The sequence below is a fragment of the Oncorhynchus mykiss genome, chromosome 1 (assembly GCF_013265735.2).
Source record: "Oncorhynchus mykiss isolate Arlee chromosome 1, USDA_OmykA_1.1, whole genome shotgun sequence".
Lineage (NCBI taxonomy): Eukaryota > Metazoa > Chordata > Actinopteri > Salmoniformes > Salmonidae > Oncorhynchus > Oncorhynchus mykiss.
This window is the reverse complement of record NC_048565.1, coordinates 22,005,211-22,274,505: the sequence shown is the minus strand read 5'-3', so window position 1 is coordinate 22,274,505 and position 269,295 is coordinate 22,005,211. Positions and strand designations below refer to the sequence as shown.

Here is a 269,295-nt window from a genome sequence, read left to right as displayed (position 1 = left end):
TTTTTTTAAGTGGAACTCTCCAAACCAATGGCAACATGCTACATGTGAGAGGATGTTCTGAACAACATGTACAGGTATTCTCCTGTCCTCTCTCCACTCCGCTGTCTTTTCTAAATATATATATGAGCACAACATGGCTATAAGGCGTTTGACCTGGAAAGAAAAGTTCCATTAATCTTGTTCTCTCTAAATTTGCCTTTTTACAAACCCCTGTCTCCAGGCTTTGATTTCTCCACCGATCCCCTCTCGGGGCAAAGCCCTACTTAGCTGTTTTCCATAGGCAACCTCCACCACCGCTGTATACATTTGACTATGCTAATGGGGGACCAAGGGGCAAGATGGGTGAGGGAGCACTGGTAATGGGAACGTTCCGGTTGTAGATGGATACATTAATGAAAGGATCACGTGTGATATATTACATAGTTACACTGATTAGCCCACTGCTGATCACGATAGGTTGAGGTGGAGGAAAAAATGGACCACACAGCACATTCAAACCCCTTCAAATTATATCATATTTAATTTAAATGAGTTACGAACAATTAATGAAAGTCCTCCTTTAACAGAAATGGTATGGCATTGGTGTAAAGTTTGAGGTGTGAATATAAACCTTATGCAACTCCAGCATAAGACCCAAAACAGGAACCATTGCTGCCTGGGTATATTAGGCCCAGACTTGTCTCTACACCCAAAGTGATGCCTGCTATATGATCCATGTGAATGTCTCGGAGTTATCAGGTTTCATTGAGAAACATATTCCCTGCAACAGCTGTCCGATTTACTGGCAATCATGTTTCTATTTCCCATTCATGGCAGTGAGGCACAGGCCCCTAAACAGTCGCATGAGGAACGGACACCGGCATGCCAGTGTACTCTTGCCCTCCACTCACAACACATACTTGCCAAGAGAAGTTTGTCTGACCTAAATAAACAATTATTGGAAGGGTGTCGGACACGTAATTTGACATCAGTGTGAGTTCTTTGATATTGTATATCTAGCCATCATTAAATGCATATAGTATGCATTACCTACAAACATTAAAACTCCTTCCTTTTAGATCAAAGTACGACAAAATATAAAACGCTGAGGGACACATTTGGAGAGCTTTGCATTTTCTAGTGTCACGCAGAGCACTAATCCGCTGGTGATAAGTGCCATGGTCCATGCCAGAGACAGGTGCCCAGTGTTTGGATTATTAACAGCTATGAACTTTTAGCTGCACTGACTCATGAGATTTGATGACAGTCCAATAGGGGTCCTCCATTTTCTTCCGCCTGTTTTTAGCACACAATATCCTGAAAACGGTCCATTGAAGATGACCTCATGGGTAAAGACAGCCCTGAATTCGGTCCTGTTTCTCAGTTCTCTCTGTGAGGTAGTATAGCAGGATATTATGAATATGCTTTAATGGTCCTACATCTAGTGATGGGTTTAGGTATTAGAACCAGGTCCAGTAGTGGTCATGTTTCTTCTCTACCACATCAAAATGTCTCACTTTCTGTCTCACTTCCTCTCCCTCTTTTTTTGCCCCCCCCCCCCCCCCTCCCTCTTACTTTCGTCTGTCAATGTCTCTTTCTCCCATTTCTCATGTCTCTACTTCCACTCCCTCCCCCCGTCTCTCTCAGTAGGTCAGGATCAACAGGAGACGTTTAGATATCCCAGAGAGCAAAGCTCAGGGAAATGAGCTTGCTGTGTGTACTTCCGACTGCCCGTGACCTGGTGCTTACAGACAACGTTCACCTCTCTCACACACATATCCTTTAATCTCCTCTTCTCTCTTCTCCTGCCCTATTAGATACCCCATCTCCATGAGTACAAGGGTCACTTCTGATGCCCACATAGACAAAGATAAGAGCAGGACCAAGGTTAACTTTGGGAAATGTAAAGACTATCACAGTATGTTGAAATAAGTATATTATTGGCATACACCCATTTGAAAACTAAATGAAACCTCATCTCAGAAAGACCCCATTGCATGGATATGGATAGAGGTGGGAAAGCAGAGGAATGTCTGTTAAGCCCTGATGCCCACCAGCGAGACAACTGCAGCACTATTTGCGAACTGGAAACCAAAATAACAGGGGAGCATATTGGGTGGGAATGGATTTGAGTATCCAGGGAGAGTTTGAGTTCGGGTCCCCAGCAGTCCATTAAGGGGCACTATGGAATGCCAGTTTAGACTGGGTGATTGAATGAATGACCTCTGGGCAAGGTTATTATAGTTTTGTGAATTAATATTAGTTTTATTTATATTAGTTTTCGGTTTTTATTTTGAATTTAGTATAGTTTCAGTTAGTCAGACTGAATTTGCTTGTTTTTATTAAGTTATAGTTGTACACAAATATTTATATTTCATTTTTATATGATTTAGTTTCAGTATAAGTTTAAGTGTTAGGGACAGAAAGCATATGTGGCTAGGAGCCATTTGGGGGACAGTAATACATAAGGTGATTGGTCAGGTCATAGATTAGGTTAGCTCCAATACTACAGTGGGGAGAACAAGTATTTTTTGATACACTGCCGATTTTGCAGGTTTTCCTACTTACAAGCATGTAGAGGAATGTAATTTTTATCATAGGTACACTTCATCTGTGAGAGATGGAATCTAAAACAAAAATTAAGAAAATCACATTGTATGATTTTTAAGTAATTAACTAGCATTTTATTGCTTGACATAAGTATTTGATCACCTACCAACCAGTAAGAATTCCGGCTTTCACAGACCTGTTAGTTTCTCTTTAAGAAGCCCTCCTGTTCTCCACTCATTACCTGTATTAACCGCACCTGTTTGAACTTGTTACCTGTATAAAAGACACCTGTCCACCCACTCAATCAAACAGACTCCAACCTCTCCACAATGGCCAATACCAGGGAGCTGTGTAAGGACATCAGGGATACAATTTGGGCTACAGGACAATAGGCAAGCAGCTTGGTGAGAAGGCAACAACTGTTGGCGCAATTATTAGAAAACGGAAGAAGTTCAAGATGACGGTCAATCACCCTCGGTCTGGGGCTCCATGCAAGATCTCACCTCGTGGGGCATCAATGATCATGAGAAAGGTGAGGGATCAGGCCAAAACTACACGGCAAGGCCTTGTCAATGAGCTGAAGAGAGCTGGTTCCACAGTTTCAAAGAAAACCATTAGTAACACATTACGCCGTCATGGATTAAAATCCTGCAGCACAGGTCCCCCTGCTTAAGCCAGCGCATGTCCAGGTCCGTCTGAAGTTTGCCAATGACCATCTGGATGATCCAGAGGAGGGATGGGAGAAGGTCATGTGGTCTGATGAGACAAAAATAGAGCTTTATGGTCTAAACTCCACTTGCCGTGTTTGGAGGAAGAAGAAGGATTAGTACAACCCCAAGAACACCATCCCAACCGTGAAGCATGGAGGTGGAAACATCATTCTTTGGGGATGCTTTTCTGCAAAGGGGACAGGACGACTGCACTGTATTGAGGGGAGCATGGATGGGGCCATGTATTGCGAGATCTTGGCCAACAACCTCCTTCCCTCAGTAAGAGCATTGAAGATGGGTCGTGACTGGGTCTTCCAGCATGACAATGACCCGAAACACACAGCCAGGGCAACTAAGGAGTGGCTCCGTAAGAAGCATCTCAAGGTCCTGGAGTGGCCTAGCCAGTTTCCAGACCTGAACTCAATAGAAAATCTTTGGAGGGAGCTGAAAGTCCGTATTGCCCAGCGACAGCCCCGAAACCTGAAGGATCTGGAGAAGGTCTGTATGGAGGAGTGGGCCAAAATCCCTGCTGCAGTGTGTGCAAACCTGGTCAAGAACTACAGGAAACATATGATCTCTGTAATTGCAAACAAAGGTTTCTGTACCAAATATTAAGTTCTGCTTTTCTGATGTATCAAATACTGATGTCATGCAATAAAATGCAAATGCATTACTTAAAAATCATACAATGTGATTTTCTGGATTTTTGTTTTAGATTCTGTCTCTCACATTTGAAGAGTACCTATGATAAAAAATTACAGACCTCTGCATGCTTTGTAAGTAGGAAAACCTGCAAAATCGGCAGTGTATCAAATACTTTTTCTCCCCACTGTACATTGGAGTCATTCCACATCCCTTTTGATTAGTTGTGGGGATTTGGTCATGAAACACTCCATCTAGAAACAATTGATGCTTGATTGCACTCAACTTAATTATTATCAAAAAATAACTTTACAAATACAAAAGATACACTTACTGTTTTACCGAAGATTTGCGTAACACAGCTTTGCACTGACAGGTTTTTTTTGTTCCCTCCATTAGCTCAGGGAGTGCAACACAAAACACCTCAGTGGGAATCTGTGTTATAAAGACTCATAGTAAGTGTATCTTTTGTATTTGTAAAATCATTTTGGGGTGATATGAATGTAGAATTTCAGAGATTTCCAAAACCGTATTGCATGCAATAATTCTTAACGTGTAGACAGAGCGTCCGTACAGTTGCACACATCGACCCCGCTGTGATTAAGAGGAGGCAATCAAATAACGATGGAGTTCAGGTGGGTTCAATGAGGTGCAGGTGCACGTAACGAATGGGACAGGTGTGCGTAATGATAGGCAGACTGGCGCCCTCGAGCGCAGTAGAGGGAAAGCGGGAGCAGGCGTGACATTAGCTAATGATAGCCATAGTGATAGGGGATGCACAAGCTACTGTAGGCCTTTTTGAAAAATCCCCTGGCCATATTTACTCACCAGATTCAGTAGCTTGAAAACACTCAAAAAGGTTGAAAACCCCATTAGTTTTTTTTTACATAATTCATTATGTTTTTTTATTTTAGTTTTGGAGTCAAAGATAATAGTTTCAGTATAGTTTTAGTTTTTCAAACGGATTTGTTAATTTTATTTCAGTTTACGAAATAGTTTAGTTTTCATTTTAGTTTCAGTTTTGGTTTACTGTAATAACCTTGCCCCTGGGAACAGTGTCTGAAAGAATATAGAGATCGTACTGCTATTACCCAAATTGGGGAGAGGCTTGCTGGCTCAGAGACTCTCATCCTCTCATAGCAGTCATAGACAGAAACATGGTGGCAAGTGCACTATGCCTCCAGACCGGTGTAGGTGGTCCAAGTTGCTGTGTTTTTCGTAAACATTCTGCAAGGATAATTTCACTGAACATAACATGAAAATGTCACACAGGTATCGTTATGTCCACGTTTACATTGTTTACAAATACTTTGGTTGAATTATTTTAACGTCTGATATCGAAAACAATGCAATGGAACAGATGAGAATGCAAGACAGTCCTGTAACCTCTCAAAACAAAACACACTGACACTTTAGATTAGAACTGACATGAAACAAACAGGTAATTGACAAAATAATTATGCAGACAAATAATGTAAAATATTGTGATTAGTATATCTGCATAATCACATATTGTTGCCCTATTATGTGATCTGAATATACTTAAAAGTGGATATTTATTCAGTAAAAATAGAAACAGGAAGTCCTGCAGCTTGCACAGTCAGCGTATTACAGCTGTGAGTGAGTGTGTTGAAGTATTTTGGAACGCTAATGTGGAGTGTAAATCAAAATGGTAATGCTTTCAATGAAGATAGTTACTACTTGATAGAGTCCTTGCTTTGTTATCCAACGGATCTTGTGTGCTTTCTGTCATCCTTTGAACCCCATTGCAGCTATATTTGTCATTTGAGTTTTGAAAATAACAATCTAAATGTCTGTCAATCTTTGCATGCACACAGTGCCTTGCGAAAGTATTCGGCCCCCTTGAACTTTGCGACCTTTTGCCACATTTCAGGCTTCAAACATAAAGATATAAAACTGTATTTTTTTTTGTGAAGAATCAACAACAAGTGGGACACAATCATGAAGTGGAACAACATTTATTGGATATTTCAAACTTTTTTAACAAATCAAAAACTGAAAAATTGGGCGTGCAAAATTATTCAGCCCCTTTACTTTCAGTGTAGCAAACTCTCTCCAGAAGTTCAGTGAGGATCTCTGAATGATCCAATGTTGACCTAAATGACTAATGATGATAAATACAATCCACCTGTGTGTAATCAAGTCTCTGTATAAATGCACCTGCACTGTGATAGTCTCAGAGGTCCGTTAAAAGCGCAGAGAGCATCATGAAGAACAAGGAACACACCAGGCAGGTCCGAGATACTGTTGTGAAGAAGTTTAAAGCCGGATTTGGATACAAAAAGATTTCCCAAGCTTTAAACATCCCAAGGAGCACTGTGCAAGCGATAATATTGAAATGGAAGGAGTATCAGACCACTGCAAATCTACCAAGACCTGGCCGTCCCTCTAAACTTTCAGCTCATACAAGGAGAAGACTGATCAGAGATGCAGCCAAGAGGCCCATGATCACTCTGGATGAACTGCAGAGATCTACAGCTGAGGTGGGAGACTCTTTCCATAGGACAACAATCAGTTGTATATTGCACAAATCTGGCCTTTATGGAAGAGTGGCAAGAAGAAAGACATTTCTTAAAGATATCCATAAAAAGTGTTGTTTAAAGTTTGCCACAAGCCACGTGGGAGACACACCAAACATGTGGAAGAAGGTGCTCTGGTCAGATGAAACCAAAATTGAACTTTTTGGCAACAATGCAAAACGGTATGTTTGGCGTAAAAGCAACACAGCTGAACACACCATCCCCACTGTCAAACATGGTGGTGGCAGCATCATGGTTTGGGCCTGCTTTTCTTCAGCAGGGACAGGGAAGATGGTTAAAATTGATGGGAAGATGGATGGAGCCAAATACAGGACCATTCTGGAAGAAAACCTGATGGAGTCTGCAAAAGACCTGAGACTGGGATGGAGATTTGTCTTCCAACAAGACAATGATCCAAAACATAAAGCAAAATCTACAATGGAATGGTTCAAAAATAAACATATCCAGGTGTTAGAATGGCCAAGTCAAAGTCCAGACCTGAATCCAATCGAGAATCTGTGGAAAGAACTGAAAACTGCTGTTCACAAATGCTCTCCATCCAACCTCACTGAGCTCGAGCTGTTTTGCAAGGAGGAATGGGAAAAAAATTCAGTCTCTCGATGTGCAAAACTGATAGAGACATACCCCAAGCAACTTACAGCTGTAATCGCAGCAAAAGGTGGCGCTACAAAGTATTAACTCAAGGGGGCTGAATAATTTTGCACGCCCAATTTTTCAGTTTTTGATTTGTTAAAAAAGTTTGAAATATCCAATAAATGTCATTCCACTTCATGATTGTGTCCCACTTGTTGTTGATTCTTCACAAAAAAATACAGTTTTATATCTTTATGTTTGAAGCCTGAAATGTGGCAAAAGGTCGCAAAGTTCAAGGGGGCCGAATACTTTCGCAAGGCACTGTAGCTCTGTCTATGAATTTCACAGTGGAAAATCATAGACAGTGAATTCGAATTCACTGTCTATGAATTTCAAAAGTCCTAAAACTTCTAGGTGGCTAGTATTACAGAGAAACAACAACATGTTTTGTTTGATTTATTAATCAAAAACGAATCAAGAAGATACATAGTTTGATAAAAATCATTTACAAAAATACAGTACCTCCCTGCGCATCAGCTAAAATAAAGTCAAACGCTGTGTGTGTCACTCAATACTCTCTCTCTCCTCCACTGACAATATGGTCAGCACTAACTAGAGTGCCTAGCCATCTCATTGCTCAGTGCACCTTGGAAGGAACCACTTACTAGCGACCACTCCGCAAAATACCGCTGACAGATATTTTTATAAATAATGAGGATAAAACGTGGGGTTCAAAATTAAGTTTAGTAACTAATTTAGTAGCCGTGGGGAAAGATAGAAACCAACAGCTTTTTACAGGGTGGACTAATTAGAAAAAGTAAAACGAACTGATGTGTGTGGGCACAAACTCAGCAAAAAAAGAAACGTCCCTTTTTCAGGACCCTGTCTTTCAAAGATAATTCGTAAAAATCCAAATAACTTCACAGATCTTCATTGTAAAGGGTTTAAACACTGTTTCCCATGCTTGTTCAATGAACCATAAACAATTAATGAACATGCACCTGTGGAATGGTCATTAAGACACTAACAGCTTACAGACGGTAGGCAATTAAGGTCACAGTTAGGAAAAAACTTAGGACACGAAAGAGGCCTTTTTACTGACTCTGAAAAACACCAAAAGAAAGATGCCCAGGGTCTCTGCTCATCTGTGTGAACGTGCCTTAGGCATGCTGCAAGGAGGCATGAGGACTGCAGATGTGGCCAGGGCAATAAATTGCAATGTCCGTACTGTGAGACGCCTAAGACAGTGCTACAGGGAGACAGGACGGACAGCTGATCATCCTTGCAGTGGCAGACCACGTGTAACAACACCTGCACAGGAACGGTACATCCGAACATCAAACCTGCGGGACAGGTACAGTATGGCAACAACAACTGAGTTACACCAGGAACACACAATCCCTCCATAAGTGTTCAGACTGTCCGCAATAGGCTGAGAGAGGCTGGACTCAGGGCTTGTAGGCCTGTTGTAAGGCAGGTCCACACCAGACATCATTGGCAACAATGTCGTCAATGGGCACAAGCCCACCGTCGCTGGACCAGACAGGACTGGCAAAACGTGCTCTTCATTGACGAGTTTCAGTTTGGTCTCACCAGGAGTGATTGTCGGATTCATGTTTATCGTCGAACGAATGAGCGATACACCGGTGCCTGTACTCTGGAGCGGGATCAATTTGGAGGTGGAGGGTCCATCATGGTCTGGGGCGGTGTGTCACAGCATCATCGGACTGAGCTTGCTGTCATTGGACTGAGCTTGTTGTCACTCAATGCTGTGCTTTACAGGAAAGACATACTTCTCCCTCATGTGGTACCCTTCCTGCAGGCTCATCCTGACATGACCCTCCAGCATGACAATGCCACCAGCCATACTGCTCCTTCTGTGCGTGATTTCCTGCAAGACAGGAATGTCAGTGGTCAGTGTTCTGCATGGCCAGCGAAGAGCATGAATCTCAATCCCATTGAGCACGTCTGGGACCTGTTGGATTGGGGGGTGAGGGCTTGAGCCATTCACACAGATACTGACTGTTACTTTTGATTTGGACCCCCCCTTTGTTCAGGGACACATTATTCCATTTCTGTTAGTCACATCATGTCTGTAGAACTTGTTTAGTTTATGTCTCAGTTGTTGAATCTTGTTATGTTCAAACAAATATTTACACATGTCAAGTTTGCTGAAAATAAACGCAGTTGACAGTGAGAGGACGTTTCTTTTTTTGCTGAGTTAAGTTAGTCTGATAATGCATTTTTTAATGAGAAAATGAAAAGTCATTGAATCATATCAAGGTCCTAAGACAAAATAAAGTGATGATGAATCAGACTGCTCTGAATTGAGAACAAATCTCAATACATAATATGTCATAAGTATAATATAATAATATATAATATGTTATGGCCATTTTGTCCACTTCTCTTGATGAATCACTAGTAGCTGCATGTCTCAGTGGATGTTGCAGTTCTCAGAACCTCCAGAAGGATAACTCCCTGCTCCCAACTCCACAGATACTATAGTGCTAAAATTAAGAAGATACAGCTGTTGGAGATTTCACACTCTATTATGGTAGTCACTTTGTTCAATCCCCCAGACCCAGTGTGATATCTCTTTCCTGGATGGCATTTTGAGAGATTATATACTACATACAGTTGAAGTCGGAAGTTTACATACACCTTAGCCAAATACATTTAAACTCAGTTTGTCACAATTCCTGACATTTAATCCAAGTAAAAATTCCCTGTCTTAGGTCATTTAGGAAGACCACTTTATTTTGAGAATGTGAAATATCAGAATAATAGTAGAAAGAATGATTTAGAGAGATTTTATTTCTTTCATCACATTCCCAGTGGGTCCGACGTTTACATACATTCAATTAGTATTTGGTAGCATTGCCTTTAAATTATATGACTTGTGTCAAACGTTTCGGGTAGCCTTCCACAAGCTTCCCGCAATAAGTTGGGTAATTTTGGCCCATTCCTCCTGACAGAGCTGGTGTAACTGAGTCAGGTTTGTAGGCCTCCTTGCTCGCACACGCTTTTTCAGTTCTGCCCACAAAATGTCTATAGGATTGAGGTCAGGGCTTTGTAATGTCCACTCCAATACCTTGACTTTGTTGTCCTTAAGCCATTTTGCCACAACTTTGGAAGTAAGATTGGGGTCATTGTTCATTTGGAAGACCCATTTGCGATCAAGCTTTAACTGATGTCTTGAGATGTTGCTTCAATATATCCACATAATTTTCCTCTCTCATGATGCCATCTATTTTGTGAAGTGCACCAGTCCCTCCTGCAGCAAACCACCCCCACAACATGATGCTGCCACCCTGTGCTTCACGGTTGGGATGGTGTTCTTCAGCTTGCAAGCCTCCCCCTTTTTCCTCAAAACATAACGATGGTCATTATGGCCAAACAGTTCTATTTTTGTTTCATCAGACCAGAGGAAATTTTTCCAAAAAAGTACAATCTTTGTCCCCATGTGCAGTTGCAAACCGTAGTCTGGCTTTTTTATGGCGGTTTTGGAGCAGTGGCTTCTTCCTTGCTGAGCAGCCTTTCAGGTTATGTCAATATAGGACCTGTTGTTGTTATTCTGGGATTGATTTGCACTTTTCGCACCAAAGTACGTTCATCTCTAGGAGACAGAACGCGTCTCCTTCCTGAGCAGTATGACGGCTGCATGGTCCCATGGTGTTTATACTTGCGTATTATTATTTGTACTGATGAACGTGGTACCTTCAGGCGTTTGGAATTTTTTTTCCTGAGGTCTTGGCTGATTTCTTTTGACTTTTTCACAATGTCAAGCAAAGAGGCACTTGAAGTACATCCACAGGTACACCCCCAATTGACTCAAATTATGTAAATTAGCCTATCAGAAGCTTCTAAAGCCATCACATCATTTTCTGGAATTTTCCAAGCTGTTTAAAGGCACAGTCAACTTAGTGTATGTAAACTTCTGACCCACTGGAATTGTGACACATTGAATTTAAAGTGAAATAATCTGTCTGTAAACAATTGTTGGAAAAATGACTTGTGTCATGCACAAATCAGATGTCCTAATCGACTTGCCAAAACTATAGTTTGTTAACAAGAAATTTGTGGAGTGGTTGAAAAACAAGTTTTATTGACTCCAACCTAAGTGTATGTAAACTTCCGACTTCAACTGTATATAAAAGTATATGGACACCCTTTCAAATTAGTGGTTCGGCTATTTCAGCCACACCCGTTGCTGACAGGTATATAAAATTCAGTACACAGCCATGCAATCTCCTTAGACAAACATTGGCAGTAGAATGGCCTATGCTCAGTGACTTTCGACGTGGCACCATCATAGAATGCCACTTTTCCAACAAGTCAGTTCGTCAAATTTCTGCCCTGCCAGAGCTGTCCCGGTCAACTGTTACGGCTCAGCCGCAAAGTGGTAGGCCACACAAGCTCACAGTGCTAAAGCGTGTACCGTGTAAAAACCATCTGTCCTCGGTTGCAACACTCACTACAGAGTTCCAAACTGCCTCTAGAAGCAACGTCGGCACAAGAACTGTTCATCTGGAGCTTCATGAAATGGGTTTCAATGGCTTAGCAGCTGCACACAAGTACATGATCACCATGTGCAATGCCAAGCGTCGCCTGGAGTGATGTAAAGCTCACCGCCATTGGCCTCTGGAGAAGTGGAAACACGTTCTCTGGAGTGATGAATCACGCTTCACCATCTGGCAGTCCGATGGACAAATCTGGGTTTGGCGAATGCCAGGGGAATGTTACCTGCCCGAATGTATAGTGCCAACTGTAATGTTTGGTGGAGGAGGAATAAAGGTCTGGGGCTGTTTTCATGGTCCGGGCTAGGTCCAGCATACAGCATACAATTACATTCTAGACCATTCTGTGCTTCCAACTTTGTGGCAACAGTTTGGGGAAGTCCATTTTCTGTTTCAGCATGACAACGCTCCCAGGCACAAAGTGAAGTCCACTCAGATATTGTTTCTCAAGATTGGTGTGGAAGAACTTGACTGGCCTGCACAGAGCCCTGACCTCAACCCCATCCAACACCTTTGGGATGAATTGGAATGCCGATTGTGAGCCAGGCCTAATCACCCAACATCAGTGCCCAACTTAACTAATGCTTTTGTGGCTGAATGGAAGCAAGTCCCCGCAGCAATGTTCCAACATCTAGTGGAAGCCCTTCCCAGAAGACTGGATGCTGTTATAGCAGCAAAGGGGGGACCACCTCCATATTAATGCCCATGATTTTGGAATGAGATGTTCGACGAGCAGGTGTCCACATACTTTTGATCATATAGTGTATTACCTGTGTTACATTATTGAACAACATCCAGGCTTTTCATTCTACAGTACCAGAACCACAGCAAAACGGATCGATACACTGTACTCTTTGAATCAAGATCATTTGCAGGACTTTGGGGCTTTTTTTCCCGGTACCTGCGGCCATAGAATATTGGTGCCACACCTGTTAATGTTAATATGCTGCCCAGTTTTATCATATCTACACACATGGGTGGACAACCAGTCTCCGTGGACTATTTGATCACATTATCTTGCTCTGTCCGTGTGTGTCTGTGTGTGTATGTATGTGTGTGTATGTGTGTTTATGTGTGTGTGTGTGTGTGTCTGTGTGTGCGTGTGTATGTGTGTGTGTGTGTGTGTGTGTGTGTGTGTGTGTGTGTGTGTGTCACAGATGTTTGTCATTTAAGTTTGGCGTAACAAAGTAAAACAGATATTATTATTATTATCATCAAGCCACTTCTACTGCTCAAAAAAGATATCAGCAAATCTGATCTGCATGAATTGCCGTCTATTGCCATAATGCGTCATATTCTCATGATCTTTGGATAACTATTGGCACAAGCATTCGAAACAGCTGACTTGTAGATGGAACATGGCGCAAATTTTAGAGAAGAAACAAAAATGTTATAATGTGTGGGGCCAGGAGCTTTTCCTGACCACTTGACTTTCCCAGGGAAAACTCCTAGCCATAATAATGAGCACCTATTCCCACATGCAGGGTCTTAATCCACATACAATATGTTAAAATGTTCATATACAGTATGTTCAAATTCAAAGCTACCCCCCTACCAACATGTACTGAACATCAAAACCAGTTAGAGAGTATTGATAGTAACCCTGCCTACAATATATTGATTAATACATCAGCCAGTATATCCTCCTTAGGAGCTCATGGGCTCAACTGACTGTATACATGAACTATGGCGTAACCCAGGTCCATGACATCAGAGCCTGTGCGCGGAGCGCCTCTTTCCCTTTTCTGCACTTCTACCATTCCAGTGTTTAATTGCTATATTTTAATTACTTCGCCACCATGGCCTATTTATTTGCACACACTGTATATAGACTTGTTCTACTGTATTATTGACTGTATGTTTGTTTATTCCATGTGTAACTCTGTGTTGTTGTATGTGTCACACTGCTTTGCTTTATCTTGGCCAGGTCGCAGTTGTAAATGAGAACTTGTTCTCAACTAGCCTAGCTGGTTAAATAAAGGTGAAATTAAAATAAAAGAAAAAATAAAACCATTCCTAGGACTTTCAAATCCCAAACTGTGTAAATCCAATGAGTCCATGGGGCGTCTTAGGGTATGGTGTCGAGGGGATTAGCTCCGGTCCAGGTGGTCTTCATTTAGACACCCCCTTCCTCCCTCCCCATCTGGAGGAAGGGTGCATGGCTGCATGCTGCAGCATCACAGATCCCCCCTGCCTGCACTGCCCCTGTCCTGTACTCAGTGCAGTACACCCAGTACAACCTTGGCTTTATTGCCCTATTCACCACAGCGTTCTCCACCAGAGCACTGAGACTCATAAAAACGTGTTGAATCTCCATTACGTTTGATAAGGCCTGTGATGGATTACTCCTCCTTTTCAGCGTATAGTCTCTGTCCTGAGATCTCAGTTGCACTATCGCCGGACTACAGGCTAAAACAGCTAAGTCAGCGTGGAGAATGACAAACAGGCAATACCCTGGAGAGTGTGGAGTACAGTGTGCCATCTGTGAATTGATGCCCGACTGTACAGTATAGCATCTTCTAATCATTAGCCTATTTCAGGGACTGATACTGACATGCATATGATGCTGATGATGAAGATGATTTTAAACTTGAAATGCCTTTAGGGTCTTAGCATCTTTAAATTCACTGCAAATAAAATGAACTTTACCACATGCAATCCATCTTTTCCCTCTTCCTTTTCACACCCTTTTTAGTTGGGGGAATCTATGTATTGACATCCTACTTGTGAAGAGTGCAGTTGTGTAAACACCTCTAAATGGCAGAGGAGCTGAAGAAGATCTGAGGCCGAGGGTGATCAAAGCCTACAGCCGGTGTCAGGGTCTTTGTAGGTGTGTGTGTGCGTGCGTGTGTGTGTGTGTGTGTTCTGCAGTGGGATGATGACAGACATGGATCTCTGCTGTTTTGCACCTTCCAGGGGCCCGCTGCATCCCCACCCCCAGCGTTTCCACAACATAAACCCAGGGAGCAGGCAGGGAGACAGGTCCCACCTGGAAGACCAGCCTGCATGGTGGGGATCTCCGTCAGAGTCAGGAGACCAGACCACCATGACGGAGGTCATGATAGAGTCAGAGAAGCTAATCATTATTTTTGTTTTACCACTATACTATTTATTACTATTATACATCAATAACCGTTTTTCTTGACAGATCTGAACAAACATAAAGAGACTCACTAGGATAACTGTTCTGCTCAGAGAGAGAGAGATAGGAGTGACTTTGAAAATTGGACAACAAAGAGCAAAAACAAAGTAAAAGGTTTTTCAGGAAATCTAGAACTAATCTGAACTTTCAACAGATTATTGTCTTTGGTGACATTGCATGAGCAAGAGAGAGTTCCTATGGATGTGCCACTGAAATGCAGCAGTCCATTCCTAACATCCAGAGACCACCCAATAGTCCTTTCTGATATAATGCCTATTCAGGCTTCATGCCTATTCACAGACCTGTCTGTCTCTCAGCTCTGCTCTGTTCTGGGCGGTAGGGTGGAGGGCCTTGTGTTGTGCTGAGGGGATCTTGGCTGGGGAAAGAGGAGAGCTGGACTGGCTATCCGCTGCGGGCTGCCTCAGCAGGCTTGAGTCAGGGCAGGGGGGGGGGTGACTGTGGGTTGAGTGAGTACAGATAGTTTACTGAGTAACTGTTGGGTTTAACTGTGTGAAGACAATGGGACAAATGCATTTCTAAAAATGTTTCAGAGTGTGGGTGAACACATGATAGGGGTGAGTGAGTTTATTTTTGACTATTAATTTAGTGCATTCATATTTACGACATTACAGCCGGTGTCATTGAGGCCCTAGCAGATGGGAGCAGGGGCCACCTGAGTAGAGCTTCACATTTCTGCTCCCAATGGCTGGCATTAGGGGCATTAGGGGAACCCATGCAGCAGCTAGATCGGAAATTGATTCAGATGGTGTGCATCGAGAACGATGACCTAATTACCTTCCAATGCATCTGTGAAATCATTCTCCACCAACCCCCTAACCCCACCCCAATGTCCCATCAAAACATTTGAATTTCCTCCCTCAGATTTCCTTCCTGCAGTACCTGACATCAAGCCACGGAGTTACAGAATCCTGTATGGTGGGTTCATGTTTCAGTGCAACTTCAACTCAAGGTGAAGCAGAACAGACCAGCAGTCAATCATAGAAGCCACAGTAACTCTAATGATCAATATTCCTCCAGAAACAGACCTTGTGTAAATGAAGTGATCATGGAGTTAACTGTCAGTTTAAGAGGACATGGCATTAGTAGAGGAGGGATAAAGATTGATTCCAGATGCAACAATGGTAGCTCTGTTCAGGATGGAAGAGGAAACTTGGAAACTGTCAGTATGAGTAGCTTGGAACCACTTCAACATAGCCTGTAATTTAGTCTTACAGATAGATTTTACTGGCTGTTCTTAATCGCTCTCCACTCCATTGCATGCATCCATACCAGAGAGACAGTGAAACATCTTGAACTACCTGTATGGACTGGAGAATGCAGTATACAAGTGCATGTTCACTGAGTAGTTATTGTTTTGTAGCTTGTTATGTTGATCATTTTCAATGTAGTGATGGATATACTGTATGCTGTATCATTGTTCTGTGTGGAAGACTGAATTAAGAAAGGGCTCGCCTTTCCTTCCGTGTGGACCGACCAAGGGTGAAGTGGGTGACCAAGATCTTATCTGGAATAACCGGAAGGCGGAACGAACAAAGCCTTGCCTATAGTTTTCACATTTAGCATCAGCTTAAATACACACACAGACACAAACGTAGCCACACACCTAGACACACACCTAGCAACACACCTAGCCACACACCTAGACATACACTTAGCCACACACCTAGCCACATACCTAGATACACACAAGCAGGCAGGAAAGGACGCATGCACACAAGCACACACACAGACGCACACATAGATTGCATACTGATTAGTGCTCTGTCTGGTGGGAAAGCTGATGTCTACAAATATTTTATGTTGAAGCAGTACTGCAACAGCTAGTTTATTGTGAAGAGATATCAGGGCTTCATTCAGTGTGGGGTTCAGTGAGTGCATGTGCATTTGGTCCTGTGTGGCATCTCCAAGCCATGCAACGTCACCCAAGAAATACATTCTTTAAAAAGGCCCATCTCTCAGTCCCACCCCAGGAGAGAGACCCCCCCCCCAACACAGCCAGCAGCCCTCTCCTTGAGTAACTAGCCCCAGAATGCTGATCAGTTCACCATTCAACCCCAGTTGGTTCATATTTATGTGGAGGGTCCATTGACTCTCCTTTTCAGGCTAACTTTAATCCTTGCGTCTGTGTCCGTGGTGGTTCTCCACAGAAGGCCTATTATTCCGGGCCTTATTACTGCGCCCCTCACGGCTTATCTCCTTCCTAGTGACAGTCTTTTCAAGCCCTTTCCCTAATGACCAGGGGAAGCTCACATGCTCAACTTCCCAGGGATGCGGGGGCCCCGGTGATGTCAGAGGGGGCGGCCCATGTGCAGGGGCTCCTGGGGGAAGAAAGGAGAGAGGCACGGAGGAGTCCCGCAGCCTCACAGTCACACATTCCACCTCTCTCTCTCTCTCTCTCTCTCTCTCTCTCTCTCTCTCTCTCTCTCTCTCTCTCTCTCTCTCTCTCTCTCTCTCTCTCTCTCTCTCTCTCTCTCTCTCTCTCTCTCTCTCTCTCTCTCTCTCTCTCTCTCTCTCTCTCTCTCTCTCTCTCTCTCTCTCTCTCTCTCTCTCTCTCTCTCTCTCTCTCTCTCTCTCTCTCTCTCTCTCTCTCTCTCTCTCTCTCTCTCTCTCTCTCTCTCTCTCTCTCTCTCTCTCTCTCTCTCTCTACACAGGCAGGCAGAGGGAGCGGTGCTGCCGAGACGAGGAACGAACAGGAGGCCGGGAGGACTCCTCGACCAAGGCTCAGGGAAACAGGTCACATTATGAGATGTACAGTATTACCATGGTTTGGAGTCCAGTATAGTAATTAGCCATTAATTAGTTAGTTACCACTAGTAACTTTTGACTGTTATTCAACATTTCTCATATTGTCCTTGTTTGTCCCTGCTTTATATTGAAATTCAGGAGCAGTCCAAGTTCTGTGATGCACATAGTAACTTTATGTCTTGATCATGTCTCAGTCAAGGGATCTGTCTTAGTCAAGGGAAAAAAAAGATTTAATTACATCTGTATGAGTGAATGCTATTCATTCTGCTTACATGGAATTCTGTGTTCCAGTAAATGAAAGGAACAGATCCTCCCCAGCAAGACCTCCTCTACTATTCATTCTACAGAAAAGTAGATTACTCCCTCGAATAACTTAGTATTACTAATATCCTCTACTTAAAATCGTTCGAAATTACTAGCACAGTTCCAACTGTCTTTATCCATGTGAGCTCATCAGTGAACAGGAATAAAGGGGATTCAATGGTGATTGTGAGTTAACAGGAGTTCCAACTGGTGCTTGCTGTGCACTTACTCATTATCATCACCATCTCCCAGTCAGCTACCCCACTGCCAGGGGCTAGATAGGGTTTGGGTTGAGCAGAGCTCCTCTATTATCCACTCATTCTATATGAGCTGGGCCCCTGGAGGGCATACTGACAGATTGGACCTGTGTTAAGACTGTCCTTATCACGACTCAGGATATGACCCAGATGCAGACACAGCAGGCGGATAGTTCGATACTCAGAATATTTATTATACAAAGGGGCAGGCAAAGGGCAAGAGGGGTGGCCCTGGAAACAGGAGACAAAGGGCTGTGAGACAGATGTTTAATCCTAGACACATGGAAAGTGGGATGTATACGGAGGGTGTGGGGCAACAGAAGATGAACAGCAGTGGGGCTAAGGACTTTAGAGATGGGGAAAGGGCCGATAAAGCGGGGGGGAAGTTTACGGGACTCCAGCCGGAGGGGCAGATCCCGAGTGGAGAGCCATACCCTCTGCCCAAGACGATAGTAGGGAACTGGGGTTCTGGCTCTCTTCCAGGTACACCGACAGCGACGGACGAACATCTGAGCCAAGGGTATGTTGACCTCTTCCACTTGCTCAGTGAAGAGTGGGGGCTAATAACCCACAGAGCACTCGAAGGGCGAGAGACCAGTGGCCGAGCAGGGAAGGGTGTTCTGGGCATACCCCACCCACATGAGTTGCTGGCTCCAGGTGGTGGAGTTGGCAGAGACGAGGCACCGAAGAGTCGTCTCCAGGTCCTGATTGACAGGCTCCAACTGGTCGATAGATTGAGGATGGAACCCGGAGGATAGGCTGGCCGACGACCCAATGAGGGTGCAGAACGCCTTCCAGAATCGGGATGAGAACTGAGGACCAAGTACGGAGACTATGTTGACCGGAAGTCCATGGATTTGGAAGACATGTTGTACCATGAGTTGGGACATCTCCTTGGCTGAGGGTAACTTGGGAAGGGGGATGATATGGGTGGCTTTGGAAAACCGATCCACCACCGTAAGGATGGTGTTGCCATCATACGGAGGGATACCAGTGACAAAGTCCAGGGATATATGGGACCAGGGGCGATGAGGAACAAGGGGTGGTTGAAGGAGGCCGGCTGGAGCTTGCTGCGGAGTCTAATTCTGAGCACACACCATGCATGCGGCGGCGAATGCGGAGAAGTCAGAAACCATAGTGGGCCACCAAAAATGTTGTCGGAGGAACGCCAGGATGGTAGGTTGGATTGGAGGAATGAGCCCATTCCAGGACCAGGGACTGGGCAGAATCCGTGACAAACAACAGCTGCGCCTGGCTGGAGCAGGCCCTCGATACCCCAGATGAGTGTCGCTGCTAGACAGGAGGTAGGGAGGATGGTCTCTGGGTCAGACAGAGTAGCAGCGGAGCTTTACAAGTGAGAGAGGGCGTCAGAATTCACATTTGTGTACCCAGGGCGGTAGGAGATGGTGAAATTGAAAAGAGTGAACTTCAGAGTCCAAAGAGCCTGCCTTGAGTTGAGACGCTTGGCAGTGTGGAGATATTCCAGATTTTTATGGTCGGTCCACAATAGGAATGGAAGTTCCGCCCCTTCTAGCCAGTGTCTCCATTCCTCCAGTGCTATCTTGACCGCAAGAAGTTCCCAGTTACCAACATCATAGTTCCCCTCCGCAGGATTAAGACGATGGAAAAGGAAAGCACAGGGATGCAGCTTTTGGTCCTGGGCAGAACGCTGGGCAGAACGCTGGGCAGAATGCTGGGCAGAACACTGGGTAGAATGCTGGGCCCCCACTCCAACATCTGAGGCGGCGTCCTCCACCACGAACTGGTGGGACAGGTCCGGATAGATTAAGATGGGGGCTGTAGTGAACCGATGCTTGAGATCCGAAAATGCCCGGTCAGCAGCTGGGGACCACGTGAGCGGAACCTTGGGTGAGGTGAGTGCTGAGAGGGTGGACGCCAGGGTGCTGTAGCCCCGAATGAAGCGGCGGTAGAAATGAGCAAATCTCAGGAAACATTGCAGCTGCACTCTGGATGTGGGTTGGAACCAATCCACCACCACTCTCACCTTGTCAGGATCCATCTGAATGTTCCCTGCAGCAATGACATATCCCAGAAAGGTGATAGTGGAACGATGGAACTCACATTTCTTTGCTTTAACAAACAGCTGGTTCTCCAGGAGGTGCTGGAGGACTTGTCATACGTGGAGAACATGCTACTGAACCGAATAGGAAAATACAAGGATGCCATCAAGGTATACAAACACGAACCGGTTCAACATGTCACAGAGCACATCATTGACCAGAGCCTGGAACACTGCGGGAGCGTTGGTCAGTCCAAATGGCATAACCAGATACTTAGTAGTGCCCGCTAGCTGTGTTAAAGGCTGTCTTCCATTCGTCTCCTTCCATTTGTCTCCTTCCATTCGTCTCCTTCCATTCGTCTCCTTCCCGTATCCGAACCAGATGGTAGGCATTCCGAAACTTCGAGAATATGGTCTTGGTCTCCGGACCAGACAGGGAATAAAGCTGCCCACGAGGCAGTGTAGTGCCAGAGAGGAGGTCAATGGCATAGTTATAGGGTCGATGCGGAGGAAGAAATATGGTGCGGGCCTTGTTGAAAACCTCTCAGAGGTCCTGATACTCCGCTCTGGGGCTCTACCCAATCCCGCAGGAAGACATCCAGGGGCGGGCTGCATTTCCTTAAGGCAATGCGCATTGCAGAACAGGCTCCAACCCAGGATAGAACCCATAGCCCCGTCGATCAGGGGGTTGTGCCTCTGGAGCCACGGCAATTCCAAAACCACGGGTGAATTAAGAAATTCAATGAGCAGCAACCACATGGACTCACTGTGATTCCCTGACACTCGCAGGTTAATTGGAATCGTACTGTGAGTGACCCTGCCAATAGAGTGTCCGTCCCATGCTCTGGCGTCCATGGGAATGGAGAGGAGTTGTGTGGAGATACCCAGCTCTGACACCAGGGTAGTGTCCATAAAGCTCTCGTCGGCCCAAGAGTCCACAAGCACCCAGAGAGATTTCGACCGGTCGCCACACAACACGGGCTCCACTCTAGTTTCATGGGCTCCACTCTAGTTCCCTGCAGCTAACCTGGGCATATGGTCACAAGATATGGCTTGAGCTGAAAAATGAGTTGAAGACTGCATTGCATAGACAAGAATGTGTTTTACTAGAGATGGCTTAGGAGTAGAACAATCCCTCATTGTCTCAAAATCATCCTTGCATCTGGGAAACTACGCCAGGGTGGGGTTAAGACAACAACCCACGTGCAGATAACAGGATGAACCCAGAGTGGCTTATGATGCTCCTTGTTCTGCATGAGGGGGGTTGAACTAACCATGACTGAGCATTGTTAGTGTCAGCTATATGGAGTACTCTGCCTTTGTGTAAAGGTTAGGTTACTCGGTCCAACACTCAAGGGTGAGAGGACGACCAGCCTCAATATTGCAATAATTAATCAATATTAAATAAAGATGATTGTTTGAAGAAATGACCAAGTCTCTCTCAGTACTGAATTTCCGCGACACAAGACTGGCAACAAACAAACAGAAAACGCAGGTATAAATACACAGAGGATAATGGGGAAAAATAGGAGACAGCTGGTGGGGGGTGTGGAGACAAGCACAAGACAAGTGAAACAGGTCAGGGTGTGACAGTCCTGGGCCTGGCCACCGCTAGCTGCTCCTCCACAGGAACCATGGGGAATATGGCACAGGAACTCCATTGTTCCTCTCTCTCTCCCTTTCTCTTTCTCTCTATCGCAGATGTCACACAGGCCCTGTGCTGCGTGATTGTTTCTTTAAAATGTAAACTACTTAAGATCTTGTGAAAACATGCTGAATTGGTCCAGCAAGTAATGACTTTAGTGAAGCTATTTACAGCATAGAGTGAGAGAGACATAATATAACACTGTACAGCCATAATATACCATTTGAAATGTCTCTATCCTTTTGAAACTTTTGTGAGTGTAATGTTTATTGTTAATTTCTGATTGTTTATTTCAATTTTGTTTATTATCTATTTCACTTGCTTTGGCAATGTAAACATATGTTTCCCATGCCAATAAACCCTTTACATTGAATTGAGAGGGGGCAGGAAACATTCAAGGCAAGTCCTGGAGGAAGACTGGGCATCACGACAGCTCTGCCAGCCTACTCTCTCTCCATCTGGTTAGTCTTTAGAGCTGTGAGACACACTGTATGTACCGTAGAGTTACTCTACTGTACTGTAAAAACTCACAGGGGGTGTATACAGGACGATAGCAAATATTTATTTATCAAAATCTTAGCTGACAAAAGCGAAGGATATTTAATTTAGTTACATTTGAAAGGAAGTTTTTGTTAAATAGCTTTTCCATAGCTAGGGGACAGACAGTAAGGAGTGGTTTAGGAAGTGATGACATTGCTGGAGGATACCAAGACATGAGCCTGTAAGTAGATATGTGCAGCTTTATTCATTATTTTTCAAGTTCCGTCCAGGTGCGATCTTCATTCAAAAAGGTGGTGGTCATTGTTTTGAGGTTCTGTCATAAACACAAAGCAACAACCACCATCATCGTCTCCCACCCTTACAACTATCATATCACACGCTACATTGCCTTCCATCTGCAGAAAATCTCTCAGTGTTGGAATCAGCAAAGCCTCTTGGAGCGGACCCATCAATGACCTTTAAGCTTTAACTCTGAGTTGGTGCTTTTATCCCAACCTAAACCCACTTGACCTCTACATCAGCAAGCGTGCCGGAAGTACAAAAGAATGCACCGCCGCAAGTGAGGAAGTGAGGTGAGTGAGGAAACGAGATAATGTTACAGGCAAGATGTGATGGTGAATAGAACTAGCCCGTAATTTCACACCCAATCAATGGTTGCTCAAACCACAAACCCAAGACCTTAACAATACACCTCAACATTTGTGAAAGGAGAAGGATTATGCTTAAAAAGCACTAACAGGTTATTTTAATTGTGACACTCCATTACTGGTGGGAATCACTGGGACCTTGTACAATCTAAGTAGCTTCTCTTAGAATTGGTAAGTGCCACATGAATAAGTGCTATTAGTTATGTGCATCACTAGCTGCATTTACAAGAGACACAAGACAGTTAAAGTCTTAAATGTTTAATTAGCTCTCTGAAAACTGAAGGGATTTTCCACAATTTAGAGTGATAGTTACATAAATAAAGACTAAACATTGCATCCTATTTACTATAAGAAACAATGTTCTCATTACATAAATACAACATAACTCCTCATAAATGACGGCATAGGGCCAGATGTACTTTTTGTTTGTTTGTTTTTCGTATCACAGACTCTGCATTGTATTTTTAAGAACCTCGAGAGCACAATCGCTCTACATACCAGTCAGTAATTCACAACTCATTTCTTGGCACATTTAACCAACATGGAAAATAAAAACAAACAACATCTCTGAAACACTTAATTATGCATTAAACCTTAAAATATTCAGTTACAGGAATATTGCCAAGTAAGCAATCTATCCTGAGATCAGAGGCATATCCCTTGGGATGGACGTAACGGCTGTGGTTATGAATCTTGACAAGTGAGCTGAGCTAACAAAGGCCTTGGGAGTGTGTTCCTGCACTGGAGTAAACGGCATCAAAGAAAGGGGTGTGACAATAATGGAAATTGTTTTGACATCCAGGATTAAGTAATTATTGGATTTAAATAAGAGGGGAATCCCATCCGATGTAAGGTAAAACAAATAAAACCGGGGAATGCATTTTATTCCACAGGCAGAAGTCCCCCCCCCCTCTAGCCTCTAGCCAGGGATGTTAAATGTTACGATTACATCGTGTACAGTATGCCATCAAATGACAAACGATGGAAACTTGCATTTACATCCTTTTAGTCTATCTGAAAGGTCAGCAATGGGAGACAAGACAAGCTCTCAGATATGTCCTACATGAGTGAAAAATACATTTCTAATAGGAAATGGTAACTTTACAACAGCAGGTCTAGTTTGGACCAGCAGCTATGAGAAGTTTGTGTGTAAACAAGACACTGTATTTCTTTGGACCACCTGTGGCACCATTCCGTTCCCTGCAGTACGGTATTTTTGAAATGCAACCAACTCTGACTAATCTTTTTCCATATTCTCTACGATGTGTTCTTTAATTAAGAATCTTAGATCTAAAATGTAAAACAGCAACGAGTAATCATCGACCTGTGAACCATTTGTCTATTTTTCCATAACTTTCACAAGCAGGTGGAGACAAATATAAAAGAAACTCTGACTACACACACACACATACAAACATACAAACACACACACACACCGAACTACAGAGCCTTGCTTGCCATTGAAATACACCTAATCTAAATCAGAGCCATACATTTATCTACAGTGCATTCGGGAAGAATTCAGACCCTTCTACTTTTTCCACATTTTGTTAGGTTACAGCATAATTCTAAAATGGATTAAATTAATATTTTTCCTCCTCAATCTACACACAATAGCCCATAATGACAAAGTGAAAACAGATGTTTTGAATTTTTTGCTAATTTATTAAGGTATAAAACAGAAATAACTTATTTACATAATTATTCAGACCCTTTGCTATGAGACTTGAAATTGAGCTCATGTACATCCTGTTTCCATTGATCATAGTTGACATGTTTCTACAACTTGATTAGAGTCCACCTGTGGTAGATTCAATTGATTAAACATGATTTGGAAAGGCACACACCTGTCTATATAAGGTCCCCGAGACCCCGAGGATTGTGTCGACGCACAGATCTGGGGAAGGACATCAAAACAATTCTGCAGCATTGAAGGTCCCCAAGAACACAGTGGCCTTCATCATTCTTAAATGGAATAAGTTTGGAACCGCCAAGACTCTTCCTAGAGCTGGCCGCTCGGCCAAACTGAGCCATCGGGGGAGAAGGGCCTTGGTCAGGGAGGTGACCAAGAACCTGATTGTCTCCAGACGGAAGCCACTCCTCAGTAAAAGGCACATGACAGCCCGCTTGGAGTTTGCCAAAATGCACGTAAGGACTCGCAGACCATGAGAAACAAGATTCTCTGGTCTGATGAAACCAATATTGAACTCTTTGGCCTGAATGCCAAGCGTCACATCTGGAGGAAATCTGGAACCATCCCTAAGGTGAAGCATGGTGGTGGCAGCATCTTGCTGTGGGGATGTTTTTCAGCGGCAGGGGCTGGGAGACTAGTCAGGATCAAGGGAAAGATGAACGGAGCAAAGTAAAGAGAGATCCTTGATAAAAACTTGCTCCAAAGCGCACAGGACCACAGACTGGGGCAAGGGTTCACCTTCCAGCAGGACAACGACCCTAAGCACACAGCCAAGACAATGCAGGAGTGGCTTCAGGACAAGTCTCTGAATGTCCTTAAGTGGCCCAGCCAGAGCCCGGACTTGAACTCGATCGAACATCTCTGGAGAGACCTGAAAATAGCTGTGCAGCAACGCTCCCCATCCAACCTGACAGAGCTTGAGAGGATATGCAGAGAAGAATGGGAGAAACTCCCTAAATCCAAGTGTACCAAGCTTGTAGCGTCATACCCAAGAAGACTCGAGGCTGTAATCGCTGCCAAAGGTGCTTCAACAAAGTACTGAGTAAAGGGGCTGAATACTTATGGACGTGATATTTCAGCTCTTTATTTTTATTAACTTTTCAAAAATTTCTAAAAACCTGTTTTTGCTTTGTCATTATGGGGTATTGTGTGTAGATTGATGAGGGGAAAACATCATTTAATCCATTATAGAATAAGGGTGTAACATAACGTTTTTGGGAAAAAGTCAAGAGGTCTGAATACTTATGACACCGATCTAGCCCATGTATAAAAAACAAACAAAATTATGATAGTCATAATTAATCCTGTAAAAAATGTGTTCTTGTAATCTTGACACCAGACATTAACATCAGATGTTGCTGTTTGTTTCTTCTCAGAGTTCACTGCGGTCTAAACGATGTAAATAAGGTTATAAGGAACAAGCAACTTCAAACAACAAGAATAACCAAAGTGTCAGGAAACTTCAAAGTCATATGATAGTCATAATCAGTCATGTAAAGGATTTTGATGTCTTGTAGAAATATACTTAAGCTATCTAACCTGGCCTGTTTGTTTTTTCTCCGAGTTCACGGAGGTCTGCATTGATTCAGTTCCAGTTTTGGAACACATCCTCAAACAGAAAGGGCATATGTGACCCGGTGCTTTGGCAGAGAGGTCAGGGTGACCCAAACAAAGATATGAGCAAGCTAGTAAACAAACCCATGCAGGAAGCAGACTGCAACAGTCCCACATTTATTTGCTTTGTTGCTGAAACACATCCATGATAAAAGTTACTGGCCTGTAAATTTAGATAAAGCCCAAATGTCTTGAACAAACGGCCAACGACAGAACTGTTAGTCCTCAAGAATAAGTGGAATGTAATCACTGAGAGGTCTGGGTTTCGATGTTCTCTGCTCTCTCTCTTTCCGATATCATGTGTGCTGTCATCCTCAGTACTGTCATAAAAAATATTTTGGACAATTTGAATGGAAATCTATTACATTAAGGTACTTCATTGTTACCCAGAAATTGTTTCATTTTGATATAAAAATGGCTGCATTGGGCCTTTAAAGCACAGCTGATACAGCTGATATGACTAGTCTGACCGGAGGAAGAAATACGTTTAGGCTACAGTTGTCGTGAGAGACGTTGAACATCTGAGGATGAGGATGACACATCCTTGCAGTCCAAGCTCTTCTCTGTCCTGGCACCTCATGAAGTTAGGACAGCAGAGTCCCTACCCATCTTCCAAAAGCACCTGAAACACCTCTTCAAAGAGTATCTTAAATAGTCACCTTCCTCACCTCAACAACCCCCCCCCCAAAAAAAAAAATATTTCCTGAACCAGCACTTGCACTTGACCCCCCCCCCCCCCCCCCCCCCTTCTAGCTTAAACTTTGCTGATAGCTACTGTGTTGAGGAAAGGTGTAGTTACTATGCCTGTGATATGGAATGGTCCCACCTAGCTATCTTAAGATGGATGCACTAACCATAAGCCGCTCTGGATAAGAGCGTCCGCTAAACGCCAAAAATGTAAATCTAAAAATGGTTGAAGGTTCACTGGTTCGAATCCCTGAGCCAACTAGGGGAATCATTGGTTGATGTGCCCTTAAGCAAAGCACCTAAACATAATTGCCCCTGTAAGTGGCTCTGGATAACAGCATCTGTTAATTTACTAATATGTACAAAACATTAGGAACACCTGCTCTTTACATGACATAGACTATCCAGATAAAGCTATGATCCCTTATTGATGTCACCTGCTAAATCCACTTTAATCCGTGTAGATAAAGGGGAGGAGACAGGTTAAAGAAGGATTTTTAAGCCTTGAGACAATTGAGACATGGATTGTGTATGTGTACAATTCAGAGAGAGGGTGAATGGGTAAGTCAAAAGATTTAAGTGCCTTTGAACTGGATATGGTAGTAGGTGCCAGGCGCACTGGTTTGAGTGTGTCAAGATCTGCAATGCTGCTGGGTTTTTCACGCTCAAAGGTTTCTCATGTGTATCAAGAATGGTCCACCACCCAAAGAACATCCAGCATTGGTGTCAAAATGGGCCAGCATCCCTGTGGAACGCTTTCGACACTTTGTAGAGTCCATGCCTCGACAAATTGAGGCTGTTCTGAGGGCAAAAGGTGGTGGAACTCAATATTAGGAAGGTGTTCCTAATGTACATTTCTGCTCGTGGTCCAGAGTCCTGGTTATAGCGTTTTAACATTCTCTGTTATCTTGGGGCTCAGATCTGGAGCCCTCCCCTGTCTCTAACAACCAGGAAATGAGAGGCGTCCAGTGCAATTAGGAGCAGCTAATAAATAAACCCCTGTCCTGTCCAGCAGCGTGGCTAAAAGACATTCCTGATACTGATAGGATCTGTACAGTGCTGGCTATAGCCTTTTGCAGCCAAACCTCAACAGCACGTGCCACCAGGCAAGATCTACCTGTATGCTTGATTGAAACAAAATACAAGAAAGGTTAATAGTTTGTTAACACCATCTGCACTAATTCGCTCATTCGTCATTCAGGAAGATCTAAATGCAAATTCCAATAAAATTGATTGAGATCAAATTATTGGCATGCAGATGCCATTTGGACAGGGAAGCAGGGGTGTGTAATGATGGTGGCAGGAGTGCGTAGTGCTGGGCAACCAGGCACCCTCAAGCGACAGGGAGGGAGAGCAGGAGCAGGCGTGACAAACTTGGCACTTGACGGTATGAACATAACATGTTCTTGAGACAATATGTGTGGGCGTTTCAATTGGAGGATGCATTTTATGCATACTTAATAATTATATTCAATAGGCTACATCTGTCAGTACAAACTTTGATTGATGATGACATTGTAAAACATTTTGGGGAGCTACCGTTCCTAAAAAAAATAGCACTATACCACTCCTCAGGGGCAAAACATTTTAGTGGCCCCCAATTGACAGCAGAGAGAAACATTTACGTTTTAAAGTACATTTCCTGCAGTTCTACAAATTTTGCCATGGGGCGTAGAGAAAATCTTGCAATTTTATAACACATTTCATGCAATTCTACACATTTTGCCATGCGGTGTAGAGAACGTTTTTCAGTTTTAGAGCTAATTCACTGCAACTGTCCGCCTGGAGGTCAGGGCCCCTGGACATGTGCCCTGCGTGCCCGGTCGGTAATCGGCTATGATTATTACAAGGTTAGTTGGCTAGACTAATTTACCAATCTAAAAATTGTTAGCTGACATGGATAATTGAGTGACTGTAAGTGACTGACATAAGAGAAAATGCATGATGCACTACCAAACTTGCACCTTGTGTATTCTACTATTCTAACTCTCAACAATAAGTTTCTAAAAAACATATATATTTGTTTTGGGGGGGATCTGGGGCCTAAAGCGACAGCGTTTATGCCCAGAGCTAGCTATGGATCTGCACACTCTCACAGCCAGGAGCAATGACAGACAGGGTGTGTCCACTGCCTCAGACAGAGCAGAAGAGCTAAGGGGCTGAAAGACTGACTGGAGGGCCTAGAGCAGGACAGGCCATTCAATGCGATTCATCTCCAGTCTACTCTCTGAGGAAATTGGCCCACCGACCATAACTTACACTAACCCACACTTTGAAGTGGTTGTGAATGGCACCATTTACATTCTTGTGACCACGTGTGTAACAACCTCTCAACTTCTGGGAAATGGTAAAACACAGACCATGGTAGTTATGTTGTCTAAACATCACATGATGAGCATAAAAGATAATGGAGGTGAATCTCCGGTTGACAGCTTCTTTACGGGAATGACAGGAACTGAGACACACAGACCTAGCACAGATTAACTCTAATGAATAGGATTTTTTGAAGACATTCTGACTCACCTATGACAACTTTAACCTATCTTTAGTCCTCCCAGAGGTTTCTCATAACACATCTACAGATTGGCCAGGTTAGAGGAGGATTTGCACCTCATTCAGCTACAGTAATGATATTCTAAGGCCGATTATCTCCTGAACACAGGCATGTTCCCAGCAGTCCTACAGAGCTGTCTGTCTCTATACTGGCCTGGCTGACACTTCTGGTACCACTGCTGGCTGTGCTTTTGATCTACTCGTCAATTACAGCACTTCCATGACAAATATGTTTATTGAAGTTACAGTGCCTTGCGAAAGTATTCGGCCCCCTTGAACTTTGCGACCTTTTGCCACATTTCAGGCTTCAAACATAAAGATATAAAACTGTATTTTTTTGTGAAGAATCAACAACAAGTGGGACACAATCATGAAGTGGAACGACATTTATTGGATATTTCAAACTTTTTTAACAAATCAAAAACTGAAAAATTGGGCGTGCAAAATTATTCAGCCCCTTTACTTTCAGTGCAGCAAACTCTCTCCAGAAGTTCAGTGAGGATCTCTGAATGATCCAATGTTGACCTAAATGACTAATGATGATAAATACAATCCACCTGTGTGTAATCAAGTCTCCGTATAAATGCACCTGCACTGTGATAGTCTCAGAGGTCCGTTAAAAGCGCAGAGAGCATCATGAAGAACAAGGAACACACCAGGCAGGTCTGAGATACTGTTGTGAAGAAGTTTAAAGCCGGATTTGGATACAAAAATATTTCCCAAGCTTTAAACATCCCAAGGAGCACTGTGCAAGCGATAATATTGAAATGGAAGGAGTATCAGACCACTGAAAATCTACCAAGACCTGGCCGTCCCTCTAAACTTTCAGCTCATACAAGGAGAAGACTGATCAGAGATGCAGCCAAGAGGCCCATGATCACTCTGGATGAACTGCAGAGATCTACAGCTGAGGTGGGAGACTCTGTCCATAGGACAACAATCAGTTGTATATTGCACAAATCTGGCCTTTATGGAAGAGTGGCAAGAAGAAAGCCATTTCTTAAAGATATCCATAAAAAGTGTCGTTTAAAGTTTGCCACAAGCCACCTGGGAGACACACCAAACATGTGGAAGAAGGTGCTCTGGTCAGATGAAACCAAAATTGAACTTTTTGGCAACAATGCAAAACGTTATGTTTGGCGTAAAAGCAACACAGCTCATCGCCCTGAACACATCATCCCCACTGTCAAACATGGTGGTGGCAGCATCATGGTTTGGGATTGCTTTTCTTCAGCAGGGACAGGGAAGATGGTTAAAATTGATGGGAAGATGGATGGAGCCAAATACAGGACCATTCTGGAAGAAAACCTGATGGAGTCTGCAAAAGACCTGAGACTGGGACGGAGATTTGTCTTCCAACAAGACAATGATCCAAAACATAAAGCAAAATCTACAATGGAATGGTTCAAAAATAAACATATCCAGGTGTTAGAATGGCCAAGTCAAAGTCCAGACCTGAATCCAATCGAGAATCTGTGGAAAGAACTGAAAACTGCTGTTCACAAATGCTCTCCATCCAACCTCACTGAGCTCGAGCTGTTTTGCAAGGAGGAATGGGAAAAAAATTTCAGTCTCTCGATGTGCAAAACTGATAGAGACATACCCCAAGCGACTTACAGCTGTAATCGCAGCAAAAGGTGGCGCTACAAAGTATTAACTTAAGGGGGCTGAATAATTTTGCACGCCCAATTTTTCAGTTTTTGATTTGTTAAAAAAGTTTGAAATATCCAATAAATGTCGTTCCTCTTCATGATTGTGTCCCACTTGTTGTTGATTCTTCACAAAAAAATACAGTTTTATATCTTTATGTTTGAAGCCTGAAATGTGGCAAAAGGTCGCAAAGTTCAAGGGGGCCGATTACTTTCGCAAGGCACTGTAAAAGCATCCACACTGATAATTTAGCAGCATGCTCTGGGTATTTTAAACATCCTGCTTGCAAAGTATTGGGTTTCGGTTCATTTCTCTACTATAAGAGGAATTATACAACAACTTTACAGAATGGATAAATGGGCAGAAGAACAGTTCAAAGCAGCACCACAGCAGTCAAAAACACCTTGCTCCAAAACACCTCTGGCTTTGAGACGACAGCCAGGCTGTGGAAAATGGGTCCCTTGGTTTGCTCAACTACAAGCCTTTCTTTATGTGCTATGTTTTCCAAAGATGCAAATGTGAACATCTGATTGACTGTTGGCCTATTGAAAGACATTACCCTTTCTCTGGATACAGCATGGGGTTCAGGTACAGGAAAGCATGGCTGGATTAGAAATCTAAACGTTTTTGAAGATTGTGCAAGGGTGATTTTACATATCAAACTGTGAAGAATCCCCCCATGTCAGACAACAAAAGTCTCCTCCTGTGAACAAATTGGGGGTGAAGAAGCACATAAGGGCCTCGTTTTCCAGGACCCTGATTAAGCCTATAGGGTTAGGGTTATGCTCAATGGAGAATCCCCGTTGGACATGAATAGGATTCATCTGGGTCCAGGAAACCCGAAACCCAACAAGATTAATGTGCATACTGTACTGTACTACCACATGGACCATAACCATGCTGGCCACCATTGTTGTGTGGATTAATCCATAGACGTAGAGGTGTGTTAAATCCTCCATATCATCAGAAGACCACCATTATATTCCAGTCTATACTGATTTCCCCTCCACCACAAATGTGCCCACTAAGAGAGTGTTTTGTATGGAGAAGGATCAGTGTTGGGTGGGATTAGGTTGACTCAGCAACGGGGTGCTGACGAGACTTGGGCGGCCGGCGTTAACGATAAGCGTTAACGATACGCAAGAGAAGGCTTTGGTGTTTGGAATCAGCTAGGATGTAAACACTTGGACACGGCTGGCAACCTCCTAGCGTCATAATCTCTTCCGTGGTACATAGAAACTCAAGAGCCATGCCCCATGGTGTGGTCGAGTTTCAGGCTCACGTCACTTCTCTACATCTGTGTCAAGTATCTTTTAAACCTGAATAATACACAAGACAAGGCCATTTGACTGAGAAATTATACAGTATGTGTGCTGTATGGTGATTATACTGTATGTGTGCAGTATGTGTGCTGTATAGTAAGGTACAGTAAACAGATGTGTTCCTAAATCCTTTCCCTCCTACCTACATTAGTGCACTAGATGGACACAACACAACTCTATGACGAACTCTATGAACTCAATGATGTTTCAACACAATATTTTATGTTGGTTCAGAAAACTCAGTTATGGATGATTGGAATCATTTTTTTGAAAAATACAAAGCATATCCATGGGAAAAACCATGGGATATTGTTCAACCAATTCATTCTACCTTCATTGTCAAGGTGTGGAAAGAGACCATTAGCTAAACTAAATCCATTTACAGGTTCTGACAGGTTTCCAAGGGAAAGTGAGGAAGAACCAATAATACGGTACATTGTTTTATTGTTTGAAGAATAAACCACCTGTGTCTCTCTTTTGTAATATGTGAGCCCATCATGTTCCTAAGACTGAGGGGCTTGAACCTGCAGCTTTGAAGTCTCAGTCAGAGCCCTATAAGCTAATGGAGGGTAACCAGTCCAATTCTCCCTGGGATATTTACTCAAGGAAAGATAAGTAACCATCTCCTTTCAAAATGCTACAATTGAGATGACAATGAAAAGAACAAAAACCGCAGGAAAAATAGCTGAAAGGGTAATGCCAACAAAAGAGTAAGATAAAAAATTATGGAGAGCAATTTAGCTAGACGTTTAGAATGCAAGAAAACAAGTTATTGTAAGGGAGGGAGGTTGACTTTTGAGATGGGAAGGTAGGTTTCCAAGCCCACCTGGAAAAGAAAGCATCTACAGTGCCTTGCGAAAGTATTCGGCCCCCTTGAACTTTGCGACCTTTTGCCACATTTCAGGCTTCAAACATAAAGATATAAAACTGTATTTTTTTGTGAAGAATCAACAACAAGTGGGTCACAATCATGAAGTGGAACGACATTTATTGGATATTTCAAACTTTTTTAACAAATCAAAAACTGAAAAAGTGGGCGTGCAAAATTATTCAGCCCCTTTACTTTCAGTGCAGCAAACTCTCTCCAGAAGTTCAGTGAGGATCTCTGAATGATCCAATGTTGACCTAAATGACTAATGATGATAAATACAATCCACCTGTGTGTAATCAAGTCTCCATATAAATGCACCTGCACTGTGATAGTCTCAGAGGTCCGTTAAAAGCGCAGAGAGCATCATGAAGAACAAGGAACACACCAGGCAGGTCCGAGATACTGTTGTGAAGAAGTTTAAAGCCGGATTTGGATACAAAAATATTTCCCAAGCTTTAAACATCCCAAGGAGCACTGTGCAAGCGATAATATTGAAATGGAAGGAGTATCAGACCACTGAAAATCTACCAAGACCTGGCCGTCCCTCTAAACTTTCAGCTCATACAAGGAGAAGACTGATCAGAGATGCAGCCAAGTGGCCCATGATCACTCTGGATGAACTGCAGAGATCTACAGCTGAGGTGGGAGACTCTGTCCATAGGACAACAATCAGTCGTATATTGCACAAATCTGGCCTTTATGGAAGAGTGGCAAGAAGAAAGCCATTTCTTAAACATATCCATAAAAAGTGTCGTTTAAAGTTTGCCACAAGCCACCTGGGAGACACACCAAACATGTGGAAGAAGGTGCTCTGGTCAGATGAAACCAAAATGTAACTTTTTGGCAACAATGCAAAACGTTATGTTTGGCGTAAAAGCAACACAGCTCATCACCCTGAACACGCCATCCCCACTGTCAAACATGGTGGTGGCAGCATCATGGTTTGGGCCTGCTTTTCTTCAGCAGGGACAGGGAAGATGGTTAAAATTCATGGGAAGATGGATGGAGCCAAATACAGGACCATTCTGGAAGAAAACATGATGGAGTCTGCAAAAGACCTGAGACTGGGACGGAGATTTGTCTTCCAACAAGATAATGATCCAAAACATAAAGCAAAATCTACAACAGAATGGTTCAAAAATAAACATATCCAGGTGTTAGAATGGCCAAGTCAAAGTCCAGACCTGAATCCAATCGAGAATCTGTGGAAAGAACTGAAAACTGCTGTTCACAAATGCTCTCCATCCAACCTCACTGAGCTCGAGCTGTTTTGCAAGGAGGAATGGGAAAAAACGTCAGTCTCTCGATGTGCAAAACTGATAGAGACATACCCCAAGCGACTTACAGCTGTAATCGCAGCAAAAGGTGGCGCTACAAAGTATTAACTTAAGGGGGCTGAATAATTTTGCACGCCCAATTTTTCAGTTTTTGATTTGTTAAAAAAGTTTGAAATATCCAATAAATGTCGTTCCACTTCATGATTGTGTCCCACTTGTTGTTGATTCTTCACAAAAAAATACAGTTTTATATCTTTATGTTTGAAGCCTAAAATGTGGCAAAAGGTCGCAAAGTTCAAGGGGGCCGAATACTTTCGCAAGGCACTGTACATAACCTGAGTCAAACATGACCTCACTAAATACTCTCTTAAAACTATTGCTTATTCTATTTCTATTCAAGACTGCTAGAGAAACAGTGAACAACCGAACAACATTAAGTCCTAAATCTGAAGTGTATTTCTCTTCCCCTCAAAAAAACTACAATTGAAAGAGGCACCCGGACACTTTGTCTAGGCTTGGGCCAAAACTACAGCACATTATATCTTGAGCTTCATTTCAACTCTCATGGCTCATTGTGCAACAGGGAGATGGAGAAACCAACTCAGATGTTACCGACTGGACCCTTGACCTCTAACAGGGCTTGGGCACCCAACCAGAGCGGGTTTAGTTTTCGTGAATTAGAAAAACAAATATCTCTGTATCTTTTCTCTGCTTAACCAAACAGTCAGCAACTTAACAATTGGGTTTTGGAGTGTCCCCATTGTGAGAGTGTGTGTGTTTGTGTGTGTGTGTGTTTGTGTGTGTGTGCATGCGTGTGTTTGTGACTATGTGTGTGTGGTGGGGGATATTTGCGTGTGGGTGTGCGTGCATTCATTTTTGTTTACTCTCTTGCTAACTCATCATCTCTATGGTGGGGGAATGTTGTGTAGGGTAAATGTGTCCCGGGTCTTTGTAACTGGGGAGACCAGGATTAGTATTGACGAGCCCCTGGATTACATGGTCCCTGCTGGGATGTCAAAGAGCCACGCAGGCTCCTTTCACCTCCCCCTCTGAGGAGAAAAGCACCACTGCCAGGGGGTCACGCACCATCAAGGACTTGCCTAAGAAAATCAGAAGAGCCTTTGAATGATCTGGGTCACTGTTGACCTGCCACCCCTAGATTCCCATAGATTACCCTGGCCGAGTCTATATCCTGTCAGGTCCTCCTAATCACTAACTACGAGCCCCACAAAAGGACCCCAAACAAATCTGTCCCTCACAATGGGGGTTATAAATTCAAGCTCCACGAACTACAAAGCACTTTTCTGGAGTTGACCCTCAGGAAGTGGAGCATTGTGGTGGAACAAAGGGATCTGGCAACTGTCATTAAAAAATATTTGTAGGACAAGCTATTGTTGTATCACTTCTTGTCTGTAGTTGTTAATATCGTCTCTCTAGACCCTTTTTTACGTGGTTGACATGATATACTAAAAGGCCTTGTGTGTGTATGACCTTCAAGATGTTTTAACCAATTTGCCCGGCCTTCTCTATGGCTAACGTGTGCCCTCAGAGTAGTGAGGGTGGCAGCCAGGGAGGGAGGGTGACTCGCTTCAATGGACAGATCATTTGGGATCTGAGCCAGAGGTTTAGTGGGAAATATGAGAGGCCAACCTCCTGCAATCATGCAGTGTCGGTGACTACTGGACTGCGACGCACCAGAGAGCTGCCTCTCAATCCGCGGCAACTGTGTCAGAAAGCTTTGGCTGCTTTCTCTGTATTTATCTTTGGTGATTATGAGTTGTAGATGATCTAAATGCTTTGTACTTTTTGGTCAGTCAGTGTTACAATACAGGTAGAATGTATGCAGGCCACTACTGCCCTCTATGTCTACCCTTGACAACTACAATAAGTCATATAAAGCTCTGCTAACAAGAACAAGGCGTGTGTTACTAAAGGGTCTGTACAGTGTGACAACAATAAACATTTGATAGCACACTAATAAAACACATTTTAAAACAAAAACATATAAAATACATCAGTACCTAAAATAATGCAATGTAAAGTTTTCCTAACAGACTTCTAAGTGCCTTTGCATTAAGGTACTGCTTGTACAGTATGTAGCATGACAGCGTAGTAAAGCCATTATCAAAACAAGACAACAGAATGGTTTTCAGATTATTATGATAAATAAGAGAGAGAGAGAGAGAGAGAGAGAGAGAGAGAGAGAGAGAGAGAGAGAGAGCGAGAGAGAGAGAGAGAGAAAGAGAAAAAGAGAGAAAGAGAGAGAGAGAGAGAGAGAGAGAGAGAGAGAGAGAGAGAGAGAGAGAGAGAGAGAGAGAGAGAGAGACCAGGAAACATAGTTGAGGACCTTAAATGTCTGTCAGTGGTATTTTGCCAAGCCCTTCATATAGCCAGACAGTCTTCATACAGACTCCTCTATGGTTCTGACATGGTGTCCTATCCCCTGTTGCTCACTCTCTGTACAAATTAGTCTTTCCATTCAGTTGGCTCATTTACATTCTCAGATAAAGGAATTCTGATCCAGCCTATTGACCTGTTACATCGCCTGACATGACTTGATTTCCCTAGATACATAGCCAACGTATACAGTATGTTAAAGCTGTTAGATGTCTGGTAAATGTATCTTTAAATCACATGTGCTTGAAAGCAACACAAGTGTGCGTACAACACCTGATTTCATACCCTAACAAACCAGCATGGTCATAGAGCAAGGTAAGGTCAAAGAGTCAAATTCTGTATCTCTATACATGAGAGTAGAGTATCATGGTCCTTCATTATCTTGCTCTATGTACTCTGCATGCTCTGTTCAAATGGAGTGAGAGGTGCCAGAAAATGACTGATATCACAAGGGCCGTGTACGAATACCCATACTTGCGTACTACATACTTAAACTGCACACCATTTACTCATTGTTGCATTCTATTTAGCAAGTACTGCATAGTAAAAATAATGCAGTACTCCAAGGCCGCAACACAAGTATAAACACCATGGGACCAAGCAGCCGTCATATCGCTCAGGAAGGAGACGGGTTCTGTCTCCTAGAGATTAATGTACTTTGGTGCGAAAAGTGCAAATCAATCCCAGAACAACAGCAAAGGACCTTGTGAAGATGCTGGAGGAAACAGGTACAAAAGTATCTATATCCACAGTAAAACGAGTCCTATATCGACATAACCTGAAAGGCCGCTCAGCAAGGAAGAAGTCACTGCTCAAAAACCACCATAAAAAAAGCCAGACTATGGTTTGCAACTGCACATGGGGACAAAGATTGTACTTTTTGGAGAAATGTCCTCTGGTCTGATGAAACAAAAATAGAACTGTTTGGCCATAATGACCATCGTTATGTTTGGAGGAAAGCGGGGGAGGCTTCCAAGCCGAAGAACACCATCCCAACTGTGAAGCACGGGGGTGGCAGCATCATGTTGTGGGGGTGCTTTGCTGCGGGGAGGGACTGGTGCATTTCACAAAAAAGGTGGCATCATGAGGATGGAAAATTATGTGGATATATTGAAGCAATATCTCAAGACATCAGTCAGGAAGTTAAAAGCTTGGATGCAAATGGGTCTTTCAAATGGACAGTTACACCAGCTCTGTCAGGAGGAAAGGGACAAAATTCACCTTCCAGCTTGTGGAAGGCTACCCGAAACTTTTGACCCAAGTTAAACAATTTGAAGGCAATGCTACCAAATACTAATTGAGTGTATGTAAACTTCTGACCAAATGGGAATGTGATGAAAGATAAAAAAGCTGAAATAAATAATTCTCTCTACTATTATTCTGACATTTCACATAAAGTGGTGATCCTATTGGTTAGAGCCTTTCATTGTAAGCCTTTCATTGTAACCTGTTGTATTCAGCGCACGTGACAAGTAAACTTTATTTGATAACTGACCTAAAACAGGGGATATTTACTAGGATTAAATGTCAGGAATTGTGAAAAACTAAGTTTAAATGTATTTGGCTAAGGTGTATGTAATCATCCGACTTCAAAGACCCCAGCCACCCCCAGTCATAGACTGTTCTCTCTACTACCGCATGGCAAGCGGTACCGGAGTGCCAAGTCTAGGACAAAAAGGCTTCTTAACAGTTTTTTCCCCCAAGCCATAAGACTCCTGAACAAGTAACCAAATGGCTGCCTGGACTATTTACATTGTGTGCCCCCCCCTGTGTTCCCGCACATATGCTAACCGGGCTATCTGCATTGTGTCCCACCACCCACCACCCGCCAACCCCTCTTCTATGCTACTGCTACTCTCTGTTCATCATATATGTATAGTCACTTTAACCATATCTACATGTACTTAGTACCTCAATCAGCCTGACTAACCTTTGTCTGTATGTAGCCTCACAACTTTTATAGCCTCTCTACTGTATATAGCCTGTCTTTTTACTGTTGTTTTATTCCTTTACTTACCTATTGTTCTCCTAACACCTTTTTTACACTATTGGTTAGAGCCTGTAAGTAAACAATTCACTGTAAGATCTACACCTGTTGTATTCGGCGCACGTGACAAATAAACTTTGATTTGATTTGAACTCTAAGTTAAATAATTATATACGTAGCCTAGCATACAAAACTAAAACAATCCATATGTTCCAGAGTCCCAGGCGCCGACAGATTCAGAAATCAAAAGATAGTTTATTATTTAGTTTAAAAGCTCTGACGAAGGCCAAGAGAACAGGAAACACTTTTCAGTGAGAAAACAGAAATCCACTTTGGATAAAAATAAATAAAAAATACTTATGTTTTCAAAGATGTAGCCTATGATGCAATACTTGTGATCATTCTAAGGAGAACAAAATATACTTAGCCTACATTAAAACACCACCGTGCAAGCTTCGGGCATATTTAAGCAATAAGATATACCACTGGCTGTTTTTGCACGACACAACGCAGAATGCCTGGATGCAGCCCTTAGTCATGGTATATTGGCCATAAAACACAAACCCGCGAGGTGCCTTATTGCTATTATAAACTGGTTACCAATGTAATTACCAGTAAAAAATGTTTTTTTCATACCCATGGTATACAGTCTGATATACCATGGCTTTCTGCCAATCAGCTTTCAGGGCTCAAACCACCCATTTTATAATTAAGAAATAAGACCCGAGGGTTGTGTGGTATATGGTCAATATACTGTACCAGGGCTAAGGCCCGTTCTTAGGCACGACACAATTTGGAGAGCCTGGATACAGCGCTTAGCAATGGTATATTAGCCATGTACCACAAACCCTGAGGTGCCTTATAGCTATTATAAACTGGTTACCAACATAATTAGAACAGTAAAAATAAATGTTTTTTCACACCTGTGGTATACAGTCATAAATACCACAGCTTTTAGCCAATTAGCATTCAGGGCTCGAACCACCCAGTTTATAATCCCAATTAAGAAGCCTAGTTTTGGCGTTGGCTACTTGAAGAGAACTAGGGCCTATCACTCGCAGCCCACCTTTTCCAATGCATTGTGGAAAAAAAGAGCCAAAATTAGCATTACATCCTGGCATTTAAATCATACTTGATTTTAGAAATGTCACACAATATTAGACATTATATTTTTGCATACTGAGAATGTGTCATGCATGATTTCATTGTTTCCTGCTGTTCATTGATTTCGGTAGCACATCCCCATATCTAATTGATCAGCTGTTGTCAAAGCCGAAATTAGTTTGACATCTGGGAATTTAAAGTATACTAGATTTTTGAAATGCCGCACACTATTAAACGTAATTTATTCCATACTCAAACGCCTACTATTTAGGACACAAGTATGGGTATTCGGACACAACCAAGGTCTGGGTATGTGACAAACCGTAACCTAGCAACCCTTCACTGCCCCAGCACCGCCACAACACACCTTTTTTTCACTCACGGAGGTCCTTCCATCACATGACTTAGTATGACCACATCGTACTATAATATATCCTGCGTTGGCACTTCTCTCTTCTGCCCTTGTTCCTAATCAGTAGGGGGTTCCCCTTGTCTCCCTTCAGTTCAATTCGAAGGGGCTTTATTGGTATGGGAAACGTGTTTACATTGCTAAAGCAAGTGAGATAAACAATAAACAAAAGTGAGAAGACACAAAACAACATCAACAAAAATGAGAAAGAGATAGACATTTCAAGTGTTATGTTATCAGCTATGTACAGCGTTTTATCAATGTGCAAATAGTTGTAGTATGAGTAATAGGGGAAGATAAATAAACAGATAAATATTGGTGGTATTTACAATGTTGTTTGTGCTGCACTTGTTGCCCTTTTCTTATGGCAACGGGCCCCAAATCTTGCTGTTATGATTGCACAGCTGCAATATTTCACCTTACAGAATTGGAAGTTTATCAATGTTTGATTTGTTTTCAAATTCTTTGTTGGTCTGTGTGATCTGTGGGAAATACAGTATGTATCTCTAATGTGGTCATACATTTGGCAGAGGGTCAGGCTTTTGGTCACTGTGAATTAGAACCCTGCTCTAGACCCAGATTGAGTCCCACTACTCACTCACTCACTCTCTCTCTCTCTCTCTCTCTCTCTCTCTCTCTCTTTCTCTCTCTCTCTCTCTCTCTCTCTCTCTCTCTCTCTCTCTCTCTCTCTCTCTGTTGTTTTTCTCTTCCTCTCTTCCTCTTTCCCCATTTCTCCCTCTTCCTTTGTCTCTCTCTCTCTCCCTGTTTCCCTCTCTCACTCTGCTCCAAGAATTAACACAAAGAAGAAACCAGAGCTGGCCTTACTCCCTGCATCTGGGACTTTGCGTGTGAACGGTAGTGAGATCCTTGGGGAAAAACACAGGAGACAGTTAGGGACTTCAAAGGGGTCCTGTGTGCAGGTGTGAGGGCCGTCTGACACAGAGCTCTACTCTGAGGGCCCTGTGTGCAGGTGTGAGGGCCGTCTAACTCAGAGCACTAATCTGAGGGCTGCTTGTCAGTTGCACACCCCTGTCAAACATGGAACTCCTTTGAAGGTCTCTCAGGCATATTGCAATATCTTTACATTCCAAACAACACACCTAGTTGGTTGCACCCTCCAGCTTGTACACACACGCACGCACACATGCACGCACACACACACACACACACACTCACACACACACACACACACACACACACATGCACACATACACACGCACACACACACGCACAGCAAACACACACACGCTCTTGAATATATAGTACACAGCAAACAAACCCAGAACAATGAACTCATAAACATGTTGTATTTTGTCAAGGAAGGCCTCTATGAGAGACCCACATTTTCGGCCTCCGCCATTCTGTTAATGGTTTAAATGATGTTGTTTCATAGAAAATAAAAATAAATAAAAAAAATTTTACACCTGGATGGTTTGCATTGTTAATTCAGTCCTCATATGAGTTATTGTTGGTAGATGTAGTCAGTAGTAGTCTCTCTGAGGTGTCGTAGAAATAATTATGGCCCCTGTGGGAACAGATACAAATACAGTGTTGACAACGGAGAGTGTCACTTGGTCCCTTATGCAGGCTTAGTAAATAGAGTAGAGCATGTCAGTACTTCTCTGTCCTATCAGTATGGATAAAGTACATACATCTGTATTTATAGGTGGCCATGGGTGGCCCTGTGGCCTCAGGGTCACAGTCAAGTTATGATTGTACTTCCACATATCAAATCAACCACAAGGTTCATAACCAGACACTGAGGCTATGAGTCACATGCACAGCACAACATCTCATCTATTCCATCTACAGAGTGGACCCTGGGCCTCTCCTTCACTCTCAACCACCCAGTCAGCCATACAACCTACCAGCCAGACCTACCCATCCACAACTCCAGTCATCCATCAAGCCAGCCAGCCACCCTGCCAGGCTACCAGAACCCAGCATCAGCATGTGTAACTGATCATAAATCCTCAACCAACACACTCAGAGCAAAAAGCAACTAGCAGGCCATAAACAGATCAGGTACTGCTTATAAAGAGAGAGATAATTAGTCTCACTAACTTCCAATTAACAATCAAAGAGCAAACATGCACAGCATTCTGTCATGGTTATTTCATCATAATTGTTGATGTGTAAGTATGCTTGACTTGCATGCTTCCAACATTAATATCAGATACAGGAATGGAAAGTCTGTCTTCTATACTATACTGGTGGAGAATAGTGGAACTTTAAAATCCCTGCAGATATTGCAAGATTGCCCACAAGAGGGCACTGATGTTAACCTACATGCTACAGTAATGACGAATGTGAAACCATGTCACATGGTGAGCCTATAATGTTACACTTTAGGGATATTGCTATTTTTTTAAAGAGTACCTCAATGAACAAGGAAATAAATTATTTTGATTTCTACTCCATGAGTTTGCAAAATTGTAACATGACATTGTAACGCTTGCCTTTGAAGTGAACCTTCTCATGTAAAAAGGAACTGTCCAACCAACATGTGTGATCATTATTTTCCAGGATGAAGAATACAACAAAGTCAGCTACATTTATTCCGAACCTCCACTATGGGGTTCAACGAAAATTCTCCGACTTCTTGGACCCTCAAGAGAGCTGGAAAGACGTTCTTGTTTCTATACACAAACCCACAGGGCAGCCGAAGTACTCTCAGGTACTCGCATTTAAGGTCATGTGCTGGTCATCTACTGTACTTCACTGATAGGAGTGACACGAAAGTTGTCATCTTTCATGACAAAATTGTTACCTTCTGTCAAAGCTGGCCGTTACATTGCAACATTAGCACTGTAATCATCAGATGCTGGTTTTTGGTTGTTCCGGTCATGGTCTACTCTATTCTTGAACCTACCTTCAAATGACAGGAGATTTGAAGCTGGTGGACATCTAACAGCACTGTGGGAGAGGTGGCATCTTGATGAGCCACAGGTTAATGGCTGCAGCCAGTATTCTGCTACAGGGTATGCTACGGTCAACGTGTGTGTTTCATCACAGAGCTTGTATTGACTGTCTATTCCACTCGCTGGTTTTGATCGTCTTGTATAGATTTCTTATCTATGATTTCACCCAAACATAAAAAACCTCCGCTCAACCATCCCCCAGCCACATCCCAGCCACCTGTGTCTCCAGGGGGAAAAGAGACAGTAAACAACACTGAAACCAGAACCTTGGGAAGGACAGAGGAACAGCCACTTCCAGACAGCACCTCAGAGCAGCAGAAGGTCGAGGAACCCAATGACACTTCAGGTTTGGACTAATGTTGTATGACTTGCATATGCATGTGTTATAACCACTTGAGGTGTTATGAGCGCCCAAAACATAGTGATACATGGGGTTATATAGATTATAGGTTATTTTACTGGTGGTTTAATTACATAGATGTGGTGACAAGAAGCTATTATAGATTGTGTTGAGTGAAATTTGACTGATCGTTTGATCCTGTTCAGAAATGTGTCGCAATGCACACAATATCCAGTAGATGGCAGCATTTGTGCAGTGCTCAAAAAACGATGGTAGAATACCAAGACTGTCCCTTATGAACAGGTTAATAATCCATTGATTCTCAGGTTTTCTAAGGCTTTCTTTCCACTCACTGGCCTTGGTGAGGGCAGCTTTGGAACGGTCTACAAAGGCCTCATCAATGGTAAACCTGTGGCAGTGCAGAAACTACTCTCAGTAGGTGCCAATATTATCTGTGGCAATAACGCTATTCATATTGTACACAGAGTGTACAAAACATTAAGAACACCTGCTCTTTCCGTGACATAGACTGACCAGGTGAATCCAGGTGAAAGCTATGATCCCTTATTGATGTCACTTGTTACATCCACTTCAATCAGTGTAGATGAAGGGGAGGAGACAAGTTAAAGAAGGATTTTTAAGCCTTGAGACAATTGAGACATGGATTGTGTATGCATGCCATTCAGAGGTTGAATGGGCAAGACAAAATATTTAAGTGCCTTTGATAAAGGTGTTCTTAATGTTAGGGTTAATGTTTGGTGTATTCAGTGTGTGTATGAGTTCTCCACATTTAATTAAAAAGCACATTCTAAAAGGTTACTAAAACTTCAGTTTCTTACTCTTTTAGATGGAAGACATCTCACTAGAGGAGCTGCAAAAATCTCTGAAGCTGGAGACTCATATCTCCCTCACTAGCTTTAAGCACCAGCTGTCAGAGCAGCTCACAGATCACTGCACCTGTACATAGCCCATCTGTAAACAGCCCATCTATTTACCTACCTCATCCCCATACAGTATTTATTTATTTATCTTGCTCCTTTGCACCCCAGTATCTCTACTTGCACATTCATCGTCTGCACATCTACCATGCCAGTGTTTAAATTGCTATATTGTAATTACTTCTCCACCATGGCCAATTTATTGCCTTAACTCCCTTATCTTACCTCATTTGCACTCACTGTACATAGACTTTTGTTTTCTTTTGTTCTACTGTATTTTTGACTATGTTTTGTTTATTCCATGTGTAACTCTGTGTTGTTGTATGTGTAGAATTTCTATGCTTTATCTTGGCCAGGTCGCAGTTGCAAATGAGAACTTGTTCTCAACTAGCCTATCTGGTTAAATAAAGGTGAAAAATATATATATATATATTTTTTAATTCAGTTCATTCAAGAGGTCCAAATTCTTATGGCATAAGTGTCTATTTTCTGCTCTTCTATTGTCCTATTGTAGGGAGTCCTTATAAACTAGCTGACCTACTGTGTGACCACTTCATAACCATTGCAGCTCTATTTCTTTAACAGAAGCAATAGCTAGTGTGTGGTCAATATCTCAATAATGCAACTTAATGGCTCTCTACTGTAATAAAATCAACAGAGAAATGTCCTGCGAGAATGGCTTTTACTTAGGAGCTGTCCAGATATCGGTTTTTACATTGAATGGATATTACTAGATCTGATTTAGCTTGAATTGTCTTTATGGTTTGAAGAAAAGACTACTGTTTATTTGATGATAGGCTTCTTGTTCCACAGGTTGAAACATGAAAACCTGGTAGACATAATCACCCTTGTTTTGTGTATGCTTACATGTCTAATGGGTCGTTGCCAGACCGGCTGGCTTGCTTGGTAAGCATACACACTGTACAATATCGACATATATTTTTAATTGTAGCTACCTTCATTTGTACATAATCAATTAAATACAATTGATTTTGGAAGAGAGATGTTTTACAGGTGCTTTCTCTTTAGGATGAATATGTTTGTGTGGTTGTAGGACAGTAGTCCTCCTATGTTCTGGTACAGGAGATGTCTGACCGCCTTGGGAACAGCCAGAGGCTTGGATTATCTGCACAGCAGCAACCATGTCCACGAAGATGACAAGAGGTAACTGGATGTTTTTAATAAATGCCTTTCTTATGCCACTTGATCAAATATTTGACATTTTAATCATAGTCAGACATGAAAATGAGTCTCCGCACACTCAGGATCAATGCACAATTTTCAATTTATTTAGGCTGAGTTTTCGGTCATCAGACCTTCATCAAAATACATTTTAAATTGTGTATTAATCCTGAGTGTGCGGAGACCTTTTTATTTCAGCATTACTCTTTATCCCCTGCACCTCAGCTACGGTCGGATGTGCGACAGATCCTCTCAAAAACCATAGACAGACAACCTTGTCATATCAGTCTCAATAGTAGTTATTCATGAGTTCTAAACATAAGTGTCTGGCTGCAGAAATATTTTTCTGAATAAAGCACTTGTGCCGAAAATCTCTGACTTTGGGCTGACACGGGCCTCGGCCATGCGGTCGTCTTCGACAGTGATGACCGAAAAAAATCTAATCAAACAGTTTTTGGGTGGTACGTTGTACTTTACACCAACACACATCTATGGAACTAAGACAATATGAAGACATTATACAATGTTGTGTGAAAATCCACACCAGCACTGATTTGAATATCACCTGAGTGACACTACATGACTGTCACGCCCTGACCTTAGTTATCTTTGTTTTCTTTATTATTTTGGTTAGGTCAGGGTGTGACGAGGGTGGTTTGTTTAGTTTTGTATTGTCTAGGGGGTTTTGTATGTCTATGGTTGCCTAGATTGGTTCTCAATCAGAGGCAGCTGTTTATCGTTGTCTGATTGGGGACCATATTTAGGTATCCATATTCCTTGGGTAGTTTGTGGGTTCTTATTCTATGTTTAGTTGCCTGTCTGTACTAGCCATATTAGCGTCACGGTTCATTTTGTATAGTTTGTTCATTCTTTCATTAAAGAAGTATGTACGCTTACCACGCTGCGCCTTGGTCTCCTCCATATGACGACAATGACAAGCAATTGAGACAGCACCTCATGTGGCTACACCCCTAAACATTATGCTAAACAGGTCAAGCCTTTCACACTATCACTTTAAATACCTAAATATAACCCAGAAGATACAGTGACAACAATATTGAATTGATGATGAAACTGCAACGTAAGTCAAACTCATGAAACTGAATTGCCAGTTCAGCGGTTTACCTCAGTGCCAGACTCCAAAACCTACTGACACACAATTGTTGGACCCTTAAGTGAGAATTGTTTTATTTTTTATTTAACTATCCAAGTCAGTTAAGAACTACCCCGGCCAAACCCTCCCCTAACCCGTATGACGCTGGGCCAATTGTGCGCCGCCCTATGGGACTCCCGATCACGTCCAGTTGTGACACGCCTCTAGCACTGCAATAGTGCCTTAGACCACTGTGTCAATCGGGAGAACTGCACTGAAACATGCACCTGTGCCCGTCTACCAGCCAATTAATTTCAAATGAAATACCAACAAATGAGGTTACTGCCCCTCAATGATAAATAAATAAAACATGTTGGTAAATGTTGATGGAGGCTTATAATGGAAAGTGTGGGAACAGTACTGTATGACATAAATGATGTACTCTACTGTCAGCAGTCCAATATGAGGTCAGGTCTGCTGTGTGTTGAACTGATTGAACCTCATCATAAACCAACAGCTACTGTCAGTGTTCAGCCTGAACCCTGGGAACAGTAGTGTACAGTATCTTAGACATAGCCTGCTATATTATTAATGAAGAGTAATAGAGGGCTGTTGTTGGCTAGAGCCAGAGCCAGCCAGGTGGTTAATCTAAGGTCTCTGTCATCCACAGGTGTTGCTAGAAATATTGTCTGGAGTCCTGCCAGTTGATGAAAATTGTGATCCTATGTTCCTGGTGAGCAAGCAGAACAATGGAAGCTTTCTCTTTAGTACTCGTCTGTCTTCATCATACAGTGGGATGAATGCATATGATCTGAAGAAAGAAATATTTCACTTTTTGTATTTACTATGCAGTGTCAATCTAAACGCTAATTACGCAGCATTACTTAGTTTCTACTCTTCGCTCCCTGTTGAGCATAAGGCCACATTTGTACAGTATACAGTAGATGGCAGACAGAGTTGTATATCTCATGTCAGTGTAGTTACCACAATAAGCAGTAGCTGAAGGATGTGTTGCTGCTGTTGATTGGTATTATTTGTTATGACTGACACAGATGAACATGAAGGATGACATAGATGAGGAAGAAATGGCCCTGGAGGACAAGAGGATGCTGTCTTAATGACAGAAAGAACAAACAGCCACTGACGAAAGAGGTGTGTGATGCCAGTACAGTTGCTAGCACTTTAGTTGACAGTACTGTCTCCACTGGTATATCAATGGGTACTTTGTGCTTCTTAGTTATAGTTGGGAGCCAACGCTTACTACTATGTGCTTAATTGTCTTTATCGCATTGAAATAATGTAAATATCTTAATAGGTCCTGACGGAGCTTGAAGATGTTGTCAAAAGCATTTCACTAGAACAGCTGGGGCCTGAGAGGGAAGCAGACAACATGGGAGACGACCCCTTACCTCACACTTTTTCCTTAAACAAGGTTACTTTGCTCTAGAGCAGTGACAAACATTTTTACAAAGTCTTCTGTATTTTTTTTTTGCTTTAGGAATAAACAGCATTTATTTTATATATATATGGAAAAATAGAGCATACTGTATGTTTGATGTAAATATTTTTATTTTCCTTTTTAAAAAGCAGCTGTTTTAAGAAAAATAAACAACTTAAGACCAAACAAGACAGTTCTCATGAGAGTGTATTCCCTTGTCCGAAGATGAGGTGTTAAACTAGTGATTTGCCATACAATAAATCAGTAGACAATTGACTGTGGCAGAAAGAAATTCCATTTGGAATCACTGTCTCTGGGACTCCCACCTTGCATTCACACCATAGGAGCTGGCACAGTAGCATACTTAGCTTCCTCGAATCTAATCAGAGCTATGAAATAGTGGAAGCCCCTGTTCTCTCCGTTACGTGACCCTCATTGACACTATAGATAGACAGATCAGTACAGACAATACCTTTTCATCACAGACAGAGCAGAACACCTACAACATGTACAGCACTTGCATAGAAAAATACGTTTCTCAGCAGATGTGTTTTATGTAAACCACAGTTATCAAAAAAGAAATGTTCCAATATTTTTTAAAAAATAAGAAAAATGACAGGAGCAAATATTACATCTTTAAGTGGGGTTTGGACCTCTTCATAGCTGTGCCCACATATTGATGGAGACATTTTATCAACTTTAGGTACAGGAAACACATAACAAATTGGCATTGATCTAAGAGGAATGCAAGGAATGATTGCAAGCATGTGAACTCAACTCATGGAGGATTCGTCACATTGGCACAATTCACATTAGTCACACTAACATATTTTTTTTATTCTCGGCAACAGTGTAAAAACCTTTCTTACTTAACTTGTTCTAACCTCTGAATAGCTCTGTAAAATACTTTGAATGAATCGCAGGCTACAAATGGACATTCTCAAGTGTGTTTCAGCTCAGTTGTCCATTGGCGTGCATAGTTCAGTCTCTGGGTGAGCTTCGAGGGTTTAGAAGTTTTTCTATTTTATTTTATTTTTATTTAATTAATTTTTTACAAGAGGTTGTTTCAAATAATCTTTCCCTCCATCTCTTGGAATGTTCCATTATGGAGCGTGTGGGTGTGTGTGTGTGTGTGGGGGGGGGGGGGGGTTCTGTTTAGTCATCCTCTTCTCCATCTCCGGGCGGTCTGGTGATGCGGCGTCCTCCCTTCTTCCCAGCGGGGCCCTTGGGCTTGGCAAAGGCCTGCTTGTGTGCGTGCTGCTTGGGATGAACTTCCTCATACAGGAAGTCACCAGTCAGCTCTTCCCCACTTTCAATCTCGAGCTATGAACAGTCACACACACAAATAGTGAGGCGTTGGACTGTTAACCAAACCAGGGTTGGAGTCAATTCCATATAAATTCAGTAAATTTAGGAAGTAAACGCATTGAGAAAAAAATGTAATAATAGTGTCAGTTTACATCCTGAATTGAAACTAAATTAACCTGAACCAAACCTACTGACTTTTTTTATGAACCTTAAGACACATGGAACACTTGTATTGGTGTTAACACCAATTGTTTGATCTTTCGGTCCTTACCTTCTTCAAAATGTCAATTTGCATGTTGTTCTCCACCATGTCCACCAGGGGATTTTTGCAACTGGAATAGAGCATCCTCTCTTTGATGCTGCACTTGTACCCCGGCATGGAATAAATGAACACTGCAAAAGGCAAAATAACAATGGAGGATGTCTCATCACAATCACAGATATACAATGCAGTAAATAGGAAAGATGTATTTTGTATATAGGTATGATGACAGCTGTGCTTGGTGTCTTCAGTTGGTTCTCTTCTATTGTTCTTTGTGAAAACAGTGAATGTAAATATATTCACCTGTGGACTCCAGGTAGTCTCCCTCGTGGGAATGATTGTAGCGGAAGAAGTGATAGCGAGCAGATTCTGTGGGGATCCTCTTGGGCAGGTCTTTCACCTCGGTTGGTTCAGTGTTAGACAACCTAATGAGTTCTTTGGCAAAGTCTATTTCCTATCGAGAGTAGATATGAAACCGTACTATGAATTAACCAGATATGACAGTTGGACAATTACGCTCTAATAAAATGTCATTTCATCTTTGTGTGATTTATTGAATAGCTCTTTTGATAACATGCCCATTATGAGAAAAAGGCAGAGCCGGTTCGACGTGTCACAATTATGCCTTTGTCCCCAAATGTGATCTTGTGACACAAGCCCTTGAATTTCAATGAGAACTGACACAATGACACTTTGGTAAACAAAGAAGAACCACATCGTACTGTTCTAAATAGAACTCCTGACTCCAAAATTCCTTTGACAGTCTACAGAGAAGCCTGAGGATAAAAGAGGAACAGAACTTGTTCTCAACTGACTCACCTGGAAAAGCGACAGAGGAAGAGAAGTACTTACAAGTTGTACGTAGTTGACTTGCTTGTCTCTGAATCGTTTGAGCGCCTCGAACGCGTCTCCATGCATGGGGAACGCCACCCCCTGCAGTGTCTGCTGCTTGGTGTCTACACTGATGTCAGTCTGCACCTGAACACAACACAGACAAAACAACGTAAGACAACTTAACCTTTACCATAGTCAGCACACAGCTCTCTAGTGGTAGTGCTAGTGATTCCATCAATATTTGATTTAACCAGGAAGTCCCTTTGAGGAGAACTGGCCACCTTAAATTAATATGAAGTAGATATGAGGCAAACAAATCCAGAACATGTACTTCCTTACTTCCTCCTGTTCAGATTCTCCACATTGGGGATAATGACTGATGTGGCTGATGTTTCTATTTCTGGACAGGAGAGACAGGAGTGATGATAAAATCACCTTAAAGACTGGAAATAGAAGGGGATGATACTGATGGATTGCACCTATTTTTAGAGCCCTGCTGGTTCCCTCGGAATTAGAGGCTCTGTCGTGTACACTTGATTGAGCAGCAGTGCACCCACCTCATGGACCAGAAGGATTGTGGGGTTTATCCATCAATTTAGTCAAGGCAGTCTCTCTCTCTCTCCAGGAAAATAAATGATAAATACAGTTGAAGTCGGAAGTTTACATACACCTTAGCCAAATACATTTAAAAACTCAGTTGTTCACAATTCCTGACATTTAATCAGAGTAAAAAATCCCTGTTTTAGGTCAGTTAGGATCACCACTTTATTTTAAGAATGTGAAATGTCAGAATAATAGTAGAGAGAATTATTTATTTCAGCTTGTATATTTCTTTCATCACATTCCCAGTGGGTCAGAAGTTTACATAGCCTGAATTAGTATTTGGTAGCATTGCCTTTAAATTGTTTAACTTGGGTCAAACGTTTTGGGTAGCCTTCCACAAGCTTCCTACAATAAGTTGGGTGAATTTTGGCCCATTCCTCCTGACAGAGCTGGTGTAACGGAGTCAGGTTTGTAGACCTCCTTGCTCTCACACGCTTTTTCAGTTCTGCCAGGTTTGTAGGCCTCGGTGCTCTCACACGCTTTTTCAGTTCTGCCCACAAATTTTCTATAGGATTGAGGTCAGGGCTTTGTGATGGCCACTCCAATACCTTGACTTTGTTGTCCTTAAGACATTTTGCCACAACTTTGGAAGTATGCTTGGGGTCATTGTCCATTTGAAAGACCCATTTGCGACCAAGCTTTAATTTCCTGACTGATGTCTTGAGATGTTGCTTCAATATATCCACATAATTTTCCAACCGCATGATCTATTTTGTGAAACGCACCAGTCCCTCCCGCAGTAAAGCACCCCCACAACATGATGCTGCCAACCCCGTGCTTCACAGTTGGGATGGTGTTCTTCGGCTTGCAAGCCTCCCCCTTTCTCCTCCAAACATAACGATGGTCATTATGGCCAAACAGTTCTATTTTTGTTTCATCAGACCAGAGGACATTTCTCCAAATAGTACAATCTTTGTCCCCATGTGCAGTTGCAAACCATAGTCTGGTTTTTTTATGGCGGTTTTGGAGCAGTGGCTTCTTCCTTGCTGAGCAGCCTTTCAGGATATGTCAATATAAGACTCGTTTTACTGTGGATATAAATACTTTGTACCCGTTTCCTCCAGCATCTTCACAAGGTCCTTTGCTGTTGTTCTGGGATTGATTTGCACTTTTTGCACCAAAGTACGTTCATCTCTAGGAGACAGAACGCGTCTCCTTCCTGAACGGTATGACGGCTGCGTGGTCCCATGGTGTTTATACTTGCGTACTATTGTTTGTATAGATGAACGTGGTACCTTCAGGTGTTTGGAAATTGCTCCCAAGGATGAACCAGACTTGTGGAGGTCTACAATTTCTTTTCCTGAGGTCTTGGCTGATTTCTTTTGATTTTCCCATGATGTCAAGCAAAGAGGCACTGAGTTTGAAGGTAGGCCTTGAAATACATCCACAGGTACACCTCCAATTGACTCAAATTATGTCAATTAGCCTATCAGAAGCTTCTAAAGCCATAAAACCATTTTCTGGAATTTTCCAAGCTATTTAAAGGCACAGTCAACCTAGTGTATGTAAACTTCTGACCCACTATAATTGTGATACAGTGAATTATAAGTGAAATAATCTGTCTGTAAACAATTGTTGGAAAAATTACTTGTGTCATGCACAAAGTAGATGCCCTAATCGACTTGCCAAAACTATAATTTGTTAAGAAATTTATGGGAGAAATGCTAGCCTGTTTTCGCCTGTCTAGCTTTTTATAGGTTGTATTTAGGAGTGTGACTGAATGCTTCTCAGACCACTTCCTTATACAGAGTTGGAGACATTGTTCATGTCAGACAGTCACAGCAACTAGGTTGTTTCCTCTTTAAGAAGGCTGACTTTGGTTTGGTTGGAATCATGAGCCACTGTGTGTTACTTTCTCTTTGGTTTAATCACATCTCACAACTACCAAGAGAAAAGCAAACTTGACAAGCTTCATTGTTAGTAGCAAGTCAAGCACTGGCTATCACATAACAGTTTACCCTGATCTTATCAGTGGAGCCAAGCCCAGGCAGTGGTGTGACCTTGTCCAAGTGCTTTCCTGGACAGAATTATTGCAAAGTATCAATGCAAATGAATGATCATTCATCAACTTTCAAAGGTGGCCCCTCGTGTAGGCTGACTATACAGAACATTTTAGTTCAAGACCAGTGTATTTAGTGGGAGATCTCAACAACAACATCCTATTGCTTACATTGCATTGTGACTTATTTTTTTTTTACACACGAAAAACACCTATTTATATAGCTATGAGTCTCGACCCATACAGGGGAAATAGAGAAAGGGGATACCTAGTCAGTTGTACAACTGAATGCATTCAACTAAAATGTGTCTACCGCATTTAAACCAACCCCTCTGAATCAAAGAGGTGCGGGGGCTGCCTTAATCGATGTCTGCGTCATCGGAGCCCAGGGAATCGTTTCGGTTGGAGGTTAACTGCCTTGCTCGAGGGCAGACGGGCATTCGAACCAGCAACCTTTCGGTTAATGGCCTAACACTCTTAACCCCTAGGCTACGTGCTGCGGTTAGTTGTCCATCTGCCAACTTCCTGTAGTTCTAATGAATCACAGCACCTATCCAGTGACTCTTAGTGCCAGTTCGGCATTTTGCACAGCTGTATTGCTGACCTTGTGGTCTTATGGGGGTTAGGTATCACCAGCCGTCATTAATATTCAAGACTGTCTTTTGGATTGAACACAATTCAAAGCATATGCTATGAGTTCACCGTACATGTTGCTATGAGTTTACCGTACATGTTGCTATGAGTTTACCGTACATGTTGCTATGAGTTTACCGTACATGTTGCTATGAGTTTACCGTACATGTTGCTATGAGTTTACCGTACATGTTGCTATGAGTTGCTCAGAATCACTCCCACTATTAAGATAAATTTGTCTAGATGTATTGGTTTCAAAGCTTAAAGGTTTGAATCGACACCCATTTAACAATGACACTTTCAACCAACAGAATTACTTTTGCACAGAATCACTTTTAAACATCACAGGAAGTGTGAATACTGTTCTCTCTCTGTGTGTGTGTACCTCACTGAGTTTGATCTGTCTCAGTTCCTCCTCAGCAGCAGTGAGTGGTAGTGGTGCCGCCTTGGTCACCAGGTACTTCTTGTAGCCACTCAGAGACACATCCTCCTGGGGGAGTGGGGATAATCAGGAGGGGAGAGAGGATCACTAACCAGTTAGCCTTTTATAAACACTATTATAAACGGGGTGGTTCGAGTCCTGAATGCTTATTGGCCGACAGCCATGGTATATCAGACCGTATACCATGGGTATGACAAAACGTTTAGTTTTACTGCCCTAATTACATTAGTAACCAGTTTATAACAGCAATAAGGCACCTCAGGGGTTTGTGATCTAAAATTATTTCCATATTTCCATTACAACAACCTGAATGACAAAACAGACAGAAAATCTGATCTTCAAAGTTCATTTCAGAAAGGCATAAGAGGATTTCACAACACAATCTAGGCTAATACAGATAATCTAACCAACCTTTGTAGTGCCAAAGAGCTCATCTTTGATAAGCCCCCCACCAAATTCCTTCTTTAGTGTGGCCCTGGTAGCAGCGTATAACATCTTATGTCGCACCTGTTTGAAATAGAATGTATTAGTGAATACACAAAGGGTACTGGAAAAGCAGTCTGTTTACATTTAACTATACCATCCACTTTCTATAACTCAATGACATTCAGTGATTTTATTAATGTTTTTTATTGATTTCTGATTCTTATCTTGCTGCCGCAACATAAGTCCCCATTCTTTTTCCCCATAGGAGAGTAAACTGTGCCTGGATAAACACTAAATAAATGCATCCCATTTGGATGTTTCAGTGAGTACTTTTACATGCACACTAATCATTTCTATATTAAACTGATTATGGCAGTAGGCAGATTATGCAATAGTAATGTAAACCGTATCTCAAATTGGAGTAAGGTCAAAATCGAAGTAAGCATACGCCGATTAAAATACCTGGTGTTCTGTGAAACCTTTTGAATTATTAGGACATGTGAACACCTTAATTCACATTCCAGCGATGTATTTGATCTGCGCATGTGTGAGCAACAGCCGAGCGAGCCTCCCTCTTTAGCGCGAGTGCAGTGAGTTCGGAACAACTGAACGTATGCATCTTAGAAGTAGTTCACACAAACGTTATATGTCCGAACTCAGAATAAAATTTGCTTCACAAAAATAGTATGGTCGCTGTGTTATAACGTTTATTTTGATTGCCAATTTTCTGCATCAAGTGGCCTGATTTCAGATGTGTCCGTGTAAACAGGACTATTAGGGAAATCATTATTCTTGAAAAGCATGTAAACGTTTTAATGAAAGTATTATATTAATCTGACTATCCACAATAAATCGGGAGTATTGTTTCCGTTATGAAAAGGTGGCACCAGACAATTGAGAAATTTCCCAGACCCATATGCATTGGGTGTATACCCTGATTAGGGTGTCCACCCACGGTGTTCAGAATGACAGAAATCACCTTTACATTATGGTAATTATTTGTAACACAACATGCAAATCGAGGATGCAATGACGTGTCCTTACCGCCCACTTTGAAGATGTTAGAATAACTGTCCACATTCACTTTTCCTCAGCCAACAAGATGAGTAGCGGAGAGTAAAATCACTAGCCTATGCATAGGCGGCGGGTGAGTTTCTAGTTTGAGGAAGCAAATTTGCAGATCCTCTCAAGCTCTGTCAGGTTGGATGGGGATCGTTGCTGCACAGCTATTTTTAGGTCTCTCCAGAGATTTTAGATCGGGTTCAAGTACGGGCTCTGGCTGGGCCACTCAAGGACATTCAGAGACTTGTCCCAAAGCCACTCCGGCGTTGTCTTGGCTGTGTGCTTAGGGCCGTTGTCCTGTTGGAAGGTGGACATTCACCCCAGTCTGATGTCCTGAGAGCTCTGGAGAAGGTTTTAATCAAGGATCTCTCTGTATTTAGCTCTGTTCATCTTTCCCTCGATCCTGACTAGTCTCCCAGTCCCTGCCGCAGAAAAACATCCCCACAGCATGCTGCTGCCACCACCATGCTTCACCGTAGGGGTGGTGCCAGATGTGACGCTTGGCATTCAGGCCAAATAGTTCAATCTTGGTTTCATCAGACCAGAGAATCTTGTTTCTCATGGTCAAAGTCCTATAGGTGATTTTTGGCAAACTCCAAGCGTGCAGTCATGTGCCTTTAACTGAGGAGTGGCTTCCGTGTGGCCACTCTACCATAAAGGCCTGATTGGTGGAGTGCTACAGAGATGGTTGTTCTTCTAGAATGTTTTCCCATCTCCACAGAGGAACTCTGGAGCTCTGTCAGAGTTACCATCGGGTTCTTGGTCACCTTCCTGACCAAGGCCCTTCTCCCCCAATTGATCAGTTTGGCCGGGCGGCCAGCTCTAGGTAGTTCCAAACTTTTTCCATTTAAGAATTATGGAGGCCACTGTGTTCTTGCGGACCTTCAATGCTGCAGACATTTTTTGGTACCTTTCCCCATATCTGTGCCTCGACACAATCCTGTCTCAGAGCTCTACAGACAATTCCTTCGACCTCATAGCTTGGGTTTTGCTCTGACATGCACTGTAAACTGTGGGAACTTATATAGACAGGCGTGTATCTTTCCAAATCATGTCCAATTGAATTTACCACAGGTGGACTCCCATCAAGTTGTAGAAACATCTCAATGGATGTTCAATGGAAACAGGATGCACCTGAGCTCATTTTTGAGTCGCATAGCAAAGGGTCTGAATACCTATGTAAATAAGGTATTTCTGTTTTTGTTTTTTTCACGAATTTGCACACTTTTAATTTGAATCGCTTTGTCATTATGGGGTATTGTGTGTAGTTTGGATTAAATAGAAGTTTCCTCATCATTTCAGAATAAGGCTGTAACATAACAACATGTGGAAAAAGTCAATGGGTCTGAATACCTTCCGAATGCACTGTAAATATAACTAATTCACTGTTTGCAAAAAAGACAGTTTTTTGCATGGCTGAGCACTTATAGCGTAGAAGCCTGGGCTATAGGCTATATCAGATACATTTCTTATTTCTTTGCATGGGAATTACACATTTCATGCAATGCTACTACACTTTATATGAACGGAGACATTAGCAGAATCTTAATTTCTTAAAACAACAAATTATAGGGTAGCCTACTCTGCTGACACTGACAAACAGACCAATAAAAACGCTGTTGTCCATATAATAGGCCTACGAAAAGGGGAGACACGAATAGAATATGACGTCCATCTAAACTGGAGGAATTTTTTGTCCAAAAACAGACTTTTAAGTGCCACTGACTCAACGATAAAGAGTGAATATGTGAACTGCGTACTCACCGGAGGTATGGCCGATGCTCTCCGCTGGTGCCAATAAGATAGGCTATAGGCCTACTGTTGTTCGCTCAATTAAGTTACAATTGTGATAACTAAAAGACAGATTATAGTATTTTCATTGTCTTCTCTTTAAAGCAATAACTATTTGCTTTCCAAACAATGTTTTCCCGCGATTTAATTTAGAAATATTGGGATACCTGGTTGGGTCTCTACTTTTCACTGACAGTCGCAACTCAGCAATCATCTATTTGGTATTTACCGCACACGCTGCCCAAATTGAGCATGCTACCTTTCCTTCCGACTTTAGGCAATGCGATTTAAAACAACTTATTAATGTTTTAAGGCTAGGGGAAGGTAATGATCCACTGTATCCTAATCATGTTTCAGTAGTATGGTTTGAATTATTTTATTTAGCTCTGTATAGACATGAGTAGGCTAATTAGGCTATATAATTTTGGCAATTTAATTCAATTTACTTAGGGAAAGCTCAGTTTCCCCTAGCCTTATGGACATGCTATACGTTTCCAAAGTGGTGTGTGACGCGATGATGAAGCCTGCCTTCCGTTGCTTATGCATTTGAAAAGGCAAGTAAATGGGAAGCATGCTTCAATTATCAGTTGGGAAATAAAAATAGTAGCTATTTTTAATCTTTGCCCAAAAACTATTTTTAACACAGGATTGCATTTAGAATTGTTGCACAATGATTGGGCTTATAAAAGCGCTGACTGACAGATTTTCTGCTCAAAGGCTTTGATTCTGTATGCTGTGCATGTGTGATGAGATATTTACATTTATATATATTTTTATTTAACCTTTATTTAACTAGGCAAGTCAGTAACCAAGATATAATGAATATACACGCACCAATTCAATTCCACTAAATTATGCAAATTAACCCACAGACCGGAATGCATGACCAGTCAAATGTTTTTACATAAACTGCTATTTCCATCAATGAATAGACTAAAGAGTATTATTATTTCGCAATGGGACTTTATTTCTTCTCCCAGACAATTGGCCAGTGCCAATATTATTTATCAGCTTTTCAAAAAAATAAAAATGATTCCAAAAGCCAGCTATTGGAAACTCTGGTGTATATGTAACTGTACTCAGTCTTAGAACATGTGCAAGTGATTTGAAACCTCTGCAGCTTTCCAGACAAGCCTGGACCTGTGGCACTCAGCCTACAGATAGTGGGTAGGAATGTCGAGCCCTGTCTGCTAGAGTAGGATGCAGTCAGTACTCCCTCGGTCTCTAGTCTCTGCCCCATGTTATTCAGCCTGGTACAGCCAGTGTAGGCCAGGGCACATTTCTCTCCTTTTCTGTGCATCATTCATTTATCTGTCTTAATTGTGCCAACTCATTCAATCTGGTAATGCTAAATTCCTTTCAGTCTCTGCCATTACATCAATTTGCAACAGTTGTGATGTTATCTGTATCAGAGGTGGTCAAAAGCTAAATGTCACATTTGCACTTTACAAACTACATATAACCAACAACAATCAGTAATAAACACAAAACATGTTTGCTAAGGGTCTGTTGTGAGTCGTGAGCATGAAGAGACTTGTCATTGACATGAACGTGCAACATAATTAGCAAACGGAAGATGACATCTGTGTGTGAGAGGAGTTGCTTACAGGAGAGTGGTCAGGTGACCAGGCCATGAAGATCCACTCATAGCCCTGGTTGTTGGAGGAGTCCAGTCGGTACAGGATATAAGATGGCAGGTCGTCCTGTAGTAGAGGCAGGACTAACGAGTCATACTCTTGGTCCCATGTCTTTGATGCTTGCCTGGTCTCGCCCAAAGCTAGCTGCTCTGTAACACAAATATTATCAGAATTTAGTGGCTGAAGATTCAAAGTGAAAACATAATTTTGGTGAATAGAATCTCTCTGTGCTTTCCAACATTTCAGAAACTGTTTTAATTCTAAAAAAAGATCTGTAATATATCCTTGAGAGACAGCCTTGGTGACAAACATTAGATATGTTTATGGTCAGATCAGTAAAACAAACACTTCTTACCATCCTCAATCACAATCTTTAAGAGTCGATATTGGTCTCCACACCTCGCACTGGCAAAGATGTCCTTCACGTCGTTACCAGCTAGAAAAACAGTGGGGGAGTGAGTTTGGTATCGGCACAAACATGCAATGTGTTCTAATATGGATGTTTCATATTAGAAGCCTCATCACTGAAATTGGGCTTAAAGACATTTTTCAAGCTGTTAAACCCATGTTAAAACCTTCCAAAGAACAAACCATGTAATTATCTTCAGCCTTATCTATTTAAAACAATCTTTGCCACAGAAGTTTGGTCAACATATACAGTTGAAGTCTGAGGTTTACATACACCTTCGCCAAATATATTTAAACTCGGTTTTTCACAATTCCTGACATTTAATCCTGTCTTTGGTCAGTTAGGATCACCACTTTATTTTAAGAATGTGAAATGCCAGAATAATAGTAGAGAGAATGATTTATTTCAGCTTTTATATTTCTTTCATCACATTCCCAGTGGGTCAGAAGTTTAAATACACTCAATTAATATTTGGTAGCATTGCCTTTAAATGATTTAACTTGGGTCAAACATTTTGGGTAGCTTTCCACAAGCTCCCCACAATAAGTTAGGTGCATTTTGGCCCATTCCTCCTGACAGAGCTGGTGTAACTGAGTCAGCTTTGTAGGCCTCCTTGCTCGCACACACTTTTTCAGTTCTGCCCACAAATGTTCTATAGGATTGAGGCCAGGGCTTTGTGATGGCCACTCCAATACCTTGACTTTGTTGTCTGTATGCCATTTGTTGTCTAAATTGCAACTTTGGAAGTTTTGGAAGACCCATTTGCGACCAAGCTTTAACTTCCTAACTGATGTCTTGAAATGTTGCTTCAATATATCCACATAATTTTCCACCCTCATGATGCCATCTATTTTGTGAAGTCCACCAGTCCCTACTGCAGCAAAGCACCCGATATAGGACTCGTTTTACTGTGGATATAGATACTCAGTGATCTGAGTAGAGATTTCCTCCAGCATCTCCACAAGGTCCTTTGCTGTTGTTCTGGGATTGATTTGCACTTTTCGCACCAAAGTACGTTAATCTCTAGGAGACAGAACGTGTCTCCTTCATGAGCGGAATGACGGCTGTGTGGTCCCATGGTGTTTATACTTGCGTACTATTGTTTGTACAGATGAACGTGGTACCTTCAGGCGTTTGGAAATTGCTCATAAGGGGCCACAGTGGCTCGTGGGTCTGTGTACCAACATCCATACCCCCCTTCCCCTCGTGATACATACATTTAGTTTTAACGTTAATTTCCTGCAATTTTATAACTAATTTAATGCAATTCTACTAATGTTGCCATGGGGTGGAAAGAAATGTGCATTTTCACAGCTAATTTCCTGCAATGCTATACATTTTTGCCATAGGGTGGAAGCAAATGTTTGCAGTTTTTAATATACCAATTGATGGTCAATGGGCTACTCCCTGGTTGGTAATTAGACCATGCTTATTACAAGTTCAGATAGCTGGCCGTTAGACTAATTTACCAATCTAAAAATATTTTGCTAACATGGGCTAATTGAGTGACTGCTGATGGACAATCACATTTCTAAATTGCAGCTTGTATATTCTATTATTTTAACTCTCAACAGTATATCACAACCCCGACTGAGTTGCCCATCCCTGGCCTATGCCTATCCCTCACATAAGTCCATACTGAGCAAATAGTAGGATGAACGCATGCGACCCACAGCAATCTCCTTCCCACTCATAGATTTGAACAATGTGGCACACCACTATTTTACATGCATGTCCATCAAGTTCACCATATGAACCTTTTAACCCAAGTCGTGTGCGTGTTGCTTGGTGAGTAGGATCCTCACTCATCCATGTTGTCAAACCCCCCCACACCCACACCCACACCCACACACACACACACACACACACACACACACACACACTTCAGTATCACTTGCATAAATATTTCAATAATTGTGCAAATGAAAAATACAATATTGGTATCTGTCATTGGGTTGAAAGCAGATACTTTGGTTTAGGCTATTTGTCAGCTCATTTTTTTCATGTAAATGTCTGTTACATTTGAGTGCCAGATGTTTCAATGAAGGCGTTGCCCAAGCCAAAATGTTGTTTTTGTACTCGAGTAGAAGCAGAGACAAACACACACGGTTATTTTAGGACACCTAGCTACATAACTACCGTTGCTACTTCTTAGCAGAGCATCAAATCAATTATGACAGATAGTTGCTAGCTAGCTACCGTCGCTAGCTAGTACTTAACGTTACTGTACTACAGTACATAAATAGTAAAACATTGCACATCGATTAAAAACAGATTTTTCAATTAAGATGTATACAGTTCAATCATGCTAAGATAGCGACAATATAACTTAAATGAAATAGCTACCTTGTATGCCCGTTTGGTGGGACATTTTGTATTTTTATCGCAAGAAAGGTTGATGAAGCAGAGAACCAAGCCAGGATAAGGAAGTAGGAAGCGGACTAGGCTAAATTCATGTGTCGTCATCATCATCATCATCATCATCAGCAAGGTCACGTGGTTCAACGGTGCAGGGGTGACGACGAGGAATACAACAAATCGTATTATTAAATTCCTGCGTTAATTAAATGGTAAACAACAAATGCGCTTTGACCTCGGGAAGTCTATTGACATTCTACACATACACGCTGGACTGGAGGAGCTAGCTATTTTATAGGCTACAACCAATGACTGTATATTCTGTATACTTCCGGCCCTTCTTTGGACACTGTGTTAACAACCCTCCAGGCAAGCTTCAATGCCATACAACTCTCCTTCCGTGGCCTCCAACTGCTCTTAAATACAAGTAAAACTAAATGCATGCTCTTCAACCGATCACTACCTGCACCTACCCGCCTGTCCAACATCACTACTCTGGACGGCTCTGACTTAGAATACGTGGACAACTACAAATACTTAGGTGTCTGGTTAGACTGTAAACTCTCCTTCCAGACCCATATCAAACATCTCCAATCCAAAGTTAAATCTAGAATTGGCTTCCTATTTCGCAACAAAGCATCCTTCACTCATGCTGCCAAACATACCCTTGTAAAACTGACCATCCTACCAATCCTCGACTTTGGCGATGTAATTTACAAAATAGCCTCCAATACCCTACTCAACAAACTGGATGCAGTCTATCACAGTGCAATCCGTTTTGTCACCAAAGCCCCATACACTACCCACCATTGCGACCTGTACGCTCTCGTTGGCTGGCCCTCGCTTCATACTCGTCGCCAAACCCACTGGCTCCATGTCATCTACAAGACCCTGCTAGGTAAAGTCCCCCCTTATCTCAGCTCGCTGGTCACCATAGCATCTCCCACCTGTAGCACACGCTCCAGCAGGTATATCTCTCTAGTCACCCCCAAAACCAATTCTTTCTTTGGCCGCCTCTCTTTCCAGTTCTCTGCTGCCAATGATTGGAACGAACTACAAAAATCTCTGAAACTGGAAACACTTATCTCCCTCACTAGCTTTAAGCACCAACTGTCAGAGCAGCTCACAGATTACTGCACCTGTACATAGCCCACATATAATTTAGCCCTATCAACTACCTCTTTCCCAACTGTATTTAATTTATTTATTTATTTTGCTCCTTTGCACCCCATTATTTTTATTTCTACTTTGCACATTCTTCCATTGCAAAACTACCATTCCAGTGTTTTACTTGCTATATTGTATTTACCTTGCCACCAAGGCCTTTTTTTTGCCTTTACCTCCCTTCTCACCTCATTTGCTCACATTGTATATAGACTTGTTTATACTTTATTATTGACTGTATGTTTGTTTTACTCCATGTGTAACTCTGTGTTGTTGTATCTGTCGAACTGCTTTGCTTTATCTTGGCCAGGTCGCAATTGTAAATGAGAACTTGTTCTCAACTTGCCTACCTGGTTAAATAAAGGTAAAATAAAATAAAATAAAATATATGAAGTCTAACGTTACTACTCTGTCTAGCATGAGGGGATGCCACATTTGTTCCATTGTTTCCACTCCAGTCTAGACTGAAATGCAATGTTACATTTACAATGTTACATTTGTAACTTTTGTAATGTAGCCTATTCTTTGTGATGCAATGCTACCAGGGGCAGACTGGGACAAAAATTCAGCCCAGGCATTTCAGCCACAACAGCCCACATCACACTTCTACATTAATGTGGATGCTAACATGATTATGGATAATCCTGAATGAATTGTGAATAATGAATTACAGACATACAAATTATATATGATATTTATGCCTCTATAACTTTCTCAATCATCAATATTTATGATTTTTTCAGAATTATACATAATCAGGGTAGCATCCACATTAATGCATAAGTGTTTAGAAACATATTATATTCTTATTTACGATAAAAGTGACACATGACACAATAGATTATTTACCATTCATTTCTATTGGGCACAAAATTATTTGAAACAACCAAAACAAACAGCAAATGCATCCAACAAATTTGTAGTCACAAGCTTCATGTAATTATTGTGTGCTTGGAATATGGGACCAAACACAAAACTTTTGACTACTTTACAACACAAATAAGTGATTTTTTCCCAATACTTTTGGTTCCCTAAACTGGGAGGACTTAGTAGTAACCTCATAGTAACCTCATTGTATCATTTCAAATCCAAAGTGCTGGAGTACGGGGCCAAAACAACAACAAAATATGTCACTGCAAAAAAATGTGGCAAAGAAATTTACTTTTTGTCCTGAATACAAAGCGTTATCTTTGGAGCAAATCCGACACCACACATCACCGAGTACCACTCTTCATATTTTCAAACATGGTGGTGGCTGCATCATGTTATGCATATGCTTGACATCGCAAGGACTATGGAGTTTTTTGGGATAAAAAGAAAAGGAACACAGCAGGGAAAATCCAATAGGAAAACCTTGTTCAGTGTGCTTTCCAACAGACAGAGGGAGACAAATTCACGTTTCAGCAATAACAGGACAATAACCTAAATCACAAGAGTTGCTAACCAAGATAACATTGAATGTTCCCGAGTGGCCTAATTACAGTTTTGACTTAAATTGGCTTGAAAATCTATGGCAAGACTTGAAAATGGCTGTCTAGCAATGATAAATTAAATCAAATTGTATTTTTCACATGCGTCAAATACAACCGTACAGTGAAATGCTTACTTACAACCCTTTAACCAATGATGTAGTCTTAAGAAACTACCTAAACAAATTAAAATTAAGAAAAAGTTAAGAAATAAGAAAAACAAATCATTAAAGAGCAGCAGTGAATAACAATAGCGGGGCTATATACATGGGGAATTTGTACAGAATCAGTGTGTCAATGTTCGGGGGCACAGGTGTCGAGGTAATTGAGATAATTCTGTACATGCAGGTAGGGTTGTTAAAGTGGCTATGCATAGATAATAACATAGAGTAGCAGCAGCATGGGGGGTGGGGTAGCAAATAGTCTGGGTAGCCATTTGATTAGCTGTTCAGTAGTCTTATGGCTTGGGGGTAGAAGCTGTTTAGAAGCCTCTTGGACTAATACTTGGCGCTCCGGTACCTCTTGCCGTATGGTAGCAAAGAGAACAGTCCATGACTAGGGTGGCTGGAGTCTTTGACGATTTTTAGGTCCTTCCTCCGACACCGCCTGGTATAGAGGTCCTGGATGGCAGGAAGCTTGGCCCCAGTGATGTACTGGGCCGTTCACACTACCCTCTGTTGTGCCTTGCAGTCGGAAGCCGAGCAGTTGCCATACCAGGCAGTGATGCAACCCGTCAGGATGCTCTTGATGGTGCAGCTGTAGAACCTTTTGAGGATCTGAGGACCCATGCCAAATCTTTTCAGTCTCCTGAGGGGGAATAGGTTTTGTCGTGCCCTCTTCATGACTGTCTTGGTGTGCTTGGACCATGTTAGTCTGTCGTTGATGTGTACGCCAAGGAACTTGCAGCTCTCAACCTGCTCCACTACAGCCACGTCGATGAGAATGGGGGCGTGCTCGGTCCTCTTTTTCCTGTAGTCCACAATCATCTCCTTTGTCTTGATCACGTTGAGGGAGAGGTTGTTGTCCTTGCACCACATGGTCAGGTCTCTGACCTCCTCCCTATAGGCTGTCTCATTGTTGTCAGTGATCGGGCCTACCACTGTTGTGTCATCATTGTTGTGGTCTCATTGTCCTGAGACCACATTTTTTTCAGTTGATACTGGCAAATTGGGACACCTTGGTTGGCAAAGAGGTACACTTAATTCTTTATTGTAAAGAAGGATAATTCAGAGAGTATATTAGTCATTTTAATATTTTAATGATAAACTTGAATTATAAATACAAATTAAATGTATTAAAACATTCTTTAAATCAAATCAAATCAAATGTTGTTGGTCACGTACACGTGAATAGCAGATGTTAGTGCGGGTGTAGCGAAATGCTTGTGTTTCTAGAGCCAACAGTGCAGTAATATCGAACAAGTGGTATCTAACAATTTCACAACATTACAAACAATACACACAAACCTAAAGTAAAGGAATGGAATTAAGAATATATAAATATTTGGACGAGTAATGTCAGAGCGGCATAGACTAAGATACAGTAGAATATAATATAAAACAGTATACATATGAGATGAGTAATGCAAAATATGTAAACACTATTAAAGTGACTAGTATTCCGTTATTAAAGTGGCCAGTGATTTCAAGTCTATGTATATATGGCAGCAACCTCTTAGGTGCTACTTGTGGCTATTTAACAGTCTGATGGCCTTGATATAGAAGCTGTTTTTCAGTCTCAGTCCCAGCTTTGATGCACCTGTACTGACCTCGCCTTCCCCCTTCTAACGGGGTGAACAGGCAGTGGCTCAGGTGGTTGTTGTCCTTACTGATATTTTTGGCATTCCTGTGACATTGGGTGCTGTAGGTGTCCAGGAGGGCAGGTGGTTTTCCCCCGGTGATGCGTTGGGCAGACCGCACCACCCTCTGGTGAGCCCTGCGGTTGCGGGCAGTGGAGTTTCCGTACCAGGCGGTCAGCCCAACAGGATGCTCTCAATTGTGTATCTGTAAAAGTTTGTAAGGGTTTTAGGTGCCAAGCCAAATTTCTTCAGCCTCCTGAGGTTGAAGATGTTCTGTTGCACCTTCTTCACCACACTGTCTGTGTGGGTTGACCATTTCAGTTTGTCAGTGATGTGTACGCCGAGGAACTTGAAACTTTCCACCTTCTCCACTGCAGTCCCATCAAAGTGGATAGGGGGGTGCTCCCTCTGCTGTTTCCTGAAGTCCACGATCAGCTCCTTTGTTTTGGTGACATTGAGTGAGAGGTTATTTTCCTGGCACCACACTCCCAGGGCCCTCACCTCCTCCCTGTAGGCTGTCTCATCATTGTTGGTAATCAGGCCTACTACTGTTGTGTCATCTGCAAACTTGATGATTGAGTTGAAGGTGTGCGTGGCCACGCAGTCATGGGTGAACAGAGAGTACAGGAGGGGGCTGAGAACGCACCCTTGTGGGGTCCTAATGTTGATGATCAGCGAAGTGGAGGTGTGGTTTCCTACCTTCACCACCTGGGGGTGGCCCATCAGGATGTCCAGGACCCAGTTGCACAGGGCGGGGTTCAGACCCAGGGCCACGAGCTTAATGATGAGCTTGGAGTGTACTATGGTGTTGAATGCTGAGCTAGTGTCAATGAACAGCATTCTTACAGTACATAGGCATTCCTCTTGTCCAGATGGGATAGGGTAGTGTGCAGAGCGATGGCAATGGCGATTGTATCGTCTGTGGATCTATTGGGGCAGTAAGCAAATTGAAGTGGGTCTAGGGTGTCAAGGTAAGGTAGAGGTGATATAACCTTCACTAGTCCCTCAAAGCACTTCATAATGACATAAGCGAGTGTTACGGGGCGATAGTCATTTAGTTCAGTTTCTTTTGGTTTTTGGGGTATTGAAACAATAGTGGACATCTTGAAGCATGTGGAGACAGCAGACTGGGATAGGGAGAGATTGAATATGTCCGTAAACACTCCAGCCAGCTGTTCTGTGCATGCTCTGAGAATGCGGCTAGGGATACCGTCTGGGCCGGCAGCCTTGCGAGAGTTAACACACTTAAATGTCTTACTTACGTCAGACACGGAGAGGAGAGCCCACAGTCCTTGGTAGCAGGCCATGTCGAAATACGGACTCCACTTTGTCTCTATACTGACGTTTTGTCTATTTGATTGCCTCACGGAAGGAATAACTGCACTATTCGTATTCGGCATATTCCCAGTCACCTTAAATGCAGTGGTTTGCACGTTCAGTTTTGCGCAAATGCTGCCATCTATCCACAGTTTTAGTTAGGGTAGGTTTTAATAGTCACTGTGGGTACGTTTGGTGACTATACACTTCCTGATAAACTTGGTCACCGTATCAGTGTATTCATTAATGTTATTTATAGCTTCCCTGAACATATCCCAGTCCGCATGATCAAACAATATTGAAGCGTGGATTCCGATTGGTCAGACCAGCGTTGAATAGTCCTTAGCGCTGGTACTTCCTGTTTGAGTTTCTGCCTATACAAAGGGAGGAGGAAAGTGTAGTCGTGACCAGATTTGCCGAAGGGAGGGCAGGGGAGGGCCTGTTCGGTATCCCAGAAGTTGGAGTAGCAGTGGTCAAGTGTTTTAGCAGCGCGAGTACTACAGTCAATGTGTTGATAGAACTTCGGTAGCATTTTTCTCAAATTTGCTTTGTTAAAATCCCCAGCTACAATAAATGTGGTTTCCAGTTTGCATAATGTCCAGTGAAGTTCTTTGAAGTCTGTCGTGGTATGTGAGGGTGAATATGTGACTATAACCGAAGAGAATTCTCTTGGGAGTTAATACGGTCGGAATTTGATTGTGAGGTATTCTAGGTCGGGTAAACAAGGACTTGAGTTCCTGTATGTTATCACAATCACACCCTAAGTAGTTAATCATGAAACATACACCCCCGCCCTTCTTCCCGGAGAGATATCTATTCCTGTCTGCGCGATGAACTGAGAACCCAACTGGCTGTACGGACTCAGACAGTATATCCCGAGAGAACCATGTTTCCGGGTAACAAAGTATGTTACAATCCTTGATGTCTCTCTGGAAGGAAATCATCGGCTTGAGCTCGTCAACTTTATTATCCAGAGACTGAACATTAGCGAGTAATATACTCGGAAGCGGAGGGTGGTGTGCACGCCTTCTGAGTCGGACTACAAGTCCACTCTGAATACTTATTTTCCAGCTGTGTTTTAGATCAGCTTCTGGAATCAGTTAAATTGCCCTCAGGGTTACGAACAAAGGATCCGATTCAGGAAAGTCGTATTCCTGGTTGTAATGCTGGTAAGTTACCGTCGCTCTGATATCCAAAAGTTCTTCCCGGCTGTATGTAATAACAACAAAAATTCTGGGCTAATAATGTAAGAAATAATACATTAAAAAAACGAAATACTCCAAAGTTGCTAGAAGCACTAGAAGCACGGCTGCCCTATCTGCCTGTGGCATTTTTTTGTGTAAATTGTTTGTGGAACATTACAAATTATAATGTACTATTATTATTATCATTGTTATTATTAGTATTATACTTGATTATAATTATGATGTAGCCTATATGTAATTATATATCCTATAAATAAAACAAAATGGGCTTCATCTAGGCCTATCAGCTCAACATTCTCAGCACTACACTGTAGAGGACATTTTTTGTTGTTGAATGAAACCAGAAAGACCTCATCCCTCAAAAATGACAATTCATATTTTCAAGACGGTCAAATTCAGCAAAATAAACTTTTTTAGTCATCATATACCTGTATGGTTATGAATATTGTCAGCTAGGATTTTTATTGTTAGTGAGGTAATATCTTTCTAAGTAAAATGCAGCTATGCTACTGTAGATTTTGCTAGCAAGCTAGCTGATAGCAGATTAGAGGAAAATGACATTTAGCATTTGATCCTTTTTAGAAAATGTATTTCATAATCCCCCTAAATATTTTTTCTGCATTAAAATGGCCTAGAGTAGTGTCCCAGTTTGACAGTAATAGGTTGTCCCAGTTTGACAGTAGTACTGGGACACTGTCAAAATGTCAATATTCTAAAAAGGTGAGAGTAGTAAGAAAACCATTTACAGTCATTTTGATTTACAATTACATCCCATTACAAAATACCCTATATATACAAAAGTATGTGGACAAATGAGTGGATTTGGCTATAAAATCCATGCAATCTCCATAGACAAACATTGGCAGTAGAATGGCCTTACTGAAGAGCTCAGTGACTTTCAACATGGCACCATCATAGGGTGCCACCTTTCCAACAAGTCAGTTCATCAAATTTCTGCCCCTGCTAGAGCTGCCCCAGTCAACTGTAAGTGCTGTTTTTGTGAAGTGGAAACATATAGGAGCAACAATGGCTCAGCCGTGAAGTGGTAGGCCACACAAGCTCACAGAAAGGCACCCCCAAGTGCTGAAGCGCGTATCTCGTAAAATCGTCTGTTTTCGGTTGTGACACTCACTACCGAGTTCCAAATTGCCTCTAGATGCAATGTCAGCACAAAGCTGTTTGTTGCGAGCTTCATGAAATGGAGCAGCTCGCTGCCATTGGACTCTGGAACAGTGGAAACGTGTTCTCTGGAGTGATGAATCATGCTTCACCATCTGGCAGTCTAACAGACAAATATGGGTTTGGCAGATGCCAGGAGAACGCTACCTGCCGGAATGCATAGTGCCAACTTTATAGTTTGGTGGACCAGGAATAATAGTCTGTGGCTGTTTTTCATGGTCCAGGCCGCTTAGTTCCAGAGATGGGAAATCTTAACGATACAGAATACAATGACATTCTAGACGATTCTGTGCTTCCAACTTTGTTGCAACATTTTGGGGAAGGCCCTCATACCCAACACCTTTGGGAAGAATTGGAACAATGACTGCAAGCCAGCCCTAATCGCCCAACATTAGTGCCAGACCTCACTAATGTGGCTGAATGGAAGTAAGTCCCCGCAGCACTGTGGAGGCTGTTATAGTAGCAAAGGGGGACCAACTCCATATTAATGCCCATGATTTTGGAATATGAGATGTTTGAGGACCAGGTGTCCATATTTTGGTAATGTAGTGTATGTTTTAATGGGACGAGGAATAAAATTCATTCGTTTTTTATAACCAGAACATTATTTAACTCAGAACCCTATTTTAGCATGTAAATCACCCTAAATTTGCTGGCGTTCTATAAGAACTCCTCCGTGTTCTGCCACCAGCGTGCTTCCTTCGCCCTCGTGCGACAATGTTTGCAAACACAGAAAGGGGTATACGCATTCCCCTCTGTATATAAAAATAAATATTTGTATGCTCTATGAACATCACCCTGCCATCAGTGGGAAACTCGATGTGTTTGTTATATTGCAGTTACATTGCAATGCACTGATGGTATGCGCCAGTCGTGGGGATAGAAGCATCCAGCCATCGCGCGACTCTCCATCATCATCACACATAGAAAACTGCGAGCCGCTCCGGCGGTGCAAAGCAGCGCCTCGCTGCCCTGCCACGCCGCTGCATGGACAGCCAACACAATGGCAGAGGATTTGGGGGTGCATCTGTTTTTAGCAACAACAGATAGCATGGATAATCCCGCCTCAACCGATTCAGCTCTCGTCGTTACGATGATTAGAGCGCCGCTGTCGGCTCGCCGGGCATGATAGGCAGGAGAGAGAGCCGTGCGGGAGCGGGGCTTCTCGTTTTGACAGTACTTTTTGAGAGGGAAACGCAAAGAAGCGTGGAACAAGTAAGTGCGTGTCTGTGTATGTGTGTGTCTGTGTATGTAGGCCTATCCATATCAAGGGGATGCTTTCTTATTAAATCAATATGTAGATGCCGTGCACACACCATTGTGCACTGAGGTAGGTTTCAATTTTGTAATCAGATAATTCCATTCGAGATTGGTAAAGCATATGGATAGAGTATTATATGTATATATATATATAATGCTATGCTAACTTAATTATGCTAATTAAGTTTCCGCGTGGGCGCAGACATCGACTCTATTAATTTGATGAACTGGATACACAGATGCATCTCCCCATCCGCACAACAGCGGTGCTGTGTCCAATGACAGGGCCCATTTAGCCCATCTCAGATAATACTCAATCCCTACTGATTGGAGTGGATTTAACAAGTGACATCAATAAGGGATCATAGCTTTCACCTGGTCAATGCAATCTACCTATATCATGGAAAGAGCCGGTGTTCTTAATGTTTTGTATGCTCAGTGTATATGGAAGTAGTTTTGTGCCAAAAAGGGGTTAAATACGGATAAAAAATATATAATACTTTCCTGATCTTTATTATATCGCTCAGATATACACTACATGACCAAAAGTATGTTTTTCTGCTCTTTTGCACACCAGTATTTCTATTTGCACATCCTCATCTGCACATATCACTCCAGTGTAAATTGCTAAATTGTAATTACTTCTCCACTATTGGCATATTTATTACCTTACCTCCTTACTTCATTTGTACACACTGTATACAGATTTATCTATTGTACGCTTGTTTATCCCATGTGTAACTGTGTTGTTTATGTTGCACTGCTTTGCTTTATCTTGGCCAGGTTGCAGTTGAAAATGAGAACTTGTTCTCAACTAGCCTACCTGGTTAAATAAAGGTGAAAAAAATATATAAATGTGGACAAATGCTTGTCAAACATCTCATTCCAATATCATGTGCATTAATATGGAGTTGTCCCCCCTTTGCCGCTATAATAGCCTCCACTCTTCTGGGAAGGCATTCCACTAGCTGTTGGAACATTGCTGTGAGGACTTACTTCCATTCAGCCACAAGAGCATTAGTGAGTTCGGGCACTGATGTTGGGTGATTAGGCCTGGCTCACAGTCGGCGTTTCAATTCAACCCAAAGGTGTTCTAGAATGTCATTGTATGCTGTAGTGTTAAGATTTCTCTTCACTGGAACAAAGGGGCCTAACCCGAACCATGAAAAACAGCCCCAGACCATTATTCCTCCTCCACCAAACTTTACAGTTAACACTATGCATTCAGACAGGTTGGGTTCTCCTGGCATCCTCCAAACTCAGATTTGTCAGTTGGACCGCCAGATGGTGAAGCATGATTCATCACTCCAGAGAACGTGTTTCCACTGCTCCAGTCCAATGGCAGCGAGCTTTACACCACTCCAGCCGATGCTTGGCATTGCACATTGTGATCTTAGGCTTGTGTGCAGCTGCTCGGCCATAGAAACTCATTTAATGAAGCTCCCGACGAACAGTTCTTGTGCTGACGGTGCTTCCAGAGGCTACAGTATTTGGAACTCGGTAGTGAGTGTTGCAACTGAGGACAGACGATTTTTATGCACTACGTGTATCAGCACTCGGCAGTCCCATTCTTTGAGCTTGTGTGGCTTACCACTTTGCGGCTGAGCCGTTGTTGCTCCAGACATTTTACAAACTGACTTGTTGGAAAGGTGGCATCCTATGACGGTGCCACGTTAAAAGTCACTGAGCTCTTCAGTACGGCCATTCTACTTCCATTGTTTGTCTATGGACATTGCATGGCTGCATGCTCGATTTTATACACCTGTCAGCAACGGGTGTGGCTGAAATAGCAAAATCCACTCATTTGAATGGGTGTCCACCTACTTTTGGCCATGTAGTGTAGAACAGACACTTTAAAACAAACTTCCTTTTGATAATTTTTTTTACTATCTGTTTTTCCATGTCTGAATGTGTTATTCAATGGGCCATGGGCTGATAGCAGTAAGGCCAAATTCAATGTTTCATCATAAAATGTTTTTATATATATTTTATAACTAAAGGGGTCCTAAAATTCTAAATCAAGTAGCTAAAACTGCCTTGGTATGACCATCTTAACAAAATCCATATGTTAACTTATTTGTCATAAACCTCCCCTGAGTCATAACATCAACAACACCTATGGTGGCACATTATACCAAGACAAACATGATGCTGGTGAAATGTAATATCCACATAGCCCAATTTGACACTGCTCTATATCTGGGGCTTTACATCATCATACAAATTCCCAGTATGGATATTTTAGGAAACAGGGTCGGAGGAGACCGGAGGGAAAATATTTGAGACCGCCAAGAATGTGCACGGCAGTGAGTGAGTGACGAGGTGGAGTCCTGGAGCAAATAATTGTCCACAGATTTGAAAATACAGTGGGCTCACTGTCCTGTTGAGAACCGACCCAAGCACTGCCTGGCAGTGGAACCAAAATATCAGCATGATGGTGATAAATCTGAGGGTGGGAACCAGACAAACAGCTAGGCAGTGAATGTGAGGCAGCTCCAAGAGACTGCCTTGTGTGACAGTGTATCTTTAGATAATTTTATTGATTGAGTGAATGGTCTCTGGAAAACCTCTGACGTCAAAGGTCATCCCTGGCGAAATACTAGATTTAAAGGAAGAGAAATGTAAAATAAATACAAATCTGACACCATTTGAGGAGTAGATGACCATAATGATGCTCTGAAACTACACTGTTGACCTGACTGATAGACGTTTTTCAGATAATCTCAGTCTGGATGATAGACCACTTGTCTGTCCTGCTGCTCTTAGCGTGGTGATCACGCTACAGAATAATCTGAGTCGTCTGAATTTAGAATAATCTCAGTCTGGACGGACGTCTCTAGTTTTTCCTCTGTAATCTCATGAACTCTGTAATATTTCCACTGTAATCTGTTGCAGATTTCACTCAGGCAACAATATTCTCTCCCTCTTCAGGTGGACTGTGGCTTGGGGTCCTTCAAAATGGATATAGATCCCTGTTTGCGGTACTATTTCCAGCACCCCTGGTCTCGTCTGTTTGTGGCCTACCTCGTCACTTTCTGCAACTTCCTTATCTTTGCTGAGGACCCTGTCTCCCACAGCCAGACAGAGGCTCACATGATCGTGGTGGGAAACTGCTTCTCCTTCATAGTGAACAAGTACCCTGGTGGAGGATGGAGCGTCCTCAAAGTCATCTCGTGGCTGATGGCCATTGTCACCGGAATGTTTGCCGGGAAGTTCATATTCCACCGCAGGCTCTTTGGTAAGTCAGTCAATTTAATGTATTTATAAAACCCTTTTTACATCGGCAGATGTCACAAAGTGCTTATACAGAACCCAGAGAGCAAGCAATGCAGATGTAGAGCCACGATGGCTAGGAAAATCTCCCATGAAAGCCAGGAACCTAGGAAGAAACCTAGAGAGGAACCATGCTCTGAAGGGTGGCCAGTCCCCTTCTGGCGAGCCTTAAGGAGGAATACAGCCCTACAAAGACAACTGAAAAGTATTTTGTCATGTTAGGGTAATGGTTAGAGTGGCATAGAAAACCACGTGATATGCTAAACACTGACACACACACACACACACACACACACACAGAGCATAAACAGGATATGAAGGGATCATGACTCTATTCCATGTGCTGCTCTCTATAAATATTGAATGTTGCAGTCTTCACTTAGGCCAGGAAAGAGAACATGTCTTGAGTGCTATTATGTTTCCTCTATGCGGAAGAATAGGTATCTGATAATGTACCTACTCTGTCCTTGCACATCTTTCAAGCCTTAATCTATTGAATTACCCTATGAATTACCTGGAGGATTCCACCATTTACTTTTAGACTAAAACTAAATGTCAGAGTTTGAAGCCACTTAGCCGTTTCCCTCCTACACAAAAGCAAGCATCTTAAATGCATTTACAGCACTATAGTTGCGTTGATCTTTCATAATTGCTAGAATTCAATTCAATTCTTCAATCGGCACTCAGCTTGTCTTTCCTTTGAAAGTCATGTCAAGCCTAGCTGCTTGTCTGGTTCCCACCCTCAGATTCAGCACCATTATGGCTCAGCAGTCTAAGTCACTGCATCTCATTGCAAGAGGCATCACTACAGTCCCTGGTCAAATCCAGGCTGTTTCACATCCGGTTGTGATTGGGAGTCCCATAGAGCAGCGCACAATTGTCTCAGTGTCGTCTGGGTTTGGCCAGGGTAGGCTTTCATTGTAAATAAGAATTTGTTGTTAACTCACTTGCCTAGTTAAATAAAGGTAAAAAAAAAAAAAAATGAGGGCAGTCTGTTCAGATCAGAGTTTTACACTTAAAGCCCAGAGCTTCAGGGCACATAGCGGGAAAAGAGAGCAGAGTAGACCTCCCATCTCTCTCTCTCTCTGGAGCTGGAGCCAGGTAGGGCCAATGCACTTCACAGGCCGCAGGGCACAGAGTGCAGGAGGAACAGATGGTGTGTGCGTGTGCATCTGTGTGTGTGTGTGGGCTTGAGTGATTGAGTGAGTGTGAGATGGGGAGAAGTGGGGTGAGATGGTGAGCGATAGACAACATTTTTGCAATGGCATTATGTAATACCCAAAATGAATATAGAGCACTCTATAGAGTACTCTGCAGCTCCTCTTCTCTCCTTTACTACCTACACTACAACATGGTAGGCATGCGCACTTAGTTAATTACAAGTACAGTAATGTCTCATTTATGAAGAATTATTATGAGAAATTCACAGTGTATTTATAATTGTAATGAGAGTCATTTGTCCAATAAATGCCAATCCTTTTATCTGGTCACTGATATTTCAACTTATTCTTTGTTTATTTGTTTTATTTTTCCAAATGAAAGCACTTGTCTTTCCTGCGTAATAGATTAAGTTATTCATGCTGCTATTTCCATTTGTGTTCAACTATGTATCAATTTGTAACTAATGGAAACCAGACAATGTGTTGCTTGCTGACGCATTCCGCTGCATCATTTATCATGGCCTAGAAAAAAAATCTGAATATCACAACCACTAATTTTACGTTGAATTACACCAACTCATCCCACTGGCGATGTTGCTTTTTCACAGAGAACTATACGCAATACACAATTTACCGTGTTTTTGTTAGCAATAACGTTGGCTGCTACCTAGTGGAATGAGTGGGGGTGGATGGAGATCACAGTGGGTTTGTTTTTTATTCTCCGGTAGCACAGCTAGCCACTTATCAGTTTCTCTCAAAGGTGATGGATGGTTCATGACAGACTATGTGGGTTAAGACTACCCAGCCACTAAAGGCTATATGCTCTCCCATTGAGTGGCATGTCTTCTGGTCATTCAGTGAGAGCCTGTCTGTCTCTGTGCCTTTGTTATTACAACAAGGACATGGGGAATTTGATTTGTATGCCCATGTGAGGTTGTATTGTATTCCATTTTGTATACTGCGTTTTCTGTGTTGTAAACCAGTAGGCATACAGTACATACAGCATACCTTTTTCCTTTCCTCCCTGATCCAGCACAGCACTCAGTATTTCATGCTTACAGCCTTCATTGTAAAGCAAAACGCCTTTTCATCAAGGTAATGCAATGGCATCTGCTTCTCATTCCATGTTGTGCTGCACCAGTTTCAGATTAACATAATGTATGCACCTTTGTTTCCTGTGCATTTTCCAAGACTTGTATTCTCAGTGAATGTTTAGCTTCCTAACAGGAGTAGGTATCACATTGACCATCTTTGATTCAGTACTATGAACACAGGGCTTCTTTGCTTTGAGTCATCACGGTGGATTTTCCAGCTCACACAGCCGCTCAGAATAGTATAAACCCGTTTGAGAAAAGACTGAAATGGGAGACCCAGTTTTTTTTGGGAGACTTTGATGGTTAAAGACATTTTGAAGTTAACATCAATGCCCTGCTGTGAATGTGTGACTATTGCCTATGGTTGTTCCATTGTTAAAGCGCTCTCCAATTATGAATGCTCCTCCTGCCTGATCCTGATCCTTGACTGTAGCTGTATCCTCAGAGATACCATCTGGACTCTGTCACATGTTGTTACAGTAGTGCATTATGGGTACGATGGCCCTGTGCTGTGGTGGCCAAAGGTCAGAGTTTGCTTGAGCGTGTGGGTTTAAGTGTGTGTGTGTGTGTGTGTTTAATTTGCATACGTGTGTGTGTGTGTGCGTGCCTGTGTGTGTGTGTACATCTGGAACCTCCGTGTTGTTTCTTCTGTTTAATACACAGCAACAATTCAGTTTAGACCTCCCTTTGTTAGTTGTCACTCGGAGGCTGGCCTTTCACAGTAAATAATATATTGTATTGTTGTCACGCCCTGACCTTAGAGAGCCGTTTTATTTCTCTATTTGGTTAGGTCAGGGTGTGATTTGGGGTGGGCATTCTATGTTGTCTATTTCTTTGTTTTTGGCCGAGTATGGTTCCCAATCAGAGGCAGCTGTCTATCGTTTTCTCTGATTGGGGATCATACTTAGGCAGCCCTTTTTCCCACTTTCTGTGGTGGGATCTTGTTTTTGTTAGTTGCTGGTTTAGCGCTCCATTACTTTATGTGTCGTTTATATTTCTTGTTTTTTTAGTTTGTTCATTTAATAAATTCAAAATGTACGCCTACCACGCTGCGCCTTGGTCTCATTCCGACGACAGCCGTAACAATTGTACTAGTGCCAGGATTCAAATATATAAGACATGGACCAGCAGGCCGTCTGCTGTGTTGAGACGGATGGGTTGTAATGTAATATTGATGTTTGTAGCAGAGATTTGAGCAGAGGGGAATCGGCCACTATCTTAGACAGTTGCTCTTTCTTACATTGGCATGTTGTTGTTTTAGAGTGAATGGGTTTTTTATGTTTTGCTGTTTGATGCATTTTCCATCAAACAGCATTAAATATGCTATAATAAATATGCATTAAATACGCACTAAATACGCTATATTTAGCAGAATCTTAAATGTGTTCATGATCTATTGTGTCCAGGATCAATTGTAAACAGTGAAGTTGTTTATCCACAAGACTGGTTTACACTCAAAACATTAATACAGTAAGTAACCTCCTTTCTTGTCTTGTATTCAGACAATGAAAGGTGTTTTATTATTTTTTATTCATGAAGTAAACTAACTCTAAACATCTTTCTGCTTTGAATGAAAGATAACGGTCCAGGTGTTTGCAAAATCCAGGGAGAGAGAGAGATTGAGTGTGAGAGAGGAGGCAAACAATAAATTGGGCAAAGGAAATTGCTTGTTTACTTAAGATTAACGAAGTCTTTGGTACATACTGTAGCTCTTACGACTGGGGAAATTATTTAGCAAACCTCTCTGACAGTAATCCGATGTGACTGTTGAAACAGCCCCAGCTAGACACTGGAACAGCTGCTTTCCATCTCCCATTGGAGGGAGGGAGGCAAGGAGGGAGGGAGGGATTCTCACTCTTACAAGTACGTCTGCCTTTCTGTTTTATTGGGGAGACTTGTAGTTACCATGGGTGCAACTCTGGGGACCCCGGCAATGTTGTCAGGGTAATTCCAATGTTGAGTGTGACGCCTTGGCCACGGTAACACAGCTGGCGATATAATGACATGGAGCAGGGCTCTTTCCTCTCCTATCCAGCCCATCTAGGTTTGTCAGAGGGCAGCAAGTCGTCTGTTCTAGGGTCCCTAAGGAGGGCAGGAACTGTTGTTCAAATCATCAAATCAAATTTATTTATATAGCCCTTCTTACATCAGCTGATATCTCAAAGTGCTGTACGGAAACCCAGCCGAAAAACCCCAAACAGCAAGCAATGCAGGTGTAGAAGCACTCCCTAGAAAGGCCAAAACCTAGGAAGAAACCTAGAGAGGAACCAGGCTATGAGGGGTGGCCAGTCCTCTTCTGTGCCGGGTGGAGATTATAACAGAACATGGCCAAGATGTTCAAATGTTCATAAATGACCAACATGGTCAAATAATAATAATCACAGTAGTTGTCGAGGGTGCAGCTAGTCAGCACCTCAGGAGTAAATGTCAGTTGGCTTTTCATAGCCGATCATTAAGAGTATCTCTACCGCTCCTGCTGTCTCTAGAGAGTTGAAAGCAGCAGGTCTGGGACAGGTAGCACGTCCAGTGAACAGGTCAGGGTTCCATAGCCGCAGACAGAACAGTTGAAACTGAAGCAGCAGCACGTCCAGGTGGACTGGGGAGAATTAGAGAGAGCATACTTAAATTCACACAGGACACCGGATAAGACCGGAGAAGTACTCCAGATATAACAAACTGACCCTAGCCCCCCGACACATAAACTACTGCAGCACAAATACTGGAGGCTGAGACAGGAGGGGTAGGAGACACTGTGGCCCCATCCGATGATACCCCCGGACAGGCCAAACAGGAATGATATAACCCCACCCACTTTGTCAAAGCACAGCCCCCACACCACTAGAGGGATATTTTCAACCACCAACTTACCATCCTGAGACAAGGCCAAGTATAGCCCACAAAGATCTCCGCCACAGGGGGGGCGCCAACCCAGACAGGAAGATCACGTCAGTGACTCAACCCACTCAAGTGACGCACCCCTCCTAGGGACGGCATGAAAGAGCACCAGTAAGCCAGTGACTCAGCCCCTGTAATAGGGTTAGTGGCAGAGAATCCCAGTGGAGAGAGGGGAACCGGCCAGGCAGAGGCAGCAAGGGCGGTTCGTTGCTCCAGAGCCTTTCCGTTCACCTTCACACTCCTGGGCCAGACCTAACTCAATCATATGACCCACGGAAGAGAGGAGTCTTCAGTAAAGACTTAAAGGTTGAGACCGAGTCTGCGTCTCTCACATGGGTAGGCAGACCATTCCATAAAAATGGAGCTCTATAGGAGAAAGCCCTGCCTCCAGCTGTTTGCTTAGAAATTCTAGGGACAATTAGGAGGCCTGCGTCTTGTGACCGTAGCGTACGTGTAGGTATGTACGGCAGGACCAAATCAGAAAGATAGGTAGGAGCAAGCCCATGTAATGCTTTGTGGGTTAGCTGTAAAACCTTGAAATCAGCCCTTGCCTTAACAGGAAGCCAGTGTAGGGAGGCTAGCACTGGAGTAATATGATCAAATTATTTGGTTCTAGTCAGGATTCTAGCAGCCGTATTTAGCACTAACTGAAGTTTATTTAGTGCTTTAGCCAGAAAGTAAAGCATTGCAGTAGTCTAACCTAGAAGTAACAAAAGCATGGATTCATTTTTCTGCATCATTTTTGGACAAAGTTTCTGATTTCTGCAATGTTACGTAGATGGAAAAAAGCTGTCCTTGAAACAGTCTTGATATGTTCTTCAAAAGAGAGATTAGGGTCCAGAGTAACGCCGAGGTCCTTCACAGTTTTTTTTGAGACGACTGTACAACCATCAAGATTAATTGTCAGTTTCAACAGAAGATCTCTTTGTTTCTTGGGACCTAAAACAAGCATCTATGTTTTGTCCGAGTTTAAAAGTAGAACATTTGCAGCCATCCACTTCCTTATGTCTGAAACGCAGGCTTCTAGCGAGGGCATTTTTGGGGCTTCACCATGTTTAATTGAAATGTACAGCTGTGTGTCATCCGCATAGCAGTGAAAGTTAAAATATATAGTGAAAACAATAGTGGTCCTAAAACTGAACCTTGAGGAACCCCGACAAATTGATATCTTTCCGACAGATAAGATCTAAACCAGGCCAGAACTTGTCTGTGTAGACCAATTTGGCGTTCCAATCTCTCCAAAAGAATGTGGTGATCGATGGTATCAAAAGCAGCACTAAGGTCTAGGAGCACGAAGACAGATGCAGAGCCTCGGTCTGATGCCATTAAAAGGTAATTTACCACCTTCACAAGTGCAGTCTCAGTGCTATGATGGGGTCTAAACCAGACTGAAGCATTTCGTATACATTGTTTGTCCTCAGGAAGGCAGTGAGTTGCTGCGCAACAGCTTTTTCTAAATTTTTTGAGAGGAATGGAAGATTCGATATATGCCGATAGATTTTTATATTTTCAAGGTTTGGCTTTTTCAAGAGAGGCTTTATTACTGCCACTTTTAGTGAGTTTGGTTCACATCTAGTGGATAGAGAGCCGTTTATTATGTTCAACATAGGAGGGCCAAGCACAGGAAGCAGCTCTTTTAGTAGTTTAGTTGGAATAGGGTCCAGTATGCAGCTTGAAGGTTTAGAGGCCATGATTATTTTCATCATTGTGTCAAGAGATATAGTACTAAAACACTTGAATGTCTCTTTTGATCCTAGGTCCTGGCAGAGTTGTGCAGACTCAGGACAACTGAGATTTGGAGGAATATGCAGATTTAAAGAGGAGTCCATAATTTGCTTTCTAATGATCATGATCTTTTCCTCAAAGAAGTTCATGAATTTACTACTGCTGAAGTGAAAGCCATCCTTACTTGGGGAATGCTGCTTTTTAGTTAGCTTTGCGACAGTATCAAAAATACATTTTGGATTGTTCTTATTTTCCTCAATTAAGTTGGAAAATAGGATGATCAGGCAGCAGTGAGGGCTCTTTGATGCTGCACGGTACTGTCTTTTCAAGCTGGTCGGAAGACTTCCAGTTTGGTGTGGTGCCATTTCCTTTCCAATTTTCTGGAAGCTTGCTTCAGAGCTTGGGTATTTTCTGTATACCAGGGAGCTAGTTTCTTATGACAAATGTTTTTAGTTTTTAGGGGTGCAACTGCATCTAGGGTATTGCGCAAGGTTAAATTGAGTTCCTCAGTTAGGTGGTTAACTGATTTTTGTCCTCTGACGTCCTTGGGTAGGCAGAGGGAGTCTGGAAGGGCATCAAGGAATCTTTGTGTTGTCTGAGAATTTATAGCATGACTTTTGATGCTCCTTGGTTGGGGTCTGAGCAGATTATTTGTTGCGATTGCAAACGTAATAAAATGGTGGTCCAATAGTCCAGGATTATGAGGAAAAACATTAAGATCCACAACATTTATTCCAGATTGACATTTATTCATTTATTCCAGATTGGAGAAGATCTTCAGAGAGGAGTGGGACAAAATCCCTCCTGAGATGTGTGCAAACCTGGTGGCCAACTTCAAGAAACATCTGACCTCTGTGATTGCCAACAAGGGTTTTGCCAACAAGTATTAAGTCATGTTTTGCAGAGGGGTCAAATACATATTTCCCTCATTAAAATGCAAATCAATTTATAACATTTTTGACATGCGTTTCTCTGGATTTTTTGAACAGTCTCTCACTGTTCAAATTAACCTACAATTAAAATTATAGACGGATCATTTCTTTGTCAGTGGGCAAACGTACAAAATCAGCAGGGGATCAAATACTTTTTTACCTCACTGTAGGTTTCAATGGCACAATGCATCATCTATCCTGCTCTATAGATAATGTCATGTACTGTCATGTTGTGTCTTGTCTCTGTCCTTTCCCTTCACCCTGTCTCCCTCTGCTGGTCGTTGTTAGGTTACCTTTTCTCCCCCGCTTTCCCCCAGCTGTTCCTTGTCTCCTCTGACTACCCATTCACCCCGTTTCCCACCTGTTCCCTTTTTCCCTCTGATTAGGTCCCTATATCTCTCTCTGTTTCTGTTCCTGTCCTTGTCGGATTCTTGTTTGTTGTGTTTCATGCCTGAGCCAGACTATCGTCATGTTTGCTGTAACCTTGTCCTGTCCTGTCGGAATCTGCCGGTCTATCTGAGCCTACCTATGTTTGGTTATTAAAGAAGCTCTGTTTAAGTTAGTTCGCTTTTGGGTCCTCATTCACTCACCGTAACAGATAAACACAGACACTTGACAAAGGTAGAATTTCCCCCCTCTCCCTCCTTGGTTGGCATTTCTTTTGTGAGAGACAATCTCTCTGAATGACATGGCAATATGTGCATGGCTAGCACCAGAACTAATCAGTTGGACAGGTGTTTGATTTCCATTGGGGCACATTTTCTTGACAGGACCTCCTACGTGTGCATGCGCTGCACAATTACTTTTAAAACTAGAACCGCTGTGCCTCGATGGACCCCCGATTCAAGCTAATGAGTAGTCATTCCGAATGCAACATTCTAGCAGTGTAATTAATACATGTCATGTACAGTTGAAGTCAGAAGTTTACATACACCTTAGCCAGATACGTTTAAACACAGTTTTTCCAATTCCTGACATTTAATCCAAATAATAATTCCCTGTCTTAGGAGTTGTCTCAGTTAGGATCACCACTTTATTTTAAGAATGTGAAAAGTCAGAATAATACTAGCGAGAATTATTTATTTCAGCTTTTATATTTCTTTCATCACATTCCCAGTGGGTCAGATGTTTATGACACTCAATTAGTATTTGGTAACATTGCCTTTAAATTGTTTAACTTGTGTATAAACGTTTCGGGTAGCCGTCCACAAGCTTCCCACAATCAGTTGGTGAATTTTGTCCATTACTCCTGACAGAGCTGGTGTAATTGAGTCAGGTTTGTAGGCTTCCTTGCTAGCACACGCCTTTTCAGTTCTGCCCCCACATTTTCTATGGGATTGAGGTCAGGGCTTTGTGATGGCCGCTCCAATACCTTGACTTTGTTGTCCTTAAGCCATTTTGCCACAACTTTGGAAGTATGCTTGGGGTCATTGTCCATTTGGAAGACCCATTTGCGACCAAGCTTCAACCTCCTGACTGGTCTTGAGATGTTGCTTCAATACAGTGGGGCAAAAAAGTATTTAGTCAGCCACCAATTGTGCAAGTTCTCCCACTTAAAAAGATGAGAGAGGCCTGTAATTTTCATCATAGGTACACTTCAACTATGACAGACAAAATGAGAAAAAAAATCCAGAAAATGACATTGTAGGATTTTTAATGAATTTATTTGCAAATTATGGTGGAAAATAAGTATTTGGTCACCTACAAACCAGCAAGATTTCTGGCTCTCACAGACCTGTAACTTCTTCTTTAAGAGGCTCCTCTGTCCTCCACTCGTTACCTGTATTAATGGCACCTGTTTGAACTTGTTACCACAACCTCAAACAGTCACACTCCAAAATCCATTATGGCCAAGACCAAAGAGCTGCATTCTGCAGCGATACACCATCCCATCTTTTTGCGCTTTGTGGGACTATCATCTGTTTTTCAACAGGACAATGACCCAAAACACACCTCCAGGCTGTGTAAGGGTATTTGACCAATAAGAGTGATGGAGTGCTGCATCAGATGACCTGGCCACCACAATCACCCGACCTCAACCAAATTGAGATGGTTTGGGATAAGTTGCACCGCAGAGTGATGGAAAAGCAGCCAACCATTGCTCAGCATATGTGGGAACTCCTTCAAGACTTTTATCAAAATTGGATTTGTTTTCAAATAATTTGTGGGTCTGTGTAATCTGAGGGAAATATGTGTCTCTAATATGGTCATAATGTCACGCCCTGATCTGCTTCACCTGTCCTAGTGATTGTCTTCACCCCCTCCAGATGTCGCTTATTTTCCCCAGTTTATTTATCCCTGTGTTTCCTGTCTCTCTGTGCCAGTTCGTCTTGTATGTTTCCAAGTTAACCAGCGTTTTTCCCGTTCTGCTTTTTGCATTCTCCTTTTTCTAGTCCTCCGGTTTTGACCCTTGCCTGTTTCTGGACTTTGTACCTGCCTGCCTGACCTTTCTGCCTGCCTTGACCACGAGCCTGTCTGCCACTCTGTACCTCCTGGACTCTGATCTGGTTTTGACCTTTTGCCTGTCCACGACCATTCTCTTGCCCATCTCTTTGTATTCATAAACATTGTAAGACTCCAACCATCTGCCTCCTGTGTCTGCATTTGGATCTCGCCTTGTGCCTTGATACATACATTTGGCAGGAGGTTAGGAAGTTCAGCTTAGTTTCCACATTTTGCACATAGCACATACTGTAGTGTGCACATAGCCTGTCTTCTCGAGAGAGAGCCAGGTCTGCCTACCTATGCCTATCAATGCTTACTGAGTCTGTACATAATCAAAGCTTTCCTTCATTTTTGGTCAGTCACAGTGGTCAGGTATCCTGTTGAGGCCCAAACTGCATTCCAGTTTGCGCTGTTTTTTTTGGTTAATTATTTCCAATGTGTCAAGTAATTATTTTGTTGTTTTCTCATGATCTGATTGGGTCTAACTGTGTTGCTGTCCCCATGCTCTGTGGGTTCTGTTTGTCTTTGTGAACAGAGCCCCAGGACCAGCTTGTTGAGGGGACTCTTCTCTGGGATCATCTCTCTGTAGGTGATGGATTTGTTATGGAAGGTTTGGGAATCGCTTCCTTTTAGGTGGTTGTAGAATTTAACAGCTCTTTTAAGGATTTTGTTCATGAGCAGGTTTCGTCCTAATTCTTTTCTGCATGCATTATTTGGTGTTTTACGTTGTACACAGAGGATGTTTTTGCAGAATTCTGCATGCAATCTCAATTTGGTGTTTTGTGAATTCTTGGTTGGTGAGTGGACCCCAGACATCACAACCATAAAAGGCAATGGGTTCTATAACTGATGCAAGTATTTTTAGCCAGCTCCTAATTTGGATGTCAAATTTTATGTTCCTTTTGATGGCGTAGAAAGCCCTTCTTGTCTTGTCTCTCAGATAGTTTCATAGTGTATTTCTGTACTGTTTTGGAGTTTCACCATATTGAAGGCGTAGGCTCAGGTTTTCTGGGTCTCTATGTCTTCGGTTTGATCGTTTTCTCAGTTTCTTTCGTAAGTTTTTGCATTCTTCATCACACCATTTGTCATTGTTGTTAATTAGGATGTCAGCTTGATATTTTACATTTGATAGGGAAGCTGAAAGGTCAAGTATACAGTTTAGGCTTTCTACGGCCATGTTTACACCTTTTCTATTGCAGTAGGGCTGAACCCATTTAGTCGACTGGTCGATTGTTTGGTCGATAGGCTGTTAGTCGAACCGAGATTTAGTTGAGCAGTCTCAATTTTTGTCAACTTTTCATGGTGCACAAGACACCTGTCCGATTCGCGCCTGTCTCAGTGGACTAATCCATTACGGAGGCCTGTCTCAGTGGACTAATCCATTGCGGAGGCCTGTCTCAGTGGACTAATCCATTGCGGAGGCCTGTCTCAGTGGACTAATCCATTGCGGAGGCCTGTCTCAGTGGACTAATCCATTGCGGAGGCCTGTCTCAGTGGACTAATCCATTGCGGAGGCCTGTCTCAGTGGACTAATCCATTGCGGAGACCACAGGGATGGCAAAGTCCAACACTCTAAGACATGTGATACTGAAATTGTATATGGTTATATTATGTAATGATACATCTAATATTATTTTATAACAAATGCGCTTTCTCCCACGTTGGATACGGTCGCTGTCCGCAGTTCTGAAATATAACTTCAGTGCGCCGTAGAATTGCCGCCTTTCTCTATGTTGCTATGTGCATAATAGCAAAGTCAACCAGCATATTGGGATTGAGCAGCAGCAGAGATGAGGAAACAGCCCTTGCCTTAGCCTAATTGTCTAAGGAAATTGAGGAGATGGGAAACTCCAACTTAATCAATAGCCTAACTGTTAAATGTGCTTGGCTTTATAAATCGTCCATATATATCTACAGAAATAAGACAGAACTTGCTTCTGTTGCCTGTTTGAGTGTATGTTTAATAAAGCACTGATTTTGTAAAGAACCAAGCATCATGCCTACGGAAAAATATTGAATAAAGACATTTCACAGATTCTGCTGTTTTTAATCTTCGCTAAGCTGTAATAAAGGGTTAGAACAGACTATTGTTACTTATAATTTATTTACTGTTGTTTACCCTGTTCCAAACAGACAGAAAAATAACATTGTAATTTAGCAGCACCTGTTTGTCACACATAATATGCTTGCAGCTCTCGCTCCTATACCCTATTTTTTTCTTAATCTCCTTCTTATTATTATAATTATTATTATGATCATCATTAGAATAATAAGTCATGTTATCATTAGCAGGCTTTCTGTAGGAGCCTTGTATAACCGCCATCGAGCTGTAGGCGTCCTGTTTATTCTTAATTCAACAACTTACTTAGGCCTATATTTCAATATATAGGCTACTGTATCGATCAATCAATCATTCATTATTTCATGCCATCACACAGCATACGAGACATTCATGCTTTGGAATGTAATCAAGCATTTTAGTTTTAAGATTAAATAACAAAAAAAGCTTTGGATAATTTGCCTAAACAATAAATAAACCGCAATTTACGAATGCATCAACTGTTTTTAGTCTGCAGTAATAAAGGCTATATATATATTTTGTTGTTGTTAGAACAGACTCTCTAGTACATTTATTTATTTAGTGTTGTTTACACTGTTACAATTGGTCAAAAAAATAATAATATTGTAATCTAACAGCAACTGTTTGGCACATTATAATACTTACGCAACACTTGCTCCTGTATCCTCCTTTTTTAAATCTCCAGTCTTCCACAGATCTGACTGCCCATTTACCCTCCCGAGCAACCAGTAAACATGTGCCTGTTTCGAGGTACTTTTTTTATGTCCTCCGCATCCATTTTGCTGTGGACATTACTGTGTTCCGAGTTTGTTATAACCAATTTATTGATGTGATTATGATAGGCTATAGGTCAGGCCCTATTGGTCACATGTAGGGCTGTTACGGTGACCATATTACCACCACATGGAACATTTGCGCTTATAGCCTATGTGCGCATTTCTGCACTTAGCCTAATAGTTTATCAACATTTTAATCTAATTGGCACAGTGGTCTAAGGCACTGCATCGCAGTTCTAGCTGTGTCACTAGAGAACCTGGTTAGAGTCCAGGCTCTGTCACAGCCGGCCGCGACTGGGAGACCCATGGGGCGGTGCACAATTGGCCCAGCGTCGTCTGGGTTAGGGGAGGGTTTGGCCGGCAGGGATGTCCCATCGCGCAGTTTATATACACCCAATTAGTATTTGGTAGCATTGCCTTGAAATTGTATGACTTGGGTCAAACGTTCCGGGATGATAAATGTGCTTATGTTAATTAACGGTCAATTACCGTGAGACCGGCAGTTATTTGCTTGACAATCACCGGCTACAAAATTTCATGAGCACTAGTGACATACATGCGATGCTTACATGTTTCACGTAAAGAGAACAAGGGTGCATTAATTTTGGTTTGATACCTCCTGATTGAGTATTGCTCTGTTCAAGTAGACTGGGAATTTGCTGGGATCTGATAGGGGTGTCAGTGGGCTTACTGTGAATGCACTGGGTTGAGGTCAGTGACAAAGTAATCTACAGTATTGCTGCCAAGGGATGAGCTGTAGGTGTACCTACCCTAGGAGTCCCCTTAAAGCCTACCATTGACTCTGTACAAACCCAGCGTGTGACAGAGCTGTAGGAGTTGTGACCCGTTTTTGTTGTGTCTAGGGGGGCATATTGGCATATTGGGGTGGAAATGCTGTCACCTCCAGGTACAGTGCCTTCAGAAAGCATTCACACCCCTTTACTTTTTCCACATTTGTGGCCAACCGGCTCGATTTGAAGTAGTGTTTTTGACATTGGATAAAAGTAAAGACTCAGAGCTATAAAATGGTATATCATATACTACATTTGAGGAACAATGGGAAAGTAATTATGCTTTGAAAGTTGATAAACCGGTAACCTCACTTTTGAGAAAATGTCCCTTGAATGTTTTGGTACCTACTGGAGAACTCTTCTTTGTCTACACCCATTCAGCATCGTTCACACCCTTTTAAGCTTTAGCCCCACCCATCTCTTTAAGAATTCACATGTGAGGCTATGTACTAAACAATCAAATATTTCAAGTCTAAAGGCTGGCTTATACTACGGGTTGGTTCTGGGCTTTTCTAAACTCAGAGCGTTGTCAGATTGGCCGTTTGTAAATTCAGAGTGTTTTGCTCTCGGAGCGCACACTGGACACTCTGGCCGAAAAGTAGGGCTGATCTGAGCGTCCTGACCTAATAACAGCACTCAAGCACCCAAGCTAACTGGCTATTGTTGGCTAGCTACTTCCAGACACAAATGAGAGAACAGCTCACTCTGACCATTTTACTCGCCCTAGCAGAGCTGGTTTATGTTATCCAGAGCGATGGTGACTGCAGCTGTGCTGCTGGCAAACATTTAATTACACTTTTTTGCCAATGTTTACTGACACCGGCCATATTCAACGGGTGTTGAGCGTTCGTAAATTTGACAGTTATTCTGCGCTCTGGCACACTCAGGCGAGAGTTCTCTGAAATCGGAGTAGATAGACGTAGCTGGTAAATTCGCTCTGGCTATCAACAGTTGTCGCAGTGACATCATAAACATTCTATTGAAATGGCTACTTGCATCTTTTGTTTAGACATGTAGCTAGTTAGTGTTGGGGATGAATCAGAATTAGTTGGGTAACATAGAAAACATTTTTTATTTTCATAATATGCGTGTGAGATACTTGTCATTAGAATGTATCTCTTTGGACTATTGGGTTGGCAGTTTGCAGTTATCTCTTCTCAGCTAGGGCTCAGTTACTTGGGGCCCAGAGAGGGGAGAGGTCAGGCTTGTCTTATCTGTGAATGTGTCTGTAACTATTCCTAAAACATGTGAAGGGATGGCGTGATTAATGGGGAACCAGTTAGTTGGCTCCACAATGTCTGTACACCAGTCACTCCCTACTTTTCCCACTTGGGGGAAGAGTATGGCAGTGTCTGGAACTATTGTATGTCCACTCTGATGTTGCCCTTCTCTTGAAGACCTAGAGGCTCACTCTCCTCCTTGAGCTTGTCCAGGAGGGGTGTATTTGAGATGGGAGTATCTAGAATTGACAATTGATATATGCCATTGGATGAGGTAATGTTTTGGTAATATGAAGTACCAAGAACGAGATTAGAACCTTGTCTTAGAGCGCAAACTAAATGATAATTTATAGCTAATGCTGTCTGGCTATGGGATACTCCTCTCAAGTAAAAGTCTTCCTTTGTGCAGTTTTCCTAAGACCTGAGAGGGGTGATTCTTTGCTATAAAAGATCTCAGTTGCCATTATGTTGACACTCTCAGAATTCATTTATAGACACTGAATTGATCTGAGTCAAAGGGCTATGGTGAAGCTCATATGAATAAAATATGAAGTTTAAAGTATAACTCTGACTGTGACTGTGTGTGGTTTGTAAACTCTCCTTTCACTTAGTAATACAGGAAATTACCACGACATTAGCTAAACAATCAATCATAATCCCAACTCATAACGTTACTAACCTGCATGAATCTGTACATAGCTAACCAACCAGGTTCAATGTTAGCTAGCTAACATTAGGCTATAACTATCAATTAAAAGGGCTCTGAGATACGAATAATATTACAACACAGCTAATGTTAGCTAGCTAGCTAGCTAGCTAACAGTAGAATTTCTGACTTTCTAACTAAATTAGAAACGTGTAATATCTGAAAATGTAGCTAGCTAGACTCTCTTACCCGTATACATGGATGGATGCTTCTCCCTCTGTCACGGATGCCATGGTTGTCCTTAGTTTGAAGATGTAATCTGGAGACAGGTGTTTTATACAACACAGCCTTCTGTGTGATCTCTTTTATTTGCAAAAAGTGGAGAAAAAAAAGTGCAAAAAGTGGAGAGCAATGCTTATGGAGTTCCACTATGTGATATCTTAAAAAAAAAGCTGCTTTAGAAAGGATTACCTACACATACTGGAAAGCTCATATTATAGACAAAAGCGTGCTACATGGCAGACCAATCCGAGTTCATCTCTCGGTATGTCCAGCATACTCATTATCTCAGCTAATCATGGCTAGCGGGAAGGTTGTCGTGGAAATTTCCTCTATTTACCAAATCATGAGAGCAAACCACACACAAGTCAGAGTTAGTTTTCACAAAGTCCATCTTTAATTATATGAGCTCTATCACAACCCTGTGACTCTCAGATCAATTCAGTGTCTATCAATGAATTGTCTGAGAGTCCCTTACACATTGCAACTGAGATCCTTTATAGCAAAGACACACATATCCAGACAGCATAGGCATAATTTATCGTTCAGCTTTGTCTCCTAAACTATGCTAATTTCTCAAACTCAGAACCATAAACAAATCCTCCATATCAACAGCCATATATCAAATCCAACCTATCTTGACAAGATCACAGAGACACACTGACTGGCACACAGACATTGTGGAGCCAAGAGATACACGCTTGACCTCTCCCCTCTCTCCGGCCCAAGTAACTTAGTCTTGACAGAACAGATAATGCAACCCCGCCACAGTAGTATACAAAAATAACATTCTGATGAGAAGTAACTTACAAACATATGATGAATATAAAACATCTTACCTATGTTACCAACTAATTCTGATTATTCCCCAACAAGGTTTCTGCCTTTTTCCATGGCTAAACCAACTAGGCTCGTAATTTAACAATTTATTCGTATTTACAGATGACATACAAGTTTGTTATTAAGGAAAATGAAAGTTCACATGTTCCAGAAGGGATTTTTGCCCCAAAAACGTTCATACGTTCAAATGGTGCTCCTGTGATGTGGTGATGCGCGTTTCCTGAAACAATTCACATTTTGGTGTTACAGCTTGAATTTAAAATGGATACAAATTTAGATTTTGTGTCACTGATCTACTGATCTACAAAAAATGAAAAGCTGAAATGTCTTCAGTCAAAAAGTATTCAATCTCTTTTTTATGGCAACCCTAAATAAGTTCAGTAGTAAAAATGTGCTTAACAAATCACATAAGTTGCATGGACTCATTCTGTGTTGAGTAATAGTGGTTAACATAATTTTTTTATGATTACCCCATCTCTGTACCCCATACATACAATTGCAGTTAATTCTGAAAGTATTCACACCCCTTGATTTTCCCCCTATTTTGTGTTACAGGCTGAATTTAAAATGGATTAAATTGCGATTTTCTGTCAATGGCCTACACACAATACCCTATAATGTCAAAGCGGAATTATGTCGTTAGAAACTTTTACAAATTAATAAAATATGGGGGTTTGGGGGTTTCCAAAGCTTCACAAAGAAGGGCACCTATTGGTAGATGGGTAATAATAAAAATAGCAGACATTGAATATCCCTTTGAGCACAGTGAAGTTATTAATTACACTTTGGATGGTGTATCAATACACCCAGTCACTACAAAGATGCAGGCGTCTTTCCTAACTCGGTTGCCGGAGAGGATGGAAACCGCTCAGGTTTTTCACCATAAGGGCAATGGTGATTTAAAACATTTACAGAGCTTAATGGTTGTGAAATGAGAAAATTGAGGATAGATCAACAACATTGTAGCTACTCAACAATACTAACCTAAATGACAGAGTGAAAGAGTGAAGCCTGTACTGATGTAAAAATATTCCAAACATGCATCCGGTTTGCAACAAGGCACTAAAGTAATACTGCAAAAAATGTGGCAAAGAAATTAACTTTAACAAATCCAACACCACACATCACTGAGTACCACTCTTCATATTTTCAAGCATGATAGTGGCTGCATCATGTTGTGGGTTCACTATAACGTGATGCAGGATAATAACCCAAATCACTAGGCCAAATATACACTGGAGTTGCTAACATAACATTGAATATTCCTGAGTGGCCTAGTTACACTTAAATCGCCTTGAAAATATATGGCAAGATTTGAAAATGGCTGTCTAACAACCAACTTGACAAAGCTTGTGTGCAAAGCTCTTAGAGACTTACCCAGATAGACTCACAGCTGTAATAGCTGCCAAAGGTTGATCTTCCCATCTAGGAAGGAGAAGCTGTCATCATTAAAATATGGGGATTCTATAGGGGGAAAATTGGTAGCACACTTGAGGACATTTTGCTCCGTTGAGTTAATTTCCTTATTATTTCTAGACAGATGTAAAATGCTTCTGTTTTGACTAATTTAATAGAGTGGGTTAGGTCTGATTTATACCAAGTTAGCATAACCCCAGAGTCTCTTCCCTGTTTCACACCTGGTACAGTAGTTTGGTGGATGGGACTACCAGCTCTCTGTAACCTAGATGGCAACCGGTGGGTCCGTCTCCTCTATACCATGTTTATTGTAGGATGACAATGTCTGTATTTCCAATTTATTTGATGAAGTCTGGGTTCCTGCTCTTTCGGCCAAAGGTAGATGACCTAAGACCTTGTATATTCCAGGATGAGATAGAAAAATGACATCATTCAAATAAATGATATTTAAATATTTGATTTGGTTGGGCAAGGAGTTACGTTAGGTGTGCCAGGCCCACTAACGCCTGCACATAACACCGGCCCTTAATATGTGTCTTATTAGATCATCAAATAAAACGATCAAACTATTTTGTAGTTTACTAAATTAATTGAATTGAATAAAGCTGACTATAATAGAAGGCCCTTTCCGCTGTCAGCCCTCCACCTCTACCCTCCTGCTACGCCTGCAGCATAGCGCCCTGTGGTGGCCCCTCCTGAGGGCCTGCAGTCTCCTCTGGAACCTGTCACTGGCCAGGATGTACAGCATGGGGTCCAGGCAGCTACTCACGCTGCACATGGCCTCGAAGAACTCATAGGAGGCATAGAGGACGTGCACGTTGGCGGGAGTTACCTGGTCGTGGATCCTCATGAACACCAGGGTCATGATCATGACGTGGTAGGGCACGAAGGACACCACGAACACCAGCAGGGCAGCGGTGATGAGCAGCAGGGGTTTCCCCACCCACTGACACCCGCCACAACCCCTTCTCTTTCCCCTGGGCATTCCTCGTAACACCCGCACTGTCATCACATAGAAGGCTAGCATGACACTGAACGGCAGGGCGAAGCCCACCAGAGTCCTGATGATGGAAATGGTTTTGACATAGACGAATGGACCCTGGATGTGGTCCATGCACACGGTCACATTCTCCGGTCTTTGGATAGCGAAGTTCAAGAAGAGTTCAGGGATGGAGCCCAGGAAGAGGAAGACCCAGACGCAGGCGGAGCAGAGCTTGGCTTTGCCTACGTCCCACCACCGGCGGGAGCTGATTGGGTGCACGGTGCCGGCGTAGCGATCGAAGCTGATCAGAGTGAGGAAGAGAATACTACCGTAGATGTTGATGTTGAAGAAGATCTTCTTGAGTTGGCAGAAGGTCTGGATGTCCTTGAGGAAGGGCCTCTGGAGGCTGAAGTAGATGGTGAAGGGCAGGGTGAGGATCCAGGCGGAGTCACACATGGCCAGGTTGAGTAGGAACACGTTGCTAGTGGACAGACTACGTGTCCTCCTGAAGCAGGTGTAGTTGAACAGCGCCGCCACGTTACCCAGGATGCCCAGGGGCAGGGTGAAGGTGAAGAGAACGAGGAGGACATAGCAGTACCAATGGCCGTTCTTAAACTGGCTGCAGAATGCTTCCGACTGGTTTAGGGGCAGGAACGGTACTGTGGGGGTGGGAAAAGACAATAGACAGCCACTTAAAAACATATTGATTTCAAACAGCTTGCATTTACCCCATAACATTACCTCTGTTGTTGTGGGATGGGGACATTTACAAGATCACTTAATACAGTATAAAAACATAATCAAGGGTAGCCTTTCATGCCATACATAATTACATGCATTTCAGTTGATCCACATCAAGGTTATTCTAGCCAAGGTTCAGCCAGGATATATCATTATCATTAAATCAGGTAGAGTCCCCTGTCTGCCTGTCCAAACCTTCTCAACCCCATCCACCCCCTCAGTCCTGCTGTGACCAGTCACCAGGAAGTGACAGCCTGGCTATTGTACTGTATGTGCTGAGAATAATGAGCCCTGGATTTCACTGTTGATCTATTACCTTCAATATGGAAACGTGCTGTTTGCTTTCAATCAAGACTGGCCATGCATGCAAAGGTTACATGAACTTTTATCACATTTCAACATAGTGTCTGTGACGCTGAGAGTGACGGGATAGTTTTTTCATTCGATTTTTAGAGATTTAAAGACTAATTCTGAACTTTATACACATGGAATGTCCTAAATGTGTTATTAAGTATTTTTTGTGGACATTTAGCATTTTCTGTCATCCTTCTCATCACAAAACTTTACAAACATACTGATAAGCATTTAGCAAATTAATACTATACCCATTCAAAAGACCACATTAGGTGCATCAAAGCTGGGACTGAGAGATTGATAAACAGCTTTTATCTCTAGGCCATCAGACTGTTAAACAGTCACCACTAGCCGGCCTCCGTCTAGTACCCTACAGTGAACCTTAGTCACTGTTACTAGCCGGCTACCACCCGGTACTCTACGCTGCACCTTAGCGACTGCTGCCCTATGTACATAGTCATTGAACACTGGTCACTTTAATAATGTTTACACTAATTTACCCACTTTATATGTATATACTGTATTCATGCCTCATCATATATAGCTACTTCAGTATACAGCTTTTCTGTTCATATACTGTCCATACTATCTATACACACCATTATTTGTATATATATTTATATACATTATACAGTATGTATATATATTTATATTCCGGACTCTGACATTGATCGTTCTGATATTTCTTAATATCTTATTTAAAAAAAATCATAATCAATTGGATTATGTGGGTATTGTTTTTTATTGATAGGTATTACTGCACTGTTTGAGCTAGAAACACAAGCATTTTGCTGCACCTGCGATAACATCTGTAAATCTGTGTACGTGACCAAAAAACTTCAACACCAATAACACAATAAATAATGTTTTGATGGCCACAAACTACCGTCATTGCTCAAAAATATATGTATGAATGTATCTGCACAGGTATACACCATGATGTGTCAGTGAATCATAATGTGGGTGTGAAATAATGAATGAGGAGCTGTTCTTACCCTGTTTAATAAACAGCGAGTTATTGATGAGCAGTTGTATCATGATGACAGGAGAGACAGTGTTCGGGTCTCAGGTCTCACTCACTCATTCTGTCACTCACTCAATCATTCTGTCACTCACTTAGTTGAACACCTCCACCAGCTGTGTACTTCTCATCAGTCTGGGGCTGAGGCTGGTGACAGGTTGCCTGTCTGTGTGTGCCGCCCATTGTGCCTGTGTGTGTTTTTGATTGATTGCCTGCTCCAGTTTTCCCATGTGTGTTTGTATTTTAGCTGTCTGGCACCAACGTTCCTGCTTGCATGCTTGTTGTCAGAAAAAGATTGGAGGGTTTTTTGTCTTTTTCAAACTCTATTTTTGTGCCATGACCTTTGTTTACTGTTCATTATCATTTATTATTCCACTGATTTTCTAGAATTAAACAGGGGTAACCAGCGTGATCATGCACATATCACGTTTAACGATTTCCACATTTACATGATGGTCAATATTAATGCTGTATAATTAAAAAAGGGGCCCCTTTTCAGTTCTGTTGTACTATCACTATATCCCCACTAGATGGAAACAACCACACATTTTAGAATTTTGATGGAAGCTGTAGTGGCCAAGAGTCAGTCTCAAAATTGAATCAAATTTGATTTGTCACATGCTTCGTAGACAACAGGTGTAGACCAACAGTGAAATGCTTACTTACGGGTCCTTTTCCAACAATCCAGAGTTAAAGATGAGATAAAAAATATAAATTGTGACGAGGAATAAATACACAGTGAATAACGAACAAAAATAAGAGTAAAAATAAGATGGCTACGTAAAGGGAGTACAAGTTCCGAGTCAATATGCAGGGGTACTAGGTAATTGAAGTAGCTATGGACGGCTCATAATAATGGCCTGTATGGAGTAAATGGAAGTGTATGGTTTGTTACCATTCTATTCACTCTATTCCAGACATTAAAATCCATTCCAGACATTTTTATGAGCTGTCCTCCCCTCAGCAGCCTCCACTGCTGTACATATAGGTAGGGGTAAAGTGACTAGGCAACAGGATTGATAACAGATAGTAGCAGCAGTGTGTGTGTGTGTGTGTGTGTGTGTGTGTGTGTGTGTGTGTGTGTGGCGTCAGTATGCAAGTGTGTGCATGTTATGTGTGTGTGGGCGTTAGTAGTATGTGTGTGTTGGGGTGTAAGTATGTGTGGGTAGTGTGTGTCCAGTGTGTGGGCAGAGAGTCAGTGAAAGAGAGTTGATGCAAAATAGAGTAAATGCAGTAGGTCCGGGTAGCCATTTGATTAGCTATTTAGCAGTCTTGTTTAGAAGTCTTATGGCTTGGGGGGAGAAGCTGTTCAGGGTCCTGTTGGTTCCAGACTTTATGCACGGGTACTGCTTGCCATATAGTAGCAGAGAGAACCGTCTGTGGCTGGGGTGGCTGGAGTCTTTGACCATTTTTTGGGCCTTCCTCTAACACTACCTGATATAGAGGTCCTGGATGGCAGGGGGCTCGGTCCCAGTGATTTACTGGGCCATATGCACTATTCTCTGTAGTGCCAAGCAGTTGCCATACAGTACCAAGCAATGAACCAGTCTGACTCTTCAAGATGCCCCAGATGGTACAGCTGTAGAACTTTTTGAGGATCTGAGGGCTGTCATAACTCTCCCGTGTGAATCCACAGATCAGGTTACAATGGATCAACATCTACCAGATCCCTCTCACCTGCAGAGGGGAGGAGGGATTGATGTAGGGGTTTTGTGACACCTCACGCCCAGTTGTAAATTGTAAATAAATTGGACTCTTTTTGGTCTTTAGTAGTGGTGATTGGAATGTTCCTTTGTTAAAGAGGCATTTTGCCGCCCAAAAACTCTAATGTCCACAAGTGAACACGGGGACAATATTTCTAACATCTGAATGTGGGGAATGATGAGAGATGGTCTATGGAAAACTAATGTTGATTTTGTGATGTCATTAAAAATGGTATAAACATTTTGACAAAAATATTGTAACTTGAACAGTATACACATATGTCAGGTTTTCGTCCTTACGCGTAGGAAATATCAAGATGATGATCATATTTATGAATTTGATTTTGAGATATGAATTTGATGAATATGAATTTGATTTTAGTTTTTAAACGAGATCATAGTTTTGATGATACATTGCCCAGTAAATAGCCATGCTCGAGGGAGCTCAAAGAGTGTGTCAGCATGATGGAAACGCCCCCTTTTTGCCAGTGTATAAAGGATGAGTTGAGAATTAACATATCAGACCAGAAGGACTCTAGCTGCAGCCTAGATCTCCATTGGTTAAGACGAGGTGAAGACGGCAAAGTAGCCTCTCTAGCAATCAATGTTACGGCTGAGTAGCTGTTCTAAGTACTGTATCTAAGAAAGTGAATTTAAGTAGGACCACCCTATTACTCTCTTCAAATCCTCATCAACTACACTGCTCTCATCACCCCACTGGGGATCATCGACACAGCTGATTAGCTGCGTTCAGAGTACCCCTCTTCCTGGGAATGAAAGTAAACAATACCCTGTTAGTCTGCTTCAGACTACAGGACAAGAACATTGTGACCTCTTGTGTACAATCAGAGCCGTACACTTAGGAGCTCGGGAGAAGGCCAACGGAACCTTTTTCACGAAGGCATGGGTCCAAAAGAGAGAAACAACGAAGGAAGACGTCCAAACACGTAAATACATTCATTACTTTGTCATGTCTTTGGCTGTGCCGGATTAAGTGATATGACATGCTATTCTATAAAATCCTTTCTCCGTAATTAATATTACCCGATCGAGCTAATCATGTAAATGTAATTAACTAGAGAGTCGGGGCACCAAGAAATAATATTTATAGAGTTTTTATCTTCCCGAATAAACTCTTAAAGACCTTACATCAATAGCAGTTAATATTAATCGTCACCTTAATTCAGTCTCATCTGAAAGTTGTAAATTCTTGGTTATCTTCACGAACCCTGGCTAACAAGTTGAATCAGCAATACAAAATTGGGTTTAATTATTTATTTACTAAATACCTACCTAATCACACAGAATTACATATACAAAGAATGAATCATACCTTGATTACAAATTACATCATAAAGGAAAACGTCCCTAGCGGGCGGAACAGATATGACAGCTGGTTACACAAAAGAAAAGGGGATGGGTTTGAGTGAAAGAGCGGGAAGACTGAGGGACAAAGGGGGAAGCTGTGCTATCGTATGCATTCTAAATTACCGCCCATTTGGAAAAGGAAAATGCAATAAATATTTACTCTGAGCTGCGCTTCGGTAGGTTGGTGGTAGATGGAAGGCCGTGTTGCCAAACCGAGTCCTTTGTCCTTTGAAGAATGTCTCTGGTGGTCAATTGTATACGTTGTAGTAACGTCGTTGTGTGGTAGAGGGGATACTCTGTCTGTTCTTTCCTAGCCCGCATTTGCAGCTGCTGTTGCTAACTCAACGGCTAGGAGGTATCACTTCTGTAGTGAATAAGAGTTCAAAGCTCACTCTGAGGTTGGCTTAGTTCTGTAGTTGACATGTTAGTCCTTTTAACACAGAGGCTGCAGAACTCACGTACTAGGAACCGGAGGTTATATTGTCGTCAATGCTTTATAGAGGAAGGGAGAGGAGAGGTGAGGTGTTTGAAAAGTTTTATAAACCATGTCCCTTCACAGGGGCGGGCCACTGATTGAGCAGAGCCCTAACCTTATGAAAACTCAAATCTCTCATTTGGAAGCTAAAATTACATTTAATCTCTTCACCAATAATTTTATATTCAAACATTTAAATTGAACAACAATTCCATGTGAATCCGATAACTACAATGTGCAGACTTTCCACTGTAGAGTTTATGTCATCTTATCATTGATGAGAATGTCTCAGATGACAAACGAACTGACATCATATTCATTAAGTACCACCGCATATGTTCAATTGGTCGGATTACCAGAAAATAGTTAATTTCCCCCCACCTTCTGATGTTCCCAGAATCTCTATGTTAACCAAGGGTTTTCAAATTTCACATCAGTAGGGTAGAGAGAGGAAAAAGGGGGGAAGATGTATTTATGACTGTCATAAACCTACCCCCAGGCCAACGTCATGACAACTTCTTACCCCAAATGGGCGGTGGTTCGGGGCAAAGAATCATGATTACTGTGAGCGTAGTTCCAAGTATATAAGTTTGTCTCTCTTTGATTCTACCTTTGTTCCTCTCTACCCCTCCCTCTTTTGATAAACAAGCAGTCATGTTGTTGTTAGTCCGCTACGGACCTGTTTCCATCGTATTAAGTTTCTAATCAATAACCTATACCGTGTGTGTGTATATCCTGTGTTATCATGGAGTTAGGTAGTAAATCAATAATTAAATAGATTTTTGTGGTACGGAATGATCAGTAAAGCTGGGGTTTGTGCATATGCAAGGATTTATGAGACTTTTACCGATATATATATCTTATATATCATCTAAAGTTTAATTTGGGAAATTGTAACTCGTTAAACAACTTCTTCAGTGGTGCCCTAAATCCTAATGAGTTAACTGTTACATGATTAATTTAATCGAGTAACAATTAAACCTAGTTAATTGATTTGATATATAACAGTCATCAGATGAATGTTTAGTCACGTCACAACAGGGCCCATGCCAATTATTTTCAGGCTTTTGAAGGGGAAGAGGCGTTGTCGTTCCCTCTTCACAACTGTATTGGTGTGTTTGGACCATGATAGGTCTTTAGTGATGTGCACACCGAGGAACTTGAAGCTCTTGATCTGCTCCACAACAGCCCCGTCGGTGTGAATGGGGGTGTGCTCGGCCCTCCATTTCCTGTAGTCCACGATATGTTCTTTTGTCTGACTGATATTGAGGGAGAGCTTGTTGTCCTGGCACCACCCTGCCAGGTCTCTGACCTCCTCTCTATAGGCTGTCTCATCGTCGTCAGTGACCACCTTTGTGTTTTTGGCAAACTTAATGAGGATGTCCACGCAGCCACGCAGTCGTAGTTGAATAGGGAGTACACTGTACCTCTGAGGGGCCCCAGTGTTGAGGGCAAGCATGGCGGATGTGTTGTTGTCTACCCTTACCACTTGGGGGGTGGCCCAACAGGAAGTCCAGGATACAGTTGCAGAGGGAGGTGTTCAGTCCCAGGGACCTTAGCTTAGTGATGAGCATCGAGGGCACTATGGTTTTGAATCTTGAGCTGTAGTCAATGAACAGCATTCTCCTGTAGATGTTCCTTTTTCCCAGTGGGAAAGGGCAGTGGAGATTGCATCATCTGTGAATCTATTGGGCGCGGTATGCGATTTGGAGTGGGTCCAGGGTGTCTGGGATGATGATGGTGATGTGAGCCATGACCAGCCTTCCAAAGCATTCTATGTCTACAGATGTGAGTGCTACGGGGTGAGAAGGGAAAGGGAGATACCTAGTCAGTTTTAGACAGGTTACCTTGGCGTTCTTGGGCACAGGGTCTATGGTGGTCTGCTTGAAACATGTAAGTTAGGGATCATCCACCAGATCAGCCGTGGGACGAATATTTCTTGATTGGATGGTCGGGGGGCCGGAACATAATTACAAATATTTTTTTGTAGACGGACTATTGACCGCAAGAAGTCCAAACAGATATAATGTTTGGCTAAAACATAATCATTTTAAACCTTGCTTACATTTGTATATGATCACATGTTCTCTCTATTACAGTATGTATGGAAATACTTGGGAACAGATTTCTTAAATTAGAATAACTTGGAGCTGATTTCCTGGTGTTTTTAGTCTATTATGTCCAACAATAAAAATAAAAATTAGAAACTTGGGGGGCAAAATAAAATCACCCGCGTGTCAAATTCGGCCCAGGGATTTCCATATCCGAGCAGCCATACACAAGCCTAAGATCACCATGTACAATACCAAGCGTCGGCTGGAGTGGTGTAAAGCTCTCCACAATTGGACTCTGGAGCAATGGATACGCGTTCTCTGGAGTGATGAATCACACTTCCCCATCTGGCAGTTTGACTGACGAATCTGGGTTTGGCAAATTCCAGGAGAACGCTACCTGCCTAAATGCATAGTGGCAACTGTAGAGGAGGAGTGGAGGAGGAATAATGGTCTGGGGCTGTTTTTCATGGTTCGGGCTAGGCCTTAACGCTACAGCATACAATGACATTCTAGATGATTCTGTGCTTCCAACTTTGTGGCACCAGTTTGGGGGAGGCCCTTTCCTGTTTCAGCATGACAATGTCCCTGTGCACAAAGCGAGGTCCATACAGAAATAGTTTGTCGAGATCAGAGTGGAATAACTTGTCTGATCTGCACAGTTTCCTGACCTCAACCCCATCGAACACCTTTGGTCCGGCTTAGTTTTTCGCTCCTTGAAAGCAGTAGCTTTAGGCTTTAGCTCAATGCAGATATTGCCTGTAATCCATGGCATCTGGTTTGGATATGTATGTACGGTCACTGTGGGGATGACGTCGTCAATGCACTTATCAATGCACTCATCAGCCAGTGACTGATGTGGTAAACTCCTCAATGCCATCGGATGAATCCAGGAACATATTCCAGGCTGTGCTAGCAAAACAGTCCTGTAGCTTCATCGGACCACTTCCGAATTGAGCATGTCACTGGTACTTCCTGTTATAGTTTTTGCTTGTAAGCAGGAATCAGGAGGATAGATTTATGGTCAGATTTGCCAAATGGAGGGCGAGGGAGAGCTTTGTATCCGTCTAGAGTTTTTTCCCTCTAGTTGCACAGATGACATGCTGGTAGAAATGAAGTAAAACTGAGTTTTCCTGCAGTAAAATCACCGGCCACTAGAAGAACTGCCTCTGGATGAGCGTTTTCTTGTTGGCTTATGGCCCGAAATAGCTCGCTGAGTGCGGTCTTAATGTCAGCATTGGTTTATGGTGATAAATAGCCAGCTACTGAAAATTGTTTGCTTGAGTGTGTAGGTTTAAGTGTATGTGCCTGTGTGTGTGCGTGGCTGTGTGTGTGTCCAGCCTGGCTGAATGGTGTAGAAGGGGTTCATGAATCACTCGTTATCAGGCCTACACTGATTGGCTCTGAGAGGCTTGCCACCGTGTTCGCTGCCTGGGCTGGCCACTTTAAGAGTCAGATCTGCCTATACTATGCAGGCTGCACCTAGATCAGAGCTAGGGCTCACTGGCACTGTAATTAAATTAATCCACACAGACCAATTCAATTATAGAGCTGTGATGAATCTCAAAAAACCACAATCCACACTAGCTAGGCACCTGCACATCGATTCGTCCACAACTTTACAACTGTTTGAATGGGGTTGAACACAATTTGGTTTCAGGGAATGTAGCAAATGTAATCTCTTCCTTCAGTATAATGGTACAGTATGTCACCACTGCTTTGTTGTATCTTACACAGTACATGGTGCATTGAGTAGTGGAGACCTCAATTTGTCTTCTGTATAAAGGTTGTTTAAGAATGCATTTCAGTATGAAAACCCAAACACACACACAGTGTCTGTACACCTGAAGGGAGATAATGGATATCTTTATTATGGATGTAAAACAGCATTGGAGGACTCCATCTCTCTGATGCAGTCTCAGCGGCTTTGGTTTTATTAGGGAGAATGAGGTGAGCGAGCTGAAATTGAACAGCATGTTAGGCACTCGGAGAGAGGGAGCCTTTGGCCTTGTGGTAATGGGAAAATAAACGGAGCATTGGGGTCCTGTCTTTGTGGCTTCTACTGCGTCTGGACACAACACTACACTGCAGCTACACTACACTACACTACACTACACTACACTACACTACACTACACTACACAACACCCCTCCCAGGGGCTGCAACTCTTAGGGAGACTGGGGCAGACAAAAATAAAGAGTTGTCTCTGAGAGAAGCAGGCTGCTGGTACTGGGTTGGCACTGGCTGAGGTTTCTGAGGAGGAACCAGAAGCCTGCTGTGTGTGTTAGTAACACCTATATTTTAGAGGGGCCTCCCGGTGGGGAGAGAGGACTTGGGGTCAGGGCCACTGACATGGCATTGTACTGTACTGTATGAGCACTGAGCAGCAGGAGTGAGATCAAAATTGTGGTATACACTAGCCATAGTCTGATTGTACATCCCCAAAGAAAATAACATTTTCTGTTTTGCAGTTTCATTAGCTTAAGGCACTACTCATGCAACAGGTTTTTGTTCAGAGTTGTCATATGGATTATATTGCCTGGTTTGAATTTATTCATATTATCGCCATGCAACATTTCATCTGAAATAGATGGCTGTCAAAATGATACAAGCCTTTTAGGCTATGCACTTACTTTAGTCTTTTCTGGGCAACGCAATCCATGGATTAGCTAAACAGATGGATTCATTCAAATTCCAAAATAACAATGTTGTAATGGAACTCGGTGTCTTCATAAACTGTGTAGAGGATCTCTGGCACCAGAGGCCAGCTGTGATTATGTATTCTGGGCAGAAGGTGGACTGCCTGAATCAATCTCATGCTCTAGCAGAGAGATATTTCCCAGTAATTGAATTCCCAGCCAGAAGAATGGAAAACACCACAGGTCACAAATATCAGCATAATCTATCTAATCATGCTGAACTGTCCTCATGGAACACAATCAAGGCAGCATCAGAGGCTTGGAACACAACAGGGTCTCAGTCAGGTTGCTAAAAATCATGTTACCTTTTTAGACCAAAAAGCCAGTGACATACCAAAGAGCACAGACAAGGCATTGTTTCCCCTATATGCATTCAGCAGTGGCGCCTTTGCCGCTGCTAAATCGTGGCCATCACTGCAAAAAATAAAATACTAAAATAAAATGTATAATTATATACAGTACCAGTCAAAAGTTTGGACACACATACTCATTGTAGAATAATAGTGAAGACATCGAAACTATGAAATAACACAAATGGAATCATGTAGTAACCAAAAAAGTGTTAAACGAATATATATATTTTAGATTTTAGATTCTTCAAAGTAGCCACCCTTTGCCTTGATGGCAGCTTTGCACACTCTTGGAATTATCTCAACCAGCTTCATGAAGTAGTCACCTGGAATGCATTTCAATTAACAGGTGTGCCCTGTTTATTTGTGGAATATCTTTCCTTCTTAATGCGTTTGAGCCAATCAGTTGTCTTGTGACAAGGTAGGGGTGGTATACAGAAGATAGCTCTATTTGGTAAAAGTCCAAGTCCATATTATGGCAAGAACAGCTCAAATAAGCAGAAATGACTGCACATCGTTACTTTAAGACATAAAGGGCAGTCAATCCGGAAAATGTCAAGAACATTAAACGTTTCTTAACTTCTCTAGGGTAGGGGGCAGCATTGGGAATTTTGGATGAAAAGCGTGCCTAAATTAAACTGCCTGCTACTCAGCCATGAAAGCTAGAATATGCATATAGTAGATTTGTAGATTAGTAGATGTGTATAAAAAACACATTGAAGTTTCTAAAACTGTTTGAATGATGTCTGTGAGTATAAAAGAACTCATATGGCAGGCAAAAACCTGAGAAAAAATTCAACCAGGAAGTGGGAAATCTGAGGTTTGTAGTTTTTCAACTCTTGGCCTATCGAATACACAGTGTCTATGGGGTCATATTTCACTTCCCAAGGCTTCCACTAGATGTCAACAATCTTTAGAACCTTGTTTGATGCTTCTACTGTGAAGTGGGGACGAATGAGAGGGGAATGAGTCAGAGGTCTGCCAGAGAGGCACGAGCTGGCCACGCTCGTTCACATAAGAGTTAGCTTGCGTTCCATTGCAATTCTGAAGACAAAGGAATTTTCCAGTTGGAACATTATTGAAGATTTATGTTAAAAACATCCTAAAGATTGATTCTATATCGTTTGACATATTTCTACGGACTGGAACGGAACTTTTGGACTTTTTGTCTGATCCTAGTGATCGCGCGACATAAATTTGGAATACTGGGTTAAATGCAAGAACAAAAACGAGGTATTTGGACATAAATTATGGACATTATCGAACAAAACATTATTGTGGAACTGAGATTCCTGGGAGTGCATTCTGATGAAGATCATCAAAGGTAAGTGAATATTTATAATGCTATTTCTGACTTCTGTTGACTCCAACATGGAGGATATCTGTTTGGCTTGTACTCAGATTATTGCATGGTTTGCTTTTTCCGTCAAGTTTCTTTGAAATCTGACACAGCGGTTGCATTAAGGAGAAGTGGATCTAAAATTCCATGCATAACAGTTGTATCTTTTAGCAATGTTTATTATGAGTATTTCTGTAAATTGATGTGGCTCTCTGCAAAATCACTGGATGTTTTGGAACTACTGAACATAACGTGCCAATGTAAACTCAGATTTTTGGATATAAATATGATCTTTACCGAACAAAACATACATGTATAGTGTAACATGAAGTCCTATGAGTGTCATCTGATGAAGATCATCAAAGGTTAGTGATTCATTTTATTTCTATTTCTGCTTTTTGTGACTCCTCTCTTTGGCTGGAAAAATGGCTGTGTTTTTCTGTGACTTGGCTCTGACCTAACATAATCGTTTGGTGTGCGTTCGTCGTAAAGCCTTTTTGAAATCGGACACTGTGGCTGGAATTACAACAAGTGTATCTTTAAAATGGTGTAAAATACTTGTATGTTTGAGGAATTTTAATTATGGGATTTCTGTTGTTTTGAATTTGGCGCCCTGCAGTTACACTGGCTGTTGACGAGGTGGGACGCTAACATCAACTGTTCAGAGGAGACCGTGTGACTATCTATCTAATCTATTAATTTTAAATTGTTGATTACTTCTCCTTGCTATTATCATTCACCTGATTATAAGACAAAACATGTGAAAAAATGTTTTGCTAACGTATGACGGGTGTCCCTGGCTCGCGGGTTTACCTGAGAGGGTTTCCCTTGGCAAGAAAAGGTTGAAGATCCCTGTACTAAGGAGATGCCATTTTAGAACAGTCAGTTCAGTTGGCAAGGTTTATTTCACCAAAATAAATTGCACTGAAATTGGAAGGGAGGATATAGTGCTCCAGAATGGTCTTTTAATGATAATTTCAATGCTTTAAAGGCCGAGTTTCTGACACATGTTTATTTATGTGTATGAACACAGCCTATCATTTCATCCTTGTTTGTTGAGCCCATATTTGCTGGTACAGCAGACACAGGTTGCATCTAAAATGGTAGCCTATTCCCTATATAGTGCACAACCTTTGACTAGTGGTCCTGGCCAAAAGTAGTACACTGACTGAGATAATATAATGCCCAGTGAATGGACCCTGCCACTGAAAAGGTTTGTCGTCCTCATGCCCTCCTCCTATAGGTCGATATCTGCGTCTGAAAATGTTCCGTGAGGATCACGGCTCCTGGATGACCATGTTCTTCAGCACCATCATCTTCCTCTTCATCTTCTCACACATCTACAATGTGATCCTTCTAATGGCAGGAAGCATGGGGTAAGCCACCGCTCAATGTCTCATCCTTCTCTCTCATTCTCTCACTGCTGCTTTCATTTGTTAGAGCCTCTGTCTCTCTCAGTCCCATCAATCATCTCAATACTTTTATTCAGGGGTGGAGGAGATGAAGTTGGGGTGGGTGGGAGGGAGGGCACCTGAAAGATGACCTTCAGCACCACCATAACTCTTCAATGATGATAAGGGCGGCCATCTTGGTTTATTGACTACATAAAGTCAAGAGTCAAGATAGCTTCCCCTTTACCTGCTGTTCTATTGGTTTACCTACACTCAATGGGTAACCAGCTGCAGAGCCGTGTCAGTCACACACATCAAGCCAGTGACAGGAATCCATTTTAGCATTTGATGTTTCAGTCAGAGAGAAGCTCCCAGTTAACAACAAACGTTCCCACAGCTTTAGAGAACGTACCCTTAAGAGTCCCATTAGGTCATTAATTTATGTTTTTAAAGGAATGTTCCCGTGATGTGCAAGCAATGTTTCCAAGAGACCATTCCCTTAATGTCACAAGATATTAATGTTCTAGATGTTCTAGATTAAACGAGAACATTGCAAGAACATTCATGTGTCCAGTTTTTTGTGGGTTAGGAGAATATTTCATCAATGTCCCACTAAACATACACAGAACGTGGTTGCCATGTTCTCAGAATATAAGATATAAAAATTCTAGACATATATCACGTGTTAGGAGAATATTCCATCACCTTCACATCAAACATACGCAGAACATGGTTGCTATGTTCTCAGAATATAAGATATTAATGTTATAGAAATGTTTCATGGGATCTGTGCAAGAACATTTGTGTAAAAAAAAATTCATTACACATTACACCTCTTGTTACTGTCATTACATCTCTTGTTACTGTTGCTGAGCCAATCCAAGGCTCTGATTGGTGGACCACTGATCCAGTCATAGATATTTGTCTGTTGGCAAGGTTAGGTTTGTTAAAATATTAAATAAATAATTAAATATAATAATCAATTTTGAATTCAGGCTGTAACAATGAAATGTGGAATAAGTCAAGCACACAGTGCTTTTAACAGTGTTTTCAACTTAGTGCCTTCAGAACATATTCATACCCCTTGACTTATTCCACATTTTGTTGTGTTACAGCCTGAAAATTTAAATAGATTAAATTGATGTTTTTCCTCACCCATCTACACACAGTACCCATAATGACAAAGTTGTAAAAAATTGTTTTGTGTTTTACAAATTTTGTGAAAATGAGACGAAAATACCTCATTTACATACAGTTGAAGTCGGAAGTTTACATACACTTCGGTTGGAGTCATTAAAACTTGTTTTTCAACTACTCCACAAATTTCTTGTTAACAAACTATAGTTTTAGCAAGTCGGTTAGGACATCTATTACACAAGTAATTTTTCCAACAATGGTTTACAGACAGATTAATTCACTTATAATTCACTGTATCACAATTCCAGTGGGTCAGAAGTTTATATACACTAAGTTGACTGTGCCTTTAAACAGCTTGGAAAATGTCAGATTTTCCAGAGATGTCGTGGCTTTAGAAGCTTCTGATAGGCTAATTGACATCATTTGAGTCAATTGGAGGTCTACCTGTGGATGTATTTCAAGGCCTACCTTCAAATTCAGTGCCACGTTGCTTGACATCATGGGAAAATCAGCCAAGACCTCAGAAAAGAAAATTGTAGACCCCCGCGAGTTTGGTTCATCCTTGGGAGCAATTTCCAAACGCCTGAAGGTACCGCATCTGTACAAACAACAATGCACAAGTATAAACACCATGGGACCATGCAGCTGTCATACCGCTCAGAAAGGAGATGCATTCTGTCTCCTACAAATGAACGTACTTTGGTGCGGAAGTGCAAATCAATCCCAGAACAACAGCAAAGGACCTTGTGAAGATGCTGGAGGAAACAGGTACAAAAGTATCTATATCCACAGTAAAACGAGTCCTATATTGACATAACCTAAAAGGCCGCTCATCAAGGATGAAGCCACTGCTCCAAAACCGCCATAAAAAGTCATACTACAGTTTGCGAATGCACATGGAAACAAAGATTGTACTTTTTGGAAAAATGTCCTCTGGTCTGATTAAACATAAATAGAACTGTTTGGCCATAATGACCATCGTTATGTTTGGAGGAAAAAGGGGGATGTTTGCAAGCCTAAGAACACCATCCCAAACGTGAAGCATGGGTGTGGCCGCATCATGTTGTAGAGGTGCTTTGTTCAGGAGGGACTGGTGCACTTCACAAAATAGAGAGATTCATGAGGTAGGAAAATTATGTGGATATATTGAAGCAACTTCTTAAGACACCAGTCATGAATTTAAAGCTTGGTCGTAAATGGGTCTTCCAAATGGACAATGACCCCAAGCATACTTCTAAAGTTGTGGCAAAATGGCTTAAGGACAACAAAGTCAAGGCATTGGAGTGACCATCACAAATCACTGACCTCAATCCCATTGAAAATTTGTGGGCAGAACTGAAAAAGCGTGTGCGAGCAAGGCCTACAAACCTGACTCAGTTACACCAGCTCTGTCAGGAGGAATGGGCCAATATTCACCCAACTTATTCTGGGATGTTTGTGGAAGGCTACACAAAATGTTTGACCCAAGTTAAACAATTTAAAGGCAATGCTACCAAATACTAATTGAGTGTATGTAAACCTCTGACCCACTGGGAATGTGATGAAATGAATAAAAGATTAAATAAATAATTCTCTCTACTTTACTTTATTTCTGACATTTCACATTCTTAAAATAAAGTGGTGATCCTAACTGACCTAAGACAGGGAATTTTTACTCTGATTAAATGTCAGGAATTGTGAAATACTGAGTTTTAAATGTATTTGGCTAATGTGTATGTAAACTTCTGACTTCAACTGTAAGTAGTCACACCCTTGAGTCAATACTTTGTAGAATCACCTTTGGCAGGGATTACAGCTGTGAGTCTTTCTGGTTAAGTCTCTTCTGGTTAAGAGCTTTCTACACCTGGATTGTGCAACATTTTGCCCATTATTATTTTCAAAATTCTTCAATCTCTGTCAAGTTGGTTGTTGATCATTGCTAGACAACCATTTTCAGGTCTTACAATAGATTTAAGTAAAAACTATAACAGCCACTCAGGAACATTCACTGTCTCCTTAGTAAGCAACTCCAGTTTAGACTTGGCCTTGTGTTTTAGGTTATTGTCCTGATGAAAGGTGAATTAATCTCCCAGTGTCTGGTGGAAAGCAGACTGAACCAGGTTTTCCTCTACGATTTTGCCTGTGTGTGGCGGCATTCTGGTTATTTTTTATGCTGAAAAAACTCCCCAGTCCTTATCAATTACAAGCATATGCATTACATGATGCAGCCACCAGTATACTTGAAAATATGGAGAGTGGTACTCAGTAATGTGCTGTATTGGATTTGCGCCAAACATAACACTTTGTATTCAGGACAAAAAGTCTCCACCTCCCACTATGGAGGTGGAGGCACCAGATGGACCGCTCAACATGGGAATCCTCACGGGCCAGTTTGGGATGGCCCAGTTAGAAGACCCCAACCTCCAGAACATGAGGGGCCAGGTGATTGCGGTGGATGGTGCACTATTACCCGGGGTAAGTGAGTGGCGCTACCCCCACTTTGCCATCAAGCATAATTTATTGTATCAGGTAGTAAAGCACAATGGGGAGTCAAAATACTTGTTACTCATACCCACCCAGTATCTTAGGACTGTCTTGCAGCTCGCCCCCACACCCACCTGCTCGGGGCACACCTGGGGATGTAGAAAACCAGGGAGCGGATCGGGAATCGGTTCCATTGTCCCGGAGTCAAGAGTGCCATTGAGGACTACTGCCTTACCTGCCTGGATTGCAAGATCACAGACATATTATAGAAACCCTTTGGTTCCCTTGCCCATTATAGGGGTGCCGTTTGAGCGGGTGGAGATGGATCTGGTGGGTCCGTATGTGAAGACCGCGAGGGGACACCAAATACATCTTGGTAATCGTAGATTACGCTACCCGATATCCGGAGGCGATCCCATTACGCACGGCGGCAGCGAACGTTATCGCGTGAGAGCTCTTCCATTTATTCAGCCGGGTGGGTATTCCGCGGGAAATTCTGTAGGACCATGTCTAGTGTAATGAAAGTGGTCTGCAATCTTTTACGAATCAACCAAATGAGGACCAGTGTGTACCATCCACAAACGGATGGGCTAGTCGAACACTTCAATAAGACCCTAAAACAGATGCTGAAGAATGTCATCGAGAGAGACGGGAAGAAACTGGGACCAGCTGCTGCCCTACCTGATGTTATTGGTGCGCGAGGTACCCCAAGCGTCCACTGGGTTCTCCTCATTTGAGCTCCTGTATGTCCATCGGCCCCATGGACTGCTGGACCTAGCCAACGGAGAGCAAATTGCTGGCTACGTGGCATGGGCCCTATGATATCGTTGAGCGTTGGTCCAGCGGAATACGGCCTTGTTCTCCGAGGTGCCGGGGAGCACGGATCTCGTGGAACATCACATCTACACAAAAGTGTGTAAACGGCCATACCGGATACCAGAATCCCGGAGGACGGCGGTCCAGCGGGAAGTGGCGATAATGTTAACGATGGGGGTACTGGAGGACTCCCACACTGAGTGGTCTAGCCCCGTCGTGCTGTTACCGAAACCGGACAGAACCGTCCGCTTCTGCAACGACTTCTGGGAACGAGGTCAGTAAATTCGACGCCAACCCCATGCCTAGGGTGGACGAACTGATCAACCGCTTGGGGAAGGCAAGATACGTCAGCACCCTGAACCTGACGAAGTGTGACAGGTCTCCCGGGAGAAGATGGCTTTCTCACAATTCCTGGAAGCTAAAAATGTCCCCTTTTCTTCCATGGCCTGCATACTGACCAGACCTGTCACCCATTGATCCTGTTTGGAACGCCCTGCATCGACGTGGATGACAGCGTGTTCCAGTTCCCACAACTTCCAGCAACTTCGCACAGCCATTGAAGAGGAGTGGGACAACATTCCACATACCACAATCAACAGACTGATCAACGCTGCATGAGGCAAATAGTGGTCACACCAGATACTGACTGGTTTTCTGATTCATGCCCCTACTTTTTTAAGGTATCTGTGACCAACAGATGCTAATCTGTATTCCTAGTCATGTGAAATCCATAGATTAGTGCATAATGAATTTATTTGAATTGACTTGAGTTCCTTATATGAACTGTAACTCAGTAAAATCTTTGAAATTGTTGCATGTTGCATTTATATTTTGTTAAGTGTAGGTTCGTTTTGTGGAGTAACTACAATGTTGTTGATCCATCCTCAGTTTTCTCCTATCACAGCCATTAAACTTTAACTGTTACGTTCACTATTGGCCTCATGGTGAAAACCCTGAGCGGTTTCCATCCTCTCCGGCAACTGTTAGGAAGGATGTCTGTACCTTTGTAGTGACTGGGTATATTGACACACCATCCAAAGGTTAATTAATAACTTTTTTTTTTACCCATCTACCTACATTGCCGCACAGTGGAGGTGTCATAATACGCATAAAACCTAGCCATCAAATAGTGAAGTGGTTCCAATCATTTTTCTACCGTTAATTTCCCCCCTTAGGGGATTTTAGAAACACTTTAAATAAGGTCTGTTTCGAGTGGACTTAACCTGGCGGGCCGGTTTGATCATGTAAATCTCTCTCAGACAAGGTGACTTTTATCAATATATTCGGCTCTATTTAATCTGATTCGAAAATGCTAATTAGCATCAAAGAAGACATCATGCAAAACTACAAATCCCTGCAAGCCCTTACATGTCATCTCTAGCTGACACATATGCTAACAGTTAAAACTAGCACAAGACAGTTTACAGAATTGTCCTTTTTTAAAGAAATGTTGCCTATTTATTCATTACTACATTTGGCTAATATTGGATAGTTAATACAGAGATTCTTACCTTTGCCTCAATTTGTCAGTCTCGTCTTGATCATCATGGAATGTGTAGTTCTTTATGATAGTCACATTAGCAGCAAATTAGCATTTCATTTTGGGGGGATAAATATATGTGAATATATTGATAAAAGTCACCCTGTCCTAGAGAGATTTACAAGACGTCATGCCTGGGTAAGCCTACACGAAACACAGCTCTTATTTTAATTGCTCAATGCAAGATCTCACCTTGTGGAGTTACAATGATTATGAGAACGGTGAGGAATCAGCCCAGAACTACACGGGAGGATCTTGTCAATGATCTCAAGGCAGCTGGGACCATAGTCACCAAGAAAACAATTGGTAACACACTACGCCATGAAGGACTGAAATCCTGCAGCACCCACAAGGTCCCCCTGCTCAAGAAAGCACGTATACATGCCCGTCTGAAGTTTGCCAATGAACATCTGAATGATTCAGAGGACAACTGGGTGAAAGTGTTGTGGTCAGATGAGACCAAAATGGAGCTCTTTGGCATCAACTCAACTCGCTATGTTTGGAGGAGGAGGAATGCTGCCTATGACCCCAAGAACACCATCCCCACTGTCAAACATGGAGGTGGAAACATTATGCTTTGGGGGTGTTTTTATGCTAAGGGGACAGGACAACTTCACCGCATCAAAGGGACGATAGACGGGGCAATGTACCGTCAAATCTTGGGTGAGAACCTCCTTCCTTCAGCCAGGGCATTGAAAATGGGTCATGGATGGGTATTCCAGCATGACAATGACCCAAAACACTCGGCCAAGGCAACAAAGGAGTGGCTCAAGAAGAAGCACATTAAGGTCCTGGAGTGGCCTAGCCAGTCTCCAGACCTTAATCCCATAGAAAATCTGTGGAGGGAGCTGAAGGTTCGAGTTGCCAAACGTCAGCCTCGAAACCTTAATGACTTGGAGAAGATCTTCAAGGAGGAGTGGGACAAAATCCCTCCTGAGATGTGTGAAAACCTGGTGGCCAACAAGGGTTTTGCCACCAAGTACTAAGTCATGTTTTGCAGAGGGGTCAAATACTTATTTCCCTCATTAAAATGCAAATCAATTTATAACATTTTTGACATGCGTTTTTCTGACATTGTTATTCTGTCTCTCACTGTTCAAATAAACCTACCATTAAAATTATAGACGGATCATTTCTTTGTCAGTGGACAAATGTACAAAATCAGCGGGGGATCAAATACTTTCTCCCTCACTGTATATATATCACATTTACATAAGTATTCAGACCCTTTACTCAGTACTTTGTTGAAGCACCTTTGGCAGCGATTACAGCCTTGAGTCTTCTTGGTTATGACACTACAGGCTTGACACTGCTGTATTTGGGGAGTTTCTCCCATTCTTCTCTGCAGGTCCTCTCAAGCTCTGTCAGGTTGGATGGGGAGCATCACTGCACAGCTATTTTAAGGTTTCTCCAGAGATGTTCGATCGGGTTCAAGTCTGGGCTCTGGCTGGGCCACTCAAGGACATTCAGAGAAGCCACTGCTGCATTGTCTTGGCTGTGTGCTTCGGGTCATTGTCCTGTTGGAAGGTGAACCTTTGCCCCAGTCTGAGGTCCTGAGCGCTTTGGAGCAGGTTTTCATCAAGGATCTCTCTGTATTTTGCGCCGTTCATCATTCCCTGGATCCTGACTAGTCTCCCAGTCCCTGCCGCTGAAAAACATCCACACAGCATGACTCTGCCACCACCATGCTTCAACGTAGGGATGGTCCCAGGTTTCCTCCAGATGTGACGCTTGGCATTCAGGCCAGAGAATCTTGTTTCTCATGGTCTGGGACTCTTTAGGTGCCTTTTTGGCAATTTGCCGTCATGTGCCTTTTACTGAGGAGTGTCTTCCGTCTGGCCACTCTACCATAACGGCCTGATTGGTGGAGTGCTTCAGAGATGGTTGTCCTTCTGGAAGGTTCTCCCATCTCCACAGAGGAACTCTGGAGCTCTGTCAGAGCGACCATCGGGTTTTTGATCACCTCCCTAACCAAGGCCCTTCTCCCCTGATTGCTCAGTTTGGCGGCCAACTATAGGAAGAGTCTTGGTAGTTGTAAACTTTTTCTATTTAAGAATAATGAAGGCCACTGTGTTCTTGGGGACCTTCAGTGCTCCAGACATGTTTTCGTACCCTTCACCAGATCTGTGCCTCGACACAATCCTGTCTCTGACCTTTACGGACAATTCCTTCGACCTCATGGCTTTGTTTTTGCTCTGACATGCACTGTCAACTGTGGGACCTTATATAGAAAGGTGTGTGCCTTTGCAAATCATGTCCAATCACTTGACTCCAATCAAGTTGTAAAAACTACTTAAGGATGATCAATGGAAACAGGTTGCACCTGAGCTCAATTTAGATTATCATAGAAAAGGGTCTGAATATTTATGTAAATAAGGTATTTCTGTTTTTTTTGTATACATTTGCAAAATAAAAAACAATTAACTGTTATTACCTGTTCATTATGGGGTCCTGTGTGTAGATTGATGAGAAAAAGCATTAATTTAATACATTTTAGTAAATTTTAATAAAATGTGGGAAAAGTCAAGGGGTCAGAATACTTTCCGGATGCACTGTATGTGATTACATTGTGCATGGTTATTTATACCGTAATTATTATTCAACATTTTGTCGCCTGGGATTTGAACTCACAACCTCTTAGTTCACAAAGTTCCGATCTTCCAGGTAATCAGACTGTTCTTTTATCATTTGTTTTATTTACTAATTGTAGATATGTTAGGGCTTTCTGTATAGTTATCTAATGCCGGTGGGGCATATTAACCTGTTATAATGATAGTCCTGAAAATCTAGTGTACTTTTACCATAGCTGAGATTTACTTCAAATTGCATTCACCCTATTTCTTACTCATATCAAGTTGTTCCAGATCTACACACATGCCTAGGGTTAGGGTTGCTTCTGGACAGGGCAAAACTACACTGGCCCGATAAGCACATGCACTAGAGATATCCCTTATTGGGTATTGAGTATCCATCCAGCTGCAAGGTCAAGGGCTTGTGATTTACCATTTGTTTGTTTTGGTTGTAAAACATTAAAATTAAATTACGTATTGCAAACATGCTGTCTGTCAGTGGAAGTAGACTGGGCAGGCTAATAGCTAGCGGTAAGGTGTTGTTGTTCTATACAGGGGAGGGGAATATGCTTGTATAATCTGTCAAACTGGCCAGAGCTGTGACAGTGACATCCATCATGCCCGCTCTTTCTGTTTGGCAGGAGGAAGGGAAACGCAGAGATGCATGGCTGAACGGAGCAGCCTGTCCGCTGAGACGATAAATGTTACCCGCTACCACTCTCCCATTTCATGCTTTACCAAAATAGTGCCTGTACTGCCTTCAGCAAATCAAATCAATTTGTATTTGTCACATGCACCAAATACAACAGGTCTTATTACAGTGAAATGCTTATTTACAAGCCCTTAACCTACAATGCAGTTTTAAGAAAAATAAGTGTTAAGTAAAAAATAGATAGGTAAAAAAACTTTTTTTTTAATTAAAGAGCAGCAGTAAAATAACAGTGGCAAGGCTATATACAGTGAGTACCAGTACAGAGTCAATGTGCGGGGGCACATGTGCGGGGGCACAGGTTAGTCGAGGTAATTGAGGTATTATGTGCATGTAGGTAGAGTTAAAGTGACTATGCATAGATAAACAGAGAGTAGCAGCAGCATTCAAAAGGGGGGGGGGGGGGGGTAGCCATTTCATTAGCTGTTCAGAAGTCTTATAGCTTGAGGGTAGCAGTTGTTTAGAAGCCTTTTGAACTTAGACTTGGTGCTCCGGTACCGCTTCTCGTGCGGTAGCAGTAGAAGAACAGTCTATGACTAGGGTGGTTGGGGTCTTTGTCAATTTTTGGTGCGTTCCTCTGATAATGCCTGGTATAGGGGTCCTGGGTGGCAGGAAGCTTGGCCCCAGTGATGTACTGGGCTGAACGCACTACCCTTTGTAGTGCCTTGCAGTCGGAGCCCGAGCAGTTGCCATGGTGTTGATGTGAGCCATGACCAGCTTTTCAAAGCACTTTATGGCTACAGACGTGAGTGCTACGGGGCGGTATCATTTAGGCAAGTTACCTTAGTGTTCTTTGGCACAGGGACTATGGTGATCTGCTTGAAACATGTAGGTATTACAGACTCAGTCAGGGACAGGTTGAAAGTGTCAGTGAAGACACTTGCCAGTTGTTCAGTGCATGCTCAGAGTACACGTCCTGGTAATCTGTCTGGCCCTGCGGCCTTGTGAATGTTGACCTCTTTAAAGGTCTTATTCACATCGGCTACCGAGAGTGTGATCACACAGTCGTCTGGAACAGCTGATGCCTTCATGCATGCTTCAGTGCTGCTTGCCTCGAAGCGAGCATAGAAGTAATTTAGCTTTTCTGGTAGGCTGGTGTCACTGGGCAGTTCGTGGCTGTGCTTCCCTTTATAGTCTGTAATAGTTTGCAAATCAAATCATATCCAAATATATTGGTCACATACACATGTTTAGCAGAGGTTATTGCAGGTGTAGCGAAATGCATGTGCTTCTTGTTCCGACAGAGCAGCAATATCTAACAAGTAATATCTAACAATTTCACAACATATACCCAGTACACACAAATCTAAGTCATATATAAATTAACAATATAAATAAATATAAATATTCAATGACTACTCTGTTTGTATTTTGCCATATTACCAGTCACCTTGCCATGGTTAAATGCGGTGGTTTGCGCTTTCAGTTTTGTGCGAATGCTGCCATATATCCATTGTTTCTGGTTAGGGTAGGTTTTAATAGTCACAGTGGGTACAACATCTCCTATACACTTCCTGATGAACTCAGTTACAATTTCAGTGTTTTCGTCAATGTTATTCTCAGAGACTACCTGGAACATATCACAGTCTGCGTGATCAAAACAATCTTGAAGCGTGGATTCCGAATGGTCAGGCCTGTGTTAGCACGGCTACTTCCTTTTTGAGTTTCTGCCTATAGTAAGGTAAGGTAGGAGCAAAATGGAGTCAGATTTTCTGAAAGGAAGGTGGGGGAGGGCCTTATATGCATCCCGGGAGGTTGGAGTAACAGTGGTCTAGTGTTTTAGCAGCTCGAGTGCTACAGTCGATATGCTGATAGAATTTAGGCAGCCTTTTCCTCAAATTTGATTAGTTTAAATCCCCAGCTACAGTAAATGCAGCCTCTGGTATTCCAGTTTGCATAACGTCCAGTGAAGTTCCTTGAGGGCCATCGTGGTATCGGTTTTAGGGGGGTGTACACGGCCGTGACTATAATGAAAGAACATTCTCTTGGGAGATAATATGGTCGGCATTTGATTGTGAGGTATTCTAGGTCGGCTGAACAAAAGGACTTGACCTCCTGTATGTAGTCACAATTACACCATGAGTCGTTAATCATGAAACATACACCTCCGCGCTTCTTCCTGGAGAGATGTTTTTTCCTGTCGACGTGATGAACTGAGAATCCAGATGGCTGGACCGACTCCGACTTTATATCCCGAGAGAGCCATGTCGGACTAGAAGACAGCTCCGAATTCCTCTTCTCCTCCGGCGCTGTTTTGGGTAGGCCATCGGAATCAGTTAAATTGCCCTGGGTTGTGAGAACAAAGGAACCGCTTTGGGAAAGTCATATTCCTGGTCGTAATACTGGTAGTGCTGATGAGTTACCACTGCTTTGATATCCAATAGTTCTTCCTGGCTTTATGCAATAACACATGACATTTTCTGGGCTAACAATGTAAGAAATAATACATAAAAAAGCTAAATATTGCAACATTTCCTAAGAACTAGAAGCGTGGCAGCCCTCTCTGTCAGCGCCTCCTTGAAACGCCCTGCCACATCCGACGAGTGTCGGAGCCGGTGTAGTACTATTCAATCTCAGTCCTATATTGACGCTTCGCCTGTTTGGTGGTTTGTCGGGGGGCATAGCGGAATTTCTTATAAGCATCCAGGTTAGAGTCCCGCTCCTTGAAAGCGGCAGCTCTACCCTTTAGCTCAGTGCATATGTTGCCAGTGATCCATGGCTTCTGGTTGGAGTATGTACAGTGCCTTGCGAAAGTATTCGGCCCCCTTGAACTTTGCAACCTTTTGCCACATTTCAGGCTTCAAACATAAAGATATAAAACTGTATTTTTTTGTGAAGAATCAACAACAAGTGGGACACAATCATGAAGTGGAACGACATTTATTGGATATTTCAAACTTTTTTAACAAATCAAAAACTGAAAAATTGGGCGTGCAAAATTATTCAGCCCCCTTAAGTTAATACTTTGTAGCGCCACCTTTTGCTGCGATTACAGCTGTAAGTCGCTTGAGGTATGTCTCTATCAGTTTTGCACATCGAGAGACTGACATTCTTTCCCATTCCACCTTGCAAAACAGCTCGAGCTCAGTGAGGTTGGATGGAGAGCATTTGTGAACAGCAGTTTTCAGTTCTTTCCACAGATTCTTGATTGGATTCAGGTCTGGACTTTGACTTGGCCATTCTAACACCTGGATATGTTTATTTTTGAACCATTCCATTGTAGATTTTGCTTTATGTTTTGGATTATTGTCTTGTTGGAAGACAAATCTCCGTCCCAGTCTCAGGTCTTTTGCAGACTCCATCAGGTTTTCTTCCAGAATGGTCCTGTATTTGGCTCCATCCATCTTCCCATAAATTTTAACCATCTTCCCTGTCCCTGCTGAAGAAAAGCAGGCCCAAACCATGATGCTGCCACCACCATGTTTGACAGTGGGGATGGTGTGTTCAGGGTGATGAGCTGTGTTGCTTTTACGCCAAACATAACGTTTTGCATTGTTGCCAAAAAGTTCAATTTTGGTTTCATCTGACCAGAGCACCTTCTTCCACATGTTTGGTGTGTCTCCCAGGTGGCTTGTGGCAAACTTTAACCAACACTTTTTATGGATATCTTTAAGAAATGGCTTTCTTCTTGCCACTCTTCCATAAAGGCCAGATTTGTGCAATATACGACTGATTGTTGTCCTATGGACAGAGTCTCCCACCTCAGCTGTAGATCTCTGCAGTTCATCCAGAGTGATCATGGGCCTCTTGGCTGCATCTCTGATCAGTCTTCTCCTTGTATGAGCTGAAAGTTTAGAGGGACGGCCAGGTCTTGGTAGATTTGCAGTGGTCTGATACTCCTTCCATTTCAATATTATCGCTTGCACAGTGCTCCTTGGGATGTTTAAAGCTTGGGAAATCTTTTTGTATCCAAATCCGGCTTTAAACTTCTTCACAACAGTATCTCGGACCTGCCTGGTGTGTTCCTTGTTCTTCATGATGCTCTCTGCGCTTTTAACGGACCTCTGAGACTATCACAGTGCAGGTGCATTTATACAGAGACTTGATTACACACAGGTGGATTGTATTTATCATCATTAGTCATTTAGGTCAACATTGGATCATTCAGAGATCCTCACTGAACTTCTGGAGAGAGTTTGCTGCACTGAAAGTAAAGGGGCTGAATAATTTTGCACGCCCAATTGTTCAGTTTTTGATTTGTTAAAAAGAGTTTGAAATATCCAATAAATGTCGTTCCACTTCATGATTGTGTCCCACTTGTTGTTGATTCTTCACAAAAAAATACAGTTTTATATCTTTATGTTTGAAGCCTGAAATGTGGCAAAAGGTTGCAAAGTTCAAGGGGGCCGAATACTTTCGCAAGGCACTGTACGTACAGTCACTGTGTGGACGACGTCATCGATGCACTTATTGATGAAGCCAGTGATTGATATGGTGTACTCCTCAATGCCATCAGAAGAATCCCAGAACATTTCCTGTCGGGGCTAGCAAAACAGTCCTGTAGCTTAGCATCTGCGGCATCTGACCACTATTTATTGACCGAGTTACTGGTGCTTCCTGCTTTAGTTTTTGCTTGTAAGCAGGAATCAGGTGAATAGAATTATGGTCAGATTTGCCAAATGGAGGGCGAGGGAGAGCTTTATACACATCTCTGTGTGTGGAGTAAAGGTGGTCTAGAGTTAGAAATGAGGTAAAACAGATTTAAGTTTCCCTGCATTCAAGTCCCCGGCCACTAGGAGTGCCGCCTCTGGATGAGCGTTTTCCTGTTTGCTTATGGCCGTATACAGCTCATTGAGTGCGGGCTAAGTGCCAGCATCGGTTTGTGGTGATAAATAGACATCTACGAAGAATATACAGTTGAAGTCGGAAGTTTACATACACCTTAGCCATTTAAACTCAGTTTTTCACAATTCCTGACATTTAATCCTCATAACAAATCCCTGTTTTAGGTCAGTTAGGATCACCACTTTATTTTAAGAATGTGAAATGTCAGAATAATAGTAGAGTGATTTATTTCAGCTTTTATTTCTTTCATCACATTCCCAGTGGGTCAGAAGTTTACATACCCTCAATTAGTATTTGGTAGCATTGCCTTTAAATTGTTTAACTTGGGTCAAACCTTTCGGGTAGCCTTCCACAAGCATCCCACAATAAGTTGGGTGAATATTGGCCCATTCCTCCTGACAGAGCGGGAGTCAGGTTTGTAGGCCTGGGAATGATTTGCACTTTTCACACCAAAGTACGTTCATCTCTAGGAGAGAGAACGCGTCTCTTTCCTGAGTGGTATGACGGCTGCGTGGTCCCATGGTGTTTATACTTGCGTACTATTGTTTGTACAGCTGAACATGGTTTATTCAGGCATTTGGAAATTGCTCCCAAGGATGAACCAGACTTGTGAAGGTCTACAATTTTTCTTCTGAGGTCTTGGCTGATTTATTTTGATTTCCCATGATGTCAAGCAAAGAGGCACTGAGTTTGAAGGTAGGACTTGAAATATATCCACAGGTACACCTCCAATTGACTCAAAGGATGTCAATTATCTGATTTCTTCTAAAGCCATGACATCATTTTCTTGAATTTTCCAAGCTGTTTAAAGGCACTGTCAACTTAGTGTATGTAAACTTCTGACCCACTAGAATTCTGATACAGTGAATATAAGTGAAATAAACTGTCTGTAAACAATTGTTGGAAAAATGACTTGTGTCGTGCACAAAGTAGATGTCCTAACTGACTTGCCAAAACTATAGTTTGTTAACAAGAAATTTGTGGAGTGGTTGAAAAACAAGTTTTATTGACTCCAACCTAAGTGTATATAAACTTCCGACTTCAACTGTAGATGAAAACACTCTTGTTAAATAGGGTGGTGTACAGCTTATCATGAGATACTTAGATTTTGTGCACCAGCTGTTGTTTACAAATATACATAGACTGCCACCCCTTGTCTTACCGGAGGCGGTTGTTCTATCTTGCCAATGCAGCATAAACCCTGCCAGCTGTATGTTATTCATGTCGTCGTTCAGCCACGACTCGGTGGAACATAAGATATTATAGTTTTTAATGTCCCCTTGGTAGAATATTCATGATGGTAGTTAGTCTATTTTGTTATCCAATGATTGTACGTTGTCTAATTGGACTGATGGTAGAGGCAGATTACCCTCTCGCCGTCGGAGGACTGATAGTAGAGGCAGATTACCCACTCGCTGTCGGATCCTTACAAGGCACCCCGACCTACGTCCCACAAAAGTCACTGTAACATACACTCATTGTTGTCATCTATTGCCACCCAGTTGCCCTTAGAGAGTCCCTCAATGAGTTTGCCACCTTGATAATGTTAAGGTGAGTGAATGAGGACCCAAAAGCGAACTAACTTAAACAGAGCTTCTTTAATGACCAAACATAGGTAGGCTCAGATAGACCGGCAGATTCCGACAGGACAGGACAAGGTTACAGCAAACATGACGATAGTCTGGCTCAGGCATGAAACACAAACAAGAATCCGACAAGGACAGGAACAGAAACAGAGAGAGATATAGGGACCTAATCAGAGGAAAAAAGGGAACAGGTGGGAAACGGGGTGAATGGGTAGTTAGAGGAGACAAGGAACAGCTGGGAGAAAGCGGGGGAGAAAAGGTAACCTAACAACGACCAGCAGAGGGAGACAGGGTGAAGGGAAAGGACAGAGACAAGACACAACATGACAGTACCCCCCCACTCACCGAGCGCCTCCTGGCGCACTCGAGGAGGAAACCTGGCGGCAACGGAGGAAATCCTCGATCAGCGCACGGTCCAGCACGTCCCGAGAGGGAACCCAACTCCTCTCCTCAGGACCGTACCCCTCCCAATCGAACAAGGTACTGGTGACCACGGCCCCGAGGACGCATGTCCAAAATCCTGCGGACCCTGTAGATGGGTGCGCCCTCGACAAGGATGGGGGGGGGGGGGGGGAAGACGAGCGGGGGCGCGAAGAACGGGCTTAATACAGGAGACATGGAAGACCGGGTGGACGCGACGAAGGTATCGCGGAAGAAGAAGTCGAACTGCGACAGGATTGATGACCCGAGAAATACGGAACGGACCAATGAACCGCGGGGTCAACTTGCGAGAAGCCGTCTTAAGGGGAAGGTTCTGAGTGGAGAGCCAAACTCTCTGACCGCGACAATATCTAGGACTCTTAGTTCTACGCTTATTAGCAGCCCTCACAGTCTGCGCCCTATAACGGCAAAGTGCAGACCTGACCCTCTTCCAGGTGCGCTCGCAACGTTGGACAAAAGCCTGAGCGGAGGGGACGCTGGACTCGGCGAACTGAGATGAGAACAGCGGAGGCTGGTACCCGAGGCTACTCTGAAAAGGAGATAGCCCGGTCGCAGACGAAGGAAGCGAGTTGTGGGCGTATTCTGCCCAGGGGAGCTGTTCTGACCAAGACGCAGGGTTGCGAAAAGAAAGACTGCGTAAGATGCGACCAATAGTCTGATTGGCCCGTTCTGCTTGACCGTTAGACTGGGGGTGAAAGCCGGAAGAGAGACTGACGGAAGCCCCAATCAAACGGCAAAACTCCCTCCAAAATTGAGATGTGAATTGCGGACCTCTGTCCGAAACGACGTCTGACGGAAGGCCATGAATTCTGAAAACATTCTCGATGATGATTTGTGCCGTCTCTTTAGCAGAAGGAAGCTTAGCAAGGGGAATGAAATGAGCCGCCTTAGAGAACCTATCGACAACCGTAAGAATAACAGTCTTCCCCGCTGACGAAGGCAGTCCGGTGACAAAATCTAAGGCGATGTGAGACCACGGTCGAGAGGGAATAGGAAGCGGCCTGAGACGGCCGGCAGGAGGAGAGTTACCGGACTTAGTCTGCGCGCAGACCGAACAAGCAGCCACGAAACGACGCGTGTCATGCTCCCGGGTGGGCCACCAAAAACGCTGGCGAATGGAAGCAAGCGTACCCCGAACGCCAGGGTGGCCGGCTAACTTGGCAGAGTGAGCCCACTGAAGAACGGCCAGACAAGTAGGAACAGGAACGAAAAGAAGGTTCCTAGGACAAGCGCGCGGCGACGGAGTGTGAGTGAGCGCTTGTTTTACCTGCCTCTCAATTCCCCAGACAGTCAACCCGACAACACGCCCCTCAGGGAGAATCCCCTCGGGGTCAGTGGAGGCTACTGAAGAACTGAAGAGACGAGACAAAGCATCAGGCTTGGTGTTTTTAGAGCCCGGACGATAAGAAATCACGAACTCGAAACGAGCGAAAAACAGCGCCCAACGCGCCTGACGCGCATTAAGTCGTTTGGCAGAACGGATGTACTCAAGGTTCCTATGGTCAGTCCAAACGACAAAAGGAACGGTCGCCCCCTCCAACCACTGTCGCCATTCGCCTAGGGCTAACCGGATGGCGAGCAGTTCGCGGTTACCCACATCATAGTTACGTTCCGACGGCGACAGGCGATGAGAAAAATACGCGCATGGGTGGACCTTGTCGTCAGAGAGGGAGCGCTGAGAAAGAATGGCTCCCACGCCCACCTCTGACGCGTCAACCTCGACAACGAACTGTCTAGAGACGTCAGGTGTAACAAGGATAGGAGCGGATGTAAAACGATTCTTGAGGAGATCAAAAGCTCCCTGGGCGGAAACGGACCACTTAAAGCACGTCTTGACAGAAGTAAGGGCTGTGAGAGGAGCGGCCACCTGACCGAAATTACGGATGAAACGACGATAGAAGTTCGCGAAGCCGAGAAAGCGCTGCAGCTCGACCCGTGACTTAGGGACGGGCCAATCAATGACAGCTTGGACTTTAGCGGGATCCATCTTAATGCCTTCAGCGGAAATAACAGAACCGAGAAATGTGACGGAAGAGGCATGAAAAGTGCACTTCTCAGCCTTCACAAAAAGACAATTCTCTAAAAGGCGCTGGAGGACACGTCGAACGTGCTGAACATGAATCTGGAGTGACGGTGAAAAAATCAGGATATCGTCAAGGTAAACGAAAACAAAGATGTTCAGCATGTCTCTCAGGACATCATTGACTAATGCCTGAAAGACAGCTGGAGCGTTAGCGAGGCCGAAAGGAAGAACCCGGTATTCAAAGTGCCCTAACGGAGTGTTAAACGCCGTCTTCCACTCGTCCCCCTCCCTGATGCGCACGAGATGGTAAGCGTTACGAAGGTCCAACTTAGTGAAAAACCTGGCTCCCTGCAGGATCTCGAAGGCTGAAGACATAAGAGGAAGCGGATAACGATTCTTAACTGTTATGTCATTCAGCCCTCGATAATCTATGCAGGGGCGCAGAGACCCGTCCTTCTTCTTGACAAAAAAAAACCCCGCTCCGGCGGGAGAGGAGGAGGGGACTATGGTACCGGCGTCAAGAGCTACAGACAAATAATCCTCGAGAGCCTTACGTTCGGGAGCCGACAGAGAGTATAGTCTACCCCGGGGGGGAGTGGTTCCCGGAAGGAGATCAATACTACAATCATACGACCGGTGTGGAGGAAGAGAGGTGGCCCTGGACCGACTGAACACCGTGCGCAGATCGTGATATTCCTCCGGCACCCCTGTCAAATCACCAGGCTCCTCCTGTGAAGAAGAGACAGAGGAAACAGGAGGGATAGCAGACATTAAACATTTCACATGACAAGAGACGTTCCAGGAGAGGATAGAATTACTAGACCAATTAATGGAAGGATTATGACAAACTAGCCAGGGATGGCCCAAAACAACAGGTGTAAAAGGTGAACGAAAAATCAAAAAAGAAATGGTTTCGCTATGATTACCAGAAACAGTGAGGGTTAAAGGTAGCGTCTCACGCTGAATCCTGGGGAGAGGACTACCATCCAGGGCGAACAAGGCCGTGGACTCCCTTAACTGTCTGAGAGGAATGTCATGTTCCCGAGCCCAGGTCTCGTCCATAAAACAGCCCTCCGCCCCAGAGTCTATTAAGGCACTGCAGGAAGCTGACGAACCGGTCCAGCGTAGATGGACCGACAAGGTAGTGCAGGATCTTGAAGGAGAGACAGGAGTAGTAGCGCTCACCAGTAGCCCTCCGCTTACTGATGAGCTCTGGCTTTTACTGGACATGAAGTGACAAAATGACCAGCAGAACCGCAATAGAGACAGAGGCGGTTGGTGATTCTCCGTTCCCTCTCCTTAGTCGAGATGCGGATACCTCCCAGCTGCATAGGCTCAGCTCCCGAGCCGGCAGAGGAAGATGGTAGTGATGCGGAGAGGGGGGCAACGGAGAACGCGAGCTCCTTTCCACGAGCTCGGTGACGCAGATCAACCCGTCGCTCAATGCGAATAGCGAGTTCAATCAGGGAATCCACGCTGGAAGGGACCTCCCGGGAGAGAATCTCATCCTTTACCTCTGCGCGGAGACCCTCCAGAAAACGAGCGAGCAAAGCCGGCTCGTTCCAGCCACTGGAGGCAGCAAGAGTGCGAAACTCAATAGAGTAGTCTGTTATGGATCGATTACCTTGACATAGGGAAGACAGGGCCCTGGAAGCCTCCTCCCCAAAAACAGATCGATCAAAAACCCGTATCATCTCCTCCTTAAAGTCCTGATACTGGTTAGTACACTCAGCCCTTGCCTCCCAGATTGCCGTGCCCCACTCACGAGCCCGTCCAATAAGGAGAGATATGACGTAGGCGACACGAGCAGTGCTCCTGGAGTAAGTGTTGGGCTGGAGAGAAAACACAATATCACACTGGGTGAGGAACGAGCGGCATTCAGTGGGCTCCCCAGAGTAACACGGCGGGTTATTGATTCTGGGCTCCGGAGATTCGAAAGCCCTGGAAGTGGCCGGTGGATCGAGGCGGAGATGGTGAACCTGTTCTGTGAGGTTGGAGACTTGGGTGGCCAGGGTCTCAACGGCATGTCGAGCAGCAGACACTTCCTGCTCGTGTCTGCCTAGCATCGCTCCCTGGATCCCGACGGCTGAGTGGAGAGGATCCGAAGTCGCTGGGTCCATTCTTGGTCGGATTCTTCTGTTAAGGTGAGTGAATGAGGACCCAAAAGCGAACTAACTTAAACAGAGCTTCTTTAATGACCAAACATAGGTAGGCTCAGATAGACCGGCAGATTCCGACAGGACAGGACAAGGTTACAGCAAACATGACGATAGTCTGGCTCAGGCATGAAACACAAACAAGAATCCGACAAGGACAGGAACAGAAACAGAGAGAGATATAGGGACCTAATCAGAGGAAAAAAGGGAACAGGTGGGAAACGGGGTGAATGGGTAGTTAGAGGAGACAAGGAACAGCTGGGAGAAAGCGGGGGAGAAAAGGTAACCTAACAACGACCAGCAGAGGGAGACAGGGTGAAGGGAAAGGACAGAGACAAGACACAACATGACAGATAAGCTCATTTCCATTGTTCCTGCTGGGCAACTTCAACCTCCCGATGTCTGCCGTCTAATTGTTTTTTTTTTCCCAACTCTTTTTTCTTTCTCCTCCCACTCCCTCTTTTGACCCACTCACAAGGCAGGCCTTATTTTTACTAGAGGCTTTTCGCATACTAATCTCACTGCAACAGGTCCCTGATCTCTCTCCCACTACTCCTTCCTCTTCTATCCTATCATCTCTCTCTTCTGCTAAATCCTTCTCCATCCTGTGTCCTGATTCTGCTTCTTTGACCCTACTCTCCTCCCTTTCCCCATCCTATGACTCGTACTGTCCCCTTTCCTCCCCTCCTGCTCCGTGCCTGAGTGACTCATTGTGAGCTTACAGAACAGGGCTGTGGGCAGCTGAGAGAAAATGGAGGAAAATGAAACTTCCGGAGAACCTATCACTCCCTCCTCTCGACCTTCTCTTCCTCTGTATCCGCTGCTAAAGACACTTTCTGAGGACGACTTTGTCAACCTCTTTGAAAGAAGGTTGACGACATCCGCTCCTTGTTCACTCAGCCTATTGAGTCTACTGGTCCTACTCACACATAACTTTCTTTCCAATACACTTGAGTGTGCTGTCTCTGAACAGCTCTCTCGCTATCTCTCGCTCAATGATCTTCTTGACCCTAACCAGTCAGGCTTCAAGACAGGTCACTCAACTGAGACTGCTCTTCTGTGTCACGGACAATTTCTACACTGCCGCAGATGACACTCTACTCCTCTATTCTCATCCTCCTAGATCTATCCGCTGCCTTCGAGTCTGTGAGCCATTAGATTCTCCTCTCAACCCGCTCAGGGCTGGGCATCTCAAGCTCTGCACACTCATGGATTGCATCTTACCTGGCAGGCTTCTCCTACCAGGTAACGTGCAGAGGATCTGTCTGCTCCACATACTCACTACTGGTGTCCCCCAGGGCTCGGATCTCGGCCCTCTCCTCTTCTCTCTCTACACCAAGTCACTTGGCTCCGTCATATTCTCACATGGTCTCTCCTATCATTGCTATGCGGATGACACTCAGCTACTTTTTTTTACTTCTCCCCCTTCTGACACCCAGGTGGCGACACCTGCGTGCCTGACAGGCATCTCCACCTAAATTTCAACCTTGACAAGCCAGAGCTGCTCTTCCTCCTGGAGAAGGCTTTTCTCGTTCCAAGACATCTACATCATGGTTGACAACTCCACGGTGTCCCCCTCCCAGAGTGCAAAGAACCTTGGCTTGACCCTGGACAACACCCTGTTGTTCTCTACAAACATCAAAGCAGTGACTTGCTCCTGCAGGTTCATGCTCTACATCAGGTGTATTCAACTCTTACTCTACAAGGTCCGGAGCCTGCTGGTTTTCTGTTCTACCTGATAATGAATTGCAAGTACCTGGTGTCCCAGGTCTAAATCACTAGAGGGGAACAATGAAAAAATGTAGTGAAACTGACTTCGAGGTCCAGAGTTGAGTTTGAAGGTTCTACAACATCCGTAGATCACATAATCCAGGCACTTGTCATCTCCTGTCTGGACTTCTGCGGATCGCTGTTGGCTGGGTTCCCCACTTGTGCAATCAAACCCCTCCAACTTATCCATAATGCTGGAGCCCACCTGGTATTCAACCTTCCCATGTCATCCCACTCCTCCGTAAAATCCACTAGCTTCCAGTCGAAGCTCGCATCAACTACAAGACCATGGTACAGCTTTCCCCTGAAGCTAGGACAGCAGAGTTCCTGCCCATCTTTTGAAATGATCTGAAACCCTAGAATATCTTAAATAATCCCACAGCACCCCCTTTCTCAGAAATTCTAAATGAGTGTGACAATAGGAAAAAATAACTGTCTCTATGTATACAAAGAAGAAAGATCTTTTAAACACTGTAACCTTCTGTACTGTTCAGATAAATGTAAAACACACATACTGTAGGCCTACACGCTCTCCCTTCCTCCCACACACTTACTCCTGCTATCACACACATCCTCTCTCACAAACACGATAATACACACATCACTCTTGCATATGCAGCCTACCTTTGATGCATCTCTTTGAGTACCCTATTCATTTTCAGTTATTTCTGTGCCATCCATATCTGTGCATAGCCTAGTTAGTGGTTAAGTTATCAGGTTGCTAGCTAGCTAGCTAGTTTTTCAGGTTCCTTAAAAGTGCTGAGAATGTTCCCAAGCCAAGCAACTATCATTCCCAGAAAGTTGTGGGAAGTTTGTATGCAAAATAACAATAGGACAACCATACTCTCACTAAGCTCTAAGAAATGGTTCTCAGAATGTTATGTGCTAGCTGGGTGGAAAATCCTCATTTACTCCTCACCGTGAGTGGTAAACACTAAATGAACAGAGATACAGTGCAGACACAACGAGCCAAGTACTTTCAATTGGTCAACTATATGTCCCAGACATAAAAAATAATAGTCTCCCTTATGTAACAAACTGCCTGTGATGTGACAGTTCCAATGACATCACATAGTGAGCGGCAGGGTAGCCTAGTGGTTAGAGCGTTGGACTAGTAACCGGAAGGTTGCAAGTTCATACCCCCGAGCTGACAAGGTACAAAACTGTTGTTCTGCCCCTGAACAGGCAGTTAACCCACTGTTCCTAGGCCATCATTGAAAATAAGAATTTGTTCTTAACTGACTTGCCTAGTTAAATAAAGGTAAAATAAAATTTAAAAAAGTCATTTCAGGTTGTGTCTTTTCAGATCGATAGATGGTGCTGTTGGGGAGCAAGTGAACGCATTGAGCCAGCAGCCCACCAAGAGGCAGTAGGAGCCAGCAACCAGCTGTCCAGCTTCTCTGCTCTACTCCTCTACTACTCTCCTCTACTCTGCTCTACTCCTCTACTCCTGCTTCCTCCCAGCACCTCGTGTCTTGCTCTTTCTCGGTGTCCTCTTAAGGTTGGCGGTCTGCCAGAGATTTGCATCTCTGTTTAAGGTGGACCTATAAGAGCAGTGTTCACATTCTACCAGAGAGGACCAGGACACGCCTCAGAAGAGATGTTCGGGTCTCTGATGGCAGCCGATGCAGCAGTTAGCAGAGAGGGGAGAGAGGTAGAGCGGGAGGAGGATGGAGAAGAGAATGGAAGTGTTCCAGCTCTGATGATGCAGTGAAACTTAAGTCTTTTGATCCGTGTCCAAAGCTTTTCTGCATCCATATCCCGCGTTCCTTTACTCAATATGAGGCCGTTGTAATATTACTGAGGCAAAGCATAAAAGAGAAGTACAATAATATCCCTTTGTGGCAAATAGGATAGGAAGCCTCTGTGTGGGAATTAATTATGTTTTCCTTTTCATTTTTTGTTCAGAGAGGATAAGGCACAGTTATTGCCAAGGCTCTGTAAAGGCCATCTGCTGGCATTGGTTTCCCTCGGAATAATGATGTCTTTGAAAAAACACACCATGATGCCTTGCGCTCGGCATCCAACTGTGATGGAGCGGTGCAGGAGAGGTCCTACTGCTCGTGCCCCCCCCCCCCCCCCCCCCCCCTCCCCACACACACACACACACACCACATATTGTTTACATCTTACACCCCTTTGTAGATGTCTGGCTGTGTCTTGTGTGTGTCTGACCTGTGTGAGTGTGGCTGAGGGGGAGGTGTGTCTGTCTCCGTGCTCTCTGACCTGTCACCGTATGCTGTCCCTGACCCAGTGCTCATTGATATGCTTACATTTTCTTTGACCTTTCAGACTCCACTGAGCTTGATTCAATGACAGTAATTTATATTTTCTCTAGGAATTGCCTAATACTTACTTATTCAAATTAAATTCATTCAAATATGATAAATGATGAGAGCGACATGTCATTACCTCTATGTTAGATGTGTCCATCAGAATTTAAAGCTGTCCAGACAAAGGACATTGATCAAACATGTAACCATGAGAGCCAATGTTTAAACATAACCCAGGGTCATCAGCTATCAACCAGTTGCCTTCATTCATATGTAACACCAGGAAAGCATCCCTCCATTGTGGCTCCCACAGCACACAGTGTTATCCAGAGCCACACTTGTTACCGGGCGGCTTTCACATCTGGGTCATTTGCATTTTAATGTAAGTGTCAGATTAGGGGGCTTTTGTTTGTGTGAAAGCAGAGGAGTGTGACCGCCCAGGGAGTTTGACGCCCTTCACCGGTGGTCCGTCACGCTGCCTAATCCCATTCTGGCATTTTACAGCACCATTACCTGCAGAAAGAAGCCCCTAATTAGGCAGTGTTATTTAATTAAGAGACCCCAATGCGTGGCACCGCACATGTTAATCATGACTAATTTAGATGAGGGGGGACTGCTATTACCAGGCTACACTGCTGCATGGGACGGATAGAGGCGGGGGGCGGCTGCCTGCGTGCCCCATGTCCTCACCCAGTGGCGGGCGGGAGGGAGGGAGGAAGATGACCACAGCCGCCCCTTTGACTGAGCTGGGTTATAGCAGCACATAAGAACATTGTCTCTGTTTACCACCATGCCTCTGTGTTCCTTGTGTGAGAGTCCCTGTCTAGCTGAGCGGGCATAATGCCATAGACTAGCAGATTTAAAAGGCAGAATAAATGGCATGTTGTGGTATTTAGGTACCAAACATAAACATGACCAGGGGTGGAGAGACCATGCTATTTTTTGTAGCTGAGGGTCGATAGTGAGAGAGAGAGAGAGAGAGGAGAGACGGGTCTGTCATTACCTCAGTATCATAAGCCCACCTTCCCCTGCTGTTATCTGGGACAAGGGGGAGAGGCCTCATTGGGAGTTGGCCTCTTACAGGTCATCCTCATGCAGAGACATACAGTGCCTTGCGAAAGTATTCGCCCCCCTTGAACTTTGCGACCTTTTGCCACATTTCAGGCTTCAAACATAAAGATATAAAACTGTATTTTTTTGTGAAGAATCAACAACAAGTGGGACACAATCATGAAGTGGAACGACATTTATTGGATATTTCAAACTTTTTTAACAAATCAAAATCTGAAAAATTGGGCGTGCAAAATTATTCAGACCCCTTAAGTTAATACTTTGTAGCGCCACCTTTTGCTGCAATTACAGCTGTATGTCGCTTGGGGTATGTCTCTATCAGTTTTGCACATCGAGAGACTGAAATTTTTTCCCATTCCTCCTTGCAAAACAGCTCGAGCTCAGTGAGGTTGGATGGAGAGCATTTGTGAACAGCAGTTTTCAGTTCTTTCCACAGATTCTCGATTGGATTCAGGTCTGGACTTTGACTTGGCCATTCTAACACCTGGATATGTTTATTTTTGAACCATTCCATTGTAGATTTTGCTTTATGTTTTGGATCATTGTCTTGTTGGAAGACAAATCTCCGTCCCAGTCTCAGGTCTTTTGCAGACTCCATCAGGTTTTCTTCCAGAATGGTCCTGTATTTGGCTCCATCCATCTTCCCATCAATTTTAACCATCTTCCCTGTCCCTGCTGAAGAAAAGCAGGCCCAAACCATGATGCTGCCACCACCATGTTTGACAGTGGGGATGGTGTGTTCAGCTTTTGCTTTTACGCCAAACATAACGTTTTGCATTGTTGCCAAAAAGTTCAATTTTGCTTTCATCTGACCAGAGCACCTTCTTCCACATGTTTGGTGTGTCTCCCAGGTGGCTTGTGGCAAACTTTAAACAACACTTTTTATGGATATCTTTAAGAAATGGCTTTCTTCTTGCCACTCTTCCATAAAGGCCAGATTTGTGCAATATACGACTGATTGTTGTCCTATGGACAGAGTTTCCCACCTCAGCTGTAGATCTCTGCAGTTCATCCAGAGTGATCATGGGCCTCTTGGCTGCATCTCTGATCAGTCTTCTCCTTGTATGAGCTGAAAGTTTAGAGGGACGGCCAGGTCTTGGTAGATTTGCAGTGGTCTGATACTCCTTCCATTTCAATATTATCGCTTGCACAGTGCTCCTTGGGATGTTTAAAGCTTGGGAAATCTTTTTGTATCCAAATCCGGCTTTAAACTTCTTCACAACAGTATCTCGGACCTGCCTGGTGTGTTCCTTGTTCTTCGTGATGCTCTCTGCGCTTTTAACGGACCTCTGAGACTATCACAGTGCAGGTGCATTTATACGGAGACTTGATTACACACAGGTGGATTGTATTTATCATCATTAGTCATTTAGGTCAACATTGGATCATTCAGAGATCCTCACTGAACTTCTGGAGAGAGCTTGCTGCACTGAAAGTAAAGGGGCTGAATAATTTTGCACGCCCAATTTTTCAGTTTTTGATTTGTTAAAAAAGTTTGAAATATCCAATAAATGTTGTTCCACTTCATGATTGTGTCCCACTTGTTGTTGATTCTTCACAAAAAATACAGTTTTATATCTTTATGTTTGAAGCCTGAAATGTGGCAAAAGGTCGCAAAGTTCAAGGGGGCCGAATACTTTTACAAGGCACTGTACAGACAGCTACTCTCAACAGCATAGCACATTAACCTTGACAACTCTATGGGAAAGTCCACTGGGAACTGGAAAAAGCCTAACACAGTGTGTGTGTGCATACATCTGCATCAGTGGAGGCTGCTGAGCGGAGAACGGCTCATAATAATAGACGGAATGGAGCAAATGGAATGCCATCAAACACCTGAAAACCATCTGTTTGATGTATTTGATACCATTCCACTTATACTGCTCCAGTCATTACCACAAGCTCGTTCTCCCCAAAGAAGGTGCCTCCAACCTCCTGTGGTCTGCATGTGTGAATCTCTCTACCTTTTTATTATGTTTCACACCAGCCAGTCATGTCATTGATAGCATTTCAAAATATTGCCTTTAAGGCTACAGTTTTGCAAGCACTGTACTATAAATTGTTTGTGCTGCTCTGCAGACAATTTGCGATAAAATATGATTTATAAAATGTGTCCTGACATTTCTAAATGCCACACAGTGCAGAACCAATCTTCCCTTGAGGGACATCAAACAACTTGAAACGTGTCTTTTAATCAATATTTTCACATTTGTAATGCATCTACAAGCAATCATTTTTTATATAAGCTTACCACAGTTGATTTTGTGTGTCTGTGCGCGTGCATGTGTGTGTGCCTGCCTGTGTGTTGATGTGTGACTTTTTATGTAAGCACTTGAGCACTTTCCCATCTCGAGAGGAGGTGGAAAGGTAAACTCAGAGCTTGTCTTGACTATCAAGTATAAAGTCATGGTCTGGCTGTATTTATCAAGTAAGGCAAAGCTACAAGCCTGTCTCACCCACCTGTTTGTAGCCTTAATTAGCAGGCATATGCCAGCATCTACAAGCAATACTTTCTAGAAAAGCTTATCACGATTGATTTTGTGTGTGTGTGCGCGTGTGCCTTTTATCACTTGTGAAATTGTAAAGCCCAAGTCAAGTGGATTTATAAGCTTCTTGGACTTGCAGACTACATTTAAGACTAGTTTAATGGAATACTGATACAGTGGACAGATACTGGTGCTGGCCTGGAAAGTGCCTGCTGGTTATTCACTCTCACTCCCCCCCTGTATGAGCCAGTAGGGTGATAAGAGACTAGAGAACTCTATCTGGAGGAAGTTTAATACAATATGTGCGCTGATGTCGCTCTGACTAAAAAAGAGGGGGATGGATGGAGATAGAGATTTTAAGTCGCCTTGGGAGATGATTTGGTGATAGGAGAGAGGCCTTTCCATGACAGCTTGATGTTCTTCAGTCAACCATTCTCCAGTCCAAAGCTGTGTACACTGTCAAATGTGTGCTCTTATGTACTGTACACACAGAGGAGACAGAAAAAATCTCAATGTAGATGACGGAGGATCCAATGCCATGTTCATGTACTGAAGTAGAATAGACACCTCCGAGGCTTCAGAGGTTACACACCTGCCAGGTTCTTCCACAATCACGGATTGTGAAATATAGAGTAACCGTTTTCTACAGACATTTTTTTTCCAACGCAGATGTGGAAGGCTGACTTGGAAGGCTGACTTGCATGGGCTGATTGAGACGCAGCCCATGCAAAAAAAAAACATATCTCTCTTAAACTGACGGATTTGGATGTATATATGTTAATTAGATTGACGCACGGGTGACTCTTACGGTGTCTTAAAAATACAATTTTGTTCCATAGAGAGTGCAGATTTTGGCGAGGAGTGCAGATTTTGGCGTAACTGGTTCACTGCTTTGCGCCACAGGAGCCATTTTGGATCCGATTATTCATGGTAGTTAGTGTACTGATGTTCCACCAGGAGGGAGCCATTTTGGATCTGATTATTCATGGTAGCTACTGTACTGATGTTCCACCAGGAGGGAGCCATTTTGGATCTGATTATTCATGACAGCTACTGTACTGATGTTCCACGGCTGACGTGAACCCTCTCATTAGGTCAGAGGGTTCATGGCAGCCGTGGAATCGTTGCCTTTAATCACACTGAGAGAAGAGTCCCCAAACTCTTCCTCTGTGCTCTTCTGCTTTCCAAAGAAAAAAGGGAAAACATTGCTGCCTGGTAGAAGAGGTGCAATGTTTGCCCAATTAGATAACCGTGGAAGAGGTGGAGAGAGGGCAAGTGTTTTCTCTGATACAGCCAGCTATCGGCTAGATTTAAGTCTGAGTTGTGCTGGGCTAGACAGCGTTTCCAGGACTATCGATTATAATTTTGCAGTGGGTACACGACTCCCTGTGGGATCTCCTTGGCAACTGGACCGGGGCCAAGCTGCTGAGCATCTAACTGACTTAATGCAGGTAGGCCTATAAATCCCCATTCTAATCAAGTTTATTTTTATTTACTTGCAAGGTGTTAAGTCACCTATGCCATGCCCCTCACGTTTCTGTTAATCAAGCCCTTTCACAGCAACCTAATGAATAGAGTATTGATGTCATATGATTTATATTGTAGCCTACCTTTAATTAGCAGTCTATCTGTTTTCATGACTACAGAGACTGTCTATGTAGGCACAAGAAAACAGGTGCCATTTGGGGTCAATGGTTTGTCATAGGTTCTAGGAGACACTTGAAACAGGACAGTTATATGGTAGCACTTTTACTCTACACTGAGCAAAAAATTATGGGTAGGAGTAAATTATACCAGACCCTATCATATTTAACACATTCATTTTCAAAAGCAGCTCATTTTTATGACTTCAAAGAACATGAAAACAGCAGAAGAAGACAAGTGCCATTTGGGTTCAGTGGTTCGTCATAGCTGATAGCAATTCTGCCCCAGGACCACCTTCAATTCTTTATTATGTTTTGTTACTAAGGGGAATTATGAGTTAATGGGTGTGAAAAGGGAGAGCAATTATCATTAATTGGAGATGAATACCTATTCAAGTTTAATTTAAACATGCCTAAGCTCTTTAATAGGCTTTAATGGATAATCCTGTACCGCTTTGAAAGAGTTGTATTTTCATTCACAAAAGCAATGTCATGTACAGTCCATTGTAAACACTAATAACACATCAAATAAATGCATGGGAAAGTAAAACAGACATGGTTGTCATTTTCTAGATGCCTCTGTCCACATAGCCAAATAAATATTTCATGGTTAATGTGTGGCAGGTTGGAAAACAGCCACGGAGCCAAAATAAGATGAGTGGAGCTATTGACTTCAGAAACGACCTGCTGGAAAACCACATTGACCTGTCAGGGTTGGGAGAGGGAGGGAGGGAGGGAGGAGACCGCACCTACTGTACTTACCGCCCCCCAAAGAGAAGAAAAGAAGGATGAGGGAGGGAGGAGGCCCACCTGCTCCACTCAGCCTCTAAGACGCTGCCAGGAGATCAAACCCCTCCCTCCCTCATCCTTCTTTTCTTCTCTTTGGGGGGCGGTAAGTACAGTAGGTGCGGTTGTCATATAGACCTGGCTTGTGACCCAGTTTCTCCCAGTGTTATTTCCAGGATAAGTTGGAAGATTATTGAATACCCTGAACAAAAGGCTCCTGCTCCCATCTCCACCTACAACAGGAAATAGAGGAGGAATAACTAGGACTTCAGCGAATGCATGTCATCTTTTTCCCTGCACCCTTTGTATCAGGGATGTTCTGTTAGTTCCAACAACCAACTGAGACATCTCATGCTTTTGGATAATGCTGATTTAAATTCACCTAGACACTGGTACAAATTTGCGAAATGGAAAGATAATTCCCAAACAGTATGGAGGTAAACAATTTCATGGAAGCTCAGTGTATATTGTTTACAACCCTGAGGGCCCCACGAAGGTAGAGCCGCTTGCCGCACACTGTTTTCACGGGGCTAGTTTGATTTGGATGGGATCTGACAGTTAGCATCAAGACACTAAGCAGCCGCAGTGACCGTTTTCTGTTTCTCCCTCCCTCCCTCCCTCCCTCCCTCCCTCCCTCCCTCCCTCCCTCCCTCCCTCCCTCCCTCCCTCCCTCCCTTTCTGACCCTCTCTCGCTCTCTCTTTCTTTCTTTCTTTCTCTTTCTCTCTCTTTTTCTATCTCTCGTTCTCTTTCTATCTCTCTTTCTCTTTCTAGGCCTCACATGGTGACAGAGTACATGGGTATCAGGAATGAGAGCTTCATGAAGATTGCAGCAGTAGGGACGTGGATGGGGGACTTTGTGACTGCATGGATGGTAAGATGGTAAGATGGTACTACCCAGTAGTAGCCCAACACGGATTAGAATCAACTAGAATATCAGCACAAAGACAGTGGGATTAGGGTTTATACCCTTAGCACCTGGTCCCAGGCCAGATCAAACAGAAGTAACAGGAACAGAGCAACAGTGAGAGGTCACAGGAAACATAGAGAAACATAGCGGCACAGCGAGGGGTGGAGTGGAGTAGAAGAGAGACAGTGAGGGGTGGAGTAGAGGAAAGGAGAGACAGCGAGGGATAGAGTGGGGGGAGAACCCCGCACTACCCCTGCCGACACCCTCGCGCCCCACAGTTTGGGAACCACTGGAGTAGAGGAGAGACAACTTGTCACGCTTCCTCAGCCGCCATTATTATTCTACTGTACGAGAGGGAGGGAGAGAGAGAGAGGGAGAGAGAGAGAGAGCTGAATCCAGACATTACTCTGGCTTTTTTAAATTCTTTTTTTTTTTTTTTTTACAGTTGATTAATTCAACAAGGCACTTTCAAGACGACCTCTGTGTGTCTCCTCGACAGAGCAGATATTTTGAATGTGTCATCGGTAGATGAGTGAGCAGGAAATTGGTGTTTTTGCAACACTGCTCATAACAAAAATTATTAAATGATTTTCTCTACTAGGGCTGTGGTGGTCATGAAATATTATCAGCCGGTGATTGTCAAGCAAATAACTGCCAGTCTCACATCAATTGACCGGTAATTAACATAAATACATTTAGCATCTCCTGGCTTCCATGCATACCCTACAAGCCACTGACGCAGACCTTTGGAACATCTACATTTTAAAAAGTCTAATAAATTCATTAAATATATCTTAGACCATCATAATAAATCCATGATTTATTTTAGACAGGTCTAAAGAAACATGATATGAAGAGAATGTAGTTATTTCCGAAGAACAGAATAGCACACTTTGAGTTGTCCTTATGTTAGGCCCTGTCATATGGCTTTGGGCTACAGTAGTTCATTTAGCAGACAAGATTCGCTTATAATTCTATTGCGTTATTTTATATTATTTTATAGTATGAAGAACACAATTGAACATAGCTAAATAAAATAGAAAGGATATTTTCTCCAAACGATTTCCGAGGGAGTGAGCACATGCGGCTATTCTGTGTTGAGCAGTTAACAAAGAAACAGGTCCTCCTATATGCTAAATTTAGTGTTATTTATGCAACATTAGTTGTGATACAAACGTTGGCTGCATGGCTGATTTGAAAAAAGTTGCATGAAGGCATGAACTCTGCTTTGTTTCTTGTGCAGGCTGCACACACTCTCAGTCACAATTGGACAAGCACTTGATAATATTCTCACCAGGTCCCGAATGTCATGGCACCATCCCCCTTGTGTGGCCGTAATGCCCTTGGGCTGAATAGAATAATTACAGCCACCCTTCTCATGGCTGCCAATCTCCGTGCTCCGAGGCACCTCTCGCTCACATGGCTCTCTCAGATATCTCAATTCTTATTAGCTAATGCCCGTCACGTGATCGGGTCCTTCTCACAGGCATCTCAGTTCCGAAGTAGGCTACAAGTGAAGACAGACACATCTGGAACGCAACTGCACGCGTCTTTCTTAACGAATTCTGAGGCGCATACTGTCCACATTGACTTTTTCGTCAACCAACAAGATGAGTAGGCCTAATGAACAGCAAAAGCATTTCCTATGTCAATCTACAGTCATGGCCAAAAGTTCTGAGAATGACACAAATATTAATTTTCACAAAGTTTGCTGCTTCAGTGTCTTTAGATATTTTTGTCAGATGTTACTGTGGAATACTGAAGTATAATTACAAGCATTTCATAAGTGTCAAAGACTTTTATTGACAATTACATGAAGTTGATGCAAAGAGTCAATATTTGCAGTGTTGACCCTTCTTTTTCAAGACCGCCCTGGCATGCTGTCAATTAACTTCTGGGCCACATCCTGACTGGTGGCAGCCCATTCTTGCATAATCAATGCTTGGAGTTTGTCAGAATTTGTGGGTTTTTGTTTGTCCACCCGCCTCTTTAGGATTGACCACAAGTTCTCAATGGGATTAAGGTCCGGGGAGTTTCCTGGCCATGGACCCAAAATATCAATGTTTTGTTCCCCGAGCCACTTAGTTATCACTTTTGCCTTTTGGCAAGGTGCTCCATCATGCTGGAAAAGGCATTGTTCATCACCAAACTGTTCCTGGATGGTTGGGAGAAGTTGCTTTCGGAGGATGTGTTGGTACCATTCTTTATTCATGGCTGTGTTCTTAGGAAAAATTGTGAGTGAGCCCACTCACTTGGCTGAGAAGCAACCCCACACATGAATGGTCTCAGGATGCTTTGTTGTTGGCATGACACAGGACTGATGGTAGCGCTCACCTTGTCTTCTCCAGACAAGCTTTTTTCCGTATGCCCCAAACAATCGGAAAGGGGATTCATCAGAGAAAATGACTTTACCCCAGTTCTCAACAGTCCAATCCCTGTACCTTTTGCAGAATATCAGTCTGTCCCTGATGTTTTTCCTGGAGAGAAGTGGCTTCTTTGCTGCCCTTCTTGACACCAGGCCATCCTCCAAAATTATTCACCTCACTGTGCGTGCAAGCTCTGTACTGGTGGTCCCCCGATCCTGCAGCTGAATCAGCTTTAGGAGATGGTCCTGGCGCTTGCTGGACTTTCTTGGGCGCCCTGAAGCCACCTTCACAACAATTTAACCGCTCTCCTTGAAGTTCTTGATGATCCGATAAATGGTTGATTTAAGTGCAATCTTACTGGCAGCAATATCCTTGCCTGTGAAGCCCTTTTTGTGCAAAGCAATGATGACGGCACGTGTTTCCTTGCAGGTAACCATGTTTGACAGAGGAAGAACAACGAGTCCAAGCACCACCCTCCTTTTGAAGCTTCCAGTCTGTTATTCAAACTCAATCAGCATGACAGAGTGATCTCCAGCCTTGTCCTCGTCAACACTCACACCTGTGTTAACGAGATAATCACTGACATGATGTCAGCTGGTTCTTTTATGGCAGGGCTGAAATGCAGTGGAAATATTTTTGGGGGATTCATTTCATTTGCATGGCAAAGAGGGACTTTGCAATTAATTGCAATTCATCTGATCACTCTTCATAACATTCTGGAGTATATGCAAATTGTCATCATACAAACTGAGGAAGCAGACTTTGTGAAAATGTATATTTGTGTCATTCTCAAATCCCCATAGTACAAAAGTTAACCTATTCTATTGGTCAACTTGTCCTTCTGTGCGAGAAATAAATATTCCAAACAGTTGTGGGATGCGATAGATCCCAAATGAATCAAACCACTCATCAAAAATGCAACAGATCAGAACGTTTAGCTTAAAATGTTGATAAACTATTAAGCTATCTCTTCACATAATAAGTGCAGCAATGCTCACAAGGCAGTAAAGTTGCAAAAAAGCCATGTGCTGTTTCTTGCCTTATTGAAAACACTGGGCATCATTCACAAGTGGTGTAAAATGGCATTGATAGAGAGGGCAGCTGTGCTTCTAGCCCCTAGGCAACTTTGCAGTATTTTTTTAATGTGTTATTTCTTACATTATTAGGCCAGAAATGTTTTTGTGTTATTACATACAGCTGAGACGAACTTTTGGATATCAGAGCGGCGGTACTCACCAGCATTACTAGCATTACAACCAGGAATACAACTTTCCAGAATTGGATCCTTTGTTCTACCCCTAGGGCCTAGGGCAATTGATCTGATTCCAGAGGCTGACCCAAAACATCGCTGGCGGAGAAGAGGTACGTGGAGTTTTTGTCCGACTCAGGAGGCGCGCACACCACCCACCGCTTCCGAGTATATTACTCGCTAATGTTCAGTCTCTGGATAATAACGTTGACGAGCTGGGGGTGAGGATTTCCTTACAGAGGAGACATCAGAGATTGTAACATACTCTGTTTCACGGAAACATGGCTCTCTCGGGATTTACTGTCTGAGTACGTACAGCCAGTAGGGGTTCTCAGTTCATTGTGCCGACAGGAAAAAATATCTCTCCAGGAAGAAGGGCGGGGATGTATGTTTCATGATTAGCTATTCATGGTGTGATTGTGATAACATACAGGAACTCAAGTCCTTTTGTTTACCCGACCTAGAATACCTCACAATCAAATGCCGACCCTAATTACCTTCCAAGAGAATTCTCTTTGGTTATTGTCACAGCCATGTATATTCCCCCTCAAGCCGATACCACGACGGCCCTCAAAGAACTTCACTGGACTTTAACCCAACTGGAAACCACATATCCTGAGGCAACATTTATTGTAGCTGGGGATTTTAACAAAGCAAATTTGAGGAAAGTGCTATCGAAGTTCTATCAACACATCGACTGTAATACTCGCTCTGCTAAAACTCTCGACCACTACCACAACTTCCGGGATGCCTACAAGGCCCTCCCTTACCCTCCTTTCGGGCAAATCTGATCATGACTCCATTTTGCCCCTCTCTTCCTGTAGGCAGAAACTCAAAAACGAAGTACCCGTGCTAAGGACTATTCAACGCTGGTCTGACCAATCAGAATCGACGCTTCAAGATTGTTTTGATTAAGCGGACTGGGATATGTTCCGGGTAGCCTCCGAGAATAACATTGACAAATACACTGATACGGTGACTGAGTTTATCAGGAAGTGTATAGGAGATGTTGTACCCACTGTGACTATTAAAACCTACCCTAACCAGAAACCGTGGATAGATGGCAGCATTCACGCAAAACTGAAAGTGCAAAACACAGCATTTAACCATGGCAAGGTGACTGAGAATATGGCAGACAATACAAACAGTGTAGTTATTCAACGTCAAATACCTCAATATAGAGACAATGGAGTCGCAATTCAACGGCTCAGACATGAGACGTATGTTGCAGGGTCTACAGACAATCACGGACTACAAAAGGAAAACCAGCCTTGTCGCGGACACCTACGTCTTGCTTCCGGACAAGCTAAACACCTCCTTCGCACGATTTGAGGGTAACGCAGTGCCACCGACGCGGTCCACTACCAAGAACTGTGGGATCTCCTCCTTCATGGCCGACGTGAGTAAGACATTTAGGCGTGTTAACCCTTGCAAAGCTGCCGGCCCAGACGGTATCCTTTGCCGCGTCCTCAGAGCATGCCAGACCAGCTGGCTGATGTGTTTACGGACATATTCTATCTCTCCCTATCCCAGTCTGCTGTCCAAACATGCTCCAAAATGGCCACCATTGTTCCTGTACCCAAGAATGCAAAGGTAACTGAACTGAATTACTTTCGCCTCGTAGCACTCACTTCTGTCATCATGAAGTGCTTTGAGAGACTATTCAAGGGTCATATCATCTCTACCTTACCTGACACCCTAGACCCACTAGACCCACTTAAATTTGCTTGCCGCCCCAATAAATCCCCAGACGATAAAAAAAAAAAAAAAAATGATTTCACCTTTATTTAACCAGGTAGGCTAGTTGAGAACAAGTTCTCATTTGCAACTGCGACCTGGCCAAGATAAAGCATAGCAGTGTCAACAGACAACACAGAGTTACACATGGAGTAAACAATTAACAAGTCAATAACACAGTAGAAAAAAATAGTCTATATACATTGTGTGCAAAAGGCATGAGGAGGTAGGCGAATAATTACAATTTTCATAAATGATGTGATAAATGATCAGATGGTCATGTACAGGTAGAGATATTGGTGTGCAAAAGAGCAGAAAAGTAAATAAATATAAACAGTATGGGGATGAGGTAAAATTGGGTGGGCTATTTACCGATAGACTATGTACAGCTGCAGCGATCGGTTAGCTGCTCAGATGGCAGATGTTTGAAGTTGGTGAGGGAGATAAAAGTCTCCAACTTCAGCGATTTTTGCAATTCGTTCCAGTCACAGGCAGCAGAGAACTGGAACGAAAGGCAGCCAAATGAGGTGTTGGCTTTAGGGATGATCAGTGAGATACACCTGCTGGAGCGCGTGCTACGGATGGGTGTTGCCATCGTGACCAGTGAGCTGAGATAAGGCGGAGCTTTACCTAGCATGGACTTGTAGATGACCTGGAGCCAGTGGGTCTGGCGACGAATATGTAGCGAGGGCCAGCCGACTAGAGTTTACAGGTCGCAGTGGTGGGTGATATAAGGTGCTTTAGTAACAAAACGGATGGCACTGTGATAAACTGCATCCAGTTTGCTGAGTGTTGGAAGCTATTTTGTAGATGACATCGCCGAAGTCGAGGATCGGTAGGATAGTCAGTTTTACTAGGGTAAGTTTGGCGGCGTGAGTGAAGGAGGCTTTGTTGCGGAATAGAAAGCCGACTCTAGATTTGATTTTAGATTGGAGATGTTTGATATGAGTCTGGAAGGAGAGTTTACAGTCTAGCCAGACACCTAGGTACTTATAGATGTCCACATATTCTAGGTCGGACCCATCCAGGGTGCTAGTCGGGCATGCGGGTGCAGGCAGCGAACGGTTGAAAAGCATGCATTTGGTTTTACTAGCGTTTAAGAGCAGTTGGAGGCCACGGAAGGAGTGTTGTATGGCATTGAAGCTCATTTGGAGGTTAGTTAGCACAGTGTCCAAGGACGGGCCGGAAGTATACAGAATGGTGTCGTCTGCGTAGAGGTGGATCCGGGAATCGCCCGCAGCAAGAGCAACATCATTGATATATACAGAGAAAAGAGTCGGTCTGAGAATTGAACCCTGTGGCACCCCCATAGAGACTGCCAGAGGACCGGACAGCATGCCCTCCGATTTGACACACTGAACTCTGTCTGCAAAGTAGTTGGTGAACCAGGCAAGGCAGTCATCAGAAAAACTGAGGCTACTGAGTCTGCCGATAAGAATATGGTGATTGACTCGCACTGCACACTACCCTACCCCATCTGGACAAGAGGAATACCTATGTAAGAATGCTGTTCATTGACTATCGCTCAGAATTCAACACCATAGGGCCGTCCAAACTCATCATTTGGCTCCCGAGTGGCACAGTTATCTAAGGCACTGCGTCTCAGTGCAAGAGGCGTCACTGCAGTACCTGCTTTGTATCCAGGCTGCATCACTTCCGGCTGTGATTGGGAGTCCCATAGGGCGGCGCACAATTGTCCCAGCGTCGTCCGGGTTTGGCTGGGGTAGGCCGTCATTGTAAATAAGAATTTGTTCTTAACTGGCTTTCCTGGTTAAATAAAAATATTAAAATGTAAACAATTAAACTTGAGGCCCTGGGTCTGAACCCCGCCCTGTGCAACTGGGTCCTGGACTCCCTGACAGGCCGCCCCCAGGTGGTGAATGTAGGAATCAATATCTCCACTTCTCTGATCTTTAACCTTTTCTAGGGCAGGCTCGACAACATTCCACTGAAAAGGCAGCGTGCAAAATATATTACATTTTTTTAAATATGTAACTTTCACACATTACCAAGTCCAATACAGCAAATGAAAGATAAACATCTTGTTAATCTACCCATCGTGTCCAATTTCAAAAATGCTTTACATCGAAAGCACAACATATGATTATGTTAGGTCAGTGACGAGTCACAAAAACACACAGAGCCATTTTCCAGCCAAAGATAGGTGTCCCAAAAAGCAGAAATATGGATAAAATGAATCACTAACCTTTGATGATCTTCATTAGATGACACTCATAGGACATCATGTTACACAATACATGTATGTTTTGTTCGACAATGTGCAAATTTATATCCAAAAATCTCAGTTTACATTGGCGCGTTACATGCAGTACTGTTTTGATTCCAAAACATCCGGTGATTTTGCAGAAATACTCATGATAAACATCAATAAAAGATGCAAGTGTTATTCACAGAATTAAAGATAGCGGTTGCATGGAGGATAAGTCTATGTCAGATTTAAAAAAAACTTTACGGAAAAAGCATAATCTCAGAACGGCGCTCAGAACCCAAAACAGCCAGAGGAATATCCGCCATTTTGGCGTTAACAGAAGCTAGAAAAAACACTATAAATATTCACTTACCTTTGATGATCTTCATCAGAAGGCACTCCCAGGAATCCCAGTTCGACAATAAATGACTGATTTGTTCCATAAAGTTCCATAAAGCCCATAATTTAGCCACTTGTTGTTAGCGTGTTCAGCCCAGTAATCCATCTTCATGTGGCGCGAGCACTTCCTCCAGACAAAAACTCGAAAAGTTCCGTTACAGTCCATAGAAACAAGTAAAATGATGTATGCAATCAATCTTTAGAATGTTTCATAATTCATCAATAAGGTTCCAACCGGAGAATTTCATTGTCTGAAGAAAAGCATTGGAACGACAGCAAACTCTGTCGGGAGCGCGCGTCATGAGACCGAGTCTCTCTGCCAGACCACTCACTCAAGGAGCTATTATGAGCCCCTCCTTTATAGTTGAATCCTCAAACCAGTTTCTAAAGATGGTGACATCTAGTGGAAGCCCTAGGAAGTGTATCCTCATTCATATCTCACTGGGATTTCAATAGGCACTGTTTTGAAAATCGATTTCTCACTTCCTGTTTGGATTTCTTCTCAGGTTTTTGCCTGCCATATGAGTTCTGTTATACTCACAGACATCATTCAAACAGTTTTAGAAACTTCAGAGTGTTTTCCATCCAATACTAATAATACTATGCATATATTAGCATCTGGGACAGAGTAGGAGGCAGTTCAGTCTGGGCACGCTATTCATCCAAAAGTGAAAAGGCTGCCCCCTATCCCAAAAAGGTTAATTAACACAATGGTGCGTGCTCAGCCCCCTCCTGTACTCCCTGTTCACCCATGACAGCATGGTCATGCACGCCTCCAACTCAGTCATCAAGTTTGCAGACGACAGTAGTAGGCTTCAACTTTGATTTGATTTGATACCAACCAAGTTTCTTTGGCTATACCGGATTAAGTGATATGACATGCTATTCTCTAAAATAATTTATCCGTAATTAATATTACCTGAATGAGCTAATCATGTAAATGTAATTAACTAGAGAGTCGGGCACCACTAAATAATATTTATAGAGCTGTTATCTTCCGAATAAACTCTTAAAGACCAAGTAATATTTTACATCAATAGCAGTCAATATTAACTGTCATCTTAATTCAGTCTCATCTGAAAGTTGTAAATTCTTGCTTATCTGCACGAACCCTGGCTAACAAGTTGAACCAGCAATACAAAATTGGGTTTAATGATTTATTTACTAAATACCTAACTAATCACACAGAATTACACATAAACATAATTAAATCATAACTTGATTACAAATTACGTCATGAACAGATATGACAACTTGTTACACAAAAGAAAAGGGGCTGGGTTTGAGTGAAAGAGCGGGAAGACTGAGGAACAAAGGGCGAAGCTGTGCTATCGTAAATACAGTATCTTATGCATTCTAAATTAACGCCTATTTGGAAAAGGAAAATGCAATAAATATTTACTCTGAGCTACGCTTGGGTAGGTTGGTGGTCGATGGAAGGCCGTGTTGCCCAACCGAGTCCTTCGTCCTTTGAAGAATGTCTCTGCTGGTAAATTGAATACATTGTAGTAGCGTCGTTGTGTGGTAGACGGGATACTCTGTCTGTTCCTTCCTAACCCTCGTTTGCAGCGGCTGTTGCTAACTCAACGGCTAGGAGGTATCACTTCTGTAGTAAATAAGATTACAAAGTTCACACCATTCGCAACCAAAGCTCACGCGGATGTTGGCTTCATTCTGTAGTTATTATCTGAACCATTCTGACATCGGACCGTCGTCCTCACGTCCTTGGAAGAGGAGGTTATATTGTCGTCAAGGGCTTATTTAGGAAGGGAGAGGAGGCCGTGTTTGAAAAGTTTTATAGCCCTTGTCCCTTCACAGGGGCAGTCCACTGATTGAGCAGAGCCCTATCTTATGAAAACCCAAAACTCACATTTTAGAAGCTAAAATCACATTTCATCCCATCACGAATAATTTCATATTCAAACATTTAAATTGAACAACAATTCCATGTGAATCCGATAACTCTGATGTGTAGACTTTCCACTGTAGAGTTTATGTCATCTTATCATTGATGAGAACGTCTCAGATGACAACCGAACTGACATCATATTCATTAAGTACCACCACATATGTTCCATTGGTCGGATTACCAGAATATAGTTAATTTACCCCCACCTTCTGATGTTCCCAGAATCTCTATGTTAACCAAGGGTTTTGCAAATGTAACCTCAGTAGGGTAGAGAGAGGAAAAAGGGGGGAAGAGGTATTTATGACTGTCATAAACCTATCCCCCAGGCCTACGTCATGCCAGTGGTCAGGAAAACAACCTCTCACTCAATGTCAATAAAAAAAAGGAGATGATCGTGGACTTCAGGAAACTGCAGAAGGAGCACCCCCTATCCACATCGATGGGACAGCAGTGGAGTAGGTGGAAAGTTTTAAGTTCTTTGGCGTACACATCACTGACAAACTTCAATGGTTCACTCACACAGACAGTGTGGTGAAGAAGGTGCAACAGCGCCTCTTCAACCTCAGGAAGCTGAAGAAATTTGGCTTATCACCTAAAACCCTCAAAAACTTTTACAGATACACAATCGAGAGCATCCTGTCATTCTGTATCACTGCTTGCTAAGGCAACTGTACCACCGCTTGCTAAGGCAACTGTACCGCCTGCAACCGCAGGGCTTTCCTGATTGTGGTGCGGTCTGCCCAACGCATCACCGGGGGCGCACTACCTGCCCTCCAGGACACCTATAGCACCCGATGTCACTGCCTTTTCACCCCGCTATCATCCGGAAGTCGAGGTCAGTACAGGTGCATCAAAGCTGGGACTGAGAGGCTGAAAAACAGCTTCTATCTCAAGGCCATCAGACTGCTAAATAGCCTTCACTAGCACATAGAGGCTGCTGCCTATATACATAGACTTGAAATGACTGACCACTTTAATAAATGGAACACTAGTCACTTCTACATATCTTGCATTACCCATATCGTATGTATATACTGTATCCTATACTATTCTACTGTATCTTATTCTATGCCTCTCTGACATTGCTCGTCCATATATATTTATATTCTAATTCCATTCCTTTAACTAGATCTGTGTGTATATGTTGTGTTATTGTTACATATTACTTGTTAGATATTACTTCACTGTCGGAGCTAGAATCACAAGAATTTCGCTACAGCTGCAAATAACATCTGCTAACCATGTGTATGTGACCAATACAATGTTATTTGATTTGAGCCTATAGAAATGTTGCGCAACATGATCTCATGGGTTTTCATGAAGTGTTTGATTATATTTTCGATTACATTTGCATTGATGTCAGAGTAATTAGAGGGACAATAGAGTGCTGAGTACCAGGCAGTTAGCAGGTTTGGTAGACTACTAATGACCATCAGCAGCATCAGAGCTCGGAGAAGCCCAGTTACCGTTTGGAATTTGACTCCGGTCATGACTCGTGACCTCCGGTGTGGCGGTAATACGGTCACCATAACACCCCTATTCTCAACATAATCTTTCTCCACTCTCGCTGCCTGAAGATGTGGCCTGCTGACAAATAACCCTCACCTCAATGAAGTCCCTTCTCCGAAAGTCTGGATTTGCATAGTTGGGTATAACAACCCTTTAAAATCTAAATTAATGTTGATCGAAAATAAATAAACCTAGATTACGTTTAATGATTGACTGCATAGCATAGGAATATAAACAAAGCAATGCCATTTGAATTGATTATGCCATTGCATTGCGGCCTTCCATCGGCAGAATGGCAAATTCTAAACATCCATTTTAACACTGTATTCACAATGAAATAACACAAGCTCAATCCTGTACGAATGTGATTCTATGAATTAATTTTAGCCTCATTCAGAGATCGCTCAGAAATGAATGATTACTGGAAACACCATCTCAGTTTGATGTTAGTTTATTTCTCCCTCACACATGTCACGTGTTAAGTTACCCTGTTTTATTCCCAGGTCACTGACATGATGCTCCAGGACCAGCACTACCCAGACTGGGGCAAAGCTGCCAGAAGGTTCTGGAAACAAGGCAACCACAGGATCGTCCTCTTCTGGTATGTTCTATTCTCCAGTCTAATGCATTTACAGTATGCTGCCTCTGAGCACAATCAGTGTATGTGTACATGTGTGTGCACATGTGTGTATGCTGGGGATTATGAGTATGTGTGTGTGGGTGCTAGGGTTCATGAGTATGTGTGTGTGCATTAGTATGCATGTATTCATTCATGTATTGGTATTCAGACAAAGCCCTGTGCTCCTCGTGGGGTTACACACAGTAACACACAGTCAATAGCCCTGTTAATCTTTCACCTTTAATTAGAAGAACAGGAATAGGAAATCAATAGACACAGCAAGGTCACGAGGCCAGCTATACTTCTGCCTTTACACACACACACACGCACGGACACACACACACACACACACACACACACACACTGCTGCCTTTACCTCACTGAGCCAGAGCAAGGTCTATGACCCACTCAAACTGTTACACTGTGCCCAATAATGCTTATTACAAAAGAGCAGTCAATGGTCGTTTTAGACCGTCCTGGTCTAAATCTATCTCACGGTCACCTGTGGTCCCAGAGGGCGTCACTCCACCAGGTCAGCATGAAAATGGTTCGCTACTGCCAGTCAAACATGACAGGTTGATGCCCTTATCTTAAATCAAAGTTTATTGGTTGCGTACACAGTTTAGCAGATGTTATAGCGGGTGCAGCGAAATTCTTGTGTTATTGGCTCCAAACAGTGCAGTAAAGATTTACACAAATAATCAAAAACAAGAAATCAAGAATGTCCAAACTAATCTAATTAACAACCCCAAAAATACTGTATCAGTAATCCAAATGCAATCTATGCGGATAAACTCAAAAATATATATGTACAGCAGTAGATATATTACAGTGAGTTGTGTCAACAATCCAGTATATAAATATGCAGTGTGTATAAACAGTGTAACAGAAATCCAATGTACAGTAGTATATTTACAGTGCCTTGCGAAAGTATTCGGCCCCCTTGAACTTTGCGACCTTTTGCCACATTTCAGGCTTCAAACATAAAGATATAAAACTGTATTTTTTTGTGAAGAATCAACAACAAGTGGGGCACAATCATGAAGTGGAACGACATTTATTGGATATTTCAAACTTTTTTAACAAATCAAAAACTGAAAAAGTGGGCGTGCAAAATTATTCAGCCCCCTTAAGTTAATACTTTGTAGCGCCACCTTTTGCTGCGATTACAGCTGTAAGTCGCTTGGGGTATGTCTCTATCAGTTTTGCACATCCAGAGACTGACATTTTTTCCCATTCCACCTTGCAAAACAGCTCGAGCTCAGTGAGGTTGGATGGAGAGCATTTGTGAACAGCAGTTTTCAGTTCTTTCCACAGATTCTCGATTGGATTCAGGTCTGGACTTTGACTTGGCCATTCTAACACCTGGATATGTTTATTTTTGAACCATTCCATTGTAGATTTTGCTTTATGTTTTGGATCATTGTCTTGTTGGAAGACAAATCTCCGTCCCAGTCTCAGGTCTTTTGCAGACTCCATCAGGTTTTCTTCCAGAATGGTCCTGTATTTGGCTCCATCCATCTTCCCATCAATTTTAACCATCTTCCCTGTCCCTGCTGAAGAAAAGCAAGCCCAAACCATGATGCTGCCACCACCATGTTTGACAGTGGGGATGGTGTGTTCAGCTGTGTTGCTTTTACGCCAAACATAACGTTTTGCATTGTTGCCAAAAAGTTCAATTTTGGTTTCATCTGACCAGAGCACCTTCTTCCACATGTTTGGTGTGTCTCCCAGGTGGCTTGTGGTAAACTTTAAACAACACTTTTTATGGATATCTTTAAGAAATGGCTTTCTTCTTGCCACTCTTCCATAAAGGCCAGATTTGTGCAATATACGACTGATTGTTGTCCTATGGACAGAGTCTCCCACCTCAGCTGTAGATCTCTGCAGTTCATCCAGAGTGATCATGGGCCTCTTGGCTGCATCTCTGATCAGTATTTTCCTTGTATGAGCTGAAAGTTTAGAGGGACGGCCAGGTCTTGGTAGATTTGCAGTGGTCTGATACTCCTTCCATTTCAATATTATCGCTTGCACAGTGCTCCTTGGGATGTTTAAAGCTTGGGAAATCTTTTTGTATCCAAATCCGGCTTTAAACTTCTTCACAACAGTATCTCGGACCTGCCTGGTGTGTTCCTTGTTCTTCATGATGCTCTCTGCGCTTTTAACGGACCTCTGAGACTATCACAGTGCAGGTGCATTTATACGGAGACTTGATTACACACAGGTGGATTGTATTTATCATCATTAGTCATTTAGGTCAACATTGGATCATTCAGAGATCCTCACTGAACTTCTGGAGAGAGTTTGCTGCACTGAAAGTAAAGGGGCTGAATAATTTTGCACGCCCAATTTTTCAGTTTTTGATTTGTTAAAAAAGTTTGAAATATCCAATAAATGTCGTTCCACTTCATGATTGTGTCCCACTTGTTGTTGATTCTTCACAAAAAAATACAGTTTTATATCTTTATGTTTGAAGCCTGAAATGTGGCAAAAGGTCGCAAAGTTCAAGGGGGCCGAATACTTTCGCAAGGCACTGTATGTCCCTAATGGTGGTTATTGGACAAGACACTAGGGTCACTACTGGGATTGGGATGTTTGAGCTTATGTACAAACATCATCATGTGTTGCAGTAGTTTGGTATTATCTGAGCATTTTGATTTGTAAATTACCAATAAATGGAAGTTCAAAGTCACACTCTCCAATGCATTATGTTTCCCATAGAATTGATTGTTCTTCTATTTTAGGATGCAGAATGTCGAGCTATAGTCTCTGTGGCTCCTCTGGAAGCCTTTGTCTTATTAATGAATGCCCCCAGTCTGACTGTCACAATCAATGTGTACTCTCGGGAGAAAGTATGATTTGTAAATCTCAAATACTGGTTGAGAAAGTATGATTAATAAATATGTTGAGGAATGTATCTTGACATTATGCGGCAAAGAATCTGGGTAAATCACAAATGACAGTGCCAAAAATCAGTAATCTGGACTGGAGGGGAAAGAATCCACTTTAGATTTTTAAAATGCAAACTGTGTCTCACAACATTTGAAATATGATATGATGAACTTGGTGCAAGCTACCGGCAACGCAGCCAGTCACCATGGGGATGCAGCAACCCACACAACACCAGTTCAGTGTAATAATTACTGAATGACATTGAAACAAGTACAAAGAGGAGCCAAATATAGTTTGCTAAATCCAAAGTCCATAACACACAGATAAACGTCAAATGATACCTAACAGAATTATTAACCATCATTAATATTTACATAAACCTATAAAAACTTCCTGTTATAATTATATTGTTGTTGTGTAGAGAAATGAGCAGAAGGCAAATGATTGTCGTCTGCCGTAACAAATGGACTACTGAAGTGGTAATTAGTAAATCTGTGGAGTGTCCCAGGTTATTACCAGGAAAGTAATGCGGTTTTACTTCCTGTCTCCTCCAGGACGGTCCTGATCACTCTGACATCGGTGGTTTTGTTGGTCATCAGCACTGACTGGATCAGCTGGGACAACCTGAACCGGGGATTTCTGCCCAGCGACGAGGTCTCCAGGGCCTTCCTGGTATCCTTCATCCTGGTCTTTGACCTGCTCATTGTTATGCAGGTAAGGGCTCCCCCATGGCCAATTAAAAACTAGGTGGACTCCTATACTCTCCCCCACTTTTTCCTCTATCTCTCCCCTTCCTCACCCCTCCCTCAGCCACAGGGGCGGCAGGTAGCCTAGTGGTTAGAGCGTTGGGCCAGTAACTGAAAAGTTGCTAGATCAAATCCCTGAGATGACAAGGTTTCTGCCCCTGAACAAGGCAGTAACCCACTGTTCCTAGGCTGTAAATAAGAATTTGTTCATAACTGACTTGCCTAGTTAAATAAAGGTTAAGTAAAAAAGGGACACTGTGGTACTTGGATGAGAGAGGGAGACATTTAATCAGTCTGAATCCGCATGTCTACAAACCCCTTTTCTTTACCCTTAATCCACCATCCACCCAGCTATCCAGCAATCAATCCCCCCCATCCGGCCAGGCTTCAGGCAAGGAACTACACCCTTTCCTCCTCCGTGAACCCAGGCCTTCCTTAATGATGACTCATAAAATTTTATGTTTTCTTTCCTTTTTTCCACCCAATGTTCTACATCCCACAGGAGACTATACATCAATGAAGGATTTGTCAGTGGCATACTCATGAATATGCAAATGTTTTGTCTGGGTAGAAAATGCATAACAGTGTTTCAAAGAGAGAAGACTTTCAACCCAGTAGCTCCAAGCTAAATGCAGGCTGGTTGGTTTGTAATGCTAGCCGGATTTAGTTTGGCTTCTGCTAATGTTTAATTAACATACACTATATATGGATACCCCTTCAAATGAGTGGATTTGACTATTTCAGCCACACCCATTGCTGACAGGTGTATAAAACCGAGCACACAACCATGCAATGTCCATAGACAGTGTCAGTAGAATGGCCTGTACTGAAGAGCTCAGTGACTTTCAACGTGACACCGTTATACTGTACTTATACTGGATGCCACCTTTCCAACAAGTCAGTTCATCAAATTTTTTACCCTGCTAGAGCTGCCCTGGTCTACTGTAAGTGCTGTTATTGTGAAGTGGAACCATCTAGGAGCAACAACGGCTCAGCCGTGAATTGGTATGCCACATAAGCTCACAGAATGGGACTACCGAGTGTTGAAGTGCCTAGTGCGTAAAAATCATCTGTCCTTGCTTGCAACACACACTACCGAGTTCCAAACTGCCTCTGGAAGCCACGTCAGCCCAATAACTGTTCGTCGGGAGCATCATGAAATGGGTTTTTATGGTTGAGCAGCCGCACAAGCCTAAGATCACCAGGCACAATGCCAAGCGTCGGCTGGAGTGGTGTAAAGCTCGCCGCCATTGGACTCTGGAGCAGTGGAAACACGTTCACTGGAGTGATGAATCACGCTTCACCATCTGGCAGTGAACACAACCTGCCCGAATGCGAAGTGTCAAATGTAAAGTTTGTTCCCCCATACACAAAGCGAGGTCCATACAGAAATTGTTTGTCGAGATCGGTGTGGAAGAACTTGACTGGCCTGCACAGAGCACTGACTTCAACCCCATCGAACATCTTTAGGATGAACACCTTTGGGACGAACCAGACCTAATTGCCCAACGTCATCGCCCAACCTCACTAATGCTCTTGTGGCTGAATGGAAGTCCCCACAGCAATGTTCCAGCATCTAGTGGGAAGCCTTCCCAGAAGAGTGGAGGCTGTTATAGCAGCAAAGGGGGGGACCAACTCCATATTATTGCCTATGATTTTGGAATGAGATGTTCGATGAGCTGGTGTCCACATACTTTTGGTCATGTAGTGTATTTCCACAGCTTTGTTGTTTTAAAGGATATGGCGTAGTCTAATCTGTAGTATCCCTTAAATATCTGTTTCTACATTATTCATTATTGAAACTACCTAGTAGCTGCTCATGGATAAGTGCACAACCTTATTGTGTCACAATAACTGACAAAAAAGAACAAATCCGATATAATGTATTTTCAATGCTATTTCATTTGCCTCAGCTCAGCCATTCAATAGTTTTAAAGGATTTTATTACAAGATTACAACTTCTCACAACTTTTTACCATGCCTGCTTTTGTTTGCATAGGCCTCCTTGCTTTTCACCAGGGTCCCTTTCCATCTCAGAAACAGGCACCATCTTGGTCCTGTATGGCTCAGTTGATAGAGCATGTTGTCTGCAATGCCAGAGTTGTAGGTTTGATTCCTGGGGCCACCCATTTGTAAAATGTGTGCATGCATGACTGTAAGGGACTTTGGATTAAAGTGTCTGTTAAATGGCACATATTATTATTATTCAAATCAAATCCAAGTTTATTTGTCACGTGCGCCGAATACAACAGGTACCTTACATTCAGCATGCTGTCAGTTTCAGCTCTCATCTCCTGCCTCATGACTACAGCAGTCTCCATAGTATGACATCCCTATTTTGACTCCCTGGCCCCAGCCAGTACCCAACTACCCACCAATCACATCACCCCTGCATCTTTCAGACTTGTTTATGATTGCTAGCCTCCTCTCGTTTTCTGCTCTGTGTACAGCAAGCACGTTTACTACGGTTATTTATGATTTCAATCAGTCCCCGCCGGTTGTGCTCACATGGATCTGAGGCTGGCTGTCCATGCACTTTACTCTGGTAGTCAACAAACACTCCTGAAATGGCTTCATTCACCTTCATATGTATGTGTTCTGTCTGGTATAGTCTCAAAAATGTTGGGTTGTTTGGATGACCCAACTGCAGGGTGCAGGCGGCAGGGTAGCCTAGTGGTTAGAGTGTTGGACTAGTAACCGGAAGGTTGCGAGTTCAAACCCCCGAGCTGACAAGGTACAAATCTGTCGTTCTGCCCCTGAACAGGCAGTTAACCCACTGTTCCCAGGCCGTCATTGAAAATAAGAATTTGTTCTTAACTGACTTGCCTGGTTAAATAAAGGTTAAATAAATAAAAAATAAATAAAAAAAAAGGCATTGGGCCACTTAGTTGGGTTGTTTTCTAAAAAGAGCAAGGTTGAGTTGTTAGTGCTGGGTTATTGATGCTATGTTATTGAGATATGACCCAGCGGGTTAGATCAGAAGACTGGAGGTGTGGCTTAGTAGAGTTGTGGCTTTTAGATATATTATGGCCATTGTTTTCACATTGTAAGGTGTAATATAGGCCATAATATATCTAAAAGCCACAACTCTACTAAGCCACACCTCCAGTCTTCTGATCTAACCCGCTGGGTCATATCTCAATAACACAGACACTTTTGAAGCTTTACTGAAGATAACGGAGTTCCTTAAAAGCCTATACAAATCTCACATTGCATCACTTTGTTGCAATGTGTAAAAAAATCCTGTTATTAATATTATAGTAGAATATGTCATGCGTAAAAATATTTAAGGAACATTTTTATTTGCAGTGTACAAACTTAATGTGGCACTCCAGTATCCTTTTCACCTCATGCCATCTGATTTACAAAAGGCACATCTCAATAGGTGGTCCAGGTAAGTCATGAACTAGCACAAGTGAGGGGGGTGGGCCTTTCCTCTTTTGTTCTCTGTTGTTCCTCTATTGTTCCTCAAGTGAGGGGCAAGGCCGATGACATCATGACTTCCCATCAAACCAACTCTTTGAATGCCCTACTCCTTGAAGTTTGCAGTTGTCTAACCACTATTTTTCTCAAAACATATATTTTTTTACCTTTTAGTGTGTGTACTGTATTTATACTTGAGATAAAGCCTTTCAACAAGAAAAGTAAAAAACATGATGAACAGGAAGGACATTTACTCTCACAGATGGCCAAAAATAACTGTCGGAAGTCACACCCCTAATAAGCCACACCTCCTGAAAAGAATCTGAGGATTACGTTAAAAAAGACCCAGCTGCTGGGTCAACCCAGCATGAAAAGGAATAAAAACCCAACTGATGGTTAAATTAACCCATGTTTGGGTTATCCCAACACTTAACAATACATTAATTGCACTATAACGGCGACAAGCGATGCCCAGAAACTGTTAGGGCTTACATAAAGATGTCCCAACAGCACAATGGAGTGAATTCTTACCACCGCTACACCTGGCTATCAGCAGAGCCTTGTCTGGCAGTGAAACAATTCATTCAGGCTTGTTTACTGCCTTACTGCCTCTTTTTTTTTTAAACAAAGCTGACATGGCTGACCATATCTCCCTGGCATATTACATCATATAAGACATTTTTGGACTCACCTTGTTGTGCGCGGCGGTCCTCCAATGGCAAATTTTGTCATCAAAGAAAAATATTTTCAATTCCAAGTTGAATGACCGTTCAAAACGTGTTTTTTCAGTCTGACTTCCCAGTTGCAATGCTTGCGGATAGCCACTGTCACTGATTCCTTCCAAACAACTCCAACTTGTTGTGTAATGTTTATGTCCAATGGCCGATGAGCACCAATACGTTTTATCTATAATTTCTCTTCATTATTTATCTTCATAAGACAAGGATTACAAATATTGTCTACTTGATTTATGATGAGTAAGATGTTGTCCAATCAAAGCTACTGTAGATATCACGTGATTAGACGTAATTTTATCTGTGGCCAATGACATTGAGCCTTCTTGGAAGGGCACTTCTAATGCAATTCTATGGCAACACCCAAAGGGCTCACATTCTTGATGTCTACCTTTACTAAAGGCGGGTGACGTGGTGTCCCCATGAATGACAGAACACTGAACACAGCCAATGTGTGAGTGTCTCTTTCAAAGAATCAATTGTGACCTAGCAAGCTTGTAATTGTTTTGTGTGCTTTTGTGCGTGTGCATGCATGTGTGCGTGTGTGCACTGTTTACTACAGTATGTCCTAGAGACTCATTATTTGTTGTGAGGGGCGCACATGACTTAAATGTCAAGCTTATTAGTATCAGGAAACGAAGTACAGTTGAGTAGGTGGAAGGTCTAATTAATATCAAGGGGGAAATTCCTTCTCATATTTTTCCATATGAACATTCATACATATGGATTCTTCATTCACCCTAACATCTTAAAATGTATAGAATTGAATAGCATTAGAAATGGCTGCTGGTTAGGTACGTAACTAGACTGTTAGAATATGAGGAAAATGCAGCTATTCATAAAAATATAGAAAGATCTCAGTGTGCTTTTGTTGTCTAAAATGTACAGTATGTCCCTCTATCTGTTCAACACACATCACATTCTTCCCAGACATTATCACCTGTTTATTTCAGATGATGTTCCGGGATCTTATATCTATACGATATTGAGTCTGTATTGACTATTCCAAAGCAAAGACTGAGACACAGAGGGCAACTTATAGATGTCTGTGACTGATTCCTGAGGTGTTTTGACATGAGAACCTCAATGCACACAGGCACAATACAAGGAAGGCCATGTAAACGCTGCACTGCAGCTCACAGTTAGGCTTTTGACCCCTGTGGAACTTACCCATCAATGGACAACAATGAATCCCTAGTTAGTATCATTGTCTATATTAAAATAAATCCCTGCTACACACACACCATTAGACTTTGGAGCCGGTGTATTCTTCTTTTGTCTTTGGTGTTACATGATGTGTGTTTACTTCAGTAAAAGCTTTCACTATCAGTAAATTATTTTGATGGCCTGATGTATTTTGTATTTGCATTGTTTGATCATATGTTTGATGTCATTAGGATTGGGATTTTCCTCAGTTCATGGGCGACCTGGATATGAACCTGCCTGGCATGTCCACCACTCAGCTCAAGTTCAAACTTCCTGTCTGCAAGAGCATCTTCAAAGAGGAATACCACATCCATATCACAGGTACATATATTAGCAAGCATACTATATAAGTAAACATACTATCCCAATTGATTTAGGTGGTATAGAGGGTTACCACTATTACTTCAATATTTTCACATTCCATCTGTGTTTTGATGGTTGCACCATGACACTGGCCTAAGATGAATACAGATCAGATATACCTGTTCTGACATGTCTTCTTCATCCTACCAGTGTTGCTTGTTTCTGCCCTCCCCCCTCACCTAGCATCCCTGCTGCGTCAGGCAGAAAGGTGCAACGTGTATAAGCATGTGAGAGTTAACTCTTCCATTTAAACAATCACCCAGGTTTCATTCTGTTCCACAGCATTCCCCAAGTATTGATATTATTAAATGTGTTGCACTTGTTTTCTTTCATTTGAAGTAATTTGGTAAACTCATGTGGGTTGACAGGTAGCCTAGAGGTTAAGAGTGTTGGACCGGTAACTGAAAGGTCACTGGTTCAAGTCTCTAAGCTGACTAGGTGAAATATCTTTGGATGTGCCCTTGAGCAAGGCACTTAACCCTAATTGTTCCTGTAAGTCGCTCTGGCTTAGAGCATCTGCTAAAGTGTAAATGTGACAACCATTAAGGGGGAGAGAAACTAATGTTCCCATGCTAGATGTTAAAATGTTCAAACGCTCCCTGATTTGCACTTTGTTGTTAACCCTAATGCATCGCACATCCATTTAGCATTATGTTAATATTCTTGATTGATACGTGATTGCTTTGACTAAAAGCTTGTTAACGGTGGTGCGTCTCGGGAAAGGGAAGGAATTGTGTCACAGGTACCGATGAAGCTATCTGCCTTTAGATCAGTAAACCTGGAGAGATTGCTACCATTAATATTATGACCTCATTTCATTAAGTGTCAATGTTGGACCTGATACCTGCAAATATATTATCATATGCCTTAACACACTGTCTGTCTGTCTGTCTGTCTCTGTCTGTCTGTCTGTCTGTCTTTTGTCAATTGATTACCTTAAATTAATTTGATTCATAAAAGCTTTAGTACAGAAATCAGTGAATTATAGAGCATTTCAACGTCAGCTTGGGCACAATAAATACTTTAAAACTGGATTTTGACATCTAGAAATTACCCTAAATGCCCTCCATATTGTTTGTCCCTGCAGGTAAGTGGTTCAACTACGGCATCATCTTCCTGGTGTTAATCCTGGACCTGAACATGTGGAAGAACCAGATCTTCTACAAGCCCTACGAGTACGGCCAATACGTTGGTCCAGGGGAGAAGATCTTCACTGTGGAGGAGCCCAACACACTGGGTGACTTCAACCGCAGCACGCTCACCTACAAGTGGCGCTCCAGCCACGTGGACCCGCTGACCAACCGCTCGTATGTCGAACGGGACATGTTCCTGCATAGCCGCTACGTGGGTGCCAGCCTGGAAGTCAAGTGCTTGGCCTTCATCCCCAGCCTGGCTGCCTTTGTCCTCTTTGGCTTCTTCATCTGGCTGCTGGGACGTTTTCAGGACAGCGAGACCTTCCCGGAGGGCCAGGTGGACAAGACGTACGAGAGGATCAAGAGGAAGTCTCCATCTGAGTATAGTAAGGACATGGGACTCACGCCAGAGGAGGTGCACATCTCTATGAGCGAGGCGCTCAAACGTTCCGGAACCCCCATGCTGCTGTCGGTGGATGGGCATCATTTTGCTCTGCACTCTGCCACCTCCACCAACTCCACTTCGCCTGTTTCCATGGAGACCCAGGAGACGCATCCCAGCATTGTCATCGAAGGCACGGAGCCAAGAGAGCCGGCGGTTTCCTTTGATGTCGGCAAACTGTCACCGCCCTGACCTTACTGCCCTGAGGGGAAGTACTGCTATGCTTCTACTGACAGACACACAGCCTGGAGGGAGGAGAGCAGACACAGGAGAGAGACCAAACTGAAACTCAATTTCAGTCTAGATCTTTTTCAGTCTGGGTAGATTTTGAACCCAACACTGATTATTCCTGGAGCAGGAGGATGTAGCTACAATGGCCACTTTGTTTTGCTACTGTGATATCCCTGATGGCATTTTATGATTATTATTTATTTGAATTGTAAAACCTCTAAGCTGACACCAACACAATGACAAACAGCTTATTTTAACCTCCCTCACTGTAAAGTTCTATTGTCAACACGGTGCTCTCGCTAGATTTGACGTTTTTACAATATCAAGATGTTTTCTCTTTTATCGTGACATATTTTGGTGCCTATGTGGGGAACTATTTCTACAGTCGATGTATGACACAATGGTCATGGCTAGTTTATAGTGTACAACTTGAGTATTACAGTTGAAGAGGTGCCTTGATAAACCCATGCCCACTAAAGGACAGCAACATAGTCTATACCATAGGCAGCAAAACAGAAGACGTCTGATAATGTGTGTCTGTCTTGTTTATTTCAATGTTCCACTTCACAATGTTGGACAATGTTTACCCTTTCAGACTTTATCACAGGTTTTTGAATTCATTTGCTATCTTGATCATTCTTACATATCCCATCTTCATGTGCCTCTTCTCTTGTAGTCATAGAAATGACTAGATTGCTAAACATCGTTACGATGATGATAATACTATGACCACCTCTTCATTTTCTGGTTGTATTATCAAATGCAAGATAAAAGGCATAAGCTATTTTCAAATAACATTAAAAAGTCACCTCATGATCACCTATCTGGTCAAAATACTCAGATGTAATGCCAATTAGGTCAGAAAGGTCATTTGCCCTTGTTGGGGTAAATGTGCTTTTGTTATAGAAGGAGAGAGAAGAACACCAAATCTAACTGATGCACCTTACCCATATCATATCCCCCAGCAGTATATGTACCACAAGTAAGACCTTGGTTTGAAGCCAGTATTGGGGTATGGATTGGTTTGAGAGAACACATAGAGAATGTGACCTCTTACAGCTGACAAGCAAAAGAGAGTGGGAGTTTTTAGTATTTATGAGAGTTATGAGAGTTATTATATCACATACGTTAAGTGTGCAACTACTGTATACCAATGCTCTGTTATTTAAGTGTTTTCTAACAAAGTGTTGTGCGTCTGAGTTTGTGCGCGCGTGCGTGTGTATGCGTCAGAGACAGCGAGAGCTGACAATTCTGTGAAGAGGTCAATGTAGTTCATGTAAGTGGCGTATGGTCCTTGGTTCAGTGATCCCCCTTCTACACTTTACAGGTCAGAGTCCTCATTACAGCTCAACTTATTTCATTTTGGAGATACGGCTTCGCAACAAGGCAACAAATTGCTAAATGTATGAGGCAATGGCTAAATGAGTGTGTTTATCTCACTAGAAGTGATCTAGTGATATGTTTGTAAAATATTGTGCTTTGGTTGGAACTGAATGTTCCCCCTGCTGTTATACATGGTATTGTGATGCATAACTGACAGCTATTTTGCATTCTTGTGTGTGTGTGTGGTTTTTAAACAAAGGATATCTCTTTTAAACATGTTGACGCAATAAATGTCTGCCGAGTAATGGTATCAATAAAATGTATACATTTTGCTACATACTAGGTTGCGGTGCCCTTATTAACTGATATACTTTGTGGGATTGAAGAATATCAGTGTGAGATAGAATGAGGTGCCAATCTGTTACATAACCTCAATGCTGAAACTAGTTCATATTTTATATACAGTAGATGTAGCACGCATTGACACTGTTGCCAAGCAACTCCTCAGGTCAACTTCATACAGCTGCTGACCCAATTACATGGAATATGTAAGATTACTGTTGCATTGTCAAGAGGGAATCTGCAAGTAAACATTTCATTGGATGGTGTATACCAGGTGTATCCTGTACATACAACTAATAAAACTTGGAAAATGAGAGAGATAGTATAATTATAGTAGTACTGTATTTACACAAGGTAAGATATGAAAGATATTATCTACACTTAAACATAGCCCTGTTCATGCCATTAGGCCATGATTAGCCCTCTTCTCACTAATGACGTTCTGTAGTTTAGTCGTTTGTTGATACAGAATACAGTATACTGTAGCTAGTTTACAAAGATACAGACCATGTCAAACATTGGGGGCACGGAGCTGTACAAGAATGCTTGTAAAAGTCAAACTGGGCAGTCAAACCAACTAGTCACTCTACAGTGTAGTTTGTTGGATAAGGGAAACATTTCTTACAGCTGGAGTGCTTGGTCTTACGCTGAATCCATTCCCAGTGTGCCACTGCAGTGAGGAATTAGATATTGATTTATGGGTGTATGCAGTAAGTGAGGGAAATCATCAAACCAAGAGTTTCAATAATGTTCGGGATGAGAAAGGTGGAACGTCTGTGCCCAAGTTGTGTACTCCCAAAATGAGAAGGTTACTGCAATGGGTAAAGTAGGCCCTTCTGTAAGTGAGGAATAGTCATGCAACTTTGCAAGAATTGGCTTCAAACAAATGTTAGTTCAACTTCATGTCTGTGAACTGTGAGTCTCCTGTGAATCCATCAGTCAGGACAGAGGCAGGGTGGTTTCCCCATGAGACTGACTGGTCTGAAGACAGTCTGTCTGTCAGCTGTGTCTGGCGCTGTGGATGATGTTATCCCTGCCTGATTCCTACTGTGAGACAGGGGGCTCAGATTAGTCCCTGGGTAGCCTATATCCAGTCACTCGCTTGGAAGAGAGATTGACGGACAAAAAAAAAGTATTACTCCGATTGATTTTCTTCTGCTTCCTTTTCTTTGGAATAGAGAGGTGGTGAGAGTTCATTTTTATCAGCGAGGATGAAGTGCTTTGAGTTAAGCAATGGTGGTTGCACACTGTGGAACTAATACCTGCACATATACTGTATGGCTATGGAGTGGAGGTGGTTTCTCAGCTAGTATAGTCTTGAGTGTTGACACCTCCCTTAATTTACTTACTGATGCAATACACAACACTTGTTGGGAGAATCAAAAATAAGTGACTGCAGCTTTAGTGCATTCAACCAACCAACTATTTTGACAAATAAGCACATACTGCATGTCATATTTAGTTAAATGTAGGCTAAATCCGGACATATAGTGATAATTGGAGGCTTTGCTATACATAGTCAGCACTGTCTTGGATTTACATATGAACAAATTGGCAATTAATAAAGAGTTGAGGTTGAGTATCTGCTGCTCCCTCTGACACACAGAGATTATGAACCAGGTCCCCTACAGAGGAACCAAGCTACTGTAGCATTCTACACTGTACATCCAAGATCTATGAAAGGGTTCAATAATGTCTGATGACTGACCTCCAATACATTACTCTTCTGATGCCTTGAGAGTTGTCAATGTCAACTAACACGCATGTTGTAAACTAATGATTTATGAAGGCTACAGTATTTACAGATCTCCACGTAAAACTATTGCGCTGCTCCACTGCCTTAGTCCTCCTGCCAATCCCAATAATATGAGTGTCCATTAGTAATGAACACAGGACAGGCAGTAATGTGGGTGGAGACATCTGTTGCGGTGAGTTCAACTTACCCCACCATGGAAAATTGGACATTTAGGAGCCAGCTGGACAACCACTCTGCCCCGCTGTGCCACTACCCCTGTGCCCCTGGCAAAGAGCCACCACCAGCTAGGAGCCACCACCAGCTAGGAGTCACCACCGGCTTCCAGTCACTGGACCAAAGCCTGCCAGATGGTGCCCTTGCCAGTGTGCTTCCAGCCACTGCGGACGCACATATACACACACATAAACCAGACACGCACGTATGCGCACACACACACTTTCATTGCAGCCAGGTACACGTTCACAGTAGTCTATATTCATCATTTGACAGGTATAACACGTTTCGAAGGAGAGAGAGATGGCAAATGTTCCACTGAGGGAGGAGGAAATGGTAGAATAACAATGTGCTCCATGATTCGGTTCCACTTTGTTTTTGTTCATGTAAGAAGCTGCTGCTAGGGAGACCCAGAGAATTAGTTGGTTAGTCTTCTTCAGGCACAGCTCATTCCTCCCAGCCAGCCTGTATATTGATATGCTAATTGTTTTAGGAGTTTTAAGCACTGTACTCTGAATCATACAAGTATTACCATTACCTATGGAACCAGTGGAAGGAAGCAAAGCAAACCAATTGGGACATTGTGTATACTGTATCACAGTATACACAAATGAGATGCTCAATGTATTGAACAAATGAAAGTTCTCAATCAAATCCAGTACTCAATCAAGTACTGTGTGTGTATTGACAAACCCTCAAAATGCTTAAAATCCTAAACTTCAAACACCTTCTAATTATCCATTCAAAATTAGACTGATCTGGATGGTTCTTGATCCTGCACTGTACTATGTAATCATCACCAGCACCATGTACACCGGCAGCAGTGCAGACAGAGGAAGTCCACCTGCTCAATGAATATTTGATGTGAAAGGTCAGGCGTGATGATGTGTAGGTACCACTGATAGGCTGTGATTGCTGGTGTCAGGCTGAGTTTCCTCTCCTCTTTTCTGCTCTAATACAGTGTCACACAAACATGTGTTCTGACATGAACTAACTCTCACCTCGCTATCCTCTTCACAGGAAGTGGGGAGGTCTGGGAAGGCACAGCTCAAGTGATTTGTCATCTGTGTTGATTGAATTTTCGGGTACACGAGACCTGAGAGGGTGAGTTTTTGACTTCATATGAATACAGAGATCGATGGTTTCCAATGACTAATACACAACATCTTAATAAAGACAAGCTCAAACAATTCATGTAAATTGAAATACTTTATTCACCATTACACATTAACAAGCCTGGAAATAAATGTAAAAGATGAATAGAAAATAATGCTAGAGGACCACAAAATATCGACAACTTTAATAGTGTAGCAAATGAAACTTACACTAAAACAACCACTATCTAGGACATCATTGACATTAAAAGAGTCTATAAATGAGCAAAATGTTTCTACATCGAGCACATTCATGCCAGTATAATAGTATTTTACAGCGTCGTGTTGCAGATGATTTGGGGGTGTTCCTCAATGCACACAGGTCACCCTGATTGGTGAGGCTGAACACAGAGGGGGCTTGTGGGTACTGTAGTCCATCTGTGTTCTATGATACATGTTTTGTATTTGGTATAAAGAAGTTGGGCTGGAGGGTGGAAAACGCTGGTTGTTTTTACATGGATAACACTGTACAGGGAGGTGCCTTCAGAGCTTCAGGAACTAAAGGCACATGGGGTCCACTGAGCAACAGATATGTCCATTCTGAAAGAGAGGAGGAGGAGAGAGAGAATTTAGAGTGGGTCACTGTTAGACAAACCAGAATGAGGTTCTGTTATTATGTTCTGTTATTTCTCACTGAAAGGCTAACTTGGTTTGACATTTAGAATTTCAATAGTCATGGAGTGTTTAGCGCCAACATGGGGTATGGTTGGCTTAAGTCTGCATAGATATAATGAAAATCCATGGCTGTTACCTTGCACTGGCAGAGGGTGCACTCGGTGCTGTGTTTGACCCATGAGGACCCGCTGAAGCGCTGGATGCCGTGCTCGTCCATGCACGTCTTGGTGATGTTGTTGCGTATGGTGTCGGCCTGGCAGGGATCAGTGACGCAGCGGGCACAGCATTCGCCCTCGGGCACCACCGTGAATTCACAGTCCACATGGGGGCACAACAGGGGCCAGCAGTCCACCTGTCCCTGCTGTGGATGGGCGAGACAGAAAGACAGACTGGAGTCATATCACTGGGACAATACAATGATACATACCCATGGAGGCTGCTGAGGGGAGGACGGCTCATAATAATGGCTGGAATGGAGCCAATGGAATGGTATTAACCACGTGTTTGATACCATTCCATTGACTCCATTCCAGACATTAGTAAGAGCTGTCCTCACTTTAGTAGCCTCCACTGGTATGTGTAGCCCATCACCCCTACAATTGTATTGAATAGATCCTGTCCCTTGCCAACTGTTTAGGCATACTTCTATACCACCCTGATGCAGTCACTATCATGTAAACATAGACATTTTGTCCTGATACATCATAGATGTACAGTACATGGGGCTAAGAATATGCTGTTGTGTAGGAGTAGCAGTATCAGAAGAAAGACATTTTCAGACACTGGTCTAAATGTTCTGTGTTTCCTAATGGAGTTGTTTTGGTCACCCGTTCATTCTCCCTCTTATATGAATCACTACACAGTTGCAGTAGAGAACGCCTTATTGGATTTCTCCAGCAGTCGTTTCAATAAGCCAGTGAATACATGACATAGATTCTGGACAACTTTATAGATCCTGGTTAAGCTATGATTCTGCATGACCTAGTTCTGTTAACATTTTCATCCCTGAGCTTTTGTGGTTTACACCTCCTTGGAAAAAGAGCACACACACACACACACACACACACACACACACACACAGTATTCATTAGTCGGATTCCAATTGCAAAACATTTCATCTGTTGCAAAACGTTTTGCAAAGGAAAGCATTCACTCAAAACGGAAAACGTTTTGCAATGAAAACAAGAGCTTCTATTGGACAAATGCAGGTAGGTCCCTCCATGGGTGGCAGACTGAAATTCGGGGTTCCCCAACATTTTTTGAAAAAATTAAATGTGATGAACAGAACAACAATTTTTATTAGGTTTTTCCATAATAAATGATATTGAACTCAAGTACTCAAAAAAAAAAAATGTTTTAGAACACATGGCCAGAAATGTTTTTGCTCATTTATCTATAGGCCAACAATGCCTAATATATCATAGCCATTACAGATAACAAATCCTAATTGCTAAATTGCCCATATACACTGAGTGTACAAAACATTATGCTCTTTCCATGACATAGACTGAGCAGGTGAATCCAGGTGAAAGCTATGATCCCTTATTGATGTCACTTGTTAAATCCACTTCAATTAGTGTAGATGAAAGGGAGGAGACAGGTTAAAGAAGGATTTTTAAACCTTGAGACAATTGAGACATAGATTGTGTATGTGTACCATTCAGAAGGTGAATGGACAAGACCAAATATTGAAGTGCCTTTTGAACGGGTTATGGTAGTAGGTGACAGGCGCACCGGTTTGTGTCCAGAACTGCAACGCTGCTGGGTTTTCACACTCAACAGTTTCCCATGTGTATCAAGAATGGTCCACCCCCAAAAGGACATCCAGCCAACTTCACAACTGTGGGAAGCATTGGAGTCAACAGGGCCAGCATCTCTGTGGAACGCTTTTGACACCTTGTAGAGCCCATGCCGACGATTTGATTGGATGAAACCATAATATCAACTGGTTATATTATCGTGGGACACAATCTTCAAAAAGGCAGTAACCTCAGCAATGGCCCTTGCTTGTGGAAGCCAATGGCTGCGAAATGGCACAGCCTTGTTTTGTTAATTTAGCAGACAAGATACTTATTTCCCGAGCCCAGTTCACAGTCAAGACTTACCTATTTTATAGTACAAAACATGACGTAATATAACAGAATAAAATATGACAGATTTTTCCAGATGCGCATCTCGCTTTTGGAGCAGTTATTCTCAGAGGGATCAATTGAAAACGGGGTCAATTTGGCGAGTTGAAAGACCATTTTTCCAGGGTTACAAACCAAAATCGCTATTCTTTTTGATATAAAGACCTTCAATATACACTGAACAAAAATATAAACTCAACATTCAACAATTTCAATGATTTTACTGAGTTCATATAAGGAAATCAGTAAACTGAAATAAATTCATTAGGTCCTAATCTATAGATTTCGCATGACTGGGAATAGAGATATGCGTCTGTTGGTCTCAAACACCTTTAAAAAAAAAAGAGGTAGAGACGTGGATCATAAAACTAGTCAGTATCTGGTGTGACCACCATTTGCTTCATGCAGCACAGCATATCTTGATCAGTTGATCAGGCTGTTGATCGTGGCCTGTTGAATGTTGTCACACTTCTCTTCAACGGCGTGCGAAGTTGCTGGATATTGGCGGGAACTGGAACACGCTGTTGTTCACGTTGATCCATAACATCCCAAACATGCTCGATGGGTAAAATGTGCCATGAGTATGCAGGCCATCGAAGAACTGGGACATTTTCAGCTTCCAGGAATTGTGTACAGATAATCATGCTGAAACATGAGGTGATGGCGGCGGATAAATGGCATAACAATGGGCCTCAGGATCGCGTCACGGTATCTCTGTGCATTAAAATTGCCATCGATAAAATGCAATTGTGTTCATTGTCCATAGCTTATGCCTGCCCATACCATAACGCCACCGCCACCATAGGGTACTCTGTTCACAATGTAGGAAATCAGCAAACCGCTCGCCCACACGGTCTGCCATCTCCCTGGTACAGTTGAAACCCGGATTAATCCGTGAATCAGCGTGCCAGTGACGATCAAAGGTGAGAATTTTCCCACTGATGTCGGCTCCGACGCCGAACTGCAGTCTGTGTAACATGATAGAGCAGGAGCTCCCGTCCTGTAGATTTTCACTCTAACACTAATCTAGCGCACCTGATTCTAATAATTAGCTGGTTGATAAGCTGAATGACATCAGTCAAAACTGGGGTTGGAGCAAAAACCCACAGGAGCTCTCCAGGAACAGGGTTGAAGAACCCTGTGATAGAGTATGTGATGTCCTTCAATCACCTTCACATGAGCCCTGGCAGTTAGGTAAGTCACTGATAAGTTTCTAAATAGGCCACTCTTTCTCTTAAAAATAATCATGTTTAAGATCTCAGTACACTTTACAGAAGATGGTCCTATAAAAAGGCATAAATGTTGCAGCGTGTTTCAGGAGAATTACATTTACCGGTGAATTACATTTGGTTTAGGGAGCTTTGCCAGAAATGTTCCTTGGTTAGACAACAGCGTGGCGAACAACAACCATGTTTCAATCCTCCAAATCTAAGGCTAAAATAGTATCCTGTACCCATTACGTCTAATACCTATAGTATCAACTCAGAGACACATACGTCAAAGAGCCATATTCAGTCATTCAAATATGAACAAAAATACATGTAATTTAAAAGGGAATTTGTATCTTTGTCTTAGAGAATTGCTTGTCCGTTTCCCTGCTGAGCAGAGCAGGGCCAGTATGGTTCTGGCTCTGCTAACTGTGTAGGCATTCAAGGTTGATTTCACGTCGCGGTCACGCTTCTAGATCCCACGCGTATCTCTCACCATTCTCCTCCACTCCTCTCTTTCGTGTGCTGCTGTTTATACCATTTTAGCTGGTAGCTGTGTTTGTGTGTGTGTGTGCGTGTGTGTGTGTGCAACATGATGTATGTGTGTGCATGCATATGTTAATCACAGAAGGAGAGTGAGGTGGGAAGGCTGTATGTGTGGCTACAACATTCTGTTTGATCTGAGGGAAAAAAGAACCAACGGTAATGCCACTCCTCCGAGGGAACGGGCGGGCGGGAGAGAGCTGGCAGAACAACAAAGCTAAAGATGATTTATGGGTCGACGCAAAGGCAGATTGACACAAATGCAGCTAAGTGTTACTTTTATCTGGGAGTGGAATGGCCAGGGTGAATGCCAAGTGTGACATTTGCATTTAGTAAACATATGGCTGGTAGTGAAGAGCATCTGAAAGGCTTATTGAAGGCGGTAGGATGTGATGTTCTGTCAGATTTAGTATGAAATCCTCGTAAAAAAAGCCTTCCTGTTTGAACAGCAGGGATGCGGGAACCTAGGAAAAGGTCAACAGCGGAGAGAGTCAATGCAAACAGTGCGCATTTCTCTGAGTAGATTCAATAGAGAACGCTCTTGACACATCGTAATTCAGTTATATATATTGCAGGGCATAGAGACCTGTGGACATAGAAACCTGTATACAGTACACACACACACACACACACACACACACACACACACAGAGTATCTCCCATACATTAATCACGAAAGAACTGGTATTCCCTGTATATACTGTATCTCCATTCTTCCATTTTATTTTATTCCTCTTCTGTTAGATACTATTTATTATTCATTTTTTTTAAACTCTGCATTGTTTGGAAAAGTTCGTAAGCAAGAATTTCACTGTAAAGTCTACACCAGTGGTATTCAGCGCATGTGATAAATACAATTTGATTTGATTTGATTTATAGGGTGTGTATTATTGGTACTCACCAGACACTGGCACTGCTGGCAGTTCTCCACCCAGGTGTCTCCACTGCCGTAGGTCAGCAGGCCGTTCTGGTGCAGACACTGGCTGCTGAGGCGAGGGTCACACTCTGGACAGCAGAACAGATCAGCTGTCGGGTTCTCACAGTCACACACCATCCTCCTGCACATCACCCGGCCAGTCTGCACAGAGGGGAGGGGGGCGATACACTGTCTGTCAATCAACTGTCAGTAACTTACTTTTTAAAAACTCTGCATTGTTGGTTAAGGGCTCGTAAGTAAGCATTTATTGTTAAGGTCTACACCTGTTGTATTCAGCGCATGTGACAAATACAATTTGATTTGAACAAATATTGTAAAGTACAGTCTCCATAACCCAAACTCAATATTTGCTAGTTGTTGACCTTGGTTATTGGTTGATTACACACACTCAATATTACCATTGCTCTCTACTAGCTGACCCCGAACATTACAAAACAATAACATGTTTACTCATTTAACTGTTTGCTCAGCTGTTCAATACTACTAATTCTGACAGGCAGGTTCTCAATTTCTCCAATCAATTAAAATGACTAATTTCATTCAAGCTTAATTTCTGCCCTCCTCTTTAATCAAATGAATAATATGATGCTTGACTGTTAAATACCCATACAAATCCTCTATAATCACCTGCAAGCATTCCTATACACCAGACATTATCCAGAAGTAAACGCTAAATGACTAAACATGACAAGACTGTGGCCTAATAATGATTAGATAAATGTTAGGTTTTTTGCTTAATTATTAAAAACTAAGTTTTCCAAATAACTGGTTCTAAACACATCTAAATTATTCAGACCTGTATTAATCATATAACTAACTGAATTAATAAAGTCATCATAATGCTTTACATCAACCAATAGAACACCCCTGACCTGATCATAGTTTTTTTCACCTGTCTCACCTGACAAGAGCAGACTGAGCACCTATCATTGTCCAGCACCCAGATCTGTCCATTGTGTTTGACTTTGTTGTCATGAATACAGTCTCCGGTGCAGTTCCTCCCGTGGGGGCACCTGCAGTCATAGCCCCCCTCTAAGTTGAAGCACACCGTGTCATTGGCACAGGTGTTCCTCCCCGTCTTGCATTCATTGATATCTGTAGGGAGCCAGAGAGATGACTTCAGGCATATGCTCAACAGAGGTCAAATGCTGTAGGTCATGCTTAAATTCACATGCATCTTACTGCTTTAAAAAAATACAAAGGAAGCACATGTATTATATTCTAACAGCTCTCAGCCTCAGTAAACTAAAGTGGGCTTTCTTGTCAAAACACTTCGTAATTTCGTCCCCCCAGAGACCATTTTTCATCAAATTATAACTGCAGTTGGCTTTGTTCTTCACAGTATGTTCACCTCTCTGACAGTCTCTGATGTGCTCTGTGTGGATCGGCTAGACTTGACAGGTAACATTTGTCTATAGCGCAGACAGACAGACACAGAGCTGTAGTACTGTCACTACTGAGGCGTAACTGCATAAGGGTTTCCCTCCATTTTGACATGTGACAAGCTCTTGGCAGGCAGCTTCAGAGAATGTTCCAGAAAGATTGAATGAGCAGTAAAAAGCAGACAGGGATTTTGAGGAAAATGCACCAGTAATGAATGGTATGTCCAGTCCAAACATATTGTTACCCACACCTGACAGCAAAAACAACTGGTCAAAAGAAGACCAAGGACATTTCTAGTTCTGCAATGGTTAGATGTGCTGCTATGATCAATGTTAGAATACACTAGACTAGAATCATGGAAAAACAAACTAGTTTGTAGGTATACTCTATGCGATATCAATATAAATTATCATATGTGACTAGGTGAATAGGGATTGCCTACAACCGCAATGTTTCTTTTGGTCTTGTGATGAAAGGAGCGAATCAACTCACCTATGCACGACTCCCCATTAGTAGAGAACAAGCCGTTGTCGTGGTAGCCATCCAGACACTCGCAGTGGTACCACCCGGGCAAGTTGACACAGATGGCTTTGTCATCACACTCCACGAAACCATGAAAACACTCATCGATGTCTGTCAGAGGGGGGGGGGGGGGGGGGGGGGGGGGGGTGTAAGAGAGAGAGAGAGCAGTGAGGACTAGACCTCATCTCCCTAAGTTTGGAACAGCGTATCGAATTTAGCTTCATTCTTGCCTGACAGGCATTTTCAACATTGACCGTGACAATTTATATAGACAAACAACTACTTGACCATCCATTTATTACAAAGGAACGAGGTGCAAATAAACTAAACATCTCAAATCAACTGGATTTATGTGAGTACTGAAAAAGAAGATGCCCTAATATTTCAACGAATATTTAATTAGACTGGCTTGGCCAGATGAGAGAAGCTTAGCTAGTGATTACAGGATTGGGGCTAAATGTAAGGGCCCAGGTTGCAGAGTGATTAAATGTGTCTGTGTAGGCACGGATGGATTTTTTATGATTGTGTGCGTGTGTGATGCATTATCAGAGTCCCTCATTATGATAATTGCCCTGTACTATCAGTGACCTTCCCATTCAATTCCCCCAGAGTCCAGACAGAATAGAACACATCAGGATCCCCTGGAGGGCCCAGGTCAGGCCTCCTCGTCCCCTCATCCACTCCTTCCCTCCATTCTCCTTTCCTTTCCTCTCTGCTCGTCCCCTTACTCCCCTCCCCTTTCGTCTCCTCTCCCTTCCTCTCCTCTTGTCCTCTCCCTCTGCCACAGCAGTAATAGGATTAAGATCTATTGGCTAATGAGCATTCACCCGTTTAAAATAATTTAACCAGCAGAAATGTTGTGGATATTAGGCACTTATCAGGGATAATTCACCCAAATTACATATTGGTTTCCTTACACTGTAAGCAGTCTATGGACAATGTTTGACAGCAATCCAGGATTTTCGTTTACTTTGTCTCCAAATGCTTATGTTTTAGGATTTGTGGCAAACATCTCATCCAAGTCTTGGTACATGTTATCCATGTATCCAAATCCATGTGTCCAAATCTTCAAAAAGTATCTAAAATTGATTGTGAAACTCAACAGTCACTTACAGTGCATTTGGATAGTATTCTGACCCCTTGACTCTTTCCATATTTTGTTACATTACAGATTTATTCTAAAATGTATTATATTCCTCTACAGACAATACCCCATAATAACAAAGCAAAAACAGGTTTAGACATTTAAGCAAATGTATAACAAATAAAAAGCTTTAATATTACATTTACATAAGTATTCCGACTATTTACTCTGTACTTTTTTGAAGCACCTTTGGCAGCTATTATAGCCTCGGGTCTTCTTGGTTATGACACTTCAAGCTTGATACACCTGTATTTGGGGAGTTTCTCCCATTCTTCTCTGCAGATCCTCTCAAGTTCTGTCAGGTTGGTTGAGGAGCGTCGCGGCACAGCTATTATCAGGTCTCTCCAGAGATGTTCGGGTGGGTTCAGGTCTAGGCTCTGGCTCGGCCACTCAAGGACAGAGACCTGTCCCGAAGCCACTCCCGCATTGTCTTGGCTGTGTGCTTAGGGCCGTTGTCCTGTTGGAAGGTGAACCTTCATCCTGTCTGAGGTCCAAAGGGCTCTGGAGCAGGTTTTAATCAAGGATCTCTCTGTACTTTGCTCTGTTCATCTTTCCATCGATCATGACTAGTCTCCCAGACCCTGTGGCTGTAAAACATCCCCACAGCATGATGATGCTGCCACCACCATGCTTCACCATAGGGATGGTGCCAGGTTTCCTCCAGACGTGACACTTGGCATTCAGGCCAAAGAATTCAATCTTGGTTTCACCAGACCAGATAATCTTGTTTCTCATGGTCTGAGTCCTTTAGGTGCCTTTTGGAAAACTCCAAGCGGACTGTCATGTGCCTTTTACTGAGGAGTGGCTTTCGTCTGGCCACTCTACAATAAAGGCCCGATTGGTGGAGTGCTGCAGAGATGGTCGTGCTTCTGGAAGGTTCTCCCATCCCCACAGAGGAGGTCTGGAGCTCTGTCAGAATGACCCCTCTCCCCCGATTGCGCACTTTGGCCGGGCGGCCAGCTCTAGGAAGAGTCCTGGTTGTTCCAAACTTCTTTCATTTTAAGAATGATGGAGGCCACTGTGTTCTTGGGGACCTTCAATGCTGCAGAAATGCTTTGGTACCCTTCCCCAGATCTGTGCCTCGACACAATGCTGTCTCGGATGCTCTACCGACAATTCCTTCGACCTCATGGCTTGGTTATATAGACAGGTGCGTGCCTTTCCAAATCATGTCCAATCAATTGAATTTACCACAGGATGACTCCAATCAAGTTGTAGAAACATCTCAAGGATAATGGAAACAGGATGCACCTGAGTCTCATAGCAAAGGGTCTGAATACTTACAGTGCCTTGCGAAAGTATTCGGCCCCCTTGAACTTTGCGACCTTTTGCCACATTTCAGGCTTCAAACATAAAGATATAAAACTGTATTTTTTTGTGAAGAATCAACAACAAGTGGGACACAATCATGAAGTGGAACGACATTTATTGGATATTTCAAACTTTTTTAACAAATCAAAAACTGAAAATTTGGGCGTGCAAAATTATTCAGCCCCTTTACTTTCAGTGCAGCAAACTCTCTCCAGAAGTTCAGTGAGGATCTCTGAATGATCCAATGTTGACCTAAATGACTAATGATGATAAATACAATCCACCTGTGTGTAATCAAGTCTCCGTATAAATGCACCTGCACTGTGATAGTCTCAGAGGTCTGTTAAAAGCGCAGAGAGCATCATGAAGAACAAGGAACACACCAGGCAGGTCCGAGATACTGTTGTGAAGAAGTTTAAAGCCGGATTTGGATACAAAAAGATTTCCCAAGCTTTAAACATCCCAAGGAGCACTGTGCAAGCGATAATATTGAAATGGAAGGAGTATCAGACCACTGCAAATCTACCAAGACCTGGCCGTCCCTCTAAACTTTCAGCTCATACAAGGAGAAGACTGATCAGAGACGCAGCCAAGAGGCCCATGATCACTCTGGATGAACTGCAGAGATCTACAGCTGAGGTGGGAGACTCTGTCCATAGGACAACAATCAGTCGTATATTGCACAAATCTGGCCTTTATGGAAGAGTGGCAAAAAGAAAGCCATTTCTTAAAGATATCCATAAAAAGTGTAGTTTAAAGTTTGCCACAAGCCACCTGGGAGACACACCAAACATGTGGAAGAAGGTGTTCTGGTCAGATGAAACCAAAATTGAACTTTTTGGCAACAATGCAAAACGTTACGTTTGGCGTAAAAGCAACACAGCTCATCACACTGAACACACCATCCCCACTGTCAAACATGGTGGTGGCAGCATCATGGTTTGGGCCTGCTTTTCTTCAGCAGGGACAGGGAAGATGGTTCAAATTGATGGATGGAGCCAAATACAGGACCATTCTGGAAGAAAACCTGATGGAGTCTGCAAAAGACCTGAGACTGGGACGGAGATTTGTCTTCCAACAAGACAATGATCCAAAACATAAAGCAAAATCTACAATGGAATGGTTCAAAAATAAACATATCCAGGTGTTAGAATGGCCAAGTCAAAGTCCAGACCTGAATCCAATCGAGAATCTGTGGAAAAAACTGAAAACTGTTCACAAATGTTCTCCATCCAACCTCACTGAGCTCGAGCTGTTTTGCAAGGAGGAATGGGAAAAAATGTCAGTCTCTCGATGTTCAAAACTGATAGAGACATACCCTAAGCGACTTACAGCTGTAATCACAGCAAAAGGTGGCGCTACAAAGTATTAACTTAAGGGGGCTGAATAATTTTGCACGCCCAATTTTTCAGTTTTTGATTTGTTATTAAAAAAGTTTGAAATATCCAATAAATGTCATTCCACTTCACGATTGTGTCCCACTTGTTGTTGATTCTCCACAAAAAAAATACAGTTTTATATCTTTATGTTTGAAGCCTGAAATGTGGCAAAAGGTCGCAAAGTTCAAGGGGGCCGAATACTTTCGCAAGGCAATGTAATTATAATGTTGATGAGTGATGATAAATAAGGTTGTTTATTCAGAAGTGCTTTATAGACAAAAAGGAGAGCATGTTGTTCTCATCTCATGGACAGCGAAGTCCAACCCACAATTGGGCATGTCCCAGTCCTTGTGATCAAAAAATCTTGAAGTGTGGATTCCGTGGTGAGTTCTGTAGCTAGCACCCATAATAAACCTAAGCGCGCAATTTTATTGTACTTTTATTTAACTAGGCAAGTCAGTTAAGAACAAATTCTTATTTTCAATGACGGCCTAGAACGACAGATTTGTACCTTGTCAGCTTGGGGGTTTGAACTTGCAACCTTCCGGTTACTAGTCCAACGCTCTAACCACTAGGCTACCCTACCGCTCCAAAATGATAAGTAGCATCCAGCAGTTTCAGTGTGGATGCCGTAGCATGCATGTAGATAATATCCCCACAATCTATAACAGACATAAAAGTAGCTTGAGGATCAGCAAGGTGGAGATGTTGTTTCCTACCTTCACCACCTGGGGGCGGCCCATCAGGAAGTCCAGGACCCAATTGCACAGGGTGGGGTTGAGACCCATGGCCTCAAGCTTAATGATGAGCTTGGCGGGTACTATGGTGTTGAATGCTGAGCTGTTGTCAATGAACAGCCTTCTTACATAGATATTCCTCTTGTCCAGATGGGATAAGGCAGTGTGCAGTGTTTTGGCAATTGCATCATCTGTGGACCTATTGGGGCAGTACGCAAATTGAAGTGGGTCTAGGGTGATAGGTAAGGTGGAGGTGATATTATCCTTGACTAGTTACCTTTGCCTTCTTGGGTACAGGAACAATAGTGGCCATATTGAAGCTTGTGGGGACAGCAGACTGGGATAGGGAGAGATTGAATATGTCCGTAAACAAAACAGCCAGCTGGTTTGCGCATGCTCTGAGAACGTGGCTAGGGATGCCATGCGGGCAGGCAGCCTTGCAAGGGTTAACACGTTTAAAATGTCTTACTTCGGCCAGGGAGAAGAAGAGCCCACAGTCCGTGTTAGCGGGCCGCATCAGTGGCACTGTATTCTCCTCAAAGCGGGAAAATGTGTTTAGTTTTTCTGGAAGCAAAACAACGGTGTCTGTGACGTGGCTGGTTTTCTTTTTGTAGTCGGCGATTTTCTGTAGACCCTGCCATACACGTCTCGTGTCTGAGCTATTGAATTGCGACTCCACTTTGTCTCTACACTGACATTTCGCTTATTTGATTGCCTTGCGGAGGGAATAAGTACACTGTTTGTATTCGTCCATATTCCCAGTCACCTTTCCATGGTTAAATGTGGTGGTTCGCGCTTTCAATTTTGCGCAAATGCCGCCATCTGTCCACGGTTTCTGGTTAGGGTAGTTTTAATAGTCACAGTGGGTACAACATCTCCTATGCACTTCCTTAAACTCACTCACCGAATCAGCGTATAAATCAATATTATTCTCTGAGGCTACCTCCGGGCATGTCCCAGTCCGTGTGATCAAAACAATCTTGAAGTGTGGATTCCGATTGGTCAGACCAGTGTAGAATAGTCCTTAGCACGGGTACGTCTTGTTTGAGTTTCTGCCAATAGGAAGGGAGGAGCAAAATGGAGTCTTGGTCAGATTTGCCAAAAGGAGGGTGGGGGAGGGCCTTTTATGCATCATGGAAGTAGCAGGGATCCAGTTTTATGCCAGCGCTACAATCAATATGCTGATAGAATTTAGGTAGCCTTGTTCTCAAATGTGGTTTGTTAAAATCCCCAGCTACAATAAATGCAGCCTCAGGACATATGGTTTCCAGTTTGCATAAAGTCCATTGAAGTTCCTTGAGGGCCGTCGTGGTATCGGCTTGAGGGGGGTATATACATGGATGTGACAATACCCGAAGATAATTCCCTTGGGAGATAATACGGTCAGCATTTGATTTTCAGAGATTCTAGGTCAGGTGAACAAAAGGACTTGAGTTCCTGTATGTTGTTACAATTACACCATGAGTCGTTAATCATGAAACATACATCCCGCCCTTCTTCTTCCTGGAGAGATCTTTACTCCTGTCGGCACGATGCACTGAGAATCCCGGTGGCTGTACTGACTCCGACAACATATCACGATAGAGCCATGTTTCTGTGAAACATAGTAGGTTACAATCCCTGATGTCTCTCTGCAAAGCAACCCTAGCCCTAATTTTGTCTATCTTGTTATCTAGAGACTGGACATTAGCGAGTAATATACTCGGAAGCTTTGGGTGGTGTGCGAAAACTGCAAAATTCGCTATGAACTCATAGCGAGGCGGCACTCTCTGTCGGCGCCATCTTGGTTAGTGCCTGGTATGGCAACTGCTCATCCCCCGACCACAAGGCACTACAGAAGGTAGTGCGTACGGCCCAGTACATCACTGGGGCCAAGCTTCCTGCCGTCCAGGACCTCTACACATAGTTTTAAAAAATAAACCATTGAATCAGTAGATTTGTCCAACCGTTTGACTGGTTCTGTATATAAAATGAATAAATATACAGTGAAAAACAAATAACGATCACTAAATTAAAATGGTTATATACAGGGAGTACCAGAACCGAATAGATGCGAAGGGGTACGAGGTAATTGAGGTTGCTTTGTACATATAGGTAGGAGTAAAGTGACTAGACAACATGATAGATAATAGACAGTAGTAGCAGCGTATGTGGTGAGTGTGAAAGTGTGTGTGTGTGGCATTAGTATGCATGTGTTACGAGTATGTAGTGTGTGTGTGTTTCGCTGTCAGTGTAAGTCTGTGTGAGTTTGGGGTAGAGTCCAGTGTGTGTGCATAGAGTCAGTGCCTTCCTCTGACAGCACTTGGTATGGAGCTCCTGGATGGTAGGAAGCTCGGCCCCTGTGATGTACTAGGTGGTACTCACCACTGTAGCGCCTTGCCTTGCAGTTGCCGTACCAAGCGGTGATGCAGGCAGTCAAGATGCTCTCAATGGTGCAGCTGTAGAACTTTGAGGATCTGAGGGCCCATGCCAAATCTTTTCAGCCTCCTGAGTGGGAAGAGGCACTGTTGTACCTTCTTCACAGCGATGTGGGTTTGTGTGCACCATGTTAATTCCTTAGTGATGTGGACACCGTGGAACTTGGATCTCTTGACACGCTCCAATACGGGCCCCATCAATGTGGATGGGGGTGTGCTCGGCCCTCCGTTTCCTGTAGTCCATAATCAGCTCCTTTGTCTTGCTGACGTTGAAGTCCAGTGTAATGATTCCGTAAAACAGAGTATGCTACAGTCCCTTATGTCTCAAGCTTGTCTACATTATTGTCCAGGGACTGAACGTTTGCGAGTACTATACTTGGAAGCGGTGGGTTGTTTGCTCGCTGCCTGACTAGAACCACACTTCCCCTCCCTTTTCTCTGGCGTCAACATCTGGGTGTAGCACCCAGGATGAATGGGGCTGCCTCGGGATGTCCAAACAAAGGATCCAGATCAGGGAAGTAAAATTTCTGGTCGAATTTCTCGAGTGACCTCCGAACTAATGTCCAAACATTATTTTTGGTTGTAGGACATAATACTTAACATTCTGAGCAAATAATTTAAGAAATAACACAAAAAAAAGCTAACTACAGCACCTTGCCACTATAATGAATACTCAGGGAGAAAGAAAGTGGAGATTCACACGCAGAGCGCGGCAGGTGGTTATTTCACCTTTGCAGAAGGCAAGACTCTTGGTCACAGGCAGGCAATGGTCATACACAGGTAGGCAAACAGGCAGGTGAATCAGAACTAGGACTGAAGGCTATAACTGATTCTCACAAACGAGCTAGGAAAAGGCTTAGTAGAGTTAAAATGAACAATACCTCACAAAGGCACAAACAGAATGAACTGAACTAAATAAGAAGCTGATGAGACCAGATGAGTAACTAAACACAGGTGACATCAATGAACAAAAATGAAAGACAGGGCTACGTTCAAGAACACAACAAAACAGAACACACGGTTGACTAAGAAAATAAATGCAGACCCTTACAGCCACCTTGTCACCTAAAATCATATGGTAACACCAAAAATAATAACCAGCCTTGAAATTAATCATATTCTCTCGTCTCTCAGTCATAAAGTGAAATCTCTCATGATCTTTGATGCCAGTGTATTTCCGTTGACAGAGCTTGGCATGCTTTGAAATAGAGAAGCGGCATGTGGTCTCAAGCCAGGATGGGGAAGGGGGAAAAAATAATCTATTGAAATTATATTTTCTTCAATCTAACTGTATGAAATTGTTCAAAGAAAGATGGAGTTACTATTTATAACCAACCTAGAGGGAATGCAGTTCTAAATATACACAAATTGAACTATTTTCAGCGTATATTCATTCAAACTGTTCTGTTGCTATGCCTAAATGCCCTGCAATGGTGACAGGAGGTCACGTTTTCAATTAAACGTTTCACCCTCTACTTCCTTTATGTGACACCACAGCTGTCGATCACAATTACAACAAAGCACTTCCGAGGCCTTTGTAAAATTGATGGTGGGTCTAAATATACCTTCTCAAACGACTGCTTCCTGTCACGTCTGAATTAGACTTATCACGAATGCACGGCACATGCGTAAATTCCCCCTTACATTCTACAATTCTTAATTTATTTTTTTACGAATTTGCAAACATTTAAAAAAAACTGTTTTAGCTTCGTCATTATGGAGTATTGTGTGTAGATTGATGAGGAAAACATTTTATTTAATCAATTCATAATAAGGCTGTAACATAACAAAATATGGAAAGGATCTCATCACAGTATCTCTGTGCATTCAAATTGCCATTGATAAAATACAGTTGTGTTTGTTGTCCGTATTTTATGCATTCCCATACTATAAACCCACCACCACAGGGCACTCGGTTCACAACATTGACATCAGCAAACCACTCGCCCACACGACGCCAAACACGTGGTCTGCAGGTTGTGAGGCCGGTTGGACATACTGTCAAACCTTTAACTGCAGTGGGCTAAATCAATGTCACACTGTGTTTCTTTGTAGTCTTAAACAAATCAACTTTGAAACAAAAGTACACACCTCACACATATGGTTATGGGCTTAAAAAAGACACCTGTACCATGTCAGATATAGAGTTTAAATGTATTCAATATTACACTTCATATACATCACAGAATACTTCAATTTAAAAATAAAAGGAAATCTATGTTAGACATAGAAACACCCTAGTAATTATTTTTTTGTATGTTCATTAATTATAAAATTGTGATAAATATGAATAACATTCCACCCATGAGGCCACTAGAGGGCTCTTTGGTCATTCGACTGCAGGAGAGGGCTACATAAACATTTATTTTTAGCAAAGATTTGCCTACATTTGCAATTTTGTGATGGGAGCTCTGGATTTGCTGTGCTGCATATTTTAAACAGAAATAGCAAAGATGTGCTTTGGAAATAGCAACTTGGATTAAATATGATGTTCGCCTTTCTGTGCTTTGTATAACCTACTACTGAATATGGTGCAAATGTATGCTCAGATATGTCACCATCATATGTGAAGAAGCATGATGATTTTCGGCACCTGAACAGGTAAAATCATTTGGTCACTGGGCATTTAATGAGTTAGATTTAGCCCTTTTTCAATCAGACATGTGGATATAAGGATATCTATTGAAGACATTCAGTATTTAAAAAACATATACATAAATGATCAGGTTACTAAAGATATGATACATTTCTGAAAATATGTAAGCGGGTGCACGCGCATCAGGTGTGTGTCTTGAACATATCTCACCTCAGATATCTCTCTGGACTCATACGGTAGCAGGGAGATTTCTGAACTCCAGAGTGGACGCATGTAGAAACTGTCCCATTAAGGAGAATATCCTAGCTCTGTATATGAAAGTAAGGACATGAGTATCTGGAGCATGTCTATCTATATATTTCTGGATATCTAACATGTTATTAAATATATCCCCTGATAAGACCGTTTGAGCCCAGTGAAAAGTAATTATACAACCAAAAAATACCAAAGAGCCCTTTACTCGTTCAAACAGCCGACCAAAGCAGCCTGGTACCGACCTTCACTAAACTTTTTAACCAGATACAATGCTATTTTACAGTAAATGTGTTAACTGACAAGGTAAAAATCTGTCATTCTGCCCATGAACAAGGCACTGTTCCTAGGCCGTCATTGTAAATAAGAATATGTTCTTAACTGACATGCCTAGTTAAATAAAGGTTAAATAAATACAAAATATAAATGGGTTGGTTGATTAGCAACAAAACTGATGTGTGCGCAACAACGGGGAAAAACGACGGGGATGGCTCAGATTGTTGTTAACATGTAAACTATATTTAGTCTACAATGTTTTCAAAAAACAGAACTAAAGTTCCACAATGAGCACTCAAATACATATTTACAGCTGTTGGTTAACTAGCTAGCTAGCAGATGTTAGTCATATTTGCATAGATGCGACATCAGTCAAAACACCTCAAAACGAGACATGGTATCAAGAACAAGATCAAATGAGCTGAAATGAGCCACTTACGATTCCCCACATGGAAGTTTCTTGTCATTCTTGCTAACTACCTCGCCGCTTTGAAGCGTGCACATCGTTTTCATGACATTGTCAGCTAACTCAACATGTACGCCACTGACGCAAATGACTGATGGATTGGCTGAAAGAATTGGCTAAAATAAGAAGATTGTGGAAGCAGTTATGTTAGACTTCAGTGCAGCTTTTGACATTTTCGATCTTAGAAAATACCTTATGGCTTCACATCCTCTGCCATATTGTGGATTGAGAGTTACCTATCTAACAGAACACAGAGGGTGTTCTTTAATAGAAGCATCTCCAACATAATCAGGAATTCCTAATGTAAACCAGGTAGAGTATTGGCCCCTTACTTTTTTTACTAATGACCTACCACTAGCGTTGAGTAAAGCCTGTGTGTCTATGTACACTGATGAATTGACATTATACACATCAGCTACCACAGCAAGTAAAATCACTGCAACACTAGTATTACGGTAGTCCTAAATATATCAAAAACTAAAAGCATAGTATTTGGGACAAATTATTCGCTAAACCCTAATCCTCATTGTTACCGGCTTTGGTTTTCAAGGTTGGTTCTATTCAGGTGTGGACACACACTGATTGGAATCATTCTCATTGGTCAGGATGTATTGCACCTGTCGCCTCATTAGTCAGTCGTTAGTCTCACCTGTTGAGGAGACTAAACTGCTTAGTGTAACACAAGATTGTAAACTGACAGTCAAAACATTTTTGATGTAACAGTAACTAAGATGGGAAGTGGTCTGTCCGTGATAAAGACTTGCTCTGCTTTCTTGACATCACAATCAACAAAACATGTCCTACAGGCCTTAGTTTCAACACACCTGGACTACTGCCCAGTTAAATGGCCAAGTGCCACAAAGAAGGACATAGGCAAATTACAGTTGGCCCAGAACAGAGCAGTGTACACAGAGGGCTAATTTAAATAACATGCATGTCAATCTCTCCTGGCTCAAAGTAGAGGACTTCATCACTTTTTGTCTTTGTGAGAGGTATCAACGTGTTGAAAGCGCCGAACTGTCTGTTCAAACAGCTAACACACAGCTGAGACATACATTCCCCACAAGACTTGCCACCAGGGGTCTCTTAACAGTCCCCAAGTCCAGAACAGACTCTGGGAAACACAGTACTACATAGAGCCATGTGTACATGGAACACCTCACGGCACAAAGTGGACAGTGAAGAGACACACACGCACTCGAACACATTTTATACTGTAAATCTATAGTAATGGAGCAATGCCAATACAACATGGTAGAGAATGAACAGTGAGTCACTTGGAAACAGGAGAAGTATGGCGAAGTGAAGTAATAATCATTGTGATTAAAAAACCACTAGATCAACTGGGCCGCATATATATAAGAGAGAGAGAGAGACCTCATGGGGGCTGTTGAGGGAGGAAAAGCAATCACTGCAATACTATTCAAACACTCACTCCCTACTTCAGACTATGTAAGGAAACAGTTATGTGAATAGAAGAGAGCATTTCGCTACACTCGCATTAAAATTTGCTAACCATGTGTATGTGTGACAAATAAAATTTGATTTGACAAGATGTCTCCTCCAGCTACCGTCCGTCCGTCCGTCCGTCCGTCCGTCCGTCCGTCCGTCCGTCCGTCCGTCCGTCTGTCCTCCATGTTAATGAGGTCTGTAGTAACAAACTGTTTGTCTGCATCCGTCCACCCATCCACCCTCCTGGTCGATGTGTCAGAGTGACCCCTGGGCTCCGGCTCTTCTGCTGTCTGGTTTGTAACAGAACTGTGCTGTATCCTCTCTGCTCTTTCTCTAGTCAGGCAACCACTCTCATTTAATAGAGCCTAAAAAAAGCCTAAAATATGAAGTTACCTGAGAATGTTGAAAGGTTCATCAAGCATGTTTAAGACCTTCCGGACCTTTCTTAAATGTAGAAAGGCGAGTATGTAAATCTGAGTATGTAACTACTGTAATAGTACAAAAATAACAAGCCTTGAATAGTTACAAGCTTTTCAAAGCTTTCCACCAGGTTGTTCTCCATATTTCAAGCAGAGTTGTTTCTAAAGCACAGCAATAACATCTAACACAAGCCCCTTTCTTTATCTTGGTCCTCGAAGAACAATTTTAGTGTAAAGATGAGTCAAAAACATAGGGAGTGAGACAACACCAAGATCACTCTTGTTTTGGCTGCTTTCATTGTCTTATTGTAACCACAGATAACTGCCGCCAAGGGCAACAACGGGTTGCCATTAGCGACTGAAGGCACAGTGGGCTATCAGAGTGGAGGAAAAAAACAAACAATAAAGCATAAACAAGCTTGGAATGGCTTTGAATATAAAGGGAGACGATAATGAGCTAAAAACAAAACAAATATGTAGTGTGTGTGTGTGTGTGTGTGTGTGTGTGTGTGTGTGTGTGTGTGTGTGTGTGTGTGTGTGTGTATGCGTATCTTCTCTCAGCTGTCACAGGCAGGTAGCTTTGCCACTGTTCTGGAGGCAGTGTGTGTCCGGTTCTAAAAGCAGCACGGTGGGTTGGTTGGGGGAGTGGGCCGCTGTGAAAGCTTTTCCATGTTGGATGGATGGAGCTCTCTCTCTGTCTCTCTCTCTCTCTCTGCTCATAAGCACATGAGCACTGACTCCTCCAGTCCATCCACTGACTGCCTGGTGAGGTCTCTGCAGAGGCCTCCAGAGGTTGCCTGGTTGCCCAAACTCCTTGCTCTAGCCAAACGCTGCGTCACGCCCATGGACGTTAGTTTCTTCTCCTCAATGAGTCTGGATCTGAGTACCACCAGACTATTTCCAGAACCCGATGGGTTTCATACGTGGGTAAAGCAGCGTTTACAAAATGTGTCATTGGTGGGGCCTCCCGAGTGGCGCGTAACTATAGACCCGGGTTTAATCCCAGGCTGTGTCGCAGCCGGACGCGACTGGGAACCCCATGAGGCGGCGCATAATAGGCCCAGCATCATCCGGGTTAGGGGAGGGTTTGGCCGGCCGGGAGGTCCTTGTCACATCGCACTCTAGCCACTCCTTGTGGTGGGCCGGGCGCATGCACGCCGACTTCGGTCGCCAGTTGTACGGTGTTTCCTCCGACACATTGCTGCGGCTTGGCAGTGTCGTGTTTTGGAGGACGCATGGCTCTCGACCTTTGCCTCTCCCGAGTCCATACGGGAGTTGCAGCGATGGGACAAGACTGTAACCACCAATTGGATACCACAAAAAAGGGTGTAAAAAAGAATGCGTCATTGGCTTTAATACTCTGATTGGTTAGAGATGATCCAATCACTGATGTTTTGTGCAACATCCCTAATTTTGACGTCACCACAAATTACTTCAACTATGGCGTCTCAGACTGAAGTATGTCGTGAACATAGAGCAGCGGAAGAATTCAGTTTGAGTCGTCAGGCAACTCCAGAGGTGGCTCCAGCTATTTGTTGAGGGCACAATGGGCACGTGAGGACAGGAGCTGTCACAAGCCTGACGGGGCTGGAGACAGAGTGGAAAGGAGGAGAGAAACAGATGCAGAGGTGGTGACAAAAGCCTTGTCACCTGAGGCACCCTCTCTGGGAATCTGTTTGAGTGTGTGTGTGTGAATTAAAATCAACGTTGATGATTAACTGTTGGGAAGGAAGGAGCCCAAAATTAACAGAGGCCTGAGCTCCACATCATCATCATTACTGTTTTCCCTCATTCTGTGATTAGATTGACAAAGTCACTCTGCACCACAACTATTTGTTTGTCACTAATTAGGCTTTAAGAATTCTGTTCTAAACTGTTCTATTAAACAGAAAATACATTCTCACAATTCCATGTCCCCTGCTACTCACTATTGCTAGATCTACAGAACAGAAAATTGCAGATTCTACAGAGAAAACCTAGTGAAGGCAAAGCCCAGACTAGTGAAGGTAATGAAATGGTTAAGGGCTCTGGCCATATCATTACTAGGGTACATGGTCATCAGAGCTGGTCTACTGCAGAGAGCAGGTGGAGTGATAAGAGATCGTGGTTATTATGCTCATAACACCAGCCAGCTTTCTAGCCTTCCCTTCAGCTGTCCTCAGCATCACAAAACAGGACAGAACAGCACCTTGAGAAAAGTAATTTGCTTTAAGACAGGCAGTAAAAGGGTACGCCTCATAAAGGTCCTTTATGTGCAATCAATACCTGCACCAATGAGTAGGCAGCGGCTCAGCAGATCTCGGTTTCTGTTCTGTCTGCCCTGTCTGGGAGCCTAAAGACAGTCTCAAACTGTAAGGGCCCTGTATTTTTTTGTTAGCTTTCCATGTTGCCTTGTCCTGACAGCTATTCTCTATGTACACTAGGCTGAGAGCAAAGCATCTGTTGTATAGATCAGGGATAAGGAGTGTTAAACTGCTACATGAGCATGTCAACGCCGTTTCAACCTCTCCCCATGATGCTCACATATACACCACCGCAGATGGAAATATATACAAAAAACAGATTACAAAAGATAGACATCAATATAGGATGAGTTTGATGCATAGTGGTAAATCTACAGTATAATGCTTGATGCACTATAATGCACAGTGAATCAGTGTTTGTGTGCTATTGTCATTTGAAAGTGAGAAAGTTTAAAGCCCTGTAAAAGAAATGCCATACTGAATAATATCTGGCGATATTAATAACAGATTACTATCTTATTAGTCACCACAGAACAGAATACATAGGTAATGAAGGAGGATGAACAGGGGAATGGGGAAACTAAGAGCCATGTATTTATGGATAACGGTTCTGGAGAAACTGAAGACCACATGCCATTTTTACTGTCAGAGTAAATAAAGACAGTCACTAAGTACAGTCAGGGCCAGGTCAACACTTAAAATGGACAACAGTCTCATTTGATTGTCTCAGTCAAATGTATTCCAATTGAACACAAGACATTGGTTTTATTTTAAACAAGGATGCAGATGACTTAATGGGCTCTTTCTGGTATGTCTAGAGAATGAAATAAACTCTGGCACCAAAGCGATGATAACACTGAAAGTATCCTCTTAAGATTTTATTTTCAGCAAGAGTGACTACTTTAGTCTTGAGTGACTACTTTAACACTTATTTTTCTTAACTTCTTAAAGCATCGTTGGTTAAGGGCTTGTAAGTAAGCATTTCACTGCAAGGTCTGCAATACCTGTTGTATTCGGCGCATGTAACTAACATTTGATTTGGTTTGATTTGATTTAAAAAATCATATTTGATCCTTTGAAATGCAAATCAAAGTAAACAACTCCACACCTCACCTCTTCCCTCATACTTTTTATTCTGTAGTCTTGATGCAGTGTTTAAATCAGAGGACTGCCGACTGGACAAAGGAAGTCTTACCTGTCTCACACCTCTTCCCTGTGAAGCCTAGCTGGCAGATGCAGTTATTAGGGGAGATGCAGGTTCCTCCATTCTGGCACAGGCCATCACACATCGCTAGAGGAAGAACACAGGTACCACGAAGTCAGTATTCAACATTAATTTAGGTCGATTAACATTTTATTTAGGCCTAGAAAAAAAGGGTTACAAAAAGGTTTCTTCAGCTGTCCCCATAGGAGAACCATTTTTGGTTCCGGGTAAAACCATTTTGGGTTCCATGTAGAACCCTCTGTAGAAAGAATTCTACCGGGAACCAAAAGTGTTCTATCTGGAACCAAAAAGGGTTCTCCTATGGGGACAGCTGAAGAAACCTTTAAGGTACTAGAATGAAAAATGACCCTATCTGTACTGTATCTGTGTGGGTCTGGTCAGTAGGATCTCACCTTTGCAGATGGTACCGTTGCCAGTGTATCCCGGCTTACAAGAGCAGCTGTGTCCCCCCACCGTATTGAAACAGAGGGCATTCTGGGCGCAGCTGTGCAGTCCGCTCACACACTCATCATGCTCTGGAACAGCAAAACAAACACAGATCAATCATACCATAACAGCACCTTTAAGACCTGAACTAAACTTCACCTTACACAGGTCAATCATACCATAACAGCACCTTTAAGACCTGAACTAAACTTCACCTTACACAGGTCAATCATACCATAACAGCACCTTTAAGACCTGAACTAAACTTCACCTTACACAGGTCAATCACACCTTAGCCGCAGGAAGCAGAGAGAGGCAGACACACACTATCATCAGTACCAAGCAGAACACAGGGAGATCTTTATCCCAGACACACAGGAATACATCCATTCTGTGTGGACCGTTCCAGAGGGTTCAATTTTATTGGTCGCATACACATATTTAGCAATGTTATTGTGGGTGTAGCGAACTACTACTTTGTGATAAGTATTTGCTTACTATGTACAACTTAAGGAAGTTTTTTACTAAACATTTGGTGTTATGTTGTGACCTTCCAAAAATGACTGGAAACTTCCTGTGTACCTTTTTATAGAAGCAAAACAAAACTTCAGTTATGACTCAGTATCTAGAATGACACAAAAAGTCAGGTCCCAAAGGACCTAAACCTGCCATTGGTTATCAAACTATCCAACTCATTTTGGCAGAATAATTCTAGTCCTATGGTGCATAACATTGTATTGCTTATCACTGGGTAACACTTCTACCATTTGTGTTAGTGGATTTTCTGGGCCATCCTAAGCCTGGCATCAAGTCCTCTTTGCTGTGCTCACACATGTTCATACACCAACCGACTAGCTCTCAGGAGTCTTACTAAACAATAACAATAAAGTATAATATTGTGCTTTTCTCCTAATTAGTGGAAGTATTTTTTCTGTAGTTGTTGGAGTTCTATTGTTTAATACAGCAAAAATCAAACGTCCCTCAAACTGAACATCTTACTATCTGAGAACAAGGATGCATCTGAATGAGAATGCGTACCACGGGAGAGACCTAAGCTACATCCATTTCATTGTAATCATCCCATCCATTACATTTTGTGAACCGTATCAGGCTCAAACAAATTGAAAGTGATGTGGTGTTGAGATTCTCCTTTGAGGGTACGATGTCTATATGACAGAGTCAAGAACATGGAGGAACACCGGTCCTGCTGCTCTATCACACCTGCTGATGTCCTGCATTAAAACCTCCCCACTGAGGCAGCATATAGGATGTGTCCCAAATGGCACCCTTTTCCCTACAAAGTGCACTACTTTTGACCAGAACCCTATGGGACCTGGTCAAAAGTAGTGCACTTTATAGGGAACAGGGTGTCGTATGAGATGCAGATAGCATATAAAACTAACGGAAGGGGAGAGTAAAAACAGAGAGAAGATTTGCCCAAGGTCACATCTGTCTATGCCTGCCGGGCAGGGGAGTTGTATGCCATCACTCTGAATCGACAGGATGGAGAAATTGGCAGACTAGGTGTGTGTGTGTGTCTGCAAAGAGGTTATCCTTTGTGTGTGTGTGTGTGTGCGCGCGCGCGTGCGCGTACAGTACATGTGTCTGCATGCATCCATCTGTGTATGTGTGTGCCTTTGCGTCCTGTGTAGGGGTTTTTCTTCTTGACTAGTGCTGCTCATGCTGCAGACAGATAAACAATCAATTATGTACAGGCTGTCACTAGGGAGCCCTCTGTGGCGTGCTACAGCAGACTGACTGACTGGAGCCTCAGCCCAGCCTGGAGCCAACTCCGCCTTTGTCCAACAATTTGACCGACACACTGTAACTAAAACTGCATTAGGCCATGGTAATACAGTCACTGTATCAGTTAATACAGTCACTGCATCTAGAACTACTTATAAACTCATGGAGAACGCACTGATCTTTATGCAAAATGGAGACATTCTGGGTCTTCACAGGCATATCATAATAACAGTTCTAAATGTGAAGGCTTTGTTGAAAAAGCAGTGTCTGTTTTCCATCTTTGGGAGAGTATCAACGTCATCATAAGATGCAATATCTGAAATAAAGGGAGATGTAAGAGAGTGGGAACAAAGCATGAAAGGATGGGGAGGAGACGGGGGTCAAGGCCCACTGTTTTTCCATAATCCTCTATGTCTGCCAGGCCCTTTGACTTCACACAGTGGAAGTTATCCTTTCTAATCCCCACTGCCCCACCTCCGCCCTCCCTTCATATCCACCTCCGCCCTCCCTTCAAATCCACCTCCGCCCTCCCTTCAAATCCACCTCCGCCCTCCCTTCAAATCCACCTCCGCCCTCCCTTCAAATCCACCTCCGCCCTCCCTTCAAATCCACCTCCGCCCTCCCTTCAAATCCACCTCCGCCCTCCCTTCAAATCCACCTCCGCCCTCCCTTCAAATCCACCTCCGCCCTCCCTTCAAATCCACCTCCGCCCTCCCTTCAAATCCACCTCCGCCCTCCCTTCAAATCCACCTCCGCCCTCCCTTCAAATCCACCTCCGCCCTCCCTTCATATCCACCTCCGCCCTCCCTTCATATCCACCTCCGCCCTCCCTTCATATCCACCTCCGCCCTCCCTTCATATCCACCTCCGCCCTCCCTTCAAATCCACCTCCGCCCTCCCTTCAAATCCACCTCCGCCCTCCCTTCAAATCCACCTCCGCCCTCCCTTCAAATCCACCTCCGCCCTCCCTTCATATCCACCTCCGCCCTCCCTTCATATCCACCTCCGCCCTCCCTTCATATCCACCTCCGCCCTCCCTTCATATCCACCTCCGCCCTCCCTTCATATCCACCTCCGCCCTCCCTTCATATCCACCTCCGCCCTCCCTTCAAATCCACCTCCGCCCTCCCTTCAAATCCACCTCCGCCCTCCCTTCAAATCCACCTCCGCCCTCCCTTCAAATCCACCTCCGCCCTCCCTTCAAATCCACCTCCGCCCTCCCTTCAAATCCACCTCCGCCCTCCCTTCAAATCCACCTCCGCCCTCCCTTCATATCCACCTCCGCCCTCCCTTCAAATCCACCTCCGCCCTCCCTTCAAATCCACCTCCGCCCTCCCTTCAAATCCACCTCCGCCCTCCCTTCAAATCCACCTCCGCCCTCCCTTCAAATCCACCTCCGCCCTCCCTTCAAATCCACCTCCGCCCTCCCTTCAAATCCACCTCCGCCCTCCCTTCAAATCCACCTCCGCCCTCCCTTCAAATCCACCTCCGCCCTCCCTTTCACCTTCCCTCCCTCCCTCCTTTCCTACTGCCTCTGAGACCAAGGTCGTATTGGTTATCATCAGATAAGAGCGGGGTCACACACACCTCACATTTCACCACACACACCTCAGGACAGCAGCCCTCTAATAACATTCAAAGGCAACCCATCTCTAGGAGTGAGGAGCACACCCCAGGCACTTTCCTTCAAGATCAAGGCTAAAATGATAGTCAGAGAGCAGGGGAAAGTTAGGTTGCTCCTTTCTGTCCTGACTCTATTCGACATTGACCAGCTGGGATGTTAAATAGTGACGCCTTTCACTGTGGGGTGTTTTATGTAAATACCATGTTCACTTGAACCCAGAACCTCATGATGTTACTATAGAAAATCTCTCTGGGTTTAGCCTTTTAATTCAGAATTACTGTTAGAGTTACTCAATTAAATAATTGTATTCTATCTTAAATCACTATGCGGACTAGTACAGATACATGCACTTATGGAAAAGCAATATAATTAGGCTACCTGTGCATTATTTCTGCTGAGGTTTGCAATCTAGTAATTGCTTGAATCCACAGAGAATAATAAAGATCCTCATATTGAATGAGTTATTCTAATGGACATGGGAGATATTATATTTTGTGTTTTGTTGAGCTGGTGCTATATTTCCTATCTAAGCCACTTGGGGAATAGCCCATTCCCTCTGGACTCTGTTCAAACAGAAACAGATGTTTGATTGCTATTAATAATGAATAGAACCCCATGGCTAGCTTAGCACAGGGCCCCTATCGCTAACATATCACAGTGCAACAGGAATGGGCGAGATGGCATACTCTGGAAATAAACATTGAATCTTGTCGGAGGCAGTGCCTTGTGTATGTGCTCTAATAAGATTGTGTCGGTTTGATTTGATCTAGCCACATATGGGTCCATCGGACAAGTTTTGAATTAAGTACAATTTAACCATAATTTATCTTTTTAATATCAGATAAGAGGTGGAGTGTGGCTCTATATGAGCGATTCTATATCATGCGCTGAGGCAATGATTGTGAATATACACTGATAGTCCAATAACTCAGAGAGATTACGACAGTAATTTGACTAAGGTGTAGCAGGCAGAAAGTCATTACATCAGGCCCCCTGAATACACCTCGGTTTAATCAGGATGCATAACAGAGGTGTGCATGGCTCTGACTTGAAGGCATTTTAATAAGATTCTATGTCAAATACAGAGACACAACTTAATCCACTGGGCTGCAGTATTAATCTTCATTGTAAATCGGTGAAACTAATGGGTTGCAGGATAGGAGACAAATGAATAGGAGACTGCATCCGGCTCTAAGATGCATAGAAATATAACTGAGTGGAATGTAATTCAGGGTGTGTCTAAGGAGAACTAACACTAGAGAAAAAGACTGAGTACGCAAGGTGTGTCTTTTCTTCACTGAATAAATTAGAAAACAAAAAAGTGTGAGATGAGTGAGAATTCTCATGATTATTCCTTCTGAAACATTCCTAAAATACCTACTGACAGCCTCACCACCTCCATTCACATATCCTCTTTTGTTTCCTGTTCCCATCAACAAGGGGAAACCCACCATGGGCATAGTTGTGGCAGTCAGGAAATGTAAAAAATCTGCTGTGTTGTTGCATTGTCTTGGTGGGTCTTACAGACTCTTACTGCTTTAATTCAAACCCAGAAGCTCAGAGGGGAGGGAGGGGGGAGGAAAGCAGCGTTGCAGCAGGCCCAAATCCTTTCTCTGGCTATGTCCTAAATGCACCATATTCCCTATATAGTGCACTACTTTTGGCCAGAGCCCTATGGGCCCTCCCTATGGGCCCTGGTCAAAAGTAGTGCACTATAAAGAGAATAGTGTGCCATTTGGGATGCAACCCCTCTTTCTGGCATGTCTCAGCCAGGCAGGCTGCTCCTTTACTCTGCATTCTACCTCCTCTCCTCCGTGCTGAGTTAGTATGAATTAGTGGTAATTGCTTTTTTAATTACAGAAGAGGAAATGTTTTGTGTCCCCATCAGAGACGACACACACAGGGATCTACTTAGCCTCATAACTCGCACTGTAATGCACTCACAGCGAACATGACGACCATGCTACATACTGTATCTATGGGTATACCATCGAGTCATCTTTACAACTGGAAGGAGACATGGGCTTGCTTTTCAGTAACAATATTAGTCATGACGTTAATTTAAATATTTGATTTCTTTCTTTATCTTTGTGATATTGTTTATTGTGAAGAGTAAGACTGATTAAAATGACTAATTGAACAATGGTTGTTCGTCAACAGTTTGTGGGTCATCAAGAAGTCAGGGCCATAATCAAATGATCTTCATTAAAGCCTGAGTGTAGTCACAAAGGTCTACTCAAGTTCAAGTAGTGTATTTGCTATTTATCTATTCAAGGTCTGCACCTACATATGACATCCACGGTAAAAACATGGACTATAGAAGAAATTGTAAGCTTTTTAGCTGCAGTATCATTCTCTTCTTATAACCACAAACTTTATTGATGCAGACTTAGTAAATCTTTCCCGAAGTCTGTTTCTTCAACTCACTACCTGAAACGATCTAAGGGAACACAACTCTGCCTCCCAAGTGGGTGAGCCTGTACCTTCTAAGGGAACACAACTCTGCCTCCCAAGTGGGTGAGCCTATACTTTCTAAGGGAACACAACTCTGCCTCCCAAGTGGGTGAGCCTATACCTTCTAAGGGAACACAACTCTAAGGGTAGTTCTACAGAAAAAGAGTGCTTGTGTCAGTAGTAACTGTGTCACCATGTGGCAATTCAATCTGGTGTGAGGAGAACTGGCTGACCTGAACATGGAGGGCTACAGTACTGCTGACAGAGAAACAGAACAGGGGAGAACAGAGGAGAAGAAAGACGAGGAATCTTGCTTGCAGTCTTTTTATATTGAACAAATATTTTATTTTATTTTATTTATTTCACCTTTATTTAACCAGGTAGACAAGTTGAGAACAAGTTCTCATTTACAATAACTACCTGGCCAAGGTAAAGCAAAGCAGTTCGACACACACAACAGAGTTACACATAGAGTAAAATAAACATACAGTCAATAATACAGTAGAAAAATAAGTCTATATACAATGTGAGAAAGTGAGGTGAGAGAAGGGAGGTAAAGGCAAAAAAAGTAAAACACTGGAATGGATGATTTGCAGTGGAAGAATGTACAGAGTAGAGATAGAAATAATGGGTGCAAAGGAGCAAAATAAATAAATACAGTAGGGAAAGAGGTAGTTGTTTGGGCTAAATTATAGATGGGCTATGTACAGGTGCAGTAATCTGTGAGCTGCTCTGACAGTTGGTGCTTAAAGCTAGTGAGGGAGATAAGTGTTTCCAGTTTCAGAGATTTTTGTAGTTCGTTTCAGTCATTGGCAGCAGAGAACTGGAAGGAGAGGCGGCCAAAGGAAGAATTGGTTTTGGGGGTGACCAGAGAGATATACCAGCTGGAGCGCGTGCTACACGTGGGTGCTGCTATGGTGACCAGCGAGCTGAGATAAGGGGGGACTTTACCTAGCAGGGTCTTGTAGATGAACTGGAGCCAGTGGGTTTGGCGACGAGTATGAAGCGAGGGCCAGCCAACGAGAGCGTACAGGTTGCAGTGGTGGGTAGTATATGGGGCTTTGGTGACAAAACGGATGGCACTGTGATAGACTGCATCCCAATTTATTGAGTAGGGTATTGGAGGCTATAAATATATGGAAAGTGTTGGTTCCATCTGTCATGAGCTGAAATAAAAGATCCCAGAAATGTTCCATACGCACAAAAAGCCTATTTATCTCAAATCTTGTGCACAAATTAGTTTACATCCGTGTTGGAAAGCATTTCCCCTTTGCCAAGATAATCCATCCACTTGACAGGTATGGCATAGGTCACTCAAAAATGTGCAGTTTTGTCACACAACACAATGCCACAGATGTCACAAGTTGAGGGAGCGTGCAATTGGCATGCTGTCTGCAGGAATGTCCACCAGAGATGAATTTAATAATAATTTCTCTACCATAAGCCACCTCCAATGTCGTTTTAGAGAATTTGGCGTAGAGTATGTCCAACTGGCCTCACAACTGCAAACCACTTGCAACCACGCCAGCCCAGGACCTCCACATCCGGCTTCTTCATCTGCGGGATCATCTAAGACCAGCCACCTGGACCGCTGATGGAAATGAGGAGTATTTCTGTCTGTAATAAAGCCCTTTTGTGGGGGAAAAACTCATTCTGATTTGCTGGGCCTGGCTCCCCAATGGGTGGGCCTGGCTCCCAAGTGGGTGAGCTTATACCTTCCCAAGCCAACCCATGGCTGTGCCCTTGCCCAATCCTGTGACATCCATAGATTAGGGCCAAATTATTTTTTTATTGGAATTGACTGATTTCCTTACATGAACTGTAACTCAGTAAAATCGTGTTGCGTTTATATTGTTGTTCAGTATAGATCGACTTGGCTGCCTCTTCTCCCTCCCCACTCTGTCACACGCACGCCCTGCCTGCCCTAATTTGTTCAACTGATATAGCGCTGTCAAAGAATCTCAAAGCGATTCAAGTCACATGCGACAAGTCACATGATCCGAATACAACAGGTGTAGACCTTACAATGAAATGCTTACTTACGAGCCCCTAACCACCAATGCAGTTTAAAAAAATACAGATAAGAATAAGAGATAACAGTAACAAGTAATTAAATAGCAGCAGTGAAATAACAATAGCGAGACAATATACAGGGGGGTACTGATACAGAGTCAATGTGCGGGTGCACTGGTTATTTGAGGTTGTATGTACAAGTTGGAAGTTTACAAACACTTAGGTTGGAGTCATTAAAACAAATTTTTCTTGTTAACAACATATAGTTTTTGCAAGTTGGTTAGGACATCGTCTTTGTGCATGGTCTACCTTCAAACTCAGTGCCTCTTTGCTTGACATCATGGGAAAATCAAAAGAAATCAGCCAAGACCTCATAAAAAAATGTTGGACCTCCACAAGTCTGGTTCATCCTAGGGAGCAATTTCCAAACACCTGAAGGTACCACGTTCATCTGTACAAACAATAGTACACAAGTATAAAAACCATGGGACCACGCAGCCGTCATATTGCTCAGGAAGTAGACGCGTTCTGTCTCCTAGAAATGAACGTACTTTGCTGCGAAAAGTGCAAATCAATCCCAGAACAACAGCAAAGGACCTTGTGAAGATGCTGAAGGAAACAGGTACAAAAGTATCTACATCCACAGTAAAAACAAGTCCTATATCGACCTAATCTGAAAGGCCGCTGAGCAAGGAAGAAGCCACTGCTCCAAAACCGCAATAAAAAAGCCAGACTACGGTTTGCAACTGCACATGGGGACAAAGATTGTACTATTTGGAGAAATGTCCTCTGGTCTGATGAAACAAAAATAGAACTGTTTGGCCATAATGACCATCGTTATGTTTGGAGGAAAAAGGGGGAGGCTTGCAAGCCGAAGAACACCATCCCAACCGTGAAGCATGGAGGTGGCAGCATCATGTTGTGGGGGTGCTTTGCTGCAGGAGGGACTGGTGCACTTCACAAAATAGATGGCATCATGAGGATGGACAATATATCCATATAATTTAAGCAACATCTCAAGACATCAGTCAAGAAGTTAAAGCCTGGTCGCAAATGGGTCTTCCAAATGGATATCGACCCCAAGCACACTTCCAAAGTTGTGGGAGAAATAAGGACAAATAAGTCAAGGTATTGGAGTGGCCATCACAAAGCCCTGACCTCAATCCTATTGAACATTTGTGGGCAGAACTGAAAAAAGTGTGTGCGAGCAAGGAGGCCTACAAACCTGACTCCGTTACACCAGCTCTGTCAGGAAGAATAGGCCAAAATTCACCCAACTTATTGTGGGAAGCTTGATGAAGTCTCCCGAAACATTTAACCCAAGTCATACAATTTAAAGGCAATGCTACCAATTACTAATTGAGTGTATGTAAACTTCTGACCAACTGGGAATGTGATGAAAGAAATAAAAGCTGAAATAAATCATTCTCTCTACTATTATTCTGACATTTCACATTCTTAAAATAAAGTGGTTATCCTAACTGTCCTAAATCCTAAATGTCAGGAATTGTGAAAAACTGAGTTTAAATGTATTTGGCCAAGGTGTATGTAAAATTCCGATTTCAACTGTAGCTGAATAAAATAGAAAGGATATTTTCTCCAAAAGATTTCTGGGAGTACACACGTGGCTATTCTGTGTTGAGTGGTTAACAAAGAAACAGGTCCACCTATACGCTTCATTTAGAGTTATTTATACAACTTGGAAAAGTATATGGATATAATTGGGCTATATGTTTTGATTTTTTTATACATTCTAAGGCTGCATCATGTGACTAATGATGATTTGTTTTAAAGTTGCATGGAAGGCATGAGCTCTGCTTTGTTTTTGTGGAGGCTGCACACATTTCCTCTGTCTCTCATTAAAAATTTGACAAGCACTTGATAATCCCTTGAATTTGAGGTGGCATCCCCTTTGAGTGGCCGTAATGCCCTCTAAAAAAATGCATGCCTTTTGCGGCCAGTGTCCGTTGTACCCTTGGGCTGAATATAATAATTATAATTCCCTTCTCCCGGCTGCGTGCTTCGAAGCACCTCTCACTCACATGGCTCTCTCAGATATCTCAATTCTTATTAGCCAATGCCCGTCACGTGATCGGGTCCTTCTCATAGCCATCTCAGGTCCTCTCACAAGCTAGAAGTGAAGACAAACACATTGTCCTAATTGAATTCCGAGGCGCATATTCAAGATGATGGAAGAACTGGCTACCCAAAACGTTTGACCCAAGTTAAACAATTGAAAGGCAATGCTACCAAATACTAAATTGAGTGAATGTAAACTTCTGACCCACTGGGAATGTGATGAAAGAAATACAACTGTACATGGCTATGCAGTGTTTGAAGTGATTTCATCACATGATGATAGTTCTGGAAATGTTTTAAAAAGGCTCACAAGCATGAGTCACAATTGTGGGCACACACTGACACACACACAAACGCTGACGCACACACTGAGCACAGCTAAGTTACCTTATTAAATAATATCCCTTCCAATAACTTCTGTTGAAAAGGCAAGTCTGCAGCTTTCAACGGTTTAGTCCGAAGTCATAAACATGAAACAAGTACAGTATGCTGCCCTACCAAGCAAAAAGGCAGTAACTGCTCATAGCGTGGAACTAAGAAAAATGGCTTTTATTAACGTGGTTTCACAATAACTTTATGGAGTTACAGCTGACATGACCCCCATTTTCTCCAAGAAAAAATTGTGGAAGGACACTTGTCCACATTATTAAGCATGTATTTAATGTAGCAAAAATGACATCAACTCTTTTTCGACCAAATTAGCAGTTACTGCCTTTTTGCTTGGTAGGGCAGTATGGGTCTCTCCTGTTAGCAGCTATAAGAGTCTTCCAGAAGAAAAGACTCACCTGTGCAGCAGTAGTCATCGATCCTGATGTAACCCGTGTGGCAGACACACATGAAGGAGCCGGGGGTGTTGACACACATGGTGTTCTCCCTGCAGTAGTGTTTCCCCTCTGCACACTCATCGATATCTGGGGAGAGGTGTAAAGACAGGACAGCTGGTCATGCATGGCCAACCCTAGGATCCCATAACAGTGGCTCTACTAAAGACAAGGGCCCCAGATTAGCTTTAAGTCCTCATACAAAGCTAGGGAAGGAGGGAGAGCTCAAGTGTAGTTTTTCTTCATCAGTGGAGACCCTGAGGAGATGGAGGGGGACACTGGAGGCTGTGCGTCTAGGTCTTCCATGTACTCAAAGAACAACATCCTTTACTCATACTTTAGGTTAGGGATGGGCAACTTTGATGGGGGTGGGGGCCATCAAAAATCTTGAAGGGCGACAGTTGCTCGCAGGTCTGCATACCCACATGTGCGTACCTCTCCCCCACCACCACATTGCAAGCAAAACATTTTAGCAGCCCACTTTTGACAGAAGATAATTTTTTTTACATTTTAGAGTGAATTTCGTACCATGGGGCGAAGAGAAAATGTTGCTGTTTAACAGCTAATTTCCTGCAATTCTACATATTTTCCAATAGGGTGGAGAGAAATGTTTGCAGGTTTTAATATGATATCTGAGTGAGATATATTTTTGATTGAGGGCCTTCAAAAGGAGGGCCAGTTGCCCATCCCTGCTGTTGAACTGGAAAAGCCAAGTAGTCAACTTCACAGAACTGTCTATATATTTTCTTTATGCGTAATGACTCACCACAAGGCAGTAGATTCAATCTTTTATAAATGTATTCCTAACCACATTAGCTAATATATTAAATAATAATTAGGGGGTGCTTATATAGTCCTGTATCACTGTATGTTTAAGTGGGTAACCTGTACAGGTGTGAGGTGTGAAATGGGTTTGCATCCCCCTGAGAGACCCTTGGAGAGTGGTCACAGCAACTCTTTGTGAAGTACACAAACAAAAAAAACTGTCAAAGCATTATACACAACATGCAGAATCTCAAAAAACTGTTGGGGTAAATAAAATGCTCATAGTGATTCAACGCAGTGCAATGCAAACAGAGCTCAACCAACAACCAGCGATCTACTGTATACAGTGAATTCGAAAAGTACTCAGACCCCTTCACTTTTTCCACATTCAACAAAGTACTGAGTAAATGGTCTGAATGATTATGTAAATGTGAAATTTTGTTTTTTTGCTTTGTCATTTTAGGTTATTGTGTGTAGAAAATTGTTACAGTGCCTTGCGAAAGTATTCGGCCCCCTTGAACTTTGCGACCTTTTGCCACATTTCAGGCTTCAAACATAAAGATATAAAACTGTATTTTTTTGTGAAGAATCAACAACAAGTGGGACATAATCATGAAGTGGAACGACATTTATTGGATATTTCAAACTTTTTTAACAAATCAAAAACTGAAAAATTGGGCGTGCAAAATTATTCAGCCCCCTTAAGTTAATACTTTGTAGCGCCACCTTTTGCTGCGATTACAGCTGTAAATCGCTTGGGGTATGTCTCTATCAGTTTTGCACATCGAGAGACTGACATTTTTTCCCATTCCTCCTTGCAAAACAGCTTGAGCTCAGTGAGGTTGGATGGAGAGCATTTGTGAACAGCAGTTTTCAGTTCTTTCCACAGATTCTCGATTGGATTCAGGTCTGGACTTTGACTTGGCCATTCTAACACCTGGATATGTTTATTTTTGAACCATTCCATTGTAGATTTTGCTTTATGTTTTGGATCATTGTCTAGTTGGAAGACAAATCTCCGTCCCAGTCTCAGGTCTTTTGCAGACTCCATCAGGTTTTCTTCCAGAATGGTCCTGTATTTGGCTCCATCCATCTTCCCATCAATTTTAACCATCTTCCCTGTCCCTGCTGAAGAAAAGCAGGCCCAAACCATGATGCTGCCACCACCATGTTTGACAGTGGGAATGGTGTGTTGCTTTTACGCCAAACATAACGTTTTGCATTGTTGCCAAAAAGTTCAATTTTGGTTTCATCTGACCAGAGCACCTTCTTCCACATGTTTGGTGTGTCTCCCAGGTGGCTTGTGGCAAACTTTAACCGACACTTTTTATGGATATCTTTAAGAAATGGCTTTCTTCTTGCCACTCTTCCATAAAGGCCAGATTTGTGCAATATACGACTGATTGTTGTCCTATGGACAGAGTCTCCCACCTCAGCTGTAGATCTCTGCAGTTCATCCAGAGTGATCATGGGCCTCTTGGCTGCATCTCTGATCAGTCTTCTCCTCGTATGAGCTGAAAGTTTAGAGGGACGGCCAGGTCTTGGTAGATTTGCAGTGGTCTGATACTCCTTCCATTTCAATATTATCGCTTGCACAGTGCTCCTTGGGATGTTTAAAGCTTGGGAAATTTTTTTGTATCCAAATCCGGCTTTAAACTTCTTCACAACAGTATCTCGGACCTGCCTGGTGTGTTCCTTGTTCTTCATGATGCTCTCTGCGCTTTTAACGGACCTCTGAGACTATCACAGTGCAGGTGCATTTATACAGAGACTTGATTACACACAGGTGGATTGTATTTATCATCATTAGTCATTTAGGTCAACATTGGATCAGTCAGAGATCCTCACTGAACTTCTGGAGAGAGTTTGCTGCACTGAAAGTAAAGGGGCTGAATAATTTTGCACGCCCAATTTTTCAGTTTTTGATTTGTTAAAAAAGTTTGAAATATCCAATAAATGTCGTTCCACTTCATGATTGTGTCCCACTTGTTGTTGATTCTTCACAAAAAAATACAGTTTTATATCGTTATGTTTGGAGCCTGAAATGTGGCAAAAGGTCGCAAAGTTCAAGGGGGCCGAATACTTTCGCAAGGCACTGTACATTACAGCCTTATTCTAAAATGTATCAAATATTTTTTCCCCCCTCATCAATCTACACACAATAACCTATAATGATAAAGCAAAAACAAATTTCACATTTACATAAGCATTCAGAACATTTTCTCAGTACTTTGTTGAAGCACCTTCGGTGAACGGAGCAAGAGTATATAGATAGGCTATTCTGTTTGGAGAGTTTTCAGACATTTCTGTCTTTCCGACAATTCAGTAGGTGCCACTGCTTTCCATATGAATGATATGTTTTTAAATGATTCTACATATTACAATAAAAAAAGAGTTCCTCAATAGGTTTCTCTCTAGGCAGCACTCCACTTACTGTGATGCTGCATGTTAATTGTCTATGTATTTGTGATGGAAAATGTTATGTTGGTGCTTTTCTATAAACCAATTTCTGTGTTCATGCAAGTGACTGATTTAACGAATCCTCACACACAGAGCCTTGTTTAGAGATATCTCTGTTTTAAGGTCTCCGCTCAGAGAGAAGAAGCCTTGTGAGGTATTGGTCTATCACATGCATGACCCAGTATTGGTCGCTCACATGAATGAAGCAAACAATGATTAATTAATTAATTAATTATGAAAGGGAAAAGGGGATACCTAGTCAGTTGTGCAACTGAATGCCTTTAACTGAAATGTGTCTTCAGCATTTAACCCAACCCCTCTGAAACAGAGAGGTGCGGGGGGCTGCCTTAATCGACATCCACGTCTTCGGCGCCCGGGGAACAGTGAATAAGCTAAATCATGCAAATATGACTTGTCAGTATAAAAGGGAACTAACGGGACTGCCCCGTTCGAGTTTCTGACAGACGTTCACTATAGGGAATTAACTTTGTTGGACACTCAAGCATGATGACAATAAACAATGATTCATTTAAGATTGACTTTGAGTGTCTCTGTGTAAGAATTTCCACAATATATTGCTTAGGTCGAAGGAGGCAGAGCATGGTATATTAGGATGGAGAATAAATGCAACTCTATTTCCTTCATTCAGTAGAGTCTGTAGCTGTAATTGATAGAGGAAAAATAGCTGGCTCCTTTATGTTAAAATCCCAAGAGTCTCCGATTATTTTCAAGCTACATGTTATAATCACTCTACGCAAACAGGCCTCTCAGTAAAACAACTAGGAGCCATTAGTATCTCTTCAGAACAATTGCCTAAACATTGGTGGGGAGATTATATGCTTTGTTGATTGTGTTTTAATGGGCGAGAGACAATGCTCAACATCTTTTCATCTCTTTCAAAAACCAGTCAATGAGTAAAAAAAACAAACATGGAAAAGCATCTCAAACTGTTTTGGAAAGCGAAACAATTAACACAATGGAGTGAAAAGAAGCACATTAGGATGCAACAACAATTCTGTCTCAATTCTGTTTAAAAAGCAGTACAGTCATTGTCTCTTTTCAAGGCAACAACCAGAAGTGATAAATCATAGCGAGAATGAAGTGAGAGGAATCATACCACTACAGTACCTGAGTTTAGAATAATGGACTGGTATGAATGAACTCTGCAGACACTGAGGAATGCTGTGTGTGTGTGTGTGTGTGTGTGTGTGTGTGTGTGTGTGTGTGTGTGTGTGTGTGTGTGTGTGCACATGCGTGCGTGTGTGTCATGACAAGCTACTGTATATGAATGCTAATGTATTTTACAGAATAAACTCCTTGCTATGCTATCAAGCATGTAAGGAAATGGGGGATTTGTCTGAGGGAGTGAGTGGGCTTACGCTCCTTCACGGCACTCATTAATCTTGCGGAATCTTGCCTCTTTGAATGAATCACCATCATCTATCATCCTTCTTTCTGAATAACAGGTGCTAGTAGTTGTAGCTGTCTCTAATGCTGCCTGACAAACACAGGGGAAGTGTCTCTGGTGATGAAGGATACAGTAGGAGCGCGGTTGCTGTCATATGCTGTTGCTATTTACAGACTGGCCTGGTTTTCAGCACCACAGGGTGTTTGTCAGCAGTCTTGGCGTTTGCACGCTGTGTGGGTCAGGCTCATCCCAGCAGTGATTGCGTTGGGGAGTGAGCTGTGCCCCTCAGTCAACACCAATTAGCCTCCCTCCACCTTGTGACATTAAAACACGCTGCAAAATACACCGGCCAGGTCACAATACACTGGATGGTACACAGCCGCTATCCTTCTGTACACACACAGTCCCTCTGGATGGTTGGGAATGGGCTAGATAAATACACTGGATAAATCTTGGGAAGGTTTGCAATGTGCAAATGCCGATAGTTGACTAAATTACTGTGTACTTCAAAATAGAGACGCATTTCAAAATTGTCCTTTTGAGGTATAAAAAGAAAACTGATACTACAGTAATTTTCAGAGACCCAGAAAATAATGATTTCCGTATGAGAAAAACCTACACGATCTGCCCCTTGTCTTTTCTCCTGTGGTAAGAATACTAATAATGAGACTAGCTTCAACCTTTAGAGCGCTTTACTGATGCCTCAATTTAGAGCCAATCACACAGTCCATCACATAGCCACAGCAGCTTGGCTCTTACTCTAACATTGATGTTTAATACACCCCAACACATGAAGCTGTGTTGGAAAATACAAATAAAAAAAATTGGTCATATGCGCCAAATTTCACTTTACCTTGAAATGCTTACTTACGAGCCCATTCCCAACAATGCAAAGTTGAAAAATATTTGCAAAATAAATAAAAAATCATAAAAGGAAAAAGCAACAATAAAATAACAATGAGGAGTATTGGTAACGAGTCAATGTGCAGGGGTAAGAGGTAGTTGAGGTAATATGTACATGTAAGTAAGGGTAAAAGTGGCTAGGCAATCAGGATAGATAAACAGAGTAGCAGCAACATATGTGAGGAGTGTGAAGGAGTGTGAAAGTGTGTCTATGTGCGAGTGAGTGTGGGTGTGTGGGGCGTCAATATGCATGTGTGTGTGTGTGTGTGTATGTGTTTGTGAGCATATGTAGTGTGTATGTATGTGTGTGTTGGAGGTTCAGTGTAGTATGTGTGAGTGTGTGGGGTAGAGTCTACAGTGTTCATACAGCCAGTGCAAACAAAATAAAAATAATAATAATAATAAAAGGGGTCAATGTCAATAGTCTGGGTGGCAATTTGATTAACTGTTCAGCAGTCTTATGGCTTGGGGGTAAAAGCTGTTCAGGAGCCTTCTTAATGGCTGCCTTCGCCTTCTGAGGGACTGAGACTGCATCCCAAATGGTACCCTATTCCCTATGTAGTGCACTACTTTTGAACAGGTACCATAGTCCTCTGGTCAAAAAGTAGTGCACTATATAGGGAACACGGTGCCATTTGGAACGCAACCTTAGAGATGGGTTCTGGTGCTTTTCTGTCAGAGAGAACAGCACTTCATCTCACAGAGCAGAGAGAGGCTGGGAGAGGAGTGTATCTCCCCCTTTGTCTCTGCTACCATTGCTTCTATGAAACATTTACACAGGAGTGATCTCATATGCTATTTTCAGCACATCAGTGACCTAGGACTGTTTTAAAGAGCTAACGTTAGTGTCTGTCTTATCCTCCAGACAGATATACCTAGTCCTATCTGACTCCTGCCTGATGGGTGCAGGGAACTGTATTGGGGTATTTTGTATGTACTTTATGTATTGTGTACTGTATGTACATTGTGTGCAGCAAGACTGTCTATCAGAGTCCATCTCATCTCTTCTGCGATCTGATAATGAAGCTGACAAACATTTGGAACCTGCCAATTTCAATGTCTGTGTGCATCGGTCTACTGACATATACCAACCCTCAACAGCAAAATGGCATAACTACCTTTGTCCAGACTATTATCTGAACATAACTCTCTCAGACACTCACTCAAAACAACTACAGTGTAAGTTGACGGGTCCACTTATTTTAGCAGGCCACATTACTCAAAATGTAAGTGACTTCCAGAAGCACCCCCAAAAATACATTTATTTTGTGAGAGTTACAATAGTCAATTTGGTTCCTACGCAATTTCAGATGCAAATGCAGTTTTCAGATCACACCCCTATCCAATTTCATACAGAGACCTGGGTCACTCTCGAGGTGAGTGGGCCTGTCCATGCATCAATAGCTAAGTCTATGAATGTAAGAGTGATTACATTCTTCCAGCCGCATCCCTCAGCTTTTTATCGAAACAGTGACGGGGAAAACGCTTTGTTGTCAATTTAACTGCTGATAGCCCCTTTGATGGAATGGCTGTTCTGAGTCATTCAGTGAACAACTAAATACAGTCATAAATATGGCCAATTTCCAAACATACTACAACAAGATAAAGCAAAATAAAAACACAGAAAAAAACTAATATGGCTCAATTCTAAATTGAAATATACATACTTAATTTGAACCTTCACGTTCATAACACAATAGGTGTGCAAAAACATTGAACACGTCTTCCTCACAGATTTTGCAAAGCCTTTAGCAAAACTCTTCCCTCCAACATATAGTGGGTTAAGCTGCCTGTAGTGCTGCATGTACACAGCGGAGGGAGGTCACAGTCTATTTCAGTGCGTGGAGGTGGTGCCGTGTGGCAAGAGCTTAACCTGAAGCCCAGAGACCATACACTCCATTAATTTGAGACCGGGGGCTGATGTCATCTTCAATTATGCAGATTCCCAGAGATGCAGAGAATATGACCAACTGGTCATATTCAGCATATTAAAACAGACTGACATGAGGTCAGGAATAACTGTTCTCTTTCTCACACACATGCCTTTCCCTCCTTGGTTATCTCTGTCAGCGCCAACAAACTTGTAGCCAAAGACATCCCACTGATCTTGGTGAAGGTGACAGAACAGAGAAGTTGGAGGGAATTTTTCAGCTTGCTAAAAGTAGGGCATGTATGCACACAGGCACGGAGTGAAGCAGTGAGGAAGAAAGCGATATGGAGCCAAGATTTAATGGCTTATTTGCACTAGTCATCAACGTCATGTTTCGATTTAGCTCCCGGAATCCCACATGTATTAATATGAGTTGGGGTAAACACTGTAGATGTTATAGCATGACATCACTGCAGATGAAGCAGTCATCTCGTCTTTGATCATCCCAGGAAGATTCCGTATAGTAAGAAGCATACATGTACTGTATGTGGGATGAGGGAGGAGAGGGAGGAGAGGAGGGGCGAAGACATCTATATTCACAGTGTATGTTATATAGCATTTACGAGCTTGTATTTTTGCAGGCAACCCATGTGAAATAATGCCCTTGATGTATTAACACGTTTTCCAATCTTCAAAAGTGGAGGGCCAAATCACCTCGCCTTGTGCACAGGGGCATTGTCATGCTGAAACACGAAAGGTAATTCCCAAAACTGTTGCCAAATGTTGGAAGTACAGAATTGTGTAGAACTTCCCTTCACTAGAACTAAGGCGCCTAGCCCGGACCATGAATAACCAGACCATTATTCCTCATCCACCAAACATTACAGTTTGCACTATGCATTGGGGCAGGTAGCATTCTCCAGGCATCTGCCAAACCCAGATTTGTCCGTTGTACTGCCAGATGGTGAAGCGTGATTCATCACTCCAGAGAACACGTTTCCACTGCTCTAGAATCCAATGGTGGTGAGCTTTACATCACTCCAGCCGACGCTTGGCATTATGATCTTAGGCTTGTGTGCGGCTGCTCAGCCATGGAAACCCATTTCATGGAGCTTCCAACTAACAGTTCTTGAGCTGACGTTGCTTCAAGAGGCAGTTTGGAACTCGGTAGTGAGTGTTGCAACAGAGGACATACAATTTATATGCGCTACAGCACTCGGTGGTCCCATTCTGTGAGCTGGTGTGGCCTATCACTTCGCGGCTGAGCAGTTGTTGTTCCTAAACGTTTCCACTTCACAATAACAGCACTTACAGCTGATCGGGGCAGCTCTAAAAGGGCAGATATTTGACGAACTGACTTGTTGGAAAGGTGGCATCCTTTGAAGGTGCCACGTTGAAAGTCACTGAGGTCTTCAGTACAGGCTATTCTACTGTCAATGTTTGTCTATGGAGATTGCATGGCTGTGTGCTCGATTTTATACACCTGTTAGCAACGGTTGTGGCTGAAATAGCCGAATACACTCATTTGAAGGGGTGTCCATATACTTTTGTATATATAGAGTAACACTACTCACATGATAGCACTACTTATGAGCATCTCTGCTCATAAAATATCACTGATGCATTCTTGACAGTTATACAATAAACAAAGCTAGGGAGCGTTCTGTATTTTCATACCAATAGACAGTAGAGACTGACCACAAGCAGACAAAGGGACAAGAGTGGTGTGAGAATGTCAGTGAAAGTAAGTCCTTGGATCAGACACTGTACGTATGTCTCATACCTCCACACAAATCCCAGCAGACAGTCTGTTTAACAGTATGTCATCTCTCAAAGTGTTGAAAGATGTAGTTATGTTGCAAAATAAGAATTATGCTATTACAAGTACCTCACAGTTCAACCAAAGTGCACAAAATGAAAAGCAAACTGGATCTACAAAATAAATTAACCTGTAGGAAAACAGTAGATCAATGGAAGGTTTGTTATCAATTCTATTATTATTTTATTAGAATCCTTTATGTACCTTCACAGTATGCGTTGTCATCTCGGAGAGGGCGGAAGCCGTCCTTGCAGCTGCAGCAGGCCCCAGCCTCCAGGTTGATACAGTCAGAGTGCTCCACACAGCCGTGACCCTCCGCACAGAAGTCGTGACCTAGGGCACAGAGGTTACTATAGATAGAGGACTCATGGATGTAAGCCGTTTTAGCATGGACATTGCTTTAAAATGGTGGAAGCTATCAATGGCAATCAACTGGGTGGGGATTCCTATGACTTGGGAGCAATCAGCCAATGAAGAAGAAGAAAATGGACTACTTTAAAATGGAGATAGCCTCAATGGCGCTGCCCATGCTGTAAAAGATGCTATAACGATACAGATGCAAAGATTAATCCTCTATCCATCTCTATGGAGGTTACACACAGGTCACTCCTCTCAGACTGGGTCTAACAGTCCAGGTGGGTTTCTTGCAATGATTCCAGTCATGATTTGCAGATTATTTTAAGGTTTACATCTGTAGAATATAGGTAGGTGAATGTATTTTCCAATACCTCTGCAGACTTTGCAGCACCTGTTGGTGAGGGTGACCTGCTCGGACTCTGGACAGTTAAGTTCAGGACAGGGGCTAGTCATGACGACCCGATGCATGGTCCTCTCCTAGTAACAGGGAACCAATGAGAAACAATATGAGACACAACCCAATGGAGGGTTAGATTAGCTCAGCTGCTAGTTTCCCACAGATTTAATAAGGCTTGAATTTAATTAGAGGCAATTATCCATCCATTGTGTGCCTCCTTCCTCACTGTGCACATCTTCCCAACTAAAGTGACATAATGGGTCAATAGCAGTAAGGTCTACATATTTCAGGTTAGTGTTTAGCGATGTAGTAAACTCTGCACGTCGATTCTCTTACCTATAGATGGATTGGCTGACAACGTCACAAAAATTATGCACTCGCATCAATGAGGTAGAAGGCCGTGTGACGTTATGATTCTGAATGGTCAGATAGCTAGAAACAATGACAAGAAGCTGCCATGTGGAGAATTGTAGGTGTATCGTTTCAGCTCGTTGTATCTTGTTATTGATGTCATGTTTTGACTCATGTCATGTCTATGCTAATAAGGCAAAAATTCCCTAGCTAGCTAACCAACAACTGTAACTATGCATTTGAGCAACAACAAGTGCTCATTGTGCAAAAGTATTTATGTTTTTAATCAACATTTGGAGAGGAAATATAGCTTATAAGCCAAACCTTTCTGTTTTACTCCATAGTTGTGCACGAGTCGGTTTTGATGCTAAACAACCAACCTGTCTTTTAAGATTCATGATGAGTATGAGCATGATATCCAATTGAACAGAGCTCATTGGATAGGATATGAAACCAGTGTATTTGTCCCCAATTGTATGATTAGACAGTAACGTTATAAGGGAACTCCCTCTCCCACCATCTCTTCAACAGCTCCGCTCCTCTCCACTCTGATGCCAAAATAGAGATAAATCTAATAGTTGTCTCTCTACGTTAGTCACTCTCTCCCCAGAAACCTCCTTCAACCAGCAGCAGTCAGACATGAGATCGGAGACACAAGACATGCCAGGCAACTGTCACCAGTAGTCAGATGGCCACCTGTCTGAGACTGGAGGACCAGGATGACTATTGCCATCACCCAGTCCTTTCATCTGCAGCTTCTGTCTGTAGCTTGTGTCTATGTCTGGGTCTGTCTGAGTCTGTATCTTTATCTATTGTATGTCTACATCTGTGTCTGTAACTGTGTCTTTATCTATGTCTCTCTCGGAGTCTGTCTGTAGCTGTATCTTTATCCATGTCTGTATCTGTGCTGTCAGGGCCGTCAGTGGGCCAGGTGAGTGACCTCACCATATACTCTTAGGTTCCAAAAGGGTTCTTCGTGGAGGGATAGGGTTCTACCAATAATTGTTTTGATCAGAAAAAACTTTCTGGAAGACCAGGGTTCTTTTTTTAAGGCAAAAGGTTCTACCTAGAACCTTTAACATCATAATAAACTTTTTGGGAAAAAATGGTTCTTTGAAAGGCAAGAAGGTTTCTACATTGAACCATATATAATATTTCCCAGCATGCTCTATTGCAGGGAGATTTTCAGAACTGGTTATTTTACTGTAATATCTGTTTGTGCATGTACGTACATTGATTGGTTGATACATTTTATGCTACACAATGATTAATAACATACGGTTTTCTTAACTAATCCAATCTGTTGGATTTATTACACCCGTTACTGAGATGGCTGTTCCAGTTTAGATGATTGTAGGTCGTCTCAGTAATTAAATCTTTCCTACCCTGGCAGTCACCCTGAATGCAGGTCAAGGGTGATTAACAATTCCACTTCTTGGATATCCTAACTCTGGCTCGATTTCAATAGAATTACACGTCACATTTGCCAGACAGCATAATGTGACTTGCAGGCCTGATGTGGCCTGTCAACCAGGAGATTCCTAACACTGCTGTGTTAGGGTATAACTGTAACGATCTTCTTCATCTGATGAGGAGTATGAAAGATCGGACCAAAACGCAGCGTGGTAAGTGTCCATTTTAATGAAATATAACTGAACACTGAATACAAAATAACCAAAGTGAAACTTATTTTGTATTCAGTGTTCAAATCTAAACAGTTCTGTATGGTGAAACACAGACACAGAAAACAACTACCCACAACACATAGTGGGAAAACAGGCTGCCTAAGTATGGTTCTCAATCAGAGACAAAGATTGACAGCTGCCTCTGATTGGGAACCATACCAGGCCAAACACAGAAATCTAACACACAGAACAAAACAGAATGCCCACCCCAACTCACGCCCTGACCAAACTAAAATAGAGACATAAAAAAGGAACTAAGGTCAGGACGTGACAATAACTAGGCCTTAAAAAAGGCCTCATGAGATATGTAATGTATTATCTTACATTTTACATGTTAAAGGCTAATAACGTTGGTGGAACCGTTCTAGGAAGAACCCACCAAAGATAAAAGGGTTCTCGGTAGAACCCTTCATAGATGGTATTAGGAAGAACCTTTAGATGATAAACTGGTTCTTGGTAAAAACCCTTCAGAGTGTTCTAGGCAAAACCCTTCATAGAGGGTTCTAGGTAGAACTATATACAGGTGGTTCTTTGAAAAACCCTATATAGAGGGATCTAGATAGACCCCTATGCAAAGGGTTCTACACAGAACCAAAAAGGGTTCCCCTATGGGGACAACCCAAAGAACCCTGCATGGTTGTACAATACTTAGCACCTTTTTTCTAAGAGTGTACATCCATCAGTCTCAAATAAAATCTTAATTGTCACATGCTTCGTAAACAACAGGTGTAGACTAACAGTGAAATGTTTACTTACGTGCACTTCCCAACAATGCAGAATATATGTATTTTTTTATAAAATCTATTGGGCCATGCATGAATCCACAGGAGATATATTTGATGAGGATGGATCAAAACCCTGGAGTGATTGACATGCTGTGACAGTTTGGTACCCTTATGGAAACTCAATTACTCAGTTCTGCCCATTTACTTTCCCCTTAGAGAGCAATAGATAAACATGGAGAGTTGACAACCAACGGATCAATACATTTAGCTGATGTTGACGGCCCACCACAGTCTCTCATTCAGGCCTGATTTAGCCCCTGGCCGAGGAGCGCAGCTCCAGTCAGGAATCAGTATTTATTGAGGCCGTCATACACATCAAGATGAAAATTAAAACACTGAAGTACACTTTTAGCGCTTGTTTGCTTGAATTATTGTATTTTTTCAGAAGAGTTGAAGGAGTTTTAAGCAAGCAGTACTGCAGAAAAAAAGTTGTATGTTTTTATTAGGGCTGTCGTGTTACTTACCCTGCACTCAGACAGCTGGCATCTGCCAGAGTTATAATGCACCGCTTTCTGATCTCCCTCCACCAACTCTTCTTCTCCGAAATGGCATACAGCTAAAAATAGACACACGCCATGCACACACACACACTTTTCAGTATGGCAGTCTGTGACAACCTGTGGTGGTGTGGAGACACACTGGGATCAGGCATGGCAATCTTTATTATCAGAAAATAGAATTGGAGCATTGGACTTCAATGTCACTCTTACTTGGGCAGAACATCATATTAAATGTGTCAGTTTGATGTGAAGGTTTGAGTGGATAGGCTACCTGGTTATCAGAATTATTGGAGGAAAGCACTATATAGGACTAGCACTAAGCCACTTCACACTTCAATCAAACTGTGAATTCCTACATCTGCACAAGAACTACAGTAGTAAAACTGAATAAACTCATACATCACATCCAGTATTTTAGAATGGTGATTACAAGTAAAATCAATGATGAACTTTTGACAACGCAATTAAACATTGTGTTTGACAAGTCATCAGAACGAGAACCTAGCCCCTTGCCTCCCGCTCCGTGGAGGAGGATACTGTACAATATGTCAACAGATAAGGTTTTAATTTGGAGAGGGAGCTGTGTCTTTGTGTCTAACACCAAAGCGAGCTCAATAAACCCTATGTTTGTCTACCTAAGTGAGATAAGCGCTGTACACAGAGACACGGTAGAGACACACTAGCAGGAGGATTAATACCAGTGTGTTGATGTCAGATTAGGATGTTTACAGGCCTTATGACCCACTCCCCCAACGCAGTGCAGTTGGGTATGAAGTGGGTATGGAGTGAGAGTGTTTACATCAACACAGCCTGATTAGCTAGCTAAGATAATCAAGGTTTTGTAGAGTGTGAGTTTGAAGTGAATTCAATTTACATGTGATAGTATGTATGTACTGTTTAACCCACCCAGGCTTCATATACACTACCATTCAAAAGTTTGTGGTCACTTAGAAATGTCCTTGTTTTTTAAAGAAAAACTATTTTTTTGTCCATTAAAATAACATCAAATTGATCAAAAATACAGTGTAAACATTGTTAATGTTGTGAATGACTATTATAGCTGGAAACGGCTGATTTCTATTATGGAATATCTACATAGGCGTACAGAGGCCAATTATCAGCAACCATCACTCCTGTGTTCCAATGGCACGTTGTGTTAGCTAATCCAATTTTATCATTTTAAAAAGGCTAATTGATCATTAGAAAATTATGCAATTATGTTAGCACAGCTGAAAACTGTTGTTCTGATTAAAGAAGCAAAAAAACTGGCCTTCTTTAGACTAGTTATGTATCTGGAGCATCAGCATTTGTGGGTTCGATTACAGGCTCAAATGGCCAGAAACAAAGAACTTTCATCAGAAACTCGTCAGTCTATTCTTGTTCTGAGAAATGAAAGAAACAGATGCCTCAAGTTCTCAACTGGCAGCTTCCTTAAATAGTACCCGCAAAACACCAGTCTCAACGTCCGTGAAGAGTGAAGTGAACAGTGAAGGGGCGACTCCGGGATGCTGGCCTTCTAGTCAGAGTTCTTCTGTCCAGTGTCTGTTCTTTTGCCCATCTCAATCTTTTCTTTTGATTGGCCAGTCTGAGATATGGCTTTTTCTTTGTAACTCTTGCCTAGAAGGTGTGGAGTCGCCTCTTCACTGTTGATGTTGAGACTGGTATTTTGTGGGTACTAACCCACTTTTGACTGGTACTGTATATAAGGTATAGGTAGCCACAAAAGAGACAAAAACAAGAGCCATGTCTTATTTAGAGCAAACAAAGTTGAGAGAACCTTTGAATATGTGACATACAGCATGTACAGATATAGGATCCTAATTTGAGCCAGTTTGCTACAGCAGGAAAATAATCCCGCAGTAGAAGGAAATGTGAATTATTATGTGGATTATAATTAATGAAAATTTTTGTAGGGGTTGATACATTTTGTCAGAGAAAATCAAGTGGAAATTACAAACTTCAGAAGCAGTGTTACGTTCATCTGAATGAATGGACCAAGGTGCAACGTGGTAGACACCAAAAAACAACAAAATATAAACAAATGTCAAATTCTGCTGGGCTAACAGCAACTGTGCAAAAACAAGATCCCACAACAGAAAGTGGGAAAAAGGGCTGCCAAAGTATGATTCCCAATCAGAGACAAGGATAGACAGCTGCCTCTGATTGGGAACCATACTCGGCCAAAAACAAAGAAAGACAACAGAATGCCCACCCCAAATCACACCCTGACCTAACCAAATAGAGAAATAAAACGGCTCTCTAAGGTCAGGGCGTGACAGTACCCCCCCCCCCAAAGGTGCGGACTCCCGGCCACAAACCTGAACCTATAGGGGAGGGTCCGGGTGGGCATCTACCCTCTGTGGCGGCTCCGGTTCGGGACGTAGCCCCCGCTCCCTACGCTGATCCCTCCGCTTCTGTGGAACCGGACCAGGGACCGTCGCCAGAGGCTCCGGACCGGGGACCGTCGCCGGAGGCTCCTTGCCCTGGATTTTCACTGCAGGCTCTGGGCCATGGATCATCACTGGAGGCTTCGTGCCATGGATTATCACTGGAGGCTTCGTGCCATGGATCATCACTTCAGGCTCCGGGCCATGGATCATCACTTCAGGCTTCGTGCCATGGATTATCACTGGAGGCTCCGGGCCATGGATTATCACTGGAGGCTTCGTGCCATGGATCATCACTAGAGGCTTCGAACATGGAGCCGGAACAGGTCTCACAGGACTGAGGAGACGTACTGGAGGCCTGGTGTGTGGAGCTGCCACAGGGCTTACCAGGTTGGGGAGACATACTGGAGGCCTGGTACGTGGAACCGGAACAGGTCTCACCGGACTGAGGAGACGTATTGGAAGCCTGGCTGGGGAGACTGTTACGTTCCCCAATTTCTGTTGTAGTTTGTGTATTTGAGTGTGTTTCAGGAGATGGCTTCCTGAAATCCCCCAGCAGCTGATTGGTCGATTCCACGATTAATTCAAATCAAATTTATTTGTCACATACACATGGTTAGCAGATGTTAATACGAGTGTAGCGAAATGCTTGTGCTTCTAGTTCCGACAATGCAGTAATAACCAACGAGTCATCTAACAATTCCAAAACTACTACCTTATACACACACACAAGTGTAAAGGGATAAAGAATAAAGAATATGTACATAAAGATATATGAATGAGTGATGGTACAGAGCGGCATAGGCAAGATGCAGTAGATGGTATCGAGTACAGTATATACATATGAGATGAGTAATGTAGGGTATGTAAACAAAGTGGCATAGTTTAAAGTGGCTAGTGATACATGTATTACATAAAGATGCAGTAGATGATAGAGTACAGTATATACGTATACATATGAGATGAATAATGTAGGGTATGTAAACATTATATTAAGTAGCATTGTTTAAAGTGGCTAGTGATATATTTGACATAAATTCCCATCAATTCCCATTATTAAAGTGGCTGGAGTTGAATTGGAGGGCTGACCCCGCCCCCTCATCAGGACGCAGCTGTCTCCAATTTCCAATGCCTTCTGAAGCTATAAAAGCCAGTGTTCTATTGTTCAGGAGAGAGATTGATTGTGATACAGATCTTAGCATATTGGTCGTTGTTATGTACTATGTGAGTTGTTGTTGGTAGCAGCTTTGGTATGTTCTGTGTTTGTTGCTTTGTCAGAGCTTCTTTAATGGCCTGAGTTAGTTTTTTCTCAGTTTTGTAGTGAAGTGGATTGTTTGTTATTCTGTTTAATTTGTTCCCAGGGGGAAGGGGAAGGCACCTAGGGAGTGCTTAGGCAAGAGGCCCGCAGGCATACATATACCCGTAGTATATTCACTGTCTAGGCACACTAGGTAAGACCTGGGCGGACCACCCCCTGTATTTTGGTTAGCGCATCAGGTGGTTCTAAGTTAGATAGGTAGTGGGTAGGCAGGTTAGGTAGGAGAGGGGGCTTTGAGATTTACTTTCTTTGCTTTGGTTCCGGTCAGCCTCTTTTCCCCATATTACCGTGTGAAGGAATAAATTCCTAGTAACGGTAAATTCTCTGCATTTTGTCATCCTTACTCACACCTACAGTCCATACCTCTTTCACTTCACGGAGAGTTGAGTTGTAGCAGGGTGTTGCGTTCCCTCTTTACAGAGGCGTGCGTAACAGAGACATACTGGAGGCCTGGTACGTGGAACAGGTCTCACCGGACTGGGGAGATGCACTGGAAGCCTGGTGTGTGGAACAGGCACCGGATACACTGGGCTGTGGAGGCGCACTGGAGGTCTCGAGCGTAGAGCTAGCACAACCCATCCTGGCTGGATGCCCACTTCAGTCCGGCAAATGAGGGGCGCTGGCACAGAGCGCACAGGCCTGTGAATGCTCACTGGAGACACCGTGCGCATCACCGCATAACACGGTGCCTGACCAGTCACACGCTCCCCACGGTAAGCATGGGGAGTTGGCTCAGGTTTAAACCCTGACATCACCAATCTCCTCTTGTGCCCCCCCCCCCAAAAACAAATATTTGGGGCTGCCTCTCGTGCTTGCTTTGTTGGTATAACTCCTCGTAATGTCGCCGTTCCGCTTTCGCTGCCTCCATCTCCTCCTTCGGACGGCGATACTCCCCGGCCCTTGTCCAGGGTCCTGCTCCCTCCAGGATTTCCTCCCAGGTCCAGTCCTCCTGACCACGCTGCTCGGTCCGTTGGTGGTGGGATCTTCTGTTACGTTCGTCTGAATGAATGGACCAAGGTGCAGCGTGGTAGGCGTACATTTTTCTTTTATTAAAAATGACACCAAAAAACCACCAAATATAAACTAATGTGAAGTTCTGCATGGCTAACAGCAACTGTGCAAAAACAAGATCCCACAACAGAAAGTGGGAAAAAGGGCTGCCTACGTATGACTCCCAATTAGAGACAAAGATAGACAGCTGCCTCTGATTGGGAACTCGGCCAAAAACAAAGAAATAGACAGCATAGAATGCCACCCCAAATCACACCCTGACTGAACCAAATAGAGAAATAAAACGGCTCTCTAAGGTCAGGGCGTGACAAGCAGTTTTAAACCTCAAATACACAACAAGTTTTAGCGTATATGGCAAATGGCTATTGATCAAATACAAAACACACAGACATGTATCTTAATGTTTCATAGTCCACTCAGCCAGACACAAGGATACTCCAACAGCTTCCAACTTCAATTTCATTATTTTACATATTTTCTTAGAAAGAAAAGTCAATGAAAGTCCTTGGACGAGTTCCCGGCTCATAGCATCATCCGTCTATTGTAAACAGGAACTAGTTCATCGCACATCCTGCGACCCCTGAATTCTATTTCCCATTTGTGTCAATGTGGCCACCCCTGTTGAGAAGCTGGCTGTTGAATAATTGATTGGTCCATGTATATGCAAAAGTATGGAGCATCTCAAGAGGTGTGTTGGGGAGCAGCTTAGCAACGCAGGTCAGTTGCCAGGCAGCCGTTGTGGAGGCGTGCTATGTGTGTCTCTGGTGTTTCTGTGTTGAGTGTGTGTGAAGAGGAGTGTTTATATGTGTATGTGTGTGCATACGTGTGTCCATCTGTGCGTGTTTATGTTAAAACACTTCACTCACGTTGGCACTCCATGCAGCAGGCACCCTTCACGTAGGCAGGCGTGGTGTCCGCTGGGCACTGAGGGGGAGGGCAGGAGATAGTCTCACACTGCACCGTGCCGTTCTGTAGGAGAGAGAAAAGACTGGAAGTCACAGGCAACCCCAAAATAATTGCTTGCGGGTGGTCCCGGAGTTCAACATTTTGATAATAAAACATTTTAAAGGCTGACAATGGTTGATTTTCAGTTTGAATATACGTTTTTTCAAGATGGTTGATGAGAAAAGTATCGTCCAACCCATCTCACTGCACCCTTGATGAGAAAAGTATCGTCCAACCCATCTCACTGCACCCATATTTTCATGTCTTGAAATATGCAGACAGACGGATTAAAAGTTAATTTTCATTGTAATACTTCTGACAGCCACATTTCTAACTCGTCGTTTAACTTTCGGACTTCATAACATTCTCCGAAGGCATGGATTATTATAACCTAACAAAAAATGAATTTGGCAATCTAATTGTATTTATGCAGGCCTAAGACCTATGGGTTTAACCTTCTGAATGAATGATTATATTGAAGGTAGAAGCTACCTCTTAATGAGTTCAGTATGACAGACAGTATTACAGACAGTATGTTATTATTCTTATTTTCCTGCATTAATTAATTTGTCTGCATTTCTGTTCAACATCTGACTAATAAGAAACCTTTTCATAAATTAAGAACAGATATTTCTTTTTTTTTCATAATGCAATACGGCACATTGACAACTCAAATTGCTTTAAAGAATCTTCTAATATTAGAAAACAAATAATAATACTAAAACAAAAAACAGTCCATTCGTCACTGGATTTCTTCAAATTGCTGTGCAGGAAAAACATGTCATCCACCGTGCCTGGTGGCAGGCTCGCAGCTGGCTTCGCTCTGAAACCACACATCAAATCAAATTGTACTTGTCACATGCGCTGAATGCAACAGGTGTAGACCTTGCCGTCACGTTCTGACCTTAGTTATTTTGTTATGTCTTTGTTTTAGTTTGGTCAGGGCGTGAGTTGGGTGGGTTGTCTATGTTTGTTTTTCTATGTTGTGTTTTGTGTTTGGCCTGGTATGGTTCTCAGAGGCAGGTGTCGTTAGTTGTCTCTGATTGAGAATCATACTTAGGTAGCCTTTTCCCACCTGTGTTTCGTGGGTGATTGTTTCCTGTTTTGTTGTTTGTGTCACCATTCAGGACTGTTTCGGTTTTCGTTTCCATTCACTTTGTTATTTTTGTATTGAGTCCTGTTCAGTTATTATTAAAGTATCATAGACACTTAGTGTAACGGATGTGAAACGGCTAGCTCAGTTAGCGTGGGCGCTAAATAGCGTTTCAATCAGTGACGTCACTTGCTCTGAGACCTTGAAGTAGTGGTTCCCCTTGCTCTGCAAGAGCCGCGGCTTTTGTGGAGCGATGGGTAACGACGCTTCGTAGGCGTCAGTTGTTGATGTGTGCAGAAGGTCCCTGGTTCGCGCCCGGGTATGGGCGAGGGGACGGTTTAAAATTATACTGTTACATTGATGCTGTTGACCCGGATTACTGGTTGCTGCGGAAAAAAAGGAGGAAGGTCAAAAGGGGGGTGAGTGTAACGGATGTGAAACGGCTAGCTTAGTTAGCGTGGGCGCTAAATAGCGTTTCAATCAGTGACGTCACTTGCTCTGAGACCTTGAAGTAGTGGTTCCCCTTGCTCTGCAAGGGCCGCGGCTTTTGTGGAGCGATGGGTAACGATGTTTCGAGGGTGACTGTTGATGTGTGCAGAAGGTCCCTGGTTCGCGCCCGGGTATGGGCGAGGGGACGGTCTAAAATTATACTGTTACATTACCACGCTGCGTATTGGTCCGATCCTTGCTGCTCCTCCTCAGACGAAGAGGAGGAAAGCCGTTACAGAATCACCCACCAAAAAAGGACCAAGCAGCGTGGTATCGGGCAGCAGCAGAAATCTCTGGACTCATGGACATGGGAGGAGATTCTGGACGGAGAAGGACCCTGGGCACAGGCTGGGGAATATCACCGCCCCAAGGCAGAGCTGGAGGCAGCGAAAGCTGAACGGCGGTGGTATGAGGCGGCAGCACGGCAGCGCGGCTGGGACGAGAGGCAGCCCCGAAAATGTATTGGTGGGGCACACGGGGAGTGTGGCTAAGTCAGGTAGGAGACCTGAGCCAACTCCCCGTGCTTACCATGGAGAGAGGTGGACCGGGCAGGGACCGTGTTAGGCCGTGAGGCGCACGGTGTCCCCGGTGCGCAGGCATAGCCCGGTGCGTTACATCGCAGCGCCTCGTATCGGCCGGGCTAGAGTGGGCATCGAGCCAGGTGCCATGAAGCCGGCTCAGCGCATCTGGTCTCCAGTGCGTCTCCTTGGGCCGGGGTACATGGCACCAGCCCTAAGCACGGTGTCCCCGGTTCGCCAGCACAGCCCAGTGCGGTCTGTTCCACCTAGTCGTACTGGCCTGGCGACGGGGAGTATCCAGCCAGGTAGGGTTGTGCAGGCTCGGTGCTCGAGACCTCCAGTGCGCCTCTACGGTCCGGTCTATCTGGTGCCTCCTCCACGCACCAGGCCTCCGGTGGCAGCCCCACGCACCAGGCTGTCTCTCCGTTTCATTCCTCGAGCTGCCAGAGCCGCCCGTCAGTCAGTCAGGAGCTGCCAGAGCCGCCCGTCAGTCAGGAGCTGCCAGAGCCGCCCGTCAGTCAGGAGCTGCCAGAGCCGCCCGTCAGTCAGGAGCTGCCCGAGCCGCCCGTCAGTCAGGAGCTGCCAGAGCCGCCCGTCAGTCAGGAGCTGCCAGAGCCGCCCGTCAGTCAGGAGCTGCCAGAGCCGCCCGTCAGTCAGGAGCTGCCAGAGCCGCCCGTCAGTCAGGAGCTGCCAGAGCCGCCCGTCTGTCAGGAGCTGCCAGAGCCGCCCGTCTGTCAGGAGCTGCCAGAGCCGCCCGTCTGTCAGGAGCTGCCAGAGCCGCCCGTCTGTCAGGAGCTGCCAGAGCCGCCCGTCTGTCAGGAGCTGCCAGAGCCGCCCGTCTGTCAGGAGCTGCCAGAGTCTCCCACCTGTCTGGTTCAGCTGGAATCTCCTTTCCATTCGGGGCCCGTTGCTAGGGTCCCCAGTCCGAGGTCGGCGGCGAGGGTTGTCGCTCGAAAGGCGCCACGGAGGCAGGTTAAGAAGCGGGTAAAGACTATGATGGAGTGGGGTCCATGTCCCGTGCCAGAGCCGCCATCGCGGACAGACACCCACCCAGACCCTCCCCTATAGGTTCAGGTTTTGCGGCCGGAGTCCGCACCTTTGGCGGGGGGAGTACTGTCACGTTCTGACCTTAGTTCTTTTGTTATGTCTTTGTTTTAGTATGGTCAGGGCGAGAGTTGAGTGGGTTGTCTATGTTCGTTTTTCTATGTTGTGTTTGGCCTGGTATGGTTCTCAATCAGAGGCAGGTGTCGTTAGTTGACTCTGAGAATCATACTTAGGTAGCCTTTTCCCACCTGTGTTTCGTGGGTGATTGTTTCCTGTTTTGTGGTTTGTGTCACCATTCAGGACTGTTTCGGTTTTCGTTTCCATTCACTTTATTTTTTTATTGAGTCGTGTTCAGTTATTATTAAAGTATCATGGACACTTACCATGCTGCGTATTGGTCTGATCCTTGCTACTCCTCCTCAGACGAAGAGGAGGAAAGCCGTTACACTCACAGTGAAATGCTTACTTACAAGCCCTTAACCAATAATGCAGCTAAGAAAAATACCTTAAAAAATATAAAAGTAACATAATTAAAGAGCAGCAGTAAAATAATAATAGCGAGCCTATATACAGGGGGTAGCGGTACAGAGTCAATGTGCGGTGGCATTGGTTAGTCAAGGTAATTAAGGTAATATGTACATGTAAGTAGAGTTATTAAAGTGACTATCAATAGATAATAGCAGAGGGGGGCAATGGAAATAGTCTGGGTAGCCATTTGATTACATGTTCAAGCGTCTTATGGCTTGGGGGTAGAAGCTGTTTAGAAGCCTCTTGGACCAAGACATGGCGCTCCGGTATCGCTTGCTGTGCGGTAGCAGAGAGAACAGTCACCACTTGGTATAGAGGTCCTGGATGGCAGGAAGCTTGGCCCCAGTGATGTACTGGGCCGTACACACTACCTTCTGTAGTGCCTTGTGGTTGGAGGCTGAGCAGTTGCCATACCAGGCAGTGATGCAACCTGCCAGGATGCTCTCAACTGTGCAGCTGTAGAACCTTTTGAGGATCTGAGGACCCATGCCAAATCTTTTCAGTCTCCTGAGGGGGAATAGGTTTTGTTGTGCCCTCTTCACGACTGTTTTGGTGTGCTTGGATCACGTTAGTTTGTTGGCGATGTGGACACCAAGGAACATGAAGCTCTCAATCTGCTCCACTACAGTCACGTCGATGAGAATGTGGGCATGATCGGTCCTCTTTTTCCTGTAGTACACAATCATCTCCTTAGTCTTGATCACGTTGAGGGAGAGGTTGCTGTCCTTGCACCACGCTGTCAGGCCTCTGACCTCCACTCTATAGGCTGTCTCGTTGTTGTCGGTGGTCAGGACTACCACTGTTGTGTCATCGGCAAACTTATGGAGTCGTGCCTGGCCGTGCAGCCATGAGTGAACAGGGACTACAGGAGGGGACTGAGCACTAAGGGGCCCCTGTGTTGTGGATCAGCGTGGCAGATGTGTTGTTACCTACCCTTACCACCTGGTGGGGGCCCGTCATAAAGTCCAGGATTCAGGTGCAGATGGAGGTGTTTAGTCCCAGGGACCTTAGCTTATTGATGAGCTTTGCGGGCCCTATACTGTTGGACGCTGAGCTGTAGTCAATAAATAAGATTCTCACATAAGTGTTCCTTTCGTCCAGGTGGGAAAGGGCAGTGTGGAGTGCAATAGAGATTGCATCATCTGTGGATCTGTTAGGACGGTATGCAAATTGGAGTGGGTCGAGGGCTTCTGGGATAATGGTGTTTATGTGAGCCATGACCAGCCTTTCAAAGCACTTCATGGCTACAAACGTGAGTGCTACCGGTTAGTAGTATTTTAGGCAGGTTACCTTGGTGTTCTTGGGCACAGGGACTATGGTGGTCTACTTGAAACATGTTGGCATTACAGACTCAGACAGGGAGAGATTGGAAATGTCAGTGAAGACACTTTCCAGTTGGTCAGTGCATGCTCGGAGTACACATCCTGGTAATCCACTTGAATGTTGACCTGTTTAAAAGTTCTTACTCACATCGGCTGCGGAGAGCATGATAACACTGCCACCGCAGTGAGGCGGACCGGGTCTGGCTCTCGACCCGAAACCTGCCCCTCCACCTGTCATGCCGGAAGTTGGGCCCGCGGTTTGTGGGGCCATTCAAAGTCCTGAGGAGACTGAACGAGGTTTGCTACAGGTTACAGCTTCCCCCCATTACCGTATTAACCCCTCCTTCCATGTGTCTCTCGTTATTGTGGGCTCGGTATTTACGACATGTTATTGGAATATTTGAGTAAGGTTACTTGTGTTACTCATCTCTGCTGTCCTGCGCCTGATTCCTCTGCACCAGCTACACCCAGACCATTACAGTATGCTGTGTGATGACACGCACAAATGAATGATTGATTGATATACTTTATATTGAAGTAGGCCTTTATGCCAATAAGTAAGTTACGCTAAAACAGCTACAGTAAACAGGACACTTAGGTCTACAGCTCCATGTCATTTCAATAACTTAACTTCTCAAAGATGCTCTCTGGTGGTCAAACTAAAATGAACTAGCATTAATGGAGACAATGGCTGAGAGTAAAATACTATGACATCATGCACTCCAAAGTGCCATACCATTATGCAGCACCCTGCAAGCTGTGCTGCAGTATGATGCAACTTTTAAAGGAAGAACCACTGTATGTGACTGATCCACCATAATTGATAACATCTTAATGCTGTGACCTTTGAGTTTCAAAGGTTGCGGCTAATTGCCACACATAAGGTAACGAACACGTCTATCTAATGGCGTAATTGCAGTCTGCATCAGAGAAGTGACACGTCGATGAGCACCGATGATTCATTAGACAAACGGGGCGGAACGAATCACAGACGATAATTATCATCTGTCGAGAGTAATTAGGTGCAATATAGTGAGAGATGTGATTTACTCACATTATACCAATGTAATGTACTGAGAAATATGTGATCTCCTCAGTTTATCTCAGCTGCAGGTGCTAAGCCACAGATCCACCCCATTGGCTCATTTCAGGAGTCCAGTGGCATAGAAAGTAATGCATGACCTATAGCTGGGAGAGAGACAGAGGTGAAATCTCTTTTGTTGTGGTAAATAACCCCAGCACTCTCATAAGTATTTACGCTCCTTTGACATACTTGTTGAAGAGGAAAGTAGACCCTTGAGAGGATAGCATAGCTGAGTCCTGGTGCTCTGTTTAATCCTAGCTACTGTGTATGTTTTCTATTATTCCTCAGTGTTTCTATCCTGTTTTCTTTAAATATCTAGGGCAACTCTCCTCTCAAACCAATGACGTAATGAGAACATAAGCCATCAACAATGGAGTACTATATACAACTATATACAATTATATACAATGAGTGTACAAAACATTAAGAACACCTTCCTAATATTGAGTGTACCCCCGCCCCTTTTGCCCTCTGAACAGCCTCAATTTATTGGGGCAGGGACTTTACAATGTGGCAAAAGCGTTCCACAGGGATACTAATCCATGTTGACTAATGCTTCCCACAGATGTGTCAACTTGGCTGGATGTCTTTTGGTTGGTGAACCATTCTTGATACACACGGAAAACTTTTGACTTGCCCATTTACCCTCTGAATGGCACACATTCACAATCCATGTCTCTATTGTCTAAAGGCTTTAAAATCCTTCTTTAACCGGTCTGCTTCCCTTCATCTACACTGATTGAAGTGGATTTAACAAGTGACATCAATAATCCAAGCTTTCACCTAGACTCCCCTGGTCAGTCTATTTCATGGAAAGAGCAGGTGTTCATAATATTTTGTACAGTCAGTGTACACGTACTGTACACACACACAGTACACACACACTGATATAGCCCACCGTGCATGTGCAGTTCCTGCAGCCATCTGTCAATGATTCGTCCTCTCTGTAGACGACCCCCTTGACGCTGCAGGTCCTCTCACAGTAGCATCCATCCAGACTATTCATCATCTCCTCTGCTCTGGACAGCTGGCCAAGCCAGGCCCAGATACAAAGGGAGGGACGGGGATGGAGGGAGGGAGAGGGTCTCAGATCGGTGCATATAATCCATCTATATCAGTGGTCACCAACCTGTTGATCTCCAAGGCATTCGTAGTCGATCACCAAACATTTCTGTAAAAACCCAACGATAAAGCCTTGCATTCCTATGTTTTTTATTTGTTTCGTGCTGTTGGCTGGAGGTGCACTTGATTCAGCAGCCCTAGCCCCGGAAAGGCAAAGTGTTCCCATTCTTAACCATTTCATGTGTCTGAAGGTAGAACTCCGCCTACCGGGCAGGCCCAGAGAAGATCAAGTGAATCTATAGGCTTACCGCTGGCCAATCAGATAGCTCAGACCACTGTGTCTGCACAGTTTCCTTGGGCCATAGACTGTAAAAATAAATCTTGAACGCACAGCAAAACTTAAAACCATGACTAGAGAGAGACAACACATACAGCAAACGGCTGCTGTTTTTTGTTTTTATGTTCATGTTCAAATTGTTATTCAGCACTGTGTCAACACTTTGTTCAACACTTTTATAAGGCATAAAATGCACTTTCTCACTACTTCCACTCACAATACAACCAGCCCTGCAATGAATGAGTATAGCAAATTATTTCTGATAAGCTTGCGTTGTTATTATTATGCTCTCTCAGCTGTGCCTCATAAGTAATACAACAAATTATCTATTACCAGTGTGATCATACACCTACCTACATTTTGTAAATATAATTTCAAAATGATCTGAGAAGAACAACAATGGCAAGGCAATTCAAGATTAGCCAATATGCAATGATAATGTATTGGGCCTATAGCCTACTGCACAAATGTCATTGCTACAGAACTGTTTTTGATTGGTTAATGTTGCATAGGCTTAAATTTTCTAAGTCATTAAAAAAAAGTCTGAGCGGTAGATCTTAGCTTGCATTTTGACTCAGAAAGCGGTCTTGACTCAGAAAAGGTTGGTGACCACTGATCTACACATGAAACGCCTTCTACTACAAGCCTTGCTACAGTCAACCATGCACTAAAGGAGATCTACAGTGTATGACATCATCAAAGTAGAGTCATATACATTGCCCTTGGAAAGTATTCAGATCCCTTGACTTTTTCCAATTTTTTTTAGGTTACAGCCTTGTTCTAAAACTGACCCCCTCCCCCCAAAAAAAGTGTATCAATCTACACACAATACCCCATAATGACAAAGCAAAAACAGGTTATTAGGAATTTTTGCTATTTAAAAAAAAATACCAAACTGAAATATCACATTTACATAAGTATTCAGACCCTTTACTCAGTAATTTGTTGAAGCAACTTTGGCAGCGATTGCAGCCTCGAGTCTTCTTGGGTATGACGCTACAAGCTTGGCACACCTGTACTTGGGGAGTTTCTCCCATTTTTCTCTGCAGATTCTCTCAAGCTCTGTCAGGTTGGATGGGAGAGTTGCTGCACAGCTATTTTCAGGGTCTCTCCAGAGATGTTCCTTCTGTTTCAAGTCCAGGCTCTGAAGTCCAGGCTCTGGCTGGGCCACTCAAGGACATTCAATGACTTGTCCCGAAGCCACTCCTGTGTTGTCTTGGCTGTGTGCTTAGGGTTGTTGAGCTGTTGGAAGGTGGACATTCACCCCAGTCGGAAGTCCTGAGTGGACGGGTTTTCATTAAGGATCTCTGTACTTTGCCCTGTTCATCTTTGCCTCGATTCTGACTAATCTCCCAGTCCCTGCTGCTGAAAAACAACCCTACAGCATGATGCTGCCACCACCATGCTGAGTCTTTAGGTGCCTTTTGGAAAACTCCAAGCGGGCTGTCATGTGCCTCTTACTGAGGAGTGGCTTCTGTCTGGTCACTCTACCATAAAGGCCTGATTGGTGGAGTGCTGCAGAGATGGTGGTCCTTCTGGAAGGTTCTCCCATCTCCACAGAGAAACTCTAGTGCTCTGTCAGAGTGAACATCGGGTTCTTGGTTACCTCCCTGACCAAGACCCTTCTCCCCCGATTGCTCAGTTTGGCTGGGCGGCCAGCTCTAGGAAGAGTCTTGGAGTTCCAAACGTATTCCATTTAAGAATGATGTAGGCCACTGTGTTCTTGGGGGCCTTCAATGCTTGAGAAATGTTTTGGTCCCCTTCCCCAGATCTGTGCCTCGACACAATCCTGTCTCAAAGCTCTACGGACAATTCTTGGTTTTTGCTCTGACATGCACTGTCAACTGTGGGACCTTATATAGACAGGTGTGTGCCTTTCCAAATCATGTCCAATCAATTGAATTTACCACAGGAGGACTCCAATCAAGTTGAAGAAACATTTCAAGGATGATCAATGGAAACAATTTTGAGTCTTATACCAAAGGGTCTGAATACTTATGTAAATAAGGTATTTCTGTTTCTAAAGACGTGTTTTCGCTTTGTCATTGTGGAGTATTGTGTGTACATTTGTCATGACGTTGGCCTCTTTGGGTATAGCAAACCCATCCCCCTCTCCCTGCCTCCCCCTTGCCTCCTTAAACTAGGCTTCTGTGGTCAGAGGTCGTAAATTCCTGAGAAGACCTCATGGACACACAGATATAGAGAGTCGTTTTTCATGGAGACAAAGGAAATCCTTCCACCTCACAGAACTTGAGGTACGAACAAATTTCATGTTCTGGAGAAAGTGCAAAAGATCGGTGAAGAATCCAGCTACGAACTGGTCCGTTTGTCACAACTTGGGAAGCTCATATGAGACCATAAACCTGTTTACATAATAGCCCCGGATATAAGGTTTACATCTAATTGTTGTATAAGATGAATGAGTGAGTATGATACTGTTTACACAATTTTACAATGTGATTTTGGACTGTTTAATGAAGGAAAACTCAAAAAGGGAATTGGATTTGAACTAAATCAGAGGACCGCTCTTGAGCCAAGTTAGGGTCAGACATTCTGGAACATTCCAAATAAAACCCAACTTTGAGAAATTATCACCAGACCGAGCTTACCTCAATTACGAGACGGCTAAAGGTTGCAGAATCTTTTAACCATACCACGTGGTTAAACTCTTAGACTATCGATACCGATAGAATGAGAACAAGTCTTTGATATTAATTACTAGTCTGCAGCTAGGAATTCGGTATCATTGAACGCGAAGAACGACAACCGCCGAAAAATCCATTCTATAACGAATGTCACTTTGAACTATCCCCTCTAACCAAGACAGAGAGAGAGAGAGAGAGAGACGGACAATTCTACGAAAGACAAACTTTTCTCCACCGATCAAGACGACACACTGAGTGTAAATATATATATTGATTGCAATTGTTCCCGAATGAGTGAGCGTTCATGTGTAAAGGATTAGCATTTCAATTGTTATAATCATTAACTGTAGTGACTTCTTAGTTGACCCCCACTCCCCCTCTTGTCAAACAAGCCGCCATGCCGGTTCAGCCCACTAGGGCACATTCTCCTATCATTTCATGTAACCACATTTACCATGGTTGTTTGTTTATGCATTTCTGTGAATTACTTAGTTAGTAATAAATAAATGATTTAAGACAATTGATGCATGGATGACTCAGTGAAGCCTGGGTTCGTGCAAATAAGCAACTATTTGGAATGAGACGTTTGTAATGAGACTAACGTGTGGTACAGCAAATAATTCATTAATTCGAAGACTAATTGATCAGATAAAAATATCTGCAAAGTTATTTTAGGAAATAACTTTGTAATCTGAATATTTTTCCTTGGTGCCCCGACTTCCTAGTTAATTAGTTACGTGATTAATCAGTTGATCGCATAGTAACTAATTACAGAGAATCTTTGATAAAAACTATCAGTCTTCAGTTAATGATAGTAAAGACACGACACATTGCTGAGGATTATAATTTTTTTTTTTAATCCATTTTAGAATAAGGCTGTATCAAAATATTGCATACTTTCCAAAGGGACTGTAGGTAGACCATAGATGCCCTTTGATGGTGAATGAAACTTGTTGAAACAGAAATGATTCGCCTGAGGTATCAGCCTTGACAACAAAGGTTTATGATCAGGACACATTACAGTACCTTGCTGGATGTTTTGGCTAAGATATCCTGCAGTTCCATGATCTTCTGCACCAGTCCGTGGAAGTCATTGCAGGTTGGGCAAGCTAGAAAAGAACAGACCACAGAGACAACATGTTTACACAACTTTGTTACAGATGAATAACATTTTTATATGACTGCACCAATAAGTAGTGGAAAGGTATCAAATAGATCAAACAAATGATTTCCAGGTGTTTGATACCATTCCATTTGCTCCGTTCTGGCAATTATTATGAGCTGTTCTCTCCTCAGCATCCTCCTACGGTGTGGACTTACTCCGGTTGAGATCTGGGCACTGGGAGATGAATCCCTGAGGCATGACTAATATCTGAACGTCCTGCATTACACCCTGCAGACACACATAGAAAAAAACACTGGCTTAGTTACAGCCAGCACAGAGCGTACTGTCTCGTCTGACTAAATGTGTTCTACTTGATCACAGATAGCACCCCTAAATGAGAGGATAGCCGTCATCACAGTGCCGTGGATGGTGTTATATAAAGAGAAGCTAGGACAACTACATGTGCAATAGGTAGAAAATAGATAAGAGAGATGGTCTAATATTCTTTGCGCACACACACACACACACACACACCTCAAGTCACGCACAAAGCCCAATAAATACTGTGCTATAAGTAAACAACTGTATTAAATATTTAGTGAAAACTGTTACTGGAAATGTATGTTTCGATAGAAGGGAGGGAGTCTGACAAGTTTATTCTGAGTTAATGTGTTCTCTGGACTGGTACAGCCTGATGTCCGTTGAGTTAATTGGACTGAAATGGGATGTAAATTGAACCAATAATGAATGTAATCTCAATTTCTGTTTTCTTCTGATTCCCTTTGATAAGCATAGCTATGAGATACACATTAAATTTGATTCATAGGTATCCTCATTGTATAGCCTATCATCGTGTGGTCGAAGCACACATCCAGACACTCAGTAACCATGGAAACCTGGCCCATCTCATTCCTTGAGTGCATGTACTTCTCTGGAGCCACGCAACTTATGATATTTTTTTATTGTCTTGCCACTTTAATTTACTGGCCATGAATTCAAATCCAAAGAAACCAATTAGCTGATTTCTCATGGCAACATCATGCGAGATGGAAGCAGGCATGAGTCATGTTTTGTTAAATATGTTTCCATCTTCTGGTAATTTAGACTAACTCAGTGGAAGGCTGAAAAACCATTAGACCAGGGACGATAATGCATGTATGTATCACTGATGAATGTGTGCATTTAGTGTGAAAGGTTATTGAGTGCATGATTACTTTCCAGATGTAGACTACAGCTGTAAACCACACACAGTGTCTTTTAATGAAAGATGAAGATCTAAATGCAACTAAATTGGTAATCAATTGTGAATAAATCATCTTATGGACTTCTACTTCACACACATCAAGGTATTTTATACATGTAGGATGCTATAATATCCAACTACTGAATGGGTATCATCCCAAAGTGTTTGCCACTATACTGCTGGGGATGCAATTTTTGCTTCCTCTAAACCCCCATCCAAACCGAGAGAAAGAATGTCTGATTGTTAATGAAGGGGTTTTCCTTTAGATGAGATGTGGCTTTCCTTTCCCAGCACTAATCAGGGCTTCAGAGGCACAAAAGGGGGAGGTGTGGTGGGCACACGTCAAGATTAGTGGGTGACCTCCAAGTCTTCTTTCATCTGCCAATTAACGCAGAGTAAATGCAACAGCCAGGAGCGTCACACAAAATTATACACGCGCAGTTCAACACACAGACACACATACACATTCTGCCCAACAGCAAACAAAAAGTAGTACCAGTGTGGTTAAAATAGGTAAAATCCGACATTAAAGCTGACATTATACTCTAAGTTTTCAATATGGGAAGGATGTTCCCATGTGGATTAAACCGCTGTGAGGGGTGATACATGTCTTCATGTCTGATAAACAATGGACCATGTTTAATGAGCACGGTCCAGAGAGTTTAATGATTTCTCCCAAATCAGTGTTAGTGGGATAATTACGGTGGCAATGCATACAGCAGCAGACTAGGGGAGAAACAATTTATGGGACACAATTGTAAATGAATTCTTAGCAGTGAGGGAGAGAAACGAGAAAGAATGCACAAATTACATTGGCAGTCTTGAGAAAATGCGAGCAATTAAATTCCCAGCCATAATAAATAAAACAAGTCCAGGGATAAACAACCGAGGATGGGAAGGGGGGTGCGGGGTACGTACCAGGGTGGCATGTGGGAAAACAACGTCCATGAGCCAACGCGCTTAATTTCCTCTTCAATTATTTGAATAATTTATTAAGCAGCATCAGCACCGTTTATGCCACACCGTCAAACCTAAGCCACCATGAAGAGTCTTCAGCTTTACAAAACGTAATATTTACCTTAAAAAAGCCATGGGCGCTGCTCCGCTGCCCTAACCAGAAGGTTGTGTCCTCAGGGATGTCCATGAATGGGATCTCTACCACCCTCTCATAGATCCTACAGAGACAGAAAGACAGGAACGGGTCCACAAACCATGATTACTGCTCATCATAATACATACTGTATTTGCCAACCACACCACACCTTCTAATAGTACTACCACTAAAGCTTGTAACAGTAATAATATGTGACCCGTTTCAGGAAACTACGCATATGTCGCAAGTCATGACTCCACAGGAGAGCCATTCTTAAAAAAAAAAATGTTTTATCAAAATGTGTTTTTTGGTAGAAATGCCTTCTGGAACATATGAACTTTCATGTCCCTTAATAAGAAACGTATATGCCATCTGTAAATACGAATAAAACTTTACAGTTATGAGCCTTGTTGGTTAAGCCACAGAAAAAGTCAGCAACCTTTCCACTAGCCATGATTGGTTGAGATAATGAGTGGGCTAGACATGCCGAAAGAGGAGTTCGTATTGGTCTGCCATACAGAGGGCTTCTGTCTATTTGAGTTGGTCAGTCTGTTGGTAATCCTGTTGAACGAGGCTTTTTTAAAAATGTATTGTGTAGTGGAGCTGCGTAAGTGTTGCTCACCACTTTCTGGAGGATCGAGTTTTGAAATCAGTGGAATTGGAGTGTGATAGCTAAAGAGAAAACACCGGATTACATCTTCAAACTAAGGGCAACCGTGGCATGGCATCCGTGACAGGGAGCACCATCCATCATGCATGATGATGTATACGGGTACGATAGTCTAGCTAGCTACATTTTCAGATATTACAAGTTTCTGATTTTGTCAGAGTGTTTTCATTTCAAGCTAAAGTGTACTGTTAGCTAGCTAGCTAACATTAGCTGGCTGGCTCCCTAGCTAACGTTACGTGTATAGCGTTATTATTCGTATCCCAGAGTCGTTTGCATTGCAAGTTAGAGCCTAATGTTAGCTAGTTAACATTGAACCTGGTTGGTTAGCTCCCAGCAGATTCATGCAGGGTACTAGCGACATGATTTGGCACGATGTTCATTGTTGTTTAACTAGCTAACGTTAGCTGGCTGGCTCGTTAGCTAACGTTACGTGACGTGTGTGATCTTATACGTTCTTTACCTAGCTAGGTTCATTGTTTACCTAGCTAGCTAGCTACATGTCTTAAGCTAAAGTGTAAAACACCCATTGAATATGGCCGGTGTCAGTAAACGTCGGCAAAAAAAAGAGTCATGAAATTGTTGCCAGCAGAACTGGTTAGGCTGTTTTCATGCTATCCAGAGGTAAACAAATCATCCAGAGCGTCAAGTGTGCGCTTTGAACGCTCCGAGAGCGAAACGAGATGGGTGGGGCTCAAGCTTAAGAGGGTGTCAACGATGCTGAATGGGTGTAGACAAAGAAGAGCTCTTCACTAGATACCAAAACATTCTAAAAAGTGAGTTTACAAGTTCATCAACTTCCAAAGCATAATTACTTTCCATTGTTACTCAGAAATGCAGTGTATGATATACCATTTTGTAGCTCTGAGTCTCTACTTTTACTTTTTAAAAAAACAAGACCAAATCCAGGTGGTGAGTCACATATTTGATGAAATTGATTGGTAATAATGCCTCGAACACTAAAATACACCCTCTTCAGTCATCCTATTCCCTACTTATTATAGGTTGTTTATACTGGGAATAATACTGGATTAAATGAAACATGTTTATATCTCAGTACATTTAGCCTACCTGTTGCAGTCAACGTGCAGTATGATGTGGGAGGCACTGACAGCCACAGAAACCTTGTGCCACTGTCCGTCTGCCAGGCTGTAGGGAAACACCTCGGTGTGGGCCTTCTGACCCTTGGTGCGGTAGTGGAGACGCACCTCATTGCGCTGCCCACTGCTCTCCAACTCCAGGAACCTGCAGGGACGAGCAGACAGAATATGGATGGAGAGAGGAATATATATGGACACAAGTTTGTCTAAAGTGGATCCTGAAATAATGAGCAGATGGAATATGGAGAGAGACACATATACACTACATGGCTAAAAGTACGTGGACAACTGTTCGTCGAACATCTCATTCCAAAATCATGGGCTTTAATATGGAGTTGGTCCCCCTTTTGCTGATATAACAGCCTCCACTCTTCTGGGAAGATTTCCCATTAGATAGAACATTTTTACGCACTACGTGCTTCAACACTCGCCAGTCCCCTTCTGTGAGCTTGTGTGGCCTACCTATTCGCGTCTGAGCAGTTGTTGTTCCTAGACATTTCCACTTCACAATAAAGGCACTTACAGTTGACCGGGGCAGCTCTAGCAGGACAGAAATTTGACAAACTGACTTGTTGGAAAGGTGGCATCCTATGACGGTGCGAAGTTGAAAGTCACTGAGGTCTTCAGTACAGGCCATTCTACTGCCAATGTTGGTCTATGCCGATTGCATGGCTGTGTGCTCGATATTATACACCTGTCTCTGTCAGTAACGGCTGTGGCTGAAGTAGCCGAATCCACCAATTTGAAGGGGTGTCCACATACTTTCGGCCATGTAGTGCACGTGCCCACTACCCAATTCAACCACAACATCACTAACAGAGGTAAAAAGGCAGTAAAACTGAGGACAGACCACACCCATAACTCTACAGATAGCTGAACATTTCCTGTTCATTCCCTGAATCAGAATCCTTCCAGTAAAGTGGATTGTGCACCGCACTCACCCCATGGTAAATTATAAGTGCTTCACCCTGTTTCAAAGAATCATGACACATTCCTCTGTAGATCTGCAAACCCTTTCAATATCCAATCACTTGAAGTGCAAGCTTAATGCTACACAACGGCTGTCAAGGACAGCTTCAGCGAGACAACACTAATGCATATGTGTAATGTGAGTGAGAGGAGTAAACTCATTGGTACATTGGTATTCCAGGAAACCCCTGCCTTCCTTCGGTCTAGTCCGTTGAGATTCCCCATGTGAAGTAGCGACACTAATGGAAAGAGCTGACAGAGTTGCCAATACGGATTCATCAGCTCTGGCTTTAAAGACTTCTACTCACTTCAAAGCATTATTCAAAAGAAAAACAGCCATTTAGAAGAACTGTAGCGGTGGAGTGGATTTATCTACAAACCGAATCTAATGAGTTATTGTCCTCCAGCCATGCACAATATAACAGCTGCACAAATCCAGTAACACTGCCTGCCGAGATCCCCCAACAACCCATTTCTAAACCAAATGAAACAATGGTTCTGTAGCGTGAACACACATCCTGCACACAGTCTGGCTCAGCTAATCAGAGCTGGGGAAAGTCATTAACGTCGCTATGAGGTCTTTACTCTGCGCTGACTTTAATATACACAGTTCAATCAACACATTATGTGGCTGGAATCTGGAAAACAGATCAGCATACTAGCTAACTAACTAACTGTTCACAATCACCACAGTTTTGTGTTTAGTTTGGTGATGTACTAGGAATAAAGTGTTGGTGTAAGTGTTGTGTGCTTTTTCTGTACAGCATTGTTTAGTCTGTTTTGTCATCTGATTCCTGCAGCACTAACAGATTTACAAAAATACTGTATGTACCCTCAACACATTTTACGCACAGATGACAATCCCATATTTTTTTTATGGACTTCACTGCAAAGGTGAGCCATTCATTCTCTGACCAGTGTGTTTTATGTGGACTCTGGCATTGTGGTCAGTGGGTATTGTGAGGACTCTAGCATTGTATTCAGTACGTATTTGTAATGGCTCTGGCCATACCTCTGTTCAGAATGGTGGATGGATAGGATGACCCCAGAGTTGAAGTGCTCCTGTTTCAGGGTGACCACAACGGTGAACTCCCTCCGGCCCCTCAGCTTCTGGAGCATCCGCTCAGACACATCCTCAGGAGCCTTCACCTCCCTGGACGAACCTTGGGAAAGGATGGTTGGCAGTTTGGTCATTAAAAAGGCAATATTGTAGTAGCACTTGAGCATTCAAATACATTAGCATTATTTACGTAGGCATTTCATTTGCATGTGTTTTTATTCATTACAGGTTATCATTGTTGCAAAATACAAAGGATATTCATGATTGTTCAACCATAGTGCCATATTAGAAATGAAGGATGATTTCAACCAGTGTTTAGATTAATAACAGGGCGATCAGTGTTACACCGTGGCTCTGGATAAGAGTGTCTGCTAAATTACTCAAATGTAAATGTGTCTCAACTGAAGCCAAACAGAGCCAAAACAGAGAAACAAACCCCCGTTAGCGTGATTCACAAATGCCTCAGTTGTTGGTACAGACAGTTAAAATAAGTATTTCAACACAGCTTGAAACTATCCAAATTACAGCAGAACACATCTGGCTGTTATAGAGAATACAAACAAAAGATGTCAGCTCCTATGAAGCTGAACAGTCTCCGACAAGCAGCTTCAGAGCTGCACCTTTTGAGCTCCTTTTGAGCTTGAAGAAGGAAAGAAAGGAAGGAAGAAGGAAGAAATAAGAAGAAGGATTGAAGAAGAAGAAAATATAAGGAATAAGTGCGGTGGAAATTCAGATCTCTGTGTAGCCTGGCTAGTCTGTAGCTACTCTTCTGCAGCTAGTCTTCTGTAGCTAGTCTTTTGTTCTCCAGTCCCACTAGTGTGCCACCTTCTCCCCCTAACTCCACCCAGACATCTATGCTACTTTAATGGAAGCATCAATAAATGATGATGTTTCTCAGAAGCAAATCACATCAAAGGGTTCACTCCCAGCCAGGGGATGCATGCATGATGCCATGGCACACTTTAGAGCTACAGGAAGCTAAGCTAGCATCGCTGCCTCTCTTTTCGTCAGCGCATAAACATTTTACTTCCAGCTGGTGGGAGTAGCCAATTAACACAATGTAATATGAAAATGCTAAAAAGGCCATGATGAAGCCTGGCACTGTGCAGGGTGAGCACACAGAGTAGAGACATGTGCTATGCATGTGACTGGAGAGAAGCACGTTATACAGTCTTCAGAGAAGGAGTGTAGCGTGTGCTGCTAGCATTAGCATCTGTCTGATCCTGGCTAGGCTACTCCATGGGGAGGCCATGTTTTGAGTCATTTCTGTCAGAACAAAAAGGTTGTCTGGTTTTTAGGTCAACTAGACAGATACAGTGCTTGGGTACATCCTCAACAGAGCTACTATCATTAAAGGTGTTATTGGCTGAGGTGGGTCAGATGGTGTGATGACATGTACCAGAGTAGTCTGCTAAAGCAATAACCTGCACTGCAAAAAGGGAAATATAAGCAAGCCTAAATATCTTATATTGTAAGAATTCACTTAGTGTCTATTACCATGCTAAATTACCTAACGTCATTGGTAGATACTTGTGCTTATTTTACCCCCCCCCCCCCCCCCCCCCCAATGAGATTAGATAATTTTAGTTAGGTGAGGATTTATTTTAAAAAGTGAATTATCACTCAAAATATATTTAGGCTTGTCTAGATTCACTTTTTGCAGTTATGATGGTAGCAACAGAAAGCCTCTGAATGAATAATTAAATATAAGTGACCACTTTTCATAATAAATGTAGGACATTGGTGGAAATGATTAATGCTTTGAAGTGTCTTAGTAGACCGCCTCATTGAATCACAATTACAGATCAAATAGAGTGACCCATAAAGGGTTTGGTGCATTTTTTCCCTTTGGAAAAATTATACAATTGCAGTCAGATCCCGTGGAATTTTCTACAACAGAAATACATTAAGCTTATTTGTCATACTTGAAACAAAACTAAACTCAAGAAAAAGACTTCATCCCGAAGATGGTAGAGTGCAGTGCTGGTCAGTCATGTGCCAGACCTAAGCATGGCGAGTGTGACTGGGCAAGGAAAGGGGAGGACCACAGTGATACCTCAATCCCAGACACAATGGTTAGGGGGCAGTTTGGGCCGAGGGACCTTGGGACTAAGCCCCACCACAAGGCTCCACAGAATGCCATCAGCCTTTGATCTGTTAGTAGTTTCTCTTCTCCAGGACACAGCCTGCCTCCCCATGGTGGATGGGGAGACGCCCAAGTGGGGGGAGGGGCAGCGTGGGGCTCACCGGACCCCTTTCTAGGACTTACTGATAAGCACGGCTGTCCATGGAGAAGCCTGCATTTAAAGCACAGAGATAGGACCCCTGGAACAGTGCTGCTCACTCATGGTATAAGATTACCACCAGACAGTAGTACCCTACCAGTAAACCTCCCAAAAACCCTCCACATGAAAAAGGAGTGGATGAGACTCTGCTCTGATAAGAGGCCCCCCCCCCCTCTCACATCGGCATACCTTATCTCACATCGGCAGCGCTTTCAATGTTTCATTAAAACTAATGCACACAGATAATTACTGAAAAAAATAAGAAAACATTTACATTTTCATGGAATCAAGAAAAGCATTGACAGAGTAAGAAGTCCAAAATCTCAGAGAGTGTTCCTGGGAAGCACAGCCTTGTGTTAGCCTTGCCGGCACGCTAATCTTATCTGCAGGATCCAGTATAAACAGCTTTAAATGGTTTCATACCAGGCGATAGTCTCCATCATAGGGATTGACTCTAATCTGTCACTGAGTAATAATACCTTATTTTGTCTGTCTGAACTCTAAGTCCGTGCACAACAGTGAATGCTTCCCTACCATTGCAAAATAAATACTGCCAATCTAATCAATGGTTCATATGTTTAGTATTTAGATCAGGTGCCTTTAAAAGCTCCCTTTGAAAAGCTGCCCTACAGTACATTAACCTAACTCTCACAATCCTTTTTGCTCCCATATCTTCCTGTCTTTTCAGAGTGACTTCTTTACTGTATACTGTACAGGGAAGAACTTAGTTTATTGAGATGTAAACAGCCTCTCAAGGACGATATGAATTCACTGGGAAACATTTAAATTCATTTTGGCCCTGGTTTCAAATGATGAAGATGCCTGACTTTACCCATAACAAAGCAAAAACAGCAAGTAAAAGATCACAGCGGTGTTCTGATTGAAGTAACACTGGTCAGGTTTACAACACTCCTCTCCAACATTTCATGTCATCGCTCTCAAAATGCAACTGTGTGTAACCCAGGTCAAAACAATGGGTGAAATATTTATGTAAATGTGAACAAACAACCCAATTAGATTATCACCCAATCAGAAGTGCGCAAATCCTTTAGGTCCCACCTTCGACAGTTCAATCGTTGCAATGTCGAGCAAGCCATGTAGAGGAAGCGTCATTTATGGCACATTCTCTCCTATGCTCTAAAGCAAAAATAATGAGTAAAACGTGCATATATTTTCAGAAAAACGCTGATAATTGATGCTCTATTCATTGCAACATCTTGAAGTGGTTGAATGCATTTGTGGACCATTTACTTGATGAGTTTTATTTTCATTAATGAAGCTATTGATTTAGCGCCACGTTAGCGGGCCAAAGCTAACTTTTCTATATGTTAGTGAATGTAAATGGTGTAACTTATGCTAATTGCTAAGCAACTTTTGTAGCAGTAATAATAATATTCCCAAGTGAACAATATATCAAACGGATGCATTTGGTGCTACTAATATATTGTAGAAAAGTCAACTTATTGGTACTTTGTTCAAAGTTATTTGTTAGTTGAGTGACACATTGAAACGTACAAAGCACTAGCTAATGCAGGCAGTCAGATGCCATTTCACGGTAACTTTTGAGACGCACATGTTGTGTAACCATAGAGAAGACATTTTAATAGCAGTTTATTCTATTTGTACATTTTATTTCTTTGTTATTAATGTGGAAAACTAGATCCAAAGATTAAGGCAGAGACTATTTAATTGGATAATAGAAGACATCTTTACTGCAAGGTAGATCAGTCTCTGATCGCAGTCAGGGAAGGAACTCGAAGAGTAAATCAAATCTAATTTTATTGCTCACATACACATTTTTAGCAGATGTTATTGCGTGTGTAGCGAAATGCTTGGGTCCCGAGCTCCAGCAGTAGTATCTAACAATTCGCAACAATATACACAAACCTAAATATATAAATATTAGGTTGAACAATGTAGGAGTAGCATTGACTAAAATACAGTAGAATAGCATACATATACAGTTGAAGTCGAAAGTTTACATAGCCAAATATTCAATCCTAGTAAAAACATTTAATCCTAGTAAGAATTCCCTGTCTTAGGTCAGTTAGGATCACCACTTTATTTTAAGATTTTGAAATGTCAGAATAATAGTAGAGAAAATTATTTATTTCAGTTATTACTTTCATCACATTCCCAGTGGTTCAGAAGTTTACATACACTCAATTAGTTTTTGGTATCATTGCCTTTAAAATGTTTAACTTGGGTCAAACGTTTTGGCTAGCCTTCCACAAGCTTCCCACAATAAATTGGGTGAATTTTGGCCCATTCCTCCCGACAGAGCTGGTGGAACTGAGTCAGGTTTGTAGGCCTCCTTGCTTGCAAAAGCTTTTTCAGTTCTGCCCACAAATTTTCTATGGGATTGAGGTCAGGGCTTTGTGATGGCCACTCCAATACCTTGACTTTGTTGTCCTTAAGCCATTTTGCCACAACTTTGGAAATATGCTTGTGTTCATTTGGAAGAACCATTTGTGACCAAGCTTTAACTTCCTGACTGATGTCTTGAGATGTTGCTCCAATATATCCACAATTTTCTGTCCTCATGATGCCGACTATTTTGTGAAGTGCACCAGTCCCTCCTGCAGCAAAGCACCCCCACAACATGCTGCTGCCACCTCCGTGCTTCACGGTTGGGATGATGTTCGTTGGCTTGCAAGCCTCACCCTTTCTCCTCCAAACATAAATGGTCAATATGGCCAAACAGTTCTATTTTTGTTTCATCAGACCAGAGGACATTTCTCCAAAAAGTACGATCTTTGTCCCCATGTGCAGTTGCAAACCGTAGTCAGTTTTTTTATGGCAGTTTTGGAGCAGTGGCTTCTTCCTTGCTGAGCAGCCTTTCAGATTATGTCGAATATAGGACTCGTTTTACTGTGGATATAGATACTTTTGTACCCGTTTCCTCCAGCATCTTCACAAGGTCCTTTGCTGTTGTTCTGAGATTGATTTGCACTTTTCGCACCAAAGTACTTTCATCTCTAGGAGACAGAACGCGTCTCCTTCCTGAGCGATATGACGGCTGCATGGTCCCATGGTGTTTATACTTGCGTACTATTGTTTGTACAGATGAACGTGGTACCTTCAGGCATTTGGAAATTGCTCCCAGGGATGACCCAGACTTGTGGAAGTCTACACCAATTTTTTTCTGAGGTCTTGGCTGATTTCTTTTGATTTTCCCATGATGTCAAGCAAAGAGGTACTGAGTTTGAAGGTAGGCATTTAGCCCATTCTAAAATTCATACTTTTATTTTGAAGGCAAACCACAAATTCCACTATTGTGCCTAATCCTTATTGTGGCTAGCTTCACAACACAAAACCCAGTACGGTCGAGCCTCACTAGCCAGATGAAGCTAGCTGTCTGCTTATAATGTTAGCTTTGGGCAACAGGGTTAAGTAGCTGGCTAGCTATTTATTTTCATCAACTGAAGTTCAATTTCAATAGGCGAATAACAAGTGGCAACCTAGCTAATACTTACTCACAAGGATTCCTAAATCATTGCTTAGAATAATGAAAATGACTGCAGTTTCTACTGGTCATTGTTTTCAGGCTGGTTGTATTGGTGCTAGCTAGGTACCAAGCTAAAGCTAGCTACCCCAGAAGTTGCGGTCGAACAAATTATGCTTTATTACCAATGCGGTATGGGGCGAAGCCCCCTTTTGGAGCCAAGTACAGTTTATGAATTCATAGTATACAGGTTTTTTAATGGCGTTTGAGTCTTCTTGGATGGCGAGCCTACCCAGAGAGAACGACATCTTCCATTACATGCAAAGAAAGAAGACATCTGAAGAAATCTTTTCAAGAGGACCTTTTCTTGAAGTACACTATTCTCCACAGCTCTACTGTGTTTGTCTCATTCAAACCTCTCTCATCAACTAACTGTTTTCGCCCACAGGACTGCCGATGACTGGATGTTTTGTTTTGTTTGTCACCCAATTCTCTGTAAACCCTTGACACTGTTGTGTGTGTGAAAAGCCCAGGAAGGCAGCTGTTTCTGAGATACCGGATCTGGCATGACGATCATACCACAGTCAAATTCACTTAAGTCACTTGTTTAGCACATTCTAAAATTCAATTGAACAGTAACTGATCACCCCATGTTATGTGGTAAGACTTAAATACTGTATTTGAATATAATTTTCTGAATTGAACTGTACTGGTGATAATTGATACTATAGAAGGGAGAACGTGATTTTACCTGAGGTATTGAAATAGAACCATAGATTATTTAACCCAGGGTATTTGTTTATTTTGAAATGCTATTATTGTGAGCTGCATAAATATTCCTGGCACAGAATGACCAAGTGGGACCAGTCAGTCCAAACATAAACAAAATCCTAAACGGCCATATTAGAGAACAAATAATATATCACAGATTAGAGCTCTGCATGGGCATTAATTTTTAGCCCGACCCCTACCCATGCCTGCGACATTCAGGCCCTACCCTACCCAGGCCCGATTCCTCCTGTCAAATTTAAAGTCCAGGCCTGCCTGAAATCAGAAATAACTTCCTCAGTTATTAAATACAAATCGTGGCTAGAAGGGATCCAGCTTTTGTAAAATTATCGTCAAAAGTTAATTTGTTTAGCCAATAACAACCCTAAGCCTTTTCTTAACCTAATTCACGTAACCTGCTACGTTAATTCTCTTAACCTGCTATGAAAAGTCAAATCTGAAGGTAATTTGACAAAAGCTGTATTTCTTCTAGCCATGACCGTAAATCTATTAGCCGCTCCTCTCTGTTGGTCACTGGCTCCCTGTGCAAAGGAGGCTCGCTCTGCATGCATTCTGCTCATGGCGGCTCTGAGTCTGTGAGTAATCATAGCAACAGCTCCGCTTGGGCCTCTCTGCTCAATGACGAGACAGAGCAGTGAGCTGTTAACTACTTTTCATCACTCTAAACCCAGACAAAACTCAAGGAACATTATTATTTCTGTGAAATAATCTCTCCTGTCTTATATTTGACGAGGTTGAAGCACTTCTGACAGCATGTTTTGATCTTAGTAAGATATGACTGTACTGGCTCAGCTTCAAAATGTTAGTGATCAATTTAATGATGCCCGAGCCCTACCTATATTCTAGTTATTGATGGAAGAAAACAGGCCCTACCCAATGTATAATGTTGGGGCCCATCAGGCTCGGCTCGGGTAGCAGAGCTCTACCACAGGTAGACGATAAAAATATTCATGACTCACTCAACATTGCGTAACACTGCCAGTTAGAAAATGACATAGCATTTTTTCAAAACACTCTGCTTTAAACATCGGTGCTGAGGCTGAGGCATCTGCGTGGGAGGGTTGGGCTTGAGAACCTCTCTCTAGGGGGATTACATTAATAATAAACTCAACAGCAACTTGAAACCCTCACGTAGCCCCCTTTTGGCTAGCCTACACCCTGAATATTCCAATACCAGCTCCAGCTCCTGCTGGCTCAGGAAATCTGCATTCGGAGGATGGTCTCTCCCTCCACTGTGTGTCTGCTCTACTGGAACAAATACTAAACCGAGCCAAGGGCACCTCCAGGACTGCTGGGGCAGCACTCTCTCCCAAATTCTCTGATCGACTCAGCCACTGGCTGTCTGACATTCAGAGTCTTTGAGCTGGTGTCAGCCACTAGTCCTAAATCTATGGTGGCGGCAGGTAGCCTGGTGGTTAGAGCGTTGGGCTAGTAACCGAAAGGTTGCTAGATTGAATCACTGAGCTGACAAGGTAAAAATCTGTTGTTCTGCCTCTGAACAAGGCAGTTAACCTACTGTTCCTAGGCAATCATTGTAAATAATAATTTGCTTTTAACTGACTTTCCTAGTTAAATAAAAGGTTAAGCGTAAACACTATTTATGGTGGCCCGGAGATGACACAAATATCACTCAACCACCATAAGCAATTCTGGAATAAAGGATTTGGTTGGACTAAGAGGGCTAACACCTGGATTCCAAGTTACTGTTACAAGTCCTACCACAGAATCAGTCAAAGGAATGCAGTGTTTTTGCCAGAATAGCTTTGGTAGCTGGCATTGGTGGCTGTAGCCCCAGAGGTTAGCCCATTAGTTGCCTCCTATTTGGTTGACACACACACACAGGGAGCGCTGCTGTATAACAAATGAGTCTCTTCCATCCCTCTACCCTCCAGGGCAGTTGCAGTTAGGAGAATAACCACCAGCAGATACACAGAAACACTTCACCGGCAGTGCTGCTCAGTGCTCAAACACTCAACAAGAACGAATGCCTTTCTGACACTGGTGATGACATAAAATCAGCACGTGGGTCTCTGGGCTCACATGCATGCAGCTGTGTAGATAGGATACTGCTCATTGGCTGCTTGCTGTCTGACCATGGTAGGCTCCTCTTCCAGGATCAGTTAGGACAGAGTCTGATCCTAGTTCAGTGCTCTGGTTGTGGCCGTCTGTTTCATATGTAGCACAGGGACATTTCTTCCTCCAGCTTTATCATATCAGTCCGAGGCCTACCTCTGTATATCTACAGTACTGCCACTCACTGTACGGCTGACAGGTCATTTCAAAAGGCAATCTGCAGCAGGTGAGAAGTTCTAAAATGTAATCCCCACCTTCCCAGCTCTCTCACAAACACACACACACATAGTTCATACAAGCCAGTCCACAGAAACGTATCCTTCTTCTCCCCCTCCTAGAGATACCAGCAATCCCCATGGGCAATCAGGCACCCAGCTAGCAACAAACGTTCACACAACTTTAAGAATGAAACAACTTTAGAGAACGTTCTCTTAAGAGTCTCATTAGGTCATTACCTAATGTTTTCATAGGAATGTTCCAGTGACATGCAAGGACTGTTTCCAAGAGACCATTCCCTTAATGTCAAACATAACTTACCCGGAATTGGTTACCATGTTCTCAGAATATTCAATATTAATGTTCTAGACACGTTTCATGGGAATGTTGCAAGAACATTACTGTGTATCAGTGGTCAGGATGTTGCCTGATGGTCGCCAAAGATGTTTGTTTCATCATTACACATCACCCCTTGTTACTGTTGCCAAGCCCATCAAGGCTGATTGGTGAACAACCGCTCTTTATTTGTTGGCAAGTTTAGATAAAAGCATTGTTTGAGTGTAACAGTGTTTTCAACTTACATTTCACATCAATCATTATATTGTGCATCTTCATTAGTACAATTATTATTATAAAAAATATCCAGCCCTGGGATTTGAACTCTCAACCTTTAGGTTCACTGCAGTTTGATCATCCTGCTAACCCACCATGTCTGTATCAGTTAATGAACAGGTTCTCATCATTGATTTGACTGACTTATTTCAGCAATTTTAGGGCTTTTTGTAGAGTTGTATAATGTTAGTGGGGCATAACCCTGTTTAAATGGTACTCCTGAATCACTATGATCAATAAAATCGTTTTTCTTGTGTACTTTTAACAGAGCTGAGATTTACTTCAAAGTTAATTTGCCCTATTGCTTATATCTACCCAGTTTCATATCTACACAAGTGTCTAGGGAGAGGAGTTAGGGTTGGCTTCAGGACAGGACCTAACTATTTTGGCCCAATAAGCACATACTGTACAGTCTAGGGACATCCCTTATTGGGAGAGTGGCTAGGGTGTTCTTCATTGGTGCTGGTGGCCTGGGTTTGAGACCCACATGGGGAGTCACACTACTCTCACTTTCTAAGCAATGTATGTTAATGTCATTATTTGGTAACATATACAACACCCATAACTGATATAATTCAAATCAGTTTATCATTAAAATAAGTGAATCTGTAAGATTACCCCTTGAGCACAAATGACATTTCCACTACCTCTCATAATTTATGAGTATTTATTATTTATATATAGCTGAGCATCTCTGTCATCTTCTTGAAACACACTTTGAAGTAAATCTCAGCTCTGTTTAAAAGTATACACAATAACAACTATTTCATTGTTCATAGGGAATCAAGAGTAACATTAAAACAGGGTCAAATGCCCCAACAACACTAAAATAGCTAGATTAGATTATAGATAGATTAAATAGATTAACTGATAACTGACAGACATGGTGGGGTAGCAGAAAGATTGGAAGGCTGTGAACCAAGAGGTTCTGAGTTCAAATCCCAATTGAAGACATGCTGAAAAATAATTAATTACTTTAAATGAACCTGAGCAATATAATTATGTATGTCAACAGAACGCACTGTTAAAAGCACCATGTGTGTCCCTAACATTGCCAACTGACAAAGAGCTGTGAATAGATCAGAGGTTAATCAGGTCCGTGTAATGAAACAAAATATTTTGGGGAGAATGTTTCTTTGGGACCATCAGGTGATGTGCTGACAACTGATACACAGAAATGTTCTTGCAACATTCCCTTGAAATGTGTCTAGACCATTCATATCTTATGTTCTGAGAACATGGCAACTGTGGTCTGTGTATGTTTGGTGGGATGTTGATGGAATATTCTCCTAACCCTCAGAAAACTGAACACAGGAATGTTCTCGCAATCTTCCCATGAAACGTGTCTAGAACATTAATATCTTATATTCTGAGAACATGGCAACCACGTTCTGGGTAATTTCTGTTTGACATTTAGGGAATGTTCTCCTGACTCAGACAGCTCCCCTCGCTCTAGACAGCCTGCTCAGTGACTACACTACACAGAGGCCAGCAGGTTTGACTGCCGCTCCGCTCCTCGCCTCCACCCAGCATGACTTACTTAACAGAGACATCCTAAATTAAATAAGGGGTAACGCTGAAGAATGTATGGGGATGTCTGAGTCATGTTTCCATTGTGTGACATTAATGGCAAACTGAAGGAGAGAGGGCGGGTGGAACCCCGCCTAGGTGGAATGCATAAGCGTTGGAGTAGAGGACGGGACATCATGTCCCCCTATCTTCAAAGAGGAAGAGGGGCTCCATCTGCACTATACATACAGTAACTGTGCTGGCGTCGCTACAGAGAAGTATGTGTGAGGATATCAACCACACTCCATACATCGCCATGAGCCTGGGGTTTTGTTTGCTGACTTCTCATTATGCCCAATCTTTCCATAATTCTTTGCATGTCTGTGTCCCCCTCTCTTATGGGAACACTGTTCTTTGCTTTGGGCAGGTGGCATCCCAGGGCAGAGAGAAAATGACAACACTAGGATAAGTATGTCAAAATAAATGGTTGTGCAAACAAACAGGTTATATTGTGGACAATATGTATAAATGGAATGTTTTCCTTTTATGTGAGAGCTTCCAAAAGCATCAACACCCATTCACCATGCATGACAGTCAATCTAATAATACATGGAAAGCAACACGTTTTTTCCCTTGCCATGAGTTTTTGAACTCATAATGCCTGCTGTTTTGTTGTCTCATTCTGATGAGGAAAAAACTGCAACTAACCATTCTTGCCCTATCGCCTTCAACATACCACATAGCATATAGCCTATTAGGTTTCTTTATGGGAGCGTCTTACCTTGAAAGTGGAACGCCCGAGACTCGCTGTGGAAGCCCTGGACTTGAGTAACTCCATCAAAACCCTCTCCAAGCGTCAATTCATCGAAAACATTGATGCATAGAGCAGGATCAACCCCGAAACCTAAAACTTAAGTGACAGAAACAAACACAGTACGCATGGACACAATTCATAGCATAATTTCGGTGACCTGTTTCCGAACCGCTATAAGGTGCTAGGTAGATGCGCATCAAAGTGTACAGAATTCCAGCTGCTATTTAAACCGGCAATTTGGAATAATAAGTGAAAATTGATAGGATAAACACTAATCTACAGGACAATAACAATACCATTTTATGAACGCCTATACCATACTTTGTTGTAAAATGGGTGTCTCAAGTCATTTACATTTTTATCTACAATACATTATGGTCAATGGCAAATGTGTGTCCTACCTGAGGTGACGCAGAATAAACCGAGGAAAATAAATAGTTTTAATCCCATTGTGAATAAAAATTAACAGTAGTCCATTTTTTGACCACTTCCAAGAGTCAATCCTGCTCAATCGGTTTACATGCGAACGATGTCACACCAGCGCAGTGTTACAAATCCCACACTTGTGAAAACCGCATCAGATTCAGAACTTGGACGCCAGAGATATTATTCCATTCAGTACAAACTCCGTTAAAGGTCTGTTACACAGGCATCGGTCCGTCGGTAACACAAGTGGGTAGGCAATAGTCTAGAGGTTGTAACAAAACAAGTTTTACCAGTCCCCGAGACGCTCTGTTCAGCAGTATGCACGAGAGCGAGGGTACCCGCTTTCAAGGTGGGAAGGAAAGGCGAATATAGCCAATGAAATAAGACCAATAAGCCCCCTTGTGGTCTTCTGCTGAAAATGCCTTGAACTGGCCTTAATCCAAAACGCGCATTAAGGTGTACAAAACATTAGGAGCACCTTCCTAATATTGAGTTGCATCCCATTTTGCCCTCAGAACAGCCTCAATTCGTTGGGCATGGACTCTATAAGGTGATGAAAGCCTTCCACAGGGATGCTGGCCCATGTTGACTTCAATGCTTCCCACAGTTCCCACACTCAAACCAGTGTGCATGGCACCTACAGTACTACCATACCCCATTCAAAGGCAGTATTGTAGTATTGCCCAGTTACCCTCTGAATGGCACACATGGGGTGGCAAATAGCCTAGTGGTTAGAATGTTGGACTAGCAACCGAAAGGTTGCAAGATTGAATCCCCGAGCTGACGAGGTAAAAATCTGTCATTCTGCCCCTGAACATGGCAGTTAACTCACTGTTCCTAGGTCGTCATTGAAAATAAGAATTTGTTCTTAACTGACTTGAAATTACACGTACATTATCTATTTCTCATTCTTTATGATCTGGTTTGGGGATCGCATCCTAATTTTAGGTGCATTCACCGTCACCTACTGTGCTGGAGTGTGAGGCCAGTCATGGCCTACCTACATTCAATTTCAGTAATAGAAAATAGAAAAAATGGTAAAGGAAAATTAACCTTCCAACTAATAGCCCTCCCTAAAAAACCCACCACTCACTCCACTACTTAACTCTGTATAATCCTACTCTAGGCCAATGGTCTGGGAGGACAGAACACTGCCCCTCAACACCCCCTGCAACTGTTCTGCAGTAAACCTTGCAATCCCAAGAACTTTCTGCAGCTACCACTGCAACCTCTGTTTTCTGTGACTTATGTTCCATTTCTGCATTAAATTGACAAACATGACTATGAATGCTAAGACACCCACCTTGCTGAAGCACATATTATTCCCATCCCTCTATATTGGTCTCTGCCTACTCACAGGAATCCTCTCAGGATCCCTCACCCCATCTTTCTCTACCACTCTCTTCACTCCTTCAGCATACAACCCTTTCTGTACGACTCTGACCCTGGTAGCCACAACCTGCCTTTCTCTCATAGGACACCTCCGATCTCCAGCACCATGGGCACTCCCACAGCTAACACACAACTTTCTCCACCAATACTACACATTCCTTTGTTTAATTCCCTACTGTACACTTCTCACATCTACGAATCCACCTCCTACACACTGCTGCAACATGACCATAAGCTTGGCATCTAAAATACTGTAGTATTATTGGAACAAAAGCTCTCACGGCATAACTGGCAAAGCCTAACTTGACCTTGTCGGGCAAAGACTCAAAACTTGCATCAAAACAAAGCAAGACAGACAATGACTTCTCCGTTTCACCACCAAACGGCGGGCATCACAGACACCAGGAATCTTCCATTTCAGCTGATCCTCCTCAACATTTAATGCTAGTCCCGTTATCACTCCTGTCAAAGGCGCCCTTCTCTGGTGAGCAAAGCAAGTAAATTATTGTCCCTAGTCCCGTGGTTTCTGAGCACTCTGGATGGAAGACACAGAATAAATCAACAAAAGAACACTTCGCATTACTTTAAACAACTCAAAAGTTCCCAAACTCTTCTCCACTCAACCTGACATCACATACTGTATGAATCAGCCAGAATACAAGGATCCATTCTCTCCCCAAAGCTCACCCGCACTGTGCCAGAATCCTTCTTATCATTGGGATGAGGCTTGAACTCGGCAGTCCTCAATGCAGGTACTTCTTCCTTACTCTCGTCAGGTTCAATCTCTGAGCTACTGGAGCACGTATCCCTCTTTTTGACCTTGACACGAACCTTCCTCACCACATCACTTCCCTATACACTTAGCTCCTTCTAGGTGGTCATCACTGCACCTGCCACCGCATTTAATTCATCCTCATACTCGTCATGTTTAAGTTCCTTCTCTAGCTCTTCCAAACATTCTGTGTGATCCTCCATTCCATATTCACTCAAAACTCACTTCTTTTTTTACCTTGTCCGCCATCTTCTCCTTCATTAGATCTTCCAAAAGGCTTGTGCAATCCCACACTCCATATTTACTCATACTCTCATCCGCTTTCCTTCTTTTTTTCTTGTCCACCATCATTCACCTAGTGTTTGCAGAATGTTCAAACCGCTAGGAACATACCCAGCCCTAGAGTTAGCTACAGGTCCAACTTTCTCTTCTGTCAATAAGGAAGAGGCGACTCCGGGATGCTGGCCTTCTAGGTAGTTCCTCTGTCCAGTGTCTGTGTTCTTTTGCCGATCTTCATCTTTTCTTTTTATTGACCAGTCTGAGATATGGCTTTTTCTTTGCAACTCTGCCTAGAAGGCCAGCATCCCGGAGTCGCCTCTTCACTGTTAACGGTGAGACTGGTGTTTTGCGGGTACTATTTAATGAAGCTGCCAGTTGAGGACTTGTGAGGCATCTGTTTCTCAAACTAGACACTCTAATGTACTTGTCCTCTTGCTCAGTTGGCCACCGGGGCCTCCCCCTCCTCTTTATATTCTGGTTAGGGCCAGGTTGCGGGGTTCTGTGAAGGGAGTAGTGCACAGTGTTGTACCAGATCTTCAGTTTCTTTGCAATTTCTCACATGGAATAGCCTTTTCTAATGATCAATTAGCCTTTTAAACTTGGATTAGCTAACACAATGTGCCATTGGAAGACAGGCGTGATGGTTGCTGATAATGGGCCTCTGTACGCCTATGTAGATATTCCATTAAAATCAGCCGTTTCCAGCTACAATAGTCATTTACAACATTAACAATGTCAATACTGTATTTCTGATCAATTTGATGTTGTTTTAATGGACAAAAAAATAGATTTTCTTTCAAAAACAAGAACGTTTCTAAGCGACCCAAACGTTTGAACAGTAGTGAAAATACACATATATAGAGGACATACACACATACAGTGCATTCGGGAAAGTATTCAGACCCCTTGACATTTTCCACATTTTGTTACGTTACAGCTTTATTCCAAAATGTATCAAATTCATTATTTCAGACACTTTGCTATGAGACTCGAAATTGAGCTCAGGTGCATCATGTCTCCATTGATCATCCTTGACATATTTCAACAACTTGATTGGATTCCACCTGTGGTAAATTCAATTGATTGGAAGGCACACCTGTCATTTTAAGGTCCCACAGTTGACAGTGCATGTCAGAGCAAAAACCAAGCCATGAGGTCAAAGGAATTGTCCGTAGAGCTCCGAGACAGGATTGTGCCGAGAAACAGATCTGGGGAAGGGTACCATAAAATGTCTGCAAAATTGAAGGTCCCCAAGAACAAAGTGGTCTCCATCCCCAAAAACACAGTGGCCTCCATCCTTCTGAAATGGAAGAAGTTTGGAACCACCAAGAATCTTCCTAGAGCTGGCCGCCCAGCCAAACTGAGCAATCTGGAGAGAAGGGCCTTGGTCAGGGAGGTGACAGAACTCCAGAGTTCCTCTGTGAAGATGGGAGAACGTTCCAGAAAGACAACCATCTCTGCAGCACTCCACCAATCAGGCCTTCATGGTCGAGTGGCCAGATGGAAGCCACTCCTCAGTAAGAGGCACACGACAGCCAGCTTGGAGTTTGCCAAAAGGTACCTGAAGGAAACTCAGACCATGAGAAACAAGATTCTCTGGTCTGATGAAATCAAGATTGAACTGTTTGAACGGAATGCCAAGTGTCACGTCTGGAGGAAACCTGGCACCATCCCTACGGTGAAGCAGGGTGGTGGCAGCATCATGCTGTGTGGATGTTTTTCAGCGGTAGGGACTGGGAGACTAGTCAGGATCGAGGCAAAAATGAATGGAGCAAAGTACAGAGAGAAAGTATTCAGACCCCTTGAATTTTTCCACATTTTGTTACGTTACCGCTTTACCAAAAAAGTGTTAAACAAATCAAAATAGATTTTTTATTTGAGATTATTCAAAGTAGCAACCCTTTGCCTTGATGACAGCTTTGCACACTCTTGGCATTCTCTCAACCAGCTTCATGAGGTAGTCACCTGGAATGCATTTCAATTAACAGGTGTGCCTTGTTAAATATTAATTTGTGGAATTTATTTCCTTCAACATGTGCTTGAGCCAATCAGTTGTGTTGTGACAAGGTAAGGGTGGTAACAGAAGACAAAAATAAGAAAGAGAATGGAAACGAAAACCGAAACAGTCCTGAATGGTAACACAAACAACAAAACAGGAAACATTCACCCACAAAACACAGGTGGGAAAAGGCTACCTAAGTATGATTCTCAATCATAGACAACGAACAACACCTGCCTCTGATTAAGAACCATACCAGGCCAAACACATGGAAGTTAAAAATCCCATTGTTACAGCAGAGAGATTTTGCAGTAGTGTAACATCAAAAGGTTGGACATTGAAACAATATTTCACAACCTAGAAAAACGAACATAGACTGCCCACCCCAACTCACGCCCTGACCATACTAACACAAAGACAAAATAAAGGAACTAGGATCAGAATGTGACAACAAATAAACATTGAAAATTAAAACTTGATCCAGCTCTTCCCAACATAGTGGCATCCTTATTTGGTTGAATTGAGTTGCGGGAAGATTATTATTAAATAACAAACCATTTAGTTTAGTGCAATTGCAATAAATGCATTTTAGGTTATATCTTAGTTTAATAATTTCCTGGTTGTAAAAAATATCACTCAATTATTAGATTCTAAGCTCTGTTGTGAAGCTATGACAAATATTCTATATACCCCAACTTCTTGTTGTGTATCTTCAACGGATATATCTCCTCTTCAATCTAGCTCTGGGCAGCAATTGTCAATAAAACCAAGTTGTTGTTTCCTGTATGACTACTGTTCCAAGGAAGCACATCTGCTGCTACTGTTCCAAGGAAGCACATCTGCCGAGAGAGCCTCCAACTCTCAATTCATTATTAATGCTGAATCTCATCTGGGCCGAGGCACAAGAAATGTAATTACAGAGTATTGCCCACAAGTCATAATTTCCTAAAGTGCCATTAGGAAAATAAAGTCATTCAAACATGATATTCTCCCAAGTAGACAGATGGAGGATGCATACATAGCCTAACCATGCTCTTTGGAATTCACCCCCTCGCTATAATGTTGGCAACTAACAATACTAATATCAAAGAGGCTACAGCATTAAGCAGTCATAGTCAGTGTTGGTAGCTACCTCGCAGTATTTGTGTAAAATTGGAAACTAGCTGAAGAAAATGGCTATTCTCTGTCCCCAAAGCTCCTCTCAGTTTCTCTGGGATATTTAAGTGAAAACGCCAGAGAAGCCGGTGTTTGGAGGATATATTGGAGGATATGTTGTTAGGCCCGAGAAGAAAGTTGAGGGCCAGCAAACTGTGCTAATATATCCTCCAAACACCGGCTTTGATGGCGTTATCCCTTTAATACAATGGGTTACCAACATACTCAAATAATGATTGACATATTTTAATTAAAAACATTATTTTGATTAATTTATTCATACAATTTAATCCTTCCACAAGATATAGTCCCGACACAATTCTAGGGTTGCTACCCAAGCTGGCTGGTCATTCGTTCTATCGGTTTGGTTGCCAGAGACGCGACCGAGTCGTTCAGTCTTTTTCTTCTGTATCTATGGACGCTACCCAGTCGTGTGTTCTAAATGTTCCATTGCCATACTGGCTGGCAATGTTTTTCTCTCTTGCTTGCTAGCTAGCCTACTACGGCTAACTTACGTCAAAAAGTGCAGCCAGAATAATAGCAAAGTAGCTGCATTTGCTTTTGTTTACTCTGTTTTCTAGTGACATTTATTTGGATACATCCAAAACAATGAGTTAATGACATGTACATATTACCTCAATTACCTTGCTGCCTTGCTGCTGTTATTTTATTGTTGCTCATTAATTATTTCTTATTTTCTATTTTTCTTATACATTTTTATTTTATAAATTTTTTACTTAAGTTTCTTTTAGTAAATACTTTCTTAACACTTTTTTTCTTAAAACTGCACTGTTGGTTAAGGGCTTGTAAGCATTTCACTGTAAGGTCTACACTGGTTGTATTCGACAAATCAAATTTGATTTGATGCACAATTTTGCCTGGCATAGATAATGTTCTCTCTTGTCAGGACACTGTTGTTCAGAGGAGCTAGCCAACAACACAACAAACACAATCACTTCAAACTGAAGCTGGAAAGACAGCAAACTAGCTGCACTTTGTTTATTTTACTTGTTTTCTCTCGATAGTTTTGTATACATCCTTCAAAGTTACGCTGATTCATGATTTCAACTAGCTGAGAAAAGCCTCTTCCTAATTCAGCTGGAGATCGAATTTGAATATTGAAACAATGTAGCAAATGTCAGAGAGACAGAGCACAAGATTTATACAAATCTCCACTGACATGGTGGTGGAATAGAAAATAGAGCTGACCAACATGGAGGCCAGACTGAAAGACAGTGACGAGCAACTTTTTGACCAGGCAGACGAGCAACGGTTTGAGCTTAGGCTGACCAAGAAGGAGATGGAGGAGCTGAAGACCGAGAATACAGCCAAAGCAGCTGAATTATCAGGCATGGGGGCCAAAGTGACAGCCAGTGAGAAGTAGATGGAGCAGAAAAAGGAGGTGAGCATCACTAAGATTGAACTGCAGTTCCAAAATAACAAAGTGGATGAGCTGGAGAGAGATAATGCAGCCCTGAAAGCCAGAGTCACAGCCTGTGAGAGAGATTGAGGAGCTGAAGACGGAGGACACAGCCAGACCAAAGGTGGCCTTCTTCTGCTAGTTTGGCTAATTTAGGGTATGTAGAAGTGGCGTAGGCAGAAATCCATTGATGGCATGGCCAGCAAAGATTTATGTGGGACAAAATTTAGACACTTAAATTATCATTAAATTATCAAAAGAACATAACCTACCCTAAACCATACTGTTATCGATTGAACACAACAAACCATCTCATGTGATTTCACATTAAATACCAAAATAGTCGTAAGCCTACGTTAATCCATTCTATTGCATTTAACATGTGACTCATATAGACCTATACATAAACCATAGGCCGATATACACCATTTACAAAACACGGCCCATGTTGACTCCCATGTTTCTCACGGTTGTGGCTGGATGTCTTTTGAGTGTTGGACCATTTGACAGAGAGGGGAAACTGTTGAGTGTGAAAAACCTAGCAGCGTTGCAGTTCTTGACACTTTCAAACCGGTGTGCCTGGCACCTCAAAGGCACTTAAATATTTTGTCTTGCCCATTCACCCTAATGGCACACATCAACAATCTATGTCTCAATTGTCTCAAGGCTTAAAAATCCTTCTTTAACCTGTCTCTTCCCTTTCATCTTTACTGATTGAAGTGGATTTAACAGGTGACATCAATAAGGGATCATAGCTTTCACCTGGATTCACCTGGTCATTCTATGTCATGGAAAGAGCAGGTGTTCCTAATGTTTTGTACACTTAGTGTATCTTAATTAATAGACTATGAGACTAGAACATAATGCCCTGATACGAAAGTATTAATCACAATACCGGACTGCTTTGCTAGCGCTGACTCCACCGATAACATCAACGAGTTAACCACCTCTGTCACCGGCTTCACAAGGAAATGCATCGGGAACGTTGTCCCAATAGTGAAGGTTCGCAACTTCTCCAATCAAAGGGCATGGATTAACAATGTTGACAGCGGCACTCAGCTAAAGGACTACCGCACACAGTGCTGTCACAGACAACTCTCAGACTACAGCTGAGTACAACCTACACAGTCATCAAATTAGCAAAAGGACAATATCGGAATAAGATGCAATCAGCTTACACAGGCTCAACTGCCTGCTGCATATGGCAGGGGCTACTGTCCATTACTGAATACAAAGGAAGATCCAGCCGTGATCGACCCAACGATGCCTCTCTCCAGACAAACTCAACGCTTTGAAAATAACAACCAACACCGTACCATGCGTGAGGGCCCTCACAGACCCAGAGCACTTTTTTAAATTTAACCTTTGTTTAACTAGGTAGGCCAGTTCAGAACAAGTTCCCATTTACAACTGCGACCTGGCCAAGATAAAGCAAAGCAGTGCGACACAAACAGCACAGAGTTACATATGGGATAAACAAATGTACAGTCAATAAACACAATAGAAAAATCTATATACAGTGCCTTGCGAAAATATTCGGCCCCCTTGAACTTTGCGACCTTTTGCCACATTTCAGGCTTCAAACATAAAGATATAAAACTGTATTTTTTTGTGAAGAATCAACAACAAGTGGGACACAATCATGAAGTGGAACGACATTTATTGGATATTTCAAACTTTTTTAACAAATCAAAAACTGAAAAATTGGGCGTGCAAAATTATTCAGCCCCCTTAAGTTAATACTTTGTAGCGCCACCTTTTGCTGCGATTACAGCTGTAAGTCGCTTGGGGTATGTCTCTATCAGTTTTGCACATCGAGAGACCACATCGAGAGACCATGATCCATTGGATCATTCAGAGATCCTCACTGAACTTCTGGAGAGAGTTTGCTGCACTGAAATTAAAGGGGCTGAATAATTTTGCACGCCCAATTTTTCAGTTTTTGATTTGTTAAAAAAGTTTGAAATATCCAATAAATGTCGTTCCACTTCATGATTGTGTCCCACTTGTTGTTGATTCTTCACAAAAAAATACAGTTTTATATCTTTATGTTTGAAGCCTGAAATGTGGCAAAAGGTCGCAAAGTTCAAAGGGGCCGAATACTTTCGCAAGGCACTGTACAGTGTGTGCAAATGTAGTAAGATTCGGGAGATAAGGCAGTGAATAGGCCAAAGTGGCGAAGAAATTACAATTTAGCAATAGATCAGTGTAATCTTCATGGAGAGATGGAAGTAAACCTTCATCTCTGAAGTGTTGGAACTCTGTCCAACTTTTAAGCTAAAACTGTTCTACAGCCATAAGTTGTTATTGTTATGGTCTACCACTGGAGTGGTAGATGTGCAGAAGATGAATGTGCAAGTAGAGATACTGGGGTGCAAAGGAGCAAAAAATAAATAACAATATTGGGATGAGGTAGTTGGGTGGGCTATTTACAGATGGGCTGTGTACAGGTGCAATGATCGGTACGCTGCTCTGACAGCTGATGCTTAAAGAGAGAGATATAAGACTCCAGCTTCAGTGATTTTTGTAATTCATTCCAGTCATTGGCAGCAGAGAAGTAGAAGGAAAGGCGGAAAAAGGAGGAGTTGGCTTTGGGGATGACCAGTGAAATTGACCTGATGGAGCACGTGCTATGGGTGGGTGCTGCTTTGGTGACCAGTGAGCTGAGATAAGGCAGGGCTTTACCTAGCAAAGACTTATAGATGACCTGGAGCCAGTGGGTTTGGCAACGAATATGTAGCGAGGGCCAGCCAACGAGGGCATACAGGTCACAGTGGTGGGTAGTATATGGGGCTTTGGTGACGAAACGGATGGCACTGTGATCGACTACATCCAATTTTCTGAGTAGACTTTGAGGGTATTTTGTAAATTACATCACCGAAGTCAAGGATCGGTAGGATAGTCAGTTTTACAAGGGTATGTTTGGCAGCACGAGGGAAGGATGCTTTGATGCTAAGTAGGAAGCCAATTCTAGATTTAATTTTTGATTGGAGATGCTTAATGTGAGTCTGGAAGGAGAGTTTACAGTCTAACCAGACACCTAGGTATTTGTAGTTGTCCACATACTCAAAGTCATAAGATGTGAAAAAGATCTTTATTCAGATCAACATACGCAAGACCGCGGGACCAGACGGTATTCCAGGATGTGTTCTCAGAGTATGCGCAGATCAGCAGATAACATGCACACACATTTATACTGACTCTACACACATGCACACACACTCACATACAGTCATAATTTACGCTGTTGATTCTGTCCTGACACCTGTTTACCTTACCCCTATACATATCTACCTCTATCACTCCAGTATCCCTGCACATTGTAAATTACCCTGTATATACAATAGCCTCTTACTTTCTCGTGTTATTCCTATTTCTTATTCCATGTGTTTTTGTTCCATCTTACATATGAGATGAATAATGTAGGGTATGTAAACATTATATTAAGTGGCATTGTTTAAAGTGACTAGTGATATATTTTACATCAAGTGGCTGGAGTTGAGTCAGTGTGTTGGCAGCAGCCACTCAATGTTAGTGGTGGCTATTTAACAAAAGGCTAAGCTGTGCTTCAGTATATTTCACTTGTGATTTCATGAATATGAATATTTTCTAGTAATATTTTTTGTCCGTTGTGTTATGCTAATTAGTGTCAGTTGATGACAATTCTCCCAGATCTGCGAGAATTGTCATCAACTGACACTAATTAGCATAACACAATGGACAAAAAAGAACTACCCCTCCCGAATCCGGGAGAATTGTCATCAACTGACACTAATTAGCATAACGCAACGGACAAAAATATTACTAGAAACTATTCATATTCATGAAATCACAAGTGAAATATATTGAAACACAGCTTAGCTTTTTGTTAATCACCCTGTCATCTCAGATTTTGAAATGATGCTTTACAGCCAAAGCAAAACAAGCATTTGTGTAAGTTTATCGATAGCCTAGCATAGCATTATGCCCAGCTTGCAGCAAGCAGCTTGGTCACGAAAATCAGAAAAGCAATCAAATTAAATCGTTTACCTTTGAGCTTCGGATGTTTTCACTCACGAGACTCCCAGTTAGATAGCAAATGTTCCTTTTTTCCTTAAAGGTCATTTTTGTAGCCGAAATAGCTCCGATTAATCGGTCGACCTCTAGTTCACATACATTGTTTATCACACTTCTGCAACATGTTTTCTTATCTTCTGCAAGCCATTTCTAACAGTTTTTCTCCTCCCTATGGTGGGGAGGCCTCTTTCCAGTTATTACTTTCACCGTTATCACAAATCGACAGTTCGGTTGTCCTTGAATGTCTCAACTATACCCTGCTCTTATTGCGAAATTTTAACACAATGGCATAGTCTTAAAAAGTCTAGTCACACACATTATTGGATTATGACTAACACATTTCATACAATTATATGTTTTCAGGGTGGAATACTTTAGTCATTATCTTAAACATACAAATTATTCTATCAATAAAACACAATGACCATCAATTAAGTCTAGAAATACACATAGTAGTGAATCACTTTTCACTACTGACTTGGACTCGTCCACCGTCAACAATGGTGGGAACCCATTTCATAAAAATGGTCTGAATACGCCGTCACTTCCTTTACAAAACACAAGATGAGACGAAGCGAATGGAAGGCACATCACTGTAAGTGCACAGCTCAGCTTCTGAAATGCAAACTCAGTTAGCGAACAGATATTCATATACAGAAGAGATTGCTAAAATGTTTATGTTCTGTCACAGATTGCTGTGTGCCCACTATGTCTTCCCCCAGCTAGCTGTAGCTTATGCTTTCAGTACTAGATTCATTCTCTGATCCTTTGATTGGATGGACAACATGTCAGTTCATGCTGCAAGAGCTCTGATAAGTTGGAGGAAGTCCTCCGGAAGTCGTCATAATTACTGTGTAAGTCCTTGGAAGTGGGTGAGAATCTTGAACATCCTAGATTTTGTGTTGAAGTAAATGTACCCAGAGGTGCTAACTATGTATACTATGGTGCTAACCTACAGAGTGCTGTTAAGGCTGTTTTAATCAGTTTTTTGGTGACATGAATATATTTAGATGTATCTAAACTTTAATAATGTTTCACTAACCTGCTTGTGACTCCGTAGGAGAATTAGCAAAAGTTATTTTTGACATTCAATTTGTTTCTCTGTATCTGTGTCAATTCCAAGCTGTGCTGTTCATCAAACTATTCATATACACTTAATATATCAAATATTATGAACACCTTCCGAATATTGAGTTGCAGGGAAAATGTATGTAGTGAAAAGTAAATCATTTTTTTTAGGAATGTAGTAAAGTTAAAGTAGAAGTATAAATAGCAAAGTACAGATACACAAAAAAACTACTTAAGTGGTTATTTAAAGTATTTTCAGTTAAGAACTTTACACCACTGCTTTCACCTGGATTCACCTGGTCAGTCTATGTCATGGAAAAGGCAGGTGTTCTTAATGTTTTGTATACGTAGTGTACAATTTAACAAGTAATAATATTCTCACCCATCAGACTATTGTCAATTTAATCTGGATGTTAGACTCTATTATTATATGTGTGAAATGATCCTGAACAAAACTACGAACCTAACATGCACAACAATTTAAACATTTTTATTGAGTTACAGTTCATAGAAGGAAGTCAGTCAATTGAAATAAATAAAATTAGGCCCTAATCTGTGGATTTCCCATGACTGGGCAGGGGCACAGGCCCACCCACATGGGAGCCAGGTCCACCCACTGGGGAGCCAGGCCCCTCCTCAGACAATCCCACAGTTGAAGAAGCCAGATGTGAAGGTCCTGGGCTGGCGTGATTACTCATGGTCTGCGGTTATAAGGCCAGTTAGATGTACTGTCACATTCTCTAAAACGACGTTGGAGGCGGATTATGGTTGAGAAATTAACATTCAATTCTCTGGCATCAGCTCTGATGGACATTCCTGTAGTCAGCATGCCAATTGCACGCTCCCTCAAAGGCATCTGTGGCATTGTGTTGTGTGGCAAAACTGCACATTTTAGTGGCCTTTTATTGTCCCCAGCACAATGTGCACATGTGTAATGATCATGCTGTCCGGGGGTGTCCTCGGATGGGGCCACAGCGGCTCCTGACCCCTCCAGTATTTATGCTGCAGTAGTTTATGTGTCGGGGGGCTAGGGTCAGTTTGTTATATCTGGAGTACTTCTCCTGTCCTATTCGGTGTCCTGTGTGAATTTAAGTGTGCTTTCTCTAATTCTCTCTTTCTCTCTTTCTTTCTCTCTCTCGGAGGACCTGAGCCCTAGGACCATGCCCCAGGACTACCTAACATGATGACTCCTTGCTGTCCCCAGTCCACCTGGCCGTGCTGCTGCTCCAGTTTCAACTGTTCTGCCTTATTATTATTCGACCATGCTGGTCATTTATGAACATTTGAACATCTTGGCCATGTTCTGTTATAATCTCCACCCGGCACAGCCAGAAGAGGACTGGCCACCCCACATAGCCTGATTCCTCTCTAGGTTTCTTCCTAGGTTTTGGCCTTTCTAGGGAGTTTTTCCTAGCCACCGTGCTTCTACACCTGCATTGCTTGCTGTTTGGGGTTTTAGGCTGGGTTTCTGTACAGCACTTTGAGATATCAGCTGATGTACGAAGGGCTATATAAATACATTTTATTTTATTTGATTTAGATGGGCCATCATCAGCTGCGCAAGCAGCGGCATGGGGAAAAAATGACTACATTTAGAAATGGCAGAGTAATTTAAAAAGTACATTCATTTTGAGTCAATATGACTCTCTCGGCTCACCTAGTGTTATGGTTACATTTGTAGCCGCCTAGCCTACTATCTCATGGTCGTTGAGTCAGTGATCTGAGAGGTTGACAAGCCTATTGTTTCAAATGTCAAGTTTTAATGTCACGTGCACATGTACAGTGAAATGCCTTTCTTGCAGCTCCAAACCCAACAATGCAGTAGTTAATATCAATGTAGCACTAAAAATAACATAACATACATAACATATATGTATATACTGTACTATATATCATCTACTGCATCTTTATGTAATACATGTATCACTAGCCACTTTAAACTATGCCACTTTGTTTACATACCCTACATTACTCATCTCATATGTATATACTGTACTCGATACCATCTACTGCATCTTGCCTATGCCGTTCTGTACCATCAGTCATTCATATATCTTTATGTACATATTCTTTATCCTTTTACACTTGTGTGTATGAGGTAGTAGTTGTGGAATTGTTGGTTATTACTGCATTGTCGGAACTAGAAGCACAAGCATTTCGCTACACTCGCATTAACATCTGCTAACCATGTGTATGTGACAAATACATTTGATTTGAGTCCAACTGGAGTAACAAATGTTCACCGCATCGCTGGGGCTGGGTGCTAACATTCAAACACAGAGCAGAGAACTGAGGAAAACTAAGGGTTTAAATACAATCAAGGGAAACGAGGCACAGGTGCAACTAATAATCTGGAAACGGGGAAAACAAAAGGTTCAAAAAAGCACAATGGGGGCATCTAGTGGCCAAAACCAGAACAATCCTGGCCAAATCCTGACAAATGCATGTATTGGTTTGGTTTATACTTGTATAACATTTATGTTTCCATATAGTGTTTGATATATCAGTGTGTATTATTTAGTCATTAAGGGTGGATTGATAAAATTGTGTATGTTGAAAGATAATGATAAAATAATTCCACTCTGAAACCTTATAATTGTATAAAATTGATTAGAATCATAAATGTATAATCTGGTGTGTAGTTTTAGTCAGAATTAGATCAAACAATGCATCTGGATAGTGGAAAAACACAGACTGTCTGAGCAAGGCGTAGCTTAGGATTTGAACTTGTATGTGTGTGCCGAAGAAAAATACAGAGAACAGTTAAACTGTGTTAGGACCGACCTGGCTAGACCTCTGAGGAACCTATGATAACATAGAGAGTACTTGTCAATGTTTCCTTAATCTCGGGGGATGGAACTGTCAGCTGGGTAGTGATACACAGTGGTGAGAACTATAGAGAAGGATAAAACTCACCTACTGTTTGTGTGGAAGTATGTGCGTAGGATACCTACTGTTTGTGTGGAAGTATGTGCGTAGGATACCTACTGTTTGTGTGGAAGTATGTGCGCAGCTATACAAAGGATGCCTTTGTATAATGGACTTTAAAACATTCTTTGAATGAACTGTACTATCTTTTTGCATAAACTGAGTCTTTTACAAATTATTATTAAACCCATGGTCTTACAGATCTCGGGGATTGGTCAGAGCTATTGATTGTCAGTTATTATCATTGGGATTGAAAATTATTGTGACAAACTGTTTGTCTAATGTTTACACCCTAGACCAGCTAGATGCAGGCAAGATTGTGCAAGGTGGTATTGAACGCGTCAATATCTTTCACCTTAATTACTAAAATTTCTCTCGACCTGTACACCTACGTTGTAAACTTTAATTCATAGGCTAGGTTGTAGCAACCTCATGACGGGTATAAGGAACATTTTTGTATCATGTAATAACCTGAACCTATCACTGTTACATTGAGCTGGGTGATTGGAATATGACATTCATCCAATATGTTGCAATAGAAATAAGGTCATGCTCATAAAGAAAAATATTGTCTACCCTCATTTAAATGGCACCGACTGCCACTGATACACACCCGGGGGGACAATAGAGGACGGCTTTCTCTACTGTACTGTACACACCCAGCGAGAACAATAGAGGAAGACTTTCTCTACTGTACTGTACACACCCAGGGAGGACAATAGAGGAAGACTTTCTCTACTGTACTGTACACACCCAGGGAGGACAATAGAGGAAGACTTTCTCTACTGTACTGTACACACCCAGGGAGGAAAATAGAGGAAGACTTTCTCTACTGTACTATACACACCCAGCAAGAACAATAGAGGAAGGTTCTCTACTGTTTTCAATTACCATAATACAGTAGGTCCCAGGTCTTGAAATACTATTTGAGAAGGTCAGGTCACAAACTTTCTAGGGGGTGTAAGGTCTGGATGGATATTGTGATTTATCATAGTAACAAACCCCCACCTTGCAAACTAAAAATGGTTACACCCCTCTTGTTGGCAGAGAGGAAAAAATATCAGTTTTAAATCTAATTTCCTGCAATTTGATACATTTTACATGTCTTCTAGTTTACATGTCACTGAGTGTATACACTGAGTGGTCAGCCCCACAATTCAGCTGAAACTGAATGGTGGGGGTCGGCCAATTACTTAGCAACACCTGCCTTATTGGGCATCTCCCTCCTCAGACCCCTGGGTGGTGATGACCCTCTCACAAGGGTGGAGGCTGCAGTTCCAACGCCAACCCCCACCATTCTCTAGGGTCAGAATTGATCTGAGTCACAGACCCCATGAAAGCTATTGCCCTTAGCCAGGAGATGACATCTCTCCTGGAGAAAGGAGCAGTCACAAGAGTAAAAGCATCAGAACAGCAATATTACTTTTACTCAAACTGTTTCCCAAAGAAAGACGGTGTCACGTTCGTCATATGAGTGAGACCAAGGCGCAGCGTGAGTAGAGATCCACATATTTTTTTAATAAACTGAAAACTCACCAAAACAATAAAACACAACCGAAACATGCCACTATACAAACTAGTGTTGACAGGAAACTGAATCCCACAAACACAAACGGGAAATGGCTACCTAAATATGATCCCCAATCAGAGACAACGATAAACAGCTGTCTCTGATTGGGAACCATATCAAGCCAACATAGACATACAAAAACCCTAGATGACCCACCCTAGTCACTATCATGCCCCAACCAGCACAGAGAAAAAACAGCTTACAATGGTCAGGGCGTGACAGACGGAGGCTTCAGTCCAGTTCTGGATTTAAAACGGTTAAATGTTTTCCTAAAAGTTCTCCCCCTTTACATGTTGGCTTGATACATGTTATGCTTCTAGATCTAACAGTGCAGCAGTATCTAACAAGTAATATCTAATAATTGCACAACAAAACCTAATATCTAACAAATTCCACAACAAAACCAAATACAGACAATCTAGTAAAAGAATGGGATGAGAACATGTAAGTATAAAATATATGGATGAGCAGTCACTAAGCAGCTGCTAAGATGCAATAGATTGTAAAGAATAGATAGTGAAGGATGTAGTATACAGTATATACATATGAGATGAGTAATGCGAGAAAGGTAAATATTCTTAAAGTGGCACTATTAAAGTGACTAGTGTTCCATTTATTAAAGTGGCCAGTGATATCAAGGCTGTAGGTAGGCAGCTGCCTCTCTGTGCTAGTGGTGTCTGTTTAACAATCTGATGGCCTTGAGATAGAAGCTGTTTTTCAATCTCTCTTTCCCAGCTCTGATGCACCTGTACGGACCTCGCCTTCTGGATGGTAGCGGGGTGAACAGGTAGTGACTTGGGTGGTTATTGTCCTTCACGTTCCCGTCTTACCGGAACACAGGCGTTTTCTACAGTTCCCCTTCCAAGGCCAGGCATACCAGTTGGTGGTATTACCCTTCGACCTCTCCCTGGCTCCTCGTGTCTTCACAAGATGCGTGAGTGCAGCCCTGAGCATCCTCCACCTACAGGGGATCAAGATCCTTCCTTACCTCAATGACTGGTTCATCTGGGCCCCCTCTCGCGAGAGTGTGACCGAGAACATAGCACTGACACTGACCCATGTCACTGTCTTACCTTGACAAACGAAAAGAGCAACTTTACATCATGCCAAAAAGTCACCTTTATTGGCATGACTCTGAAACTCCTGCACCATGAGGGCGTATATAACCCCTCGGCGCATGGACAGCGTTCTTCATCTTCTGCAACAATTCCAGTTGAACATGTTGGTGAAAGTAGGAGTGTTTCAACAACTGACGGGCATGCTCGCTGCGGCCTCCTCATGACACTGTTAGGCCTGCTATCTTTAAGACCACTAAAAGAAGAGAGGGCTGAGGTGCCCAAGGTGGGACAGACTATTAGTAAGGGGGCAGGACAGACTGGTAAGGGAAGGGGCAAAGATGCTTCAGCTTCCAAATCCCGCTGGATGGAGACTCTGAGTCAGGAGAAGAAAACTAAAAAAAATACACCGTAGCAGAAAACCAGCAAACTGAAGCTACCAGGTACCTCACATAAAACCATATTGACAAAAGCAGGAAGAAATACAGGATCAATGGCTAAAAAGAACAAAACTCTGAAAAACCAAGCACCAACTTTGGCAGCTGCAAACAAAAAGCACACCATCCCAGCTGCACCGGATGCTGCTGCTCCTGTGCCTATTAAAAATGCCAAAGGGAAGGGGAACGCCTCGAAGGAGCCGGCTCCTGAGTTGTAAGAGGCCGAGGCCAGGGCCCAGGAGCTGGCTGAGCTGAATGAGCGGGAGAGGAAGGCCGAGGCCAAGGCCCGGGAGCTGGCTGAGCTGAATGAGCGGGAGAGGAAGGTCGAGGCCAAGGCCCGGAAACTGGCTGAGCTGAATGAGTGGGAGAGGAAGGTCGAGGCCTGGGAGCTGGCTGAGCTGAATGAGTGGGAGAGGAAGGTCGAGGCCAAGGCCTGGGAACTGGCTGAGCTGAATGAGTGGGAGAGGAAGGTCGAGGCTAAGGCCCGGGAACTGGCTGAGCTGAATGAGCGGGAGAGGAAGGCCGAGGCCCGGGAGCTGGCTGAGCTGAATGAGCGGGAGAGGAAGGTCGAGGCGGGAGCTGGCTGAGGCGGAGGAGCTAGAGACAAAGCTCAACCAGTGGGCTGTGTTGGCCAACTCTGAGCACGTGCATGACTACAGCAAGGCCAGTGTGTACGGGGATGTCCAGCATCGTATGCGCTGCTACCTAGAGGTCTGTGTGTAGTGTGAGAACATCGACCGAGCCCATTGCTTCCTGTTCGGCCACCACCGCATCAGCCGGCGCAAGCTGCGCCACATAGGTTTGTACAACATCATGATAAGAGTCTGGGCCAAGAAAGTAAGTGCTGCTCACTTTTGTATTTCTATGCCATGTGGAAATATCCTAGAATGATCTGGTATTTTAGAGACTTAGAAATTAGAAACTATGCATGACCTCCTTATATATCCATCCAAGGCCTGTCTGTCATGTGGTGTGTTCACTAATGCATTACACATAATAGAGAATAAGATAGAGAATTGTCCTGAGTTTCTCTCTTCTTGTTGAGTTGTAGGGCTCTTTGAACCAGATTGGGTGAATCTAGTAGAAGAGACAGGTCTGAGGCCTAACTTTGGCTCCGAATGGGCTGCTCTAGAGTTTATGGGCTGGACCTCTAATTGTTCTCTATAGCTAATCAACAGGTAGGCTAACCCACAGACATAGCCATTTACAGCTTGGAAATCATACTGTAACGCTAGGTAACAGTATATGAGTTTTACGTGTGTAGCCTGAGTTTGCCACTAGATGTCAGGCTCCTAGTAGCTTTGCTGTTCTTGTTTCTCTGTATATTTATTCCAGCCACTTCTGGGATTTGGTGTTAGAGTAGGTCTAGACAAGCTGCTGGAATTCACAAAAGCCTGCATTTATTTATAGTATTCAGATGCCTTGAAGCATGTAGCCCATGTAAACAACTACATACCCTTGACCAAACTGTAAACAGATCTCCTCAGATGTTTTCACTTTTGGTAGATAGGCCTATTTGATGATACTCTGATTCTGAAAGAAGACAGTTTATTTTCCAAGTAACTTTATAAGTAATATCCCCCCCCCTTTATTTTATACTATGACTTGCCCTTGCCCACTTTCAGAGCAATATATGTTGTGGAGTG

At 42.8% G+C, this 269,295-nt stretch overlaps 3 protein-coding genes and 1 pseudogene across 4 annotated transcripts; 2 read left to right on the top strand and 2 right to left on the bottom strand.

Moving 5' to 3' along the window:
• The first annotated feature begins 42,907 nt into the window (after positions 1-42,907).
• LOC118966627 lies at positions 42,908-48,301 on the top strand (annotated as a pseudogene).
• A 100-nt stretch (positions 48,302-48,401) lies between these two features.
• On the bottom strand, positions 48,402-62,174 carry LOC110508905 (twinfilin-1). The gene is made up of 9 exons (XM_021589846.2): positions 62,045-62,174; positions 59,645-59,725; positions 59,260-59,438; positions 54,785-54,880; positions 54,317-54,421; positions 50,715-50,840; positions 50,166-50,316; positions 49,872-49,993; positions 48,402-49,615 (listed from the first exon to the last, which is right to left on the bottom strand). Exons 1-9 carry the CDS (start codon positions 62,067-62,069, stop codon positions 49,448-49,450), a joined length of 1,053 nt encoding a protein of 350 aa, XP_021445521.1. The 5' UTR covers positions 62,070-62,174; the 3' UTR covers positions 48,402-49,447.
• Positions 62,175-70,880: 8,706 nt separating this feature from the next.
• On the top strand, positions 70,881-163,502 carry LOC110508721 (transmembrane protein 117). The gene is made up of 8 exons (XM_021589510.2): positions 70,881-71,403; positions 74,380-74,686; positions 107,347-107,479; positions 138,522-138,621; positions 150,539-150,636; positions 154,101-154,260; positions 159,847-159,976; positions 161,106-163,502. Exons 1-8 carry the CDS (start codon positions 71,314-71,316, stop codon positions 161,783-161,785), a joined length of 1,698 nt encoding a protein of 565 aa, XP_021445185.2. The 5' UTR covers positions 70,881-71,313; the 3' UTR covers positions 161,786-163,502.
• Positions 163,503-166,648: 3,146 nt separating this feature from the next.
• On the bottom strand, positions 166,649-249,877 carry LOC110508655 (protein kinase C-binding protein NELL2). 2 transcript variants are annotated; one of them, XM_021589385.2, is made up of 20 exons: positions 249,494-249,877; positions 249,060-249,188; positions 237,302-237,452; positions 235,292-235,465; positions 233,539-233,635; positions 231,433-231,505; positions 231,139-231,221; positions 226,967-227,095; positions 219,912-220,014; positions 214,294-214,385; positions 210,983-211,088; positions 210,459-210,587; positions 200,994-201,119; positions 190,259-190,381; positions 189,837-189,932; positions 173,920-174,060; positions 172,946-173,139; positions 172,009-172,185; positions 167,364-167,588; positions 166,649-167,152 (listed from the first exon to the last, which is right to left on the bottom strand). In XM_021589385.2, the coding sequence occupies exons 1-20, from the start codon at positions 249,540-249,542 to the stop codon at positions 167,111-167,113; spliced, it is 2,439 nt and encodes an 812-aa protein (XP_021445060.1). In that variant the 5' UTR covers positions 249,543-249,877; the 3' UTR covers positions 166,649-167,110. The 2 variants fall into 2 exon arrangements, with proteins under 2 accessions (XP_021445060.1, XP_036826060.1); XM_036970165.1 differs by lacking the exon at positions 226,967-227,095 and having other exon boundaries at positions 249,494-249,860.
• Positions 249,878-269,295: the final 19,418 nt, after the last annotated feature.

Excerpts from the sequence above, each read along its gene's own strand:
- LOC110508905 (XM_021589846.2), bottom strand. The coding sequence starts at position 62,069 with ATGTCCCACCAAACGGGCATACAAG. Across the intron at positions 49,994-50,165 it reads AGACTACCTGGAGTCCACAG|TGTTCATTTATTCCATGCCG; the intron begins GTGAATATATTT and ends TGCCTTTTGCAG. Across the intron at positions 49,616-49,871 it reads AAATTGACATTTTGAAGAAG|CTCGAGATTGAAAGTGGGGA; the intron begins GTAAGGACCGAA and ends GACTGTTCATAG.
- LOC110508721 (XM_021589510.2), top strand. The coding sequence starts at position 71,314 with ATGATAGGCAGGAGAGAGAGCCGTGCGGGAGCGGGGCTTCTCGTTTTG. Across the intron at positions 71,404-74,379 it reads CGCAAAGAAGCGTGGAACAA|GTGGACTGTGGCTTGGGGTC; the intron begins GTAAGTGCGTGT and ends CTCCCTCTTCAG. Across the intron at positions 138,622-150,538 it reads ACTTTGTGACTGCATGGATG|GTCACTGACATGATGCTCCA; the intron begins GTAAGATGGTAA and ends TTTTATTCCCAG.
- LOC110508655 (XM_021589385.2), bottom strand. The coding sequence starts at position 249,542 with ATGGGATTAAAACTATTTATTTTCCTCGGTTTATTCTGCGTCACCTCA. Across the intron at positions 231,222-231,432 it reads GTGCCCAGATCTCAACCGGA|CTTGCCCAACCTGCAATGAC; the intron begins GTAAGTCCACAC and ends GTTCTTTTCTAG. Across the intron at positions 167,153-167,363 it reads GCACCCTCTGCCAGTGCAAG|AATGGACATATCTGTTGCTC; the intron begins GTAACAGCCATG and ends CCTCTCTTTCAG.